We start from the raw sequence: 275,657 nt of genomic DNA, 5'->3' as shown, positions 1-275,657 counted from the left end.
TCCTATCTGAGAGGTAAGATTTGAACCACGAGAGGACGGTTCCTGAGAGACCAATCCATTTTTCCAACCGTTCTAGTAGGATATTGTGGTGCACTGTGTCAAAAGCAGCACTAAGATCCAGCAGCAGCAGAAGTGATGAAGCGCCAGAATCCATTGACATTAGGAGATCATTTGTTACCTTGATCAGAACTGTCTCAGTAGAGTGGTTAAAAAGATAGTTATTGCAAATAATTTTCTCTTTTATATTATTTTATACTATTTTTCTTGAAAAGTAAACATTCCTGTACATCTGTTTGAGTGTTTTATTTGTGTTTTATGTATTTGATGATGGTGATTTTCCGATTGTGCATATAATGTTTTAAAACAGCACTTTAAATTGAATTTAGGTGCCTGAAAATGGCTATACAAATGCATTAAGATTTTATTTAATAAATAGACAAACATATTCACAAAGTAGTTGCTTAGAGACCGGCCTACGTGGTTACTGCGTCAGAACAATAAGCCATGTTAAATAGTGTAAGGAGATTTAGCAGCATGGTTTTTTTTCTTGTAGCATTTTTATTCGCTTGTAATATTGTTCATAAGGAACAGTTACAAATTAGTATATATGCCATCATTAGGTTATGCTTAATGTAGGAAATATATTTTTGAATCACATGATGTAAAAATACCAAAAACTGAGAAAAAACAAACATTTGGCTTGATTCGAAAAAACGTTGAGGCTATTTTTTTTTTCTAGCACATCCAAATTCATTAAGGAACACTACTATTTGACCACTAAATGTCGCTACAAGCTCAAGAAAGAGTACAAACTACGGAGACTCAAAGTCAGGCATGTCCAGAGTCAGCCCGGGGGCCCTAACTGGTCCCCGATCAGATTTTTACTGGCCTTTGTTGTCAAATTAATGACATGTGGCCAGCAGTATAAATTTGTACAAAAAAAAAAAAAAAAAATTACCGTTTCACCAAATGAGTATGGCCATCTTGCACTTGGCTTTTGGTGAGAATTTTGGCCCACACCACTTCCGACTTGGCAAATGTCAATAAAAAAGGAAAATAGATTATGAGAGCCGCCATTTTCAGATAAAAATAAGGGAGTATTAACTGAAATCCGAAACAACTGCGTATGCCTGATTTGCTAAGAGACTGGCTGTTTTCAATGAGTATATCAACAACCACTGCCAGATAAAACATGCTTAGTACAAAAAGATAACTGGAAAATCAAGTCATGTTTATTTGTAAAGCCCTTAATCACAAGGAGTCTCAAAGGGCTGCACAGATCACAGACTATTGCAAACCACAGATTATTATGACACCATCCCCTGATCTAAAACCTACATGAGTGCGAGGAAAAACTCAAAAACCTCAACATGAGGAAAAGGAAGGAACCTTGAAAAGGGACAGCACATGAGGTAATCCCCATTCTGTGATGACCAGGCTGCAATGGATGTTCTTGGAAAGGAATGCTGTGAAAATCAGAAACAACTGTAAGCTGTTTTAACCGTACAACAGCGGGTTTTCCCGAGACTTTGTGAGTCGAATGGAAATGTTACGGGGTCGCAATGCTTATCGGCAGGCACTACAAACATTCTACGGAGTTACTTTATTTAAGACTGTTCAAAGACTGCGAGGCTGAATAGTCGGCGCTCACACATTTTCAGATTACCAAATCTGGCTCGCCTTGTCCATCCTTATTCAGTTTTTTGGGTACTTGTAGCAGCAAGATGGCTGACAATGATGTCTGCTCTTTAGTTGAGGTTCATGTTAAAGAAATACAAATGTCTTCAACTTTTGAGTACTTTTAAAAATGCACCTTGATATGATCACGTATTTTTGCTTTCAATTATAATCAATATTGTTTTGTTTTTTAATAAATTACGTTTTTATGCAACTGGGAGGCACTTGATAATAGACAGACGTTCCTTTAAGAAAAAACATTCCCGTCAACCTTAGCCAATTGCTCCCCTTATTTTTTGCAGTTGCCCTTATTAAGCGATTGCATACCTAACAATCACAACCAGAAGCCATTTATTCGCAACAAGACAGACTAAGAAATCATTAGTATAAACAAGTTTGTTATGTTTGTACACCAAGTAAAAAACATGAATAATCATCCCTGCATCTTTCTTTGATTTTTTTCCCCCAATTAAAATGTAGTGTTTGTACGTATCAGTATTTTTTTGTCCCACACAAAAATTATGTGGTGTACACAATTTGAAAGGATCAAAACATTTGTAAGATATGAGGAAAATAAGTTGACAGCATATCTGTCAACCTGTACGCTTTTGTCGTACAAAGTACGTTTATTATGCATTTTAAGACGAGTACGACGTACAAGAAAATCTGTACGGAAAAACGCACATTTGTCAATTATGGGTACCATCCGGTAAACACCGACTATCATGAAACGGCAGGCGGCAGCAGCTCAGGAGGTAGAGCGATCGTTTTAGGATTAAGGGATCCCCGTTCAAATCCCGGCTTGTCCGTGTTACATGCTGAAGTGTCCTTGGGTAGGACACTGAACCCCCAATACCCCCAAAGAGCAGGTTAGCGCCTTACATGGCTGCACAGATCATGGCTGCTATTGGGAAATGTGAAGCACAATGTAAAGCGCTTTGGTAAGTCATTGACTTGAAAAGCGCTATATAAACGCAGATTATTTCATTTCAAATCAAGTCTAACGAGTTCGCCGCGGTAGTCTCTATCTCAGTATGTTTTTTTTCGTTGCCAACAAAACGAGCGGTTTGATGCTACTGTGCGCATGCGTCTGCCGCCTGGGGATTTCCCATCATGCATCATTCCGAAAAAAAAAAATATTGTATACATTATTTTACATTTATTAAGGGAAAATATGACAGTTTGTACGGGCATGGAGCCGTGAAGGTTGACAGTTATGTGACAGGTACAAAAACGTGTATTTACAAACAATGAGTTTACTTGCTATTAAGTATTTACTCAAAACACGTTTAATTCCTTGTTTTCTTTTTTTTCCAAGTGGCGTCCCATCCCATCCAAAAGTATTTCTGTTGAACTAATTAATCGTGAGTACGGTAGTTCGTGCCTTATAGCTGCTCTCCCCGGTCGTTATTACGGTAATGTGTGCAGCCGCTCAGTGTGTCAGCTGATCCTACAGGACTGGGCGAGGAAGAGAATTAGCAGGAAAATATTGTTGCTGGCTAGTTCGATCATGGCCGCGGAGATCCATTCAAGGCCCCAAAGCGCCAGGCCGGTTCTTTTGAACAAAATCGAGGGACATTCGGACGCTGTCACTGTTGCTCTTTTAATCCCGAAAGAGGATGGAGTGATCACTGTCAGTGAAGACAGGTGAGTTTCACAACCTAGCTAGTAAGCTAGTGAAGACGCCTCCGGATTTATTTTGTTTTACTGGAAAAATCCATATCATATAAGTGTTTTTATTTAAATTATTATAACTCTGATTGACTGAAAGTCATTTGAAATGAAACGCCTCCATTTTTTTAAAGATTCAACATTGTCTTCGAAGTTAGCCAAACGAATACATGGATTATTTACTGTATGGAAAACCCGTTTGTCAATGATGATGTTGTAGTTAAAAAAGTACATTTTTAAATTGGTTCTTTCCTAGCGACCGCTTCTGTTTTTGTTGATTGCTCTTGAGGAAACGAGACACGAAACGGCTAAATGCAGTTGTAAACAACCACATATTCCCCATGTGTTATCTACAAACCGCTTAAATGCGCTTCCATTTTATGGTGTGTATTAGAGCAGTGTTTCTTAATCTTTCTTGAACCTTGGCCGAGTTTTTTTCCAAGTAAAAAATATCGAGGCACCTTGGAATTGAAAATGTAAACATTAATTCTCGGTACCAAATAATGTGTTTGTTTTAAAGATTAAGTTATCATTGACTGTTAGTCCCCCCCCCTGATTGTTGTTACCGTGTGGTTGGGTAGCTAATATCGGTTATCCACCCATCCATCCATCCATCCATCCATCCATTATCTTCACCGCTTATTCTCAGTAGGGTCACAGGGCTGCTGGAGCCCATCCCAGCTATCTTCAGGCAGTGGGCAGGGGACACCCTGAACCGGTTGCCAGTCAGTCGCAGGGCACACAGGAACAGATAATTTGCTCACTCATTTACACCTAGGGACAATTTCGACCAGCCAATTAACCTGACATGCATGTTTTTGGAATGTGTGTGCCCGGAGGAAACCCACGCAAGCACGGGGAGAACATGAAAACTCCACACAGGAGGTTCGATCTCATGACCTCAGAACTGTGCCGCACACGCACTAACCACTGCACCGCCGTGCTGCCATTATCGGTTATCCATTTTGGTTAATAATTTGGATATTTTTAACCAGTTTTAAGGAAATAATACAAAAGTAATACTTAAAATTAACCAATATGATCTCCTACTGCAACTTGTTTTACTACGTTCTACCTTGATTGTTCTTTTCTGTAAAGAAAATAGTCATTTAAATCAGCAAAATCACATTTTATCTATATTACGCTGACTTTTCCCTTAAAAAGAACTCAAAAGTTGGGAGTTATACATGAGGTTTATTGTATTACTTCAATTGTATAATGATTGAGTTGATATCGCTAACCAAAATCGCAAAACTTTGGATGCACAGCAATCTAACTGAGGTCACGCCAAACTATAACCACTTGATCACGAGTGGTACGGATGAAATACGAAGACGCATTCCTTGTTACCTCATCATTACTATTTTTTTCACGGTGTAAGAGACTAATGTTAGGAACTGGAGAAAGCAGAAAGTCGTCCTGAAAGATATAAATAAACGAAAAAAAGCACAACGCGTGAAATAACTGACCATTAATGAGACTTTGTAGGACCTTAAATGAATGCATTATACATTTTATGTTGGTATTGTGCTCATTGTTGATGTTGTAACTAAGTAATTTTAATCATGGCTGCAGGTACTCAACAGTGTTTGTCCCTTGCAATGCTTCAAGCTGCGAAAAAATGAAACAAAATTGTATACAGATTTGAATTGAAAATTTTGGGTGCACTTCATACACGTGTGTGCCTTACACAAATATATACGTTATATGCCATATTTTTAACTTAAGTGAATATTTAAAATTGTGCAAAACAATCTTAAAATACTTCCTGAAACCAAATACATTATTAAATATATTGTACTACCTCATGAGTATATATTTATATATGTATGTATGTGTGTGTGTATGAATATGTGTAAGTGTTGTTCTTATTTCATTTCATTTTCATTTATTTATTTATTTATTTATTTACAAAAGCTTAAATTTGGCATTTTTTGCCCCAGCACACTGTTTGAAATACAATGTATTAGTGTGTTCTTGTACACGTTTTACTGTGAAGACCATTTTGAGGTTTGTTTCAATGCAATAGGGACGTTTATTGTTTCACTGTTGTCCCACTCGCAGCACTCCACTATCCACAGCACAGCGACCCTACTGAGGATAAGCGGTGCAGATAATGGATGGATGTTGTCCCACTCAAGACCTTAAACCCCAAAATAATACTTAAACTCCTTATCTTAATTTAAAATTACATTAGAAACATTGTAAAATTGGGGAAGAAGCTCTTCATACCGAGCAAAACATTGGTTAATTTGCTCCTTTTAAATATAAGCAAGATTATTTGTAAACATACTTATTGTTTTGCCTTTTAGGTTGAAGGGCAGCCATGACTGATTTTGAATTGATAGTACTTTTTAGACCTGTGTGTCTGTGTCTTGTGAGGATGCTCATCAATCCCCAAAGGGATTGCCATTGGCTGTGTCTTGTGAACATCACATTTGGCTTATAACATTGAGATTCTTGAAATAGTAGCAAAACAGCATTGTAAGCTGCTAATCGACAGATGGATTCAACAGCTTTGTATTGGATTCAGTGAATCGTCTTACAATTTGGTTACCAAACTGGTTTGGAAGGCAAAGCAGATGAAAGGAGCTAGGACTTCGTAGAGAAAAACTTGTTTTTTTAATTCATCCGTGACATTTAGTGGCTTGCTTAGGTACTCAGCTCCCTTAAACGTTTCTATCTTTTGCCACTTTTCAGGTTTCAAACGTTAAATAACATGAGCTATCCAATGTTGTCCTAAATGACTGATTATGAAAAATAGAATCAGGTCTAATATAAATCCACCTTCTCTGGGATTAGTCTCTGGCTTCTTTTTAAAGTGCAGATAACATTGTGAAGACCAAGGTAACACACTGGGCAAGTCTGAAATACCACTGTTAGGTAGATTAAAGCAGGATTTACATACAACAAAGACTTCCCAAGCTTCAAGGGGCACTGTGCAAACAATTATAGGTAAATGGGACGACTATCCGACCACTGCAGAGATCTACAGCTAAAATGGGAGAATATCAACAATCAGTCGAACACGTCATTAATCTGGCCTTTATTGGAGAGTGTCAAGAAGAAATACTTTTTAAAAAATATCCATAAAAAGTCTTGTTTAAAGTTTGCCAAAAACTACCCGGGAGACACTGCAAACGTGTGAACGAAGATGCTTGGGTCAGATGACAACAAAATGGAACATTTTTGGCATATTATTTTCCCCCCATTTTATTAACACTCCACTTATTGAAACATGAATTGTTTGTACATGATTCAATTGTTTGTTTGTTTGTACATGATTCAAATTGAATCTTTTCTTCCGGCGCCGTCACGAATGGCAGCCACTCCAGCAGCTCCCGTGTTATTTTCGATTGTTCTCGATTGTTCTCAGCTCAGGGATGCTGCTGGAAATGTGAATTTCCCTTCGGGGATGAACAAAGTATCTATCTATCTATCTATCTATCTAATGCAAATCGATGTTTGGCATAAAAACACTTCACCCTGAACACACAAACTCCACCGTCAAACATTGTGGTGGCAATCTTGTGGTTTTAGAAGATGTTTAAAATTAATGGGTATATAAATGCAGCATATGCAGGACAATTGTGAAAGAAAACATGTTGGAGACTGCAAAAGACCTGACACTTGGATGGAAATGTATCTTCCAACCAGACACCGATCCAAACCAAATTTACAATGGAACGGTTCACAAATAAAAGTAGCAACAAACACCAAGCAACTTGCAGCAAAAGGTAGCGCTACAAAGTATTACTGCAAGAGATTATATTGCACGCCCCATTTCTAGATAATTATTTGTTAAAGTATGAAATATCTAATATACTTTGTTCCACTTCAAAAAAATGTCCTTATGTTGAAGCCTTTAGTAAGCGAAATGTTGAAAAGTTCATGGTGCTGTAAATTTATTAGGAAAAAAAAACACAGTTTATGAACTGTTTCATAGTCTAACTCTTAGGAGTTTTCTTTCTTGTCATTAGTATTTTATTTGCAATACGATTAGGGATTGGTGGATATCTGTATCTATAAATAGAAGACCATTATAACATTTTTCTAACTGTGCAATCTGACAATTGGGACTCGTGCAACTACATCAGATACTGATCGAACCACTAATCGGCCTGAAAATTGTTTTTGGTGCATCCCTATTAAAACAAATTACTGTCCTTTTTCCAATTTCACTCTTGAAAGCTTTAACATAAACCAGAAAGAACCATATTTGCACAGTTTTTCTGACAATCCAATTTCATTGTTTCATTTCAAGAACTATCCGGGTCTGGCTAAAGAGAGACAGCGGTCAATACTGGCCAAGCATTTACCACATAGTCTCTTGTAAGTAAGACTGCACATAAGACCACCATATATGTATTGTGCTATTTTTATTGTTGATATCTATTTTTAAGCATGACCGAGTATAAAATGACATGCTAACGATGATTATCTCCATGTCTCAGCTCCCTGCTCGTGTATGTCTTATCACCATGATAGTAGACGCATTTTCATCGGGCAGGACAATGGAGCTGTTGTGGTGAGTGGAACGTCCTCTGAAAAAATAGCCATGTTGTCATCTCAGACTCGGGCTCCGTCTTTAGTTTTAACTTGTTTTCATTTTAAAAGGAGGGAAATTAAAATGAGCCTCCCTCACATCCCTTTGAAGGGTGGGTTAGTAGTTTGATTTCAAACCTGTTTTTTGTTTGCTTGCCCTGCAGGAGTTTCTCATCTCTGAAGATTTCAACAAAATGAACCATGTCAAAACATATCCAGGTAAAGATAGATAGATAGATAGATAGATAGATACTTCATTCATCCCCGAAGGGAAATTCACATTTCCAGCATACAGTGTTCAATGCTTGACACTACAATACAATAGCGATAGCTAGTGTTATTTGAGACAAAATAATACAATAACTTGGGTGTTTTGTCTGCACTGTTGTCTTTAATAGCAAGTAAACTCATTGTTTGTATTAGGGTTTATTGGGGTGCAATAAACTAACGACACAACAAAAATAAATTCCAGTCTATTTTCAATATTACTTTGCAATGTTTTCAAAAGTAATTGCAGGTTAGGCGTGCCTACCTGTTATTTTAATCATGGTGGCTTAGTTTACTGACATATCAACAAAAACATTAAAAAAAAACACTTAACCAAAATTACTGTGTAGTCAATATGCTTATAGCATGCAAGTTAGATAAAAATATTTGCGCCCCCTGGATAACAATTCTAACTGCTGCTGCTGCTCAAGTTAGAATAGAAGCAACTCTTGATACATTATATTTCTTTAAAACAAGTCTCATTACTTCATACATTTATCAATGCCACAATTGCAACATCCCCAGATCAGGAATCTGCTACTGTATGTCTTTAGCATATTCATTAGAAATACTTCATGTCATACTTCATATAATCATCTATATTTTTAAATTGTTATATATTAGCAACATTTTCTAAATCACCTACAGATGCCTCCCGACTTACGTACTTTCAACTTATGGATTCCGGCAAATACGATCATTTTTTTCGGGATGTCGAGAAATATCCTGAGATTGCTGTAAGTTAGAATTTATATTGTGTGCACCTTTTTACAAGTAGAAGACAGTACTGTAGTGTTCCTTCTCGCCGCGTGGCGCTTTGAGAGCGCATCTTCCAAAAGTAAGTTAAACTTAACTTTATTTATCTTTATAGAGCATATTATTTTATGAAATGCTTATTTTTAGTACAAAACAATACAGGTTACTTATACAAGTCTTAAACATACAAAATATAGCACAGAAGCAACTTGCGAACAAATTCAACTTACAAACGATCGTCCGGAACTCGTTTGTAGGTCAGGCAGCGTCTGTATTTCATTCCATAGTTTAATATCGCTTGAAAACAATGTCTCTTCTGAGCGTTTTGGTCTTTAAACTCCCTTAAAATTGTGTATATCTATCAGGTCCCTGTGTTATGTCTAATAGGCTTTACCGAAAAATAATTCTGATTTACCATTTTGGAAGGGGGCTTTCTTTATGGGAAAGAAAACAGGCAATTATTTACTTAACAAAAGTGTGTAAGGCGTTTAAAGGAACTATTACTTTTGAGAAATTGATGTGACTTAATTGTAGAAATCCATTTTCTTTTCAGTTATTTTGGACATTTTTTTTTTTAATAATTTGACTATTTAATTAAAGAATTAATCAAAACAACAAATATTTATGTAAAGAAAGTTCTGTTTATTGAAACTATAATTTTATTTTTGCGCATGTAGACATCAAAACCTGATGTTTGGTCAGTTTTACTGTAAACTTTACATTTATACCTTGTGCAAAGAACAGCTATTCATTGCATTTTCCCAACCACTTGAGTTATTTGAGAGATTCAAATTTGCGATCAAGCAAATTTTTTAGTCTACTGCCATGTAATTTTGAGTTCTTAAAAGAAGCTGAATACCATCCTAAGAAGGCAATGGCAATATCATCATCAATCCCGCTCGGTGGAAAATAACTTTGTTGCGGCAGCCATCATGTCGGTCAGACTACACCACATGTCACCACTGGAATGTGGTTTAGATAGACCATTTGGGAAAGGCAGACTAAATAAATCCCCCCTTTTGTTCAGTCTTTGGTCTTTTATTCTTATTGCTTTTATCTCTTTTGAAGTTATTTGTTTTATTTGTTACATTTTAAATATTCATACAGGCATGGTCATCTGCTGTTCCTGTAGTAGCATAAGTCATTACTTTAAAGGTTATTGCAAAAAATACTAAGGGGTAGGTGGGTGATCATTGAGAGCTTGAAAACATCCCAGAAGTGGGTTTCATTTCTTTGGACGCCAGGAAAAATATATGTAAAAACGTCTTTGCTCAGAAATCAGGAGACGATAAAGCCCAAGTCAGGAGGGACTTTAAAGCCAGAGTCTGCTTTACGTGGTTGTTGGAATGTAATACAATGCAAATTTGCCCAATTTACCTTTCGTTGTCGTTTTTTTCGTCACACAAATGTTTGAACCATTAATCAATAATTAACAATCATTTTTGTAACTTAAAATTAAGGAGAATGCAAATTGAGTGATTGAACTTGCGTGGTAATGAGTTGGTTAGTTAAAACACATCGTCCATTCGATGGTTAACATTTTCTGTCCTTGAATGACGCAACCTAAAATTTGTATTCTTACGATGAGGAGAGTGTGTTTCGGGAATGTATTTATCTTTGTTAGTTTAACATATTTTTAAATAGTATTTGCGTACAATTAAAAAAGTCACAGGACGATTGTATTGGAATATTATATTACCTGTTAATGAGAAGCTTCTAGTATATTGCTTCATCGTTACTTTATTTTGGAGGTACAGCCACAAAAAGCCATGTGAGGAACTTTTCTTCCAAAAAGAATTTTATCCCCAGAAGATAGTGAATCATGGATTGTCTACAGCTGCATTGTTTCTCATGTTTCTGTTATTGTTTGTTATGCTTATTTTTTACCTGCAAACCAAAGCAAATATTCTAATTATCCTCTGCCAGGCACATTTCTGCTGCAACCGTCTGATTTGGGAAATATGCTCACACCTCCATAGCATTCAAAATTCAAAGTGTTTATTGTCATATGCACAGAAAACAACTAAGATTCCCTGCACAATGAAATTTTTACTTTTATGTCCACACAGTTGCCAGCAGAATAAAACTAAGAAACAATGTATATATGTATACATAAAATCCATCCATTATCTGCACCGTTTATCCTCTATAGGGTCGCGGGGGTGCTGGAGCCCATCCCAGCTATCTTCGGGCATACAGTCGCAGGGCATACAGAGACAGAAAACTCACTCGCTCATTCACACCTAGGGACAATTTGGACCAGCAAATTAACCTGACACGCATGTTTTTGGAATGTGGGAGTAAACCGGAGCGCCCGGGGGAAACGCACGCACGCAAGCACGGGGAGAACATGCAAACTCCACACAGGAACGTTCGATCTTATGACCTCAGAACTGTGCCGCACACACGCTAACCACTGCGCCGCCGTGCTGCCCTATAGTATGTAGTGTTCTCAACCTGTCTGTGGTGTATTGTTTGATCAGCAGCCGTTTAAAAGTCTGATAGCAGAGATATAGCTCAGGAGGTAGAGCGCTCGTCTTGGGATCAAGGGATCCCAGTTCGAATCCCGGCTTGTCCGTGTTACATGTCGAAGTGTCCTTGGGTAAGACACTGAACCCCTAATACCCCCAATAAGCAGGTTAGCGCCTTACATGGCTGCAAGGCCGCTATTGGGAAATGTGGAGCACATTGTAAAGCGCTTTGGGAAGTCATTGACTTGAAAAGCGCTATATAAATGCAGATCATTTCATTTTCATTTCATCTGCTATCTGAATTCTCATAAAATTAGCAAGCCACCATTGCCCTTTGATATTTAATAGACAGGGAAACATTCCATAAAGAATGAAAATATTAGGTTTTGCGCACAAAAGTTTCCTCAGTCTGGTACCAAAATAGCTTTGTCAGGTAGGCCTCTATAAAACATAAAAATGTACTCTATCCAGTACACTTTTCTATCTAAATAAACAAGTTAAAAAAAAAGTCCATATTTGGGAAATTGTCAATGGGAATAAAATCTAAAAGTATTTTAGTGTGGTAAAATGCGTGTTCTCTGCGTTTTTACTGGAGAATGGCTGGGCACAAATAAACAGATAACTCTGCACTTTACACTATTTGCCTTTTCAAAGTTATTTGACATATTTATTGTGTTTTACAGCCCACCAGAGCCGCGTTTCTGATATGGTATTTACCCTGGAGAGCGAGTGGGTGGTGAGCACCGGCCATGACAAGAGTGTCAGCTGGATGTGCACCCAGAGTGGGAGCATGCTGGGAAGACACTATTTCTCTTCCTGGGCCTCTTGCTTACAGTATCCTCAAATAACTTTTTTTTATTTTTTTGAACATAAGTATTTAATTTGGAGATTATGAACCATAACCTCCTACTCAGATACGACCACGAGACTCAGCATGCTTTTGTTGGTGACTACTCCGGGCAGATTACACTGTTAAAGTTAGAGAAGCAGACATACTCCATCATCACTACATTAAAGGGCCATGAAGGTATTTCTCTTAAAATGCACACTTTATGATCATATGTGTGTGTAAATATGTATCTATCTATATGTATGAATAAGTAGGCTTATTTTTATTATATGTACTGCTATATTTGGGTTGTGCCCTGATCATTGGTGACTCAAATGGAGTATTTGTTATACACAGAATTATTTCAAATTAAAGCAACCTTTTTAATGTTTTGGTCACCAAGGTCTGGTCAACAAGTCTTAGATTTCAGAAATGATTCGGAAATTTTTAGAGTAGTGACTGACACAATGTATTTGATAAAATAGTTTAAATTAGTTCAAATTGAAGATGCACCGAATTTACAGCAGCAACATTTTTTGTCAAATTTTTAAATGTCCCTTTGCTTCCACATTTAATGTTGGCCCTCCAGGCGGACTTTGGCTAATGTTTACCATTCATGCTAAACACTTCCTTTGTTCCTATTTGAGTTTTCCGACCAGATTCTTATCATTGAACTAACATGTTTTTTTTCTGTATTGTTTTACTTCAGCCACATTTATTACAGTTCAAACATTTTAATTATGCATTCTAACAGTTTGCTTATGAAACATTCATGTTGCCAAATATTTAACTTTTTAATGGGGGTGATTTTAAATCTTCCAAAGCAAATGCATTTATTTCCCCCCCTCTTATCTCTTAATATGCTATAAGTAGTGCTAAGTAAATTTATACTGGGTGCAACCTCCACAAACCATAAAATTAGGACTTCAGTGATTAATCCGGTAATGAAACTGTTGTAAAAATATTATGTTTTCTTTCCCCACACCTAAAAAAATAGTCTTCCGCCTGCACCACAGCACAAGCTTATCTCCAATTTGCAGTTATGGACAGTATCTGTTAGAGATAGAATTTTATTGTAAAAGTTAACAAAATGAAGTTACTCCTTTTACAATACTCCAGGAGAGTATTCGGATACACATGTGAGGATCTAGATTTTTGATTTTATTTTTTAAGCAATATTATAGTATATTAATTTTGTTAGTTAAAATGCTTGTTTCAGTGACAAAAAAACTTACTGCTAGTTTTAATACAATTGCATTGTTTGCCAGCAGAGGGCAATAAAATCCAAAGTATGGATTATTTTTGTGGCCATTATGTCGCCATTTGGACTAAATAAAGCTAATATTTGCCAAAAGCAATGACTTGGTATAGTTTATAAAATTCAACCCATCAATTGTAATGTAATTCTGCCATCCAATGGAATAAAAATATCCTAATTCAGACTCTCAATTGGTGTTGCTAACATGGATGAATACTAATATTTTTGTAGCAAGTATAATATCTGGACAAACTGGGTAACAATTGATAATTTCCTGTGACAAACTTTGATTAATTCTAATGGAAAATAAGCGCCCCCCCCCCTCTTTGGTATGGAATTGATGACATGAAACATTTAAAACGTGCACTAGATGGCAGCCCGAGTCGAACTCCAGCGACACTCAAAGTTTACATTTGCCATTTCAGGAAATGTGGCAGCCTTGTGGTGGGACCCTGTGCAGAGACTGCTCTTCTCAGGTGCTTCTGACCACAGTATCATCATGTGGGACATTGGAGGACGCAAAGGGCGGACTCTACTATTGCAGGGACACCAGTAAGTCCAGCACCCTTTATTTTTTGAGACAAAAATGCTTAAAAAGTAAACTGATAGATTTACATTGAGCTGTCAACACTTTAGTCACCAGTGTTAGACGCCATAATAAAAGAAGTAGCTAGTTAGTTACGAGTCACTTCATTTAAAAAGTGATTGCTGTATAGACAACCCCTACCTCCGCCCAGATTATTGACCCCAAAAGTAGCGTGTTACTCTGAAAGTAACTCGCTACAAATTACTATATACAGTTGCATTGAAGCTGAGCAACTAGAACTGCTTTAAAATGGTCTCATAATGAAATAAATAGAAAAAAACGTGTACACCAACCTGTGGAAGCGGTGAACCCTTCATATTTCATGCTTTAGCAATCTTGAGAGCTTGCTAATTAACTAAGCTGAGACACTCCATATCCATTTTGTCTTTTATTTCCTTCTCTATTTCTAGGAAATGTGCAAGATTTTTTTTTTTTTGTCCGAGTATGGTGTATGTCAAAAGTAATTTTACAAATATAAACTTAATTTCAGCGCTGTTTAACTGTAAATTCTGTGCTCACGTTTGCCCCATTGATTTTGCTGTTCCTGCTGTTCCATAAGCCACGCCCCTCTTCAAACACTTCCTACTATTGGCTATCGGTGACACACAACCAAATATATGCATAGAAACTGATGCCCAATTTAAGTATTTTGTTTTATAGTTGTAAACACGGCTGAGATGTGAATATACGGTAGGGAGGATGTCAGAATATCAGTAGGGGAAAATTTTGTGTTCTCGCACTGCTTGAGATGGTGCCACCGTAACTGTATTCAGTTGTAGTTTGTATGTAGGTATTAAAATGCGCAACTCTCTCAAATGTTATTTACAGCTTTCTGTTGCTGGCGGACTGAGGGTTGGATATAGCTTCATGAGCGTAGGCGGAACCGTGTAAGAGCAAGAAACATTGTAATTTGAGGTCTGCTTTTTAAAGGTAGCGGAGTAACGCACAATGTTGTAACGACAGTAGAGGGACAAAATGTTATTAATAACACCTTACGGAGGAAAGCTCCTTTTGTGACGCATTGGTCCCTACACTGAATGTCACACACAGGCCCCAGTGATGTCACCCACAGCTGATTATTGAGTCTTGATCCCTACTTCTTTTCCTTCTCAGATTTCAGTGTAGTCGAGCACCATTTCCCTAGATTTAGTTATAACATGCAAATGTAGCCTAGAAAATGTGTATTGATTATGTAGATGAATAATAATGTTGGTATATCAACACAAACATCAATTAACCTTCTCAACAAAGCGAGTTGACATGCAAGAGAAAAACACTAATAGCTCAATCCCTTCACAAAATGCCAAAACACTTTAACTTACAAAAATATGGCAAAGAAAGAAGAATAAAATGGTGTCCGGCCAAAGTAAATTATTGAATAAATGATAGCATGAGTCTTTTGAATTGAAAATTCACAGCAAATTTAAACGTAATCAAGTTTTTTTTATGTAATGAACAATTATTTACTAATTTCATTTCACAAGTGTGACACAACAGTGGGCTCTATTCTTTGCTCTTCCAGTGAGCGCGTCCAGGCGCTGCGCTACCTTCAGTTGACCAGGCAGTTGGTTTCATGCTCAGCTGATGGAGGCATAGCAGTGTGGAACATGGACACAACCAGAGAAGAGGTTTGCATTCATTTGACATCCACCCATCCATTTTCTATGCCGCTTATCTTCACTAGGGCCGCGGGGGTGCCAGAGCCCATCCCGGCCGTCTTCAGGAAGTGGGCAGTGGACACCCTAAACTGGTTGCCAACCAGTCGCAGGGCACTTCATTTGACGTATTGAATTTAAAAAATGTGAATTGCTGAAGTAACTATGCAAGAGAGAGGCATCCCTTGTTCATTAATTTAGCATATGTCGATCTAAGTTGGCAAGAATTGATAACTGGTTTGACATGTTACCATGGTTTAAAATAAGAATTAAATTACCATTTCCAGCGGTAATGAGCAAGTTTTTTTTCTTGTAGTTTTAGGGCAACTTCAAAATGTCATTGTGTGCTCCTTTGCATAGTTTTTAAATGAACTGCCTCTCTGAAGTTAAATGCTTTTGAATCTGCACTTGTGCAAAATAGAAGGAGTAGAAAAGAAAGGATGTTGGTGGGGAGTATGGGCATATGCAAGTGACACCGAGGCTCCTTTGCATTTCACAATGCCCTAATGTAAGTGCTAAAAAGCAATCCTTTATTCAAACTTAAAATGGCACATGTTTCTTCAAGTAAAAAATATTATGCATTTTGTTAAAAGAAAATTATTTTGCTCTTTTTCTACAATGTAAAACTGCATAAAAAAAAATCAAATCCGAACTGTAATTTTGATGCATTAATGTTTTTCATGTGGTTATCACGTCATCAACATCCTCTATCAAATCATGCAAAAATCAACCAATCAAACTTATTCTGTAGCGATAACTTTTAATTACCAACTGCAGTCATCCATTTCCTGTTTTTCTCAAAAGAGAAGCACATGGAATTTACATAATTTTACATACCTTTTGACCAAGGATCAAGGAGTTGACTGAAATCTACATAAATTCTCATTTTTCATTTAGGTATGCTTGCAGTATATGAAATATACAGTCACGTCTACTATTAGTCACCAAAACGCACAACAGATTAGATGAGCCTCTTTTCTACACTCGATTTTGATCCGTTAAAATAAACTATGTGTCTTCAGGCACCACAATGGTTGGAAAGTGACTCCTGCCAGAAGTGTGAACAGCCTTTCTTTTGGAATGTCAAGCAGATGTGGGACAGTAAAACCCTCGGGCTCAGACAGGTATGAGTTCTGTGCCACTAAAGAGGCACACCTGACCTACAGTTTGCTTTGTTAGCATTGTTTTTGTGACACTTTCATGAATGTTGTCTGCTTGTTTGTCTTCTCGTGTATTCCAGCACCATTGCAGGAAATGCGGCAAAGCTATATGTGGTCGATGTAGCTCCAAACGCTCCACTTTTCCAGTTATGGGCTTTGAATTCCCTGTGCGGATGTGTGACAGTTGTTTTGACTCGATCAAAGAAGAAGAGTGAGTCATTCGTCATGTACCAAATAGAATTAAGTGTTGCTGCGTTTTTTTGTTAGCAAACTGGAGACTAACTTGATGAGCTGTGCGTTTGTTTGTGTGCTTTGTAGTCGAACGCCACTCGCCACGTTTCATGAGGGGAAACACAACATCGCCCACATGGACATGGACCCATCCAGAGGCCTAATGGTCACATGTGGAAGTGACCGAATTGCAAAGGTTAAACACCATTTTTTCCAAGCTGTACACTTCAAAATTTTGTTTTACCATCCATATATAAGGTCATTTGGCATGAAATTATATGAACAACAGTGATTTATTTTTTTGTACTCCGGATAATAACAGTTGTCACAAATACAATAGGGGAATATATTTAGTGAACCACCAACTGTTTCACTCAAAAAGATGAAAGAGGCCCTTAATTGTCATAATACACTATGAGGATAAAAAGACAAGAAACAAATCAGAGTCTGATTTTTAAAGCTTTTTTTAGGTGGTGGTGGAAGATAATTACTAGGTCAAATTTATTTATTTATTTAATGTATATACCGTTTGTTGCAATGACAGAGGTTAAAACTATTCAGCAAGTCTTTACAAGGTTTTTACACAATGTTGCTGGTATTTTGGTCCATTGCCCGGTGCAAATTTCTCCTAGATAGGGACTGTTGTTTGGCAACACAAACTTTAAACCATCTCCAAAGATTTTTTATTGGGACCTCCGGGACCTTCAAATACTTTTTACAAAGTAAATCTTTTGTTGCCAGCACAGTGTGTTGAGGATTGTCTATCGACATTATTGGTGGTTGCAATGAACAGTTGGCCTTTAAGTTCTTTATCTACTACATCTTTTGAAGCAATAGTAGCCCATATGACATGTATATTAATGTGGAGGGATTATGAAATCTAACAGTTTTCAAACTCTAATAGTGGTTTTTTAAGGGTTTGGCGATTCTGCACTTATTTAATGCAAGTTGCCACATCCAAGAAACGGCAGCATTGCTAGTTTATGATGTGAGCCAGTGCTATTGTAACTGGCACACACTGTAAGCAGATACATGTCTTAACAGATCTTCCCGAAATCAGATTGCCTTGACCTGGCATTTCTATTAACCTAATTAACTTTTTTTTTCTTTTAAACTAATTACTAAGGATTTGCAAAAATGTAGCTATTATTTTAATTGGACCATTTGAAAAAATACAGCAATTGATTTTAGTTTTTATACTGATGGCGCAGCCTAAATAAGGGTCACAAATGAACACATGTCATCATCACATAAGTTCCCTGTTGACCATTTCTTCAAATCATTCATTTGTACGGGCTAGAGGTAAGAGCTTAGGCCCGAGTCCAAGCCTGACCCAAGTTTTGGGCCGTGTCAAGCTTAGATCTCGTCTCTCTGCTTATCTCAAGTGCTTGCTGGATTCTTCAAAATGTACAGCTGCTGTGATTTATGGCCCAATTTTATAACCGTCAAAATGACAGCCGGCCTTAAAAATTTCCCCTTCAACTCTTAAAAAGAAAAAAAAAAAAAAACTGCGTCAATGATGGAAAATCGTCAGTTAATGTAACCTCTGCAAACACGGAAATCCAAGGATGTATATTTTTAAACTGTCTTTTTAACTTAGTTTTCATTATCAAAGACGGGCTTTAATTTGTTAGCATTAATCACCTCTCCTCCTCCGAGTCCTCAAAAGTAAAATGTGCAATTTCGCGTTTGTTTTGGGCTCCGCCTTGATAACCAATTTAATTGGTTGGGTTTGGGTTGGGTCGGGCTTTAATATCTCTAACAGAAGTACATTATGTACTCCTTGAAATTGAGTTTACCTAAGTTTAAGCATGTACTTTAGACATTTGTAAGACTTCATTAGTGACAGGCAATATTGGGCGACTATTTAGTAAAATTGTGAAAACATTTCCCTCAAATTCCAGACGATTACTCATAACCTCTGCAACACTGACAAAGTACAATTGATTTAGTTAATACATATATAAACTTAATTAAACTTCATATCTTTTCTTGAAGTATAAAGTGGGTGTCAAAAAGTTCTTGAGCATTGACATTTTTTTCATATGATCCCTTTGGCTTTGTTTAACTGACGTCTTGAAGTGAAAGCATAATGGCTCTATTTTCTCTTGATAATGTTGAGGATAAAAAGAGTGACCTTAGTCCCAGTTGTGTCAGACTTGTCATCAGGTGTTTGTCTCTCCAGATCTGGGATATGACGCAGGTGGTTGGCTGTAGCTTAGCAACAGGCTTCGCTCCACGATGATTGGTCCAGCCACTCCTTTGGTGTCATGGAAACCCCTCTGTATAGTGCATCTCCACCATCATGCCTGGACTCTGCAGCTTCTGGGGGATGTTCACATGTTCTGTTTGTGTGTGAATGTGAGCCTCCTCTTTCTTTATTTTCCTCTGATCCTTTGGAATGATCTATTTCACTACTTCAGTTTAACATGTGTGTATGAACGTAAGACATTTGACCCTGCATGGAGCACTAAGCACAAGGATGTGTCTATGTAAATATGGGCAATAGCTCTAATGTTGATATATGTGTTTACATGTAATAGTTATTTCTTTTGAGACATTGACAATGGTCAGTTTTTTTTCCCAAATCCTTGTACTGTAACAATAGGATTCACAAATTTCTGATCTTCTACACCAAGAAAACATACTGGTATTTACCATATTTTCAGCACCATAAAGCACACCGGATTATAAGGCGCACCCCCCCTCAAATGGTCTTGACATTTTTCTTTTATACATAAGGCACACTGGACTTTAAGGCACATCAAATTGAGACTATAGTAAGAGCGTCCGTGTGTTTTCCGGTATGACTGATGATGCAATGAGCGGTATTGCTGAAAATAATAGCAAACGGGAATGTAACCCGAGTAGTGGTCATGAGAGCACAGACACTTTACCACTAAAATACCAGTGTTATGAATGCCATGTGAAAAGGCATTAGAGCTTATCCCATTATCACACACATTTTATGGTGCCAGCAACACTGATTTGCATAGTGCATTCTTATAAGTTAAACAGTCCCACATCTTCACCTGTGCATCATCCTCACGGTCCAATATGTAATTATAAAAGAGCTTGTATAGTATTTTGTTGAAATTTCATTTGTCAGTGAAGTGAAAAGACTGTTTAACCTATCAGAATGCACTATGCAATTCTGTGTTGATGTGCATCTGGCACTACGAGTAAATATGGTGTGATTACCCAATGAGGTCTAATGCCTTGTAAAATGTCAACTAGAGCACTGGTGGTCTAGTCGTAAAGTGTCATCGCTCTCACAATTATTACTCATTTACGATTCATTGCACACAATGTTTTGCAGTTTAGGTCTGTGATGTTTAGCGATTTGATCAATCATTGCACAATCATTGCTCAAAAATTGTAATATACATTTAAATCTTGTTAACGCATACCTATGACTATTCATTTAAAATCTTATCCACCGTATTATGCGGTATAAAAGGCGCACAGGGTTATAAGGTGCATATACAAATTTCTGGCCAAATTTGTGTGTCAAGGTGTGCCTTTATAGTTCGGGAAATATGGTGATCTGCATATTTTTGGGGTCCACTTACTGTCTTTCTCAGAAACATGTATGAATACTGCGACTGTACATACCTTGCTTCTTGTCTAAAAGGTAAAATGGTTTATTTAAATGTTTGTCTTTCCCCTTGTCTCTATCCCCATGAGTCTGTTGTCACCAGATGGCCTTAAATCACTCTCAGGAGGTTTTCCAAAGGGTTATCAATGGGCAGAGCTCCCCCGTTCAAGTGTGTCCTTGATCACTTGAGTCAATACAACCATTCAAAAGTGTGAATAGAAACAATTTTCAAACGGCGCCCTAAATGCCCCGATGTTGACCCATCCTGAGAAAGGCAAGAAAACCTTGCATGTTGCTATAGCAACAGATCATCTTTGCAAAGTCTGACACTGTTTAGTAGCAGCATCAATGTTGAACAGACCAATTGCACTGTCTGTATGTAGTTTTACTACACCTGATTCTGATTGAGAAAAAATCAAATGCCCTTTGAGAGTCACCACTGAGAGTTCAATTGGATTTTTAGCTCAGAGGCACATGGGCAGCTGGTAGAATTGTGCATGACATGAAATGCTGAACATTTCAGTACTTTCTTCCTGGCTGTTATCGGGGCTCCCGATGTTCCTTCAAATGCCTTAAAGACAGAAGGACACATCCTCAAAGCCTCGTTCTGTGACTTTCCAGAACATTTGTTTGTCCCCACGCTCCAATTTTCATCTTGTTTTGCTTCTTCAACCATTTAAGTACCATCATGTGCGTTATCAAGGATTCCACTGCAGCAAGCCCATCCCTGCAGTCTGTGCAAAGTTATTATTATTTTTTTTTTTTGCACTCCCTTAAGTGGTTGGTGATTTGCAATTATTTGGGATACCTGTTTTGTTGAGTTATGAAAAAGTTGCATATATCCATGATCACATTCCTGTTTTGATGTAGTGTATATATTTGTAGTAAAGTATTTATTATCTGTGTTAAAGGTGGTTTAGTTATGTTTTTTTGTGTCTTGACAAACCGATGCCTGTCACAGTAAATGTAAATTTTGTGCAAATACGAACTGAAATTACCTGCAGTTTTGATAAAAAGCAGTAGAGAGTCACTTCATGTGTGCATTGTCCTAATTGCTTCTCACACTCATTACTATCAAAACCTCAATTTGTATTTATCTGTACTCGAATGGCCAATTGTTAAAAACATAAAGCTACATACACAGACCAAAAGGTTTGTCATGTAATGGGGATGGTAAAATTTGGTTGTTTAAAACCAGTTGAATCATACCAGAAAGTGTAATCAAAGCTCAAGGTTGGGAGTGATTCTGTTACACTATTATCAAATGTAGCTTTCCTTTCAACAGGGGAGACCGGGTACAGTTCCAACACCGGTACAGTTGTAACAGTCAAAATTTGACCGATTAGAAGAGTTGTCATTGATGCCACTGATTTGGACACTCCCGTCTCTATTTTGACCTTATGCAAGATGTTTAAATACTCTGAGGGACCTTGTCTCAATTCCATGGTCAAAAACATGTTTTTGGGTAAGTTTTCAAACTTTTTCTCACTGATTTTTGTTGTATGTCAATTATGCTAAAAATTTCTGGCACATGGCTGTAATTTCCACATTCTTGGCTTCAATCCTATGTGGGGTTTTTCATGTTAGCTATCAGCACAGTGGAGAAAATGTTAGCTTAATCATGGCTGATTGGTACGGGGACAGTTGTAACACATCAAAAAATGACAAATTCTGTATGGTTTATATGGACAACTACAAGGGTAAAGAAAATAACTTAAAGCGGGCACAGTGTATTGATTGCAAGCGATTTGCACACGAAGGTTCCACCCCAGGCACTGGCTCATAGATTTTCCATAATTGCTTGTCAGACTTTGGCAATGCTTCTCATACAAAAGGATCGCTATGACACATGCAATGTTTTCTATTCCCTGCTCTTCTTGGCATATATTTCTACTAAAGAGTACTACTATGACGCTTATTTGTAATAACACTGTTACAACTGTCCACTAGAAGTGTTACACAACCATACCCGATGACTTCTCTAAGGCCATTTAAATAAGGCACATTGGATGCAAACTCCCGCTAACGCAACAATGGGATAGTCAAAGGAGCTCAGCATGGATATGAAAAAGCGAATCATTGACTTGAACAGTCAGGAAAGTCAATTAAAGCCATATCAAAGCAGCTGCAGGTCCGAAGAGCAACAGTGCAAACAATTGTTTGAAAGTATAAAGTGCCTGGCACTGTTTTCTCACTGCCACAATTAGGAAGAAAGGTAATCATCTGCTGTTAAGAGAAAATTGTTCAGGAGTGTGAAGATTCAACCGAAAATCAGATCTGCCAAGAATGAGAAGCTACTGGAACACAGGTGTCAAGTGTCCACAGTCACGTGTGTTTTGCATCTCCATAGACTGAGAGGCTGATGTGCAAGAAGTAAGCCCTTGGTCCAAAAGCGGCACCTTAAGGGTTGATTGATGTTTGCTGATGATCACATGGACAAAGATAAGACCTTGTGGAGGAACGTTCCGTGGTCAGACGAAACAAAAATTGAGCTATTTGGCCCAGATGTATGTTAGGACTAGAAAAGATGAGGCCTTTAACCCCCAAGTACACCATGACTACCGTCAAGAACGGTATGATAAAGAAAAAGGAGGATTACCTTCAAATTCTACAAGGTAACCTAATGTTATCGGCCTGAAGATTGGGTCATGGGCGCTGGTTGGTGTTTCAACAGGACAATGATCCCAAACACACATCAAAAGTGGTAATGGAATATCTAAATCAGGCTAGAATTTGGGTTATAGTCCTAACTTAAACTCCATTAAGAACTTGTGGACAATGTTGAAGAAACAAGTCCATGTCTGAAAGCCATCAAATTTAACTGAACTGCACCAATTCTGTCAAGAGGAGTGGTCAAAGATTCAACCAGAAGCTTGTGGGTGGCTACCACAAGCGTCTGATTGAAGTGAAAAAGGCCAAGGGACATGTTACCAAATATTAGTGCTGCTGTATGTATATTTTTGACCCAGCAGATTTGATCACTTTTTCTGTTAACCCATAATAAAGTCATAAAAGAACCAAACTTCTCTGTTCCAATCACTCTATCGGAGAAAAATCAGAGTTGTAGAAATAACTGGAAAGTGAAGAGAACCGTGACATTGTGTTCTTCACAAGTGTATGTAAACTTTTGACCACAACTGTATATATCCTATTTGGCTGGCGACCAAAAGTGTGGTTTGAGTTTCGGCCCTCTGTGCAACTGAGTTTGACACCCCTGCCATGCAGTGTATACCAATCTCTTTGCTAGTATGATGCCCATGTAAAAATGTGCATCTTCCATAGGGTAAAGGATTTCGCTTATCCAGAGTCACAGTTTTTTTTCCTCATGTGTTTTTATTGCATTCAGTGAATCTCGTTTTTGTATGCTCAACGGCACTTTCTGCAGTTTTTTTTTTGCTTTCTTCCTAATGGTTATTTCCTTTCATGACGTCTAATGGAGCACTTAGTCTATGTGAAGTGCCCTATGCCTTGTTTTAGGTTATCAAACACTGAGGGAGACGCGAGTGCATTTGTGATTGATGAGAGAGGCCACTGTGCTGCTTTGCCAGATGAGTCACCTCAACTGATCACCCAACAAACCCTTTCAGTGCAGTTCTGTGTGAACTCACTTTCAATATTTGCAATTCTGCTTCCTAGGAAATTGTTTCAAAGGACATTGTGTATTATTTCGCATTGTTGGGCATGTTCCTGAAAAACAGTAACTAGTTAGTTACTGGTTACTTCATTTAAAAAGTAATCCTTTTACACCAAGATTACTGACACGCAAAAGTAGCTCATCAATCTGAAGGTAACTAGATAAAAATTACCTTATTTACTCATTTAGAAGCCAACCCACTTAAAGCTTTAGGTTTTTTCAGATATTTATTTTTATTTTATTTTTGTTTTAAGTTTTACACAACTTGATAGGTTGAGGAATGAGGAAATATGGAGAAGAACTGGAGTGGTGAGAGATTTTCCTGAGAAGATTGATCAAAATGTTCTGAGATGGTTTGGACATTTCAAAAGAATGGATGAAGACCGTTTGACTAAAAGAGTACGTAATGTAGAAGATATGGGAAATAGAATGAAAGGAAGGCCCAAAAATTGGTTGGATGCATGGGGTGAAATGTGCTCTGGAAGAGAGGTTGGTTAATTCATTGGATTCAAGAGTGTGTGGAAAGGTATATAAGTGAATGGCGAAGGATAGTTAGTAAATTACTGGTATCGACACATATGATGTGGTGGGGGTAAACCAGTGTATGCTGTCAGGCCTTTCTGCTGATGAAGGGTTGTATGGCACAGCCATTCATCCCTTGTTGTGCTGTGGGCTTAATGTTCGGTGTCAGGTTGGAAGGAGCGAAGGGGAACGAATGTGAGGTGCATGTGAGTGTGATCTTGAGTCTAGCCACCTCTCACTAGGGGGGAATTGCTTCAGTATATACATAGAGAGATAAAGTGAAAGTTTTTATGTCCTTCTCTACAGCTGTCAAGGGGATAAAATATCTAATCACAATAATCATTTTTAAAAAATACTTAACTCATAGTTAATTGTTTGCGCACAAATGTAACAAAATTTTGTTTTCCGATTCTCTGTGTTTGTCTTTTGTCCAAAAATATTACAGCTGTCCAGGGATAAAAATATTTAATCATGATTAATCTGATTTTTTTAAATGCTAAGTCATAGTAATTGCTTGCTGTTCTTTGTTTAACATTTCTTTACCTTTGTGTATTTTTCTGATTTAACTACAAAATCAAGAGAAACCTCGCAATTAATTTGATTTTATAAACATAAAGTACAATATAGAAGTTGAAATAGATTTTTACCGACTATTCTTAATTAGCCCAAGACAGACCACAGGAAGGGGTGCTTTGATGAACCTGGCAGTTATGGGATCCATGAAGCACACACAAACACACCTTCGTTCATCATTTTATTTGACAATGCATATAGTAATGTAAGTCACATCAGTAAAGCACTACTTGTCAAAACATCTACCAGATACAAATATTGTTTTTTGGGGCCGAAGCTAGCGTTGTCTCCAGATATAATTTAGCCTGCGACATGGCAAACAAACTAGACAGCAGTTACTTACACCTATGGACGAGACAAACAGTTTAACCCTTAACTAGGTCTAGGTGAATAAATAGAGGCTGAGACCTTGGTCTAATCAGATTCCCATCTGATTGACAACTGTCAAAAAATCCCAGTATCAAAAACAAAGGTGAAAGCGAGGCCACTCATTTAGTATCAATTTAACTCTCAAAAGTCAAAGAGCTCTTGGATCATTAGAAACCTATTCAACCTGAAAATACATCTCTAAACAATATTATGCATAAACAGTTGCGGTTGGCCAGTGGTTGGAAGCTTGCAGAGTGTTTCTGGTGTTATTGTTGCTTGGAACTCAGTGAGGTTGGAACGTCTTAGCGAAGTCGTCCAATGCGGATATGAGTTTGTGCTCCTCAAGAGGAGAGCTGTGGGTCAAGGCCAGTGGCAGGTGGGTGGCAACCATCTTGCGGTCTGTGTTTACACATCAAAAGTTTTAAAAGAAACACTTTCTTCGTCATTGCATCAGCTACTGTCCCTAAAATCAAAAGGTTCAGAGAATCCTGAGAAATAACCTCATATCCTTTGAACTAGAGGTAGGATCTTAAGCCGGAGCCTAAGCCAAAATAATGTCAACCTTTTTTTTCGGGTTCGGCCGGGCTTCTCTCTCGAGGACTTTTCACTCCAAAAATTATCCACCCGTCAATGTTCTTTGTTTCTTTTTCGCGAAGGATTCCGATTGATTTCGAACCCCTCTCGCACTAAGGATTACGCACGCTCGGGTTTGTTTTGGGCTAGGTCCCTCAAATAAGGTTTACTTGTCTGGCACGGTCTGGTTCGTGGTCTAATACTCGCGGGCCCGGGTCAGCCTGGATTTTTAAGGCCAAATTTTACCTAAATTTTTAGCAATGACATACAATCAGGGGAGGCAGTGGAAGCTGTGCCTCACATGTCTTCGTGGAAGTTTAAAATAAAAATATATATTAAATGGTTTAATTTATTCAGCATTAAAGTTATTTCTCATTTAATTCACCGGCTTTGGATTTTCCTCTTAAAATCACTGTATTTTCACTTTATATTATGAAAATTTGTAATACTATTAGTCTATAATGTATTACTGTGCTGAGCGTCCGCAGATGCAGAGTAAGGCGTGCAATTCTATGTCTTATGGCAGAAGGTGAGAGTGAGACCAAGGATTCTGATTCGACCACACCTCAGCCACATACAGTATAATTAGTTATAGTGCTGGCAAGTTAACAGCAAGTCAAGAAAATACAGTTTGTGCTACAGTTTGTATAGAGTAGTGCTGTACCAGTCAAGTGATGAATACGATGTAGGATCATCCTTTTGTAAATCGGACTGACTCCTATCTATTATAGAAAGGAGCTAAAGCTTGTTTTTTAAACTTCTGCAAAGACACCCAAGTGCTATTTTTTTTAATTCTGTATTTTTCGTATTGCCTTTAACGGTGCGTTCCGGAACTTTTGGTTTAATCTAAATAACAATGAGATGGGTTTCCTCAATGTTCTCTGGTTGACTAATCGTAGTCAGAAAATACAGATTTGGGATTTGGTGCTTAGCTATAGTGACATCTCGTGGACATGTTTAAAACTGCAAATCATTGTTTGACGCTCATTTTTCGCTTGAGCTTCTCTCAGCATTGTCTAGCAGGCCACATAAAATGACGTGGCAGGACAAATTTGTCACGTGGACCATGATTTTGACACATGTTGTCGAGCTGATCCCAAAATAAGAAAGAGCAACTTAAAAGCGTGTAGCCTTGTAAGAGATGCCAGGAACAGCATCCGATGACTTTTGGTCTGCAGTAAAAGTGTGCAAGTGCTCAACTTTCATTTACATGTCTCTCAAAATCAAAATAGTTTCCAAAATTGATTTTTTTCCCACAAATTAATATATGATTACCCTGATAGAAGCGTCCGCTGGGGTTGGCAGCAGCAGCCTCTGACACGGCCAACCACACTGCGGTGTCTGCACCCTGCTCCGGGGTCCGCAGGCTTTCTTTCATGGAACGGTGGAAGTCAGGCATGGCATTAGCCACAGCTGATACGAACACAAAGCACAAAACAGGTGATTGCATCGTAAATGTTAGGTAAATCATTTAGCGTTTGTTATTTTGTTTTTTAAGAAAATAAAATTGTTTATGCCCTGCAACTGGCAGGCAACCAGTTCAGGGTGTCCCCTCTCCACTGCCCGAGGATAGCTGGGATGGGTTCCAGCACCCCCGTGACTCTACTGAGGATAAGTGGTGCAGATAATGGATGGATGGATAAAAACGGTTTAACTTCTTTGTTCCTATGATATAAAATGGTGGGAATGATAAGTAAATCATTTATTTAGTATTTACTATCGGACAACTACTGAGGAGTTTGCTGAGGATGCCAGGGTTTTTCACTATTTTGTCTATGATTGCGCTGTTAACATCATTGTCAATATTCAATATATCCAATATTATTGGCCAATCATGTTGCTGTTTTTTGATACCCTTTAAGGTGGATCTGGTTTCTGTAGCCTAGGAAATTAAATAGAAATGAAAGGGCTCTGGGAAGACCTTTTTAGAACAGGTTGGAATTTCTTATCTGAGGGTTTAGTACAGTCCTCTCCTGAAAATTATGAAATTACGGATGCAAGTGATGTAGGTAGACTCAGCCAATATGTTCAAAGACTTTCTTCATGAATCTCATTAGTCCTTGAATTCAGTCGTTCACCTGTAACATGGAACTCATAATATGTTTCATGCATTTTAGATTGTTAAGAGCTAAACAAGGGACCATTGTCGTATTTTTTTGCAAAACCATATTTGCTCATTATCTACTGTAAACTTTGTAACTAAACTTGAACCGGGGCACACTATTGTGCCATGAGACCTTGTCTGGTGTGCTGCAAGAAATTGTCTTCTTATATCTTTGTAAAAATGAAATGAAAAAAAGCATGTCATTGTTCAGTCTATTTACTTTCTATTTACTTTCTTCCAGTAATCAACTATAACTGTAACATTTATCCATATCACTAGGTGGCAGCAAATTATTATTATTTTATTTTTATATACTAGTTGTCTGCTCATAATGTAGTCCAGGGAAAAAATTATCCAACTTATTTCGTTTGATGAAGCTGTTTAAGATTGCACTGCAAACAATGATTAAATATAAAAAATAAACAAAAGATTTTTGCACATAATTTTGCAGATTTAATCATTTTCTGTTTTAATTTTAAAAGGAGAGACACAAAAAATAGCATGTAGGAAAACATTTTTGTTTCAAAGGCAAATACTTTATTCTAAATTTAAATGTTATTTCTGTTCAGTTTTCTGGAAAATTAATTAATGAAAATATTAAAATCCAAAATTAGAGCAAAATGATTTACCAAAATTAGTTACCTTTATTACCTGCCAAGCCACAGTAACCACAAATGACAAGAAAAGTTGTATTATGTTAATTTAGGCGTCATGCTAATTTAAAAAAAATAATTGTTGCCGGGAATACATTTTAAAATGTTTTAGGTGGACTGTGTGCATTGAGATTTTTAATTTAAAAATAAAGTGTACGTCGGTTCAAATAAGGTTGAGAAACTCTCCTACATATGATCACATTGACTCTCTCAAATAAACCAATAAATGAAATTAATTCACACTCCACCAGCAGAATTGGTATGCAAGACTCTATGAAGGTAACTTAAGCAGTGTAATTTGCACTGAGATAGTGCGCCAAAAAGGTCAAAATATAATACATTTGTCTTTTCAAAGAGGGCAAATTATTTTAGAATTCTCCAAAGAGAATCGAGGAAGTCAATCCTAAAGTGAAGCTTCCTAATGTGCATGTTTATTTATCTTGTTCAGGAGTTAACTAAATTAATAATTTTAATGAAAAGTGTACCTGGTGTGTCCACCCAGCCAGGATGCATGACAGAGAAGTGGATGCTCGGATGAATTTTTGCAAGCTGCTCTGTCATCACCACCTGCTGCCTCTGTAAAACACATGAGCATTTGTTTTAAAGATGTGTGGTATGTACTGTAATTACTAAAATTTTCGAGACTCTTTTACTGTTCTGCATCATCAACATTGTTTCAATTATTTTTTGGTCTTCATGGGATTAATTCTGAAATCACAAATTATTTGAAAACGCCATGACTCATTGGCAGATTATGTATTCCAAAGCTGGCAGTACCTTATGTTGGGCGTAGACCAGGGCGCCATCATAATGGCCTCTCTCTGCTTGCAAGTTGCCTATTCTGAGCTTCTGCACCAACATCCCACCTGATGACAGAGTGATCTGAACAAGCATAAATAAGCTGATGAATGACAATAAGGTATCAAATGTAGAGTATTCAATGTTTGTTCAGAATTCTGTATCACAATGTCAGAAAATGATCAAACAATGTTAAGACATGGGAAGTGAACACTGTTTTACATAGATATATTATCTGACTGATACTTGTGGAATGTGAGGTTGTGGAGGGGGGCGTTAGCTTGCATGTGCGCATCAAAGGTTGCCGTGACAACACCACCACAGGGGTTCCGCCCCTCCCAGGAGATCAGAACCGACAGCTGGTACACGTCGCTCCTCGTAAGGGCAGTCTGAACTTTTGCCAGCCAGAAAGCAATAGGGCATATCCTAACAAGAAGAACTGGATCAAAATCCTTGCTAGTCCTGACCAAGTCTCAGCTTAAAGGGCTTAGAACTTTGCCAAGTCAGTAGCCAAGCTTCATCAAACTAGAGGCCAAACCAGCAGGACAAAGCCAGCAACCTCAAAGAAGCCTCGCCACCAGCTGTCAACCTCTCCTTCAAAGCTCTGCATCCTGTGGTCCTCGTCCCAACTGGCTCTAAAGCCTACAGGGATTCTTCATCTCTCTACAGCCGAGGACATAGACTGGCCCCTCATCTTCATCGAAGCAGAACTTCTCAGAACTTCTCGTTGTTGCTAGGTTTTGGTATTGGTGTGACGTAAAAGGGGAAATTCTATCAAAATACAATAACGTAATAATCAAGCAAGCGTTGTTGTCTATCCTAATGGTGCCAGTTTAAGTTGTCAACTTCTAGTTGTCTTTATTTTGTTTTAATAGTAGTGTTTTGTGTTCTATTCAAGCTTCCTCAGTAGATGATTTGTAAAAAAAAAGTCAAATTTTTTCACCCTAATATCGCAATTATTTACAGGTAAATTTACCATTTCTTTAGTTCGATGCTCCTGATCGTTAAATTAGCCACTAGAATTGATAAACATTTTTTTTATCTTTGTACACGTGCAAAGGAGATAGGAGGCCATTGAAGCTCACTGTTGTTCGTTATTTTGACTATTATGCACTTTTTACATCCTTGTCACAATCGGCCAATTATCTTGCTATTTGTTAGTTAACACACCTTTTAAGGCTGCTTTTATAACCTAGGAGATTGAATAACAAGAAAGGACTCAGTGTAGGGCGTTTGGAACAGGTCAGAATTTTTTTCTGAGGTTTTTGTCCTATCCTGTTATTTTTGCAAGTTTAAAATCCATTGATGTCTTCACTACTTTTTTCCGATGTCTACTAAACTAGAAACCTATCAAGAAGGCAGCCAATACTGGTATTGCCAGTGTTGCATTTGCTGCAATCTTGAAAAACAGATGTTCCGCTCCAAAGATAGAAGGTATGCCTTGAAGAGAGGGCTAATCCAAAAGAGCTAGCCATAGTTGGCATTTTTTAGCTTCATACCTGGAAGACTCAAGTGGCTCCTGCACCAAAAAAGCAAATGACATTGGGCATTAGCTTTCGGTGAAGGTGTGAAGATTTTTCTTGTCAACAGGTCTGAAAGAATTTACTGATATCTCCACTTTTGGTTGAGCACATCTCCCCTGTAAAAAAACCTTTACATATATAGGGCCTGCTGTAATGTAACTATGTAACTTTGATTATTTTATTTTGTAATTTTTTTATTTGATTGTTTGTTAATGCAACCTTCATTGCAGCCTGGTCATCCTGGAAGGGGGATTGTCTAATATGCGGCCCCCTCTCAAGGTTTCATTTTCCTCATGTTGAGGTTTTTAAGTTTTTCCCTGCCATCATGTAGGTTTTAGATCAGGGGATGGAGTTATAATAGTCAGTAGTTTGCAATAGTCTTTGGTCTGTGCAGCGCTCTGAGACTCCTTGTGATTAAGGGCTATACAAATAAACATGACTTGACTTGAACTCACCACTCTGGGATCTGCACTCTTCTCCAACAAAGGGATGAGAGCCTTGGTGAGGATGTAAACTCCTGCACAAACCAAAAGGATGAAACGTCCCAGTACACGGACGGTAGTCTTGGTTTCTGGATGCCACGCTCCAAATGCGACTCACCAAGGACATTGGTGGCAAATCCCTTCTCCAGACCTTCCACGTTCAATTCCCGTTGACTCATGATGGCGCCTGCGTTATTGATCTGCACAGGATCGAACACAATTGCTAGTGTGGGAACTAATGTGTTACAAAAGACAACTGATTTTACAACATGCTGCGTTACCCTGCTACTTATTAAATAAGCATCATGAATTACAACGTCATCCGATCACTATCTGTTTCTTCTCCGGCACGATGTGACATAATACCTTCAATACGCCAACGACTCTTGAGAAAGGTGGGCTTGTTTATGTTTACCTACAAAAACAACTAAATACAGTTACAGTGGCACCGTACAAGGATGCAAAATTTCTCCACATGGAGATATTCACCCTACCGTATAAACTCGCATCTAAGCCTTATTTAGAACTATACAATTCTGACATAATGGGTTCAGTTTATATGCGCATTTTTTTGTATGTCAACAGTAGCGAACGGTAGGAAAAGCATGGCTAAGGGGCGTTGCTTATACAGGAACTAAAAAATCAATAGGGCAAACGTGAGCACAGGATTTACAGAAAATGTGAGCTGAGTTTTGTTGTGTTTTTAATTTGTAAAATTATTTTTGCAACACACCATGCCTAGAGAAAAACAAAAACACCTTGAACAGTCTACAAATGGAAAAGAAGCTCTTGGAGTGGTTTGAAGCCAAGAGACAAAATAGATATGGAGTGTCTCGGTAAAGTGCTTTCACGTCTGCACAAGCAGAAAAATATGATGGGTTTGTTGCTTTCACAGGTTGTTGTACACATTTTCTTCTATTTCTTTCATTATGTGGCCTTTTCATAGCATTTTTAGGAGATGTGAGTGTATGCAGTAGTTTCTAACTAAATAGACACTTTCAGAGTAACGTTACTTTTGGGCATCAGTAATATGTAGGGTAATGGCATTCCTTTTTAATGAAGTAACTAGTAACTGTAACTAATGACTGTTTTTCAGTAATGGGCCAACACTGCTAGTAAATGACTAAAAACAAGAAATGAAAAAATCTGTCTTAATAATCATGATATTTCCTCACCAGAACATTCAGAGCTTTGTACTTTCTCTTGAAGGCCTCAGCGAACTCCCAGACTTTTTTGGTTTCAGATAGATCTAGAATGTGAACGTAGATCTCCTAGGGTGATAATCCAAATTCATTTTTTTTTCCAGTTTAAAACAAACCCAAAAACTTCGAGTCAGCTATACCTTATTTCCTGATTCCTTAACAAGTTCAGCCCGGGCCTCCTCTGCCTTGTCCTTGTTCCTGCACACCATGTGGACTGTTCCACCTGTAGGATTTAACATCGTCAACAGGTTTATGTTGAGAAATAGTGATTTTTTTTTACTATAAATACATCTAATTGTTGATTTTATGTGAAAAGTGATAAGTGTTTTATTCTTTCAGTCATTTATAACTCTTTTACCTATTTAGTCATAATTAATGCACATCATGAATATTCATGTATTTGAATGTAATAATTTAGATCTTAAAATACTTACTTGACTTCTAACTATATTTAATTCAGTTGCTATCCAGTCCTTACATTGTTTCAAGTGGTGTTTTTAACTTGCGTTTTATCAGTCTTTGCCGGACACGGTGAAAACAAAGGTCTGGGTGTGATGTGAGGATTTTTCCACTACCACTAAAGGTTTGTTTTTGTCACCGCCCGCCCTGTATTTGTACAGGGTTCTGTACAGTATCTGAGTTCTTCCTTGGACTGCGCTCTTCTGGACTCAGCTTTTTTAGAGGTTGTTCCTGCGATTGTTGGAGCCACTCTTCCAGTTTCGAGGTAACTGCCCAGAGTGCCCCCACGAGAAACTTGCTGCCCTTGACCTTTTACATCTGTTTTAGCTGCTCTTTCTCTATTTTCCCATCTTCCTTCTTCCTGATGGTGCCATCAGTTGGGATTGCCACATCTATCTTCACCACCCTCTTATGCTCTTTGTCCACAACTATGTCTGGTTGGTTAGCCAGAAGCTACTTGTAACCCTGAAAGCTTGGGCTCTTGGGCATCCTTCGGTGCGTCCTTCCAGGATGTCTGGTCCTTCTCCTCTACACTCTCACCAGGGTTCAACTGCCTCAGACATTCACTCATCAGGTCATCTTTTTGGGCCATTTGTTTAATGTACTCTTGGGTTTTTGATGATCCATCTTGGACTGAGGCATTAATGCTCACTAGCCCATAGCCTCCCTCTTTCAGATTAGCACAAAAAAAAGATGTATATATATAATATATATATATATATATATATATATATATATATATATATATATATATATATATATATATATATATATATATATATATATATATATATATATATATATATATATATATATATATATATATATATATATATATATATATATATATATATATATATACATGTATATATATATGGAATTGTGAGGTTATCTCCGTCCTCTCCTTGCAAGTTCAAAAATTAATTGATGTCCTCTACTTATTTGTCTACTATTGTATTAACCGATCAGGTAAGATTTTTTATTTTACAGCGTATGGGCCTTGTACCTCTTCTAGCAATAGCCATGGCCGTAGCTTTCCCAATGCCACTGTTGGCTCCAGTTATCATGAAGGACCGTCCAGCCAAAGCCACCTCCAGGTCCTTCTCCACAAAGTGCTTGGATGCTGACAAGAAAGCACTCCTGCAGGGTATCAAACATATTTTTTTTTGCAATAAAAGGACAATAACAGATCAGGAGTTTATATATTTGCTCTATGAACTCAATTGTAGTGTATGTACATTCGGGCTGCGACTAACAACTGTTTTTCAGACAGCATACTATTAAAATAAATGAAATGATCTGCATTTATATAGCGCTTTTCAAGTCAATGACTTCCCAAAGCGCTTTACAATGTGTTCCACATTTCCCAATTGCGGCCTTGTATTGCAGCCATGTAAGACGCTAACCTGCTTATTGGGGGTATTAGGGGTTCAGTGTCTTACCCAAGGACACTTCGACATGTAACACAGACGAGCCGGGATTCGAACTGGGATCCCTTGATCCCAAGACGAGCGCTCTACCTCCTGAGCTACTGCCTCCCCCCAATTTACAGACTTATGTCAGGCACACTCTGCCATGATGTTGTGTTACCGCTCGAGACAGACTTTTTTGCACAGGAGTGACTTTTAGCAAAGATTATATTCATGGAGAGATGCCTCACTCTGCTGGAAAAACGTGTGTGACGACAATCTTAGACAAAAAGTTTTATTGTTGACTCTTTCTATTCTCAATTTTTGTCAACAGCGTCGACTAATTGTTAAAGCCCGGATCAATATGCGGTGCTTTGAAAACGCATGCGACCCTGCATTAGAAAAAAATGTGTGTGCTCAGGTCAAAAGGGTCAGTGCTAGTGCCTGGCAGCGGATGACGAGACGTTCAGGAACGTGTGTGTGGCTAGCATTGTCCCGAAAGCTATTGTTAAGGAAGGCCGCTCAAGGCCAACTGAAAACTGGGCTAAAAAGGCCGCTCTGTTCATTGGTGTCATGCAGAGCGCTATTAACGCAGGGAGAGAGCGGATGGCTCTGTTGAAGAAAAAGCAACACAGAACAATAGGCAGATAGGAAACAATCACCAAAAGCACCTTTTCAGGGAACTGGGCTCACTGTATACAATGGGTCACCGACCTTTTTGAAGCTGGGAGCTCCTATTTTTGTGACTGATTAGCGCAAACGGCTACCAGTTTGAGTTGCATTTTGTTTATGTTATTACTATGTTACTATAATGTTATTACCATTTTGTAATTATTAGATGCAAGGTTAGAATAGGCTCAGTCAACCACTAAAACATCATGGAGGTAAAAAAATAAATTTCAACAGACAATCTCAATGACCCATCATTGGAGAGCTATTTTCAGGATCCATCCACATGCTTCTTGTTGTTTTTGGAGGATACATGGTGCATGAGGGAACTACTACAATTGTTTGGCTGTAAATGATTACATAGAGATTTATGAGTATATTATGTTTATTTTTTACTATCAGACCGCTGCCAAGGAAATTGCATTGGATGTCAGGGTTGTTTGTTAGTTTGACCATTATGTACTATATACAAAATTGTCACCATAGGTTAATAATGTTGCTGTTCTGGTATTTCCACACCCTCGAGGGAATGTGCTTTGGGAGATTTATTAAAAAGAAACCCCTCATGAGAGGACTTTGAGAACAGATTGGAATTGGCATCTTGGGGCTTTTTGGGGTACTGTACTCTCCGGTTTTCCTTCCGAGTTCAAAATGTATTGATCTCTCTCCTTATTTTGACTGTCTTCTAAACCAGAAACTTGTCAGAGGTAAATATTATGACATTTAATAGGTCATTTGTAGTATTGTAAGGGTGTGTTCTATAACTTTTCAACGTTAGACAAAGTTTTAGGTTATCAACTGAAGTCATGTCATAAACATGGAAGACATTTCTACCTATAAACATGTCGAAACTTCTTTGTGCCAAACGCTTATTTTATGCTTCTACACCACTGATAGATAGATAGATAGATAGATAGATAGATAGATAGATAGATAGATAGATAGATAGATAGATAGATAGATAGATAGATAGATAGATAGATAGATAGATAGATAGATAGATAGATAGATAGATAGATAGATAGATAGATAGATAGATAGATAGATAGATGGATAGATAGATAGATTAAACAAATTGATCTATGTATCTATCCATCTATCTACAGTATCTGTCTACAGTATCTATCTACAGTATGTCTCTAAAATAAATAATTAAAAAAAGTTAAACATGTCCAACCTGCTAAATGAGACAGTTTTGCCTATGTAAAGTAAAAAAATCATTTTTTATTTTAAAAATAATTAGAGATTTCTTAAAATTGGAGTTTGCTTTCCAGAACGCTGTCACAGCAGATCTATTCACATACAATGTACCGTGGTAGGCCTGCCAATAGTACACTATACTGTATTGTACTGCAAAAGTCTAGATTCAAACCAACAAAAGCATCATTGTAAAGGAACACAAAAATATTTAAAAACAGGATGAAGGGCATGTTTCATACCTGGTAAACTGAGTCATTCCCTTGAGGAACCAGGCCAAGTTGCGGTAGAGTGACATGATGAGAGATGTGGCACTCCGGTTCTGAAAGCATCAGCACGCTTCCCCCCTTCTCCGTTCCTCTTTTTAGCTGTGCTGGACCACGTGGAGCCGGGTGGGATGCCTTGCCCACCTGTAGCCTACTACTGGCTGGTAGAGGTATTTCAGTACATTCACTGACCAGCTACATTGAGTTTTTCATCAGAGATGGTGATTATACATAGCCTTAAAAACAAATAGATTTCATTCAACGTCAATAGTTATTGAGTGGAACATTCCCCCTGGTTAAGTAATGGATGAATCAATCAATACATTTATCAATAAATCAATCAATAAACAAAATAAATGCTAAGGACCCAAATGTCTGTGTATTGTTTGTTAATGCTACATCCATTGTAACCTGGTCATCCTTTTTATTTTATTTTTTATTCTATATTATACTTGTATACTTGTTTTTAAATTTTATTGTTTGTTAATGTAACATCCAATACAGACTGGTCACCCTGGAAGGGGTATCACTGTCAGGAAACGGACCTGGAGGCAGGAAGTCGGTACTCATATGCGTAGACGATCTGTCCCTTTAATTAAGAAAGAAAAGTTGTCCAACACACAAACGGCCCAAAAACAAAACAGGTTCAAAGGCAATCAAAATTACAAACTAGGCATTACTCAGATCAAACGGGCATGAACAGGTTTTCAACAAGGTTAAGCAATGATCTGGCAACGGGCAGTCCCAAAAGGAGCGGTTAAGTACTCCAAAAGCAATCAGTCCAATGCGTCTCAGCCGGTGTCAAGGGGCGGGGCCAGCTGCGCGCCATGACAACCCTGCGGGACATGACAATCACCCCTTCTCAAGGTTTCTTCATTTTTCTCACGCCGAGGGTTTTGAGTTTTTCCTTGCCCTCATGTAGGTTTTATATCAGGTGGTGGTGTAATAATAGTCTGTGGTCTGTGCAGACCTTTGAGACTCCTTGTGATTAAGGGCTACACAAATAAACATGACTTGACTTGACTTGGCATCTGCACATATTCTTCTCTTTGAGAATTGAACATGACAACTTTTGGCACCTTTGCTTTGAAGAAGGCTACGAAAGTGCAAAATGCACTCTTCCACCCTCTGGCTCTCTTTTGTCCTCTCTCACTGACTGTGTGTGTGTGTGTTTACAGTGTGTGTAGGTGTGGCGAAGGTGTGATGCACGATGTGCGAGGCAACAGCGCAGCATGATCACTCGTGCTGTCCATAAGAACAACTCTTACACCTATAAGGTCTACGAGTCCCATGAATCCCAGCAAGATTCGGAGACAAAATGGTGAGTGTTTGCTGGGCAGTTTCTTCTGTTTGCCAACAAACTGTTACATTGTTTTGCTTGTCTTATTGAAGTAGATTGTCCTTATTTCAATTCAGCAGCTGAACTCAATTTCGTAGTACACAATCGCAGGAATGATTACGATCTTTGAAAAAGCTCCTAAGCCAAATTGTTGTCAGCTAGTAGTGTATAGTTGCTACCTTCTTTCTTCACGCTACATCTTATCTTGAGGCAAGTGTTTGCAGGTGCCAAACAGGGCAAAGTGCTGTTTCAGATCACCCTAAGCATTTATTGTTGTGATGTAATACACAAATTTGGATCAAAGGTCATCAACAGCTCATGAGCAACAGATTTAATGCTCAAATCTGCTGGTTATTTTAGAATAGGGGTAGGCAAACTTTTCCAGTCGCGGGCTCCATCGGGTTTAAAATTGGAGACTTGTCCAATTTTTCCTTATATGCATTTATGAATAGATATACAGGCAGCCATCTGCATGCTATTTTTCTTTTTATATTTGTTTTAAAATAAATTAGTTTCATCAAAGTAGAAAAACAAATACCAAGTCTTTGTTTCAAGCAGCTAATTTGATGTTTAGTTTTTAAGTATTTTTGTATTAATTTTGTAGTATTATTTTTGTAGTATTATTTTTGTACTGTAGTAGTATTTCTGTAGTAGTATATCTGCAACATTTTGCAGGATTTTTGTTCTTGTATTTCTGTATTATTATGTTTGTACCGTTATTGCGGTAATATTTCTGATGTAGTATTTCTGTATTAGTATTACTGTATTAGTATAGTTGTAGTATTTCTATATTCTTTATTTGTTCCCTCTCGTAATCAAAGCAAAAAATATATATTTGGTCCCTATTTCAAGCACCTAATTGGATATTTAGTTTTGTAGTATTTTTGTAGTACTGCAGTATATCCATGGTAGTGTTTGTGTTATATCTTTTTAGTACTGTATTACTTTATTTTTATTTTTGTAGTATTTCCGTAGTAGTATATATATGAAGTATATTTGTAGGATTTCTGTAGTTGTATTTCTGTAGTAGTATTTTTATACTATTATTGTGGTAACCTCTGTAGTAGTCATTTTTCAATATAGTAATTTCTAGTCGTATTTGTGTAGGATTTATGTAGTATTTCTTATTTCCTTTCATAATTAAAGCAGACTAATATATTAGGTCCCTGTTTTGAAGCCCTAAATTTGAAATCTAGTTTTCTGGTAATTATGCAGTATTTTTGTATTGTAGTAGACACACAGTGCGACAACAGGGACAGAGCTGGCACATCAAAACAAACATCTTTTTTATTTAGTAGCAGTGAAATGAGTCATGCAGTGGCAATTTGCCTGTTGCATTCTATTTTCATTAAACTTACTTTTACGTATATTAAGGCATGCATTGAGAAATATTGTCATCATTCAGTTGCAAAAATTCGGACATTTTAAATGCTAGACTGCCATTTGAACTACAATTTTTGGCTTGATTAGGTAATGTAGAAAGAATTGTTAAAACGTTGAAAATAATTGTTATGTATGATGTTTTGCTTATTTTGTCATGGGTTGATCATTTTGACGAGCTGATTTTGTAAGTAGCTCGCATGCTGAAAAAATGGGAGCACCCCTGACTCAGCGCCTCCTGGTAGTAAAATATACGTAATTCAAAAAAAAATATATATATACCAATTTCAATAATAAAAAAATATACATGAACTACTATATGACTGTATATATTTTTTCAAATAATCCTTTCTTCTTGTGTCTAAAAAATTGAATTTTAGATAACATGAGGCTCACCTATAGGTGGCAGACAGGATTGTCCGCCAACTTGCTGCTAAGGATACCCCAAAAAAACAAAAACCTTTTAAAAGGCTCAGCAAAAGAATAAGGGAGGAAATTTTGCGCTGTGGTCACTTTGAGTCTCTGTAGTTTGTATTCTTCTTTGTGTTTTGTAGCACTCATATTCAGTTGCATGACACAATACAGTAGCTCAGGAGGTAGAGCGATCGTTTTAGGATTAAGGGATCCCAGTTCGAATTCCGGCTCGTCCGTGTTACATGTCAAATTGTCCTTGGGTAAGACACTGAACCCCTAATACCCCCAATAAGCAGGTTAGCGCCTTACATGGCTGCAAGGCCGCTATTGGGAAATGTGGAGCACATTGTAAAGCGCTTTGGGAAGTCTTGACTTGAAAAGCGCTATATAAATGCAGATCATTTCCTTTCATTTCATCGACATTAAGTGGTCAAATATTACATAATGTTTAATTAACAATGTTAACAAGTCTCTCATCAAGCATGATTTGTGTAGAAAGCGCTTTGTCTGAATCCAAGCACACTTCCGTAGAAACGCAGCGTGGTTTAATTATTTAGGCTAGTTAATGTGTGTTTAAACTTTTTATTTCTTCCAGATTCGCTTCTTGCTGCTGTTTAGCAAGCAGGGAAAGCTTCGTTTGCAGAAATGGTTCACGCCGTTAACAGATCGGGAGAAGAGGAAGGTGATCCGTGACATGATGGCGATTGTTTTGGCCCGCATGCCGCGCTCCTGCAACTTCCTCCAATGGAGAGATCTCAAGATTGTCTATAAGAGGTTTGATCATCTGCTCAAGCTCACGGCTTATGGATCCTTAGCGGATCCTAAGCCCCAGGGTTGTAAGAGCACCACTTCCTGAGGTGTGTCTTGGGCATGTACATCGGCGCCCATCCCTAGCCAGGCTGTATTTTGGGTAGGGGTCTAAGGATAATATAGCTGTTGAAAATCATAGTGGTTGCTCAAACAAGGATCACGCTCTGAGTTCCACATGCATAAATGTTTTTGAGAACTCAATAAAAAGTTATGTGTTGTTTGTTTTGTCCGACTGCATGTGCCGCAATCAAATTTCCCCAAATGATTGAGGCTGGCCTAACATCAGACTTCGGACATGAAATATGAATTTTGATTGACCTGATTCACTTTTCAGCACTGTTGTGCCTTAGATGCATTTCTCTCTTGTAAACGAACCAAACTTGTTTACTGAGTATACTGTGCTTTTTTGGTCATTTATCAGAGAAGAATTTCTTTCATTTGAGTGGTCGTAAATTCCTTCTGCACATTCTATGCAAGACGTTTTAACAACACCAGAGTACTGGGAGCCACATTCTGAGCCAACCATGAAAAAGTACGACATGGGCCAGAAACTAACTGGACCATTGAACTATATGCCAATGCCAACAGTGGTACCATTGGAGCATGCTTTAAACCAGAGTTGGTGTTGGACAAGACTCCATTCTCTCTTCAACTTGATCCAACATCTTCGTGGAGAGTATTATGACTGAGGCTCTGGACCAGGGGTCGGGAACCTATGGCTCGCGAGCCAAATATGGCTCTTTCTATGAGTGTCTGTGGCTCAGAGACAAATTTGATTGCATGGAAAATTTCTCCATCTTGTTCAAAATTTGAATTGACAAATCAATTCAAGTCCACGTAAGGCCAAACCAAAGCTAATCAAAAGGTGATTTCTTCGCAGTATATATAGGGCACGTTTTCACTACAATTTACAGTCAAGGTGTCACACAAAAAAAGGGGGGAAAAAAACTCGTTTTGGCTCTACAACGCTAAAGAATCCTTTATATAAAAGTTCACTATATAATCTGTGTTCAGTGTTCAGATACCTTATGATGAATCCACAGAACTGTAAATACGCCAAAACACCGGAAGAGAACTTAGTCATTTAATTGGGTGAGTGGGAGGGATGGGTGGAGCTATGCAAAATTTGCAAGCACTCCCTCCCATCTCTCGCCCTACGCCGTCTGCGCCAAAAGTGAGCTCATCAGGCTCCCTATTTGAAGAATGTTGTGACGTTTTTACACAATAACTGCTTGCATCTGGTTTTGAAACCAATATGTATGAAAAAAAGGGTAAAAAGGAGTTTAACCGATCTTGAGTAATTGCAAGAAAGAGACAAGTTTAAAGTGGTATGTTTGTTGATTTAGGGACAGGGGCTCTGGCATTATTCTCTTTTCATAATTTTGATCAAATCATCAAAAATAAATGTGCTGAAGACTATGCTTTTGTCTGGGGCGCGGGTTTAGCAATTTAGTAAATTTGTCTCATAATATATGGTGTGGCTCTTTCCCAAAATAAAATTAATATTTTTTGCTTTTATGGCTCTTTGAGTCAAAAAGGTTCCCGACCCCTGCTCTGGACCAACACAAAGGTAGTGTCTGCATTTACGGACATAAGGCCACTAACCTCTGTTTTGCTGATGATATTGCCTAACCGGCAGGAAAAGAACAGGAACTCAGAGGTCTGGTCAATCACCTGGACAAAGACTCAACCCTGTAGGGGATGAAAGTCACACATAGAAAAACAAAATGTAATGACCAACAATCAACCACCAAGAGCTTGAACCTGACACCAAAGTTAAATATTTTGGCGCTGTCATATCAGAAGAGTGGTCAATATCACAAATCATGAACAGGATAGCTTAAACCACAGCCGTACTTGCTAGACCTAAACCCATCTAGACAAGAACATAGCAGTGAAATTGAAGATCAGGCTTCTGCAAGCGCTTTTTACTTCCATCTTTCTCTACGCTTGTGAGACATGGACTCTCACAGCAAAGCTGGAAAGGAAAATCCTGACCTTGGAGATTTGATGCTTCATGCAACTTCTGGGCATCAGCCACATAGCCCATGTGGACCCTAAGTAGTTCGAGCATTGTCAACTGTGCGCAGATAAACACTTCAGTGGTATGGTCACGTCACAAGATCATCAGGACTGGCTGAGATAATTTTTCAGGGCACAGTTCAAGGGGGCAGAAGGAGAGAAAAGTAGAAAAAGAAGTGGGCTGACCACATTAAAGAATGGCCAGGAACCGTCAGCAGTGGAGAAATCCTTCTCGGTGGTGTACCGACGACCCAGGCGGTTAAGGGATCTGTGAACTGTGAAATTCCTTTCAGTGGTGTCATATTCTATCTTTTAATCTCACAATTTTTAGTACCTCTTTTAAGCCATGTGTCACTTTTACCATTTAAAAAATGTGCTCTTTTCACGGTAACATTAATTTATTCATGGACATATCCTTCACCACAGGTACGCCAGCTTGTATTTCTGCACTGGCCTGGAAGAGCAAGATAATGAGCTGCTGAGCCTTGAGGTGCTGCACAGATACGTCGAGTTGCTGGATAAATACTTTGGCAATGTAAGGACAAACAAACGCTTTTGTTTTAGCAGAATGTCCCTGTAGAAATAATCCCTTTTCTGGAGAAAGGGCATTGGATAGTGCATTAATTGAAGGTCAAACGTTTTTTTTTTTTTTTTCAAACTAAAAACGATAGTACTTTTGCTTTTTTACTCTGACCTGATTACTAATTATAATTACCAACTGTATTCTTAGACAAATGATATCTGATTGTCTACCGTAGTGTATACCAACGTTTTTTGTGCCAAGGCAATCTTTTTTTGTTTGAATATGAATTCCGTGGCACCTGTTTTATTTATTTATTTATTTATTTATATATTTATTTATTTATAGCATAAATACTCATTTTGTTTGAATTAACAGCATGGTTTTGTTTTTATCATTTGTGGTCACCGTAGCTCAGTCAGTAATACGGGTTATTAATTTTGGTTTACTATTTTTTTCATTTTTACTTTCTAGAAACAGCACAAAAACAATACAAAAATGACACTCCAGTTTAGTAAAAAAAACATATTTCTTTTTTTTTTGTGATTTGAATCTAGAAATTGTAGTGCAATATTTGTATTTGTTTTGTTATTTTTTCCGTGTAATCTTAAACAGCTTTATGAAACTAAATAAGTTATTAAAAAAGTTTTCCCGTAATATCCTATTAGCAAATAATTAGTATTAATTAGTGTATAAAAAGAAAGAAAGAGTAATCTGCTGTCATCTACAGATATGGTTGGACATTAGTGAAGACAGCAAAAATACGGATCTGCTTTATTGCAAGAATAAAATTGGGCAATTTTCAGCGGCACACTAGACAAAGTCTCATGGCATATTAGTGTGCACAGGCACACTGTTTAATAACACTGGGATAGTGTATGCCTGTATGTAAACATGATGTTCACATACATTTTCGGTAGCTTCAGGGAAAAAAAACATTTAAAAAAGGGGACTACCTTAGAGTAAATTCAATAAACAGAAATAATAATTCAGATTTGCTTTCTTTGAGGCAGCATAGTGGCTGAGTGGTTAGCGTGTCTGCGGCACAGTTCTGAGATCATGAGATCCTACCTTACTGTGTGGACTTTGCATGTTCTCCCCATGCTTGAGTGTGCTTCCTCCGGGCACTCCAGTTTCCTCCCACGTTCCCAAAAACATGCATGTCAGGTTAATTGGCCGACCCAAATTGTCCCTAGGTATGAATGAGCGAGTGAGTTGTCTGTATCTTTGTGCCCTGCGACTGGCTGGCAACTAGTTCAGGGTATCCCCTGCCCACTGCCCGAAGATAGCTGGAATGGGCTCCAGCGTCCCCGCGACCCTATTGAGGATAAGCGGTGCACATAATGGATGGATGCATGCTTTCTTTGATTGGGTCATTTTTATTTTCCAGGAGCTTTGATTTCTAACTGACATGATGTTATAGTGGTTGACTGAGCCTCTTTTAACTCAGCTTCTAATAATTAAAACCTAGTAATAACATGATGAGTTGTCATTTTCCAAATGTTACCCGTGGTGTCCCTCAGGGTTCAGTACTTGCCCCGCTTCTTTTTAGCATTTACATGCTTCCATCAGGTGTTATTATTCACAGGTATAAGATCAGTTTCCATTGGTCTGTGCAGCCCTTTGAGACTCCTTGTGATAATGGGCTATACAAATAAACATGAATTGACTAGTGTATATATTATCTTAAATACACATTGTCATGCATTTCCAAGGTATGTGATTGACACTTTGTACCTGCAGATACAAAAAAATCTAATGGATTAATAATTTGGCCTGGCCACTTTGCCAAAATTTCAAAAAGAAAAAAATCAACTCGAAAAGTTTGCCCACCCTCTGCCGTAAGACTAAGTGCTTTAAGAACATTTGGGGACTATTTATGCATGAACATTTTGTTTAAATATATAATGTGTGCAACAATATTTCTTGTTTCATCAACAGGTGTGCGAACTGGATATTATTTTTAATTTTGAAAAGGCGTATTTCATCTTGGATGAACTATTGATGGGAGGAGAAGTGCTAGAAACCTCCAAAGCGGCCGTGGGTGTCTCTCTGCAGGAGGCTGATGCTCTCCAAGAGGTGCGGTAAGCTTTTGCTCGCCCCCAGGAACGTAGGTTTGGAGAGAAGTGATTCATGTGAACCTTCAGTGTGACTTTTGTTTTCTGTTTTTGTTTTGTGTAAATTTCAGACCATGGAGGAATACATGAGCAAACCTTCTTATTGAATCGCAATAAGAGACACTTCGCATCTCAGGACATTAACCGCTAAGGTTAATATGTGTGCAATAGTTTTTCTTTGTTATACCTGTATATTACATCAAGTGCAAATGAATACACTATTTTCCTCTGAAACGTTTTCCCTTTAAAATAAAAAATAAAGTACCATTTGCTGTTTTATTTTTCCCGAGAGGAATTTTGCAGTAACAATAATAATAATGTATTAGTTAAAGCAAAAAGCAATTTGGTGTTTGTAAGAAAGAGTGTTTCAAAAACATAGATATTTTTTGAGATGTAAATCTCACAGAAAGTACACGACTAAGGCAAATGAAATGTAAAAAATGATTAATGTTGAAAATCATTAAATGTATTTTCATAAATCTGAATTAAAAATTCAAAAGCATGTAAATGTTGTGAATGCTTGTGAGTTAGTACAGGGATATACATATATTTATTATGATGATGAATTATTAACATTTAAAGGATATACATTTTTTAAACACCCTGTACTAATACTTCTATTCCTGTTCTCAATAATAAAAAAGGAAAATATAATATTGTATTATTGATGATACAAAAAACTGTTTATTAATAAAATTATGAAAACAATGTTTTGTATGTCGTGTTTTTTCTAAGTCCAATAATAATGATAATAGTAATTATATCTATTACTACTGTGATGTGAAAACATCAATAATGTTAATGTAGCAACAATGATAATGATGATGATGATCATAATGATGATGATGATGATGATTATTATTGTTGTTGTTGTTGTTGTATAGTATGTTAGAATTAAATGACGTTCCTGTCTCAGAGTTTGGCCTGAAAAGTTCAGGAGTTGCGTTTGTTTAGATACACTCTTGCTTCCTCCTCACCACTAGTTATTATCCTTATAGGGTTGTTAAAGGGACAGTGTGTTTTATTTCGTGCCTCTTAGTGGTAAAAGAAAAACCTTCGTTCATTAAAAAAAAAAAACAATATCAATTTAAATCATAAGGAAAAATACATGAACTATTGTATAAGCCTGCATTTAAAAAAAATACTTGTAGGTCGAGAAATTAACATTTAATTTACATAACTACAACAAAAATACTGAAAAATAATACTATTGAAATCCTGCAACAGGTGGTCTGTACAACCTTTGAGACTCTTTGTGATTAAGGGCTATACAAATAAATATGACTTGACTTGATAACATGAACTTAACCTAACAGAAGCCGATATAATTGTATGACATCTTGTTGCTAAGGGTACCTAAAAAAACCCAAAAGGCTGGGCAATGAAAATAGAAGTAAAATGATGCATTTATGTCACTTTGATTCTCCATAGTTTGTGTTGTGTCTTGTGCTCTTTAGTACTTATTTTTGGTTGCCCTACACCACACAGCTACATCTAGTGGTCAAATAACACACACTGCCCCTTTAATGGATGTATGTTAACTGAATTTTCCCTAATACTGTCAAGTAAACAAGATGTTATTGTGTTTGCAGGAGTAAGTAATGTTGTGCCTTGAATGTAAATACAGAGAAGCCATAATTGTTGGTCTTTTGTGTAAAAGAGCAAAAGAACAAGACTCAAAACAGAAAAAAATAAAGTCAATGCTTTATTCACCTCAAGTATTTCACATATGCCCACATTTAAAAAAATATTTACCAACAAATAAGATTGAATCTATGGGGTCCAACACTGATTGCGTGCGTGCGTGCTTCTTTGTGTCGAGGTCTGTGAGTCACATGTACGGGATCTTTAGCAACAAACTCAAATAATTCTCGGAAACCAAAAATATCTGCTAACAAAGAAGACATTCATTAAACCTACAGAGGTACCACAATTGACTGCATTTTATATCTTTGAAAATACTTCTTTTTTTTTTTTTGCGGTTTCCCTCTAACGGAACGCTAAAATATTAATGTAAATACAAGCACATCTCAGTTGTCTACGATATTGTAAAATACATCATTTACATACACACATTGTGACGAATACTGTTTAAACCATCTCAAGGAATTTGAATGCTACATTAGGGAAATGACTGACTTCCTCCAAAACTTTTATTTTCAAGGTTTGTAGATGTCAAATGCAACAAATGGGATCAAAACCATCAACTAAACAATAAATAACAATATAATAATAAGTGTTCAAAGCAGTTTAAAAGTTGTGTTTTGAATAAATGTGTGTTTTTGGAATATAAGTTACGCAGGAAATCCACTTGTCTTTCTTCCATCTCAAGAGGCAGATTGTCAATCACGGCTCTCCTGTTTTCCAAACCTGAGCCATGGTTGGTTGTTAACTGTTATATTCCCAGGAAAAGTTAATTAGAAGTTTATGTAGTTTTCTGTATCTTATTTTGAAAGACCCAGACAGGAAGTGACATCACATTGAGAGTCGTATTGGCTCAGTATTTAAACTTCTTCATTGACATTAAGTTACAATATCTGGAATATTGTAACTTAATGACTTGACTTGACTTGACACATAGCATTCTCACCATCAAAAGTCATCTGGTTCTCTTGTGCCTTCAACCATATTGTTTGTAAGTTTAAATGATATTCTTTTGTAGATTGATACTTTTGATGTTTTTCACTGATATTTCTAAATGCGTAGTAGTTTTGGGTGTTTGTGGTCTTGTGTCAGACTCACTCTATTTTCATTTTATGTTTCAGTTTTAATCTGTTTTGTAATAAAAGTGGAGTTTGGACGCTAAACTTTTCCCTAAAGGATGGCTTCTGATTAAACTGTGTACCAGACAAAATAGGAAAGTATGGTAGAACATTTGCTGAAGCTACTATGGTCTTTGAGATGGAAAAATCAATTTTGCTGTTTAACTTCAGAAGATATAAACTCACTGTCAAACACAGAATTTAGGCTTCTAGTTTGGTCAAATAAAAAGAAAAGAATATAATGTAATAATTAACCTATGTTTCCTCTTGACACCACTGGGTGTTTACATGTAAAATATCTGGAATATTGTAACTTAATGAGATGCACCTGTATCCTAATAAGATTTCTCTCTGAGTCATTTATGTGCCATTGCCTGCTTTGGATTGGCTCTCATTGTCCTCAGTTTCTGGGTTGAAGTAACTCATCAATTTCATCACAACTTCATTCTGGTCGCCCCGTTCCCCGTCCACTGACTGTCTCTTCTCATTCTTATCTGAGTCCGCTTGATCCAAATAATCCTGCATTGCCTGCTCGAAGGAGCCTGGCGAGCTCTCGTCCCGTTTTTGGCCATGGCGGTACGCTGGGCTCGGGTAGCGCGCAAGCATCTGTGATGCCAAATATGCTGCCAGCTCACCATTTGCCTTGTTGTTGTAGTCCTTCATTTCACCGGAAGGGAAACGTCGTTGCGCTGGAGTGGTGACCCCCAAACGCCCCGCTGTCAGAGCGCCCAATCGTGACGCTGGGTTCCTGTATAGATTACTGACTGGACTTTGGTCTCGATTCTTGGCCAGGCCTAGAATGTTGAGGATAGCTTCTCTCTGAAGGTCTTTGGGGCTGCTCTTTCTGGCAGGAAGGCGTCTGTTGTAGAATCTAGACAGAGGAACCTTGTAGATTTTCTTCGAGGACGAATTCCAAATTTGGTTTTTGTTTCTGTTATCACTTGTCTTAAGCATATCCAGGAGATTCTCAGGGGGAATTTGGTATTTTTTGGAAATTTGAAGGAGTTGGTAAAGAACTCGTGGGTCGATGCTATCACTGAACTGAGCTACTCGCCTCTCGGCTCGCTTGTTTTCCTCTTCTTCTATTGCTCGCTTCTGCTCCTGCTCCTCTGTTTTCTCCAAAACCTTCATTAGGTAGTAGTCCACCTGGTCTTGATCATCTGACCTCCTTACTTGGTACCTTTCATCCTCATCTCCTTCTTCATCAACATAATCAAGACTCCGGTCTAACTGGTGATCGTCCTGCTCTTCGTCCTCCCTTTTGTCTTCAAGTGGATCCCAGTCCATAATGTCTTCACCTTTGTCATCATAAACAACGTTTCTTACATTAAAAAGGTCTTCCCCGTTTTCCTCGTCCTCCTCGTCATCTTCCTCTTCTTGTCGTTTGTGTACGTTCTTGTCATTGGTGAACTTGTCGAGCTCGTCAAATACAGACTGAAGCGTGGCAAGGTTCTGAGGTGTGTACTTCTCCTCGAGGTTCTCGTTGGTGCGTTTGAAAGGGTTCTCGTGGTCATCCTCATCCTCTTCTTCATTGCCCTCACCTTCCTCATCATCTTCAAACATCAAAGGCATCTTCTTGTGAGGCATAATCCCTTGCAGCTTCTGTGCCTTGCCAACCCCTATGGAGGAAGGTCTCCGCAGGCTCGGTTTGGAGTCTTCTTCAGTCTGCTGAAGGGTGCTGAGCACGGCATGAAGCAGCTCCTCGCTCTTATCCTCACTCTTTTCCTGGTCCGTGTCTTCCAGCTTCTCCGTTTTTGCTGGCGCTAATCTCAGAGGGACACGGTTCTTCTGGGAGTCCTCCGAGTGAAGGAGGGGCGTCTCCTGTGATTCTGTCCTCTGACGCAAGTTTTCAATGTACTCCAAGGCTCTGATAATGTCAGCGTTGGGTGACCGAGGTGGGTCAGAGTCACTCTCCTGCAGTCGGTGGGCTCGTAGGGTAGCGCCATGAATGGAGTGCAGGCAAAGAGTGAGAAAGAGAAGCTGGGCCAAACAGATCAGGGAAGGTTTGTCTCTAGCGGAGTTGCAAGGAAACAGCAGCATTGTGAAACCTGCAGGGGACAGGACAAGATATACAAATCATCACTTGTCTTAGGCAACAGAATCCCTTTTATGGTCTTAAGTCTTCTTAAATCTGAATCTGCAAAGAGGTTGGACTTTTTGTACGTAGTTTTACTGATGAATCATTTTTGAGTGTGAGATTAAGGCTGGTGTGGGAGTGGTCACAGTCTACTTAAATCCTCCTCTGTATCAATCTCCCAGAAAAAGTCAAAAATGCAAGAATGTGAATGTATTCTTCACTCTAGCCACCTCCCACTGGGGAGATATGGCTCTGATATATACATGGTTGGTTAGTTGGTTAGTTCCCTTGACCACTAGGTACAGGCACCATTTCCCGTGGTGTGTTTTGGGCAAGTACAGCCTGGTGGCACCCATCCCTCTCCAGGCCAACATGTTTCCACCCAATAAATACAATACAATACAATTGTATTAGACATGGTGTTAAACATTTTGCATATCAGCATTAAGTGAAAAATTGGCGCTGCGGTGGGAGTGGTCACACTATACACTGCCCCCTTTAAAGAAGAAAATAAATAAGTACATGAATAAATTCTTCCTGATCTGCAGAAGATATTGCTTAGTTTAAGGTGTTTTTCCCCACAAGTAAGATTGGAAATCTAATCCTTAAAGAGAGCAGAAGTATTTCCTTATATCAAGCCCTACCATTGCTATATCAAAAAACTTATTATTATAAAAAAATTTTTTTTAGACAATTTTAAGTTTTGTGAAGTAGAAATAATTAGTACAAGTCACACTTTCAGTCTGTAGAGCATAACTTTTTTCATAGACCATCTTTTATTATTCACCTCCAAAAATTTGATATAGAATATACAACATTCGAACGGGTATATTTCCGAAAACAATTGACCAAATGACAATATTTTTATTATATTTCTCTGATTTGTATTATCATAAATGTTTACTATATCAACAATAAAAAGTTAAAATTGTTTTTGAAAAGGCTCCAGCACCGTTTTCTGGCAGAAAATCCGAAATGGAATGAATAATTGTTACTTTTCTCCCCATTTTTGGTAAATTATAATGGTAATCGGTTGGAGCTGATGCGACGCGTCACAACTGCCTGTTGCTTTTTATTCAATAATCGCATCCTGCAGCAGCATAGCAGCATTCAGCTCCTCTACAAATCTCATTAGTCATTAAATTGATGCTCGCTATGAGTCACGGCCTTGTTGTCAAGGTAACCCTGTAAGACTAATGCTCCCGCAGAAGCCACATTTATCCGCAAACCCTTTCAAAGAGCAATCATCACTCACTATTACCAGTACGCAGCAATTTTAATGAATAAGTAATGCCTGTGCCTTTACAGAATGTCCTACTTTCCAATTCAACAAATTTTAAAAAACATCAAATTGTGTTTTAGTTGTTTTTTTGATGTTGTATTTTTGTAACCTGTTACATTTTTCCTGGTTATAAAAGTCCAAAGTGTGAATGCAAAAGAAAGAGAAGGGATGATTAAACCACATGCGAAAATATAAAACAAGCTCGCATGCAAAACAAAGACATCAGAGCATCAGGTTGATGAACATCTATTGAAGAAAAACAAATACAAAAACCAAGAACCCTAAAACAGAGAAAAATTATAATACATGAAGTCTCATTGCTTTGATTAGATGAGTTTTTGTGGGCTCAGGTCTTGAGAGAAAATCTCACCTTTTTCAAATCAAATGGCGAGGAGGGTTCCGTTGAGCGTTGTGCTCATTTCTGTCTCCAGTGTGAGTGTGGGATCAGCACCGAGGACAGCTCCATATGCAATAAAACTAAAACCACGTGAGTTTGACGTCACAAGAGGCGGGAGGTGCTCACACCCACGCACACGCAAAAATTGCTTCTATTTCTGAATGCAGAGCTAAGATTAAAAACGTTTAGATTGTATAATTAGATTAAACATTATCTGTGTAGGTCACTGAAACGCCAGATATCATGTTTGGTCATATTTGTTGTTCTGGAACCGTTTGATACATGACAAAAAAGGGGGAGAAAGTACTAGAAAAAGAAAATCCTTCAATAAAGTAGAGCGCTTGCAGTGTAGCAAAATATGAGTCCAGGTTTGAAAACCTACTTGTATTTTAACTGATTGTGCTTTCATCAATAATTAACATTTAGTAGACTCTGAAACCTTTGTAATAGTTATCAGTATTGAAATTTAAATAATAGTTGTCTTTATCGTCAATGTTAAAAATGTATTAAATATTGTTTACGATGAGACGAGACGTGGCCAGCACGGCGGTGCAGTGCTTAGCGCGTGTGCGGCACAGTTCTAAGGTCTTGGGAACCTCCTGTGTGGGTTCGAATCCAGCTACCAGACTTACTGTGTGGAGTTTGTATGTTCTCCCCGTGCTTGCGTGGGTTTTCCTCCGGGTTTCCTCCCACATTCCCAAGACATGCATATCAGGTGGATTGGCCGGTCCAAATTGTCCCTAGGTGTGAATGAGCGAGCGAGTTGTTTGTCCCTGTGTGCCCTGCGATTGGCTGGCAACCCCCGCGACCCTACTGAGGATAAGCGGTGCAGCTAATGAGATGAGATGAGATGAGATGAGATGAGATGAGATGAGATGAGACGTGGCACTCCAGGGTAAAGACGTAATATGGAAACAAGAAAAATGTCTGTATAAATAGGCAAAGATACTTCAGATTCAGATTCAAAATACTTAATGTCATTTTTAAAAAGACCAATAGAAATCTGTTCATCCACTAATTAGAATAAAATACAAAATCTATGGAATAAATACCCACAAAAAGTATCCATACAACCCTAGACCCATAAATAACTCAATGTAAACATTACAATTGTGGACATGGTACCAGCATAAGTCAATGTTGAAGTGCAATTGTGTCAAATGGTCATTATTCACTGAGGAAGATCGCAGGAGCAAGTAGTGATTGACGATGATACTGCAACAATGATACTGAACGTGATTGCGTCATAAATAGGGGGGCGCAGAGGGTGGGGAAACTGCAAAGTTCAATAGCCTCACAGCCTGTGGATAGAGACTGATGTTCTGGCTTGTACGTACTGGTATATTTTCCCTGAGGGCAGCACCTGGAAAAAGTGGTGAGCATTTTTTTGTGAATGTAAGTAACATGGTCTACATTTATATAGGGTTTTTAAAGTCAATGAAGACCTCTCGAAGTGCTTCACAATGGGCTTCACACTTACACAGCAGCTTCAGCCATGCAAGGCAGCTACCTGCTTATCGGGGGCACTAGGGATTCATTGTCTAGGCTAAGGACATTTCGACATATAACACAGAGAAGCCGGAAATCGAACCTACGACCTCCTGATCCCAAGACAAGTGCTTTTACCGCCTGAGCTACTGCTGTGCACTCATCTTAGGCAGAGGGTGGAGTAGGTGGTGTTGATCTCAGAGAGTTGAGAGTTGTTCTTATAATTCTCCCATCAGCTTTTGAGACTGTGCTTGGTTGAAAATGCACTGTAACAAATTGGTATACTGGGAAGCACAGCAGCAGGCAGAAAAAACATCAACACAGCCCACAAAATCATTGGCTGCTCTCTCCCCCATTTGACATTGCAGAATGAGTGGATAGTTAGGGTCAGCTGAGACAAGAAAATGGATCTTGCTTTGTTGATGAGAACTCTGCCATGAAGGTGACAAGAACCTAATGAGTGAGCTTTGTGTTCTTGGTTTGGAAAAACATAGTGTCCAGCATTCTCCGTGCTAGCCCAATTAATCTTTCCTTTGGTCTCTTTACAAAGTCACTTTGGAGAGTATTCTGGCATACAGCGTCACTGTATGGTTTGCTAAGAGTGGACCGAAAACCCCTACTAAGCGTTATCAACACAGTCCAGAGAATCATCGGCTGCTCAATGCCCACTCTGGAGGACATTACCAGCTTCCGATACCGCATCTGCGCCAACAAAAGTATACATTTTTTCTCTAACCTCACTACCTCTTTGATCTGTTGCACTCAGGTAGACACTTCAGGTCCCTTAAAACAAGGACTAACAGGCTCATAGACTATTTCTTCCCCAGGGCCATCACCACCCTAAACAAGCACACAAAACTGAGAAATATATACGTTGCCTGTGTGTAGAAAACTGTTATTCACATCATATTTTTGGACTAGGGATGGGTGAACACTGATACGGGGTAACAGTATCGGTACAGATACTAGCCTTGTAAGATTTTACACTATATAAGTAATTTGAAATAGGTATCATATCAGTATGTGTTATCAGTATCCTTGATTTCTCAAGTTTTGAGTATTGATCCGAAGAAAACGTGGAATCAAATATTTCCATTTATCAGATATTGAAAGATATGATTTTTTTTGTCTTTTTCTCTGTAACAAAAATTCAAATTGGACGAAACTTTGAATTTTAGTGTTTGTACCCTTTGGAAATATTGCCAGATGTTGTCTTTTCAACATATCATAATAACTGCTGTTTCCATTGTCATATGCCCTCGCTCTGCTGCAGGGACAGACGCAGTTAAAAGTCGAGCGATGACTCATATTCAGACTCCACCAAAGAACCAGATGGGCGGGGGTTGACTGGGGACTGCAGACGGAAATGTGTGTGTGCGTGAGCAGGAGTTTTCGTGCACAAAACTCGTAAAATAGAAAAGAGAGAGAGCCTTTTACTTGTAAGCACTCACAACCACATACACTGTGGCCTCTATTTCTGGCAGCTTGTCAAGTCTTTCCTATTATGGATCACTGCGAGTTGCTTACGCTTTCATTCATAAATCCGCCTCCTTGCTTCTTTTGATCCTGTCTGTCTTGTCTCATTTTGAATGCAAGATGAGCCTATTTTAGGGACTGATCACAGGTGCCTTATAAAAATAGAGTAAAAGGGCTTTGGGACGGTTTGAATTTCAATTTTGTGTTTTCATTAAAAACCCAGTGTGTGGAAAGATACTGCATTTATTTAAAGAAAACACCAAAAATGTAATTAATTGTCAGAAACGCATGTACTATCTTATGAGAATATTTTTTCAGGACTTTAAAGTTTTGAACACTGTCACAATACTGCACTTACATGCCCTTACCTTTTTTTGGTCAGTAACTTCCGGGTCCCATTTTTCTCCTAACACTTGTCTTGATTTACCTGCCTTTTTTATTTTCTCCTACCACAACTTGCCCTCTTTCCTTTCTTAATACTCCGTCCCATTGGTTCCTTGCTAGTTCCTTGTCTTTCTCGTCACGGTCCAAGCAACCCTGTCACAGTGGTCTTGTCTATCCAGTGTACCGAACTCCTGCTTGGACAATGAATACCGCTTAATGAACTTTTGTACGGTCGATTTCGCTACTTGGATTCACTGGATCTCTGAACCTTTCGCTGTCTAAATGGTAATGCTTCATAGCCTCTGGTGTTCTGGATATTATTCCCTCCCTGCCTGTCTTTCTGTGTGACAAACACTGAATAGTCGAGCTTATGTTAGGGTGGATGAAATGTCTTTAAATACTGAAAATCATCGTAAATTTTGTTATTCGTTTTCCGCTCACTATCCAACACGGAGTTCTTTTCTGTATATAAATTATTCTCTGTGTAGATTTATCTGCCTGGAGAGGGATGGGTGCCACCAGGCTGAAATTGCCCAGGAAACACCAGAGGAAATGGTGCCCTACAACCATAGTGGTTAAGGGATCCAATCACCCACCCACCGCCAAACATCTATAGAATTGCTCTGCAATTAGTGTCCGCGGCCAAAACGCGAAACATGCATACAATTATGACAAAAATGTATTCAGGCATCCCCTATATGAAACTCTAGAAGGTCCTGGAACCAAGGGGTCACAAGTTTAATTCCCAGCTCCTCCAAGTTAAATGTCAGAGTGTACTTGGGCAAGACCCTGAACTCTGAATGCCCCCGATAAGCAGATCAGCGCCCTGCATGGCTGACTATCGGTGTTTGAGTGTGTGTGAATGAGTAAATGTGAAGAACATTGTAAATCTCTTCTAAGGGTCTTCAGTGATTGGTTAAAGCAAGAAATGCAATCCATTTACTGTAAATTAGCCACATAGTGACTTCACAACCACCTGAAAACATATTTTCAGTATCAGGCTAACAACAAAAGATTAACTTTCCTTGATTCCTTGCTTAATGAGTGGGCAAGGGAGTCCATAAAGTGCCAACATCTTTTATGTAAGCAATTTAAAAAAGTCCACAAGTGACCTGCCGTCTGACAAACGCACATCCTCCTCCACACACTAACGCTGTTATATGCGGATATAACTGTCGGCCTAATTGCTTGAGCTAGTAAACAAAAATCAATTAACGACTTACTTTCACTCCCACTGCCTGCGCCATAAAAGCCAGAAACCTTCTCTCTTCAGGCACTGCTAAATGTTTTTCCCACACTGACTAGTGCGGTCAGAGTCTGAAGGGTCATGTCATGGCTCCCACAGGAAGCTTGATTTGCAATGACATCCCGGAAGTGGTGCGTTCCCTGCCATTTGAGGTTCCATTCTCATCACGGTTGTGACTGTTCAAATTATGCTTTTTGCCAATGTTAACACAATCTTAAGATCCATAAAAACAAAACAAATAACGTATGAAGGAGTGAGGATTTATTTGCCATTGTTTGTTGCTACCATTGAGATCATTGGATAAAAAATGCTTAACTTACTATTCTGAAAACAAAAATGTTTATTTTGTACTAAAAATATTAAGATGGATTTTTTTGTCAGCGAAAAATCTATACGATTTTGCAAACTGCAAAAATTGATAAATATAATTGTTGTGAAACGAAACAGGATCCGGACCCAAATGTGTGACGTTTCTCACACAAGCTTTTATTTTACGGGAAATGGGGAGTCATGCATGTTAGGCAGCGGTCTGGCGTGGAAAGACAGGAAGCCAGAGACCGACGAAATCGCCACCAATTGCCCGAGCAGATATCAGAGAGATGGGGTCGATACTGTACAGGACGGGACAGACAGGGTTGATATTGAAACAGTATTTCGAAATTAAACAGGACAAACTAGACGGGAACAAAAACTGGAGGGAATAATAAACAGCCGGGAACTAAACTGGAAACCAATATTAAACAGAACAAAATAAACGTGGACAATACCGTACAGGAAATACTAACAGGAAACAGGACCGAGTCAGAACCCACATCTTACGGGGCAGAGGTTCGTTGACAGACTGACAAGTGGAGAGTGAGAACACTGAACTTAAATAGAAGGAAAGCCAATCTGTCAACGAGCCGCAGCTGGCGCCACACGTGCGGGGCCAATTGGGCGCCATGGCAACTGTGACAATTACCCCCATGGTGTAATAGTTAACGTATATGAAGTATTATTTCTGTCATTTAATTATGCTTTCAACTTTTTTTTGTTATTACTATACATCTAAAGATCTTGTTTACAATATTTCTGACTTTCTTCTTTAGGAAATAACAATGTCTGATTTGGCATAGGATAGCAAATATTGTTCATTAAAGGGACCATGTGTATTAATTGACCACTAGATGCCACTTTATGTGTCAAGCAACCAAAAGCAAATGCTAAAAGCACAAGGAAGAAAACAAATTGCAGTGACTAAAAGTGACCAAACTGCCCCATTTTTTGTCTAATTTGATTTTGCCCAGGCTTTCACAAGGTTTTTGGTTGTCTGGCAGCAAGGTGGTGGTCAAGTCACATTTATTTGTATAGCCCTTAATCGCAAAATGTCTCAAAGGACTGCACAGGCTACAATTGCACCATCCCCTGATCTTAAACCAGTGGTAATCCCCCTCCCAGGATGACCAGGGTGCGATAGATTATGCATTGGGTAACAATACACAAAACATAGTGAATATCAATAAAAAAACATGGGTTATATATAAAATGTTGTAAAAAGTCCACGACAGGAACTGCGCAGCTTCCCATCTCTGCTGGCTGTTTGATGCAGATGTTGACATGCTTCAGATCCAGACGCCGGTAAGCTGACTCATCTCGATTCACCCTTCTACCTCTCTCCCATTTAAGTCAGCTGACTTTAGGTGAGGCTTATGTTATGAAAAAATAAAGCTAATTTCTCAACTTACGGGTATTTTTCTGATTATTACATCAATATTGTTTTTAATTATTGAATTTTTGTTTGTTTTTTTGTTTGTTTTTTACTAATACGGCGTATTAGTGAATAATATGCTCTGTTCTTTTCAGTATTATTATACTGGAAAGAAACATTAAAATGTAATATAGCAGTTTATAGTTGATCTGCTCCATTACAGATGATTCCATTTACCTGGATCATTATCAAGCTCTCACAAAGCTTGCTAACAAGCTAAAAATTAGCATCACCTTTGTTGGAGCCAAGAAACCTCCAAAACATGCAGGACATGCGGCTCTTGAGGACCTGGTTGGCCACTCCTGGCCTATTGCTAGTTTTTGTTTTTGGGGAGTGGTCTAATCTTTGACGTTGCAATACAAACAGGTATAAAATAACATTCCCGAAAACAGCCATCAGGCTCCAAAGCTTAAATGAGTACCCAATCCGTCCCGATTATTTGAAACTCGAGCATTTGCGGTAAATGTCATTCTGTTTTCACAAAAAAACCCTTACCGTTTTTTCTGAGATCAAATGTCATCCATTATTTTTTTACCAAAGGATTCCATACAAAACCAGCTAGATTTGTTGTTTTTAATACATGAAAGGAAACATCAGAATTTAAGACAAGATATTGTGTTGAAAAAAACCCCATGCAAACAAGATTACTTATAGAGGAAACCGGTTGGTGAAAATTAAACTGGGACATCATCCCTGTGAATCGATCAGCTAACTGATCGGCCTCTGTCTCACTTTAAGTAAAACCCTTAAAGTCCCTTAAGTGTTCAGAAAATTTATGGGGCATTATTTAACCTGCATCAACAACATGTTAGGTAAAAGTTAGATTTACACAGCTCTCAGCTTTTAAAAGCAAAAACGTTGTGATTGAATCTTGTCTCTGTCTGGTACCCTTGCGGACAAGTGATATCTTTAACTCTTTTGGCTTGAAATTATTTTAAGAGTAACAAAGGAACATGCAAACTCCGCACAGAAAGGCTGGTAGCTGGTTTTGCACCAATTACCTCAGAACTTTGCCGCAGATGCGCTAACCACTGCGCTGTTGTGCCGCCTCCTGAAAGCCGCAAAGTCTGGTTTAAAGTAGTATAAATTGCTGTGATAAGGGAATAATGGTTTGACAAATACAACACCCAGCCACCTTAGTTTACCAGAAAAATTTCCACCTTGTATTCTCCTTTTTGTTAGCATAATCCCAGGTTTTTGAATCTTTTTTTCTGTCCCGTATTTTTCTTATTTGAACCCAGGTGTCGTGTTGTTATTATAATTCCATTCTGTTAGAATAGTATGAAACTAAGTACTTGTCATGTGTATAAATATATCAGAAACCTCTAACATGGTACAGAAAATTGATTCAAATTGTCTTGTAGTGAAATGTTAGTAATTTATTATGGGGTCTTTCATCCTTTCTCCTAAAAATTGACATGGTGCTTCAGAAGGCAAGAAGATTCTAATATAAATAATAAACTCATCTGTTCACAATAGTCCGTCAATCCATTATTTATTCAAATGATTCACTGACCCCTACTTTGCCTAAAATTCTAAATGTTTAAAAAGATGTAATACAGTATAATAAAAACCTGCCTGTACTGAACCGTGAGAATAAAGGTGTCGACTGTATCAGCTGTTGGTTACTTCGAAACAAGATAATTAAACTCAGTTAAGCAAAATAGATGAGCTCACTTTTTAGCTTGTTTGACCCTCTGTCCTATCTGCTGTGATGTAAAAAAAACAAAACGTGATACATTAGAAGGGAGAATTATTTTGAGGGGGGTCTAAGTTGTAAGATTTTTTTGGGAGAAAACATGTATCAACAAAATGTATCCGATATCGATCCTGTCCTGCCCGGTATTCTTCTCGTGTATCCTGTATCGATCCCGCCTGTCCCGTCCTGTCCGATATCCTGCTTGTATATCCTGCATCCAGTATCGATCCCGCCTGTCCCGTCCTGTCCGGTATCCTGCATCCGGTATCGATCCCGTTTGTCCCGTCCTGTCTAGTATCCTGCTTGTCTGCCCCTGACTTCCTGTTTTCGCGCACCTGACTTCTCTTCCCCACTTCTTCTGCCCAGCGATCGCCGAATCGCTGACGTTTGAGTTCCCAAGCATGACTGCCCTGCCCCGTTAGGCGTTAGGGTCTACCGTCTGTTCGGGTTCTGACAGTTTTTCTAACCAAACAACATTCAATGACATCCCAGCATTTTCCCACTTTCTTTTTACATCACTCCTGCGGCATTTTAATGCTAGTAAACTTCATCCACCGAGGTCATATCAGCTCTAAAATTGAAGTCTTTATTATGCATTAATATATTAGAGAAAAAGTCTGCTTGCCAAGTTCATTTTCCAAAACAATCAAAGTGCTCTAAATTGTGAGCTCTCTATTCTCCTCACAAAACATCAGCAAGTGAGTCATGCTCACAAATAAATTATTCCTTCAGGCGGGTAGTTGTGCTTTCATTAGAACAACAAAACATGGAAATTGATGTGGAGATTGCAGCTGTACAAGCTGAACTTCTCCAAATGTCATATTATATGTGTATATATATATATATAAAATATAAAATAAACACCGCCCACTTGTATCCAATTTCAGTTTATCCATTAACTGGTGTTATCTCCAATCGCGAGCGGTAATTAACAATTTCTTCTTGTCCCTCAGTTTTCCATGGTTCGTGCTCTGTAATTGCTAAATGCCCAGAGAGAGATGAGAAGTGGCACAAAGGATGTGGCTGTCTGCCGTTTCCAGTGGCCAGGAAGTGCAGCCAGCATGACTCATACAGTAGGCCAGTTCTTGCATGCTATATGCAAATAATAATTCAGGACGGAAGTGACCGAGTGACTAGAATTAGAATTAGAATATGAGTTCATACATGACACGCCAGAATCACGGCATAATAAAGACTTAAAATAGAAAAAACAAGATTAAAAAAATATCAGGGTAAAAATTCAAAACTATTTAAAAGATAATGCTTGGAGACTGGCATTAGTTCTAAGTGCATCAGGACAACAGTGCAATGAAAAATATGTCACATGTGATATTTTTGGAGGACTTTCCTCCATGATAAAGGATATGTCAAAAAGAAGCTTCCATTATTGATTTGCTTGTTTTATAAGAGCTTTTCCAGGTTTAAGAAAACTTTGGAGAAGCACACTACAACATTAACTGGACTCTTGTAATTAATACCTGATTATAGAGCGCGAGACATCCTGTGGACCATGGGTGTAGCATAAACTTTGCGAGCTTGGTCAGGAATTGGATGAACTGGCTATGTACTTTGAGGGTGTGTGAATGTCTTCCTTTAATCACTCGGTTGGTTGGCATATAACCAGAATTGCAGGTGAAAAAAGGGGATGGAGAATGGACATTAACTGGATCTCATTAGTCATTATTAGCCCGGTGGAGGGACAATCAAAGCCTGGTGGCCTACCAGGTCTTAAAGGCACTGTGGGGAATCCTGGTATAAAAACTAAATCTTCTGTTTTCCCATCCAGTTTCTGTTCAATATACAGTAATCTACTATCACTATGATGAAATGGATAGAAGATACATGCTAAAAAGGATCATAGAATGACATTGCACTAATATAAGTAGTTGCTCTGGGATAAACATCGTTATCTGAAATACAGTATGAAAATATTCCCTAACTATGATTTTGTGTGCGCCCCTACAAGATGCCATTTTGTTCATAGAGTATGATTTATAAGGCAATGTCAACCAACTTTCTATTCATCCCTGTGGTCGTCTGTGAAGGTGTTAAGGGTTAATCTTGTTTAGACTGAAACTAATGACAAATCCTGACTCTAAGAGAAAATCAACTGTGATTGGTTGTTAGCCATGGGCTTAGACAACATTAATTCGACTCTCATAACCGCCTCTAAAGATGGATAAAAACTAGTGAATTTTGATCATTAACTTACATTCTAAAAACACAAAATGAATCAACTACTGGTGGCACGTATACGATATGTAGAGCAAATAACACCAGCACAAAAATGACTTCCACCTCCTTTGTTTCGGGTGGCTCGCTTTGGAATGGATGGAATGATGGCTTCTCCTTCTGGACAGTTCCTGAACGTACCAATTCACCATATACCATAACGAAATCTGATAACCTGAAGTTTTGAATGTATTTAAAACATCCAAGGCAATGTATTGATAAAACAATTTTCTCACGGTAGGTAATTATATCGATTGGCGGGACATTCTCAAGTACAGAACATTGCGCAAATTTCTCACTTCTTTGGCTTTCAAACAAGTTTAGCAATTTCAAACAGTTACCCGATACTGCGACTATCAGATATCTAAGACCACGCCCATAGATGCATGATCTGGTCGAGCGTCACTGATCCATATAAAAAGAATTGGCTGAGCCATAGTCGCTCTCTTTTTCACCTATCTAACTGACAGATTCATTGCACACCGGCCGCATGGCGCGGTCGTGCGGGCCCACACTACGGCCTTGAGTTAAGCACTTGGACCACATGTTGCGACCACTGGGAGCTCAAGACCCAATCTCTCCACAACAACAAGTAAAAGGACGCTTACAGATTTAACACCATGTTTGCTGGTTTTTGGGAATGAGCGTTTTTTTTTTTGTACAAGGGAATCTCCCCAAATCGACGAGCATTACAGCAGGAAACTTTATATTTGTGCTAGTGACTTTCAGCGGTCAAACTCCCGTAATCTCTGGTGCCTTCTCCTCACCTTTTTTCCTGTCATTAATTATCTGTGTTGATAAATTGTGCATCATATTTTAATTGACCTGGTTCATTAAATCCATTTTCTTGGGATTAGTAATTCACATCAGAACTCAAAGAACTCGAAGTAATAACGTCTTTTTTTTTTTTTTAATCAATGCAGGAAATTTTAGTATCCTTCAGAGAAAAAAGATTTGTGGTGGAGCACAAGCAACACCTGAAGGCAAATATGTTTACTCATTGCAGTAAAGAATATTTCATTTCAATCCTAACGATTTTCATTATTTAAGCTAGAAAAATCCTTGCAAATATTATTTTTAAGAAATCCTCTGAGTTGACTTCCACTTTAATTTTGAGAAAGGTCATGTCATGATTACCAATGTGATTCACCTGTGCCTGCTCCTTTGGCGCCAACTGCCTCGGACTCTGATTTGCTCCCTGTCCCTATTTATACCCATTCCTATCCGTCCCTTTTTCTCAGTCCATCTGTGAACCTCAGGTAACACTAGGCAAGCCTTTTTCGACAAAGACTCCCGCCTGTTTTTTGCTCCTGTCCGTCCCCCGGCTTCGACCCGTTTTTGATCCTGACCACATCTACTCTCCTGGCTTTCGACCTCTTTTTGTCCCTGACCACGTCTACTCTCCTTTCCTGGCTTACGACTTGCTTACGACCCCGACGACTTTTTTGCTCTCCTCTCCCGGTTACTGACCTGTTTTCCGCTCCCGACACCGCCATGGCTCGCCACGGAAGATCCACTTCCGCGTTCAGAGCGATCTACTTCCCGCGTCCAGCAATCACCTGATCGTGGGCGCAATCCTTTCCTCTCTTCCAATAAAACTTGTGAGAAACGCAACGCAAGTGGGTTCTGTCTCCGTTCTGGTCCTGACAGGTCAGCATTGTGATGCACATTTCTATTTTAGAAAAAAAACAAAAACACAAAAGAATACAACAAATGAATTTTTCAACACAGAAAGAGAAAATAGTTTTATTGTATTGCCAAATGTTCTTTTATTTTAAAGTACAACACATCCTTAAATTAATTCTTCTTGCAGGTTTTTTTCAATGATTTGTATGAAGCACAATAAGAAAATTTTGCTTCACCATGTTTATTTGGAATATTCAATGTTATAAGTAAGGTGTTTGAAATCAATTAGTACAGCTGTTATCCTATGTATTTTTACAGATTAAAAAAAATATATTTTATAGATCAGAAGCAAAACAATTTTGCAATCAACTCAGAGAATGTCTGCATTTTTCAGAGATGATCTCTTCTTTTGAATGTATGGTTAAGATTCTTCTCCTCACCGGGCAAATATTGAACAATGAAAATTGTCTTTCAGTGTTCTGAACTCAATGAACTGAAACAACGAAAGACATGATGTTCCCGATACTAACTGACGGTAGTATAACTCTGTCACTGAGATTTTTCCAGTAGTGTTTAAAATTAATTCACTGGGGCACACATTTTGCCTTGTCTTATGAAAGGAGAAATTATGAACAAAATACATTTTCATGTGATTGCTTACCTTATCAATACAGCTTTAAATGTCACTTTCAATTGCTACGGGCACAGTATCTATCACACTGATACTGATATCACAGAAGAAAAAAGCAGATAAATCACACCTTTAAGGTGCTTTTGAGTTATTACATTTTTGCACACTCCTGTCTCACACTCTAATACCAATAATGCTGTTGGGCAGAGGGTTATGGTGGAACACATTCATCCTGAAAAATGTTTTATCAGCATTGCTGGCACCAAAGCTAGACCCTGTATTTCTTGCTCATTGTCATTTTCATGCCCATGTAAAAAAGTCGAGTGAAGAGAAAAATGACTGCAATTATAGTGAGTCACTGAAGGGCCAGAGAGGGGCAAGGAGGTTTGAGTGTACGTGGTTGTTTATGTACTGTATATGCTATATATATATATATATATATATATATATATATATATATATATATATATATATACCAGTATAATGTGTGTGTGTGTGTGTGTGTGAGAGGATGTGTATAAAATCTGCATATCACTCATTTTCTCTAGGGATAAATGAGTTCTAAATGAATGCGTAACAAATACGATAGACTAACTTCAATACTTGATGAAAGACTGGAAGTCGTGTGCAATAAGGTTAGGCTAGTATGCTAGAGGATATCCCTACAAGGCTAGGCTAACAAAGCTGGTCTGCTAAATAAAATCAAAAGGCTACCGTTTGGTCACCAGACTCTCCGTAGTTAGTCCTTTGTTTTGCTTTGTAACGACTCCTTCCCAGTTGCATTATACTACAAAATGACACCTAGTGGTCAAATATTACATAGTGTTCCTTTAAGGAGGATGGCTTGGGTGGACGAAATCTTGTAGTGGCGAGAACTAAAACGTGTAAGGCAAAGTCTTGTCGTTTTGGAGAGTGAGAGGCTTTAGGAATTATATAGTATTCCATCCTAGTTTGTGTCATGATTACCGATGTGAATCACCTGTGCCCGCTCCTTTGGCGCCAACTGCCTTGGACTCTGATTGGCTCCCTGTCTTTATTTAAAGCCACTCCTATCTGTCCCCTTTTGTCAGTCTGTCTGCGAACTTCAGTTAACACTCGGTAAGCCTTTTTCGACCCTGACTCCCACCTGTTTTTTGCTCCTGTCAGTCCCCCGGCATCGACACGTTTTTGATCCTCACCATGTCTACTCTCCTTTCCTGGCTTACGACTCTCTTCTGACCCGCCACGTTTTTGCTCTCCTGTCCCGGCTACTAACCCGGTTTTCCGTTCCCGACACTGCAATCGCTCGCCACGGAAGATCCACTTCCGCGTTCAGAGCGACCTGCTTCCCGCGTCCAGCAATCACCGGATCGTGGGCGCAACCCTTTCTCTTTCTTCCAATAAAATTTGTGAAAAACGCAACGCAAGTGGGTCCTGTCTTCGTTCTGGTCCTGACAGTTTGAGTAAAATTAAAACCAATAATTTAAAAATATCGCTTGTTATCAAAGAATCACCAAAATATGGGAACAACCAAGTGTGCCTACATTTTCAATGCTTGTGGTTAAAGACCTCACTGTCAAGAATACTCAGTAGGACTCATTTGCAATGATTTACTATTCGGGGGCCTTATTTTGAAGGATGAAAGAAACTTACGCCAACATGCAGGCACACCCCTGCTAGGTTTGCTCATCACCAGGTTCTGCATCCACAGGACCTCAGCCTGGTGCACAGCTGGTATCCATGGAGATCAGAGACGTCTCAGGATGGATCCACCCCTGTGGTGCAGTTTGCTTGTAATGTATGAAAGTCAGAGCGCATTAGATCTCACACACTTGCATGATTAATAAGGTTTATGCTGCTGTTATTCTTTGTTATTCCTTATAAGTCCATATTAAACAAAAGAGCACAAGACAAATTGGTTATAGTGAGAAGCATCATCTCAACAGCTCTTAGAGAGCTCCTTACATTAGCCATGACATCAAAAAACAGAAAGTCGATTGCTATAGATCCAGAAAACACAAAATTGTTTCATCTTAGGAATAGCTCAGTCATTATGACGACTCTGGATCTTACTAATGTTCATATCCACTAAAACTGTATCAATAACTTCAGTTCTAAACCCTTTTTGAAGATGCACGTGTTATGAAGTGCAGCAAAATGATCGCATTTCTTAACGGAAGCACAGTGCTCAAGTACTAGACTGGAGTTAAATGCATTTCACTTATAGATTCCAAGATCTTGTAGAAAAGTCAAGCGCAGCCTGTTATTGAGGTATTTTTATAGGGTCTTTTATTGAGTTTACATGAATATATTTCGTGTGGTCCAGTTGAAAGAAATTAAAGACTTTTTTTTAAATTAAAACTAAAAATACCACATTTTTGCTGAGTTCTTACCCTCTTTAAACAAAATGAAATATTTTTAGGGGCGTTGTAAACATCACACACATTTTTATATTGTTCCAAAAAAAGAAGATAACCTTGGGATGTTTTAAAACATAACTGGTCCATGTTTTTGAGTTACTTTAGGACAAAGGTCACCAACATTTTTTAAGCCGAGAGCTTATTTTAATTGGTGATTGGCGCTTAGGGCTACCATTCTTACACAAATTTCGAAAATAAAAACTAAGGTTATTACAATTTTGTTAGTATCTTATTACCAGGTTGTAATCAATATAAGTTGCCGTAAATCAACCACTAAAATATCATGTGAGTTAGGAATCAAATTACTAGAAAATTGCAATTAACTATCACTGGTGAACTATTTGTAGACGCTATCTGTGGGATACTCAGGTTTACTCAGTCGGCTACCTGGTGCCCGCCCTGCTTTAGACATAATGAACTATTTTTTTTTTGCATTAAACACCCTTTTTACCAAAAATAACAAAATTAGGAAGAGTTGTTTGTCCCCTCTTAACCTAAATTTGGTTATTTTTTGACTGAGGCTGTTTGATATATTTTTCCTACCAATACATCATGAGTAGTCCTTGATACAGATCACATTTACCAATACGATTTAGTAAATAAAATTCCCTTCTCTTTGCAAAACAATGACTGATATTTTTAAGGAAATACTGTTAAATCCCAGCCTATTTGTCCTAATAATTGTATGCATTTATTAGGAGTTTATTATTTCTTTAAGTTCAGGTTCCTGATTGTTAGATGACGGGTATAGCCTACCATCACAAGTGACAATACCTTAAAAAATGTTGTTTTGACACTGGTGCGATATCTGTTATCAGCACTCACCTATAACTAGTAATAGAGTGAGTAAACACAGTAATGCATCTAAACTAAAAAAATGATGAAGAAGTGATTTGAGCTTTCAATGTAAGAAAGATTGTAGGACTGTCATGACCAGAACGGATGTAGGACCCAGATGCATAACGTTAATCACAAGTTTATTGAGATATAGAGGAAAGGCAGCGCCCGCGTTCCGGTGTTTGCTGGACGAGGGAAGCAAGCCGCTCAAAGAATCGGAACGTGTTCCGAATGCGGAAGTGGATCCTCCGGAGCGGGAGATCGTAGAGTAGTAGACGTAAAAACAGGTCGTTGGCCGGGACGGAAGAGCAGAACGTGGTCGGGGTCAAAAAACGAGTCGTTAGCTAGGCCGGGAGATCAAAACGTGGTCGGGGTCAAAAAACGGGTCGTAGCCGGAGACAAGCGGGGAAATCAGGAAAGGACGGGTGGAAAACGGGTGAAAAACGGGACAAACAGGAGTCAGAGTAAAAAATGCTTGCCTTGTGAAAACAGTTGTTTGCTGACGAACTGACAACAGGCGAGTGAAAGGACGGATCTTAAATAGGACGGGGAACCAATCAGGAAGCCAGCAGTGGCTTGCGCCAAACCAGCGGGCACAGGTGAAATTAATCAGTCATCATGACAAGGACATGGAATCAGAATAAGAGAATTTAAATGTGAATATGATAATTAAAGGGACAGCATGAAGTGGTAGTTTTGGAGGTAAAATGAAAAAAATTACATTATGGGTCACACAACTATTTGTTTGCTTGGGAACTTGTTTGACACATCAAGGCCCAAAAGGCATAAAAGTAGAATATATTCAATGAACAGAATGAGAAAGATTTCCTAAGAGAATATTACAGACACTGTGAATGTTCAGTTTTTATACAAACCAGGGAAGCTGTATTAAAAAAGAGCAAAGTGCAAAATATATTTTTCTTCTTAAGATTTATTGCTTCACTCACTGTGCCAAGGCAAATGTCACGGTCATCTTGTCTACCTCAACAAATGTAACGTCTGCACCTCACAGTGTGTGTTATGATTCATTGACATTTCCACTTGAATCTAACTAGATCGACTTCTACATCATAAATTTTTAGTTTCTGTCAGATTTCATTGACAGTAAAGGTGAGGTTTGCGTTCAACGCATTTCAGTAATCCCTCGCTGCATGCGTTTACTTTTTTGCGGTTTCGCTACTTCCATGACTTTCACTGTGCATTGTGTTCCGCATTCTGATTGGCTAAGACGTTGCCCTTCTTTTTTTCTGCCTGTGTCTGACTTTGTGTCAATAACTTTCCAGTCTATGTATAACAGCTTCATGAACCTACATTACGTAGTCGCAATTCTTTTTCAATTTCAAGTTTCTCTAAAAGCCATCATGTCAACCAAACACTCTGGAAAGACTACAGGCTGGCTTAAAAGACAAATAAAGATGCTTTCCATCACCATCAAAGTTGGTTTGCATAACAGCAGCACATAAGATGCCTTTGATGCCACTTTTCAAGGTGCAGAGTTCGCCTTGTGTCTGCTGATTTAGCCTCGTACTGGAACTGTGATTGCTTCTGGTGAGAGCACAGAGGATTGTAACTCATTGTAAGATATAACCATCAATGAGCCGCTAAGGCTTTTAGTGTGCGTTTGCCTCTTGCGCTTTCTCAGCTGTAATAAACGCCATTCCCCAATTAGGGCAAGTGCTGTGGGGAATGGAAAATGGAGATATTTGTTATTAGAGGTCGCACACAGGCCTGGTGAAAAAAAAGTTCAAAACTTAATGACCATGAATGGGAAAGAAGCGTATTTGCAGAATTGGATGACTACAAGTAGACTTGATATTGTCAGGACCAGATCGGAAACAGGACCCACTTGCGTGACGTTTACCACAAGTTTTATTGAAAGAGAGAGGAAGGGCTGTGCCCACGATCCAGGGTTCGCCGGGCGCGGGAAGCAAAAGCGATGGCGGTGTCAGGGGCAGAAAACTGGTCAGTAGCCGGGACGGGAGAGCAGACATAATCGGGATCAAAACGGGTTGTAGCCTGAGACAAATGGGAGCAAAAACGGGACAGGCGGGAGTCAGGGGTCGAAAAAGGCTTGCCTTGAAAAACAGAGGTACACAAACGGACTGACAACAGGGGATTGACAGGAGTGTGTTCAAATAGTGATTGGGAGCCAATCAGAACCCGCGGCGGGTTGCGCCAAATGAGCGGGCACAGCTGAGTCACATCAGTAATTATGACAGATATTCAACCCGCTCAGATCACACCTAAGTGTGGCGTAACTTTATTTAAATTGGATTGATGTGTTGGTCAAGAAATCTGGATGCAATCTGTTTCCATCTGTTCATTGAGTAGGTTGAAAAATGTGCAAGTAACATTCCTCCATTTTTTTTGTTTTGTTTAAATCCCTAGCTTTAGTCTCTACGTCTCTCGAATCAGTGTTTTGCGTGGGTCTCTGCTCAAGGGAATGAGTGGAGCTGCTTAGATTAGATGGGAAAGAAGCAAAGCAGTTGTGTTCACCTCACTAAGGTGCAAATGACCCTCTCTAACTGTGTTTGTGTATGTAAATATTAAAAGAATGAAAATTCTACAAGATTTCACCTCTTGAAATTGATTCTTTTGTTTTTTAGCCTTAGCTAAATAAAAAACATACTTTTATTCTGTTTTGAGCATCCCTCCAAAGGGGATCGCATAGAGTGACAGTTTATTATTCATTTTGACTACTATTGCTCCTTATTTTGACTAATAAGAACTGATTACATCATATACACTATCGTCTTCTCGTGTTGCTGTTTTTAGATTTCCACACCCTTAAAGGCGAATCTGCTCTAGTAACCGAGGACATTTGCAGCGAAACAAAGATTTATTTTTGTCAACATAACAGCCTTAAGTGATATATTCTACTAATGCAGAATGTTGACCAAAGACATATGTAGTCTGGATCAGGGCTCACCAAAATGGTGGCCACGGGCACCAGGTATCCCCCTTGGACCACCTGCGTAGCCTGTGGACCGGTTCTGGGTCATAAAGAATTTCTAAGAAATTTTATATCTAACTGTCACTTGTACGATGAATTATTGTAATGATCATAGTATTTTTAATGCATGATCAATGCTATTATTTTTTTTTAATTAGCCTATAATGTATTTATGTAACTCACTCAGGTGCCCTAATACAAGGCAGATGTTTAAGTCGATGAATGAGCCTTTTTAACTCAACTTATAATACAAGCTAATAATAACATAATAGTAATATAGCAGCAACATAGTGATAGCATAATATTTATTATTTCGAAATAAATTGAATTAAATGATCTTCATTTGCATTGATATCAACGCTGTGAAACATTAAATGCAACAACATTAGACATGCCACTCCTGAGTAAACATTTAATAAAGAGAGCAACCAAAAAAATAAAAAATACAAGATATATAACATAGTTCATAGTTTTGCATTCTTGTTTAGGGTGGTGATGGCCCTAGGGAAGAAACTGTCTCATGTAAGTCCATTTTTAAATCGTTTAAGGAACCTGTAGCACCTACCAAAGGACAACAAAGAGGTGGTGGCCAATGTGAGAAGAGTCTTTTATGATGTTTATACCTTATACCTCTGAGAACAGCCAACGATCTTTTTGGCTGTGTTGATTACTCGGTATGTTTTTTCTGTCTGCTGCCGTGCTCCCAGCATACCACAGTGTTACGCCGTATGCCAGAAATGCATATAACATATAACTTATAGCCTTTTGAGGTAATATGTGTAACGGGTGTAATAATAACTTTTGTTTTATTGAAATTCCTTCTGAAATATGTTGTATAGTTTTTGTGTAAGTGTCCTGCAATGATAAGTCCAACAGTGCCACCTGCTGATATGGGGTAAGGTTTGGTTCGGCTTTTGACTTTGTGACCAGAAGGCGGGGGTTGTTGGCAGTCTACAGTGTGCTGCCAACGGTAAGCCACGATCTTTTGGTGCTCCGCAAAAAGTTAATTTTAAACATTAAAACCACAGCTGACAAATCTCTCAACATGCACAATAATGTGATTGATGTTGTCAAGCTGTTTGGATTTATTTTTGTTTTGTTCTGTTGCCATTTATGTTAGTTTTGCCGGACGTTGTATGTTGTGCTAAAATGCTAATTCCCCTTATAGTGTTGAAAGCCAGCAGAGGAGGTAACTACGTGTTGTGTGTGACTCATTCATTTGCAGGTAAATTGTACCCGTTTTTATACTCGTTATTGTTATTATTTCTATTTTCTCATATATATATAAAGGATGATTGTCAGGCGGGACAGAAGGAAAACTGAGATCACTTGCACTCGTTTCTTGTTTTTTATTGGAAGGAAGGAATAACAAAGTGTGATTCTTCGATCCGTTGTTTGACGGATTGTCGAGGCTTGACAGGCGGGTGAAGGCTTGTCGGGAATGGTCGTGGACAGGCGTAGTCGTCGTGTTGTTGGTCAGGGCTGGAGAAGAAGGGCGTTGTTGTGTTCGGAAGAGAGATCAGGAGTCAGGCGGGCAGGGCAGGTCGTAGGCAAATTCGGAAACGGGTCGGCAACGGAGATCAAGTAGAAGAAAACAGGAGGCAGGCAAAGAGTCGGAGGTACGGGCTTTCTGAGCAGATGGCAACAGATCGCATAGTACAATCAGACAAGTTGTTGGATTTAAATGGACAGGGTGCGCCAATCAGCTGTCCTGGCTGTTGGCGCCAAATCCTGAGCACAGGTGTTCCCGATCCGGGTGATTGTGACAATGATGTTGGTTACAATTCAGTTTAAAGAAAAATATGTTGAATTCATTGTAAACGTTAAAAAAAACACGATACAATCTCTTGTTAAAAGTATCTTGTTAAAATGGATGTAAAAATGTATTGGGATGGTTGATATTCTAAAATGTATTTTATGTAAACTGAAAAGAAAGCTATTTGGTTCAGTTTAGCGTGAATGTGGATCTTTGGTGGGACGGGCAGACAGCGGTTACATCTGTAACAAAAAAGTAGCTTTAATCTTCCTAAAGGGTGGTGACACCTCGTCTGGATCCATAATATTCTTCTTTACGCCCAATGTGTGCGGATACACTAGGCAGCAGCGCATTAAACTCAGTATAAATAAACTTGGACACCACCTCCCTCGTGACTGTGTTAAACTTTGAGTCTGCTTCCTGTTTGGCGCTAATTAGACGGATGACGATCGCATTACATTATTCTCTCTTTAATGAGACATGCAGGGTATTGCTCATCTGCAGTGGAATAATAGAAGGCGTTGAAAGGAAAACAACAAAAACTTGATGATGTCCTTCGTAGCAATATTTGTAAATGGCCGGTTTGATTTTGTTTGAAAATGTTCTGGAAATGGGAAGACGCTCTCTATGTTTTACCATGTATGAGTGGCATTTCTTGCATTGCTACTAGTTGTTATGGTAACAGGCGGTTTTGATAATTAACCTTGAGAATTAACGTTCGGTCATCGAGGAATGTGTGTACTTACCAAAGATAAGCAAGGTACACTGAGCATGTTCCGGTCCACCTAATAAATCCCAGAACTCAAACCAGTACAGTAATCCCTCACTTTTCACAGGGATTATGTTCCAAAAAGGTCCTGTGGTAGTTATAATCAGTAAAGTAAAAACCTTTCTTTATTCATTGCATATCAACAACAGAAAATATATGGGACTGTAACAAAATATTAACTATGGATCTACAAATAGAAAACAGAACACATAATTGCAGTTGAAAGAAAGAAAGAAAGAAAGAAAGAAAGAAAGAAAGAGACAAAAAAAGAATGAATCAATGAACGAATCAATTAATGTTTTTTTTAATTGTCATCATACAAAATAGAAATTGGAGGTCTTCTCTTTGCAATTAAAGAAAGCGATGTAGAGAGCGACCGGCTCGCATCATGCTTGCATCGGGGATCCTTAGGGCGAGCCAGGTCTCTGATGTTGAAAATACAGGAGTTACAAATGTAATGGTTTCCAAGGAGTTTCATGGGTAATGGCGTTAGTGAGATATGAGCTCAGCAAGGATGTGACTTGTGAGTGCTGTTTCGTAGCTGCAGCAGAAGCTTGGACTTGCAGACCGGCTATTACTGTACCTTCCGATGTCGCCTCGGTCTCTTCCTGGACCCGATTAAAATCCACGGAACACCAGGTGATGGTCAGCATTTTGTTGAGCTCCTTTGACTTTCCTCAGAGTCTTATTTAATTGACGAACTTCCTTTGAATGTAACAAGTCGCTAAAATACAAGAAGTCTCCCTGCTCGGCAGTTTGTTTGAGGTGGACACATTCAGTTGTGTACAACCCGGGCTATTTCACTGTATGCAGACATCAGCCAATCACAATTGCGCACACAGTCATGCCCACCCAGCGCACAACCTGCCCCTGTGATAGCATTTGCTGTGTATTGTCTGCTGCAGAAAATCGGAGAATCATCAAAACTGAGAAAAGTAAACCGCAATACAGGGAGAGATTACTGTATATGCTTGTTTTCCTTGACAATGGCCTACGGCTGTGCTTATTAGTAGGCAAAGAAAAATTGGCAAGACAGAGCAAACACCTCCCACGGGCTTAAATCGGCTTTCGACACTGCTCCAAACAAATTGGCAATCAAGTATTTTCAGGCCTCGGTCTGATTACGACTCTGGAACACATTTGCTCTTTAGTCACATTTTGTTCTAAACTTGTCAACTCAAGCAGTTGGGGACTCATTAATTTACTTTCCTTCTCGTGTGTCCGGAACAATTTGCGGCTGATAAAAAGTTTCAAAGGCACAGACACATTTATATGTACTGCTCTTCTAAAGAAACAATTCATGGTAATTTCATTAATATTATCCATACTCAAGAAGCCTTAACTTTTTATATAGCACTTATATTTATAAACAACTGTAGTTGCACACAAGTTGGTTAACATTTGAAAAAGTGTGTTCAAATGTGCTCTGTGTACAATGTAGTTATCATAATATAATGTTGGAACATTGATATATTTCACTGCATCTATCTATCTATCTATCTATCTATCTATCTATCTATCTATCTATCTATCTATCTATCTATCTATCTATCTATCTATCTATCTGTCTGTCTGTCTGTCTGTCTGTCTGTCTGTCTGTCTGTCTGTCTGTCTGTCTGTCTGTCTGTCTGTCTGTCCGTCCGTCCGTCCGTCCGTCCGTCCGTCCGTCCGTCCGTCCGTCCGTCCGTCCGTCCGTCCGTCTGTCTGTCTGTCTCTATACATATCAGAATTATATTGTTGTTTCCAGTACTTATCATTTCACCGTTTTAATGATAATGATAATATTACGGACGACATTGTAGTTTCTGATCTTATTTTGATAAGCAGCGGAGTAACGAACCATGTTGTTACGACAGTTGAATTATAAAATGTTATTAATAATGCATTACAGTACTCATTACAGAGAAAAGTAATGTATTGTGTTTTAGGAACGCATTATTTTGTATTGCGTCAGTCTCAACACTCCTTATCATTCCGCCCTTTTTATTTTATGTTAAACCGTCATTTTTTTTGGTATTTTGTTTTTTACTTGATTGTTTCTTAATTCAACATCCATTCCAGCCAGATCGTTCTGAAAAGGGGATTGCCTCATGTGCGGTCTCTTCTAAATTTTTCCTTAATTTCCTCATGCTGAGGTTTTAGAGTTTTTCCTTGCCCTCGTGTAGGTGTTACATCAGGGTTTTGTGTTAGGGTAGTCTGTCGGTTGCAACAATCTGTGGTCTGTACAGCTCTTTGAGACTCCTTGCGATTAAGGGCTATACAAATAAACATGACTTGACTTGTTTAAATAATTTCCTTCATGTAGTTGCAATAAATGTGCGTTACGTTTATTCCTATATTTGAATGACAAGCACCGTACCCTCCGACAATCTCCTGCTCTGTTTTCTCCTGCCTGATTTCCTGTTGCCGACCTGTTTTTGGACCTGTTCTGCCCTGCTCTTCCGTCTCGGCCCTGTTTCCTGCCTGATACTTGTTGCCGACCATTTTTCTGGACTCGATTACCGCCCCTGCTCCCTTTGTCCCGGCTACCGACCAGCTTTCCTGCCACCCACGACTATCCTCGCTCGAAGCGGAAGTGCCACTTCCGCGTTCCTGCCATCAGCCACCCGTGTCTGACGATCATTTGATCGTGGAAGCAAGCACTGCTCTCTATTTTAATAAAACTGAGTTTAACGAACGCTATTGGGTCCTGTCTCCGTTTCTGGCTTGTGACAAGCAAGACTGGTGTTATGATAAGGTTCACGGGACTTTCCCAACATCCGAGGCTTTGTTCTTTTTAAACCAACCCCCATATCCTATAAAAACAAGGGTTAGCTATTCCGACACTGCTTTTGTGAAAGTGACGCAGCTCTCTCTGTATTGACAAGACTACAAAATGTTCATTTTTTTGTTTTATATGTTTTATTGTCAGAAAAACCTCAACAGAATAGCTTCGCTCCAGCATTTGTTTTACTTGTCTTTTCCCGCGACCCAGATGTTGATTTAGCACATGCAGAGAAGAAAAAGCTCTCCTCTTTCAACACACAATGTGAATGATGTAAACAGACTTTGTGAAGCACAGAAAAACCCTCTGATGACAAACGCCTGAGGGCTATATCAATACAGCATCAAGAAGCTCCCAGAAACCACTGCCCTGGTCATTGACTGTAGACTTTTGGCGTAGGACCTCTCTTGGTCCCTTAGCCTATAACCAGTCCCCAACCAAGAGAAACCAAGTCACCCTTCAGATGCAAATGCCCCCTGTCATGTTTCATCCTTGTTAGGATTAATTTTCAACATCACGACTTCTTCAACCTTGCTTCGATACACTGTTTCAATAATATAAAAGAACAAAAAGTGGAATGCAAACAAGGCTGTATCATTTTTTCACTTCATACAATGCAAACAAGATATTATTCAAATAAATCTATGTGAAATTGACTGTTTCTCACATTTATTTTGCCATTAAACTCTCATATATTTTCTGTTTCCTATAACGCAATTTACCATTTCTATGGCGCAACTGCGCATTAGTACAATTATTGAACTGATTTACATGTATCCTTGTTGTGTCATGATTACTGATGTGACTCAGCTGTGCCCGCTCATTTGGCGCCTACTGCCGCGGGTTCTGATTGGCTCCCTGTCACTATTTGAACGCGGTCCTGTCAATCCCCTTTTGTCAGTCCGTCTGCGAACCTCAGCGTATACCAGGCAAGCCTTTGTCGACCCTGACTCCCACCTGTCCCGTTTTTGCTCCTGTCTGTCTCCGGCTATGACCCGTTTTGATCCTGACCACGTCTGCTCTGCCGCCCCGGCTTACGACCTGTTTCTGACCCCGACCACGTTGTTGCTCTCCGGTCCCGGGTATCGACCTTTCCATCTTCGACACCGCCATCGCTCCCCACGGAAGATCCACTTCCGTGTTCGGATCATAATCCGAGAACGAGAACGACTTGCTTCCCGCGCCTAGCGAACACCGGATCGTGGGCGCAGCCCTCCCTCTTTCCTTTAATAAAACTTGTGAGAAACGTAACGCAGTTGGGTCCTGTTTCCGTTCTGGTCCTGACATGTTTTTTATTCTATTGAATAATTGAACACAAAGTGTGAATAAACACATCATAGACAAAAGAAAGAAACTGTATTCAAGCATTACACAAAGGAAACACATTCAGCCAACTTGACATGTTCAAATGGAATAGGAAGAAGTAGAAATACTTCAATTATAATATTAATATATTGTTTACAGTGAGATTAGATGTGGCACTCCGGGCTAAACAGGTAATGTAGACTTAAAACAGAGTTAAAGCATTCCCTATATAGGATTCAATACTATCATCTCCATTTTTGTTTTCAGGAGGATTAAAATCATTCATTTGAAATGTATTCTAAGAGCCAGTCAGTTGCCGAACCTTGTGATAATGACTTCCTCTGTAAGGAATCATTCTTGGTAATGGTTTCAATTATAATATCGCAAATCTTCTTCACTCTCTCCGCTCATGACTGTTTTGTGAGGATACGAACAGCCGTTATGTTACTTAATTGTCTAGTAAACTCAATCATCCAAAGAAGTTAAATGTCCTCATCGGGTATTTAACAAGCGCTCGTTATTACCAACACGGAGTGCAATCGGAACATGAGTGGTCCGCTCCGCCACATATGTTATGTTCTGTCTTTCATTGGTTTGATTTATGGGTTTAGTAGAGTTTTGAGTTCAAGTGTCTTTTTATGTCTGTCTTGCTAAGTTTTATCCTGTCCATCGGTGTTTTAGGGCAGCACGGCAGCGCAGTGGTTAGCGCATGTGCGGCACAGTTCTAAGGTCTTGGGAACCTCCTGTGTGGGTTCAAATCCAGCTACCGGACTTCCTGTGCGGAGTTTGTATGTTCTCCCCGTGCATGCGTGGGTTTCCTCCGGGCACTCCGGTTTCCTCCCACATTCCAAAGACATGCATTTCAAGTGGATTGGCCGGTCCAAATTGTCCCTAGGTGTGAATGAGCGAGCGAGTTGTCTGCCCTGTGTGCCCTGCGATTGGCTGGCAACCAGTTCAGGGTGTCCCCCTGCCCACTGCCCGATGATTGCTGGGATGGGCTCCAGCACCCCCGCGACCCTACTGAGGATAAGCGGTGCAGCTAATGAGATGAGATGAGATCGGTATTTTATTCTTCCCCTCCAAGGTGTTGACCAGTGTTCAGCTTACCTCTGAAAAGCGATGGGTCCCGGGGACTCGCAGGCTCAAAAATCTATGGGTTCCAACAGAGATCTATGGGTCTCCAAAATGTAGTGTTATAGAGGTTGAAATTGTAAATTGGCGACAAATATATAATATAAATCTATATATTCATTCAGTGTTAATCATCACAGTTTATTGGTAATACAAATCAGTTATCACTTCAAGATTTTTCAGTTCGCAACAATATTGTACAGTATACAAAATATTATTGCTGAAATAATTATATTAATCTATGTTTTCATTCAGTTTTAATCATCACAGTTAATTGGTAATACAGAGCAGTTATCACTACAGATTTTTCAGTTCATATATTCTTTGTGGTTTGTTGTCATGCCACAGTTGTAATGCTTTATCAAGGTCCAATCCATTATCATCCTCCTCATAGCGTAACCAGGAATAAAAATAAGTCAATTTTGGCAGAAAAGTCTTTATCTTGCTTAGGAGTATTATTTTGTTTATTTTCTTTCGTCGAGTGGAATTTCTCTGCCGTTTTTTCGTGCCAGAATTATTGCTGTTGTTATCACTTTCGGCATTATGTTTTGACCTTTTACAGACACTGAAGAAATTACCAATTTTGAGTTGATTTTCACCTTAAATCAACCACAACAATGACGTAATCTCGAATCAACAAGATCTTGTTTGCTGAGATCGGCGTGCAGATGAAAACTCGAACCGCGAGACCAAAACAACAATGGCGGATCTGACTGACGAAAAGTTTGGAGTGCGGTAAATCTTTGTTAAAAATAAAAGTAATCGGGTAATAATGACAATTTTGTGTTGAAAAAGTTGCGTCCCGGGGACACACGTTGATTTGACACTATGTCTCCCCAGCAAAAATTATGCGTCTAGGGCGCAGGGACGCGGGCAAACGAGAACAATGGTGTTGACACAAAGGCACACATGTTGAGTGTTTAAGTGTTTGTTTCCTTAGTCAAAGTGTCCTTAGTTTCAAGGTTTTATGTCAGGTCATTGTCATGTCTGGTTTTGTCATCATTTGCTATCTTTCAGTCATGTCAATGTCCCTAGTTTGCTCTAATTGGGTTTGTTATTTTGATACTTCCAGCTTAGATTTAAGACCGTGTGTTTTTGTTCCTTCAGTGACTTTTGCTTGTTACTTAATACCATCATTTTCTTTATTAAACAACCACAATTGAGCAAATGCCTGCCTCATTAATCCTGCTTCTCGTCATTTAGGTCTGTCATCACCGATACCTTTGACAGAAAGTTGACTTTTTTCTGTTTTCGAAAGTTTGAGATTTTACCTGATTTACACTCAATCCCGTTAGTCCCCTTCCCCTCAATGTCACACTTTACTGTTCACAATGAGGGAAAGAAAGTCCTAGCCCTTCGCAAAGTGCAGAATGATTGGAAAAGTGACAAGCCTCTTTTCACCAATTTAGACAAAAGCCCATTTTAACCGAATTGGAGGGCCCTGGCTTCTTCCTAGCCACGCTCTCCGAGCTGGAAGCAATTGCGCAAGCCAATTGTATGTGTTAATTTTGTGTTGTGTTATCAAGTCAAGTCAGTCAAGTCAAGTCAAGTCATTTTTATTTGTATAGCCCTTAATCACAATTAGTCTCTAAGGGCTTCACAAGTTATTACATATAAGAAGTTTAGGTTACTCGTATGCTATAGAGTAGAAGTGAGTTTTAAGCCTAGATTTAAACATTTCCACCGAGGTTGCAGATCGGATCTCAGGGGGAAGAGCATTCCACAACACCGGTGCCCGGATGGAGAACGCTCTCGAACCAGCGGAACACTTCTTGGCTCTTGGGATCACCAGGAGACCGGCGCTCTCGGAACGAAGGCTTCGGGCCGGGACATAGGGGGAGATCAGATCTGAAAGATATGAGGGGGAAAGTCCATGTATGATTTTGTATAGTAGTAGGAGAACCTTAAAATCGCATCTTAGGCTAACAGGGAGCCAATGCAGGTTAGCCAAAATTGGGGTGATGTGATCGTACTTTTTTGTCCTTGTTAAAAGCCTCGCTGCAGCATTTTGTACCAGCTGAAGACTCTTGAGTCTGGTCATCGGAAGACCGGAAAGTAGTGCATTACAGTAGTCGAGACGGGAGGTAACAAACGCATGAATTATGATTTCCGCATCCGACTGAGAAAGTATAGGACGAATTTTAGCAATGTTACGGAGATGGAAGAAAGCGGTTCAAGTGATTTTCTTCACATGTGTTTGAAAGGACAGATCAGGGTCGAAAATGACACCTAAATTTTTAACTAAGTCACTCTGTGTGATGTGGCAATTGTCCAAGTTCACTGCGGTTTTAGAGAATAAGTCACGGGACTTAGATGGACCAATAACTAACATTTCAGTCTTTTCAGGGTTAAGACGCAGGAAATTGAGTGACATCCACTCTTTTATCTCAGTGAGGCAGGCCTCCAAAGTTCCACAGTTTAGTGTGGCAGATTCCTCCATCGGGAGATAGAGTTGAGTGTCATCTGCTTAGCAATGGAAACTGATGTTATACTTGCGAATAATATCACCTAGTGGAAGCATATAAATGCTGAAGAGAAGGGGGCCAAGCACTGAACCCTGCGGAACACCACAAGTAACACTAAATGGCTCAGATGTCAATTCGCCATATTTAACGCAGTGTGTCCTATCTGAGAGGTAGGATCTGAACCATAATAGGACGCTTCCTGAGAGACCAATCCATTTTTCCAACCGTTCTAGCAAGATAATATGGTCCACTGTGTCAAATGCAGCACTAAGGTCCAGCAGCAGCAAAAGTGATGATGCGCCCGAGTCCATTGCCCGTAGGAGATCATTGGTTACCTTAATCAGAGCTGTCTCAGTAGAGTGGTTAGCCCTGAATCCTGATTGCATTGATTCAAAGAGATTGTTCTCGGACATGAAATCATTCAGCTGCTGTGCCACTACTTTTTCAAGTATTTTAGAAAGAAACGGTAGGTTTGACACAGGTCTATAATTACATAAGTTTTCTGGATCTAGGTTGGGTCGTTTCAGTGTGGGTTTAATGACGGCAGACTTAAAAGCAGCTGGAACTACACCTGAGGAGAGTGATATGTTTAAAATATTTAGAACTGAAGGTGCAAGAACGCCAAAGAGACCTTTAATAAGTGAACCTGGAAGTGGGTCGAACTGGCAAGTCGTCGGTTTGGCCGTATTCACCATCTGTTTAAGATTATCGAGTGATAGTTCACTAAAACGGGACAAAATACCTAGACAGCCACCATGTCGTGCATCTAGAGATTTGAGTGCTTTAGTATGTGTTGAATTAATACTGTCTTTAGCAATGTCTTCCTGTATGCTTTGGATCTTCTTAGTAAAGAAGACCATTATGTCGTGGGCAGAATGGATGGAGCTATCTGGGATAGTCTGTTGCCTTGTTAGCGATGCTACAATGTCGAAAAGGACCTTGGGATTGTTCTTTTGTGACACAATCACTTTCGAAAGGTAGGCTGATTTTGCAGAGGCCAGGGCCGCGTTATACTTCAACAAACTATCACACCAGATTTGATGGAAAACTTCAAGCTTGGTAGCGCGCCATTTTCTTCCAGATTTCCTGCATTCTCGTTTAAGGGATCTAGTTTCATCATTAAACCAAGGTGTGCGTCTTTTAGGTCGTGATTTATGCCGGATGGGCGCTACTGAATCCAGGGCATTGGCCAGGGTAGCGTTAAATTCATTTAGGAGTGGTTCGATGGAGCCTATGTAGGAAGGAAAGGACGCAACTGCTCCTGGAAGAATATCGGAGAGCTCAGAAACTGTGCCCGTGCTTATATTGCGTCCGGTGAATCCTTCAGTTTTTTTGGTACTACATTTAGCTAGCACCTCAAATGTAACTAAATAATGATCCGAGATAACTGTAGTACACGATAGCACCGCCATGTTTGAGGTTGAAACTCCTCGAGTCAGAACCAAGTCGAGCGTGTTTCCATCTTCATGGGTTGGCAAATCAACCAGTTGATTAAAACCAAACCAAAACCAAAAGCAACATAAATTCTTACAGTGCAACAAGGAAAATCACAGAGGCACAAAATAGGTGGTTGCAGGGAAGACAAGGAAGAATAAACAAGAGTGAAGCACAGGACTCATACTACTTACTTCTTTTGCAAGCTAAACATTACGGTTCATTGTTATACCCATTTCTATTGTTACTCTTTTGAGGTAAATAAGATTTAAATGGAAGAGAACAAAGTAATGAACAATTGTCGCATAAGGTAACGTCACAACCAGGGGAACCCTGAGTGAAGGCATTGTAAGCGGGAAGGGCATTTTCAATTCTTGGAGAAGTTGGTCCCTCGGAGGAAGTGGAAGGCTCAAGTCTCAATCCCACTACTTTCTTCTTCTCCTACTCACTTTGTCTTGATTATCTTTAACCATCTTTTCCTCCTTCCACTTCTTTGGTGATTGTAAGAGAACAATTCCTCTAGGAATTGGAAACATAATTCTGGCTTATCGGGTCAGCCAAACTGTCTTCAAAACAGCATTATTCATTCTTTTATCATGATCCAGCATGCCACCTTTCGCTAGAGGGTGCCATCAGACAATGGTACTGGATTATTCATTCTTTTACACCTGGTTCTCATTAACCACCCAGTATGAAAGTATTGCATCAACAGCTTCCTCTGTCAGGTCATCATCACTTATCTCCATTCTAATCACCATCACACGGTTTCCAGTGGCCGCCTGGTTTGTGAGGTTTGTTTATCGTTTTCTGGTTTGGATAGTGTTTTAATTGTACATTGACCGTTTATTTTGTTACTTTGTTGATCATTTTGTCATTAAATACAATATTTCTTGAGTACCTTGCCTTTAATCCTGCTTCCCTGCGTTTGTGTCCACTTTAAATTTTTACTTATGAAATATTCATTTATTCATTTATACATTTTTGAATTTATTAATTAATTTATCTATTTATTCATTTATTTACCTATCAATTTTACTCAACTCAAAGCAGTAACATATGAACTCGTTACAACATAAACTGTTGTGGTTAACTTGTAAAACAAATAAGTATGCTACCTGTCATGATTACTAACTCAGATCACCTGTAGCAATCATGTGGCGCCTGGGTGGGCGCCTTCTGATTGGCTGGCACTTCTCTCTTAAGCGCGCTGCGTCCAGAGAGCAGTGTCAGAGTGTACATTTTGTGACTGTGTGTTTCTCCTGATATCCCGTTCATTTAGAACTCTGCTTACCGGATTCTGCCTGTCTCGGATCCGACCTGTTTCCGTCCCACGCTTTGATCTCCTCTCCAGCCCCGGTAAACGCGACCTGCCTGACTTCCGCACTGCGATTACGGACTCGTTCTGAAGTTATCTCCCCGGCGCCGCTGTTGACGTCTGACGGCCATCACGTCTCCAGCAAGCCCTGAACGCTTCCTTAATAAAAGACTTAAACAAATGCTCTGGGGTCCACTGGTCTGTTCTGGTTTCCTGATACTACCAGATGAGTACTGCGTTTTACTCTTGTTCATACTTCCTGTCTTCCCTGCCCAGCTTTTCCCCTGCCTCTTTCCTTGTTTCACAGCGCCCTCTGTAAGAATTTAAGTTCCACAATACAACATATATGCTCGCTACAACGGGTCAGGTGTATCGACATTTCGTTCTGTGTACATTGTTACAATGAATGACAATACAAAGGAAATTATTATTATTATTATTATATACACATACAAATGTGAATTGGTTTGTTCCCTCCAACAATCCCCTCTGCTGGTCAGTAATGCACGACTACCGAGAAGCTAGGGCACTCCCAACCTTTCTTCGTGAAAGGACACTTGTGGCCCTTACTCTAGCCCGTATCCCCTACACTTCCAGGGGACTGTCACAGTCTTTATTTCCTTGGAAATACACATTGCTAGAGTAAGGAGCAAAACAGAATGGAATTGAACCTTAAACCTTTCAACAAAAGCAGGGCATCACTGTTTGAGTTATTTCACAAAGTAGCCTTTGAATCGTTTTCAAAAATAGATTGTTATTACGTAAGATTGCATTACTCCTGAGGGAGAAAGGAAGCAAAAGCTCATAAAGTCAAACATGTCGTGTCTATGTGTGCACACAAGACAGTGAAAGACCCCTCTGTCGCTTCCCACTGGAGGACGCTAATGAAGAGCGAAATGCGTGGGAGGAGGCTCTCCGCATGTCCATTAAGCTTCATGATGCTCAACCATCCTGCTCTTCTGCACTTTGTCCTGAGAACATCTCTCGTACTTTCTGTCCTAGTGCAATAAGGCCTCACACACTGGCAGCTGTTATCAGTGATGGGACTTATGGCCCTTTTTAGAGAGCCGGCTCCTTCAGCACAATTATTTTCTCTCCCAAACAAAGCTTCATGTTTTTCTTGTTTTTAATGATATATTACCAAGAACAATGAAACATTATGCACCTAATGAATTCATTTTAAAAATGTACTATGCTATTATACTATAATAGGCTTTAATGTTTCGATCTTAAGTAAACCTTTACTTCATCTGATTTTAAAATTGTTTATACTACACAAAAGACAGAAAGAGAAGGATAAAAAGAGATATTTAGTGAGAGAGCAAGAGAAAGAGAGAAAAGAGATACAAATAATAAGAGAGGCACAAAAAGCAGAGAGAGAGATAAAGAGGAGAGATTGAGAGTGAGATGAAAAAAGAGAAATATATAGAAACAAAGAGAGAGAAAAAGAGTTCAAGAGAGAGCAAGTGAAGGAAAAAGAGATAGAGAATGAAAGAGAAAGAAATACAAAGGTGAAAGAGATAAAGAGAAGGGAGGCGAGAGAAAAAGAGATGAAAATAATGTGAGAGAAAAAAGAAGGAAGGAAAAAAACACACACAAAGAAAGAATGAAACAAACAAACAAACAAAGAACGAAAGAAGGAAACAAAGAATGAAACAAAGAAAGAAAGAGTAACAAACAAAGAAAGATATATTTTGAGAGAAAGCAAAAAAGGGAAGAAGAGAGAATAGAAAAAATAGAGTGAAAGACAGAGACAGAGACATAGAGAAAAATAGAGAGAGGAAAAGGGATAGATAAAACAAAGAGAGAGCGAGACAAAGAGATAGAGAGAAAGAGAAAGAGAGAAAGAAATAGAGAGCTTTTTGAAGGGAGCCGACTCCTTATTGATAGTGAGCCGTTTCGCTTCAATGACTTCAATGAGCCTGCTCATAGAGCCGTTCCAATCATGAACGACCCATCACGAGCTGTTATTGTACAAAAGAGGACACAGCTTTGCGTGCGCCTTCTCCCTGCCACAAACTCAGAAGGGAATTATTTCATTTTCTTCTGTGCATGTGTGTTCCGCCTGAATTACTCAGTGGTGTTTATGTTAACAGGAAATGGGATTTTCAATGCTTCAGCAAGTCTAGTTGGGATTCCCTCGTCTTAGCGCCTCTCTGTGACCTCGTCGGAGTCAGGAAAGGGAACGTGAGAACAGGAAGATCAGAGAACGGCGGCAGCATGGAAGACATCTAGGAGATGTTCCCGCTGGAGTTTGAGCATCACTTGCAGGGAAGCATCGTGCTCATCACTGATAAGAGAGAATAGCTTGACATCTGACAGCATAAATGTGCTCAGATTGTCTGGAGGGAAGACGAGTGTCATGAAAGAAAATATGGCCTTATTTAGAGATAATGGAGAGATTTTGACGAAGGTCACGACATGTTCTTGCTGTCAAGCGCAGCAGATAGAACAAAGGGTCATTTCTTCTGTGAACTATGATTCAGATGAGAACTATACATTTTAGACTTTTTGAACACCAAGTTAAGAGCAAAATATCCACTTTTAACAAAATACACTCAGAATGTCAAATGTACAGCCCACCGTTGAGTATATTGTAACATAGGGTATTATTATTATTAGTTTTCTTTTCATTTTATTTATTTTATATTTATATTTTCTGTTTTTCTCTGTGTTTCTGTCTGTTCCTTTAAAAATTGTAAACTCCGTTTCGTGATAGCGGCATGTCGGTTGAGTGGTTAGTGCGTCGTGGCACAGTGCTGAGGTCATGGGATCGAATCCTCCTGTGCGGAGCTTGCATGTTCTCCCAGTGCTTGCGTGGGTTTCCTCCGGGCACTCCGGTTTCCTCCAACATTCCAAAATCATGCATGTTAAGTTAATTGGCCGGACTAAATTGTCCCTAGGTGTGAATGAGCGAGTGAGTTGTCTGTCTCTGTGTGGCCTGCGACTGGCTGGCAACCAGTTCAGGGTGTCCCTTGCCCAGTGCCAGAAGATACCCGGGATGGGCCCCGGTAGCCAAGCAGTGCAGATAATGGAGGGATGAATGGATGTTTCATTATGAAACAGTCAAACACTACAAAGTTAAAATTTTCACGTCAATTTTGTTTGTAAATGATGCAGTGCTCAAAATTCATCCATTATCTGCACCGCTTATCCTTAGTAGGGTCGTGGGGGTGCTGGAGCCCATCCCAGCTGTCCTTGGGGCAGTGGGCAGGAGATGCCCTGAACTGGTTGCCAGCCAGTCGCAGGCCACACAGAGACAGACAACCCACTCATTCACACTTAGGGACAATTTGGACCATTTTGTCATATTTTTATTATATTTCCACAGGAGAATTTTTGTCGTATCTCTATAGGTGTAATTTGCAGTATTTCTGTTGTAAAACTGTTGTCGTAGTAATTCATAGTCATAGTTCTCTAGTAGTTTTTTAATATTATTATATAATGTATTGTTTGTGACGCCCTTAAACACAAGGAGTCTCTAAGGGCTGCACAGACCACAGATTATTGCAAACTACAGACTATTATCACACCATCCCCTGATCTAAAACCCACATGTAGGAAAAACTCAAAAACCTCAGCATGAGAAAAATGAAGAAACCTTAAGAACGTGCATGAGGTAATCTCCCTTCCAAGATGACCAAGCTGCAATGGATGTTGCATTAACAAACAATAAAACTGAAAATAAAGTACAAAATAATTAAAGTAAAATGTAAAATCAAAAAATTGAATAAAAATGATGAAAAAAGTGATGTGAAAAACGCTTTAGCCCACACAAATATAGTATTAATAAATTAAAAAGTGAGGGAAAAAAAGGTTTTCAAATTTCGGCCCTGGTAACAGACAGTGTATAGCAACACACTCAGAGCAAATCTTTATTGTCTAATGTTAAATGTTTATTTTGCTCAACCTCGTAAAGTACAAGGCAATAACAGTAGCAACAAGCTTTTTATAGTGAAATAACTGAGACATGAGACAGACGGACGGACAGACGGACAGACGGACGGACGGACGGATGGACGGACAGACGGACGGAGAGACAGAGCGACCCAGATGCATTTTATCACCAGAATATTGGACAGAAAGTGTGCTTGTGTGTATTCGTATTTGTTACCCCATTACAGCCATTTTTCAGGATTTTACTGTGAAGTGGACCATTGGACTCTATTAGGACATTTTGATGGCTTTTTGTGACTATACCTCTTTTGAGGGTTAAACATGGTTTTACCGGCAAAATCGGAGGTGCTCTTTGGTTGGTTCGGGTTATGCAATCAGTTTTGATGATTATTGTTAAGGTATGTGGCAATTAAATGCATGATGTTAATCGAATGTTTCAACCAGGATAGAAAAACCAAATTGGATGTGTGCATGTGAGTGTAGGAGGGGACATTTTTGGAGAGGTTCAGGGGATCTGATTCAGTTCAGTGATCCAAAAGAAGACGGTCGGTTCATTAGATACCCTGCAGGATGAGTCATCCACCCAAAACACGTGGGAAATGCTGAGAAGCACTCAGGGGATAATATAAATTGGATTCTAGTTTATGGTGTTGTGACATAAACAGGGACATTTTATGTCTTTTTTTGGTTTCAAATTCTCTAATAATAGGTGACAATCAATGCAATACGTATCCAAAGTGATATGATAATATAGTTATCAAAGCAGATTTGCTTGGATCGTTTTTGTCTGTTCGCTAACCCACAACAGTGTTATTGAAAAAGAGAGGGAAGTCTTTTATGCATTAGTTAGTAAATAACGAAATCCGTAAAAAAATAAGCTATTATATTATTTATCTAATGTTGTAGGAAACATTCATAATTAACTCCATAGCACAGCAGAAAGTTGCTTTACACCAAAGAAATATGGCGTCCAGGTGATGAGGGTGCTGTGTCTGAATCAGATGTAGGGATTTTTCTAACTTTAATTTTGAAAATCGTTAGGATTGAAACAAATTATTCTTTACTGCAATTAGTTAACACATTTGTCTCTAGGTGTTGCTTGTGCTCCACCATGAATCTTTATTTTTCTCTGAAGGATGCTAAAATTTCCTACACTGATAAAAAAAATAAACGTATGTTATTACTATTGAGTTCTTTGAGTTTTAATATGAATTACTAATCCCAAGTAAATTGAATACATGAACCAGGCGGATTGAAATAGTACACACAATTTATTACCACAGAGAAGGAGGAGGGAGGGGTTGACCCCGGAGCTAGTGGGAGTTTTCGACCAAGGAAATTCTGAAAGTGACTAGTACGGCGGGAACATTATTTTATCAATACATTTCCTTGGATGTTTTAATTACATTCAAAACTTCATGTTATCAGATTTCAATATGGTACATGGTGAATTGGTACGTACGGGAACTGTCCAAAAGGGGACGCCGTTGTTCCATCCATTCCAAAGTGAGTACAGTGGAACCTCGGTTCTCGACCATAATCCGTTCCAGAACCCTGTTCGAAAACCGATTTGTTCGATCACCGAAGTCATTTTCTCATTAGAAATAATGTAAATCGTTTTAATCTGTTCCAACACCCTGAATGTTTACTTTGAATGTTTAACGTAAACATAGAGCTAACCCAGGCTAATCGTACGTCCGCGTTGTCGTAATCTTCCATACGAAAGATTACGCTAACATGAACGTGTAAAAATAAAAAAATCAGGTCGTTTACAAGTCATTTAGCACCCGGGTCTCCACAACAAGTGGTGAGCGGTTCATTGGAAAGGGGGCTCCGTTCCAACACCCTGAAAGTAGGGGTCCGTTCCAACACCCTGAATGTTTACCTTGAATGTTCAACGTAAACATAAAGCTAACCCAGGCTAATCGTACGTTCGAGTTATCGTAATCTTCCGTACGAAAGATTACACTAACATAAACGTGTAAAAATAAAAAAATCAGGTCGTTTACAAGTCATTTAGCACCCGGGTATCCACAACAAGTGGTGAGCGGTTCATTGGAAAGGGGGCTCCGTTCCAACACCCTGAATGTTGGGCTCCGTTCCAACACCCTGAATGCTTACCTTGAATGTTCAACGTAAACATAAAGCTAAGCCAGGCTAATCGTACGTTCGCGTCATCGTAATCTTCCGTACGAAAAATTACGCTAACATGAACGTGTAAAAATAAAAAAAAAGGATAAAGAAAAGAATTATGAATAGGATTTCTTTACAACAGCCTGGTCCTGAATGTTGACAAAACTAAAGAGATCATTATCGACTTCAGGAAAAACCAGCCCAACCATGCCCCACTTCTCATAAACAACAAGGCTGTGGAGGTTGTCAGCAGCATCAAGTTCCTAGGGGTGCACATCACAAACAAACTCACCTGGTCCGTGAACACTGCATCACTGGTGAAGAGGGCACAGCAGCGCCTGTACTTCCTGCGGAGGATGAGGAGAGCCCACCTGCCCCCACCCTCCCTCATCACATTCTACAGGGGCACCATACAGAGTATCCTGACCAGCTGCATCTCTTTGTGGTGTGGAGGCTGCAGCGCTTCCGACTGGGGTAGTGTGAGGAGGGTGACGAGAACAGCAGAGAAAATCATCGGGTCTTCTCTCCCCTCCATTCAGGTCATTGGCCAGAAGCGCTGCCTATCCCAAGCCAAGAACATTATCAGGGCCCCCTCTCACCCCCATCATGGACTGTTCACTCTGCTAGCCTCTGGGAAGAGGTACTGCAGTGTGCGGTGCAGGACCACCAGGTTCCACAATAGTCTTGTCCCCCTGGCCATTAGACTGTTAAATGGTCAATCAAACACATAGTAAATCTAAACTGCTGCTAATCTGTACATCTGTTGGTTTTGTTTGACTTTTTTGCACTACTGGCAGTTCTTTATAGCTAGCCACTCCTTGCACATCTGTTCTCCTCTGCACTATTGCACTACAGTGTTATTGTTACTGTTTACCTGACTTGTTTACCTGACTGCCCATTTTGCACATCTGGTTAGCTGCTCCTCTTGCACTCTTTGCACTACTGTAAAATACCATACATAGCCATTCAAGGAAACTGTGCGGGTCAGATGTATCGACATCTCGTTCTGTATACACGTGTACTAGAATGACAATAAAGTAGATCTGAATCTGAATCTGAATCTGAATTACCGGCGTTCGAACTCCGATTTTTTGACCGAACAGCGAAGCAAGAATTTCTCGAAATTTTTGGTCGGACTCCAATTTGTTCGAACTGAGAGGCGTTCGAAAACCGAGGTTCCACTGTAATTTGGAACAAAGAATGTGGAAGTCATTTTTGTGCTGGGCTTAATTGTTCTACACAGATCAAGAGGCTTTTCCTGCTACTGGCAACCATGGAAACCATTACTCTCTCTTTATGTTGGAGGCAAACCCGAACCAAAAAAAACCCCGAAAAAGTAAACAGCCTATCCGTGAATTGTGAACTGCACCAATTACACTTAAAATAATAACTTCTGAGCTGATCTGTCCCGCTCATATACATACTTGTTTGTAAATTTTGTTAGGAGGCCCATTAATTGTCCCCCTGTTTATTTTCTTAACTGTTGTTTGCTGCAGGTAAAAAAATGTTGGATTTCTTACTGTATTTGACATACTACAAATATGCTGCAAAGTCTCTTGTCTTTTAACATTTTCTTCAGACAACAGGCCCTAACAGTGATGTTCCAACACTAATAGGTCACTTAGGTGTCATAGTTAATGTTTTATGTCTACTTTTACCTACAGACTGGGCTCTACACCACTTTAGACCCTACCGTACCCGTCACTATAGGTGGGCCATAGGGGGCCTGGCCATCCCATTAAGGGCTTTGTTTTTGTGATCAGCAACCACCAAACCGCATACTAGTACTGCGTTGTGGGCTGTTTTGTACCAGGCCGCAAAGAAAGACAAAATTTGACCGTGCTTTTTGCTTATACCGCGTTTATTGGTGTATACACACAGTTTATTACCCGAAATTAACCTCACATTTGTGAGGTTTTACAGTGGTTAACATATTTGAGCAAGGGTTGATCAGTTGAAAAAAACAGCTGATCAGTTTTGCACAAGATTGGATGGAATGGGATTTGAACTTCGGTTATGGCAATGAGTGTGCTTTTGAGGACATAGGAAAATACATTTTATCCGATCATTACACCATCTTCACTTATTATACAATGTTGTCTTGCTGTCATCTCCTGGCTTAAAGTCATGATTGCAGCCTTGGTCAGCTTGTTCGTGAAAGTGCTTGCATCTCTTGGATGCATTCGAATATCTTTCTTGGGGTTTGGATTGGCGTTTGGATTTTACAGAAAGCAGGCTTTTTGTTACTTTCACCACTTTCATGCTACAGAAAAAAAACGGCAGGGACGAGGAGGACGTCACTCTCCAGCACTCATCTTAGCCCCCTTGTTTTGCCCCGAGCAGCTCTGCTAAAAGTCAGATAAAAGCAGTTATGTGCAGTGGATAATAAAGCATGAGGGCTCTTTGAACTCAGTTGGGCATTGTTAAAACATATTTAACCCTGTAGCATCCAGGCACAAGCTATGTACATTTTCCTATTTTTGTATTTTTAATCAAAGAAAAAAACACTTGGGAGCTTAAATTCCCCCTGGGTTGTGAAAACATGAAGATGTCTGAAATAGCATTGTGCTGTGCAAAATCAACATGTGATGTTTTGGGGGAACCTGCTATTATAAAAATGAATTTATTGAATACCATTTTGTCAGCACTTTTTGACTAATTCAAAGCTCTAATTAGGTCATATGAAATATTCACCTATAATTTTTATCTATATGTATAAAGTGGTACCTCTACTTACAAATGTCTCTACATACAAAGGTTTCAGGCTACAAAGTACCTGAACAAGAAAATATTGCTTCTAGTTACTAAGGTATTTCAGGATGTCCCTTAACCACCAATGTTGTAGGGGAACCATTTTCTGTGGTGTGTCATGGGCAAGTACAGCCAGGTGGCGCCCATCCCTGTCCAGGACAGTCTCAAATGGGGACATTTGCGTGATGGGATACGAAGTCAAAAAAACATCACAATATAGTTGCTATAGGCAACTACCAGAGTTTTCCGAACGTAAACAAACTGGCTATCGCTTAAAATCCACATGGCAACCCAGTGCGCATGTGTGCTCCCAGCATCCTCTTCGTTTTACCATCACAGTTCAGATACAGACTTCAGAGACGAGGAGGAGATCTTGCAGGATAGCGGGGAGGAGGATGCAGTTATAATTTTAACATGTATTAGTTTCATGTTTTGATGCTCTTTTATGATTTATTAAAAAAAAACACGTACTGTACTTTTGCAGGGCTTGAAACGGATCAGCGCATTTACATTCAAAATGCGTCTCTGCTTAACAAAGTTTTCAGGTTATGAAGCTACTCCTACAACGAATCTAATTCTTAAGTAGATGTACTACAGTATACAGTACAGTTAATTCTCTTTATAGTCTCTTTTAGGCCCTGTGCTGTCCTAATATGTAAAATTGAAACATAACATTTTGAGTGGTTGGAAGGAATAAAATATTCATAAACTGCTGGGTTATAACACTTTAAGTTCACGTCCAAATAATGTACACTGACAGGCATTGTGTCACAGAAGAACATATATGCCACGAGTGTTACAGAGAATAATATCATACTTTCAACTTTTTAAGGACACTTGAAACGACGCACCCCACTTTGTGTTTCCACTTATATACAGCATTGGCTCCATTATACTTAAAGAGTTAAATCAAACTGTCCACTTTAATCAGACTTTTTCTGTGGAGCAAAGTAAAAAACACAGTTCCCATTCTTGAACGTAATTGTCCGGTCGCGCGGCTAGTTTATTTTGCCCATTTCACCCGGAGTCCTCACCACTATTCTCTAGCGCCACCTTGTGGCTCGCATCCGAGGTCTCCCCTGTACCGCTGTCCGACTCCTCCTCTTCAATGGCCAAGCGCGTGTCCGCGGAGGAGCACAAAGAACTGACGCTGCTTTGCTCCGCGCAAAGCGCGCACGCAAGTGGAGAAGAAAGCGCGATCTCGTGGCGAAGATGTCCGAAAGGGTTGCCTTGGTTACCGGAGAAAGGCGAGATGAGGTTCAAAGAGCGCGCCCCCGCGGCGGCCTCCTCAACTGCATAACAGAGGCTGTGTTTTTTGGGGAATGCGCCCCACTCGCGCTCTTCTTCCTCGTGCACGAGCCGCGTGAAGATGTTGGTCCTCCTCTTCTCCTTCCTCTTGGAGTGGAAGTAGCCTAGCATGATGCCGCAGAGGAAGACTCCATAGAAAGAGATGACGATTAAAATATACAAGTATGCGTTTCCGCTGGTCTGCGCGCGGAGTGGGGCGTGCGTGGGAGGCTGGGTGGAGTTCTCCACGCGCTCCATCTTATCACGGAAGCCTCGCCCTGCAGACTAAAAAGAAAATTCAATGGGTGTCAAACTTATTTTTAACCAAAGTTCACATACGCGCAATGTGTGTCTGATGTACGTTTTCTCCACACTTAAAGCACATCATGAGTGGCGGGCCGTCAGTCCCTGCAAAGCCTTCTCAGTTGGCTTAAAAATGTCCGAATCACGTGATGTCATTATATTTTGTCCATGAATACTTATTAAATAATTCCGAACTGTGTCAGCCTCCTTTCAGTGCTTTCCTTCTGTTTGCACAGCTTCCGGATATGCGCTTTAATATTTAAGCATTTAACCAATCAATGTGTGGAGTGACACAACTTGATAGGTTAAGGAATGAGGAAGTAAGGAGAAGAACTGGTGTGGTGAGAGAGCTTTCTGAGAGGATTGATGAAAATGTTTCTAAAATGGTTTGGAGATGGGGAAAGAATGGATGAAGGCTGTTTGACCAAAAGAAAAGTCAAAAAAATAATGCAGAAGTGGTGGGAAAGAGGGTGAGTTGAAGGCCCAGACATGGTTGGATGGATAGAGTGAAACATGCTATGGATGTGAGATTGGTTAATTTAATGAATATAATAGAATAGAACAGAATAGGGGGGGCAGCACGGCGGCGCAGTGGTTAGCGCTTGTGCGGCACAGTTCATGTCATGGGAACTTGTCGTGCGTTCAAATCCAGCTCCAGATATCCAGTGCGGAGTTTGTATGTTCTCCCCGTGATTGCGTGGGTTTCCTCCGGGCTCTCCGGTTTCCTCCCACGTTCCAAAAACATGCATTTCAGGTGAATTGGCTGGTCCAAATTGTCCCTAGATGTGAATGAGCGAATGAGTTGTCTGTCCCTGTGTGCCCTGCGATTGGCTGGCAACCATTTCATGACCCCTGCCCACTGCCCGGAGATGGCTGGGATGGGCTCCAGCCCCCCCCCCCCAGCGACCCTAATGAGGATAAGCGGTACGGCTGATGAGATGAGATGAGATGAGATGAGAATAGAATAGAATAGAATAGAATATACCTTTATTGCCATTGTTACAAAATGGGTTGAACATATTGTGACAACAAAATTGGACGTGGCACTCCAGTTCACATTTAAGGGGAGGATAAAAGAAAACATGGATGCAAGAGTGCGTGCTAGCTTTACATGTGAATGCGGAAGGACAGTTAAAAATGTCTAATATTGACGCTTATGATGCGGAGGGGGTAAACCACTATATGCTGTCGGGCCACTCTGCTGATGAGGGGTTGCATGGCATAACAACTCACCCTTTATTGTGCTATGGGCTTATTGTTCGGTGTTGGGTTGGGAAGAGTGAAGGGAAATTAATATTTGGTCAATGTGAGTGAGATTTTGACTCTAGCCACCTCCCACTAGGGGGATATAGCTTCTGTATATTAATTGATTGATTGATTGGTTTGTTGATTTCAGCCATTACTTGTTGCCAATGTCAGTAATCCAACCGAGGCCTTCACAAAGAGTTCCGAAGGCCGTGAGGCATAAGATTAGTGTTTGAAAAAAGCTCAGCGGTTTCACAATTTATGATTGGCTAGGGGCAGTAATAGAAGTTGCACAACCACAAGGTGAATACATGAATTCCTGTGTCCACTACTTCCGTCGAAGTTGAATAAAAACTTATGCCAGTAATGACAAGATAGGCTCGACTTTCAGCATTTGCTTTGATTGCAATAGAAAATAATTTCTCGATGGAACTGAAACGTAATGTAAACCTGTACGACAGAGTAATTAAAATCTTCTCTAGTGAAGAAAGGAGCAAGGATTTTCTGCACAGATAAGAATTATTTTCAGTGAATAAAATGTGGTTATATTCCTAACTAATTATGCAAATGTATGAGGTTATTATTGACACATCAAAAATTTGTCAATACAATAGGATTCAAACTCAGATCACGGCGATGAGAGCGCTGAAACCTAACCACTAGATCATTACTGATATTGATGACTTGTTAAAATGAATTTAATTTTATCTGGTTATTACACTTTTTCACTCACTGTACCAGAAACGAATGTTAGAAAATCGAGAAAAGATAAAGTCCTCCTGAAAGATATAAACAATTGCAAAAAAAACACGACGAGTGAGACAACTCTTAGGTTTATATGATGATGAATCAGATTTTGCGTTCTTTTCATCTTTCAGGACGAAATTTCGTTTTTTTCCATTTTCCTACATTCGTCTCTGAATAAAAGTGTGAAAATGACAAAATCGAGTGCCTTTTTATATGTCACCTGCTTCACTGGTGGTCTATTGGTTTAATTCCTGCTGCATACAATGCCTTGCGAATAGGGTCAGCGCACAAGCACGGTAGTATACCGTAAAACCTGGTGTAGTGACGCACATATATAGATACAATATGCGTTTCCAATATTATCCACTATATTCTACAGTACATAAGGCGCAGCTGGTTATAAAGTGCACTTTCAAGTTTCTGGCCAATTTGAGTTTTTTAGATGCGCCATATAGACCATAATAGTACGGTAAATTTTAAACGTACCTTAGTACTGTATAGTTTAAATGGCAGTTTAAGTTCAAAATAGCGCTGATTTTGTTACTTATTTAAGTCACACAAAATATAGTTGCTTTGGAAAAATGTTGCTACACAATATGATATTATATGTTATGAACTAAATATACGAAAATAAAAACATCTTCCCGGAAACTTTTGGGTACCTAATTCATGCCTCAATGGCATTGACTATTGAAACACTGCCATGTAGCGGCGCTGAGTCGTCACTTCAAGGGGATCAGAATCGACAGGCATTGTGGTAAATGTAGTTTTCGGTCAAAGCACCCATTGACTTATTTTTAGACGTTTAGACATTTTAAGCTCTCGCAAGCATGTCGACTTTATTTGTTTCCATTTATGCAATTTTCCTCGTTTTTTTGTTCTTGAAATTGTTAACAAAATACTTAAAATTAAACAATTATTTCATATGTATCACATTATAAATCTCTTCAATTAGAATTATACTATATATATATATATATATATATATATATATATATATATATATATATATATATATATATATACATTTGATACTTTTTGTTTCTTAATAATTACAAATAATTCTAATGGCTAGTTATGTTTGACAACTCTTAAGTCATCATTAACGTTACCAGATCACTTAAAAATACTAGAAAAAAACAGACACCCATCTAAAAAAATGGCAGATTTTTTTCTCTTTGTTTAAAATCTAGTCCCAACCTAATAATATTTCCTTAAAATAGCATGCTTTTATCATTCTTTTTATGCCTTGAACCTGATAGAAACTACAGGGCAGCCAATACTGGTAAATATACTTTTCCATGCCTAGTATCAACACTTGGTATCAGTGAGTACTCTCGTCAGTATCAATCTGAAAGAAATACATTGAAGAATTTGTATATTGTATTCTTTTGGCTTTATTATTGTACTGTTCTCAGCTCAGGGATGCTGCTGGAAATGTGAATTTCCCTTAGGGGATGAATAAAGTATCTATCTATCTATCTATCTAAAGATGTATTATTATAAGCACCATGTTTCCTGACTTCAGTCAAATTCATTATACCAATGGCGGGTAATTTTTTTGTTTTTATTGGACCTTAAATGTCTTAAAAATGAATTTCAAAAAGTTAACTCACCACGAGAGCGAACCAAAATTTTTCCGTCTTCACTGACCAGCGTGTAACTTCTTGGAGCTTTTCTGGAGTTTGTCAAAAGTTCCCCAAGGATGAAATTATTTATACGGTGTGGCCACCCCCTACCCCAACTGTAAGTCACGTGGAGGGGGGCCGACTGTGAAACAAAACACACTGTTCATCGAACTTGAAGGCAGCTGTTGGTGTAAAAAAACTCCATCCACAACTTCCAAGTCGCTGAATTTTGCTAAACTGGCAAAACTGTATAATATATCATTTATAAAATAACAACAATGCAAATGAATGTACTTGCTAAAAGGGTACTGTGTAATATTTGACCACAAGATGTTGCTTTATTGTATAGAGCGACTTAAAATGAGTGCTACAAAGCACAAGAAAGAACACAAAGCAAAGAGACTCAAACTGATTGCACCTTATCATTTTTCTTCTCATTGTTTTGACCAGCCTTTTCCAAGCTTTTTGGTATTCAGAGGTATGCATAACAGCAAGATGTCTGACAATTATGTCAGCTCCCTCAAGGTGAGCCTTATATGATGTAAAATGTATACAAATTTCACGACCCACAAGTATTTAAAAAAATGCATGTTTATATGATAGTTCATGTAATTTGGATTATTATTCAAATCAATGCTGTTTTTTTGTTTTAATTAATAAAGTTTATTTTACCACTAGGAGGCGCTAAATAATACGCAATGTCCCTTCAAAAAAACTGCTTTAAGTGTTATTAGAATAATTACAAAGCAAGCTGATTGTTATATTTTAACTGTTAATCCTCCTTCTGATAACGCTAGCTGATAAAATTCTACCGATTTAGATGCACGGTTATAAAAATATAGATACTAACTACTGATAACTATTACTTTGTATGCTATAAATTAAATTATTTAAATGTTAATGGGGGTAATGGGGGGTAAGGGGGTAAAAATGCACTAAATTAAATTCATTTCTAGTGTTTCTTAATTTTTGTTTATGGTTACAATTACAATATATAGTTACAGTAGTTTTGGAGAGACGAGGGCTTGACTTCATCGATCAATTAACCAATCAATATGACTAAAAATATACATACAAAAAAACACTACAAGGTAACTCTGGTAACTGTTAGGGCAAAATATTGATTTACCAATAAATAACACACACTAAGTGCATATGTATATGATCATGGGTGTGTTCATAATCTGAGTTCTAATGTGTTGTTCTGCAATAAACAGAAAACAATCAGTGTTGGGAACGTTACTTTAAAAAAATAATTGGTTATAGTTACCCACTACTCCTTCCAAAAAGTACACAAGTTAGTAACTGAGTTACTCTTTAGCAAAAGTAACTACTTCTGTTACTTCGAAAAAAAGTAGTATGTCAAAGAATTTGAACATTTTCTGAGCAGCAATCGAGTCGGTTAAATAGAGATGAACAGACAGGTGGTTGTGGTATAGAACCTTGTAATGTTTATTGCACCTCACAAGTAACAGATTTATCCTACACTTGAGGTGAAACAAAAAGAAACAGTAAACTATATAATGAAATAACAATCAGCAGTAAAAGATATAGAGGGAGTTTAATAAATGAAATCTAAATCGAATGGTCCCTTTTTAGAGAACCAACTATTTCGGCTTGGTTCACTAAAGAGAGCCGGATATTTCGGCTCCCAAATGGCTCTTCAGGTTATTTTATCCATATATTATCATGTCTAATGTATTTTTATGCATGACTTAAAAAGCGGAAATAAAACAAAATTAACACTAAACGTTAACGCTGAAAAACACAGGAAACATATTTTAAAATATCAACAATAATTATAAATATGTAAGACAAAACAATAAAGGCTCAAATGTTGTATCTTTAAGATTATTTCCAGATTAATGTATACTCTTTGGCAAAAACTCAAATAGCTCATCTCGAAATTTTAGAATATCATAAAAAATATACTACTAGACTATAATCAGCAATATAAAAATAAAGGTTTTTCACTATTTGTTTATTTGTAATGAATCCATAATATATGTTTTTCATTGCATTACTGAATTTTTTTTAAAAATGTCTTTCTCACAATATTCTTATTTTCAAGCAGTCCTGTATATATAATTTTTTTTTCTGAATGCTTTAAATTGTTTTTCCCGATGTAAACACTTTAAAACACATATGATTTACTTGTGTTATTGATACTTAAATTTTTAGGGGACAACACTTTCTGCACTAATTTTAGAACGAGATAGTCAAATGTCTCTAGGCCAATTCCGTAAAAAATGAAGATATTATAACAAAAGGACGTTTTAATATGAATATTTTTTAACTTGAAATAATAAATAAAAACAATCACCAAATAACTGATAAATGTTCGAAGGGGTTTTCACATAAAGCAGGAGCTGTGGAGCCTCTTACCCCAAAAAACAAGATTTACAAGTGTATTAGAGGAAGCATTTTAATTCATTTCCCTCACAATTATATTGCTGAGAGACAAATCAGTGGGAGCCTTGGGCCCCATAATGATACAGAAGCATCAATGGCAATAGTCAGTATTGATTAAACTGTGAAAAGGTCGAGTTTGAATCAACCAGGTTTTTGTGTCCTGAGTATTTCTTCACAACCATCTTAATCTAAAAGTACTAAATAAATACAGATCATTCTTGACCGGAACCTCCATTTACAATGGGAAATTGTGATAAAGGCAGTGCACTTTTAACAAATTACATTTCATCCTGAAGCACACTTATAAATGAAAACACAGAACCCCCCAAAACCCATATAAAATTTGTTAATGGTCCCTAAGAGTATTGGTTATGTTTCAAAGTATTGTACTGGCCTTAGTCCAGGTTTACTAATTTTCTCTTGGGGAAAAAAAAGAAAAATCAAAGACAATTAACGTCGTACACGCAAAATTTCTCATTCCCGGTGTATAAAAACATTTTCTGCCATCAAATTTCTTTTTTGGCTAAGTCATCCGTGTTCGTTCATCAAAATGATACTGATTACAGAACACAGCCATATTCATAAATAAAAATGAATTCCGGAATGCACAATGGAAAGAACACTCTGTTGTGGTACTAAAGCTACGCAGACTAAACAGTCATCTGTTTCCAACTTTAAAATCATCAGGTTTTGAGCAAATGACTTCAGATTAGGTCCCAGCTGATTAATATTTTTTTTCCCAAAAAACACAAACCAAGAGCTGATTTATCACAGGATACTTCAAAAAAAAGAAAAAAAGAGGAGATATATTGCTAAAAAAGAAGAGCAAGAATGCTCTTAGAGTGTTGTTTTATAGTAAACTCCAACTCGGTGTCATTAAATATTGAAAAAACACACAAACTACAAAAGAGAAAGAACAAAATTATGTTTTACATGGGGAAAATAATGTACCTTACTCTACTTAGGTAAGTTTGCTTACTTTATGAATTATTTTGTAATTATATTATCAGAGTACAAAATATCTTCAAATAAGAAAGATACAAAGAGCAACTTTTTGTGCCAATGGGGTAAGAATATATTTTTCATCGTGTAATAACCATAAAATCAAGCATGTTTCATGCCAAACAGCATAAAAATGCCTACATCGTAAGCAGAAAATATGGCTCATTTTAAGCACATTTTTTCTTATTTGAATGCATTTTACCTCTGTATTCCAGTAAAGTAAAAAAATAATTGTCATATTTTTCCAGGCTGTAAGGCATACTGGATTATAAGCCGCACCATTGAATTGTATATTTGTCAAATATTTATATCTATAAGGTGAACCAGACTATAAGGCTCGTGTTGCTACATCTACTGTAAAAAAATAAAAATAAAAACCTCAAAAGAAAACTTTTTTCATAAAACATAAACAACTAACTAAAATTATTTTTACAGTTTCGAGTAGGATCACATTGTCGTTGCCAATTTTACCAATTATATCTCAAATTTTTATTTATAAGGCGTACTTTTTGAATTTCTGGCAAATTTTCAGCTTTCAAGGGTGCCTTATAGTCCATAAAATACAGTACCGGTACTTGGAATGAGCAAATCTGAAGGTGGTAAATCGTTGTGATCATTATAAGTATTCTTTTCTAATCTTAGTAGGAATAATTCTTCATTTAAACAACATTATCTACCAAATATGGTAGCTAAAACATTCATGTTTGTTATTGCTTAAACAAGATTAAAAACTTTAAAATAAGAATACTTAATATAAACAACATTTTCTGACAATTGGGTGATACTTCCTTTTTTTGTCGTGCATCTCTCAATAATGTGCTATTTAATACAATTTAGAAAAGCCAAATTGTGCAATATTTCCTGATTTAGAACATATTTGAACATAACATTAAATATTTGATTACAAAATCAATAATCAGGCTTAGGTTGCAAAAGACCAAAGCATCCCCTGACCTGCAGGACCGACAAAATAATGATAACGCCGAGGTTTCAGAAACCATCAATGGAACAAGCTGAGAAAGTTCCACGTGTGAAATCAAATGCAATGAAAAAAACGTATTGGTGTTGAACTCGAGCTAGCTCGGGAGACAACATTACATCGTTTCATAACTCCCATCTGAAACAATAAAACAATTGGCACAAAGGTCATTTGCACAGACAGCAGAGGGAAAGGCACCCACAACCACAGTAGAACGCAATCACTTTAGTTCAGCTACAAATTCGAAAAGGAGGAACTGGTTTTGCTATTTTGGATCTGGTTCTTGCTATGTGTCTGGACTTTAGTGGTCCAAGTCATTATTTGCCATCATACATCCTTAAAATCTCATTTTGGAAATGCTTTTCAAGCTCCTTTCGCTTGAGCTTGAAGGCGTCAGTCACTAGTCCCATCTCAGGAAGCCACAAGTCTGGGCTGAGGTGGATCTTGCCTGGGATCTCAAAGTGCTCCAGTGGGGCTTGGTGGAAAATGGTGGAAATATTATTAACACACAGCTCAGGAAAAGGAAGAAACGTTTATGTGTCTTCGTACCAGCAACAGCAGCCTCAGTGAGGACCTTGAGCACCAGCTCTTCCATCACTTTGTTGTTACAGAGCTCCTCCCGGGAGCCGCTGATGCCGTATTGGTCGGCTAGAGCTTGCAATTGCTTTTGATTGGGAACCACAAAGGCAATCACGTATTTCTCATCACTGTGAACAAGTCAAAGAGAAGAATCCTCAATATTGGAGCATTATCTGGGGGAGGTTCTCTACTAATAATTCCGAAGGTTACTGAAACAGGGCACTTTTGTAATACTTCCCAACCATAATCGTTTATGTGATAATTTCCTGAATTTAAATACTACTTTCCACTTCCAGTATCATAACTGACCAGGTGGCCATACGCTAGATCTCATCATTGTGCCTGCGAACGGTAATTCAGGTAGTTGGTCTGACATGCCAGATTAATCACTCTTAGCTAGAGTTATCAGCTTTCCCTCTTGTTTTTGGAAGGGGGAAATATACTACATTCACCATGTACTCGTTGAATTTAATCAAAGATAATTGCATTCGATGGCCCCATTTATTTTTCTTTTAAGAAAGTGGAAGGCAAAAGTGGGGAGCAACAGCAAGGTCCATTTTTATATTTGACGATCTGCTAAGACTGATGTCTGAAAAGAAAATAATTGGCAAGATTTTTCTATTTTACTTGGCATACTACATGTTTCTAAGTAATACCCTCAAAATATTCCATTTATTTCCATCTTATTTTAAAAAAATCTAAAATGACTGTTTAAGTGTCTTTTCAATGCTCACACCCTATTGTGAGATTTTTTCCGTACTCTCAGACCCCTTCTTTGCTCCAATTATGGTCATGTTAATAATAACTCACGATAGTGATGAACATATTACAAGGATGTATGGAATTCCACACCCCATTTTTCATGGAAATTACATGGAACAAATAGCTAATTTTTAAACCAAAATGGCTAATTTCCAAACACAAATGACTGCCACATGGTAGGAATGGCCACCATGACGAGCATCGGTACCAAAGTTAAGCATGGTATTGATACTGACAAATGTACTGGTGTACAAAGCTCACTAACGCCCAAAAAACAAACAAAATAACAACAAGCTAATACTCTGATTTAAAAAAAAATGTTGGCAAGGATACATTTTGAGGTCAAAAAAGTTTTTTTAGTCTTCACTTTTCACCAGAAAATCACGAGGTAAAGCAAAATGAACACATGAATTGATACATTGCTTTGGAGAGGTTTTTAACACTTTGCAGTAAAGAGTTTAAGCTCTATAGTTTTAAACTGAAAGCACACACACATAAAAAAATGAATTTGTTAACCTCTACATTCCCTCAAAATATAACCAGCAAAAGTGAGGAAACACTGCAGTCCCTTTTGGTGGATGATGGATAAGATGAAGGGTAAAACTGTTTTTTTTCTGTCTCACAAGGACTGGCGGTTTGAGACCAATGTACGTGCATATTGAAGCAGAATGCTGTACATGTATTTGTACAAAAACACACCACAGCTCACCTTCTGGCATAGGCACAAATGTTGTCAACCATAGAGCAATTCTTAATTGCAGCTTCCACTTTACCCAGGGGGACATACTCTCCTGTCTTCAGCTTCACAAGGTCTTTCTTACGATCTGGAATCACAATTTGTGTGGTCACAACTTACTGTTATGTCCCTTTATGGAAAGAAAACATGTAACCCTAAAAGTGGATCTGTGGGTATCTGAGTAGTTAGTTAGCCGATTAGCTTTGAACAACTGCTCAACATTATGGTCACTGAAGCTTGACTTTGAGTTGATCTCCCCTTTGTTGTCTCTGAAGGACATTTGCCACAGGTAAAACTTTTCCCAAGAAGAAGAGGAGGAGCTAGGCTAACTATCATTGCATGCATTAGCTTAGCTAATAGAGGCCTCTAATGACCAAATTATCCCTGAGAATGTTGAACAATAGCCTAATGTATATTTTTAATCTATTTTTATTCACCCAGGCATGGGAAGCACGTGCAAACTACACACAGGGAAGGCGGTAGCTCAGATTGGACCAATGACCTCTAAGCTGTCGGCAGAAGTCCTAACCAGTCATATACAGTGCCGTGAATCCATACTATTGTTCATAAACACTATCTTAACCATAATTCTTTGTAAGTAACTCTGCATGTTTAGAAATGTGGTTTTCAAAAGACCCTTTCAGGTGTTTGTAAACATTGTGACATATCTGGTGGGAGGCGCTTAGCCTGGAAGCAAAAGAATACTTGCGCTGGTCATATATATATATATATATATATATATATATATATATATGTATATATATATATACATATATTTATAGGACAAGCATCTATTAAGCACATTTAGACTACAGGCTAACAGCTAACTAAAGCTAAGAAAATAGCAAGATAATTTGCCGATATAATAAGTTATATGAACTCAATAATGACAATCATAAAGGTTTGAAATGTGCGCTGCAAACCTGAGCTTATATAAAAAGTGCCTCGGTCCAATCTTTTGGCTTTGATGCATTTAACAACTCTCTTATTTTTCTTTGATCAGGAGAGTCCGTTTGGATCCTGTAAAACTTTTTATTTACAATCACTCAGGTTTTTTCTTTGGTTCTGGCACACAAACACGCCACATGACATTTTAACACTGAAATAGCAGAAACAAAAGCTTGGTATCTTCAATGTGTTGACCAGCATGGAGTTTTTTTTTTTTTTGCCTTCAGCCTCGATTCTGATGTCACGCTAGGATATGAAAGGTTCTATAGAACAACAAAATAATTCAAAACTTGGACCTCACCGATAATCTTCAAACATCCGTCTTCATGTATCTCTCCAATGTCTCCGGTACAGAACCATCGCTGGCCATTCTCATCTACTAAGAAGTCACTTTGGTTCCCTTGGTTCTTATAATATCCCATTGTTACATTGGGTCCACCAATGAGAATCTCCCCCCTTGGATAGGGCTTGTCGGTGTAAAGGTAGCCCCCTAAAATAGAAAAAAATAGATTATATTTGTTAATCCATGAACTTACAAAATAATGCTGTACAATGACACAAAAAAATCAGCCCTAACTGTCATGATTTTCCCATTGGCCTCACCTGTACCCACTCGTTCGGCGCCAGCTGCTGCTCGTTTCCTGATTGGTTCCCCTCCTTTTTAAACTCAGTACTCTCATTTACCCCTGGTCAGTCCGTCTGCGAACCTCAGCGCATGCAAGGCAAGCAGTTTTGACTCTGGCTCCCGTTTTGATCCCGACCTGTTTCCTGTATCGATCCCCGATCCAAACTCCGTTCTCCTGTCCCGGCTACCCATATCCTGATTCTGTTTCCTGTATTGATCCCCGATCCAAGCTCCGTTCTCCTGTCCCGGCTACCAATACCCTGATTCTGTAACCTGTATCGATCCAAGCTCCATTCCCCTGTTCCGGCTACCCGTACCCTGATTCTGTTTCCTGAATTGATTCCTGATCCAAGCTCCGTTCTCCTGTTCCGGCTGCCTGACTTGTTCCGATCTCCGACCACGCTTCGTTCGTGAGGGCTTCCTTCTTTTCCTCTCGCCCTGACTTCCCCGATCCTTTAATAAAGCATTGTGTGAAACGTTCCGCCTTTTGATCCCCTGCTTGTACCGGTCGTGATACTAACGGTAACTGAGCAATAGACACATCTTTATTTCATTTTGTTTTATAGTATCAATATACAGCTCTGGTTAATTCAGTAAAACATGTTTAATTTATAGAGGAATAGGAGGTTCAATTATTTTGTAACCTACAAGGTAAGAAATCAGCCTATCATTGAGGCCAAACTTTTCAGTTGACTATGGGAATGCTGGATTAATCAGAATAGTGAAAGAGGAGAACACATTTTTGTAGCACGATTATAGTCATCATGACATGGGCAATGAAACCTCAAATCATCCTTGCAGATAAAAGACCAATTGAAATTAATTTTCCAATCTATTTTAAGTTCAAAAAACAAAATAAAAAGGATTGATTCTACGACAGGGATGGGAAAACTAAGGCCTGAGCGACACATGTGGCCGGTTAGGCTTTTAAATCGGGCCCGTCAGGCAAAAAAATGCAGATTTTTTTTTAATGCTATTATTACTTATGAATTCTAGTTAACTTGGTGCCCCTGACATCAAATAGCTGAATACATTTTCTTTACTTTTTACTATTTGAATCCGTCAAGATATTTATTAAATCTTTAACTCTTAAAATGAATTTTAAAAAGCTCATTTGACTTGTTTTATGTATTAGTTTTCTTAGTTTACTATAAAATGAATGTTAATAAAACAGTAAAATAAGGAAGTATGATTTATTAATGAATGCACTTTTAACCAAAGTGTAAATTGTTAGATTTACACATATTAATACTTCAATATTTTATTGATTTTTAGATAAAATATTTCCTGAAAAAAATAATAGAGTGAGTGCTTATTTTGATTCATTCCATGATTTATTCCAGAAAGTTGCAGCAGAAAAATATTACAAAGTCTTTTTAAAATCAGTTGAGCATTTTTAACACATATTTCATAGAGAAAATATTTTGCTTTCAACTTTTTAAGGTGCCCTGCGACTGCCTGGCAACCAGTTCAGGGTGTCCCTTGCCCACTGTCAGCGATAGCTGGGATGGGCTCCATCACCCCCGCGACCCTACTGAGGATAAGCGGTGCAGATAATAGCTGGCTGGAGAGAACTTTTTAGGGACACCTCAAACGACTCACTCTAACTTTAAAATCAGTAAGAGCATCTGCAAAACAGCACAATATTTTCTCATTTCTTTTTCACGAAAAGAAAACTTTTAAAAGCTGTGATGTTATCATGCTACTTTGTGCAAAGTTTGGCCAAATCCGAATTGTTTGCCTCATAAAGCATTTAACTTTGGGACATTCCACTCTATTTCCATGTGGACGGTTTGCTCACTTCTGACCACAATTTGCATGCATTCCGTGTGGGAGGAAAGAAATGATAGCAACACTGTGGTGGGGGCAGATGGTTGGGGGTATTTTCTGACCCCCGCAGTCTCACTCACCCTCCACCCAGTCTTTGAGCTTGATCTCGGTGCACACCAGCGGTCCTCCCACTCGCCCGGAGCTATAGTCCCACACTGAAACAAAACACACACACACAGACATAATCAGGAAGCGCACTCGCATCAAGCAACAAGTTTTAATACCGTGGTGACATGACCCAATGGCCCACTATGCTTGCCCCATCCCAAAGGAACGTCTAAAACTGTGGGCTGGAAGCTGATTTGTGGTTACTGACCATCTGGGAAATCTGCTATTTCAAAATAAGTTAGGAAGGAAAACTCAAATCTTTATGACTGGCCTCATCAATCTTGTTGAAACTGAGAGCTACTTCTTTTTTGTTGATTAAATTAAGACGATTTTCTGAAATAACTTATGCTATAGCTATGGTAATACTGCGTAATTATTATGTTATTACTAAGTTGTAATTGTAGAGCATTTATGTCAGACAATTTGCTCGCTCATTCACACCTAGGGACAATTTGACATCCATGTTTTTGGAATGTGGGAGGAAACCGGAGTGCCTGGTGGAAAACCATGCAAGCACGGGGAGAACATGAAAACTTCACACAGGAGGTTCGATCTCATGACCTCAGAACTGTGCCGCTCACCATTGCGCCGCTGTGCTGCCTGCCTAAATAATACCGTCTTCTTTTATTTAATGTTCATGTAATGAGGATTTTTATATATAGGGAAATTTGTCTTTTGTGCCGGTTGAAAGTTCAAATTTACTGACAGAGCAAGAGAAAAGTTTGCTTTATTTATTTGATCATATTAGAATATACTGTATTTGTTAGGTTTTCAGTAGGCTTAACTAGGTTCACAAAATTATATGTGTCACTCTAAAAAAATTCAGTATACGATCAGTCAAGCCCTGGCTTGTAGGTTGATAATTTTTCTGCCCTTTTATCTGGTTGACTTTGACACCTCTGTTTTAGCGGAAAATTACCTCTGTTCTTTGAGATAAACCTTTGCCTATTATGAAATGTTGTGCACAATATTGATGCAACATTTATCATTTTCATCTGGAAAAAAGGGAAAAGCCTGCCAGACTTAATGCATTTGGGGTGCGTGATGATTAAATGAATGAAAAGGATAGAACTGGAAACTGCCTAATTTATAACTATACGCGTATGCAGTCACAAGTTTCAGTATTACAACAACGGGCTTGTCAATTTTCAATTTCCTTTTTGGTTACCTTCACTAACTGTTCCGGCTCCACAAGTCTCTGTCAAGCCGTATCCTTGACCAACAGGGCAGCAAAAACACACATTCATGAAGCGCTGGGTGTCAGGGGACAGCGGGGCTCCACCCGACATTAACAAACGTACACAACCTCCCAAAAGAGCGCGAACTTTCCTGAAGACAAATCTTAACAGACACATGAAATAAATTCGCACACATATTTAATCCAGCATATTACCAAAACGTGTCAATTAGTATAGACCGGGATTCTTAGGAAACATACTTGTCACACAGAGGTGTGCTGCAACCTTTGGCAAGTTGATCTAATTTGTAGTTGTAGGCCAGAGTGAAGAGTGTTTGCTGGGTAAAGTTCATTTCCTCCACCTTGGCCATCACGTTCTTGTAAATGCGATCCATGATCTCCTGTTAGGTGGCGTATGATGGATTTGGTGCAGGGACAATAAAGATCTGATGAGTGCCTTACGTGACAATGAGATAATGGGGGGAGAAGATAGAAAAAAAAATAATATCTGGGGGTAAAAGCAAAATTATCTGGTCTTTATGGTTTATTACAGTGACATCACCCGTCATCGTGGAAATATAAGATTTAAAAAATATTTAATGGCTGTATTTATTCAGTGCTAAAATTATTTCTCCTTTGAATTCACAATGTATACTTTTTTTTCCACACAATCGCTGAAATTTCACCTTATATTTTGAATATCATTAATACGATTGTTATATAACATCTAACTGTGCTGAGCGTCTACAGATGCAGAGAGGCACACAATTCTCTTGCCTCATAGAAGAGGGCGATAGTGAGGCCAAGGATTCTAATTTGGCATACACCTCAGTCGCAAACAATGGAATTTGTGATATTTTCGAAAGCTAACAGCGAGTCAAGCCATCCGGTAAAGTTTTTTTTCCTGTTGTATGGAATTTTTTTTTCTCATAATAGAGGGTTATCTATCTATTAATGCTTTTTTTCCGAAAGTGCAACACATAGACTTAGTTTATAAGCTTAAGTAAGACAATAACATGTTTTTTTTCCATATGCTTCAGTTTATATATTGCTTTCTTGCTCTGTCAATCAAAAATGAATAAGATTTAGTTTACCGTAAATTCCGGACTATAAGCCGCTACTTTTTTCCCTAACTTTCAACCCTGCGGCTTATTCAGTGATGCGGCCAATTTATGTAATTTTTCTAACGACCGCTAGCGGCGCTCGAGTGTTGCTACCATTAACTGCCCTGTCAAAGCTATATTATTATTATTATCAAAGCTTTGAAAACTCTCTCAGTGTACCGTCTTTCTTTGTAAATATGTGTAGCCCATGTATAATATGTATTTGCAACTGTATATTTTTGTAATGTATTTATTTGTATTTATTTTAGACAATTATTCTGATATGTTTTGGACGGGTGAACGAAAAATGAGGGGCGGAACAAACGCGGGTTGCCGGGTTTAAGTGGGGACCGCTAAAGGTGAGGGACAGACAAGGAAAGAAGAGGGGGTAAAAAGTTGGTTCAAAGAAAAATGAGTTGCGTGAGTAAATGTGTTCATCTGATATATTTTTCCCACCCTTACCTTTGGAAATATAAACTTTTTTCCTTGGATTACTTTCAATGGGACCTGGACTCTGCAGGTCTGCATCAAACCTTAAGTACTGGTATCATTTTCTGTTCATTTTGCCGGCTGTGATTTTTGGACTGTGAACTTTAATGAAGGACATCCGGTTATGAAAATCTAGATGTGTAAGTGTAGGTGGTTGTTCAAACCTCACATAGCTTGGCCTTTGGCTAAGTTGATTTTTGCAATCCAGAGATGGAATAAGAGCTTGCTCTGTCCACTCCACGCATCGGCCCGGTATTGCAGTACCTCCGGGAACGGTGCATTCGCAATGATCGCAGCAAGGCTTTAGGGATAGGACCTTAGCTTGGCCTTTTGGCTGAGAGTAAGTGTCCCGGCTCCTAGGCTTTGTAGCGTATTATGAACTGACCGATAACGGATAATGGATAATGAATAACGAAGATAGAACAATAACCCTTAAAAACCCCAAAAACCCCCCCCATCCATAATGGCGTATTAGATGGTTTCTTGTGGCTTTTGTGGTTCTAAGATTGTCTACGATCATGAGAAATTGAGATGTGTCACATATACTAGGCCCTTAGCCGATCATGAGAAATTGAGATGTGTCACATATACTAGGTCCTTAGCTTGGCCTTTTGATTTTTGCATTCCGGAGATGGAATAAGAGCTTGCTCTGTCCACTCCAAGCATCGGCCCGGTATTGCAGTACCTCCGGGAACGGTGCATTCGCAATGATCGCAACAAGGCTTTAGGGCTAGGACCTTAGCTTGGCCTTTTGGCTGAGAGTAAGAGTCCCGGCTCCTAGGCTTTGTAGCGTATTATGAACTGACCGATAACGGATAATGGATAATGAATAACGAAGATAGAACAATAACCCTTAAAAACCCCATTTAGTTTCAATCGCGGGACTCAAAGTCAGGTTTGGGTTAATTTTGTGTTTGTGTTACATGTTTAAGTGTGGGCGCATGCCGCTTATATACAGGTGCGGCTTGTGTATGTACAAAATCGGTTTTCCTCTTAAAATGTGGTGAGTGCGGCTTATAATCAGGTGCGCTCTATAGTCCGGAATTTACGGTAATTTAATAGTAAATCTACCTATCTCACTAGACACTAACCTCACTGTATTGTCTTTTTTTCATATTTATTTCTGTATTTAGTTGCTCATCCCTGAGTAATGAATCAAGCTTGCATGCAAAGCTATGGCAGTGGGGCAGGAAGTACAATATGCTGTTGTCACGGCAAGCAGTTTTCTATGAATCTGCCTGTTAGCAAGAGTGCATTTCGTGGGGATGACCACAGGGGGCTTTCTCACGTTCTGTTCACAGCTGTGAATGGTTCCAGAGACTGGGGGCCTCTGCCCTTTGCTCTGCAACTATTGGGAAATGGGGGGGGGGGGGGGGTGGTGCAGTCTTTGAGGCGTTGCTGTGTGCATCCGTGTGCAGAAGCATAAAGAAGACACCGGGGAAAATCAAGTTGCCTGAAACTTGACTGTGTATAGAAAATGTTTGAAAGTTACCTCAAAGTTATTTGCTTTATCGCTCAAACTGTACGAGGTCAGGCCAGAGCCTAACCTTACCCCAGCTGACAAAACCTCAACTAAAGTTTGGACTGGTCATTACATCAGTCATATACACAAACATCACTTATGATGGAACTCAATCCATACAGACTCGGTGAAACAAACACTGCTTAGATCATTTACACACTGGTGTCAGATCAGGCCTCTAAGATATTAAATACATTTTTTAAGTCGCATGGACTTTTTTCATAACAGAGAGTCATCTAACTGTGTGGGTGGGCAGATAAGACAGTTATAGACAAGGCACTATTTTATATAAGACAGACTCCTTCCGCATCATGTAGAAAAATGGCTCCACAGCTGTGTATTCTTTTTAGTAAATACAGTAAATAAACGAGAATATGCAAGTCCTGGTTCTTGTTTCTACTATAGTGAACATTTAGGATAAAAGAACTGGGCTGAGGTGAGGTTGAGCCTTACACTGGTTACAGAAAAACAAATAAATATGTTGAGTATTTCTCATTTGGCAGACAATTATGGCATTATTAACCCTTTTCTTTAATAAAATAAGAAAAATAAATCCTTAAGACTAACAAAACGATGTAACAAGGAGTGGGCCAATCCTCACAGGAACTACATAATTACATGAGGAGCAATTCCTATAGATGGGCCCAAAATCTCCCAACTTTGTCAACTTATTTTTGCAAAATTGAATTACAGTCTTTAATATTAATAAAATTAGCCAAATGATCTGCTAATAAGCCAATATTTTTAATGTGCTCTGCCTAGGAAAGAATTCTCACTGGTTTGTCCTGAATTGAAGTCCACTTTGATGACCTCACTAATGCATCAGGACACATACAAACACACACATTGAAAATTGGCAATATTTCTTCATGTGTGGCTAAGACTGGACTTACCGGAACAGCGGCCATTAGAGTAGGGTGCAAGACAGTGATATCTCCTTTGGTGCCTTTCATGATTTTGGTTGACTGGTGTAGTGAGGAGACAAAAAAATCTTGCATTATATATAATCAAAGGGAAGATTACTTTCCTTCTTAGTTTTGAAGTGCTTCTTTGAGAGTTAAACATCTTCAGTCTGGTGATGAAATGAAAGTCTTGTTAATCTGCATTAATCTCTTGTTGCCAAACACTCTTTAAAAATGGATTTTGTTGACCTTTAATATACAAAGTATCAATACACTTTTTTTCATTTACCGGTACATACATATTTGATAATTATACAATCCTAAGGTTTTTCAGAGAAGAAACCACAAGTAAAAAAAACATCCCACCCCTGAACTCTACGATACATTGGACCTGGGGTGGGTACACTTTTAGATTTAGCAGAGGGGCTGGGCCAGGAGGATGAATAGATTGAAGTATCTGCTGAAAGAGAGTCTTAATCTGATTCTTTTTATCAATTTATTTTGAAGCAGAAGGATTGAAGCAAAGTAATATTCTAAATTTGATAAAAGGCATTGAAATACAAAAAAATGCAGCAGCGCAAGTTTGGAAAGTTTTTGTTTTTTGTGTGAATCAAATCTGATTTTTGTCGTGTCACACTGCGTGTTGTATTTTTTACATTGCTTTTTAATAAAATATAAAACAAATTAGAACATACTAAAAAAATGTAGCGATGACATTTACATTTGAATGTTGGCCCTAACCGCAGTACACTTTAATGTGCAGCTAAGAAGCTCCATAAAAAAACATTCTCAATGGGGCTGAGTCGGTTTTAGGCGTGCACGTTAATAGGCTTGTGGTTGCTAAAAATGCGACAGATGTCTGGTATGGGTGACTTCTCTAATCAACAAAAAACAACTGATTTATTAGCTTGATTAATGCCACCAATGGGGACCAAACTTGAGTATCATCCTATAATTAGAACTCGATTGGCACCCTTTGTAAGTTACGTGCATCACAGCTGCTAACTACCGTCATGATCATCCATTCCATTTGCCCGATTAGGTATGAATATATGCAATAGTAATACTGTTGTTCCGGTCGTACATTCTTGTAACCCATGGTGCAGCAAAAAGAGAAACATTATAACACATCTTCTACCATTTTTGTTCAGCGGGCCTAATGGGTTGTATGTAAGCCACGGGCCGTGGTTTGCCCATGGTTTCACTAAACCCACGGCCAAGCTGGACACTCTTATCCTTCAGTGACCCTAAATTGGTGTTGGCACAGAGTGATGACCAACTATGGATGTTTCAATATTTGCAGTTCTTGAACATATAGTTTCCAGGAGTATTTATATCATATCACTATTTAGTTGTCATGATTTGCCCAGTGCCCTCACCTGTGCCCGCTCGTTTGGCTCCAGCTGCTGCTAGTGTCCTGATTGGTTCCCCTCCTAGTTAAACTCAGTACTCTCCTTCACTCCTGGTCAGTCCATCAGCGAACCTCCGCACACGCAAGACAAGCACTTTTTGACTCTGGCTTCTGTCTGTCCCATACTTTCCTGTATCCTGTTCGTCTGCCCCTGGCTCCCGATTGTTTCCGGCTACGTGACTTTTTTTCTTCCTCTGACCACGCTTCGATCTCCCGTCCCGGCAGCTCGACTCGTTTCCGCCCTCTGACCACACTCCGATCTCGTGGGGGTCCTGCTTCTCCTGCCCAGCGATCGCAGAATCGCTGGCGTTTGTTTTCCCGCGCCTGACTTATCCGCTTCCGCAAATAAGCTTGGTGTGAAACGTTTGGGTCTACCGTCTGTTCTGTTCTGACATTTAGTGTATGATAGATATTGTTAAAACAAAATCCCTCATAACATTTTAATTTTCTAATTCATAAAAACAGATTTAATGGGACGAAAGTGATCATACCTGGTCAGAAAGAGTTTGAGGTGAAGAATAGCCAATCCTACAACCATGAGAAATGCACAAAATCTCAGCACTCAATTCCAGTACATGGGCCAGTGGAAGGTAACCAATATAGGTGTCTTTCTCACTGTAAAAAGGACAAAAAGTAGCTCAAGTTGTCAATGTTCTTCTCAACACAATACATAATCTTATGAAGCGGTAAATGGATGCTATTTTTAGTGAGAATTCTAAATGTTAAGGATTTGTAGTTCAAACATATTTTACATATTCAAATGTGGATGTGATTCACATTATTGTTAACATTTGGTTGACATTCAGCAGTGGAAGTTTTGCAGACAAAATACGATCATTTTTGTCACAACTTTTCTATTCCTTATAGTTAAAGGAAGACCACCATGCAAGTGAAGGTACCAAATTTTACCAAAATAGATCCAATATGTGTTTGTTCAATATGTGCAACAAAAAAGCACTCTGATGAGGGAAATTTGGCTGAAGAAATACTTATAAACGTTACATTACTAGGTAATCCTGATGCAAAAAACACATAAATCACTGAAATTAAGTCATGTCATAACACCAATTTACCAGCAAACTAAATCCCAAATGCCAATAACGTACCACATATTCATCATTTGATGTCAAAATACTTTCATATCAAAATATAGCGAAAAACAAGCAAACATTGAATCAAAACATTGATATCAAACTGCACACCTCAAGCCAGGTACTCGTTCAGACATTCCAGTTGTAGAAGCAATTATGTTGCTATGGGAGATCAAGGCACCTTTGGGAGTGCCAGTGGATCCACTTGTGTACATGATGACCGCAATATCCGAAGCTATGGGCTGATTTTGCTCAGATTTTGCTGAAATAAAAATAAAATACAAAAACACACTTAAGAATAGTCATTAGTTTTAAAAAATGACAAGCATAAAGGCCCGATGTTGCTAATTTAACAAAATTAGAATTGTCTTTATAGTCATTGCTAACATGGTAATATAGTTCGCAACATGGCAGTTCAGGATAAACATGTCGTAAAGACTTCAGGGAAACAAAATAAGGTAATAAGGATGATGGGATGAAAAGGAAAGAAAACATATTTACAGGCTAGTGCTCTGATACAGGACTAAGTCATAAGCGTATCATAATAATAGTGCTATGATAACAGTCCAATGAAAAGTAGTGCAATGACATTTAGAAGCAACAAAATTCCCAAATAAATGGACAAATATGAATGACCATATTGCTATTTAATAACATCTATTATCTGCACTGGCTATCCTCAGTAGGGTTGCGGGGGCGCTGGAGCCCATACCAGCCATCTACGGGCAGTGGACACCCTGAACTGGTTGCCAGCCAGTCGCAGGGCACACAGAGACAGACAACTCACTCGCTCATTCACACCTAGGGACAATTTCGACGGGCCAATTAACCTGATATGCATGTTTTTGGAATGTGGGAGGAAACCGGAGTGCCACACAAGCATGGGGAGAACATGCAAACTCCACACAGGAAGGTTTGAGCTCATGACCTCAAAACTGTGCTGCACACGCGCTAACCACTGCCCCGCCGTACTGCCCGCTATACAATACCATTTTTCGATGAAACTGTCAAGATACTGTCCAGGTTTTTCACAGTCTTGCACACAGAATTAAGATAAGAGAGACGCGGAACTCTTTATCTCCTAACTGACATTTAGGATCTATAAACGTCATACTAAGTTGATGGTTCAGCTTGCAAACATCACTGCACTCCCATCCTGTTACCCTGGTTAATCCTGATTTGCCACAACTAAAGCATAGGAAAATCGTCAAATGGGATGTCAAAATGTGAGTATTGTTTTCCTTGGCCATCCATTGCCTATAATTTACATGACTGAATAGGACGGACAAATAAACGTATTTTTCAGACTATAAAAGGCACCTAAAACGCCAAAACTGGCCAGAAAACTGAAAGAGCGCATTATAACCCGGTTCGCCTTGCATACCGGTAAGAGGTACAGATAAGAGGTTTTAGGGTATACTACTAGATTTGTGCAATGATTGATCAATTAAAAATCATTCACATGCTACGGAAATTGAACTCATGTCGCGGAGGTGAGAGCGCAGACTCATAACCCTGGACTACCTGTGATCCAGATGACATAAAAAAAGGTTGTTGGATTTCATATCAGTGTCACACAATTTTACGCCCTGCCAGAAATGAATGTTAGAAAATGTAGAAAACAGAAATTTCGTTCGAAATATATAAATAAATGCATATTCAATTTTATCATCAGATACACTGGAGAGTTGTTTTCCTTTTTTGTGTTTATTTGTACCTTTCAGGAAGACTTTTCGTTTTTTCCATTCTCTAACATCCGTTAAAAAGTAAAAATAAAACCGCCATGACCTGGGGTCGATTCCCGGTGCCTACAAGGTTAGACGACATCTTTCCACAGATCAATCAATGCACTAATATATAACGTGAATTTATAATACAGTAGGCAGTGAGGGCCTGCAAAGCCTTCTCTGCTGGCCTAGAAAATATCAGAATCATGTGACGTTGATTATATTTTGTCCATCAATAATTATTCCAAATATTCTTCCTTTCATTGCATGTCCTTGGTTGCGCTGCTTCCAGATATTTGGTTTCATATTTCAGCATTTAATCAATCACATTTCAGCAATTACTTTTTTCCAGGTTTGGAAATCTACCTGAAAGCTTTCACAAAAAATCCTGTTTGTTTAACCAATCAGTTTCAGAATTGGCATCTGTGAGCGTACTAGAGGGCCTTGAGAAAGGTCACTGGTTTCACAAACTTCGATTGGCTGAGGGGTGGTAATCCACCAAAGCAATCGCGCCAACAGCTGTTTAAATTGAAGAGACCAAGCTGTACAAGGAAATATATTGTGTTGATTTAATAGTGAAAAGTTGGACTTGCTCCTTCATATATTTCAGATTTAATTCCCCCCTATGTTCTGGTCCGGAGCCTTCGCTCCAAAAATGCTGGTCTACTAGTGATCCCAAGAGCCAAGAAGATATCCGCAGGTTCGAGAGCGTTCTCCATTCAGGCCCCGTTGATGTGGAATGCTCTTCCCCCTGAGATTCAATCTGCAACCTCAATGGAGATGTTTAAATCTAGCCTTAAAACACACTTCTATTCCCTAGCATATGAATAACCTATATTTTATCTTGACAATATCTGTGTATTATTTGCCCTCATGTAGGTTTTAGATCAGGGGATGGTGTCATAATAGTCTGTGGTTTGCAATAACCTGTGGTCTGTGCAGCCCTTTGAGACACTTTGTGACTAAGGGCTATACAAATAAACATGACTTGACAACTCTGTGATTGAGCAAGCCTTTTAAAAGAGGGAAACGTTTTTGTCCGCCAATTTCAGCCTAGAGGTAATGTCTTAAACTTGAGGCCAAGCCTGACCCAATCATAAAAAATCCTATGATCTACCAGCCATTGTTCTTCTTAGTCTTTGTCTGTACAGTCTTATTTAAATTAAATTTAAACAAAAAGTCTGCGTTCATGTAAACTTAAATGACAAGAGACTATTTTTTCGGAGTTGCACCTTATCATCTTATGTGCTTTATAGTGTGGAAAATACGATCGTATTTAAGAACACAAGGGAGAAATGCCACTGATTGAACCCTAAATATAACCAGTGAGCTAGCATAGTCAGAACATTTTTGCACCAAGAGAAACAAGTTAAACCAGCCAACTTACCATTTTCTGGTTTGATGCCCAGCTTTTGCACGTCGGTCATGTTGTGGATGTGAACACCACTATGATAGCTGGGCCATGAAGTTGGAGTTTTATCCACGACGATAATGCAGTGCAGCTTTGGAACGTTAGCTAAAATATCCTAGCACACAAGATTACAGTCAGTAGTGTGCAAAGACATTGTTTAAGGCTAACAAGAATAAAATAGGGGATTTTCCTTATATTTCATTATATTCATTGTCGGGTGCAAAGGGAATCGAGTCCAGGTCACAACAGTGAGAGTGCTCGAATAGTAACCACTCAACCACCAGTGATCTAGATGACATGACAGAAAGCATTTTGTCATCATCACACCATTTTCATTCACAGTGCCATAGACGAATGTTAATTTTGTTGTGCATTTCACATGTTACAATGACAAACAATATTATTTACAGATGAGGTTGACAATGGCTGATTAATGATTCCTTACAATAAAAGTCAGTGCTACAAAACTTGTGGGTTTCCCATATTGAGTCTAACAACCATTGTTGTCTGAAAGCAAAGGTTATGACCTTCAGAAAACACATATTGCTGTAAATTTAAAGATAGCCACTTCTTACAGATGAACCAATTTATATATCCTGGTGTTTTTGACACCTTTTTTTTAAAATTAACAGCAAATTTATAAAGACTCTTGTCTGTCATGGATTGAAGTGTTTTTTCAACCCATGTTAGACACGATGCAGTTTGAATGACGATTCTGGCATGAACAATCTCAATTTAGGTCCTGCTTTCCTCAAATTTCCGGTTATCCTTGGCCACCGCAAAAAGCACATTTGTTTAGAACAAATTTTTGTCTTGATCACATAGTCTCTGCATGCCTAAATCCAGACAAAGGCCCAATGTTACTAATATAACAAAAATGGATGGAAGAGCAAGATCAGAAACTGGAAGAGACTGTTGATTGTAAAAGCACCAATATCCGAGATTTCGACTTAAATCGAATAAAAGCCAGTTCTAGCTTTTTCTGACAGATATTACATACGATAAACCATATAACTATCCATGCCTCCATTCGTTATCAGCACCGCTTATCCTCAGTAGGATTGCGGGGGTGCTGGAGCCCATCCCAGCTGTCTTCGGGCAGTGGATACCCTGAACTAGTTGCCAGCCAGTCGCAGGGCACACAGAGACAGACAACTCACTTGCTCATTCACACCTAGGGACAATTAGAACCGGCCAATTCACCTGAAATGTTTTTGGAATGTGGGAGGAAACTGGAGTGCCCGGAGGAAACCCACGCAAGCACGGGGAGAACATGCAAACTCCACACAGGAAGGTTCGATCTCATGACCTATGAACTGTGCCGCTCACGCGCTAACCACTGTGCCGCCGTGCTGCCCTCCATATAATTATGAAAACCAAAATAAAACTAGTTAAAATTATATTTTGTATAGAGTTAGCAAGACTTGTTTATACACTGTCCTGATAATTGGACAAACAAATTTGGTGTGAGAGAAAAAACCCTGTCCTGTACAGTATTCAATCATGAATTTTGATTAGCTCAGACATATTCGACAGCCAGTAAACAGCTAATAATGTAAATTTTGATTGAATATGAACTTATTAAATACCATATTTCAAATTTAGAATTGGAAAAATAACAAAGGCATATGAGAAAAGGGTTAAAACAAAACAACACAACAACACTTACTTAAAAGCTCAAATGCATTTCTAAAAATATAAGTATATTGTTACGGTTTGTATTCTTCTCTACTATTTTGTGTCCACCTGTTATCTTTCACCCCCATTTCTTTCTCTGCTACTAGTGTCATGTTTGGAGTTTATCCCATTATTTTGCTCGCATCTTATTTTCTCATTTTCGTTCAATCTTTGTCGTATCATTTGTTTGCCGGATCTGTTTTTGAAGCATTTGAGTTTAAACACATTATTGTCACTCGTCTGGCCTTGCAAACCTGCCACAAGTACAATATTTGGTCTACTCTTAAAGCTCATGTACATAAAACTGAAATAATATTAGTTTGTGGTTATGTCTTCAAATGATCTGCAACAAGTGGTATTCCCTTTCAAGTGTCAAAAACACTGTAGTAATTTCTAAACCAAAATTCTCTCAGGATCTCTAAAAAAGAATTCATTTCAAACTATATAATGGTATGTCCACATTGAGGTTGGCACTGTATACCTACAAAGACATGAACATACAATAGACACTGGTGCATTTTTTACTACAGAGCCAGAATGATTGCTGTGAGAGTCATTTTCTCACCTTGAGTTTGTTCTCCAGAAGCTCTTTGCTGGTGATGATGTGTGTTACTTCTGTCTCGTTCAGACCGTGAGCAATTGCTGGACCGCCCAGGGTTGAATAGAAGGTTGCCACTGCAAATGTAATTAAAAAAATAAATACACCAAGCTTTTGAATGCCCCTGTTATTCACTGTTTTTTTGTTTGACCATATTGAGTTGTTAAAGGGACACTGTGTGTTATTTAGCGCATCCGAGTTTTAATAAAACTCAAATTGAAAAAACAAAATTGATTTTTAAAATAGGGGGAAAAATACATGAACTATGATATAAACATGTATTTTTAAAAATATTTGTAAAAAGAGGTAAGATCTAAAGCCCGAGTCTTTCCGAGTCAGAGCTGAAATCTCGGCCTTAAAATGTCAACCATTAAGTTTGGGTTCTGACTGAGCTTCTCTCTCACTGACTTTTTTCTTCTTCCAATTATCCAGCAGTCATTGTTCTTTATTTCATATTCTTTGTGGAGGATCCGCTCAATGGATTCTATCCACCTCTCACCACGCTTATCAAAGCGGGCAGCAGCGTGCTCTGCCCCCCGCTCAGCACTGCTGGACCCAGAGAAGCGAAAGGAGTCGGCCGAAATCACCCTCCTCCTCCCAAGTCCTGACAAATAGAATATGAAGAATTGGGTTTGCTTCAGGCTCAGTCCCTAAAATCAAGTTAATTATTTGAGATCGAGCTGGGAATTAATTTAATACCCCCAGGCCGAGTTCTGGTTGGGCTGGATTTTTTTAGGCCTAATCTTAGCTCTTCTTGTAAGTCAAGAAAATAGTATTTATTTTATATAACATGAGTTTTAGCTATAGGGAGCTGACATAATTGTGGAAAAAAGGATGGGAAAAAAAAATAGAAGACAAATAATGAGGTTTTGGCGCTTTGAGTCTTTGTAGTTTGTATTCTTTCTTAAGCTTTTAAGCATTCGTTTTAAGTTTGACTACACAATACAGCGACATCTAATGGTGAAATGATACACATTGTCCCTTTAAGGAAATGCAAAAAAAGTGTACTAAAATGTGCACGGCAGTTTTTAAATATACGAAATTTTTCTGTTGGTGAATGTATGAACCTAATCCAAGAAAGATAAAAAATATTTGCATTTGTTGCACTCAGCACGTTTACACCCTTTAATGTCTGTTGAAAATAGTTTTTATTTATATTAGTGTTCCCAGCTGCACTTTAGATTCCCTAATTCTTTTTAATACCCTTTGAAAGGTCCCTCGTATTTTTCCCCCCGTTTAGTTTAGGCTCCATTAAACTGTCACGCTGAAAATATGCTCTCGCACGAGCCAGAAAAGCATCGTTAGAGCGCTTCGTTGACACACGGACACACAGACACGACTTAGCCCAGTGGAAAGGGAGCACGTCGAGAGGAGTTAAAGGTTGGAGAGGGAGGAAGAAACTGCAGGGAATGAAAGGGGGCAAACGAATGAAGGCTGATGGCGTCACGGCCAGTGTGACTGAGTCTACGTGATCATTGCATGTTGACAGAGCCAGCAAGGAGTCAGCCAAAGGCCCCCAGTGAACTCAGCAGCGTGTCACTTTCTGTTTATGTGCGAGTTTGCTCTCATCATGATATAGCGGATCGCTTTCCAAACTAAATCATAATGTTAATCTTACGCTGTGATTTATTGTATGAATTAGATTAATGAAAGTAGACTTAAATGTCACAATAGCAGCCACATTTACTTTTAATTCAGTAAAGCACACAATGGATCTCTTGTAAAGTTGATATGGCAAATAAACCCTGACACTAGTTTGCATGATATTGTGTTGTGAAAACGGCTCCTTTACATCCCACATGTGACGTTAAATCTTGATCTCACGGCAGGAGATCATTTAATTTAATTTCCAGCAACTCAGAATCTCTGAAAAACGCACAACAAAATGTTTTATTAAAAATATTGACTTTTCAGTTCAACAACACATAAACTATGTAATACAAGGAAAAACTTTACATTTGTTATGTAAAACACATATCCCTATAAAACTTAGGATACATAAATTACAATATTTACAGATATTGGCAGGACCATAACGGAGACAGGACCCACTTGCGTGTGTTTCTCTTAGTTTTATTGGGAAGAAGGGGAAAGGATAGTACACACGATCCGTAGATCGCTGGTCGCGGGGGACAGGTTGCTCAGACGCGGAAGTGGTATTTCCGCGGCGAGCGGATGGCGGCGTCGAGAGCGGAAAAAAATAGATCAGTAGCCGGGACGGGGATCAAAAATCGTGGTCGAGATCAGAAAAGGGGTCAGAGCCAGGAAACAGATGGGAATCAGAACAGGAGAGAGTCAGGGTCGAAAAGCTTGCCTAACGTAAGCTGAGGTTCGGACGGACTGACAACCGGTGACAGGAAGACGGGGGTATAAAAAGTGACAGGTAGCCAATCAGCGCCCGAGTCAGTTAGCGCCAAAGAAGCAGGCTCAGGTGCCTCGCATCAGTAATCAGACAGATATACGAAAAAGATAAAATACCAAACAATTTTAACCTTATTTAAAGTCCACAAATTTAAAGTCAACAACATTAAATCCCGGAAAAAAATGTAATATCGACCAACCACAAGAGAATAACTTTAAATGAGAAAACCAAAAAAAAAAAAAAACATCTTGCAAATTTTAGGTGCCATGAGGGGTATTTAATGTATTTCCCTTCCTTTTCTTTGATAAAAATGAATAAAAATATGAATCATCTGTATATATAATCATTTTATATATAACTTTTCTAAAGAATCTTGCAAGACATTACTCACCTATGTAACGCAAGTAATCACTTTAGAGGACAAAATAAAACAACTTGAGATGCAAGAGAAGCAAGAAGTTGATCACCACCATGTGTGGAAACGTGCATGCATCTGCAAGAACCTCCAAAATCCATTTTTATTTGTTCATTAGCCAAATCATCATTACAGCCCAAATCTTGTTTCATTGCCAACCAATGTTGTCTGTTTGCTTTGTAAAGTGATAGACTTTTTTTTATGGAAAATGCACTTGTGTGAGAGACTTCTCTTGTGGCTGACACTGTATTGCAGCTTTAGTGCAAGTTAAACTCATGTTTGTAATAAAACAGCAGGTTTTCATCATAAAACCTAAATGGATTTATAATAGCCAACTGGGAAACACTGCTTACTTATGTAACAGTGTATCAGAAGGAACAGATCGACCTTATTCTGTCTTGTCAGTAGCTTGCACGAATAAAATCACAATATGACCACACGCTTGTTTGTGGCTGTGCTCACACACACATACACACATTAAAATATTTTCACAGGACTATTTTGGGTTTGCAAGTACTCGAGAAAACACGTGAGAATTAAACCCACACAATCAAAAAACCCCTGAGTGATTGTATTACCAAAAAGAGTACAGTATGTCACAAAAGTGAGTGCACCCCTCACACTTGAGATTTCATCATAATGTTTACTTGAACATCACTGAAGAAACATCGCTTTGACACAATGAAAGGTAGTCTGGGAGAAGCTTATATAGCAGTGTAAATGTATTTTTCCCCTCAATCATGGACACCATGATTTTGCAGAACCACTTTAATTCTCCTGGCCATGGATTTCACCAGAGCCTCACAAATTGCCACTGTAATGCTCTTCAACATGACTGAGCTGGGGGAATTTCAAAATATTGTGCTTCTCCACCTTTTACTTGAGGATGCCCCAAAGATGTTCTAGTGGATTATGATCTGGAGACATGCTTTGCCAGTCCATTTCCATTACCCCTAGCCCCTTTAGCCTTAGTCATATTAGAAGTTTGTTTGGGGTCATTGTCAGGTTGGAACACTGCCCTGCGAGGGAGGGAATCATTTTCTGCACGAGTTTATCACAGTAAATGTTTGAGTTTCCCTTAATGAAATGCAATTCCCCAAATCCAGTTGCACCCATGCAGACCCAAACCATGGCATTGCCAACACTATGCTTGACTTTAGGCACGACACAAACATGTTTGTACTCCTCACCTGGTGGCCACCATAAATCCTTCACACTATCTGAGCCAAAATACATTTCATTTTGTCTCTTCAGATTAGAGGATATGTTTTCAGTTAGCCATGGCCTTTGTTGACATACTTCTTTTCATTGATGTTTATTCAGTGTTGCTCTATTAAACGTTTTAATAAAATCTCTGCAAAAATGTGAGGGAATCTGATGTACTCTTGGTATCTGGTGATATTCATGATTACTGAAGAGTTAAGTATGGGTATCAGGATTATGAAAAAAAAATAATACCCAAAAACCCTAACTTACAATTTGATATAAAGCTGGTAGTCAACCGTCGCTAAAAAGTTTTCTTGTTACATTTCCTATCAAATCCAAATCGATACTACACCTGCTAAGAATAAATTATAATCAGTAAAAATCAGTATGAACATCTTTGATAGAAAGGTCTTTATTAAACATCATGTGATCTCCATCCATCCATTTTCTGCCCCCCTCTTCCTCACTAGGGTTGCGGTGGGTACTGGAGCCCATCCCAGCTACCTTCAGGCAGTGGGCAGGGAACACCCTGAACTGGTTACCAGCCAGTCACAGTAATATGATCTCATTTAGCAATAGATTTGTTCATATGTATCGCGAAATACAATGTCGGGTGTATTTTGCCAAATTCTGTGGAAACGACTCACGTGGGAAATTGTGCATGAAGCAGGCCAAAGCAGCTATCATCCATTCTGCCCTTGTTTCACAGAATATGGCAATGTTGTGTTTTGGCTTCTGCCCGAGCGCTGCCAAGCCGTGGCCAAACTGGTTTGCTGCAGAGAGCGTCTCGTCATAGGAAAGCCAGTGGTAATCCCCGAGAATCAACTGAAAAAATATCAACAAGGATTTATTGGTTAACTTTCAACTTGATGAGAAAAATGCTTAAGAATGCAAAATGCCCGCGTCTGGAAATTTGGTCAAACATTACGAGAGGTTCCCCAAATTTTTTGTGCCAGAGACCGGTCTAGGGTCCGACAGTATTCTCACTGTGTGCCCAGTAAAATTATTAGTGATAATAACAATAACAGTAATAACAAGAATAATAAAACCTCTTCGTAATCACTAGACCAGAGAAGCAGTTGACATAGGAAAAGGCATTTGTTTTTTATCTCATTATCACAATATTTTTAATCTCGGTACCGTCCTGAAAGACATAAACAAACACAAAAAAAGCACAAAGGAAACAACACTTTAGTGTAGCTGGTGACAAATCAGACTTTTAGGGACATTAAATAAATATGTTGTAATTTTGATTGAAGTATTGCGCTCATAGTAAACGTGGTAAATAAATGATTTTAAACATGAGCCTACTTAACAATGTGGTACCAAGATGATGAGTAAAAATAGTGAGAAGATATAAAATCTACAGCCTTTTCCCATGTTATCTACATCCCTAGTTGTCTAGTGTTTAAAATTCAGCGCTCTCACTGCTGAGATCCCGGTTCAATTCCTGTTGCATCCAACATTGTGCAAAAGTGGTCAGCTCTGTTTTTTGACTGATCATCTATCCATCCATCCATTGTCTTCCGCTTATCCAGGGTCGGGTCGCAGGGGTAGCGGCCTTAACAGGGAAGGCCAGACGTCCCTATCCCCAGCCACTTCCTCCAGCTCGTCCGACAGGATCCCGAGGCGTTCCCGGACCAGCCTAGAGAAATAGTCTCTTCAGCATGTTCTGGGTCGCCCCCGGGTCCTCCTGCTGGTGGGACATGCCCGGAACACCTCCCGAGGGAGGCGGCCAGGAGGCATCCTTATCAGATGCCCAAGCCACCTCAACTAGCTCCTCTCAATGCGGAGGAGCATTGGCTCTACAAAGAGTCCCCCTCAGGTTTGACTGAGCTCCTCACCTAATCTCCAAGGGAGAACCCTGCGGAAGAAACTCATTTAAGCCACTTGTATCCGGGATCGTGTTCTTTCGGTCATAACCCACAGTTCATGACCATAGGTGAGGGTAGGAACGTACTGTAGATCGACCGGTATATTGAGAGCTTTGCCTTTCGGCTCAGCTCCCTTTTCACCATGACGGACCGATACAGGGACGGCAGACGCTGCACTGACCCGTTTGTCGATCTCCCGTTCCATCCTACCCTCACTCGTGAACAAAACCCCAAGATACTCGAACTCCCCCACTTGGGGCAAGATCTCATCCCCAACCTGGAGGGAGCATGATTCGACTGATCAATCGTTGCTCAAATACAGTAATATGCTACGGTGAAACCTGTGTACACGCACAGGAAAACTTTGTTATTTTTTGGAATTAATGTAAATGCGTTATACATGAGAAGATAGGGAACTAGGAAAAAATAAGGCGACTTTTTTTTACCAAACAGCCTGCGACCTGGTACAGGTCCCGTGGTTATTGACCTCCGTGTTATACCACTTATTTGCCAAATATTTTAAAAAAAAATAGACAATATCAAAAACAGAACCAAATAAAAATGAATGATAGTGAATGTGACCAGTTGAGTTTAACTTTAAACCAAGGTGAAAAGTTGCTAATGTTTTACTGGTGTGGCAAAAGATATTGGGTTGGCTTAATCACAAATGAACAAACCAAGTGACATTTTATAACGAGTTGCCCGACTTTAGGCATGTCAAAGCTAACACGTGAGAAACAAATTCGACTTCCTCCCTTCTATGGCCTAATGAAATTCCATCCATTTCCTGTCCCACTTATCCTTGCGATAGTAAACTGACACCCAACAGAGGTTGTTGAGCTTACAGTGGCATCTAGTGATTGATTGGAAGAAGTGCACTTGCAAAGACAATTTATAGTGCTGCAAAATTCCTATCAGTACATAAAGTGGCTTGCAAAACTGTTTGGCCCCCTTGAACTTGTGAAGAATCAACGCAAAGTGGGACACAAACATGAAGTGGAACACACTTTATTGGATATTTTAAACTTTTTTAACAAATAAAAAACAAAAAAAGTGGGTGTGCAAAATTATTCTGCTTTACTTTCAGTGCAGCAAACTCTGTCCAGAAGTTCAGTGAGGATCTCTGAATGATTCAATGTTCATCTAAATGACTAACAATGATAAATGGAATCCACCTGTGTGTAATCAAGTCTCTGTATAAATTCACCTGCACTGTGATAGTCTCAGAGGTCTGTTTGAAGCACAGAGAGCATCATGAAGAACGAGAAACACACCAGGCAGGTGTGGAGAAGTTTAAAGCTGTATGTTGTCCTGGAGAGGGATGGACACCACCAGGCTGTAGTTTCCATAGAAACGGTACCCCTACAACCCTAGTGGTTAAGAGATCCAACCAACCAACCAAAAAGGCTGGCTTGTATAAATAGCAGCAGGTGGTCATCACCAAATTCATCACCCACACGGCCGGGGGCTATACGGCTTTTTTGGGGAAAACGAATATAAATTTGAATAGAATAGGATAACATTTAAATAATAGCATAGAAGAGCATAACATAGCATAGAATACAATAGCAAAGAATACGGCCCCTGTGCTGTGGAATCCTCTGCAACCTCAGTGGAAGTGTTTAAATCTTACACGTATATTCTATAGTTGCATACAATGTTTATATCAATGACAATGGGAAAAAATAGACGAAAGAAATGAATTGAAGAGAAAAAAGACAACAGCCCCAAAAAATGCAATGTTCTCTCTTTTTACTTTTCATTTCTTAATTTTTCTCTCCCTTTTTCATACCTTTTTTTCTCAATATTACTTATTGTCTTATTTTTTACTTTTTTCATTTTGGTATACTTTTTTTTTCCTATTTTTCTTTTCTTTTTTCTTTTCTTTTTGCTGTACTTTTCAAAATGAATACAGTAGTGTGTTTGCTCACTTTGAGTCTCATTATTTTGTCTTCTTCCGTTGGGCTTTTACCACTTTTTCGGTGGCTTGACGGAATACAGCGACATCTAGTGGGAAAATATTACAACTGTTCCTTTAACTTTTATTAAAAAGAGGGGGCTCACACTATCATCCTGGGGGCCGTAATAGGCCCCCGGGATGCGTGTTTAAGACCCCTGTGTTAAACCGTTATTATTGACACAAAGGTGAAGAAGTGCAGACTGTTTAACCTATCCCAATGCACTATGCAACTCAGTGTTTCTGGCACCATGATTAAAAATAGTGTAATGATGAGATAAGCTCTATTGGCTTTTCATATGTCATCTTTGCCACTTGTGGTCTAGTGGTAAAGTGTTGGCGGCCATACGGCTGTGATACGAGTTCGATTCACGTAACGGATAATATTTCGCGATTTTATTAAGAAGTAATAACTGACTGATCGTTATATGCATTAAGTACACAAACAGCCCAACGGTTACACAGTAGCTCTTATTGCAGTCTCGATTTCATGCGCCTTATACTCCGGTGCACCTATTCGTGCGAAAAATACAGTACTCATTTTGTACATGTTCTACTATGTTCAAAATACTGTTTGAGACCTACTGTCATGTCTGGCGCGGTTGCCATGGCGCCCATCGGGCCCCGCCCATGGACCGGCTGACTCGCATTGACTGATTGCTTCTTGACAGTATTCAAACGCGTCCCTTTGAAGGGTGCGTTGCTGGATCGTTTGTTATACCTGTTAAACTTTGGTAAGACTTCGGTGCGATTTCTGCAAGTTCTGTTTAATCCTGAAAAATGCCTAGTCTGTAAATCTGCCTGCATTTGATCCTGTTTTGTTTTTGGTCTGATCCGTTTTGGACAACTTTTCGTTTGTTTGGATTTCTAATCCACTCCGCGACCATCGATCCCTGGATCGAGTGTGCGCACCCTCCTTTGTTTGAGTAAGTCTACGCAAATTAGTTCTTACTTCCTGCTTCCCACTCCGCTACGTGACACCTACCTTCTTAAACGTCTTGCCGTTGCTCTGCAGCTCATCTTCCTCCCTGATCACCTCTCTGGTGCCAAGGCATTCTTTGCGGGGAAATCTCGTGGCTGCATATTCAAAGACCTTGGGCAAGGTGTCCAGTGCCGGGTACAGAAACCTTTCCAATCCCTCGATAGATTTAACTGCTCGATAAGGTCCCTCGGGTTGTCCATGCACCGAGCGAGCTTTTAGTCTTTTTCCAGGGTACTTCTCAGAGCAGTCCGTGTACCCTACAGTTCTTGACAACCAATTTAAAATGGAGTAAGGAATGAAGGTGCAGAAGGAGTAAATGGACACCATGAAGTGGAAGGCGAGCCGCAATATGGGGTTTAGCTCTTCTTTATGTTTCATTTTGGTCCGTAAGAGTAGATGCAGATCAACCCTAGAAAAATATAGTCGATATTTGATCAACAGTGATTCTTTACATGATAAAAAAATACAATTATTCTTTAAAGTCAAACTTTAAATTTGCATTAGATTAAGCAGTTTTACATTCTGTGAGGTTTAACATATCATGATATGTGTCAGTTTGCAACAGCTCATACCTTTTTCCAGCATTCAGCAAAAAAAAGACAACAGTCTACTATTCTATATAAACTACTGTTCTTCCACTTTACATCCTAATGAGGAATTAGGGCTCAACTCATAATCAATAAACGCTGACAAAGACATTAAAGAAGAGACCAAACAAAGCTATGAAAGACACATCAAAGAGATTGTTTTTAATTTGTGTCATCCATCTTCAATGAAGCCTCTAAAAAAGAATTGTCTTTATTGTCATTGATATAAACATTGTATGCAACAAGATTAGACATGGAACTCCAGGGTAAATATGTTATAAAGACTTTAAAAATAAAAAGTAGATAAAAGACTGTAAGGGTAAATATTTACAAAGTAGTGCTTCGAGACTGGCCTAATTTATAATCAGGCCAATATAAGCAATGAAAGAATAGTGGAACGTAACAAGAGTGCAATAAAACATAGCGCAATAACATTAGCAGCAACAAAATAATCCCCCCTAAGTCGCGAGTTATATATTTTCACAGTTTTGCGCGCTTGTTAAGGAGGGTGATGTCCGTAGTTCATGTTTCACGGATTCCTTTACCGCCTGGATCAAAAGCCTACCCTTTTTAAGAAAGTTTTTTTAGGGTTACTACTGGCTTCCATGGTTACCAGTGACACAAGAAGCCTCCTGTTCTGACTAAGATACAGCACCATGATCATCTGGTCAGCGTTTTTGTCAATGGAAAGCATCCGCCCTCTCTCCAGAGATGAGCTAAACTATGCAGTCATTAAACTTACACAATTACTGTATACAGACGCTTCCCTACTTACGACCATTCAACTTACCAAAAACGATAGATACCAACATTTTGTTCAGGATATCGAAAAATATCCGGACATTGTTCTAAGTTAGATTTTGTATTGGGTACAGAACATTACTGTAGTGCTTCTTTCCGCCGCTACAGGCGTGTGGCGCTGCGAGAGGTCACCCAGCTGTCAAGATGCGACTGCCCCGTTGGCGCCAACAGCCACGGGTTCTTATTGGCTGTTGAACTCTTTTTAACCCCCGCCTTCCAAGAGGAAGCCGTCAGACTGTCTGCAAACCTATGCTCTCAGCTAGGAAAGCTTTGTACTCTTCGACATCATCCTGCCACGTTTTCCTGCCTTATACCTGTTGCCGACCTGTTTCTGGACCCCTTCCTGCTTTTGCTCCTCCCTCACGGCCATCGACCTGTTTTCTCGCTGTCAACGACTACCCACGCTCGACACGGAAGTGCCACTTCCGCGTTCCTGCCATCAGCTACCCGTGACCGGCAATCATCGAATCGTGGATGCAAGCACTCCTCTCTTTCTCAATAAAAACTGAGTAAAACAAATGCTATTGGGTCCTGTCTCCGTTCCTAGCTTGTGACACCAGCATCCAATATTATATTGAATGGATGCACGATAAATTAAACGAGAAAATTTCAAAGTTAGAGATACAGTATCGAATGTTTACACACGAACTAGGAAAAGGAAGTGGATTTCTTCTTTGGAGTGGATGCTGGGTGACTTCTCACAGCTCCACCACACGCCAGTAGAGGTGGAAAGAAGCACGACAGTAATTTCCTGTACTCGGAAAAAAGTGCACACAATACAAAATCTAAATCACAGCTATGTCCAGACATTTTGAACATGTTCGTATCTACCATTTTTCGTAAATCAAATGGTCGTCAGTAGGGGAGCGTCTGGATTATATTGTGAATAACAAGGCATGCTCCAGAGTTTTATAAGTTTGGTGGTATATATTTTTAAAAAGGAATTGGTTGTGGTCAGTTAACATAAATGGGTAATTTTTACAAATGAGCGACCAAACTACTTTTGCAAAGAGGTTGGTGTCCTTGATCCGTTCCCACAAAAATATTTTCTATAGCTGATGTTATACTTTACTTTATTTTGTTGTTGTTGTGCTCTGTGCAGCCCTTTGAGACTTTTTGTGATAAATAAACATGACTTGACTTGACTTGGTGGGTCGCCAGCCTTTTGTCATCTACCTCACCAGGCCAATAATCTGAATCTTAACGCATTTGAAAATCCTTATTTGCGTGTGTGTGTTTGTATGTGGTTTATAGACTCCGAAACAGCTGAACCGATTTTTGTGAAAAAGTACTTTAGGCCTTTGGGAGTTTCTTTGCTAGGTTTCGTGTCAAGGCACCGCCAATAATTATTCACAAAATCAATAAACATCATCTTTTGTGTACAAGCAGCTCTGGAGCTGCATGCAGCCATGTGACTCTTCGACAGTCCCTAGTGGCTTCCTGGTGGCTTTTCAACAAACCACAGCCCCAACAACCTCGCTCAAGTAAAATACCTGGTAACGCCAAGCTCAGCAACGCCAGGTTATTATGCTTTCTAATCGTAATTTACAAACGAGGTCCAAACTGCCTACTTTAATCTGCAACCTTTGTTTTACCCCAGAGTAGTTATTTAATACATCCCATTAAGGGATAAAAATGATTCAGCATTTACTGAACATTCAATGGCAACAGCCTCCTAGCCTCACTGAAGTTAAGTCGAATTACATTCACATTCTGTCCCAGGCTTTGAGCATACTTAGCAAGTTTTCTGGGGAAACCTTAACATAAAATTCACGTAACACTACAACCAGTTGTTGCTATGTGTAACAAAGTTCATGTGCAGTTCTCAGTTTCCTGTAACACAAGTTCATTTTTCATGCACACAGCACAACACCCTGGCAATTGGAACGAATGGAATTTAATCTGGTTTTTGATAACTACTTGTAATTACAAATACATTGCATTGTTTCCACAAACAGATAATGAATGCCTTAATTATGTTGAGAACGCCCTTGCCTTTTGGACTAATTTCTTCTCATGAAAAATTGTGAATGGTTCAAAATGGAAGTCAATGTTGACACAAAAATTTCATCCAACAAAAAAGATGTTGAGTGTTTTAAATTTGCGATTTACTTAATATAACAATGCTCGTTGCTTAAACTTAAAAGCTGATCAGTCCACAAACGAGTGTCTTAATTGCGACACAATGTCTTACTTTTGTGCATTAGACATAAACAGAGTGTACCATACATATTTTAAAGGGACAGTGTGTAATATTTTTCCCTCCTAGTGATACAAAAACTTTCAGTTAAAAAACAAAACATTTATTTGAATACAAAGCAAAAATACATGAACTATCATACCAAAGTTACATCAAGATTATGAGTCGAAAAATTTATATATCCTTCACTTCGTGGAATCCCTGTCTAGAAGTTGCCGCCATGTTTGTCTGCGGTCTTGCTGCACTGGGCACCCAAAGCGATCATAACTTGACAGCAATTTTTTTCATTTATTTTTTATATTGATCAAAATCACGTCACCATCATGTGCCTTGAAATCTATCATTGTATTGACCATTACCCCTTACGCTTTAAAAATAAATAATGATACAGGACGACAAAAAACATTGTAGTCAGTGCTACTAAGTAGTTGAAGCATGACACTGCTTTGGATTCTCTATTTATTTTATTCTATTTATTTGCTTTGTTTTTTATTTATTATAGCTGCTAAACTGTTTGGATAATATTGAAGGGGAAATTATAGTTTTATTACAGTTTGTATGTGTCTTTGTATGATTTTATCCTCAAAAGTACTTTTACGAAGCCAAAGATTATACACAGGTGCTGTTTGTATTCTGGCAACAATTGTATCCTCTTGGGGCCCTCTGAGTATTAATCAAGATGGCTTTCACTTCGGTGCCGGGAGGTCCGGTCGCGAGCTTGCCTCCCTTTTTCTACTCCTCTGACATCACAATGACGCATTGTACCTTTTGTGTTACAAAGTTTCACTTTTCTTATTGCTCATTTATTATGCCCGCACGCCATCTAGCTGCCAGCATTATTCGCTTCATTTAAACATGTGATTTATGTCTAAACCAATCTGATTTGTTTCATGTATTCATGTGACCTCATTTAAGCCAATCAGATGTGTTTATGCCCGTGTTTTCAATTATTGAGTCTTTAGCCATTGAGCGTGTGTGATTCCTCCCTGAGCCGATCTTGGAAGCAGACCTAGGAGAAAGCTCAGGTGGGACGCGCCTCCGATGGAAGGGCTATCAAAAACCTAATCTCCGACTCAGAGTGTGTTCTTTTCTTTATCCTAATACAATCTGTAGTTTTAACCTTGACGAATATTTGATAGGAACAAGTGACATAAGGTATTGGAACACTTGTATAATGTTTGAATGATGTATTTTCACAATATTTTTATGTCAGTGTTATCGTGCTCATAACAATATCTTGTCATTACTGTATAGTTAAAACTGAAAAACAGAGTACCGGTAAGTATTGATCAATTAAGTCAAGTTCTTAATCACTACCTTTTGGAGACATGTTTATCAAAGCTCTAAAAGATTGTAGTAGACAAATATGAATCCAGACAAAAAACTAATTTCATGGATGTTATGATTTTTTTACTAATACTTTGAATTGAAAAACAAAACAAAATGTATTGGTTATCACCATTAGCCTCCAGAAAGAGGGTTTTATTGGTTATCAATAGAAACAAAATAGTTATTATGCATCCCTAATACATAAATATTTATTTCACAATACAGAGAGAAGAAGACGTACCAAATATGGTGTATGTCCTTATTCTATAAGTTGGAAAACTACACAAGAGCTGGTATTGTAAGTATTTGCATCAAAATATGTTGAGCCACTTTAACAACCACAATAGAAATGCAAAACTTGTGGCTTACTGAAGACAAACAAGTCACTTGACTAAAGGTCAAACCACAAAATTGCACCAGAAGATTACAAATGAAAGTTTGACCCTAATCTCTTGCATTTCTTGAAAAATCCTCACTGTGCAAGATGTGCTCTTTCAATGGCCAGACTTATACAGCCTCTTAATGGATTAATGAGAAATATTGTGACATAGTCTCAAAAAAGGAGCTTGTTGGCAAACACGTGTGTTTCTGAGCAAGGGAAAACTGTTTCCTATTGTGTGACTGCTGTTTTGTGCTTCATTCGGTCATTAGGCATTTAGCAAGCATTGCAGAAATGTTAAAATGGTAGCTATAGTGGCAAAATGACAACATTCAATTGGACCTGAGGAATGCCACTGCTTGTCTAAAGATAATATGAAACAGGGAAACGGAGCCAAGCCCACTTAATTACTTAACAAAGGTGATCACATGAGATTTTAGGGTGCAGGAAAATTGCATTTTCATTTTGTGGTATTCAAGAAATACAAAAATAGCCATATCTTACTTCTATTATTGGCAAATATTCAAAGAATTCAACAAAAACGAGTTTAACATTACAAACAGGTTTTTCCCTGAACACTCTAATTAAAGAATAATCATGTACTTCAACCTTTTCCTTCAAAAAGATACACATTTATGTTTTATCTCAGTCAGCTCTATGTGTCACACTCTTCAAGAGACATTGTATATTATTTGACCCCTTAATATTTCTGTATTGTCTCAAGCAACCGACCAGTAGATGGTGCAGTATTGTGACATGCAATCGATAAGCAATGCAAAAAAGCACAAGGAAGAAAACAAAATATTGACACTCGAAGTGACCAGATAGCAAATCATTCTCATTTTTTACCCAACCTTTAGAAAGGGTTTTTGTTTTTGGGTACCATAGCTGCAAGTTGGTGGACAATTATGTCAGCGCCCTCAGATGAGGCTCATATTGTTTCAAATAAATAAATAACAGTTTCTTGATGTATGACGTATTGTTTTTTTTTTCGATTTATGAAGGTTTATTTTTTTATCATTAATAGGCGCTAAATAACACTCATTGACCTTTTAAGGTAGCATGTAATTTTGGTCCATATGGAAGGGCACAGCATTTTGCAAATCAGTTTCTGCATCAACATTTCATCCCCAAAAATATACCAAAAGACATGTGGCAGGTGCTGTTATCATAATTTTTTATTTTTTAAATATAAGCTGAATACATATAATAGCTACTGACTAGTGTTATAATGTTGTTACTTTTGTTTAACTGTATCACAAGTGATCACAAGTTAGGCCCTAATTTAGTTACCGGTAATTATTCCTAGCTTGGTACAGTCAAAAATGTAAAAACTCAGAAACAAGGTACCTTCATTTTATGCATTCATTAGTCAGATTGGCGTCTTGCTAAGTGTCTAGTTGATTACATTTTGAATGTGTCAGATTGCCATTTGCTAGAATCTACTTATTAGTCAGTAACAAATTAGCATCATTAAAGCTTACTACGCACCCATCAGCAGAGGATTTTTACAGGGATTTTAAATCTCGTCAGGTCTGATTGTCCAAAACAGACAAAATGGGATTTTTTTTATCCCATCCAACATAGACCAAATTTAGGAAAAAAAATTCCTTGTTTTAATTCCAATGTTGTCCAAGTTAAATCTAAAAACGAACATGTTCTCAACACCTGGAAGCATACTTTTTTGGCTTTCACCTTTCAACTGAAGAATCTATCTTACCCAACTGACGACTTTTAAGCGAATTTAATTGGTAACTAAACCCTGCTTACCAACCATCACTTTGACCCAAAATGAAAATATGCGATCCACATAATTCCGTGACTGCAGTGAATACAATCTAAAATCGTTAACCCATGTCTCGTGTCAATCTGCCCTGCTGATTAAAAAACTGATCAGAAACTTGTCGTCGTTCTACTGATAAAACAATCTGGAAAAACAGCAAAACTGTTACCAAGAATTTAGAAACAACATCGAGGTGCTGAACCCTTCAGCCCTGTGGCAGATTCTCCTTTAACCTGTGTCACAGTTTGGTTTGCATTGGGATTGGGAGCTTTAAATGAATATACAGGATAGATAGATTCTAACAAGACTTTTGTCACATATTTCTTAATCACGTTCATGCAAAGAAATTCGCATTGCAGTTAAGGAGTACTAGGTTGGCGATCTTAGTGGTGCATCTCTCCTTTTTTTTTTCAATGATTCAATTTTGGGTGCAATCAAAATGCAATTTTCACCTCTTACTCGAATGGTACACAGCTAAGTATGGTGTGGTTGAGATGAGATTCTGGGACAAGGGTATGCAAATCTAAAATCATGGCCTTTGGTCGGGAAAAGGTCGAGTGCCATTTGTAAGGGAATTTACTTCGATTCTCTGTTCCTGATATGTTTATTCTGTTTTTAATATTAGTCAATTGTAAAGATTTCTTCGGATGCCAATTTGTAGTTTCGACGATTGCATCATTGTTGGTATCAGCCAATCGTGTTACTGTTCTTCGATTTCCAAACTCTGTAGGGCTGATCTGCTTTTTGTAACCCTAAATATTTAATAGAATGGGGCTCAGAGGATGACTTGAGGATGGAATGGAATGTTCTTATTTTAAAGCTCCTCTATGGTTTTCCAAGTTAAAAATCCATTGATTTCTTCTTTTATTATTTTGAGTGTCTTTTTATGTTCAAATTTAACAGTTCCTATCGTTAGACTGGATAAGATATAGTTCCGTAATTCATCCATCCATCCGTCCACTATCTGCACCGCTTATTTTCAGTAGGGTCGTGGGGGTGCTGGAGCCCATCCCAGCTATTTGGGCAGTGGGCTGGGGACACCTTGAACTGGTTGCCAGCCACTCGCAGGGCACACAGAGACTGACAACCATTCACTCGCTCATTCGCACCTAGGGACAATTTGAACCAGCCAAATAACTTGACATGTATGCTTTTGGAATGTGGGAGGAAACCAGAGTGCCTGGAGGAAACCCACACAGGCACGGGGAGAACATGCAAACTCCACACGGCGAGGTTGCAGTAGCTGGACTTGAACCCTGAAACTCTGCACCGTGGGGCTGTTTCCTTAATTTATAACAGTTATATCACTAAACAAGAACTTCTATTATAAATCTTAGTACAGTAACCCCTCACTGTAAGGTGGTTCACCTTTCAAAGTCTTGCTGCTTCGCAGATTCTCATCACACATTATGTTCTGCATTCTGATTGTCTCGACAGTCCCAAAGAGAGTATTGGTAAAAAATAAATAACAAAATGTTACAGGTATTTTATCTAGTGATTTTCTTTGTTAAACAAATGCTTGGAACTGTAGAAAGGGTTTCTTATTTGATTTGATTGTATTGTAAAGTATTATTATTATTATTTTTATAATACAGTATTGTAAAAAAAAAAAAAGTTACTACTACATGGATTCCACAAATCACAAGATCTTTTTGAACGTAAACACTGTGAGAAATAAGGGATTACTGTATTCTAAACTTTACCAGGAAGTAACAAATTGATGTGTCCATTTAAGCTAGCAGAAAAAACAACATCTGAATATTCAACGTGTTTTTGGTGGACTACACCTGACCCAACAACAATTGACAAGGTCATACAGACGGAACAATTAATTAAGTCTCCCTGTTAGCTGAGGAACACCTTGGGATTCTTGCTGAAAAGCTAGAAGAAGTAATAAGAGAGGGATGTTAAGGCCTTCCTGCAGAAGTGAGTGCCCCAGCAAATTAAGCTTAACAGGTAAGCAGAAGTTGGACAATGAAAAGTTGAATGAACATTAAAGTCATATTGTTTGGATTAGCCCCTACTAGTCTAAACAAAGCATTTTGGGTTTATAGAATATAAGTTAAGAACCAAAATCCATCAGTTTTCAAATATCTCTGAGGACAGCCATTTTGAGATTTACTGGCTAGTGAAGATCCCATCAGAGATTCTCAAATTTTAGCTGCTAGCCAATCGTTAGATACAGTCCTGGGACACTTAGGCATGACATCATTTGTATTCAACACCAAGTTTCGAGATGGGCTCCCCCCCGAATTGGATGAAAACAGCTATATTTTCCACCTCAATAACAATCAAAATGCCGTGTCTAGACTAGTTGTGACCTTACAACTTGTTATTGATAGAAAATCCTGTGGGTCAACATCTGGTTTAATCTGTTTTTTGAAATGCTTGTTTCTTGCTTGTCATCAAAAAATAATAGTGTTTTTACTTTTAACCAATTTGAAACAAAATTTTAGGCTCCAAAAATGATGCACACAAAATAAACCACCAATTTTAATCAAACCAGACGAGGATCTCTCAAATACGGCCATTTGACATGTGTTTATCGCTATATTACCCTGAAAACGCCCGATCTTCGGAAGCTGAGCAGGGTTGGGCCAGGTTAATTCTTGGATGGAGAGCACCTGAGAATACTAGGTGCTCTGCTGAGACAGTACTGTTAGTCGTAACAAACCCATCCACCCCCTGGTACAGTCGGTGAAAAAAAAATTCCCTAATGGAACCAAATGATTAAAATGTGTTTACTTTTATTCAAACCAGCCCACAAGACAATTCTGAGAGAAGCACAAGAGAAAAAAGCTTCATAATGCTGTACATGGACCTGCAGTATTAAATATGTCCACCGGGAGTCGCGAAAGACTGGCGGCACTTGCTAATTAAACCCAATGTAGCTGTATTCGCGGACTACCATCTATCAACCAGAGAACATCTGAGGAAACAAACCATCCTAATGTTATTTGACTTAAAATATTAGTCACAGAGACGCTGTTTAATGCTATATGATTGCACTAACCTTGATTATAAAGTACATAATTAAAAAATAGCACTTCGGTGTCTGCAGAACTTCAAGAAGCTTTAGCTCCTTTTTAAAACAAATATGAAATCTAACGGCAAAGGATTTAAGACTCTCCATTGACATGTACAAAATGGTATATACATCAATTGGCCATTTTTCTCTGGGCCTGCCCTTATGCAAATGTTTTCAACCCAATGCACATTTATTTCTATGACAGGTCCTCCCATGCCAAAGCCAAACTATGTGTCATGATTCTAAGTAAAAAGTCACTAAACCTGTCTAGTAGATTGCATAATTATACAAATACTGTAGTGGCCACTGCCAAGAAAGAACTGCAAGTGTGTGTGTACCGTAGTAAAGAAAAACTCGGGGCGACCAACTTGGCACCTATCATCAATAAATAATAACTGAGTGAGAACCCTCTAACAAATTAAAACCAAATAACCAAGCAAAAAATTGGTTGCAGTTTCTTTCATTGTTTTAGATTTCTTAACACAGACATTTTGAAAAATAATATTAAGAATATTAAGAATGTCTTTCCTCTCATTGATAAAAATAAACTGAACAATGCTTACACCAAGATAAGACATGGCACTTGTGGATAAATATGTAATATAGGCTGAAAAAGAAAAATTAAATAAAAAAAAAAAACAATGTCAAGAAAAAATAGGCAAAAATATTTAAAGGGTAGTACTTGGAAACTGGTCTAAGTTGTGAGTGCATGGTTAAAACAGCACAAAATAAAATGGTGCTATGTCAGACCTGGGCACTCCGGTCCTGGAGGGCCTCATGTTCTGCATGATTTTTGAGGTTTCTCTGATCCAATACAGGTGATTACAATCACCAGTATCGTTAACGAGCACTTGCTAGCTTGCTAACGAGGTTATAATTTGTATCACCTGAGTTAAAGAAGAGCAAACTTCAAAATCTGGCAGGACGTGCGGCCCTCCAGGACCGGAGTGCACAGGTCTGTGCTATGTGATAATACTGCAATGAAAAGTAGTGTAATAATATTTAGAATCAGCAAAATCCTTACATAGATCAACAGATAAGATATAAATGATCATATTGCTATACAATACGAATTTTTCAATACAACTCAGGGATCAGAATAGAGATTTTCATTTTCAGCTGAAATAGCCAGCGTCCAGGAATAAACCAGGGCGGAGCACCCCCCCCCACCCCCCCCCCCCAAACCTGGGTTTTAGGAAATTTACTTGTCCAAAACCATGCTTATATTTATCATTTAAGTAACATTTTTAGAAGATTAAAATAATTTGCCCACATAACTGATTTTTTTGTAAATACTGCAAGATAAGTTCAAATGCAGTTCAGTCCCTGCAGCTTGTGCGACAATGTGGCCAATTTTTCTAACGGCCGCCAGGGTGCGCCAGAGCAATAAAGGAAAGAGTGAGACAGTCGGATTTTGAATTTGTTTGCTACGCAAGAGAAAAAGTGAAAAGGTCGGAATGCCTTTGGGGTTAAAAAACAGCGGAAATCCGCAGATCCGCGGAAAATTCTGATCCCTGACAACTGTCGGAATACTGTATATATTGATTATATTATATATTGAGTAGCGGCACGGCGACTGGGTGGTTAGCGCGCAGCCCCCCGGTACAGAGGTTCAAGAACAGCTACCGCAACTTCCTCGTGTGGAGTTTGCATGTTCTTCCCGTGCCTACGTGGGTTTTCTCCGGGAACTCTGGTGTCCTCCCACATTTCAAAAACATTTATGTCAGGCTAATTGGCCTTTTGAAATTGTCCGTCGGTGCGAATAAGCTAGTGGATAGTTGTATGTCTCTGTGTGCCCTGTGACTGGCTGGCAACCAGTTCAGGGTGTCCCCTGCCCACTGCATGAGGATAGCTGGGATGGGCTCCAGCAGCCCCGCAACCCTACTGAGCATAAGCGGTGCAGATAATGGATGGATGGATGGATTTCTTGAGCGCTTGATAGGAGGAAGATGAAGGAAACGTGCAACTTTTTTATCTCCCCAGTGACGTTTAGGCTCTAAATTTTAAGTACAGCTTTAGCATATTGCAATGGAAAAATAATAAATAATGCAATTACGTTTAGTGGCAACAAAATTAATGCATTGTTGCAGACAAACTATTTCTGCAAAAATAATCTTAAACCAAGGCTTTATATATATATATATATATATATATATATATATATAGTTAAAAAAAAAGTTCAATAAAAAATTAACAGAGGTTAGCAGAACATTTATTGGGGGGGTTTTCTGCAAACTGGGGCACTTGCAATCGAACACACACCTCTAACAATGAATGAATGAAACTCACCTTTGATTGTTAGCGAAGTCTGCAGTTGTTGCACTTTGCGTCAAGTAGCATGCTATTATTTCATGTGCTGTTGCTGATCGGGTACGAAGGGGAGGGAGAGCGTCTGACGTCGTGCGATGATTGGACTTGAAGAAGTGGCGCGTGTTGAGTGAGGGCTGGGCTGGATGCGAGGAAGGAGGACCGGTGGAATTCACGGGTTACCTACGGTCACATCAGCCAGAAGAACTTGCGATGGCCCTTTATCGAGAAGCGACTCTTACAGCTCGGCTCTCTAAAAAGAGCTGGCCCTTTCGAATCTCAAACGGTATTTCAGATAGTTTTGGTTCTGTTATTCTGTTTATTATTAATTATTATACAAAATTATGCACGAAATGACTGAAGGGGTAAATAAATTAGGATCAGAATAATAAAGAAACAAAAAACGGAAAAAAGGCAAAAAGAGAGAAACAATAAAAACACGAGAAAGAATGAGTAAGAGCTAGAAAAAAAACTAAAAAGAAGAGAGAAAAAAAGAAAAAAAAGCTAGGAAATAAAGAATAAATAAAAGGTAAGAGCTGAAAAAACAACAGAAAATAGCAGCAAAATAAATAAAAAATTAAGAAAAAGGAAACAAAAGAAGAAAAAAAGGTTAAAAGGCCATAAAAAGGAGAAATAGGTGCAAAAAAAGACATAGAAAAATAGGGAAAGGGCTAGCAAAAAAAAAGGGAAAAGGGAGAGGGGAAAAAGAGTTGGCCCATAAAACCGTTTTCTTCGCGAAAAGACATCACTAAAAAGAAACTGACCTTAGTCTGTATTGAAAAATGTCTTGCTTTTTGTTTGACAGATTTATTCAGATTTTATTTTTAATTTGAAACATCAAAAATCACCACCTTGGTTTAGAATTATTTTGCATCAATAGTTTGTGCTCTTTATTGAAATACATGTTGACATACATTTTTTCTTTATATCAGTTCTTGTACCCCGTCTATGTGAAGAGGCAATATTATTTTATCAATGTGATAGTAAACTTCTTTAACGACTTTGTTCAACTGTCAAAACAAATACATGAAAACGACAATTTGCATATTTAACTCCAGACAGACCGGAAATACTCGATGAACAGAGACAAAAAAAAAATGCATGTCTGCTGTCAGGCAACTCCACAGGCAGCTAACGCTGCCTGTTTGGGTCCTTTCTCATCGTGCTAAGGCTAGGAAGCTAACCAGAAAACATGCCGACTGTCGGAGTTAAAAGGGATCTTCTTTTTAAAGCGTTGGGAAAAACGTATAGTAAGTAGAGTTAATGTTTCATTTAACAAACAAAGAACACAAATAGCGTGTTTTACGAGACTTTTGCTCGGCTAAACATTAGTACTGGCATGTACTGCTGCCGGTGTTGCTGCACGCAAAACTGGTTAAGGTCAACTTCTAAGGGATTTTCGTATTCATAATAAAACATTTCACATGAAACATAATTTCAAAATATATCCGACTTTTTTTTTAGCGGTCCAAAAGCAAAGTTGTTTGAGCACTTTAATTTTTTAAGTGTATGTCAACGTCATTGCATCATCCTCAATACGTCATTGGACATAGAGCGTGGCAGATTTAAGAATGACAGTGGTTAGCAAGTGTGCGGCACAGTTCTGAGGTCATGAGATCGAACCTCCTGTGTGGAGTTTGCATGTTCTCCCCGTGTTTGCGTGGGTTTCCTCCCACATTCCAAAAATATGCATGTTAGGTTAACTGGCCGGTCTAAATTGTCCCTAGGTGTGAATGAGCGAGCGAATTGTCTGTCCCTTTGTACCCAGCGACTGGCTGGCAACTAGTTCAGGGTGTCCCTTGCCACCCTACTGAGGATAAGCAGTGGGGATAAGGGATATTTTCACGGTGTCCCCTGCCCATTCCCCAAATATATCTGTTATGGGCTCCAGCACCCCCGGGACCCTACTGAGGTTAAGCGGTGCAGATAATAGATGGATGGATAATGGATACGGTCACATAAGCATTTAGCTATAAAGGGTTTTGATATTTAGCATTTCTAAATCTGCTTTTAAATGGAGTATTGCAGCATTTCACTCTGGCCACCACCTCTTGCCTGCTCCCCTTTTGCAGGCCCCACAAGGTCCCTTAAAACAAGGACTATACCAGTCAATACACGTCAGGAAACCTAGACTGGCCAACTGTCTATATCCAGACTGTAAGGCTATTGAACTCTGCCCCCGCCCCTCTTTACCCCCCACTCACACACGAGCTTAGGATATCAATCACACCCACCAACTGGCAAAAGTCAAGTCATGTTTATTTGTATAGCCCTTAATCACAATGAGTCTCAAAGGGCTGCACAGATTATTGCAAACCACAGACTATTAATACAGACTAATATTACACCATAACCTCATCTAAAACCTACATAAGGGCAAGGAAAAACTCAAAAGGCTGAACTAGTTGCACTACTGCTGGACTCAATCATCACTGACCACTTCTTTCCATCATAATTCCAGAGTGAACGATGATGACTGACTTAAATATGCTGCTTTTGAGTTTTTATGGTACCATGTCTGCACTTTTACTTTTAATGTGTGTATTGGGTTATCAATGGGTATTTTATCTACACTTATTGTAAATAGGGGCGGCACAGCAGCTCAGTGGTTAGCGCATCCACGGCACAGTTCTGAGGTCTTGGGTTCAAATTCAGCGCTCAGCTTTCCTGTGCGGAGTTTGCATGTTCTCCCCATGCTTGCATGGATTTCTTCCTGGAACTCTGGTTTCCTCCCACATTCAATGACATGCATGTCTTGTTAATTGGCTGGTCCAAATGGTTTCTAGGTGTGACTGAGCGAGTGAGTTGGCTGTCCCTGTGTGCCCTGCGACTGGCTGGCAACCTGTTCAGGGTGTCCCCTGCCCAAAGCCCGAAGATAGCTGGGATGGGCTCCGGCATCCCCGCGACGCTGCTGAGGATAAGCGGTGCAGATAATGGATGGATATTCTGATTATTGATGGATCTTTGTATTTTCCTCTAACTGTGAATGGATGACTGCATGCTCCAAACGAAGTTTCGTTGTTCTTTGACAATGACAATACATTTTCTGAACTGAACTGACTAACCGGCTCAGAGATCGTTTGTTCCCCAGGGCTATTACCACCCTAAGCCAGCACACAAGACTGAAAAAATTCATATCTTGCATGTTGTCTAGAAAACTGAGTATTATTTATTGAGTTATTTTGGAAATCCCTTGTTGCTAAATGTTTTTGCACGTCCTATTATTGCACTATTGTTCCAATGGACTTAAAACCTAGCCCTGTCTCCAAGCTCTAACTTGTAAATATATATATATATATATATATATATATATATATATATATATATTTAACTTTAATGTGTTTTATTAAGTGTATATATATATATATATATATAATATATAATTTCCTTGTATTGTCATTCTGTGTAACAATGTACACAGAACGAAATGTCGATTGCATCTGACCCGATGCAGCCGCAGCCAGAGTGCTATATCTGCAAACAATGTTAACTGTGTTTTAAACATGTTTTTTCCTCATATAAGTAACATTATAAAGTCTCCCTAAACTGTTGTTTCTTCTTCTTTTAGCTGATGATGAGTTTGATGAGCTGTGTTTTGAATTTGGACTGGAGCTGGATGAAATCGTAAGTAACCACATTCCTGTGATATGAGTGCAGTGAGTAGACATGTTTGTACGGTTTACTTTATAAACGGGACAGTGTGTGTTACTTAGCATCTACTAGTATAAAATAAGACTTCATTCATTAAAAAAACAATAATAATTAGACTCATATAATAAGCAATAGTAATACATGACCTACCAAATAAACTTGCATTTTTTCAAACAATCTTGGGCTGAAACTTGTCTTTATTTGACTGAAAAAGTAGCTAATGGTAGCTGACAAAATTATCTGCTGCTATGGGTACCCAAAAATAAAAATCCTGCGAAAGGATGTGCAAAAAAATGAGAAGAGAAATATGCGGCTTTGTGACATTGAGTCTCTGTAGGATGTATTTTTCCAAGGGCATTTTCGCACTTCTGGTTGCACTACATACTAGAGCAACATCTAGTGGTCAGATAATACACACTGTCCCTTTCAGAGAAAATGCTACATTTTTTACTGTAATTTGAAATAAACCTCCAATAATTTTAGTTGATTGAGGAGTTGCTTACTTTATGAAGAAAATGTATGCATGAGCAGTGACAGCAAGCCAATAGATTTGAAGTTAGCTATTCCTTGCACTTTTGACATTTTGCCTGGCGGAAAACATTGCAATTGGTAGCAGGAGTGAAACGGGATTTTTCTCAATGACAAATTTTACCGGTCAAAGTTAGAATTACGGCTTCGTTCACAGAAAACACAAACATTTTGAAAATAAACACACGTAGTACTGTTACTTGCTGAAATAATAAAAAAGGTTCCTTACAAATCCCAATTGATTGACCATGTGGAAAGCTACATGGAACTCAACTCTGCTGGTGGACAGCACACAATTTGTTTCATGACTAAAATATTGTTTTTAACAATTATTTTTTCTCCTACACCTTTTTCTAACCTTTTTATTTGTTTTACTTGCACTGAAAGGAGAAGCCCTTCAATTTTGTTATACTTATTAGTTCATTTAAACTTTCAGCTAGGCTTTTTAGTGGGCTTGGGCCATCCCCGTGAGTCCCATTTAAGGGCCTTGCTCTGCCCTTCACTCACCAGTATAGGTATTAAGAACAAAAGGTTATGTTTACTGTATTTTCACAACCATAGGGCGCACTGTGTTAAAAGGTGCAGTTTCGTAGCTGGTCCTATTTCTGTATTTAACACATACACAAGGGCGCACTGCACGATAGGGCGCACTGCACGATAGGGCGCACTGCACGATAGGGCGCACTGCACGATAGGGCGCACTGCACGATAGGGCGCGGGTGCCCTCTGTTGCGGCCGTTGCTCTTGTGCCTGAATCTCCTTTTCCCTTCACATGAACTATGCTTCTCAGTGCTGTAGTGTTGATGAAATTTGCATATGTCTTAATCAACTCATTGAATAGACTACGATCACTTTTTTGTTATAATCACGCCAATCAATATTCCTTATTAAATACATTATCTAGACCACGATCGCGACACTCGTACTGTCTGAAGCATAGCTGGGGGACAACTGTGTTCAGCCTCCGGTAGCACAATAACTTTCAAATTGCTAGATACGCTACAGCATAAGCATTCATGAGTACTTCCACAAACAATGCATTAGGTCACGTGTCTTCTTCTGCACAAGTGGAAAGCTTGTGGCGTTAAAACAAGAGTCACTTAAAAGTCACAGGAAACTACATAGAAATCGCATTTAGTTGGAAATGTGAGAGATCTCACAAAAACATCGTATTTTAGCCAAAAATGTTGTTAGTCTTGGGTATGACTCGGTCAAGGCTCGAACATGTGACCTTCTAGTCTTGGAGCGGGTGCCCAACCTTACGCCCACTGCTTGATCTGATTTGATTGATATCAAAGCGGCGCTGCCACGAGCGGCTGCCTTTTCCAGCAGCTGCCCTGTTGTTTTATTGTCTGCTCCTATCTTCGGTGTTTTTTCTTCCCGTTTTGACAACTACACTATGGATTACTTCTATCCTATGGACATGGGTTTTAACGCACAAGAAATGCGTTTATTCAAGGAATTTCAACTCCTTGCCCTGAAGATTTCTCGTGCCGGCGTGATGAAGGGGCCTATGGTGGAGGAAAAGCCGGAGCTAGCGAAGCGGCTAGCGTCGTTATAAGTCTTCGGTACCATCCGTAATCATGGTAAATGCGAACTCGCGACCAAATAAGATCATCGAGTGCTGGTGGAAAACATCGAAGCGCACAGGGAGCGCAGTTGCTGTGTTTTGCGGAAACGTGGCTCACGTTTAGCATTCCGGACGCTAACGTGTAGCCACCCGGAGCTACCCGGAGCAATCCGGCTTCAACGCCGCTAAACAGAGACACGAAAACCGGGTAGAATCGGAGAGGAGGCGGACTTGCTAACACGAGGTGGTGTATCCCTGGATTTTCACAAAGAAAAGTTTTCCATCTGCCGCAGGGATGTCAAATTTTTGGACTGGCGTGACGTCATCCACTTCGCTACAAGCACCCCTAGGGCATCATGTTCATCTGTTAATAAACAACAGGGTAGACTGCTGGAAGTGTGAATTTCCCTACGGGGATGAATAAAGTATCTATCTATCTATCTACATCACACACAGGGCGCACTGCATGATAGGGCGCGCCCCGCAATTTACAGTAAATTTAAGACTTTTATGTGTGCCTTATGGTTCTGAAAATACTGTACTTATATAGAAGGTTAAATAACAGAACACAACCTTCCACTGTCATTTGAAAAGCCAATAACATAAAAGTGTTGACACATGACAACTTCAAACCGCGTCTGTTGGACCCAACCAAAATCACTTTTTACTTTCAGGCATGCATATGGCCTCACATGAAAAATCAATTATCTACCTTGAACAGCTTCCTGGAATAAAAGATAATCATATTTGTAGAAAACATTATACTTTTATGGTATCACTGAAAGGTGATTGAAAATGTTCAACTAGATTAAACAAAAGTTTGTGAAGCGTTATGAATTGTCACTGAAATGTCGAATAACATGTGTTACTTATTCCAACTCAGACCTCAGAAAAGGAGATAATTAGTCGTGAGCAGGGAGATCTAAAGGCAGAAGGAGCTTCTGATGTTGTCCTTTACAAAATTGATGTCCCAGCAAACCGGTATGACCTTCTATGTTTGGAAGGTTTGGTGCGTGGGCTCCAGGTCTTCATCAATAAGTAAGACATAGTATTGTTTTTTTAAGGTATTGTGCAATCTGATACTCGCTGTACACAAGACAAAGAATATTTTTTGTCCAGGATGGAGGCACCGCGGTACATGCGTGTCAGCCCTGTCAGTGGGGAACCTCAGAAACTTCTTATTACCAAGGAGGTGAGTTTTCAAAAGTCAGTTTACATCGAAACAAGGATTTCAATTGTTTGTTGTCGTATTTTAAAGTTGCATGTTTTTGTCATATGCAGACAGCATCAGTGCGGCCTTTTGCTGTGGCAGCAGTTTTAAGGAACATCACTTTCACCCAGGAGCGTTATGATAGCTTCATTGAGTTGCAGGAGAAACTTCACCAGAACATCTGCAGGTGTGGACCACTGTCATATTGTAAACATCATTATTTATATTGTTGTACAAGCTTTTTGTCTCCCTGTTTTGTGGTGTGGATTCAAAATGGATAAGTTAAGACAACCCCTGAGTTTGCATGCACTTGATGTTGTATGAGAGGTGAAATTTTTCTTGTGGGGAAACATTATGGGGAGAGTATTGTCTTGGAGGCACATTGCTGTCATGTTTCATAAGTCATTTTGCGGAAACAAATTTGTAAGTTGCATTTTCACACCAACAAGATGGATTCTGTTTAGTGCTGAGATGCCCAGATCTTTTACTAAGGGGTAAAATTCAAAAGAGGCTTCCGTTTTGGTTTTGTTCATTTATTTTACTGTAATTACCATTAAAAACATTATTATATTTTTATTGTTTTTAAACAAAAAACAGCTTTCTATCAGGTTCTTTATTTTTTTTACAAAAAATGGCCAATTTTAAGTAAAATACTATTGTAAATGGTTAACTCTAATGCATAGTAAACCCTTGTTAATCGTGGGGCCAACATTCCGAAAATAACTAAAAAATCTGTGGAGTAGAAACCTATTATTTTTTTCAAATTTTTGACAATTATACCTTTTAATACCCTATTACACACAGAAACCAAAGGACAAACCTTTTTTACATACTAGAGCATTTGTTTGACAAATTAAAGTACTGTAAACTGTACCTGTAAACACTTGGTATTTTTGCCGATACCTCTGGCTAAACATTCCCTATCGGAACACAATCCATGATAAACATCTAAAACAGCGCAATTGTTAAAGGTGAACCGCATTATAGCAAAGGAATACAGTATTTGATTTTTAAAGCAGTGCCATTTGCGAAAGATTTTTAGGAGCAAATATTTTCAGTATATGGTCTGGGCCACTGAAACCTGCTGTGATGACAGTTTGGACATCGGCAGTTAAATTTTATTCTTTAAACATGAGAGGTATAATATTATGACATTGTTAATTTTTTAATAATACAATCCCAAAATAAAAGTCTTCCTGAATTGGTCAACAATATGTTTCAGTAAACATGCCACTCTTGTGTTTAGAAAGCTCATAAAATGGTGAAGGGCAATGCTCTCTTGGAACATTACTTGTTATAACTGTTCCCTTCAGTTAGTCTATTCAGAACCATCAAGTCAGGAACTAACGGATTGAAAAATGCTTTTAATCCAAGGGAAAAACCATCTTCAGGCTGCAAAATTAAACCCTGGTTAACTATGCTTAGACTGCAATTGTGCAAAAATGACAAGGAATGATTTACTTCTTTGTTTTTTATGTAATCTTTATTATTTATTTTATTAGCCTTAATTTATTATAAATGTTTTTAAACTTATTTTAAACTATGGTATTTTATCTTTTACATTTTCTTGCACCATCACGATGGCACTTTTTAATTTCATTGTGCAGTTCATTTTTACTTGAATCTTAATGAAAATCCTTTTGAAGGAAGAGGAGCCTTGTGGCGATAGGGACCCATGACCTGAACACCATCTCGGGTCCATTCACATACACGGCAAAACCACCCGGAGACATCAGCTTCAAACCTCTTAACCAGACCAAAGAATATACAGCCACACAGCTAATGAGCCTCTACAAGGTTAAGTTTCTTCTCAAGCTTATCTTCTTATTGTCTTTAGATTCTTTTGTGACTGTTTTGACCTTGTTTCTGTCCTTTCTTGATTTAGACCGACAGCCACCTGAGACATTATCTCCATATTATTGAGGACAAACCTGTATACCCGATTATTTACGACAGCAATGGTGTTGTCCTGTCAATGCCGCCCATCATCAATGGCGAGTATTTACTAGATCTTACTATAGTTTATTTTCAAAAAATTCGCAGTCCACGGATCCCTTAACCACCTGTGTCGTTGTGGCACCGCTTCCAGTGGTTTGTCTTGGGCATGTACAGCCTGGTAGCACCTATCCCTGTCCGTTTTGTGGATCGGGGTTACCTCTGCCACACTAAACAGTACTTGTTTTGGTGGTTACCTGTAGCAGGAGACGCCTCCTAATCTGACTCGAATACAGCATTTTCATGATATGGTTACCGTTGTTGTCGGTGTAAAGCATCCTCCCGCTTTTCAGAGATGAGCTCACTTTTGGGTCTTGCAGCATACTTTGCCCTAAAAGCCTTCTGGCACGCGTGTGAGGATTACGAAGATGAAAAAAATCTTACTTTTGTTCCAAAATTCTGTATAGGCTTCTTTTATTCAAATTGACAACATACTATAATTGTGGCTTAATGGTTTTCATACACTGAACAGCTTTTTAAATGTCAACTGATTAAAATAAACAATTGTTTATTTTCCCAAAATAACGTATAGGAAAACATGGCATTTATTTAACACAATAAGCTTGAATCATATGAAAACTATTTATGTCTGTATAGTCTCAAGGCAGTTATTTATGCACTACTTGATTCACAACATGTTCAGCGTTACAAAATAACAGTTCCCTTTTGACTTTGTATTCGTATCGCGCGAAAGTAATAGTATGAATTGTGCTCATATTTTAAAGTAAATTTGTTGTGTTTGTTAAAAATCAAGGAGGCACATTTTTGGGTGTGGACCCATTTTTCCTTCTACTACCGGGCATCTATTCTTTGTGATATAAACTTAAAACACATTTAAACTCCAGAGGACATCTTCTTGTCACTGCTGTGGTGGAATGATTTGGTGATTTTTGCAAATACAAAGGTGCGCTTGAATATACTAGTACGTTCAAAATAGTATTATCCCATCACTGTCTTACACAGGTTTTCACAGTTGCTAAAAAATGTGAGGAGTGCTGAGCAAGACCTGAAGGCTTTCTTTATTGTTTTTTTCCTACACTTCATCTTATTTTACCCATTATACTCTTTGAAATGTGTTTATTTTATTTCTTTTTTTATTCCATACCCTGGCTCATTTTCTTGTAATCATGCTAATCATAAACAAAGAAAATGTGACTAACACTGGTATAATTTACCATGTACTGCTAATCACAATTGGTTTAGATGAAAAAGGTACCCATTCCAAGTTTTTAGCTTTATAATGTGTAGCACATTGCAAATAATTCAGAATAGGTTTATGATAAAATCACTTCTATTTCATCAATTATGACACTAGTGACTTATACCTTAAAGTATTTTTTTTGTATTTCTGTGCAGTGTTGGGGACAATGTGCCAGAGATTTATAACAGCATGAAATCTATTAGTGTTTCTGCTTCTTGAATATATTGTGGCTTTTTTGTTTGCAGGTAATCATTCAAAAATCACCCTCAACACAAAGAATGTCTTTGTTGAATGCACAGCCACAGACCTGACTAAGGTGAAACAGAATTCCATGGGAGATTTTGTTATTAATGCATGTAGTATTGTCAACTGAAATGTGCCCGGCTTTTCTTCAGGCAAAGATTGTACTGGACATGATGGTGACCATGTTCAGTGAGTATTGTTCACAGCCTTTCACGTAAGTCACAATTTTGTCATCTGTGAGAATGGAAACTTTTCATTATTAGTGGTGGAGTAGAATAATTTACCTGCGTTAGGTTAATTATGGATTATTTTCATTCATTATCCTGAGAAGCAGCCCCTCGTGAGCTGTGAGACACACCTAATCAATCTAACTATATGGATTGCAAGTCCTGAATATGACATTACAACCTCCTAAAAATGTTTTATACGTTTCTTAAACATTAGCAATCCAATATTTGCTCACATGTTCTACTTATTCTGAATGAAAAGATATTTAAAGGCACAGTATGTATTTTTTCACTGAAAACAGGTGCTTAAAAAGCTCAGATTTCAAGATGTTTCAAGTGTTTATTGTCATATGCACAGTAAAGATTCCATGCACGATGAAATTCTTACTTCGCTGTCCACACAGTTGCCATTGTAATAATAATAATAAGCTATATACATGTATACATAAAAGAATATTAAAAAGATAAAAATACAAGATTACCTCGAGATAAGTTGAAGCAAGGCAGGGCAATAATAATAAGGTAAACACAGTTGAAAGTGACTGTAGTGCAAGAGGTGTCTAAGGCCCAATCCCATTTCTCTCACTCGGCCCTGAGGACCCTCCAGTGAGGTCCCTCGAAGAGGAGTGCCCTCCGCGAGTGAAGTGCAAAGCGGAGATGGTTTGGACAAGACTTGCAAGGTTCCACCCCTGTCCAGGAGATGGCGGTAATATTAATTGGCTGTAGACCTCAGTGACGTATTGGTCTACGTCACATGTAAACAACTCGAGTCTCAACCTGTAGTGTGTCAGTTGGAGAGTTCGTGCAACGTTAAAAATGCCCGCTACTGCTGTGTTATTACCGATTGCCTGAAAGCTAATCATCTTTTCCGTGTCTCCAATCAACGGAGGAGAAATGTGCTATACTGAAGACAGCTTCGGCGCTATGTAGTGCTGATTCATCTTTACAAGGTACGTACACTCATTAAAAAAAATGACCCGTTCGGTCAAATACAGTAAGAGTTAACATACAATGCACGTTCACATAATACCCTATGTTTGTGTAGACATAAATGGCAATCTACTTATTAGTATCTTAATGCCATTTTATGACATATAGTAGGGGTCTTGAATCTGTGACATGACGAAACGTAAACAAACACAAGAACAGTCCACCTGACCCTTTAGCTGACCTAATATCGTCACCAAACTTCCCTGTACGACCCAAAAACCTTAGTTCATAAGGAATTTAATTCAAAAGAGTTGTCATTGAATATAAAAAGGTCATTTCAACATTTTTTCATGATGCTTACATCACAGTTAAAGCGGTCTTTTTCTTTTCTATGCCCACATTTATGTCTAAATTGTTTGTTATCTATTGTGTTCCAGAGTGGCTGTCCCATAAGCGTGGACAGGTTGGACAGGAATGTTCCCATCCTGTGCTTATGGTTCTATGTGGAGTCAGAACTCATTCAGGACTTAAGGTTGAGCAAGGTTATGTGGGCCCTGCAGGAGCTGCTAAAGAGGGAACAGGGCCATGGCTGGAGGTCCTGATCTACGTGTACTGGCTGGTCCACGCTCTGTCCTACCGTGTGGTGTCACGGGTCTTCAGGGTTCCCTGGTCCACCGTACAAATAATTGTCCACAGTTAATATGGAATAAATTGCCCAAAAGCCATATTTTAGGCTCTGGAAGTCAGACCCACATTTGCATTATGTGCTTTTCTGCATTACTATTCAATAAACATCTTCATTTTGAGTAACACCTTGGTGGTTTATTTCATAATGATGTGAGATACTGTGTGTGAACTATGTGACTGTTGGACAGAAAACAACTACAAATCACTCCACCTTAAATAATAGTTTACTTACAGAAAAACAAACTCACATTGGGCCAAAATACATAATAGTAAATAAATAATGTGTCACAAATTTTAACAAAAATATACCAATATTTCCATAAAGCTGGAAACACAAACTGGAACTTCATTGAGTTCTTAATAATTTTTTTTTTTCCTTTTATAAAACAAAGGGAAACATTGCAGAGATGTCACTGTTCTGGAAATTTGTCCACGAGCTTCCCAAAAAGGACGGGAACCGCTCAGTTTTGGCCACAGTTTCTTCGAGCCTTTTCTTCGCTCCGGCAGACTCCGCTTTCAAAAAGTCAAGGAGTGTATCGTGCTTCCTTTTTTTCTGGGTGATTTGGGGTTTGGCGCCGGATTAGAAGGTGCCAACGACGTGCCCGGTGGTGTGGATGGCATGGTAGCTGTGATGGTGACCAGCTCTTCCACGGGACGTTCTTCAGTGGCCTTTAGGTTGGGTGGAAAAAACAAGAATTACTTAATGCTGATGTATTGTACAAAACAACTGTGTATAGGATGCTCAACAAGTTGATATGAGACAGGAAATTATAGGATGTGTTCTGGATAATTATTTGATAGTAAATAGATACAAAAAAATGACATGTTATTCTTATGGCTGTAAGAGCCTTCTATTGGCCAGCATCACATATGCTTTAGAATTGTCTCCACATTTGGACAACATTTTGAGAAGGTAATTAGTTTACTTAATATGTGTTTACAGAGAAGGCAGTGGCCTATGTGATAGTAATTTGTTTCAACTGTATTTCCACGTGAAATTCGGAGACATTACTCACAATGCATGATGAAAACTAATGCATTCTGATCTCACATGAAAGAATCATATTGTACATAAAACACGACACCTGAAATTGTGTGCAGTAAACAGGGGCTTATGTCCAGAACGGTATTCTGACTGCTCCATGTAGATGTCAAAGCACGACTCGTTTAAGATAAAAACAGGGATGGGCTGAACCGTGATTTTCTGCAGTTATCCTACTTTACAGTTTGTAGCGTGAAGATTTTTTTTGCCAGCTCCCTTGGTAGATTAGTGCACTTCGTAAAGTAGCGATTTTGCAGTGTTCGTGTTTTAATGCGAAAATACGATTTTCTATTGCATTTACGTCTAACTAAGATATCTCAATACATTTTGTTGCAAATACATGCGTGGTTGTGGAAAACTACTTACATTTGTGCGGTTCCTTTTCGGGCATGTTTGTTGATATTGAGAATTCGCAAAGCCTTCTGGGTAGTCACTTCGCTGCCAAGTGAGGTCGAGAGCCCCCTCGGTCTTGAAGTGGCTACGACATGGTTTGAGGGCACTTCTGCCTCGGTCTTGAGAGTATCGGGACACACCCCATTTTCACGTGAACGCGCAAACCGAGTGACTAGGGCACATAGCGAGTGAAAGTGCGAAGAATGGGACTCAGCCTAAGTATGGTCCAGTTTAAAGTGTCCTTAGTGTGCTGAACGTGTCTGTGGTGTATTGTTCGATCAGCAGAGGGGTAAAAAGAGTTCTTTAGATGGGTTGTCCTGCATTTCACACTCCTGTACCTCCGTCCTGAGGTTAGGAGTGTAAACAGTCCGTGTTTTGGGTGAGTGGGGTCCTTAATGATAGAAGCAGCCCTCCTGTTGGTATATGCTCTGCAGAGAGGGGAGTGGAGACCAACTACGGAGACTCAAAGTGATCAAACCGCACCATTTTTCTTATTTAATTGCCAAACCTTTTGCGAGATTTCTTTTTTTCTGTTGCCTGTAGCAGCAAGATGACAGACAATTATTTGAGATCCCTCTCGGAGAACCTCGTTTTATGTAAAATAAAGCAAATTTGTCAACCTATGAGTGTTTTTTTAGAAATTCACTATTTTTGCTTATTTTACAAACCAATATTATATTTTAATGAATTACTTTTTTTTTACCACTATGAGGTGCCAAATATTACACACTGTCTCTTTAAGCTGTTGAGTGTGAAAAGTGGTGGCATCATATTGGAATCTGACACATAGGTATGGCTGCAAACTACAGGATATTTCAATAATCCAGCTTTCTATTCAAAATTTTAAAAAATCGTTTTTAATATTTAACTGAAAAAAAATAATTTCAATAGGTGCGTTTTTCTTAAATAAACCAATTAGTTTCCTTCTCAAAAAGAAAAATTGAAGGATAAATAAACTGTATTTTTTGTCTATTAACATTTACATTTTAAGAACATTTTAATTCCACCATCAATGTCTTATATAAAAAACAGAATGTTTTAAAAATACAAAGAACACACTTTGTGTGAACACTTGATGTGGTATTAAATGTTGATTCGTTTTTATCGGCCAGTAAATTACATTTATTCAAATCTTCTGAAAAGGGGATGCGTAACTAAAGTATATGAAAGAGATTTTCTCTAAACCAGAATGATTTAAATACCAACTTCAGAAAAAAAAAATGCAAGTCACAACTTGTAACAGAGTAGATTTTAACTTTTGAAAATGCCAGCACCTCATGATTACATTACGATAGCACATTTTTCTAGAAAAATGTTTTCACAGAAACTATCTTGATAAACACTGTTGTTTTTTTATGCTACTGATTATGATCGATTATGTTAAATCCTAAATCAAGCATACCTTTTTAAACAATTTTGACTTGCTGCATATATTGGTTATTTCTTTATATATATATACTACATTTATGATACATTTTCTGATTTGATGAGCAATTTTCTTGACCTGGAGAGAGATGGTTGCCACCACGCTGTACTTGCCCAAGACATACCACAGAAAATGGTCCCCCCTACAACACTAAAGGTTAAGGGTTGCAACTAACCAACCAACAAACCAATGACCCATTTTTATTTTATGATTTATTTCATTTGATTTAGTATGAATTGTCCGATTGTAACTACATGATTTATTATATTTCCTCCTACTCTTGAAGTACACAATGCTTGTATTTTATTTATAAATAGTTCCTTCTTTATAGATATTGTATTTTCTTTGTATTGGATTTTGCTATCTAATACTTAGTTAAATGACAGACTAAAATTAGGCTCGCTGTTTTTGATACATGTAGTAAGTAGTAAGTAAACTATTATTGGCCTTTCAATAGTTTTTATGTTGCATGTGTAAATTAGTCACTACTGATTGCTGGGCTTTATCCTCTTATAGGGGATTTCTTAATACAGTATGCTCAAAAACTACTTGTTAGTGAAAATATCATAAGTTGTGTTGAAATTACTTTTAAAGTCGTATATTGTTTTTACTTATTTTTTTTATTTTTCAATTTATTTTTTTTATTGTGCTCTTTCAGTGTGGAAGAGGTTGAAGTGGTGAACGCTGACGGGACCATCTGCAAATATCCGGTACTATTCTCATTCTAGTCGTGCCAATGCATGACACAAAACTCTCTTCTAACATCCCTGTTCTTATTGTCTACTGTATTTTTAAGGAACTGGCTTATAGGAAGGAGAGGCTGTCCAGCAAGTTTATCAATCAGAAAGTTGGCATCAAGTGAGATATTCAGACATGCTTACAACAATCAGTTGTTTTGTTTTTCCAATCTATTCCTTCACATTTCAGCATCTTTACTCAAAAAAGCAGAACTTTCTCGTTACATCCTTCATTGATGTTCTGGATGTGTTTTTTTTTTTCAAAAGCGAGTCAACTGAGAAGATCGCTCAGCTTCTTACCCGGATGTGCCTGCGCTCTCGGGCCACTGGTGTTGGCGATGAAATAGAGGTTGAGATCCCACCCACCCGCTCAGATGTCATCCATGCCTGTGATATCATGGAGGACGCAGCAATGGCTTTTGGCTTTAACAACGTCCCCCGTACCACACCACAGACCTACACCATTGCTAACCAGGTAGGCTTGGCATGTCAAACATACAGCCCTTTGAATGATTTAAAATGTTCCGGCATCAATTTCTGAGTACTTAAAAAAAACAAGCGAGTCTATAGGTCATAACTATCAAAATATTCTTTTTTAAATAAATACAACCCAAATGCTCTATCCAGCTGCTAGAGGGCAGTGTTAAGTTTGTATAGCGTGGTGAGTCGGTACGGGTGTAAAACTGCATCCACTCAATTGTTGAACGATTTAACAAATTTGATGCCAAACATGAAAATTTATCTTTTTCATTGTTTGTAAATAAATATGTTGCTTTTAGAATAGATCCTGTCATATCCGTGCTTATGATATAAAGGGTACGTTACTAATATAGGCTTAATGATAAAGCATAATACTGGAAAACAAAGCTAAAAATTTGGGGTTGACGTTCTTTTACTCATTGATTACCTCAGAACGGAAAGTCTCCTCAGAGCCAAACTGAATTTGTCATCCCTGAGGTAGGCAAATTCTCCACCAACTGTGTGCACTATGTGGAGCCAAGAAAATTGAGCACATTTCTTTTTAAAAAATGTTCATGATGCAAGACTTTTAGTGCAATGTTTCTCAATCTTTTTGGTTAGTGTAAAATATGCATCGCTGATGAACTTTCACCTTGTACACTGCGAAAAAAAGAAAATACTTTTTTTAAAGTAATTTTAAATACCGTAAATTCCTGACTACAAACCGCCTCTTTTTTCTTACATTTCAAACAATGCGGCTTTAATCATGGTGCGGCCTGTACTTTTTCGCAAGGCAGATGGTTGCAATGTTCACGGTGGCAACATCCGATCTGCAACTGCGCTACCTGCTCCGTCCAGTGGTGACAAGCACAATACGCTACAGTGTTGGCATCTATTTCTTTAGCAAACAACGGAAGCATTGCGTGTGACGTCATGTGTCCTCTTCTGCACAAGCGGGACACTTGTGGCATTCACGCATAAAAGTCTCAGGATATAGCATAAAAGTCGTAAATGAGAACAATCGAAAAAAAAACATCGGGTTTCACCCAAAAATCCGAATTGAGCATAAAGCTCTGCAATGTGATCGGAAGCCTCATCGTGTACTCAGTTACATCCCCTGCTTTACATCACACACAGGGCCCACCGAACAATACGACATTCTGCACAAATTGAAGAAACATCTGAGGGTTGTGAAAATACAGCAACTGAATTAGCATTAACATATAGACTTACGTCGAAGATCTTTACACATAAACGATGGGAATCTTCCTAACTAGTAGTTTCAGCTGATTAAATATTTTAGTGTGGCAGCAGGTGACTTATCAGGTATATCTTTACTAATATGACGCCACAGTTTTCGGCCCGACAGCAAAATAAATTAATAAAAACAATCGAAAAAAGTATGGTAGTTATTATGCAGCAGATATTCATGTAAGGATTGATCCTTTTTATTACCAAAAATACTTTAACATTGTGGATTAGATGGATGCATAGATAGATACTTTATTCATCCCCGTAGGGAAATTCACACTTCCAGCAGTCTCCCTTGTTGTTTATTAACAGATTAACAGGATGCCCTCAGAGTGCTTTGTTGTAGTTTTGCCACAGCGCAGTGGATGTCGTCACATGCTAGTCCAAAAGTTCGACGTCCCTGTGGCAGATGGAAATCTTTGTGCCCAGGGATACACCACCTCGTGTTCACGTAGAATCCTCCTCTCCGCTTCCCGCAGGCTTTCGTGTCTCTAACAGCGCTGAAGCTGGTTAGCTCCGGGTAGCTCCGGGTGGCTCCACGTTAGCGTCCGGGATGCAAGACGTGAGCCACGTTTCTGTAAAACACAGCAAACTTCACTCCCTTCACAAGTACAACCAGTTAGTCGGTCTTATTTAGTAGAGAGTTCACATTTACCATGATTACGGACGGTACCGAAGACTTATAACGCATGCTAGCCGCTTAGCTAGCTCCGGCTCTCCATCCACGATAGGGCTCCCTCATCACGCCGGCATGAGAATTCTTCAGGGCAAGGAGTTGATTCCTTGAATAAACGCATTTTTGTGCGTTAAAACCCATGTCCATAGGATAGAAAGTAATCCAAAGTGTAGTTGTCAAACGGGACGAAAAACACCAAAGATAGAAGCAGACAATAAATAAATCACAAAAAGTGCGAAATAACAGGGAGCTGCTGGAAAGGCTGCCGCTCGCGGCGGCGCCGCTTTGAACTACACTCAACTACCTTAATATGGAAGCTAAATAATTCATAAGGATGGTACAAAACAAATTGCCGAATAACTGCCTGGTATATTACTAAACGCTGATTTTAGGTATTACTTTTATTTAACAATTATAAAATAACAAATGTTAGTGCTTAAAAAGTCCTGTCTGATGGCAAAGTCATACAGAAGAAGTAAAACTGGCGATATCTAATTTGCAAATCAACACAAGGAAGTTGATTCTATTAAGTACTTTAAATGTACTTGTTAAGTTGTAAAGTAAATAGCTTGTAGCTGCTACACTGAACAGTCTTTTTTTCTTTTAAGAATTTGAGCTTTCAAAGGACATGAGAGTGAATGGTGACAAGAAAAAATGGAGGAAACTGATGAGGTGCAGCACTCTACGTTATGTAATGCAACAAATGAGTCACACTCGTATATTTGTAAAGTACAATCATAAAATAGAAAACTCTCGTTGTATATTGCTAGCTAAGCGCCAGTCAAATATATTCAGGCACAAACTGACTGAATTTATGTGTTTACAGATTAAACTGCTCACTTATTGGAAGTTGACTGTAGAGATTAAAAGTCTGGCTACCGGCTACTAAAATGTGGGAAGAGAGAAAAAGCAAAAACTCTGAGAAAATATCTTGAGTTCAAGCACCTTCTCATGTGCAAAATGAAAACTAATAAACTGCAGTGTACATTAACTTTCCCCAGATTAAATTCAGCTTTACAAGCCTCACTTAAAGATTGACGTCATCACAAAACTACACTTTCGGCAGCTTTTTCTCTGTTTTATCTTCCTTAAAACCAAAAAAGCAGTTGTAGACATTTTACATAGAACATTCTTTGTCGCCTAAAATTCTGTACAAATCTATTTCTTTTCCAGGTAATGTATGGTAAGAAAAAAATCATTTGTTAGACAAAAAATTAATACTTAGAAATGGTAACATTTCCTCTATTTGTTTCAAATGTCATTGATTGTCTGTACTATTTATTATTATTTATTTTCCAAGTACAATATGATTTTTTTTTAAAAAGACAGTAGGACACAATTTTTAGTATGTTTTCATCTGTTTGCAGTGCAGGGAAACAAATGATTTGACTTTGGATTAATGGTACTCAGGATAAATATTAAAATTTGTATTATTAATTGAATTCCTCTCAGATACCCCATGGGTACACTTACCTCAATTTGAGAACCACTAATTTTGAAACCTTTCATATGTTTTACCTGGGTTTACAAACATGTTTTGAAAAGATTCAGCGATTGGATCAAATGCTCACTGATGTTTAATAATTTTAGTTTCCGTTTTCACAAAGCCAATTTATGTTTTGTTTTTTTGGGTTATTTTGGTCAGTGACACTCTAATCATTGCACTACTGTATACCGTATAAAGAGCCCACTGGAAATACAAAAATAAACACGTTACCGCTTTCAGTAGTCTCAATTTCATTCACCTTATAATTAAGTTTGCCTTGCTTGAAATGTATGTGACTAAATGCTATTTCTTCTTTTGTGCGCCTGAGTGCAAAAAATATGTTAAATGTTTTCTTCTCTGATTGGTAATAGTTTCCATTGAATAAGCTGACAGAGCTGTTGAGACATGACCTCGCCGCTGCTGGATTTACAGAAGCCCTCAACTTTGCTTTGGTAAAACACAAAACAATTCAGTAACTTAATTCAAGAAATAATGACAATAATAAAACATTGACCACAACTTTTTTAGTGCTCCAAAGAAGATATAGCCGACAAGCTTTGTAAGAAGATCACAGATTCCAAGGCGATCCACATCTCCAATCCCAAAACTGTAGAGTTCCAGGTGGTCAAAAGTTCCGCAAGAGGGCGCTCTCTTACATTGGAAAAATATAACTTATTTTCCTTTATATTATTGTGTTTTTCCACAAGGTGGCGCGCACCACACTGGTGCCAGGACTATTAAAAACAATTGCAGCCAACAGGAAGATGCCTTTGCCTCTCAAGCTGTTTGAGATATCTGACGTAGTGTTGAAGGATGAAAATAAAGGTAGGCGTCTGAATGTGTCACAGTTGTCTTTGAGTGTTTGGCTTTATTTGTGACTAAGGCTATACAAGGATTAAAAGCTTTCAATATTTTGAATTATTTTAATTGACTATAGCATGTACTTTATTGCATCAATTACTTGATTAAAATGATTATTGCACAGGAATTTAGCACTGACACATTCATTCAATCACATGGACTGTCAGCAATGAAATCTGTATAGTCAACATTTTTGGGTCAAACTTGTTTCTGGCCATCACATCATGTAGTTTAACAATGCTGATTTGTAATTTAGAGCAAGGGCCTTGACAACCTACGGACCCCTCGAGAGCGAAATTTAATATTTTCCTCCTCCTACACAGCTGTTTTTAAGTTGGTTGTGTCAACTTTAGGATAGTTTACATTTACTGCTCTTATTATGCTTATGTTAACTTGAATGTATCGATGAAAGTACCCTAGTACCAATTAATGAAATTGTTTTTCAAACATTCATCGGTATAACACAGAATTAAACCACCAAAGGAAGGGCCAGGACCATGCGGGACGTGCCATTGAGGTTTAAATTTCCTTCTTCAGATGGTGAAAACTGCAATAATACAATACAGTTCATTGAGAATATGTGCTAATAGGGTCACTAAAAGAAAGTACATAAACTTGCATCTCAACAAACCATTATAAAATATAGTTGTTTGGAGATTAAAAAAAAAAACACTTATCAACTTGCCATGTTAATCCTTAAGTCAGCCATGGCGCGAGTCTTGTTTACTATGAGAGCCCAGAAGCGGAAATAGAGCAGGAATCTCGTAAGCAGTATTTTATCAATACGTTTTTTTAGCTTAAAGCTTCAATAAATATGTTCGATATGTAAAACACCTTTTAATAAAACTATAACAGCATTTAGCTCTGTACAATATTTTAAACAGGTAAATCTTTCATTGAATAACACCAATTGCCTTATGGGCAACACACTCTCCGCCTGGTCTCGTAGGCTAGTGTAGCTTATTAAACCTAGCAAGTAGGCAACATACCGTACATACCACATGAAGGTACAAAATTTGTTTGTTCCAGTGAAATTATTTGAAAAATATACGCAGACAAGAAAGATGTTAATAAATTTGAATGTAATTACCAGATGTTGGAGCAAGGAACAGCCGACATATTTGTGCGGTGTATTACAACAAAAGTCCTGGCTTCGAAGTGATCCATGGCCTTTTGGACCGTACCATGCAATTGCTTGCGGTGAAACCAGGAAGGGGAGATGGCTACCACATCCAGGCTGCAGACGGTAAGGGCCACATTATTTAAACATGTATGTTGAGTGAAATAATCAGGGTAGATCAGATGTGGGCAAACTACATGGGCCTCGCCTGGCTTTTTAATCCGGCCTGCCAATTATTAAAATGTATTTAAAATATTTAAAAAACGGTAAAATCCAAAAAGTACTTTGAAATAAAACCGGGTTTATTTGGTGTCAGTCTTGTCCCACATTGTCCCCACATTCAATAGCTGCCCAACTTTTTCTTGACTTTTCTTTTTTATTAGGTATTCATTTTATTTATCAAGGTATTTAATGAAAAAATAAAACACTTTTGAACTAGCCGTGTAGCATTATGAGCTCTTTAATGCTTCTTATCAAAATTAGTGCTTAAAGGGGGACGTCTTATATTACTTTGCATTATTTCTCAGTGTTTCAAAATAAATTTGATGACATGGTCTACTAATAGACACATTAACGGTGTGTATTCAAATCAGAGCAAAAACTCAACGTGCGCAAAGCAAATCTTGATTACGTGCAAGTATGCACAATCATTGATTGACTTTTGGTAAGATAAATAAAACATTTACAACTCTTTCAGAATGTCTAAAAAAAATGGACAAAGTAAAATACACAAATGCTAAGTTTTAAGGGTTGTGTACTGATCATCTCCAAATGGCCACTTTTGGAAATGCCTACATCTACTGTTAGAAAAATGTGTAAAATACAATGTTTAATTTTTCAAATTTAACAAGGTACCAGGTAAGGGTTCAAGCTATTGTCTCACCTATCTTCCAGCTTAGATGCCCATGCTGCACTCTTTTGCAGGCATTTGATTGAAAAAAAAAAATTCAGGCGAGAATAAAAATCTTCTTTTTCTGTATGTTCCAACTCAAAATCCTCAATGTTATTAGCAGTTGCTGTGATGATCTTAATTTGTGACATAACTTCAGAGTGTTTACTTTCAAAAGAGACCATAACTGTCCATATTCTCCAAATCGTTCAAGAACAGCATTCAATTTACTTTAGGTATGTCTTGGATTGGGAATTCAGGCAAACTGCATAGGAACAGTAAGGGGTTACAGCAGGGGTCGGGAACCTTTTTGACTATTAATTTTATTTTGGGAAAGAGCCACACCATATATTATGAGACAAATTTACTAAATTGCTAAACCCGCGCCCCAGACAAAAGCTTAGTCTTCAGCACATTTATTTTTGATGATTTGATAAAAATTATGAAAAGAGAATAATGCCAGAGCCCCTGTCCCAAATTCAACAAACAGACCGCTTTAAACTTGTCTCTTTCTTGCAATTACTCAAGATCGGTTAAACTCCTTTTGACCCTTTTTTACATACATATTGGTTTCAAAACCAGATGCAAGCATTTATTTTGTAAAAACGTCACAACATTCTGAGAATAGGGAGCCTTATGTGCTTACCTTTGGCGAGAGATGGGAAGGAGTGCTTGTACTTTTTGCATAGCTCCACCCATCCCTCCCACTCACCCAATCAAATGACTAAGTTCTCTTCCGGTGTTTTGGCGTATTTACAGTTCTGTGGATTCATCATAAAGTATCTGAACACTGAACACAGATTATATAGTGAACTTTTAAATAAAGGATTCTTAAGCGTTGTACAGCCAAAACGAGTTTTTTTCCCCCTTTTTTTGTGTGACACCTTGACTGTAAATTGTAGTGAAAAACATGCCCTATATATATACTGCGAAGTGTTTCTTTCGCATTTAGCTTTGGTTAGGCTTTACGTGTACCTGAACTGACCAATAACGGATAATGGATAATGAATAACGAAGATAGAACAATAACCCTTAAAAACCCCGAATAGGATAGATGATCCCGGTTTTGAACAGGATGGAGAAATTTTGCATGCAATCAAATACTCATAGAAAGAGCCATATATGGCTCGCGAGCCATAGGTTCCCGACCCCTGGGTTACAGGCTTTAGTATTGGCTGTTGACCAGTGTGGGGTTTACAGTGCCTATTACCCACTCTATTGTGTAGTACAACTGAGAATGGGTGCTACATAGCACAAGGAAGAATACAAAACATGGAGACCCTTTTTTAATTAATGACATTTTCTTCTCACCTGGAGGTGCTAAATAATACACACCGTCCCTTTAAAATATAAAAGGGATGGATTGCCTCTAGATAAACCTATTGCATTTCTAGAAAAAAGGTCTTCTAGATGCAGTATATAACAGGCCTTGAAAGTTTTGTTTTAAGTCTGTAATTGGGTTTCATTCATTCATCCTTTCAAGTCTGAAACATAGCCTAATTGACTAAATTTTTGTTGGTTTGTAAAGGTCCAAACATCTGCAATGGGCAACCCTGTCCTATATCCTCTCCATTTATTTTTATCTCTCCTCACCTTGACAAGCATGCTCCAAGGGCATGCTGTACAATATCCGCACAGCAAATCAATTGGGTTCAGGTATCGCAGAGAAGAAGAACGAATCAAATAAAAGGTGTGCTGTCAGTGCAGAGGAAGTTGCTATCAATATGGTCAAGCAAGAGTTTATTGCAAGGTGGGGAAAAGAGGAAAATCACTTCCCCTCCTGCAGTAGCAGATGACAGCAAGGTCACGAACCACTCACTGATGCTCGCAGTTGACCGCAGTGCTCTAGTTTTTTTTATTTTGCATTACATTCGTTAACTCCCATGGGACACCACCATATAGTGTGTAACTTGCAGCTTAGTATTTATGAATTGAGAGTAGTGGTCCGCCATCTTTTTTGGGTAAAAATACTTTTGCATCGGGAAATTTGCATTTATTTTACCAAAAATAAGCCTCACTCAGAGGCAGCTAAAAACCATCTTGCTGCATTAGGTACCCCCCACAAAAAACCTCGCAGAAGGCTGGCCCAAAAATAATAATAAAAATAGTGAAGTGTGGTCACTTTGAGTGTCCTTGGTTTGTATTCTTCTTTGTGCCTTTTAGCACATGCTTTCGTTTGCACGACACAATACAGCGATATCTATCGGTCAAATAATACACACTGTCTCTTTAAGCATAGCAACAGTTGCCTACATTTTTTTTTTTTAATTTTTGGTTGGGGTTTTTTTTTTTTGGTATAGATTTTGAATTTTGTGAAATGTATTGAATGTGTTTTTTCTTTGTTTGGCTCGTTTCCTAAAGTTAGTAATGTGCTTTGTCAAAAAATGCCAGTTTAATTTTTAAATACGGGCCCACTGTTGAAGTCCGTTCGTATTTTTTGTTGAACCTTTATTTTCTGATGAAGGGACAAGAGCAGATAACACATGTGAGCATTTTTGAGTACACAGTGTTAGCAGCGAGCTCCGGAAGTCCATGTGTGTACTTTGGTTGTGTGCCATATCTGTGGCATTTGGGCATGTTGTCATAGCAACTCCCGCATCCTGTGAAATCGTTCCTAAGCTGTCGATTTGCTGGTTCATAAACAAGGAAATTGTTGCAGGCAGACTTGGCACCTTCACAAGATGCAATCTTTGCAAAAGTGACAAGATATGAAATCCAATTATGTTTTCATTGCCTCTGAGGTACTTGCTAGGGCATCTGAATCCGAGACGTTGTTTGGTAGCTTTATGTTCAGTAATGTTGAGGACATCTACTGACATACTGTAGCTTTGCAAACAATCTAATCTCTCAAGAACTGAGGTTTAGAGTCTAACTAAAACAGCTTTGCAGAGGTGTGGGAGAACCCTTTGAATTTTTTTACATGTATACAGTTCGAACTGATAACCTGCCAAAGTAAGAGGAAAAAGAGCTCATTTTCACTTTTATGGGCATTTTTAAAAATATATTTTTTGCATATTTTTACATTTGTTTTTAGGCAATAATAGAGAAAAGTATATTTACAATAGCAGGGTTGATCTGATTTGAGATCATACATTATAGCAGGGGTTGGGAAACTATGGCTCGCAAGCCATATATGGCTCTTTTTATAAGTACATATGGCTCGGAGGTAAAACAAAAAAAAAATTGCGGATTTACTTAATGTATTGTTTGGTCTAGTATACACACTGTCCACTATGGTTTTAGTCAATGTGTCACACCAACAGAACCCGTTTTGACTGTAAATTGCTAAATAATCAATTCTCGGAAGTTCATTAAACAATCTGTGTTAATTGTTGAGACACTTAGTGATGAAAAGCCAAATTAGAAACTTTAAATACTCAAAAGCTTTAGCAAAGCACCTGGAGCAATTCGATTGGATGAGCGGTTGGAATGGGCAGAGCTACTGTATATACAGGGTGCGCGCACTGCTTCTCATGGCCCAGTGCCGTCCGCACTGAGAGAAAATATGTAGGTATCCTCATTTGCAGTATTTGTGACATCTATTCAAAAGAACTTTTCTCGCACCTTGTTTTAAAATCGATTATTGTGGACAAAACTGACAGTCAAAATGAGCCTCAACACTCTGCGGCTGAGAGACAAATTTTAAGTGGTACATTTATATTCATATGGGACACAGGCACTGGCAATGTTATTTCATAGATTTTATCAAATAATCTGGGCAGTGACATAAATTGTGCTGAATAATTAGCTTTTGCCTGGGGAGCGGGTTTGGCGGTGTTGTTGAATTTGGTTTTAAAATATAGACGCTGCCCTACTTACGAACAATCGTTGGTAAGTTAAATTTGTTAAGTAATATTTTGGATGGAATGTATGTTTAAGGTTTATGTAAGTATCTTTAAGGCTTGTATGAGTAACTTGTATTCTTTTGTACTAAAAAATAAACATTTCATAAATAATATGCTCTATAAAGACAAAGTTAAGTTGAACTTAATTTTGGAAGATGCGCTTCAAGAGGACCTCCTGTGGTAAAAAGTGGTCGAAAAAAAGCGTTCCGACCATTTTATCAACTGTATCAAGCTTTCTTATTCCACTTTCAATTCAAAAGAAACGGCTCGCCTCTTCTTTACACTCCACACCAACCATATTGAATGGATGCACGAGATTTTAAACAATAAAAATGTTCTTAGTGTGCTGGAGATACATTGTAGAATGTTTACACACAAACTAATGAAGAGGAAGCGGAAAAATCCTTTGTGGGTGACCTCTCACAGCGCCACACGCCGGTAGCGGCGGAAAGAAGCACTACAGTACTGTCCTGTAACTCAGAAAGAGCACTCAATACAAGATACAAAACTTACAGCAATGTCCAAGTATTTTTCGATTTCCTTAAGAAAATTCTCGTATCTACCGTTTTTCGTAACTAATGGTCGTAAGTAGGGGAGCGTCTGTATTGCAAATTGCGATGTTTTTTGTTTTTAACTAAAAAGAACTCAAAGCTTGGATGTGTGTTATAGACCAGGTTTTACCGTGTTTGTGCAATGATTGAACAGTTGAAAAATATCACCAACCACAATCGCACAACATTGGATGCAATGGGAATCTTAGCTCGGTCGTGTCGGTAAGTGTGCTGAATCCTAACCACTGGACCACCAGTGATATTGATGACATACAAAAAGACATTCCATTTTATCTCATTATCACACTATTTTTAAAGTACAGAACTTAATGAGGTCTTATTGTTTACAGGGAAAATAAATGCGAAATCTGCTTTCTTCCATGTATTTGACTAAAATTTTCACTGGGCCCAAAAAGTACCCTCCTTCCTGTTATTTTTGATTGAGGAAAATTAAACAAATATTTCCACTCCTACTGATTTGTTTCAGATTCAACTTTTTTCCCGGGGCGCTGTGCAGAGATCTTTGTCCATGGAAAAAGTGTTGGGCGTCTCGGTGTTCTCCACCCACAAGTCATTACCAACTTTGAGCTGACGATGCCCTGCTCTGCCCTGGAGATGGATATCGAGCCTTTGCTGTGAATTCCTCTTTTTCTCTGCACTTAAAACATAAAAAATAAAATGACATAAGGCTTGTAGCACCTTGTGGTGTAATATTTTTGTTCAACTGTTTAAAAATCTGAAAATGTAGTAACAAGGTGCACTTGCCTCCAGTCATAAATCTTAATAGGGATAGGTTATTTACAAATACCGTCTGTTATACGTTCTTTACCAATACTCTAATACAGGGGTGGTGGACTAAAGCCCACTGGCCACATGCTGCCCAATGCGGCCCGACAAACAGAAATTGTAAACATATTGTATATTACAGGAAGTAAAAGACTACAATTAACATTTTGTTCTTTTATTGCCACTGTTGTCCTCACTGTCTCTTTGTGTTTGTTTTTAAATCAAGTAATTTCTTTATCAAAATATATCAAATTCCATGCAAGGAAAATAAATTCTAGGCCCATATCATTTTGAGTTTTCCAATGCAGGTTATCAAATTCAGTGCTTGAAAGCGGACCTAGAACATTATTTTAACTACATGTATTCATGCCAGTAGTTCATTTTAAAAAGGATTTTTAAAAAAAATCGATTAATGTCCTTTTTTTTTAGGTAAATTTCGATTTGAACAATAAAAATGCGACTGAGGTAGAGATTCAGATCACATCAGCATAGAGACTGATTTGGTGAATAGAGGACTCCCTTATTAAATATCACAAAAGTCTTTGCAGCTCAGCAGTTTTAATGAATGTAATGCAAACTTTGCTTATTTGGTTTAGTTTCCATTTTACAATCTTTTTTTATCACATGATTTAATTGTATTACATTTAATTTAAGTAAGTGCGCCTTTCATGACATTTTCAGGCATATATTTATACTCTTACTCTAAGCCAATTACATTATTGGGTGTGGCAAGGCACTGCTGTTTCTAAGAGCTGAAGTCCATTTGGAAGTGTGCCAATGAAACGAGGATGATAAAAGATCCAGTTGCAGTGTGTTTTTTTCCCAATATGTTCTGTATTCTAATAATATAATTGTTCCTTTTTACTTGCCTTTTCATTTCCCATACTATTGTAAACCAGTTTACATCTAGAGAATAGTCTGATTAGAATGAAAATATTGCCAATATTTAGCATATATAAGCCAATATAAAGGTTTACAGAAATCCACATACTGTATTCTTTTATTCAGACTGTGATTCATCCAATGAAAAGGATTGCATAAGTACTTGCATATTCAGATTCCTCCTTCTTTTACATCCATTCTACTAGTCTGACTGTGTCTTGCTTTTTTGTCTATTATTCATTTATTTTGGGTTTTTTTTTGGTTCTGCGAAGAATTTTGGGCTTGTCTGACAGAAACTGATTATACAATATAACTTGCCTTACAAGCTTTATGTAAATTGTTGAGTTTTCTATGACATATTTTTTTTTTTCTAAATTTAGGCATAATTACAAGAGTTGTAGTTACTTGCACATGCCATCCATCCGTTGACATCCACTTATCCGCAGTCAAGTCATGGAGGCAGTAGCCTCAGCAGGGAAGCCCAAAACTCACTATACCCAGCCATTTTATCCAGTTAATCCGATGATATCCCGAGGCGTTCCTAGGCAAGCCTAGAGACAGTCTTTCCAGCATGTCCTCGGTCGACTTCCGGGCCTCCTGCCGCACCTCCTGCCTGTGAGACATGCCCAGAACATATCCTGAGGGAGACATCCTTATCAAATGCCCAAGTCACATCCACTGGCTCCTCTCAATGCAGAGGAGCAGCAGCTAAACACTGAGTCCCTCCCGGATGACAGAGCTTCTCACCTTATCTCCAAGGGAGAGCCCAGGCATCCTGCTTAGTGTATGTTCTACAGCCTGACAAAAACCACACTGGTGCTCTTAAATTTGAGATACAACTTCCTGACGGAACCTCCTCTCCAGTAACCCTGAATATATCTTACCAGGGAGGCTGAGAAGTGTGACTCCTCTGTAGTCGGACCACACTCTTAGTCCGCACCCAGTCTGCCAGTCCAAGGGTTCTGTTCCCGATGCTGCAGATCCCCCTTCCAATGCTGCAGAGGCGTGTCATTAATGACACGCCCACAGCATCTAGAGCCTTAATGAACTCTGGGCGGATCTCATTTAACCCCTGTGGCCTTGCCACCATGGAGCTTTTTTAACCACCTCACTTCCCAGATTCAACTTCCCCAAAGGAAGTTGCACTGGTGGAACTGAGAAGGTCTTCAAAGTATTCTGCCCACTGCTTCACAATGTCCGGGGGCAAAGTCATCAGCGCCCCATTTACGCTATACACAGTGTTGATGGCACACACCGCTTCTCCCCCTAAGGTGACAGATAGTGAACCACAATTTTCTTGAAGCCGATCGGAAGTTACCTTCCATGGCCTAGCCAAACTCTTATGCCTCGGCGACTGCCAAAGCCGCATTCCGCTAGACCAGTCGATACCTGCTAGCTGCTTCCAAAGTCCCACAGGCAAGAAGGGCCCGATAACACTCCTTCAGCTTGATGGCATTCCTTAATGCAGGTGACCGCCAATGACCTTGAGGGTCTGCCTGGCTGGACGCTTGGGTCTGCCTGGCTGGACCGGTACCTTCCCCGACCATCGGCGCTAACCCACCACCAGCAGCTGATCAGTTGACAGCACCGCCCTTAGCTTTGCCCGAGTGTTGAACAAAACACATGGCAGCAGGTCTGATGAAACAAATACAAAGTTGATCATCAAACTGCAGCCTAGGGTGTCCTGTTGCCAGGTGCACATATGGGCACCCATATGTTTGAATATGGTGTTTGTCATGGACAAGTTGTGAAAGGCACAGAAGTCCAATCACGAAACACCACTCGGGCTTCGATCGACCCCCCCCCCAGGTCTCACTGTCGTTGCCCATGTGATCGTTGAGGTCCCCAAGCACTACGAGGGAGTCCCCAAGGACTTCAAGAAGTTTGGGTACTCTGAACTGCTGTTTGGTGCATAAGCACAAACAATAGCCAGGAGAACAATAGGGCAGCCAAACCTTAGATAAGAAATTCCAACCTGTTCGAAAGCCCTCCCTTTGCCCTTTTCTTTAAATTTCCTAGGTTACAAACGCAGATGTGCCCTAAATTGCGTGGATATAAATGATAATGACAATGAGACCAAAGTACAAAATAGAATTACAGGTAGTATTAGCAAACTAACAACCAGTCAAGCCATCCGGGTACTTTTTTTGTATTGCTTGAAATTTTTTCATAACGGGGGGTTATTATTGGTGCTTTTATCCTAAAGGATCATATCATAGACTTCATTTATAAGTTATAAGTCAATAAAATTTGTTTTGCGACAGTTTTCATATTGCTCTTCCATTCGAATAATAAGATGTAGATTCACCTTCATGTAAATCTGACTGTGCCTCACGACACAGGATCCTCACTGCATGTCACTGCATACAATCCTATTCAAACCATTATATATTACATGTTGACTGTCGGATTTAATTATTTCCATTCACCTATGCTCCTATTACACCAAAATTGAAATTTTTCTTAACATTTTAATTTAATCATCAATTTTGGTTTGTATTGATGTTTAAATGAAATCTATTGATAAACACAAACCTTTATTTCTGGCTTATAAGTGGCATATCTGTATGGAAGGTATTTCATACCGCTTTTTTCAGATTCTGATCTGACTATTCGCTTCATGTGCATTCCCACCCTGCATGTAAATTATCTATTTGTCCACTTCCTTTTTAAGCTTATCTTCTGTTGCTTTTCGTTTTCTTAGCGGCCACACGGCTGAAACGTGCCTCACGCACGAAGTTCCCCCGCAGGAAGTAATCCGAAACAAGTTCCTCACATCCCTACAGAGTACTGCCTCCTCCAAAACGGTATTCGGAGACCTGCGCACCCCAGCGGCTCTCAAAACACTCAACGATTTCCTGGTGGACAAAAGCTACATTGAAGGATTCGTAGCAACGCAAGCTGACATTGCCATCTTTGATGCCATGGCCTGTGCCCCCCCAGGCACGTTGTGTCATCTCCTACGCTGGTACAAGCACGTATATTCCTTCTACAAAGAAAAAGCTGACCTCCCTGTCGGCAGCAAACAGTTTGTACTACCGGATACTCCTCAGCAGTCGAACAACAGAGACAAAGATGTTGACCTTTTTGGATTGGACAACAAAGGTAAAGATGTGGGGGCCACAAAAATGAAAGAGGGACAGCTGGCAGAGTACGCCGCCAGGAAGGGCAAGAAACCGGCAGTGGTCGCCAAGTCTTCCAGCCGGCTTGACGTCAAACTTTTGGATGAGGAGACAAACCTGGGCAAGATGTAGGAGTGTGTGCGGGGTGTGACCATGGATAGGCCAGCTGCTCCCGGTCTCTTTCAAAATCAGGAAGCTTCAAATAGGATGAGAGGATGGGCACGGATCAGCTAGAAGAAGCCATCACTTTTTGTGGAGCATGTGCAGTCTGTGGACGTGGCTGCCTTTTCCAAAATCCGAATGATTAAAGGAGATCGTGGCAAAATGGTGTGCCCACATTCAACTGTGGTTTTCAGTCCACTCGGAAACAAAAATCAAGCAATCCTCATTTTGTACTGACGTGTTGAGTTTAAAGTTTAGTAGACACTCAAACTAATAAGAGAAGACATCTAATGGATTTTGAACTTGCAAGGAAAGCAGGAGTGCCCAAACTTCAGATAAGGAATTCCAACCTGTTATAGAAGCCCCTTCAAGGGTGTGGAATTCAAACTACAGCAACATGATTGGCAGATAATGACAACGACGTAAACGGTGCATAATAGTAAAAAAAACGGAGAACGTGCAGTAATGGTCAAAATAACGAAGTGGCATTTTATGCAATCTACTCTTTAGTCATTATCTGCACCGCTAATCCTCTGAAGGGTCGCGGGGGTGCTGGAGCCCATCCCAGCTATCGGGCAGTGTGCAGGGGACGAACAACTCTCTTGCTCATTCACACCTAGGGACAATTTGGACCGGCCAATTAACCAGACATGCATATTTCTGGAATGTGGGAGGAAACCGGAGTTCCTGGAAACCCACGCTAGCACGGGGAGAACATGCAAACTTCACACAGGAAGATTTGATCTCACAACCTCAGAACTGTGCCGCACACGCGCTAACCACTGAGCCACCGTGCTGCCCATCTACTCCTTAATGTTCATTAATATTTCTTTCTAATTTATGGTGTATAACTGCCATCTGCTGGACTTTTTGCAGTGACAGCAGGTTTTACGTGCAGTTTCTTTTTGTCCAATAACAACTTAAACTTAAAAATGGCGCTTTGAAATGCTACCACAAAATGCTACTATGAATAAACACATCAACGATAATGTTTTGTGCTTTTTTTTTGCATTACTGCCATCTGCTGGACACTTGCAGTGACAGCAGGTTTCATGTGCGGTTTCTCTTCGTCCAAGAACAACTTTCATCTCAAAAATGGCGCTCTTAAAGGCTAGGTTGAAAAAAAACATAAGAAAAATCTTTATCCTTACTGAAATCTGATTTTCTATGTTTGGCAGCTCTGAGGTTTACGGCCGTGCTTCTGGTGAGCAATGTGTGAACCATACCTGCCTTTTCTCCAAATATGCTTTTTAACTTCTCAAACTGGTTTTCTGTTTTGTCCAATACACATCTTATTGCGGAGTGGTAAAAAAAACAACCAATAAAGACCTCATAACTTGAATTTTATTTTATTTTTTTAATGGGAAAAAGTGAAGCATGCTGTGCAGCTTTCTAACAGGCGAGGGTGCTTTCCTTTTACATGGATATTGGTGGTTAGAGCTCGCAACTTGTTTAAATGTACATGTTTTTAATGTTGAGTGTTACTCTCAGTCAATGTTCCTTTAAAACCAGTTCTGTTTTGCGCAATCTTTTGTCTGATTCTCATAGGCAACAACAAAAACGAGCATCATACAGTTGAGAAGTGTTGCGTAAAGGGACAGTGTGTACTATTATGTGCCTCATAGTTGTAAAAAAACATTTGATTTAATTACTGTAATTCAAAAAAACACATGAACTATCATCTAAACACATTTTTTTTAACTCGTGTGTCGAGAATTTTGTATTTTAAATAAAAGGAGCCTCACATAAGGGGAGCTGGCATCATTGTCCGCTTTCTTGGTACTACGGGTTCCTAAAAACCTCAGAAAGGGTGGGCAAAAGAATAAGAAGTAAGATGGTGTATTTTTGTCACTTTGAGCTTCCGTAGTTTTTGCCCTTGAGCTTTTTATCAGAATTGCGAGCCTCTGCATACGTTCAGCACATTATGTTAAATTTTGCATCAATAATATTCGTAACATAATGTAGAATTTCATCTTTTTAAAAAGAAAATCCAAACATTTAGTTAATTGAGAAAAAAACTTTTACACTGAATGTATTTAACATTTAATGTTTTTAATTTTATATTCTCATGATGACACCTGCCCCCCTGACTGCACATCACTGAATTTGTGTATAAAAGGAAAGCATTCTTAAAAGTTAAAAAAATAACACATTTATACATGCATGGATCAAAAAATATATATGTATATATATATAAAAACTATTGTACCATATTATCCGCACTATAAGGTTCACCAGATGATAAAGAGCGCCCCCTCCAAAAACAATATGTACTTTTCATATATATACTGTATTTGTGTATAATCGATAAACCTCTAAGGGTATATATGAGTGCCATGATTAATCCTTTAAAATGTCATTGACCAAAATTGCAACGGGAATCAAACCTGAGTAGCATTGGTGAAACCTGCTTTGTGGCACTGCAAACCTAACTACAGTGATACATGCATATGACATGAAACGGCACTTGTTTTTATCATCACATGCTTTTTACAGTGCCAGAAACAAATGTTAGAGAATGGAGAAAGCATAAGTCGTCCTGAAAGACATAAAAAAAAAATCATGAAAAGCACAACAAGAGAAACAACTCTCTGATGCACCCGATGATGAACCGGATTTTGCGTATATTCATATCTTTCTCGAGCAGCAATGTTTTGGGGCTGATATTGGGCAACATGGACTCTCAACTCCTTCCACAGATTTTCTATGGGGTTGAGATCTGGAGACTGGCTAGGCCAATCCAGGACTTTGAAATGCTTCTTACAAAGCCACCCCTTTGTTGCCCTGGCTTTGCAGAATAACAGCCCCAAAGCATGATGTTTCCACCCACATGCTTCACATTGGGTATGGTGTTTTTCAGGTGTATTTCAGTATTATTTCTCCTCCAAGCACGAAATCCTGTGGTTCTACTCAAGGTTCTATTTTTCGTGTCATCTAACCATGACACATTCTTCCAGGCCTCTTCTGGATCATCAAAGGCTCTTTGGCAAACCACAGGAGGGCCTGGAAGTGTACTGTCTTTAGCAGGGGGACACGTCTGGCTGTGCATGATTTGAATTCCTGGCTTCACATTGTATTACTGATAGTAGCCTTTCTAACTGTGGTCTCAGCTCTCTGTGAGTCATTTACTAAGTACCCATGTGTGGTTCTGGGATTTTTGCTCACCGTTCTTGTGATCATCTTGACGCCACAGGTTGAGGTCTTGCATGGAGCCCCAGATCTGTAATCTTTTATGTCATCCATTTTCTAATATTCCACAGTTGATTTCTTTAACCCAAATATTTTACATTTTTGAGATTCAGTCTTCCCAGCCCAGTCCAGGTCTATAATTTTGTATCTAGTGTCCCTAAACCGCTCTTAAGTCTTGGCCATAGTGGAGTTTGAAGTGTGACTGACTCATGCATTGGATAGATATCTTATTTTGAAAATTAGATTAATCAGGGCAGCACGGCGGCGCAGTGGTTAGCGCATGTGCGGCACAGTTCATGTCTTGGGAACCTCCTGCATGGGTTCAAATCCAGCTCCAGACTTCCTGTGCGGAGTTTGTATGTTCTCCCCGTGCTTGCGTGGGTTTCCACCGGGCACTCCGGTTTCCTCCCACATTCCAAAAAACATGCATTTCAGGTGAATTGGCCGGTCCAAATTGTCCCTAGGTGTGAATGAGTGAGTGAGTTGTCCGTCCCCGTGTGCCCTGCGATTGGCTGGCAACCAGTTCAGGGTGTCCCCTGCCCACTGCCCGATGATTGCTGGGATGGGCTCCAGCACCCCTGCGACCCTACTGAGGACAAGCGGTGTAGCTAATGAGATGAGATGAGATTAATCAGGTGCTATAAATACATGTACCGAGTGGAGCCTCATTAGAAGAAGTTAGACCTCTTTGACAGACAGTTTTGCTTGGTTTTAGTTGACCAAATACTTATTTTCCACTATAATTTGGGAATAAATTCTTTAAAAATCAAACAATGTGATTTCTCTTTTTTTCCCCACATTGACTCATGGTTGATGTTTACCTATGTTGACATTTCCAGGCCTCTGATCTTTCAAGTAGGATAACATGCACAATTGGTGGTTGACAAAATACTTATTTTCCCCCACTCTTAGGTGCACTGGGTTATAAGGTGCTCTTTCATATGTCTGGCCAATTTGGGTTTTTTAGGTGCACCTGATGCAGCATTTATTTTCTTGGTCTTCTTCTAATCATATTCCCAGTAGATTGAAAGCTCTATTGACAAGTATAGTATGAACAAGTCCAACGGCCGTATATGTTGCAAACTTGCTCGGAACTTCAATCTCTTTCCTCATCCTGGCATTCTGGTCATATTTCGGTACTTTGTACCTCCAATACAACAAACTCAGGCTGACTGCTTTCACAACTTGCCGAGTCCCCACTAAGGCCCCCACTCCGACCAGGAAACGGGCGATACCGGACGCCAGTGTGCAGCTTTTTAGTGAGGGCAAAGATGCCGGCAGCACTCGGGGCTCAAAAGTTTCTCCTAATTGGTTGTTGAGCCAATAGCCGATAGAACAGCCGGCCCCCACCCCGAGGATGGTGGTGGTGTCCCCTCGTGTGGTGCTGTAATGGTCCAGCTCGGGGTACGTGTAACTAAGGAAGAGAGGCAGCATCAAGGCCACGATTGGTGACGCACTGCTGGTGAGCTGGAAATGGTCAAAGGCTTCCCAGTAGGGATAGGTGACCAACATTATGACAGCTGAGATCAAGACCCCGCAGAGGACATCCTAAAAGAGAAATAATGATTAATTCTAGTAGAAATAGGATAATTTAGCACTGCTTTGTTTAATTTGGGCTAGCCATCTGATGGTGTTTAATATACAAATTGCCAGAGTTGACAGCAGATTCAAATTTGTGATGATCAAGCTGATACCTGTTTGCACTTTGGGATATGGTATTTTCAATATTGATGACTAAACAAAAGATGTCAATATTTATCGATGGAATATTTTATAAAACTTGAGCAGAATGTGTCAAATGTTGCTTATGCGGGGTATTCCAAAAGTCTTGGGCACATTTTGACATTGAATATCTCAGAAATTATTAAGCACATAAAAACATCTGGTAAATTCAAAAAGCTTGGTATCTCAAATTTTACATGGAATGTTCAGAGATGTCCAATGTGAGCATGTTTGGTCACACGACACACATCAGATAAATAGATACTTTACTCATCCCAGTAGGGAAATTCACACTTCCAGCAGTATCCTTGTGTTGAAAAATAAAAATAAAATAAAGATATAGAATACAAAAATATCCAATATAACGTTTTGCCATAGAGTATTTAAATAGTGCTACGGAAAATACACACTGTAATAAAAATAGAGTAATATGCAAATGTGGGGGTGGGGTTTAATGTGGGCTTTTACTCCCCCGGCTGGAGTTAATTTCTTCCTCATGCCATGAGGCTCTTTATCTCTTCAGTCTGTCTGTGGAGCAAGACTGTGACAGCAGTCTGTCGATGAAGCTGCTCTTCTTTTTGGAGTTATATAAGGCTGTGTAGTGGATGTAATGAATTGTCCATGTTTGACTGCAGCTTGTTCAGTGCCCGTCTCTCAGCTACAGTTGTCAGGCTTTCCAGTTCTGTGCCCACAACAGAGCTCGCCTTCCTCACCAGTTTATTAAGAGGAGAGACATCCTTTTTCTTAGCGCTGCCTCCCAATAGAAGAGGGCGCTTGCCACAACAGTCTCATAGAACATTTGCAGGAGTTTTTTGCAGATGTTGAAGGAGGCCAGCCTTCTGAGGAAGTACAGTCGGCTTTGTCCTTTTCTGCACAGAGCTTCTGTGTTGGCAGTCCAGTCCAGTTTATTGTCCAGCTGTACACCCAGGTATTTGTAGGTCTGGGCAAACTCTGCACATTCTCCTTTGATAGCTACATCAAGCCAATAGTCAAACATTGCTTTGTCAATGGTTGGAACGGCTTGTGTTATTTGTGCTGTCTAAGGACTATCCTTCTTTGAAAGGGCAGCAGTTATGAGACGTACCTCGACATGATGGAAAACTGGTTAATGGGTAAATTGCGTGAGAGAGTCTGGTGACTTCATTTTCTAACAGGATCGGTCCCTACCTCCCGGGAGCCGGAGGGTTGAACAGTTTCTGACCACAACACTGCCAGACAGATGATATGAACAGTCCGGGCAGAATAATCACAATGTCATGTCATAGCCAGCCATATCTCCAGATTTCACACTTTATTTTTGTGGGGATTTGTGAAAGGATTGGTCTAATGTGTCCCCTATTCCAAGATTAACAGGAACTGTTGCAACCATTGACAATACAATGCTGAAGTTCATCATTAATTTGATGTGTGTTGTTTGGCCAATGGTGCTTACATTGAACATCTTTAAACATCCCATGGAAAAATTGAAATAACAATATTTCTGAATTTATCTTTAATAGGTTCCGAGATATTCTATGTCAAACGACTTTTGGAACACCCTGTTTAAAAAAAACACACACACACAGAACTCAAAGGGGAAGGGCAGCTAATTGAAGTCCGAGCCCGGATTCTTTGGCGCATTTCTTTACATGTCCTTGAATTCCTAGAAGCTAAAATGAGTTTGATTCCCCCCTGCATTACAGTGACATCAAGTCATCAAATACACACACTGTGTCTCTTTAAGATTCGAGATCTCACCATGAGATCAATGTGCATTCACGATTCTTATAGATCTCATCTGAGCTTTTTTTCCTTGTAATTTCTACAAAATTATCCTTTGAGAATCATATTCCTGGCATCCGCTTGATAGCTTTCTTATATTATTTTTTGTCACCTCCCCAACATTTCTGTGGGTATTTTGAGACAACGCCAGACAGTTCAGATGCAGATGAATAATGCATTTCAAATTGAGCATTAAATCTTTAATGCTGTGTGCCTGAGCGAGCAACGAGCTCACCAAAACGGAGTGCATGCCGGTGTAGAGACGACTCAAGGACACCATCGTCGACAGCGTCACCGCCATCACCAAGCCTGTCTCGAACTGGAACTGGCACCAGGACAAAAAGGAAAAACACACGAGACGGTTTACTGATTACAAGATGATGGCATTTTCAGGTGGCAAGCTGTGTTTTTCACACCTAGGCCTTTAGTGTTGCTAGGTCTGGATAATCCAACCCTCGATAACTATTATATGGCTATACAACATTTACTGCAGCTGCAGTTGGGACACATCTAAAGCATCAATAATAACTTCATATGATTGCAGTATTTCGAAATGCAGACGCTGCCCTACTTCGGGACGATCGTTCGTGAGTTAAATTCGTTCGTAGGTTGCTTCAGTGCTATATTTTGTATGAAATGTATGTTTAAGCTTTATATAAGTATGTTTATATAAGTATGCTTGGATAAGTGACTTGTATTGTTTTGTACTAAAAAATAAACATTTCATAAATATCCTCTATTAAGATAAATGTAGTTTAGTTTAACTTACTTTTGGGGGGATACGCCTCAAGAGGTCCTCCTCCATGGTAAAAGTGGCCCCCAAAAAAAAGTGATCCAATCATTTTCTCAACCACATCAAGCTTTCTTATTCCAGTTTATTTTCAAACGAAATGGCTCGCCTCTTCTTTATATTTTACACCAACCATATTGAACGGATACACAAAATATTAAATAATAAAAATGTCAAAGTTCTTAGCGCGCTGGAGATTGTATAGACATAGTATAGACAGTATAGAATGTTTACACACGAACTAGGAAAAGAAAGCTGATTTTTTTTCTTCCGAGTGGATACTGGGTGACCTCTCACAAAGCCACACGCAGATAGCAGCGGAAAGAAGCACTACAGTACTGTCCTTTACTCAGAAAAAGGTGCACACAATATTTCAATATTCCGAATTTTTTTTCGTATCTACTGTTTTTTGTACCCCAAATGGTCGTAAGTAGGGTAGCGTCTGTGTAGGCACATTCTACTCACCCAAAGATAATCCTATTGGTGCACAATATCCATCCTTTTTTTCAATGAGATTTCAATTACACTGTTGTAGCGAATTATTCGTGCATTTCAGTTCCATCAAGATGCTATTTTCTATCACCATCAAAGCTCGTGGCAAAAGTCGAGCTTATTCGATTGGGGGCTTAAAATGTCCATTTGACAGAAGCAGTGGACAGTGCTTCACCTTCAGTTACCTCTCCTTAGCCAATCAAACTTTGTGAAACGGCTGATGTTTCGTTACGCCTTCTAAAAGGCGCTGACTCGCCAACGCAGAATCTGATTGGCTAAACCCACAGCTTTAATATTTATTTCATGCCTTAGGGCCTGTAGAGCTGATAGTAAAGGCCTCGGGGTAGATTTCTAACCTTGGCGATAGGTATTGCCTTAAATGTGATTGGTTAACCCCTTACCGTTCCTGTAAAATTTGCCTAAAATCCTAATCCAAGATGTACCCAAAGTAAATCGAATCGTTAGGAGAATATGGACGGTTTGGCTTTCTTTTGAAAGGTAGTACTATGACGTTTTGTCCCAAACTGAAAGTGCTACTAACATTGAGTAATCTAAGTTGGAACGCACAGAAATAGAATGGTTTTATTTTCGCCTGAATTGTCTTTCTGTTTTTTCCTGCAGTCAACTGCCTGCAGATGAGTGTAGCATGAGCATCTTAGCTGGAAGATAGGTGAGACAATAGCTTGAAGCCTTGCCTAGTACCTTGTAAAATTTGATCACAATCTAGAAAAGTTTTCTATTTTTAGGTCTAGGCGTTTGCAAAAGTGTCCATTTGGACATGACCAATTCACAGCCCTAAAAACTTTGCATTTGTGTATTTTACTTTGGCTATTGTTTCGACATTGTGAAGGAGTTGTGCATGTCTGACTTCTCTTACCAGAAAACAATTACTGACGGTGCACACTTGCGCGTAATAATTGCTTGTAAAAATGGATCCCGGGTTGCATTTGCGCATGTTTATTTTCGGCTCTGATTTCAATACGGTGGTTAAAATTGCAGGAAATCACGTAATTTAATTGGCTAACCAATGTGTCAATCCACATTTGAATCGGTTTCTATTGGCTAAATATTTTTGAAGACAAATTGGTTACGACTTTTTTTTCAATACAGGCCCTCATAGGTTAACACAGGCTAAGGACTGTAAAAAAAATGCTCGCAATTGGCCAATAGTGGTGTCAATCAAAAGGTCAAAAGCTAAAGGGTTATATTGGAAATCTCTGACGAGTATGTCTATTTTTAAAGGGGAGTTATGGAGCCAAAGAGAAGGATTACAACGAAAATCATCCAACTGTGCAGGAATGCTTTAAGGCGGATTTTTTCATCTGTCGGCATTATCGTTAGAAGTGGAGTAAGCATTTTACATGGTTTACACGGTTGGATTCACTGGACTTTTATGAATATAACTAGACTATGTTTGCGGGGAATCTTTTCACAATTAGAAAATAACTAGTTTTACCACCTTTATAATTGTTCAGGTATCTTGTTTCAGACTGATCGTGATGTTTCTGTGACGGTCATCGGATGTTAAATCCTAAGAGTGTAAGCTTTTCGATAATACAAGACTTTTTTCATCAACAGTCTGGTCCAACGGCAGACTGTCGCAATTTTAAGGGGTGGTTAAAGAAGAAAGCACACATCTGGAAGCAGTGTACCCAGGGGAAAGCAATGAAAGGAAGCTAACAGATTTTTTTAACTAAGACGTATTAATAGACAAAATTGAAATCACATGATTCAGATATTTAAGAGGCCAGCAGAGAAGGCCTTGCAGGCCCTGATGATACACCACTGGTAAAACATATTGAATCCTTGTGCTATCATAAAATCTTTCTAGCAATTACATTTTGTTTTCTTTCATCCACTAAAAGTGTTCAGTGGAATCAGAGCTATTTAAACACAAATTGTTTTTATTTTTTTTCTTTGTAATTTTTTTGCCTTCTTTTGACAGTAAAAGCAGTACTATGATATGCCCAAAATCAAATATGTTGGATACATATGTATAAAACATAATTTAATTGAAAAATTCCCTATTACACAATTTTCCTTTAAAAGGTCAAAGAGTTATGACGACAGATTTTTTTAATCCATGCCCATTTTTGGTAATGGTTGTAAATGATATCCGAAACAAACATTGTTCTACAAAAATTTTAAATAATTTTACAAAGGCAAATCTGATCGGCTGAACAAACAGCGTTATCGACACTGCCTGAGGGCCTGCAGAACTGATTCTGAAGGCCCCGCGGGCAGATTTATGACCCTGACAACAAGTAATGGCTGAAATGTGATTGGTTGAATGCTTAAATATGAATGCACACATATGGCAGCAGCACAACCAGGGGAAAGAAAAATGAATGAAAGGAAGCTGACAGAAAGTTTAAAATTATCTAACAAATATGTATGGACCAGCTGATTTCAGAGGTTCTGGGTTCTAATCCAACTACTGGTAAGGTTCTAAGATCCAAAGATCAACTTCTGCTGGAAATTCCTAGGTCAAAATATGAACGCTGAAGTGACCGAGCCTTTTCTCTTTCCACCCCCAGGCTATGGACTCAGCTCCCCATCAAGATGCGTCTCATTTTTGACCTGGGCCTCTTTAAATCCCGAATAAAAAAACCCTCATTCATGATGGCTTTTAATACACAGTAGTATGACGACACGTATATATTGTTTTATTCGATCCTGTTATTTTTTATTGTCCTTTATTTGTTTATATATACTGGACTGTCTCAGAAAATTAGAATATTGTGATAAAGTTCTTTATTTTCTGTAATGCAATTAAAAAAACAAAAATGTCATACATTCTGGATTCATTACACATCAACTGAACTATTTCAAGCCTTTTATTATTTTAATATTGCTGAATTTGGCTTACAGCTTAAGAAAACTCAAAAATCCTATCTCAAAATATTAGAATATCATGAAAAAGTATACAAGTAGGCTATTCAACTAATCACCTGAATCATCTAATTAACTCGAAACACCTTGCGAGGGTTTCCTGAGCCTTAAAAACACTCAGCTTGGTTCAGTAAACTAAATCACTGCTGATCTGACTGCTGTCCAGTGGACCATCATTGATACCCTCCATCAGGAGGGTAAGACACAAAAAGAAATTTCTCAAAGAGCAGGCTGTTCACAGAGTGCAGTTTCAAAGCATATCCACAAAAAGTCTGTCGGAAGGGAAAAATGTGGCCGGAAACGCTGCACAACCAAGAGAGATGACCGCAGCCTTAACAAAATTGTGAAGAAGAGCCGCTTCCAGAATTTGAGGGAGCTTCAAAGACAGTGGGCTGAAGCTGGAGTCCAGGTATCAAAAGCCACAGTTCACAGACGTGTCCGGGAAATGGGCTACAATAGCCATATTCCCATGGTAAAGCCACTTCTGAACTCAAGACAACGGAAGAAGCGTCTGACTTGGGCTATGGAGAAGAAGCACTGGACAGTTGCAGAGTGGGCCAAAGTCCTCTTTTCAGACGAAAGCAAGTTTTGCATTTCATTTGGAAGTCAAGGCGCCAGAGTCTGGAGAAAGGCTGGAGAAGAGCAAAATCCAAGTTGCTTGAAATCCAGTGTGAAGTTCCCACAGTCAGGAATGGTTTGGGGAGCCATGTCAGCTGCTGGTGTTGGTCCACTGTGTTTCATCAAGTCCAGAGTAAATGCAACTGTGTACCAAGAGATTTTAGAGCACTACATGCTTCCATCTGCTGAAAAGCTCTATGGAGATGAGGATTTCATTTTCCAGCATGATCTGGCACCTGCCCACAGTGCCAAAACCACCAGTAACTGGTGCACTGACCATGGCATCACTGTCTTTGATTGGCCTGCTAATTCCCCTGACCTGAACCCCATCGAGAATTTGTGGGGTATAGTTAAGAAGAAGATGAAAGACACCAGACCTACAAATGCAAATGAGCTGAAGGCCGCTATCGAAGCATCCTGGGCATCAATAACACCTCAGCAATGCCACAGGCTGATTGCCTCCATGCCACGCCGGATTGATGCAGTAATCCGTGCAAAAGGATTCCCAACCAAGTACTGAGTGCATCAATGGACATTTTCAAATGTTTGATTTAGTTTTGCTGTTATAAAATTATTTTTTTACTTGGTCTGAGGAAGTATTCTAATATTTTGAGATAGGATTTTTGAGTTTTTTTCAGCTGTAAGCCAAAATCAGCAATATTCAAATAATAAAAGGCTTGAAATAGTTCAGTTGATGTGTAATGAATCCAGAATGTATGACATTTTTGTTTTTTTAACTGCATTACAGAAAATAAAGAACTTTATCACAATATTCTAATTTTCTGAGACAGTCCAGTATATATATATTTTTTTTTTTTACATATTGCTTATTACTTTATTATATACTGTAAACCACTTGTACACTGTAAGGACATTTGTGTACGTAAGTGTTGTATAAATAAAGTACATTTTCACTTACCAGCCTCCCTGTGTAGAGTTTGCATGTTCTCCCTGTGCCTGCATGGGTTTTCCCAAGCACTATGGTTTCCTTCCACATTCAAAAGACATGTATGCCAGGTCAATTGGCAGGTTTAAATTCTCTGTAGGTATGAGTGAGGGTGTCAATGGTTGTATTTCACCGTGTGCCCTGCTACTGGCAAGCTACCAGTTTAGGGTGTCCCCTGCCAGGATGGGCTTCAGCACCCCTGCGACCCTAGTGAGGATAAGCGGAACAGTAAGTGGATGGATATTAATGTACAAAGTATAATTAACATCACACTCAGTAGCCTAGATGGTAGGGCGCCCGCTTTGAGACTGGGAGGTCGGTGGTTCGCGCCCCGGCCGAGTCATTCCTAAGACTTAAAAAGTGGTCAGCGGCGCCCTCTGGTGGCTGCGGCTGCATCGGCTCGCTACAACGGGTCAGGTGCAATCGACATTTCGTTCTGTGTACATTGTTACACAGAATGACAATACAAGGAAATTATTATTATTATTATTATTATTAAGAATCTGATATTTTTTAGTCCAGCAGAGAAGGCCTTGCAGGCCCTGACAGCCTACCACTGGCATTTTCTCGCCCTCCCTTTGTTAGTTTATGATCAAACCTAATACCAGTCCTTCCATCATCACTCTTTTACCTGCTGCTGCAGGTTTTGTTGCCCCTCCATTTGAATAACAGTCACAAGAGAAGAAACCTCAAGCATTCATGCCCCCTTTGCTTCTTTTTTTCTTGTCTACAAGCAGCTGGAAGCCTATTCACTGGTAGTTCGTGAAGAGAGGTTTTTTTTCTTCTTCAATAGCCACAAAGGATGCCAGAAACAGGAGGGGGTTGCCCTGTGATTGACTGCTGATCTTTGACCTACTCCGGAAAGTCGCCCTCAGGCCTCGGAGTCATTCAGGACTTTTTGCAACAGTCCACTACTCATCTAGAGCAGTGCACTGTCTTTGTTTTCAGGGGAATTCTGCTGGTATTTAAAAATAAATGAACTGCCTTCCTTAATATGGATTTTTAAACCTTGACAAAAGCTTTCAAGACTCAAGAGTACATGATGTAAGTAAATGACTTGGTGCCAAACTTCATTACAGTTTTAAAACACTGATCTTAATTAAGGAAGTCCATGCTTGAACCCCTGAGCATTTTATTGTCACGTTTGAGTGATAATGAGTCAAAGGAGCGGTGAAGAGGAGGAGGCGGGAGGCGGGGATGAGGACTGACAGTCATTGACTCCCCCGAGTCTATCAGGAGACCAAACTGCAGCTTGACGGGTGCAGTTGATGGAGACTGATGACAAGTGCCGGGCCCTGCCCCTTTCTAGGCTTCTGTCCAACCCCAAGTATGGACTGTGTGATAGAAGGTGGTGTTGCTCTGCAAATAGTGTTTTTTTCCCCACTGTTCAATTCAATAAACCTCCAGTAAAAATAATTAAAGTAATAATAATAAGACGTTAGTAAAGTATCAGCTTATCATTGACCCTTATTGAGGCCTACTTCAGATAGTCTAAACACCAACCCTTACTCCCCAAAAAGGTTAAAAAAAGATTATTCAATCGTTCTATTTATCTATCAGCATGACAAACAAATACAAAAACAAAGCAAATAAAAAAAGGGAAAAAGTAGCAAAAAACACACAAAAATGTTTGGACCATGGCCAACCCAAATGCCCAAACACCCAAACAAGTTAAGCCCCTTGGCACCAAAATTGGTCATGCTTTCGTCTCTCCAGATGAAACGGGACACAAGAAAGCGCCCATGTCACTCGGGTCAGGGTGACACAACACACTCTTCTGTTCAACAGTAGGGCCCGACAGCTTTCACTGGTTTACCCCTGCCGCATCATACAGGTTCCCTGTCCATCCCTTAGAACACGTCCAAACATCCCACTATCCTTTCACAAGACCTCTCCACTCATTCCTATCACCAACAAGAACTCGAGCTTCCACTATATTTAGACCTCTTTCCTGCAGTGCACTATAACACCATCCATCCACGTCAATCTCAGCCTTCCTCTTGGTCTCCTTCCATTTACTTCTGCTCTGTAGATCCTCTTCAACATTCGCTCCTCATCCATCCTCTCCATGAGTCCAAACCAACATATGCTTGCTCAGTTCCACTACTACTCCACCTTCCGTCTCACAATTTCATTTCTCAATCTATCCAATCTTGTCACTCCTAAAATAATTCTCAAACACTTCATCTCAAAAACATTTAATTTCCTTCTCAAATCTGCGTTCAATTCGATTATTATTCATTATAATTATTAGCATTATTCGAACACGTCTAAGAAATATACTTGCACAAGCAAAATAAGGTGCTTAACAGAGGTGCAGAGATGACACAGGTCAGAAGATGGCAGACATGGGACCAAGTCACACATGTGCAAGTCTCAAGTAAGTCTCAAGTCTTCACCTTCAAGTCCCAAGTAAGTCCCAAGTATTTTTTTCTTGGGCAAGTCAAGTCACAAGTCAAGTCCCGAGTCTTAGATTGCCAAGTCCAAGTCAAGTCACAAGTCATAAAAACAGCGACTCGAGTCGACTCGAGTCCAAGTCACTAAGTCTCAAGTCCCCATGTCTGGAAGATGGCGTTAGCGAGTAAGAAAGTTTCAAATTCTGCACAGCACCTTTAAAGTCATTGGAGCCCACCCAACCTTTTCTGCATCACAGACCGGTTTATTGACTGACAATATCCGTACAGTTTTGTGTAGCAGATATACCGATACTGTTATATTTTCTCCATTGTCATGGTAATTATAACAATAATTACCTTAAATCCACTGTGTTAAGTGCAACATATTCATGGAATCCAAGTGACGCAGCACCAACAGAACCTGATATGAGCAAACACCCTTTCTGCCGCAACATGATGCAACACACTCTGGTTGTTATGGTAATGTTCAAATGTACCCTGAAATAAGACAACACAAGAACAAAGTGTGAAACGATACTCGAGACTCAGGAGGACTGACTCAGTGGGAGCCCTCAGCTTGCTTTGCTGTAAAAAATGGTCCCATCTTGGGGTGATTGGCATTGACATTGTGTTAAATCGTATAGACGAAACAGAAAGTATCCAGCCACTTATCTAACTAAAACATCATCACGACTCAGATAAAAAATTGTAACAAATTATGTTTATTATCTCTTTCTGCAAGGCCTAATACCAAATGCAGACGCTGCCCTACTTACGGACGATCATTCGTAAGTTGAATTTGTTCGTAAGTTGTTTCAGTGTTATATTTTGTATATATTTGGTTTATATTAGTATGTTTAAGGCTTGTATAAGTAATTGCTGTTTTGAAACTGAAGAATAAACGTTTTATAAAATAATAAACAGTACTGAAAAACAAAGCTACACATTAGGCGTTGGCCTTTTGTGGTCTGTGAAGCCATTTGAGACTGCTTCTGATTACGGGCTATTAAAAATAATCATGACTTGACTATAAAGATAAATAAAGTTGAGTTTAACTTACTTTTGGAAGATGCGCTTCAAGAGGTCCTCCTCTGTGGCAAAAGGTGAACGGAAAAAAAAGCGGTCCAACCATTTTCTCAACCGCATCAAGCTGTCTTATTCCATTTTCATTCTAAAAGAATTGGCTCGCCTCTTCTTTACACTTTACGCCAACCATATTGAATGGATGTATAAGATATTAAACTATAAAAATGTCAACCTTCTTAGCGTGCTAGAGATACAGTGCAGTGTATTACACACAAACTAGGATGTAGAAGACGGATTTCTCCTTCGAGGTGAATGCTGGGTGACCGCCTACAGCGCCACGCGCTGGAAAGAAGCACTACAGTACTGTCCTTTACTCGGAAAAAGGTGCACACAATACAACATCTAACTTACAGCAAAGTCTGGATATTTTTCGACATCCCCCCAAAAAATGTTCGTGTCTACCGTTTTGCATAAGTCAAATGGTCGTGAGTAGGGGAGCGTCTGTAACTCACGGAGATTGGGGATCACTGTTCAAAGGGACGGTGTGTATCATTTGACCCATTGATGTTGTTTCATTGTGTAGTGCAATCAACTAGTGCTAAAAAGTACAGGGAAGAATACTAACAACAGAGACTCAAAGTGACCAAACCGCACCATTGTTCTTTTCAGTTTTGTCCCAAGCCTTTCTCAAGGTTTTGCCGTCCTCGTAGCAACAAGATGAAGGACCAAAATGTCAGCTCCATGTAGGTGAGGCTCAGTTATGTAAATTAAATTCACAATTTTTGATCTACAAGTATTTTTTTAAATGCACATTTATATGATAGCTCATGTGTTTTTACTTACTATTTAAATACATCCATCCATTATCTGCACTGCTTATCCTCAGTAGGGTTGTGGGGGTGCTGGAGCACATCCCAGCTGTCTTCGGGCAGTGTGCAGGGGACACCATGAACTGGTTGCCAGCCAGTTGCAGGGCACAAAGAGACAGACAACTCACTCGTTCATCTACACCTGGGGACAATTTGGACCGGCCGATTAACCTGACATGCATGTTTTTCGGAAAGTGGGAGGAAACTGGAGTGCCCGGAGGAAACCCATGCAAGCAAGGGGAGAAGATGCAAACTCCACGCAGGAAGGTTTGATCTCACTACCCCAGAACTGTGCCACACTCACGCTAACCACTGCACCACCGTGCTGCCCCTACTATTTTAATATTCATTGTATTTTTTTTGTTTTTTTAAGATATTTACAAATTCATACCCCAAGGTAAAAGTTAAGAATAAAACCTCACGAGCACAACAATGAATGTATGTTTTGGAAAACAGAATTTTACTTCCGCCACATGTTCAAATCAACATCAGCGTCGCAAGATGAGACTGAATATGTAGGGCTTGATAAGACTAATGGCCTCCCACCCAACGATAAATTTGAACACCACTGAAAACAATGTAGAGACTATAACAACTATATATATATATATATATATATATATATATATGGATATATTATAGCGACAGAAACTAAGTTAATTCGATTATGTGGCTAATCATTAGGTGCATTGATTACTACTAAATGATTAACTTGATTAAAATAGTAATGTGATGGTTAAATAAATGAAAAATATATAACTGGAAAACTCACACAATTATGACTATATGTAGTGACAAAATGTAATATTCTAACAAAATTGGAATTGATTCAATACTTTATGCCATTCATGTCACTCGCAGTCCAGAAAATCTCTTGTCGATCATAATTGAATGGCTTAAAATAGAATGCATGAACAATAAGGCATGATGTTAACACGCCTACTCAGCATTTAGTTGGCTAGCTACAGGAGAGGAGTTCACGTTTCTAAGCAACACTCACCTGTTTAAAGCAAATTTTAAAAAGGGATCTATTTTTATATAGTGCAAATGCATTTTTTTTATCTAGATCATGAATAGTAAGTACCCCAATTCACAATACAGAGCTGCCAAAGATTGCGAATCATATTTCAGAATGGATGAAGAGAAAATTCTGATTTTGAAATCATTTTCAAAGTAGCATTAAAAGCCAGCAGTCTCTCTGGAAACCACTCTGGCGGCACCAGACCATCGCACGCAAGACGAAGCTCCGCATTTACAACCTCGCCGTACTCTCTATCCTGCTTTATGGCTCAGAAACATGGCCCCTGAACGACACCCTGGCCACAAGAATCGACGGATTTGATAGTAGGGCTCTCAGAACCATCGAGAACATCAGGTGGCCCCAGCTTGTCTCCAATGAAGAGCTCAGAGCCCGCACGTGCCAGCCTCAAGCATCTTCCTTGGTCGCACAACGCCGCACCCGCTGGTTTGGCCATGTCCTTCGTCTACCACCAGACCATCTGACAGTTTGACCAAAAGGCCGCAGGCTGGAGACGACCACGAGGGAAACCCCGCACTCGATGGCTCGACGTCGTTGCGGGCAACCTCCAACAACACGGAGTTGCTGTAGAGGATGCAGAACAGCTGGCACAAGACCGCCAATTTTGGAAAAACCTGGTTCATCTGGTCGGCTCAACGCACAGGGACAGGACCCCCCGACCTTCGCTGGAGCAATAATCAAAATCAATAATCATTAAAAGTGCCATTTTTAAGTACTAAGTGGCTCCAACAGAAGTTATTTTTAACCCAATGTGCCACGGACACTATTGTGCTGTGAGACTGTCTAATGTGCTAAAAAAATTGCCCAATTTTATCTACACAAAAAATGTGCTATTGTTCAGTATCTTTGCTTTTTTTTAGTGATCAGTTGAGTTAATGTAACATTCATCCATGGTGGCATCAGCCATCTTCTACGGAGTGGTCTGTCGGGGGAGTAGCATTTTGATGGCTGAGAGGAAAAGACTAAACAGTTTGATCAGGAAGGCCAGCTCCGTCCTGGGATGTACCCACGACTCAGTGGAGGTGGTAGGGGAGAGGAGGATGATGGCTAAGCTGTCATCCTTGACTAGGAACATCTCCCATCCCATGCAGGACACCGTATCTACTCTGGAGAGCTCCTTCAGTGACTGCCTCACCCTAGGTGTGTGTGTGTGTATTTGCATATTACTGGCAACTTAACTTTAACTATTTTGTTTTTTTCCTGAAAGTTTCAAGCAGATGGAACTAATGCTCTATAAATAACCAGGGAACAATAAACATTGTCAACACAAAAATGAGCACTGTTTGATTTTTTTTTTTTTGATTTTCAGTTTTTATACAAAATGCAAATGTAATAGTTTGCAATAAACTGTAAACTACGTAAGATTTAGAGTATTTGGTAGCACCGGTCAAAAATTTACAGTAGGCACTCTACCTACTAAATAATTTGTTCCCAGATCAAGCCCGTACCTAAAATTTCTCATTTCTCAAGCATTTCTCAATTAGTATTTTAATTTTCTATATCTAGGCTAAAATTCTCCTAAACTTAAGAAGTATTTGTACATTGTACTTGATGTTGACGCGGTAATTTCTGTATGGTCCCGCTCAAACAGAGACGCTGATGCGCATTAGCTATTTTCAACAGGGATTATAATGATCTGCCCTGCGATTGGCTGGCAACCAGTTCAGGGTGTCCCTTGCCCACTGCCCGGAGATGGCTGGGATGGGCTCCAGCCCCCCCGCGACCCTAATAAGGATAAGCGGTACAGCTAATGAGATGAGATGAGAATATAATGATCTAAGCTGCCTCACTTTGTTGGAATGACTTTTCAGGAGACAATATCATCGTATCTTCCATCCATCCATTATCTTCACCGCTTTTCCTCAAAGGGGTGCTGGAACCCATCTCAGCTATCATCGGGCAGTGGGCGGGGGACACCCTGAACTGGTTGCCAGCCAGTCGCCGGGCACACAGGGACAGACAACTCATTCACACCTCGGAACAATTTGGACCGGACAATGAACCTGACATGCATGTATTTGGAATGTGAGAGGAAACCGGAGTGGTCAGAGGAAACCCACATAACCACGGGTAGAACATGCAAACTCTAGCCTGTTTAACTAGCTGGATTTGATCCCATGACCACAGAACTGTGCCGCGGACGCGCTAACCACTCATCCGCCGTGCTGCCCTCATCGTATCTTGAAATCTCATATCTAAAATTTTTCGTCACCAGAGTGACTCGTATGCGGAAGTGCCACTGTTTATTTTTACTCTTAGGGATGCTTGTTTCCCAATTTTTGTTATTGATTGTTTGAGTGATTTTCACCTGGATTCTGGACGGTGCGCTCAGTAACAAAGTGAAAGAGATGGCAGTGGCAGCCATGGCATGGGTGGATGGAAGCCCGTATTCAGCGTCAACGCGCGTTTCCAGCTTCACCACCGGAGGCGAGCTGGGACGGGGCAACATCAGCACATCCTTCATCACCTGGCCCACGTACATAACCAACTGCAAAGGAAGAGAATAACATAAGCCAGTGGTCCTTAACCCTGTTGGAGCTGCCGAACCCACCAGTTTCATGTGCGCATTTGCTGAACCCCCAGATTTAGGACATATAGTTTTTCTACAAGTGCACAAATCAAGAACACAAAACCAACAAATATAATTCAGATTCAGATATACTTTATTGTCATTCTTTCACACATGTATACAGAACAAAATGTCGATACATCTGACCCGCACAGTTTCCTTGAATGTACAGATATAAATATGTAGTATTGAGTTGGAGTATTGAAAATACTAAATAATATACTAAATAATTATAGCTATGAGTGCTATACAGTAGTGCAAAGAGTGCAAGAGGAGCAGCTGAACAGATGTGGAAAATGGGCAGTCAGGTAAACAAGTCACTATACAATAACAATAACAATGGAGTACGGTAGTGTAGAAGAGAACAGATGTGCAAATGAGTGGCTAATGCATGAACTCACAAATCATGGAATTGCAAATCAGTGTGACCTCTTAGAGACCAGTTCAGATTGGCATGGCTTCACTTTGAAAAGTGCTACTCACATGTAAATTTCTCTGCAAAGTCTGTTCCTTTTCTTTGTTTTTATGTCCAGCATCCTCGAAAAGGTGTGTTCGCAAAAATAATAAATGGGATGAAAATAAAAAAATAAAAAATTCTTGACACCAAAGTGTTTGGACTGGAGCAGGCGTTAGGAACGTATGGCTTGTGAGCCAGATATGGCTCTTTTTACCTCTGGCTTATTTTCTTTGACTTTCCAAGTGTAGTGCATGCAGTCCAAAATATATAGGGCAAAGTGTCAACTCCAGTTTACACTTCACGGTGTTACACACACAGACTCTGTTTTGGCTAAGAATTGTTTTAAATGAAAAGCTTATTAAACAATCCATTCTCACTGTTGGGACACTTTATGGTGAAAACCCACGAAACAAACACCCGAAAACACCAGCCAAGCACCCAAAGCAATTGGATCAGGTGAGTGGCAGGGGCGCACTTCCTTAACTAAGTCCATATCCTTCTTGTTTAAAGCATTTTGAGACATTTTTACAAAATAACTCTGCTTGCACCTTGTTCTGAACCATTACTTACGACAAAAATGACAATCCAAATGAGCTTCACCGATTTTGATAACTGCGGGGATGTGGGACACCGGCTGACATTATTATGATTTTATGAACTCATTATAACATTATTGAAATAAAATTATTGCCCATTGTCTAAGAGCGGACTCAGTGGTTTTGTTGAATTTTGTCCTTAAATATATAGTGTGGCTCCCAAAAATCTAAATATTTGGATGTCATAGCTCTTTGAATCAAAACAGTTCCCGACCCACGGAGAGCGTTGTTTTTATGAAGCGTTGCTGTTGAACTTGATGTTGCTGAATTTAAATGATTTTGTCAAAGGTATTCATCATTGACTTCTACTGCCTCAACATCAAACATAAAAAGCTATGTCACCCACTCTGGAGATGAGTCTTGTGCAGGGAAGTATCAGTCAAAAGCATGTCACTGCGTATAGACATGATGAGTCAGTGTGTTTTGACCTCGGCGGCACAGGCTCCACTGAACTTCTAAGACTGACTCACCGAACCCCTGGGATTCTATCGAACCCATGTTCAGAACCACTGACGCAAGCTGTAAAATTCAAGATGACTTCAACTACCGATCTCAATCAGGCCGCATTATAAAACCAACCACATCTCCATGAATAAGTCATTACAGTGTCGGTATAATAAGAGACGGTATGAACCACAGTGCTGCAGTTAAGATGCAATCGAGAGAGCAAGTTTGTCATCAGGGTTGGGTAGGGTTACTTTAACTGGATTACTTTCAATTACTTTTGGATTACTCCAATACCAAATATGCTAATAAAAGACAAAAGAAATGAAATATGAATAAAATTACTAAATTTTATGCAGGCTTGGGGATCAACGGGATACATGGAACGGCAAAAATGATGTTGGCAAGCTGTTTGGATTTATTTTCATTTTGTTTCTGTCGCATTTTATGTTAGTTTTGCCGCAGATCAAAGAGATCAAAGCCAGGAGAGAAAGCTTACCACGTGTTGTGAGTCATAATTGTATTCATATTTAGTTTATTTTGTCTTTTATTAGCATATTTGGTATCGGAGTAATCCAAAAGTAATTGAAAGCAATCCAGTTAAAGTAACCTACCCAACCCTGTTTGTCATCAACGCTCACTTCCAACGTGGGCTCCAAGTTTTCCCCAAAAATGTTGCTGTTGTTTGTGAACATATGATGGTGTAAAAAAACATCTTCATTCTTCTCCCATCCCCAGGTGACCCTTTGAAGAGCAGCCTACCTTATTTTGCTTTATTAAAAGTGCTGCCTTTCATATTTAATGAATGGGAGACGGTGTGGGTTGAAGTTAAAAGTTTTTAGAAGCTAAGCTAAAAATGAAATTGCCTGTTGATGTGTTTCCCAACCCGTTTCCTTAATCCCCCCTGTGCAATACTTTTGAACCACGATCCTCCTTAATCGGTATGTAAGGTTTCTTAACATTAGGTATTAAATATATGAAAACCGGTATAAAAATAAATGGATTTTGTCCTCTTGTTTGATATTTAATTCTTATCTAGCTGAGAGTTCCGTCAGTCCTTTTACAAGTCTGTTTGACTTGAACAAGGCTATCAAGTATTTTCTGCCCGATGGACATTCTCCATTGGTTGCTTGTTTAAAAACTGACTAAGGGATTTTAAAATAAAATTGCTTTTACAGTCCCTGGTTGTCTCGTGGCTAGGCTTCGGTACTTTCACTGCAGGGACCTGGGCTCATTTTCCCAATCAGGGAATCAACTTCTGCTTTACCGGGAATTCTTAAAGAAGCTTCAATGGTTTTCTGATTCTGTACTCTACAAGGTAACTATTCTCTGGATGCATTTATGCATTGTACTTTCTGTATTTGTTCTAAGGTATTGATTGTTACAACCAGAGTAGTTGGATTTGAATTCATATCCGACTGAGACTTCTGTGATTCCTTTCACAATTCTCTTTGACCTAAACAAGGGTCTACCTGATGCACCTTCTCCATTAGTTGCCTGTTTGAAGACGGACTTAGAGATTGTAAAAAATTGTTGGTCTGATGGCTTGGATTTGGCACTCTCACTGCTGCGGCCCGGGTTATATTCCCAGAATGTGAATCAACTTGAGAAGTACTAGGGATACATTAAAAGGATCTCCGCTTCTGTACGAGGTAGGTATCCCCTGGATGCATTCTCAAGTTGTACTTGGTCCTCATGTTCTGAGGTATTGACTGTTTCTACACGTTGGGTTGCCATTTAACTCTTATCTGACTGAGAGTTATGTGAGTTATACAACAAGTCTCTGACCTAAACAAGGCTCCCAAGTATTTTCTGCCAGGTGCACAATGTATTGGCTGCTTGTTCAAAAACTAATATAGGGAGAGTCAAAAAAAGACTTGATTTATAAGTTAAGACAGTAAAACATGTTTTTCGTTGTGTATATGTTAGTTTTCTTCTCTGCCAATCCAATAATGAATAAAATCAAGCTTCATTTATTCGTAAATCTGACCTTGTCTCACGAGACATATACCTCACCAGCCGTCACTCCTCTAAATAATGTTATTCCATCCCATATTTGCATTGACACCTACTGGCAGGAACACAACTGGTACCATGAAACGGACAATAAACAGTAGGCAGGCAATGTTGATCCCCTTAAGCATGCCCGACCTCACCTATTTACCACGGTTGCATTCACACAACAACAACACGCTGTGGGAACACGTCGTCTCCATTCAGAGTATGCAGCCAAAGTGTGCATGATATCATATGATTTGATATGATAGCCGCTGTGTAATGCCAATGTGCCATCATCTTTCTGCTGCCTCTGGAGGTGTCACATTAAAAGGCTGAGCAAGAGACCGTCGGCTTATGGACAAAATAAGACATTAGGACACGTGTCCCTGTGTGCTATTTCTGATTCAGGCTCTTCTGAGTTTGGACTTTGATCTGTCAACACAACAAAGGGCGTGTGAGTTCTGTAGGATAAAACACTAGCATGTATATTGTTTCTGTAGTTGCTGCTTCCGCCTGCAATTATCACAGCACAACGTATGTGCAACTAAGATTTCATAGTAAAGTTGACCTTGTGTTTATACAAATTCGCTTTTACTTTATTCCATTAACTTCTTTTATAAACACTGTACACCGGGATTGCAAAATACATTTAATTAGCATTTTATGTTAATGACAATAAAGACAATTTTGAGTTTTGATTACTTAATGAGAAATTGAACATATTGAAATAATTTAAGTAGGAATAAACCATGTTTTAATCTGTTTTAATAAATAGGAATAGAATAGCAAATCCATATTTTTATTAGCATGTTTTGCTTTTTTTAATTTCAAGTTTTTAAGATACTCTTATAAATAATTTCAAGGAATCCAATGTCAAAAACCGGAACAGGAGGAGAACCCAAATGCGTGACGTTTCTCACACAAGCTTTTATTTTGCGGGAAATGGGGCAGTCAGGCACGTTAACACAAAATGCCAGTGATTCGGCGACCGCTGGTCAAAAGAAGAAAGACAGAAGTCTGGTGTGGAACAACAGAAAGCAAGAGACCAACAAGATCGATACCAGTTACACGAGCCGATACCGGACAGATGTCAATACCGGATAGAACGGGATTGAAAGGATTGATAACAGATATAGGAAACTGATATAGGAGACTGGAGACAACAGACAGGACAAAAATGACTGGCACGATACCAGACACTGAAGACCGGAGACCGAAATCAAAACAGGACAAAACAGACGGGATCAATACCGGACAGTATACACAAACGGGATACCAGACAGAGTCAAAACCCACGTCTTGCGAGTGCAAAGATTCATTGACGGACTGACAAAGGGTGAGTGAAAGCACTGCGCTCAAAAAGAGTTATGGCCAATTGGGCGCCATGGCAACTGTGACAACCATTGGGCTTGATTATGTGTTTGTATTCATTTTAATAACTTTTTATAGTTTCACAATGGCACTGCTTGTTTGCATTTGGGTCTGTTACCTTATGACATTGACATGCAGTCACGGAGGTAAGGTAAGGCTGTGCCTCAGCTGTCAGCATGGATATATAAAATTAAAAATAGAGTAAAAATTTTCCAAGTTCTTTCTCATTTAATTTCACAATTTCTAGATTTTCTTTTTCAACATTGTAGACTTTTTACATGATATTAATAATATTATTATTACAATTAGTATGTAACATATTACGGTCTGTCTGCAGATGCAAAATGATGCACACAATTCTCTTGCCTCATGGCAGAGGGCAATAGTGAAACCAAGTATTCTGATTTGCCGCACACTCCCACCCTAGAATAATAAAATTATTGATAGTATTAGAAACCTAACAGCAAGTCAAGACCTTAAGTATTTTATTTTTTTCTTGTTGCATGGACTTTTTTAATAATGGAGGATTACCTATCTATTGATGATTTTATTCAAACAATGAAGAATTAATTTATACTTTAAGGTAAGACCATGTTTGTTTCTAAGCTACAGTTTATATTGCTTTCTTGCTCTGCCAATCAAATGATGAATAAAACATAGGTTCATTCATCAGACACCAACCAAACCACATGTCAATGTCGTGCTTCTCCCTGTTTGAGCCACCTGTGATTATTATAGTGTAACGGACATATTTTACCTAAATACAGTGAAAATGCTGTAGAAATCCACATTAGTATCAGTTGTTCCTTTATAGAGGATAGTAATATGACTAAGTAATGGCATAGTTTCTATTGAAACGGTTTATGCTTCTGAATGTGGTGGATTTTTGTATTTAGTTTTTGGTAAAGTATGCTACGACACCAATGCCCAAAATAAATAAACAAACATTTTCCACGTTGCATGTATTTTTAGTTTATTTCCAGATAAAATGAGAAAAATTGCGTATGTAATAGGAAAATGAATCCACTGTTGCAGATGGCAAACTATTTGAGTACTATAATATTTTTCTCATCTAAGGAGAAAATAATTTTGAAAATGAATAAAACATATTACTCATCTATTAGTCACAATTAAGTTGCTCATTTACAGGGATGTTGTTCTTACTTTATTGGAAAACAACAAGTTGAAATATTTTGAAATCATATTTTTCATTCTTATTTCTCTTTTTTAATTTTTATTTTCACTTGTACAATTTTTTTTAATTTATTTTTTAAATACTTTTTTTCATCCAATGAGGAAAAACATTTTTTAATATCCATGGATTGTGTCTAAAATGCGTAGCTCCAAACAAGCACCATTCTGTCCGATATATACTAGTTGTCATGATTGCCAAAATTAAGACACCTGTGGCAATCATTTGGCGCGCAGGAGCGCGGTCTCTGATTGGCTGGCACCCTCCTCTTAAGCTGTCAGCGGCAAGAGGAGGGTGTCAGACTGTACTTGTGTCTCCCTGTGTGTTTTGCCAGATTCCAGTACCAAAGACCTTTCCTATTTTGATTCCTGCCTGCCTTCGGTGTCGACCTGTTTCTGCCCCACTCTTACGACCTGCTCTCCTGCCCTGGCCATTGACCTGCCCGCTAAGCTGTATCGATCCTGAATACCTGTCACGGAGCTGCCATTCTGTCCAACGCTGCTAGCGACCAACAATCGGCTTCCAAAGCAAGCTCTGATAACTCATTCCAATAAAGATTCCTTTAAAACAAACGCAATTGGGTCCGAGATTTCATCCTGGTGCCTGACACTAGTGCAGCTTAAAATCAAATTTGTACAAGTCAATGTGCTTGAAACTTACGATTATTGTACCATAGACTCCGATAATAATTCACAAATTTGATCCATCACAAACCTGATGTGTAAAATGTTGAAAAAAAGACCTGTTGAGAGAATTCCAGAAGTATAGGTAAAATTACAAACCCCTCCGTGTACTCTACCCAACATTAAATTAGTCCTAAAGCACAATGGTGGGTCATTGTCAGAAGTGCTTGGAGATGCGCCTCTGGGGTTGTCAGCCCAAATTGTTCACCCCAAGTGAGGGAAAGCAACGTCTTGTGATGAGGCCTATAAAACACTCTTCAGGGCTAAAAGGGGAGTAGAACACAGGGAAAGCTGGTAATGGCTAACTAGAGGGAGGAGAATTACTGTGTTTAGCCTGCCAGAAGAGGAGAGGGTACAAGTGAGTGTGTGTATGTATGCTCGGGGGTGAAGGGTTCACACAGGGGGGCTGGCGTAGCCAGGATGGCAGCAAGAATTCTATATCCTACCCTTAGGGTGCCAAACAAGGGGTTCAAGCTCAGGGCAGCCACTGAGCGCTCCAAGCAAGGACACAAAGGGCAGAAAAAACATGGCGCCTGTCACACGCTCTAGTTTCACTTTTCAATATGTCAAGACCTCTTTTTCTAGCAATAACATCATTCGCGGGGCTCTCGTGTTGTGACATCGTCTAATAGGAAAAACATCTGAAAAGGTAAAGGTCTTTTCCGTCAGATGTCTTGGTGCAGGCCCCCTCAGTTGGGGGCCTGATCAGTCTGGCCCCGGTGCTCCCCAAGCCCTGGGGATATACTTGCAAGGATGGTGTCATAGACAGGTCACCGGAGGGGGCGGAAGGATGAAAGGAGGTTGAAGGGTGAGAATGGGCAGATGGGTCTGCAGTGGGAAGAGAGGCAGCTTTGTCAAACTTGGGGCCATCAGATTGAAGGCTGGTGCAGGGGCATTCTGTAGATCAGGGGTCCTGAAACTTTTCCTGTGAGGACCACATTACTTTCCCCTTCTCTGATGGGTCAGAGTCAGTTTGTGTGGTGATTGCAGGGGTGCCTAAATGTAAACATGTATTGTTTTCCAGAAAGCCACTATCAAATAACCCTTCTGAAGAAAAATCAGAAAATAGATAATAACACTTTATGAAAATAATAATACCCAAATAACACTCTCTTGGTTCTCCACTAGAATAAAGTAATTCAATTTCTGTCCAAGATCAGCTTAGTGGTCAGAGCACTGGACCACTAGTGATATAGATGACTTGTAAAAAGGCAATAAATTTCATCTTATTATCACGCTAATTTTAGTCACGGTAACAAACACGAATGTTAATTTTGTTGTGCGTTTCACCTGTTTCAATAACAATAAATTCTATCCTTCTATTCTAATGCAAGAATTGAAATTGACATGGAGGCAATTAGCCTGTGGCCCTGCTGAGGTGTCAGGGGGCCCAGAATGCTTCGATTGCAGCCTTAAGATCAGTGTTGGGTCTGGTGTCTCTCAACTTCCTTTTTACATTATCCCACAGATTCTTTATGGGATTCAGGTCAGGAGAGTTGACTGGCTGATTGAGCACAGTAACACCATGGTCAGTCAAACATTTACCAGTGGTTTTGCCACGTCTTGCTGAAAAATAAAATATTCATCTCCATAAAGCTTTTCAGCAGATGGAAGCGTGAAGTACTACAAAATCTCCTAATAGAAAGCTGCATTGACCCTGCCCTTGATAAAATCCAGTGCACCAACACCAGCAGCAACATGACGCCCCAGACCATCACTGACTGTGTGTACTTGACATTAGACTTGGGGCATTTCCCTCTTCCCAATATTCTTCCAGACTATGGCACCTTGATTTCCGAATGACATGCAGAATTTGTTATTATCCGAAAAAAGTACTTTGCTTCACTGAGCAACTGTCCAGTGTTGCTTCTCTGTCGTCCAAGTCAGCTGTTTCTGCCGCTGTTTCTGGTCCAAAAGTGGCTTGACCTGGGGAATGTAGGCACCTGTAACCCATTTCCTGCACACGCCTGTGCACTGTGGCTCTGGATACTTCTACTCCAGACTCAGTCCACTACTTCCTCCGGTCCCCCAGTGTCTGGAATCGTCTGTTCTCCACAATTTTCCGCGCGATAAATATACAGTATGCACTATGAAATAAAGGGCCCCCTCCCATCAATCTCAACATGACATTTTGATTAATGAAAATAGTTCATGACTCAAGGAGAAAAAAAAAACCCAGCTGTTCTTAGCTATCTCTAAGGCAACCATTTTGAAAGCGGTATTAAGGGTAGATGACAACTCAGATAAAAAAAAAAAAAAAAGAACAATCACAGCACACCTGAGTTTTGGACCGTAAACGAAAGATTCTGCATGAGAATTTGTAACTACTTCAGCATTATCAATAATGCATGCTTTCAATCCACGAGCCAATGACAGTTCCCATTGATCGATTGATCATGCAGTGTTATAGCACCCAACCGCGTGTTGTAGCACCAGAACTAACCCAACGTGTCAATGTGTGAAAAAGTTATTTTAAAGCTGTGGATGACAAGTTAGCGCTCAAGATTGAAGCTGATGCCAAGCCAGTACCATCACTTTTCAAACACAAAGAACTGAAATGTTGATTTCACAGACATGCATTGGTGTCTGTAACGCAACTTTGAAAGCAACGAAAACCTTTTATGTTTTTCCCTGCTCAAAAGCAGAAGTCCTTTTCAACGTGGATAACTTAGCGGAAAACTCATGTTTTTTTTCCTCACAGAAAATTAGATAGACGTTTTTGAAATAGATATATTCTTCCATCTTATAAAATATCTGATCCTTTTTTCTTTTTTCACTCCATCTTGTAAAAGGGGATTACCTAGTGTCTGAAATAACGTCTGCCCGGACGCCCGGAACGCATCTTTTACGTCGGGTGTACAACTTTCAAAACGTCTCCGCCCGGGTGGCCGACCACATTTTCAAGGAAAAAAATTAAAAAAGCACAAAATGTTTTTTAAATCGAACGTTTGCTTTATTCCGATTTCGAAATCTTCGTTAGATTCTGACATTTCGTAATTGCGGCTCATTTAGCAATTTGCATACTCGGCAGCCGATCAGAAGACAGCATCGAATAACTTCGTGCTTCCTGACTTTCCCGAGCGTTATAAGGTCGTGCATTTGCATTTCATTTTCCAAAGTAGACGCACAGAAAACACAACAAAAATGGAGAGGTGGTTAAGAATCGGGCCAAAACCTCCTGGAAGAAATATTCAAAAGAAGCTAACAAAATTGATGACGCTACAAAACGTAAACGTACATTAAAAGCATCATGGAAAGAGGAGTTCACGTGGCTTGTAGCAGACGACGCAACGCAAACATTGCATGAATGAAGATGAGTAAATACAGGTATATCCTGATGGCAGATGGAAAACAGCGATGTCATATGAATGTTATAGGTAGATTTATAATAAACTTAATTTTAAAGTGTTGTTCTGTTATATATTCTGATGATCAATCCTTAATACTTTGCAACAATGTTTTTTTTTTTGCGATGAGTCTTATTGTGTTTCAAGTTGTGAAAAATGGGGCAGGAACTTTATGGCTCGGCAGGCAACTTTTCAGAGTTGTCTGCCCTGGTGTCCGGTAACTTTTTGTCATGAGTTTCAGACACTGGATTACCTCATGTGCGGTTCCTTCTTAAGTCAAGTCAAGTCAAGTCATTTAAGGCTTCTTCATTTTCCTCATGTTGAGGCTTTTGAGTTTTTGCTTGTCCTTGCGTAGGTTTTATATCAGGGGTTGGTGTTATAATAGTCTGTGGTTTGCAACAATCTGTGGTCTGTGCAGCCCTTTGAGACTCTTTGTGAATAAGGGCTATACAAATAAACATGACTTGATTTGACTTGATATAAAATCACGTGTGTTTTGTTTAGGATTGAATGCAACTCACCGTCCACATGTTGATGAGGCGTCGACAGAGGAACGGGTCCAGGTACCAGTGAATACACGGCAGACATGTAATGTAAAAGACTTCATGACCAAGACCGGCCGAGAACAGAAAAAGAAAGTGCAGCACCCAATTTTGCACTTCATAGTCGCATAATTTGCAGTCCTGTGAGACAACAAACAACAACAAACAACATTATTTTTTGAACAAAAAATGTAAAAAATAAAGATGTATGTTCTTTTATTATCCGATTCACTTAATTTAACAGTGCTGTGAGTAAGGGCCCAGTCACACAGCCGTTTGCGTCTGTATCGCGGGTAAAATTTTGCGGGGTTTTTTTTGCCCGTGGTTGACCGCGATGGAAAATGCGCAAAATTGGCCAACCCGCTGTTCACCGGTGGTATGCCCGCAAAACAGACGCCGGCGACTGTTCCGCTTCCTCATCGCGTCATTTCCGCGTCATTTTCTAGTGTGGACCACGGGTATAAAAGCTGCCGAGCCGGCGTTATGCCGAGAAATGCATCCTTGCCGAGATTTGCATCCCCTCGCTCCTACAACCACTTTTACCTCGTTTTATCTAACTTTTATATCACTTTTAGGGAATTTAATGGCGAACATATAACCAAAACCACTTCGTCTTGCATTTGTTGGGAATGTAATACAACTTAAACCATTCCGTCTTTGTGTTTGTTGTGAATGTACCGTAAAGCTCATTATGCAGAAATAAGCTTTATGGTAGAGTGCATAACAGTTTCAATACGAGCGATTTGAATAGAAAAGGCAAAATAAACATGTTACCTGCTCAAAAGTGATTTGTATACGGCGTGCATTACCGTTCGATTACATTCACAACAAATACAAAGACGGAATCTAACCCCAAAATTGGCTCTTTTATGTACACTGTTGGGAATTAAATATTAAAATGTACCGTTTACCAAATTGTTCTAATTAGTTATCCGACTCCATTGACCAAACACAACCTACATTCACCCAACAATTTATGCGCGCTCGTTTCTTGATGAAAAAATATAAACAAGAAAGACGACATTTTCACACGGGGGCAGATTTAATTTAATCATCTATTAAACTAAGTGTACTCCATCGAAAATGGCCGAATTAGTGTCGTTGGAGTCCCTGGGAAGCCTTCATCGCAAGTCCTTTAGCTCTCTCCTATTTGGCCCATGTCTCCCCGCAAGATGGCGTCTCGACTCTTCCCATGGGTGTGCCAAGGAAGTCCCCCCTGGGCGTCGCGATGTCTGGAAAACTCAAAACAACACCGAGCGTTTCTACATCATCAGGGCCTTGTTCTCAAAACATCACCTGCCGTCTTTCGTCAGAGTCCTGTTATCAAAATTCTCTGGTCAAAAAATTCTGCATTTGGAACGGCGTGACGTGTCATTGAACTACAACTCAGTCAGTGAATATCTTGCCTTAAACTCAATAAATGTAACTTGTATTCAATCGTATAAAATCCTTTATAGTCAAGTGTATAAAATCCTTCAACAGTTACCAAAATATTTGAAGTAACAAGGTATTTTTATTTTGTTACTTCCAACCGCTAAAATGCAATGTTTGGGTATGTAAGTTTTCATATCAAGCTCAACACTTCACATTTTTCCTGAGCAAAATATAACCAAAAAATATTTGATGGTAAACCTTAAATGGACATTTGAACCTTTCAACTGTTTGAAACCACAAAGTCAAAAAGGCAAATGTTAACATTTTTACTCTGCAGACGAGGATCTGAAAAGCAAGACTAACAAGAAAAGCCGGTCAGAGCTTGATTTACATTATGTGATAAATGGAAATTCGACTCCTTTCCTGGTTGAATGATCACTTCTCACCCTACAATGTGTAGTACATTCATCATCTTTGTATTTATTGTTGAAATTGCGGTCCTGGCGGTCCGACGTCGCCTTGCGTAAACCACATGATCGCTGTATCTCCTGGGTGGAGGCAGCAAGCGCACGTTCTCGCCCTTGATTGGGACGCGCCGCTTGAATGAGATGAAGTCCGCATCTTCTCTGAAAACCCGCCACGAGCTCCGAGTCCTGCAGGTACGCCAGAGCCTCCAGTTTTATGCGCTCGAAATTCAGTAATTTTGAAAAGGAAACGAGAGGAAGTTACACCTGGCTGAGGTGAGACCGGCGCCGCGCGCAGGTGTGGCTGGTATACGTCACAGGTGCGCGCGACTGGGCGGTGCTTGGCGTACTTGGCAAGGGAAGGACCTGTAATAGTTAGCAGTTATAAACGTTGACCTTTCATCTAACGACAGGGCGTGTCTACTATGTCTGACGACTTGCATAGTGGATTGCTGAACATTTTACTCACATTTCCATACCTGTTAACCTCAGCCTCTTCTTCTACTCCTCTTATTATTGCTTGCAATTCCTCTCACTAAGTCAAGTCTAGTCGTGTTTATTTGTCTAGCCCTTAATCACAAGGAGTTTCAAATGGCTTCACAGACCATACTATACTATTACACCATCTCCTGATCTAAAACCTTCATGAGGGCAAGGAAAAACTCAAAAACCTTAGCATGAGAAGAATGAAAGGAACTTGAAAAGGGGCCGCACATTTAAATTAGACTGCTGTGAAAAATTATATATGTCCCGTACAGGGTTGGGTAGGGTTACTTTAACTTGATTACTTTCAATTACTTTTGGATTACTCCAATACCAAATATGCTAATAAAAGACAAAAGAAACTAAATATGAATAAAATTACAAAATTATGTGCAGGCTTGGGGAGTAACGGAATACATGGAACGGCAAAAATGATGTTGGCAAGGTGTTTGGATTTATTTTCATTTTGTTTCTGTCGCATTTTATGTTAGTTTGGCCGGAGATCAAATAGATCAAAGCCAGGAGAGAAAGCTTACCACGTGTTGTAAGTCATAATTGTATTCATATTTAGTTTCTTTTGTCTTTTATTAGCATATTTGGTATTGGAGTAATCCAAAAGTAATTGAAAGTAATCAAGTTAAAGTAACCCTACCCAACCCTGGTCCCGTATAAAATACGATTTATTTATTTTTTTAAATGGTAATCGGACCCCTACTTTTGATGTTGTCTTTATTATGATGACACAACTGCTTTGTTTCACTGTCTGTGTTATGTCATCCAAAATGACCTAAAGTAAAATGATAAGTTTGAAAATATACGGTTTTATCGGAAACATAATAGCAAATAACTCAAAATAAGCAAAATTTTCTCATCTAGCAGATTACAAATCATTTTGGTCATGGTGGCTTCTTTTTCTAATTTGCGTTGAAATGAATTCTCATTCCATACACCTTTACCATCAGCAAGATAAATGATCAAAATACCTAGTTTGAGGATTATTTTTCTTATTTTATTGGTGAAACAAGATTTAAAACAATTAAAATAAGGAAAAATAGACCTAAAATCTGTAAGATTTGTGCCAATACGTTGAGATTGTAATTTATGCGGTTGTAAGACAATTTGTGCAGGGCAAAAAGCAAACTAAGCCTCCCGTGAATATAAATTTTGTCGTCCCTTGCTTTTTGGCGCTTGTGGTTTAGTGCAAAATGTTCCGCGATCACATATAATGAGTCTTACAAACACAACACAGCAACTATTTACTCACAGCAAGATGTATGTGACTTGTAGGCTCCGAAAAGGCTGAACCGGTTTTCGTGAAAGTGTACAAAGTTGTACTCTTGGCATTCGCGAGTGTCTTTAGCTAGGTTTTGTGCCCCAATAAATACCAAGAAAGTCTATGAGGATCTACTTTTGCTGTCTGCTTTTTCATGGTCTGATTTTATGGGATCTCTAACGCCTGCTGGCAGCCAAATTGGGTACGACAACTCCCGACCACTCCAAGTAGCTGAATCCAATCTTTTATCGGTCTGGCAACACCGTTTTGTTTGTAACAGCAAAATTGCTAACCACAATAAGTAACTTGTACTACCTTCTTAACCACATTGATTATTATTACAGTACCGGGAATTTAGGCAACATGACTATTTGAGCTTTAAATAAAAAGAAACACGCATAAATGATGCGCCGGGAATTTATTTTTAAAGATTTTTGATAAGCGGGGTGTTGTAATATTTAAATGAATGAAGTGTGCCTTGACTCAAAACATGTTGAGGAACCCGGCGCTAAAGTAGCATTCACAGACTTTTTTGAAAAGATTTCTTACATTTTTAATCAGTATCCGTAGTCTCAAATTTTTTAAGACGTGTACCCCAATTTGGATTATTATTATTTTTTTTAATACCCCTAATTATTAAAAAAAATGTGTTCCTATTTTACATTAGTTTTTATAACTCTAAAAAGTTGTGGAGTTTTATGCCAGTAAACAATATTTATATTTAAAACTTTAGAGATAGGGAAAATATTCCTGCTCCTCACCAGCCCTTTGTCTGGACAAGGGGTGTCAAACAGGCGGCCCGCGGGCTGGATCAGGCCTGCTGAGGGATTGAATCCGGCCCGTGAGACAACGCTGAGAGAAGCGGAAGAGAAAAATGAACTGCAGGTCGAAATATGTCCAGTTGATGTCGCAAAAGCCAGGTGTCTCTCACAAAGACGCTGTACTTGTATTTCTTGAACTCTCTTCCTCTCTCTTTCTTTCTCTCTCTTTCCTCCCTTTTCTCTCACTCACTGTCTCTCTCTCTTTACTCCCTCTGTCTCTGTTTTTCTATTTCTTTGTTCCTCTTTGTCTCTTTTTGTCTCTGTGTTTTTTTACCTTACATTGCTCTCTCTTCCTTTTGCCTTCTCTCTTTCCCTCTCTCTCTTTTGCTTTCCTCTTCTCTCTTCCTCCCCTTTTCTCTTTCTCTCCTCTTTTCTCCCCTTCTCTCTTTATCTCTTTTTATTTCTCTTTGGATTTATTTTTTTCTCTTTCTTTCTTTCCACCTCTCTCACTATTTCTCTTTTAATCTCTTTTGTTTCTCACATTCTTTCTCTCTGTTTTCTCTCTCTCTCCCTCTTGCTCTCTCTTTCTCCTTCTCTCTCTTTCCTTGTTCCACGCTCTCTTTTTCTCTCCCTCTCTTTCTCTTATTTCGTTCTCTTTTTTACTTTCTCTCTAATCTACTAGTCCCGCAATGGAGAGAATGTTTTGTCTATCGTGCGACCCCCGAGTTACAATGGGTTTGACACCCACTTTAGACCAATTTTGGCAAATACTGATAAAACTCTAAAACTACTGATAAGCGTTCTCTTAACTGCAAACTAGATACACAAGTTGAAACAATGTAAAGCAAGGGTCTAGAACTCATGGCCAGGGGCCATTTGGATCCCATTTGGACAACAGTTTGAGGCCCTCGCCCTAATAACAAGGTAAATGTATCATTTGAACACAATGTGTTGTAGTATTTGGTCGTGCCACCCAAAACAAGTGACCATAAAACACAAATGGTCCACAAGCCCACAAGTGAGTTTGAGACCCCTTCTTGAGGTGATCCTCATGTTATGTAAAATAAATATGTTTCTTGACCTGCGAGTATTTACAAGGCACATCTATATAATAGTTCAAGTATTTTTTGCGGATTATTTAACTCAATATTTTTTTTCAAATGAACAACACATTTTACCCCAATTAGACACTGAATAATACACACCTTTAATGTATTTCTGTTTGGGTTTTTTTCATATGATTCGAAATGTGTTTTATTTTTGAATCTTATTTTGTGTAGGGAATTAAAGAAGATATAATATTTGAAAATAGCTGAATGTTTTTATCTGATCTTTTTTGTTTGAAACCAAATTTGGGAAAACCTCACTCGGACCCTTACTATACAGTTTGGGACCCCTGATGTATTGTTGATTGAATGAACTATTAGATCTGATTGTCTGATAACTATGTCAAGAAGCAAATATTCGAAAATCAATGATCATGAAGCTCATTAATTGTCATGATTACCAATTCAGAGCACCTGCGACTGCTTGATTGGCGCCAACAGCCCGGACAGCTGATTGGTTGATGTACTCCTTTTAAACCCTTGACTTCCAAGAGATCCCTGTCAGATCGTTATGCCAACCGTTGCTCCCAGCTCGGTAAGCTCGTACGTCAGACTCTGTTCCTGCCCTGCTTTTCTCTGCCAACCTGTTTCCGGACCTGACTCTGCCCCGTTCTGCCTGCCTGTTATCCGATCTGTTTTGCCCCGTTACCTGCCTGCCTCCTATGGCCACCCTCGTTTCCGAACTTGACACCGCCCTTGCTCTCCAGTCCCGGCTATCGACTTGTAATTCCCGCCTGTCTCCTCGCTAGACACGGAAGTTCCACTTCTGCATCTCCTGCTCCCCTTGTCTGTCAACCATCGGATCGTGGAAGCAAGCCCTACTCTCCCTCTTTATCAATAAAAACTGAGAAAACGAGCGCTATTGGGTCCTGTGTCCGTTTCTGGTCTGTGACATTAATTACAACTAGATGAGTGAAGGAGTTATATATGACTTAAATAATAATAAAGTTATAAATGAGGAACTCGTGCAATAATAAAGATTTAAGCGGTGACACATTTCAATATTAGAGCAATATCTATCTATCTATCCATCCATTTATCCATCCAACCAAACCATTCATTCATTACGCTGTGCATTCCGCCATCCATCAATGCCTCTATATACAGTATCTATCTATACTGTACATTTATCTATCTGTCTATGTATCTATCTAACTATATATCAATATATCTATATTTGTCCACACAAACATCCATCTATCTATCTATCTATCTATCTATCTATCTATCTATCTATCTATCTCTCTCTCTCTCTCTCTCTCTCTCTCTCTCTCTCTCTCTCTCTCTCTCTCTCTCTCTCTCTCTCTCTCTCTCTCTCTCTCTATATATATATATATATATATATATATATATATATATATATATATATATATCTATGTATCTATCTATCTATCTATGTATCTATCTATCTGTCCATCCATCTGTCCATGTCAATCTATCCATCCATCCATCCATCCATCCATCCATCCATCCATCGGGCAAATGTTATTCGTAGATTGTTCCTCCACAAAATCGGTCAACGCCGTGGCTTAAAACTAGGCTCGGCCGCCCCCACCTTCCTGGTGGGTGTATGAGCTAGTCAGTGAGCGCAGCATTACATCATCTGTTCCCCACGCAGGGTGAAGCGAAATTAGGCCATTGTGAGATTTCAACGGCACCCCAATCGTGATTTTTGTCGGATCAGCCGACGCCCCCCGCCCCGCGCGCTCCGCATCACAAATGATGAAGCAGACGCGCTCCAGTCTGACTGCGGGGACGACAGCGTTTCCGTGAGGAGAGGGGAGGGGGGATCGACTCGGCATCCACGTCAGCATCTGTCCGCCAGCTTCCTTTGTGTTCCACGGAGAATGTGAATGGCGAAAGATGACATGGCAGATAGATTCAGCATCAAAGGGAGCAGGACTTCGCCTGCACCCCACCTCCGCCATTTCCTACGAGGAATACGAATGCAAAATCTGCTACAATTATTTCGACCTTGACCGACGTGCGCCCAAGATCTTGGAGTGCTTGCACACATTTTGCGAGGAGTGTCTCAACACTCTCCATCTCCGTGAGGAGCGGCCATGGCGCATCAGTTGCCCCTTGTGTCGCCATCGGACTCCGGTGCACGATTTCCGGATCCGGAACCTGCCCAACAACACCAAGGTGACGGAGGATTTCCCACTCTACATTGACTCGGACCCGCTACCCCAGGACGCTTTGCCGCCGTACCCCCCACCGTTACATCCGGCTCTTGTTGCCCTACGCCGGGAGGAGGCGTCGGCGGCATCCGGGTCGGCGTCTGGGGCCACCCCGTCCACTACTGTTTCCACGGCCACGACCATCTCCCAGGACTCGGTTCGCTATGACAGCTGTCAGAGCTGCAAGAGGGTGGCGTTAACTACAGGTTGCGTGTGCGTCATCTTCTCTTTCCTATCCATGCTGGTGCTTCTGTTCCTCGGCCTGATCTTTGTCAACAGTCACGGCATTCCCCCCCTCCCGGCAGGACCTATTTGCTTATCGGTGGCCAGCATCCTGGCCATGTTCTCCGTGGTGGTCACTTGGCTCATGTGCTGGCTCAAATACAGACCGGATCACGAAACGGGACGCTCGTCCTCTGCCGGGAACTCCCGGAGGAACGCCTGAGCTGCTTTTGGACTTCACGTGAGATGCTGTGACGCTCCTTCTTACCCCTTTATCTTTTCTAAGGTGTTCCCCAATGGCCTTCTAAAATGTCACAATACTTCCCGAGTGATACCGCCCGTTAGGAATAAGCGTGTTTTTGTGTTGATGCACATTGTTCACCTTTGTCACTTTCTCCTTTTTTAAAAGCCGCATCTGCAGGTTTTCTATCCACTTTGTCAATGTGCTCCATGCGCTACTGAAAAATTAAAACCATGCTTTGTATTTATAGACCCCTTTCCGTGTTTGTAAACAATGCGACGTGAGAGCTGCACGCGCATTATGGAGGCAGATCGTCGGAATTCGTGTCAGTTTCAACCAAACGAATGACAGAAAAGGATTGTGGATCGTAGATAGTGACAACTCAAATTAGCACAGAGAATGTGCAAGCAACAAGATCGACTTTATTTTCGTGATCCAAGTCAACACAAGAAAAAAAAACGTCTTCTTTTAATCGGCAATATACATACATTTTGCGAGCTACCTTGATTTTGTTTTGTGTTTGACATGTTTGCCTCATAAACAACACCGGTCCAAATCGGCTAAGTAAAAAGTAAACTCTTATTTTTCCAGCAAGTTATGAGGACGAAAATAGTTGCTCAGTTGACCAGTCATTTACAATGGCTTAATTCACACTTAAGTAAAATTGAGAAGAATTGACTTTTATTGGCTTGCATTCTTAGTGTTGGTGGGGTCAATGATAATAATGAAAATTAGTCAACAATAATTATTATTCACTATATATTAACGTTCACAGTTCATGGATCTTTTAACCACCTGGGTCGTAGGGGCACTACTACCTGTGGTGTGTCTTGGGCAAGTACAGCCTGGCGGTGCCCATCCCTCTCCAGGCTGTTTTTTGGGTAGGGGTTTGCTCCCCCTCATGAAACAGATATAACTGGTTTCCATGGTTACCAGTAGCAGGAAGAGCCTCCTTAATTGACTCTGATACAGCATCTTCATTATCTTGTTTTTCAATATAAAGTGTTATCCTGCTCCTCAGAGATGATTGGGACCCCGGCAGTTACGGGCAGCGACATTTGACAATAGTGATACTAAATTTTTAAACACTGGAGAATGAAAGAAATATTTTTCCAGAAATTTTGAGTATTACATCCATCCATCCATCCATTATCTGCACTGCTTATCCTCAGTAGGGTTGCAGGGGTGCTGGAGCCCATCCGAGCCATCGTTGGGCAGTGGGCAGGGGACACCCTGAACTGGTTGCTAGCCAGTCGCAGGGCACACAGAGACAGAGAGCTCACAATTCAGACCGGCAAATTAACCTGACATGCACGTTTTTAGAATGTGGGAGAAAACCGGAGTGCCCGGAGAAAACCCATGCAAGCACGGGTAGAACATGCAAACTCCACACAGGAAGGTTTAATCTCATGACCTCAGAACTATGCCGCACACGCGCTAACCACTGTGCTGCCGTGATGCCAGTATCACATTGTCCAAAAATGTATCATTACTAGATATCTATTATCCCCACTGCTTATCCTCAGTAGGGTGGGAGGGGACACCCTGAACAGGTTGCCAGCCAGTCGCAGGGCACACAGACAGATAACTCACTCGCTCATTTACACCTAGGGACAATTTGGACTGGCCAATTAATCCAACATGCATGTTTTTAGAAGGTGGAAGAAACCCATGCAAGCACAGTGAGATCATGCAAACTCCACACAAGATGGTTGGTTGCTGGATTCGAACCCATGACCTCAGAGCTGTGTCGCGGACGTGCTATCCACTCAACCGGCGTGCTGCCTAATACTAAATATATATCACATAAAATAAACAATTATAATAAGGTTAAAACTATTATTAGCATAGTCTAATCAAAACTTACAGTCTATAAGAAGCATTGGTAGCAAACGCAATTCCCCAACACTTATCCTACTTCTACTTACTGCATTCTGCATTCAAATTCATCCGAACCAGATCGCCACAATTACTTACCAGATATGAAATGGGCACCGCAAACGCGGATATTCCTAAATGTGCCCTTGGTTCAGTCAGTTATCTTAATATTTTGCAGCCACAGGCTCCTAGGGTGCTTTTGAAAAGGCCTGTTAAAAAAATTGTGTTACTGTAATTTGTGATTTGTGCACCCGAACACACAACAGCTGGGCATTATTTTTTGGTAAAATGTGACTCTAAAAATGCAATTTAACATACATAACTCATCTTGCTCTATTCAAACTCATTCTGCGACATAGACTGAAGACATAGGCGGGAAAGGGGTCTATTGTGTGACAGGGACGTGTGTCTTTGCCCCCAGTGCCTCAGCTTGTTGTTCAACCTTTACTGCATTTAGCAACGTACATGTGCAGTCACTTGCAACAAAGCATCCACTTGAATAGGAGAATACCTTTTGCAGCATTTATACAAGATCGTGTCTTTGAAGTAATGCTTTACACCATCTTTTCATTTTGGTTTGATCTTCAATTTGATTTTGGATGGCCCATAGTTCAGGGATCACCAACCTTTTAAAGCTTAGCTGTGCTTCCTGGCTGCTTGATTAGTGTGAAGGGCTTCCCATTTGTCGCACGTTTCTGAATCATCAAATCTGCTCTAATCATTTTTGATTATATTATCATTGTGTAATCACTGTGTTATTATTAGGTAGATCTTATGTTCTGGACGAAAGCTAAATGGATCTGAAAACTGTCTTACATAAAGGGCCTTTTAATACCAGATTTCTTTATTACGATGTGATTATTCATAAAAAGACAGTTAGGGGATCCTTTGTTTTTTTTTTTACAGGAGTTCAAAAACGTCTGTGATAATCAAGACCAGCGAAGTAGAGTTATTTATTTCTGAATTTATTTATTTAATACTCAAGAACAAAACCAATTTACAGGCTCATGTATTTATTTAACAAATACAAGTAGTGTACTTTATTGTCAGGATCAGAACGGAGACAGGACCCACTTGCGTTGCGTTTCTCACAAGTTTTTTTGAAAGAAAGAGAAAGGGTTGCGCCCACGATCCAGTGATTGCTGGACGCGGGAAGCAGGTCGCTCTGAACGCTGAAGTGGACGTTCCGTGGCGAGCGATGGCTGTGTCGGGTTAGTAGCCGGGACAGGAGAGCAAAAACAGGGTCGTAAGCGAGTCGTAAGCCAGGAAAGGATAGTAGACGTGGTCGGGGACAAAAAGAGGTCGAAAGCCGGGACGAGAGATCAGACATGGTCAGGATCAAAAACGTGTCGAAGCCGGGGGACAGACGGGAGCAAAATAACAGGTGGGAGTTAGGGTCGAAAAAAGGCTTGCCTAGAGTTAACTGAGGTTCACAGACGGACTGACATCAGGGGACGGATAGGAGTGGGTTTAAATAGGGACAGCAGCCAAACAGAGTCCGAGGCAGTTAGCGCCAAAGGAGCGGGAACAGGTGATTCACATCGGTAATTATGACACTTTTTTTTTTTTTTTTTACAAAAAAATTTTGTACTGTCAATTTATAATTTGAAAAAGAATCTTGTCGTTTTATTGCACAACTGTATGGATTATGGACTCGATCCACTTTACTTTACATGATAAAATGTCGCCATCATGTGGACGTGATGGAAAACTTAATTTACCTTCCAGTTCTTTTCTACAAAAAACATATATTTTTCCATTATCAAACATTTTTGAAAAAAGCACCTCTCTGGTGGCTCTAGAGAGTGCCAAAGACCCTCATGTGGCTCCTGAGCAAGTTTAGTGGGTAGATAAGTCCAATTTTGTTGGTGATAGCAAGCATCTTTCTAGGTCCAGAGCGTTTTTTTGACATTATGGCTTTTAGAGAAGCTTGAAAATGAAAAAGATTTGCGCATACATATTGTAGGTTCGTCAAGCTGTTTCTTATATGTGTCATTGACGAAAATACAAGAAGAAAAGGGACGGGGCAACTGTTTAGCCAATCAGAATGGAGAACACAATGCACTATAAAAATCTACTAAGTAGCGAAACCATGATAAGTGAACCGTAGTACAGCAAGGGATTACTGTAGTGCGTTGGTTTTCATACCAATCAGGAATAAGATTTGTCACTTTTTGGAAACTATTCACTTATTTCACTATTTCACTTTTGATATGTTTAGAGAAGCCCCACACAATACGTCAATTGAACCACAAAGTAATGAGGGAACAGTGTACATTTTTTCTTTTTCCACTGTAAAATAAACTTTTAGAATTTTTTTTTATTTTGGGACCGCTCCGTGCGTTTCAAGTGATCCTCGGAGACCCACGGAAACCATGTTGGTGACCCTGCTAATGTTCACCCTCCTGAGCAAAACATGAAGAGATTCTGACAACAGACGTCATTAGATTGAACACGTCCTGGTTTTGCCTTTCATAATATTTTGCAGAGATGAAAATTTGAAATGGTTGCTAATACAATCAGCTCTATGTAAGGTGGCAGATATATAAGGATGACACAACTACTTCCTTGCACTTACTAGCTTAATTATATGCCGCATGAATAGTCCCAAACATCTCATTGATCTCAAAACGGACACAAATGTGTTAAATGTGTCACTTGTACCCTTGCCTCAAATCCCAAACTTCTGAATTTCCCATGAGACAAACTGTGAATTTTTCAAAATTTCCATCCCGCCTCACCTTGTCCTCCAATAAGGCACTTTTACCCCTTTTGACAAGTAACGGGGTATATGTTTTAAAAAGTAAGCATATTGTATTTATTTTTGAGGACCTAGAAGCTACTGTTGTTGTTTTGTTTGTGTGTGTGGTTGTTGTCAAAGTACCAAAATGTATTTGCACTGAGAAATGCTGTTTATCTTCTGTTTTGCAACTTCGACGCATTTCAATAAAAAGCCAACATTAACATCGATGGTTTCTTTGTTTACCCGCTGTTTATTTGTAAATAAACTTTGTTTGCTTCCATTGTGTCTTCCAAGAGTCAGCAATTAAAATTCCTACTGTGTAGCAAATCTGCCTCCTGCTGGACGATTTGATACTACTTACACGTTCTCAAAATCTCAGTACTGTGCATTGCTGTAATGATGGATGATCTTATATTCATACAGAATTCTTTTTTGCCCTTGTCATTGTCATTTCTGTACATTCTATCGTCAAATCTCGTGCTCCAAGTCCAGTGATGCAACCAATATTCCACCCAGCACACATGATCGGCACTAGGACTACTCTCAATTTGTTGACGCTTCCAGCATAAACAAGACATCAGGCTTCTTGTCCACCAACACAGTTCGCAAGGTTTATCTTCCAATTCTGTTCACTTGCACGGATTTCTGTGAACTGGGTCAACGTTGAAGACAAGCACACAGGCGCCACTCAGCATGGTGTTGTTGTTCTTTGTGTACAAAAACAAAACAATTATATTTTAGTGCAGGATGACCAACGTTTAAGAAGATGACCACTTTTTCAATACGTTATGGAGAAGTGGAGCTAGAACGCACTTTTATTAATAACACATTTTCTTTCCTTTTTTTCTTGTGTATTTAGTCATTTATTTACAGGGTATTTTTTCTTTATTCATTTTTTTTTATTGGGAAAATAATTCTTGTTTTATTTTCAGTCCTGTTGCAGGAAGCGTAAATCAGAAAATTATCAAAACCCCCGAGGGAAAAAAATAGGCTTGTGGATATAGTATTATCCAGATATTTGGAAAGTTATAGTTCATCCATCCATTCATTATTTCCACCGCTTTTCCCCAGTGGGGTCGCGGGGGTACTGGAGCCCATCCAAGCTATCTTCGGGCAGTGGGCAGGGGACACCCTGAACTGGTTGCCAGACAATTGCACGGCACACAGGGACAGACAACTCGCTCGCTCATTCACACCTAGGGAGAATTTGGACCGGCCAATTAACCTTACACGCATGTTTTTGGAATGTGGGAGGAAACCGGAGTGCCCGAAAGAAACCCACGCAAGCACGGGGAGAACATGCAAACTCCACACAGGAAGATTCGATCTCATGACCTCAGAACTGTGCCACACACGCGCTAACCACTGCGTCGCCATGCTGCCCCAACTTCATATCAATTATTCAAAAATATGAAAGCCGAACGTTCTTGCCTGAGGCTAGAAATGAATTATTATATTACTTTTATTATAACTAGTATTATTATTACTGATATCATTATTAATATTATTATTATTATTAATATTATTATTATTATTATTAGTAGTAGTAGTAGTAGTAGTCGTAGTAGTAGTAGTAAAATAGCTAAAACTGTATTATAGAAAATGTCATTATCATTGTTGTCGTTGTTGGCACCGCTATTCTGGCTTATGTTGTTATTACTATGTTATTGATACAGTGGGGTAAATAATTATTTAGTCAACCAGTAATTGTGCAAGTTTTCCTACTTTCAGAGATTAGAGAGGCTTTTTATTGTGAAAATTGGTAAATCTCAACCACGAAAGACAGAATCTGGAAGAAAAACAGAAAATCATATTGTTTGATTTTTTTAAATGTTATTGACAAATTAGAGTGAGAAATTAGTATTTGGTCACCTACAATCAAGCAAAATTTCTGACTTTCCAAGAGGTCTTCTGATGAGGTCTAACGAGGCTCTACTCAGTTATCTGTATAAATGGCACCGCATTATCGGTATCAAAGACACATGTCTACGACTTCAGTCACTCACACTCCAAACTCGAGTATGGCCAAAACCAAAGAGCTGTCAAAGGACACCATTGCAAGCGATGCTGAGTGGCGGGTGTTAAATGGGTCATATCTGGCCGTGAAATGTGTCCGTACAAATTAACATTTCAGTGTGAAATGTCATTTGCAATAGGTAAAACACTTGGGGTAAAGATGTCAACTATGGAAGCAATTGTTAGAAAATGGAAGACATACAAGACCACTGATAATCTCCCTCGATCTGGGGCCTCATGCAAGATCTCACCCGTGGCATCAAAATGATAACAAAAACAGTGAGCAGAAATCACAGAACCACACTTTTGGGCGGAGAGAGCTGGGACCGCAATAACAAATGAGCCACCAAATATTGCACTGCCAGACGTGCCTCCCTGCTGACTCCAGTACACGTCCATGCCCGTCTGCGGTTCACTAGAGAGCATTTGTATGATCCAGAAGAGGACTGAGAGGATGTGTTCTGGTGAGATGAAACCAAAATAGAACTTTGGGTAGAAACACAAGTTCTCGTTTTTGGAGGAGAAAGAACATTTTATTGTATCAGAAGAACACCTTACCCACTGTGAAGCATTGGTGTGGAAAAATCATGTTTTGTGGCTGTTTTTCTGCAAAAGGACCAGGACAATGGATTTGTGTGAAGGAAAAAAATGAATGGGGCTATGTATCAAGATATTTTGACTAAAAATCTCCTTCCATTAGCAAAGTAATTGAAGATGAGAAATGGCTGGGTCTTTCAGCATGACAATAATCCAAACACACAGCCAGTTCTTTAACGGACTGGCTTTTGTAAGAAGCATTTCAAAGTCCTGGATTGGCCTAGCCAGTCTCCAGATATCAACTCTATAGAAAATCTGTGGAGGGAGTTGAGTTGCCCAACGACAGCCCCATAACATCAGTGCTATAGAAGAAATCTGGCAGATGGAATGGGCCAAAATACTGGCTCCTGTGTGTGAAAAGGTTTTGAAGAGTTACAGCAAATTTTGGGCCTCTGCTATTGCAAACAAAAGGTACATCACAGAGATTTGGGATTAAATTTTGAGTTTAACAAAATACTTATTCCCCCTACCCACAATTTACAAATATGTTCTTTAAAAATCAACAATTTGATTCAGGTTTTTTTCCTTCCATCCGTCTCTTATGTTTGAGGTTTACCCATGTTTGCAATTACAGGCCTCTCTTATATTTTCAAGTACAATTAGTGTTGACAAATTCTCATTTTCCCCAATGTATGTTAATAACATGCTATCCAAATATGCAAAACAGTTTTTTTCACATTGATTACATTTCTAAATTTAACAGAATTATATAGGCAGCCATTTTGGGAGATTGGTCTGTCCTTAAGGTCCATACCTTTCAGGTCGTTAGTTTTAATTTGAATGTAATTGAATTGACGGCCATGAGTTATAATAATATTGCAATGAATGAAAAGTCCATCGTAACAGTAGTGCTATAGCATTTAGCAGCAAAAACAACAACAGAAAAATCACAAATAGGTCGTAAAGTATATATTTTCACAGTTTTGCGTGCTTGTTTGGGGTGGTGATGGCCCTTGTGAAGAACCTGTCTCTGAGCTTGTTAGTCCTTGTTTTAAGTGTCCTTTAGTGCCGTGTGTTTTATAATGCGTTTTACAAAATGTTAAATTACTGTATTGCCGGTTTATAGCGCACGCATTATAGTCCATAACAGGGGCGTCAAACAGGCGGCCCGCGGGCTGGGTCGGACCTGCTAAGGGGATTGAATCCGGCCCGTGAGACAACACTGAGGGAAGAGCGAGAGAAAACGACCTGCAGGTGGAAATATGTCCACTTGATGTTGCCAAAGCCGGGTGCCTCTCACAAAGACACTGTAGTTGTATCTCTCTCTCTCTCTCTCTCTCTCTCTCTCTCTCTCTCTCTCTCTCTCTCTCTCTCTCTCTCTCTCTCTCTCTTTCTCTCTCTCTCTCTCTCTCTCTCTCTCTCTCTTTCTCTCTCTCTCTCTGTCTTTTTCTCTTGCTCTCTTTCTTTTTTACTCTCTCTATCTCCTTTTTTCTATTTCTTTGTTCCTCTTTGTCTCTTTCTCTCTGTGTGTCTTTTAACCATCTTTTGCTCTCTGTTCCTTTTTCTCCTTTTCTCTTTTCTCTCTTTCTCTCTCTCTTTCTTTCCCATTCTCTCTTTCTCTCCTTCTGTTTTCGCTCCTTCTCTCTTTCTATTTCTCTTTGGATTCCTTTCTTTCTCTTTAATCTACTAGTCCACCCTCGAGAGAATGTTTGTTCTATCATGTGGCCCTCGAGTTAAAATGACTTTGACACCCCTGGTCTATACTAAACGTTTTCAAACGTGCAAATGTACATTTTACATTTAGACAATTTCACTTCTCCATTCAAATGATATTATTCCAAAAATGGAACATATGGATTCTGAATACATTTCAAAATAAGCTTTGTCATGCATATTTATACCCCGCCAATGCATTTTCGAAATGCAGGCAATATGCTGCATGTATATATACAGCTGTCATTCATTGACCTTTTCCTAAATTAATTGGCAAGTATCTGCTGGTAATTGGCCTTCGCGCAGAGCATGTGATGCAACTCATTTATTTCTCATCAAACCAGAATTCTGACTTTGAATTTTTCCCCCGGGCTAATGGATTGGACACGGAGATTCGATGTCGCTTGAAAAGAGCGACCCCAAGTATGCATCGTGCCGCATGGTTCCCATTTGCCCCTTCTGTTGTTTCTGCACTCCTAATATCCAATTTCAATAAGACCACCAGCTCACCCGAATCGTCACGTTTGTCAGCGGCACGAATCGGTTGAAAGTTAATGAAATAATTAAGGGGAAAACCCCTCAACAGACAATTATTCCATAAAAATGCGTTTTGGATTTTGAGAACATTGATAACAAATGGAAGCTGCAACGCAAACTCACATTTCCCTTTTCTTTGAAGACGCAACACACTTGCGGGTTTTGCCTGGAGGTAAGGAAGCCCCGCTGCAGGTGAAAGACCCCCGTTAGCGCTATGTTAAACTCTAAGGCCCCCGTTAGCGCTGTGTTAAACTTTGTGCGCACCTTTGGGCTGTGCGCCTTTTGACAGCAAAGAAAACATTTGAAGTGGAGTTTAATGGGGGAAACGCTGCAAGGGGCATATGACAATTGAATCCTTAAAATCAACGAGAATCGCAATAGTGTAAATTATAGTGATAATGAGCCCGTTGTTCAATTGTTTGTTATATAAGGGCAGAGTGTATTATTCAGCACACCCCAGTGTGAAAAAAAAATAATTGAAAGAAAAGTAAGAATACAAATAACTATATATACTTGAAATGTCTAAATACTTGTAGGTTCATACATTTGCATTTTTCAGTGATTTATACTTGATATTTACAATTTAAGAGTTAAAGGTACATTAAAACAACACATTTAAAAATAATTTTGATTTGCAAATTAAGCAAAAGTAGAGGAACTATCATGCGAGCATTTTTAAAATACTTGTAGGTTGAGAAATGCATATATTCACGAATTTTCAGCCAGCCTCTTTGCCATATGGATAAGGAAACGTATTGCATGTATTTTAGGAAGAGTTTGATGAGTTTTAACAAACTCATTCTCATATTACAAAAACATCATGGCAGCATGTGTGTTAACGGACCAATCACAAACATAAACGGGCCTTTAGCTCCTTAATGTTCTATTTCCGCAGCTGGAGCATGCACGTGTCTTCAAAATTTAGATGCAAAATCACTTAATTAATTTAAAATGATTTGAAATAAACCCCAAGGAACAGACTGCCCTGATTAAATTAAAAATAAATACAAATTCAAAGGATGTGTTTGACTCGAATAAACAGACGCCTATTGAGGATGACCTTGCCTGAACTAATAGTGTAATTATAGGATGCGTCATTGAATTCAATTTAATTTTCTTTGTTTTTGTTGATATGAACGCAGTGAAACATTGTATACAACGAGATTAGACATGGCACGCCCGGGTAAACATTTACTAAACATTTTGAAGAGAAAAACAAGATATAGGACCTCAAGAAAAATAGAAGAAAATATTTACAAAGTACCGCTTAGAAGAGACTGGCCTACGTACGTGAAAAGATACAATAGTGCATAGTAACAGTAGTGCACTGTAACGTTGTGTAATAACATTAAGCAATTGACGTTATGGGACGCATAGCCATTGCTTGGGTTCATTTCACCCGCGCAGTGATATTATAGGGGAATAAAAATCCTAAAAGTTGGTTCATCTTTTTAATACAGTAAAACCCTTTTGTTTTAAACAACTCCCCAACATTGTTTTTATTTAATTTTAAAAATGTTTTATTAAAAAACAAATAACCCCGCCCAAACCATTTAATTGTATTCCTTAAAAAAAGGTCATCCCCCCAAAGAATTGGCAAAAAATATAACTTTCCAAATTATATAGATTAGTGTTGAACACCCCAAAAACGTGGTTGCAAAACACAGCCTCAAAACTGGGTCATTTATAGAAGAAACTGAAAAACTGGATTTTTTTGAGAAAAAAAAGATACGGTGTTTATTTTAATACGCCTGCAAAAATGGTCATTTGTACGCAAGTTGGTTAATCGACCAAATTAAGTGGATTGTGTTGATAAAAACAAACAGGTCCTTTTGCCTAGAAACTCAATAAACATTGTGTAGTTTCCTTCAACCCAACCCAGAAAGTTTCATTCAATTGATCCAATTAACCGGTCGATTTTTGACTCCATTTGGGGTTATTTTCGTGTTTTTGGAGGATAGACTCTTTTACAACTTGTTTGGCGTCGTATCCTGCTGAGGCACAAACCCCCACCACCCTTTTGCGCTTTTTTTCGGGTTTGGTTGCAGGAGACTGAAAAGCACAATAAATTCCTCGAGTTGCGCACACTTGGTGTTAAATGCAACTGCATGGGGTGGTGACAAATTGCAAGCGATGCTGAGTGGCGGGTGTTAAATGGGTCATATCTGGCCGTGAAATTTGTCCGTACAAAATAACATTTCAGTGTGAAATGTCATTTGCAATATATAATGATGACGCATAAAAGGATTTCACTCACTGTCGGAAAATGTACTACTGGGGTGGGAAAAGTACGGCCCACGGGCCACATGCAGCCCGGCAGGTTTTTCTTAATTCGGGCCGCCGAATCCAGCTTTGTCCCCACTGTCCCTTTGTGTGTCTACTATAAAAAATCTACCTCATGAATAAAACAAAATTACTAAAAAGCTAAATATAAAATTTTGTGCTTAAAAACCGGGATCTGATTTAGTATTTTGCTTTATTCTGAAAATAAAGAAAAATACTACAGACATACTACTACAGTACAGTATTACTATAGTAATATTACTACACAAGTACGGAAAAAATGCTCCTCCTCAAATACTACGAATATACAACTAAAGAAATAGTATAAAAACCCGGTAGAAAAGCTAAACTACATATCAAATTTAGTGGTTAAAACAAAGATCTCGTATAATATTTTGCTTTATTTAACAAAATACAACTCTAGCAAAACTACAAAAATAGTACAGAAATACTAGAAACATATGACTACATTATTCCCAAAAAATTACTTCAAAATGTCATATAAGGTTTAGTGCTTAAAAAGAGTGACCTGATATACTTTTTTACTTTTATTCTAAAAAGAAAAGAAATGCAGAAACAGTGCAAAACTACAGTACAGTAAAACTATAATGCAGAAATAGGACCACAAAACCCTATTACATAAATACTAAGAATATATCACTACGAAAATACGACAAAATACTATAAAACTGCTACAAAATAATACTATAGAAATACTATAAAATACTATTACAGAAATATAACAAAATATTACGACTGAAACAATACCGTAAAAATACAGTAATTCTACAAATATAGAAATCTTAGTACAGAAATATTACAAAAATCATACCAAATTAATACTATTAAAATATGATTAGTGAAGTACTACAAAAATAATATTAGTGAAATACTACAAAAACCCTGCATTATGAAATACTACAGAAATCCGACAAAAACATCTATAGTAATACTTCAAAACTAATTATAAAATTTAGTGCTTAAACAGGGACCAAATATTTTATATTTCTTTAATAGAGTGTTTTAAAACCAATTTGATGAAATGAATCCAATTGAAAATCAAATATAAAGATAAATATAACATGTAGATGTCTGCATGTATATTTATTCATACATAATGAAACTAAATAGGTCGCTTCTCCAGTGTAGGATCCAGTAATCATTTGAAAAATACATATATTGATAATATAATCTACATTGCACAGATGTATTGTCTTTATGATGAGAGAGGTTAGTATGTGATAGGTGAAAAGTTTTCCCCGCTCGACCAATCAACGCCCACATTGATGTTTGTGGGTCTTCCATCTCAACCAATCAGCGTTGCGAGCGCTGACTTTCTGCGTGATGACCCGCACAATTCGGCCCTTCTTCTCACTTTTGAGAGATATCAACAAAAAACAACAACATCAGGAAGACAAGACGAGCTTTTTTGTAGCATCCAAAGAGGATAAAGGGAATATTTTACCTCAGTTCTTTTATTGTGTGGCTTTTTTTGTGATTTTGCATGCTCGGAGAGACGCGGCGGTCCTGGGACTTCCCGGCGCTCGCCTATAATCGACCCATAAAGTCGGACGCTTCCCAGGTTGTGGAACGGAACCCGGAGGTTGTTTTGTTACATCACGGCCAGCCTCCCCGCGTGAGGGATTTGCAAAATTTGGGGTTTGGTGGAGGGATGACCGCGCTGGCCGGGTCGATTCCCAGGATGATGCGACCCTCGCTGGCTCAGAATTACCCTCGCAGCGGCTTCCCCCTCGAAGGTAAACTGGTGTTACGTTTTTAATGTAAATAGTAAACGGTTTTATCGCATTTTTAAGAGAGCCGTGCAAGGCGTCTGTGCTTACCGGGGGAATTTGGGGTTGAGTGTCTTGCCCGACGAAACTGTGACTTTTAACTCAGAGGAGCCGGGAATCGAACCTATACCCCAACCTCCAACGCTAATTTGAAATGATTCAATTCAATTGACCTATTTTTCATTGATATCAACGTGGTGAGACATTGCATGCAACGAGATTAGACATGACAATCCAGGGTAAATATGTGATAAAGGCCTCGAACAGACAAATTAGATAAAAATGATCAGAATAAATAAGCAAAAATATTTACAAAGTTGTGCTTGGAGACTCATCTAAGTTATAAATACAGTGAAATGATGAACTGGTGCATCGGAATAAAAAGTGTCATGAAAACGATAAAAATAATGAAAACAATTGACACTTATAGTAATCAGGGTTCCCCTTCTTATTTTATTTTTGTAATTCTATTCATGTTTTGTGGGTTTTTATTTATTTATTGTATTTATTTTCTTAAAAGAAGATCGTGCCGTTGCATGTCAATGTTTCTTGACTTTTTACAACAAAGCTTAGTTTTACTCAGCAGTTCTTGACAAGGGCGTCGTTTTGGCATGCATGGAGGGGACGTATCTACAACCAATATCGAGCAATAATTGTTTTGTGCACACTTTCCCCTTAAAATTCGTTATGTCCCCTTCAATTCCAGGACCAAACCTCGTTTTTTTTGTTTTTATTAGAAAAAGCAAAAAGTTGCATACCTACTAAGTATATCTTACAAATATTTGCAAAAGTTGTTTATTGATGTCACCTCTAAAATGTTACCTTAAATATTTTCTTTGTTAAATCCAACGATCTCCCTAAGTTAGAAAATAACCGATGCTATAGCCTGGACTGGGTGTAAGCAACCTGTGGCTCTTGATGAAAAAGATGAGGGAAGGAAACCCATTTTTAAAAATAATGGTTTGTGTAGGACGAAAAACACGACAGAAAACATTTTTATCATTTTGCAATGCTGTAAAAAAGGTTTGAAATATCTATGTAATGTAAATTAAGAACTTTTTACGTATGAATATCAAAACGCTTGTAATTTCTTTGCCATGTTTTGTTGTCGTTTTTAGTCTGTAATGTCTCTTTAAACATTTTGGGTTGCCGATCCATTGACTAGATAAACATGGACTTGTTTTTATGCTAGTTAGATGTCCTCTAAGCACGAGTAGAAAGTGAAATGAAAGAGCAGATTTTGCTGATTCAATTTACCCCAAATAAAAGAAAATAGTCACTGCATAGCTCGATGCAGATACCAGAGCGTTTAAAGTGCAAATAAGTCTGTATTGCACGGTGACCAATGATGGTTCAGCCAGTAAAATATGCAACAGTAACAACCTTTTTTTCAAATACAGTACTTTAGTTTTTTTAACATTCATTCTAGTTATAATGAATACTCAATTTATTTTTACTTCAAGTGTTTCATAAGAAAAAACTCTTCTCAAACTTGCTCCGGAATTTTCCCTTCTTCACTCCCTTGAGCTATCGCTTTGGATTTTTTCAGGTTTTATACATTGTATTTACGTAAAGAATAAGGGGAAAGGATGATAAAAGAAAAAAAATCCTGAAACTGTAAAACATATATTGTGATTCAAACAAAGTGATCATTTCTAAATTGACTTTAAAATAGTGTTATAATGATGTAAGGTATGAACATTTGTTTAAATGATCAATAGATGAAGCGTCTATGAGTGATTAAGGGGAAGGGTCTTTTAAATGCCCTTGGTTTCTTTCCTTTTAGGTGATTTGTTCATTTTGTGATGCAATGTTTGTTGCAACACGATTGAAAACAAGAAACAGAAAAAATCCCCATACATAATAGCAATTATGATTACAGTTTCAACTCCGCTGGGTCAAGGCCGAGTAAACCAGCTCGGAGGAGTTTTCATCAACGGCAGACCTTTGCCGAACCACATCCGACACAAAATTGTGGAGATGGCCCACCACGGAATCAGACCATGTGTCATCTCCCGTCAGCTTCGGGTTTCGCACGGATGCGTGTCTAAAATCCTGTGCAGGTACCAGGAGACCGGCTCTATCAGACCCGGGGCCATCGGGGGCAGCAAACCCAAGGTATAATGAACAGAAGGACCAGAGTGCATGCAACGTGTATCTGCACGCTCTTAATAAACCCCGAATATTTCTAGTATTATTTTTTAATATTTTGACATTTCAGGTGACTTCGCCGGACTTCGAGAAGAGAATAGAAGACTGCAAGCGGGAAAACCCGGGTATGTTTAGCTGGGAGATTCGGGATAAATTACTGAAGGACGGAATATGTCACCTCGACAATGTTCCTCCAGGTAAAAAAGGACAGAAATCTATTATCAGTTGTTATTATTACTTTGGTACTGTGCTAACATTATGGGGCTATTAGGTCTGGTATCGATCCAATCCAAGCAAATACAGTACAAGGTAGTACCGATTGTAACTAATCCAATAGAGATACTTTTTGCTAAGTAAAAAGTCATGGTCATGTATTAACTGAACACTTCCCCCTTGAATAAGTTTAAGATTACGATAAAAACAACACAACGATTGTAGGAACTAAAATGTTCTTATCTTTTTATTAAATAATTCAAATGAAGTATGCAAATGTATATAAATATAAATATTTCTGTTATAACTGTTGGCATTTAAGGGTGGACGCTGGGGGGAAGCGAGAACTGTACCAGAAGTGCTCAAAATAAGGTTGGTATTTAATTATAAAAGGAAGTACAAAGTAACAAACAACAAGAGTTCGCAAAACTACCAAATGTCCAAACAAAACAAAACCTGACATGATCCAAACCAGAAATGGATATGCAAAGAAATGAAAAACTAATAGCCAAACAAGTGGGCACTAAACTACTGACAAAGTTCCATAAAAAAAAAGATTTCAGAAACAAAAACAAAATCAGAGGTAGCAATGACAGTGGAAAATAAAATAACCCGACAACATGTGCTGTTCTCAATGTCATTATAAAAAGGTAAAGATGATTAGGGACAGGTGTGCGGTGATTGGACACACCTGTGCCCATTTCCAAACTGCTAAAGGTTGGGTAGTTGGCGTACCAGAGTTTCAGGACTAAAGCCAAGAAGAGTCAAACCAAAATGAAGCAGCAACGTAACAAATTTTAAAATATTACATAACAATGATATTACCTTCCATTGCACAATATTTTAAAAATGTAGTCTATAAAATCATTTAACAGTATAAAAACAAAACTACTACAACTGTTTCAGAACAAATGTCAATAGTCATACAAAAAAAATCAGTGACCAGAAATACAAATACTGAATAGCGATGTCAACAACACTATTAGCATGCGTTTCGTATACACAATATTTAGAAAGGGAAATCAGCAAATGAAGTGTAAACACAATTGAATTGAATTTGAAAGTTATAATGTATGCCTAACTTTACAACCCCCAGAAATATTATCTCCGTGTTAGTTATGATGAGACCACAGTATCGTTAATAATGTCGATCCTATTCAGTATTGATACTATCAACATTTGCATCGATCGGGCCACTTAACTACAATGTTGCTATGTTATTACTATATTATAGTTCAGTGCATTAACAAAGTGAATTTACTCATTATTCGCAGTCAGTTCCATCAGTCGCATTATGCGCAACAAGTTCGGCGGGAAAGACGATGAAGACGAGGACGAGGATGATTTGGAGAAGATCGAGCTGGAGGAAAGTGATCGCAGGACCAAGCACAGCATCGAAGGCATCTTGGGAGACAGGTGTAAGTAGACGTTCTTGGCTTTTCTCAATTTTCGAATTTTTGTGAGGGTTGATTGAGGTGCACATACGTTAAATGTCTCTCAATTATACGGAACGTTGTTGGGATGAAGTTGAGAAATTATTTACAAGAGGTCTCCTGGGCTAATGCTTTTCCCATGAAGTGGAAAAGTAACTCAAACAGCAGGTGATGGTTATACTCACAGGGTGGGTGTGTTTGAAAGTTTGGTTGTGGGTGTGTCAGCATGTTATACATGCTGCATGTTCCTTTACTTTGCATACATATTTCATACTCAGAATTTGTGGCTTTTTATTTTGGCACAGCACAAAAAAAAAAAAAAACAAACAAAAAAAAAAAACCATGATGGCCAATTGGACTGGATAGCACTTTAACATGGACTTCTTTCAAGTCATATCAAGTCATGTTTTGTATAGACCTTAATCACAAGGACTCTCAAAGGGCTGCACAGACCAAAAATTATTGCAAACTACAGACTATTATCATATTACACCATCCCCTGATCTGAAACCCACATGAGGGCAAGGAAAAACTCAAAATCTCAACATGAGGTAAATGAAGAAACCCCGAGAAGGGACAACACATGAGGTAATCCCTCATTATATGTAAATTATATCCCGTTTAGTTGCTAAGAAACCCTCAAAATTGAAGCTCATTAAACTATATATCATTACTTATGAAAACCCACTAATCAAACTGTAAATAGATAAAAACACCTGAAAACCACACGGAGCAATTTGATTGGGTAAGCAATAGAGGCGGATTGATTTTGCACACAGCCCTTCTCTCTCCCTCTTCCCCCCCCTCTCTCTCTTTAAGTCAGTGTGCGCCGAAGATATCATTTACAGTATTTCGTGACATTTTTTGGAAGAATTTTGCTTGCACCTTGTTTTGAAACTGTTATTTAAGACACAAATGACGGTCGATATGAGCCTCAACACTCTTAAGTCACTAAAGGAGGGAGACGAATTTTAATTGGTATATTTATATTGATATGGGAAACAGACTCTGGCATTATTGTTATTTCATAAATGTATTCAAATCATCAAACTGCTGAAGAAAACCCTTTTGCCTAGAGAGCAGGTTTGTTAGTTTTGTTGAATTTTGTCTCAAAATTTATTATATTATATGTAATTACATTACATATACTATTTTTGCTTTGGCTCAAGAAGGTTCCCGATTTTTATGGTAACATGTCTGCACTTTAACTATTGATATCAGGTTATTTATAGGTCATGGGTTTCATATGTATATTTATTTTACTTACTGTATTTATTGTGGTGATTTTGCATTTTATTTAAATTAAAGGATAAATGGGTGCTCCAAGCGAATTTTCGTTAGCTTTCGATAATGACAATGCGTATTCTGAATTTGAAGAACGTAACAACTAATAAACAATAGAAAACAATGGAATATTTGCGGAAAACAGCAGTATGAAAACACATTATATAACACTTAAATATGTGGCCATTGGGAGTACACTGAAAAAGGAAGCTTCAGGATTCTTTCAGTAACATAAACGTTTGTGTCTTGTCCTAAAACTAATAGTTTAACACGGGGGTCAGCAACCTGTGGCTTTAGAGCCGCATTTGGCTCCTTGGTGTTGCCCTAGTGGCTCCCGTGAGATTTTTGGAAACATATGGGTGAGGGAAATATTTTCCCGTATTTTTTGCGTGAGGGTTTTCTCTAGAATAAGTACAAAACATTAAATAACCAATAAATGCACGTTTGTATGATAATGAATATATTTATTATTATTATTCAAATCAGTGTTTCTCAACTGGTGGGTCGGGAGCCAAAAGCGGGCTGCGACCCATTTCCAGCTGGACGAGGAACTTTGCCTTGGCAATATAAGAAAAAAAAAAAAAAAGGTAATTTAAACTAATTAACAGTACATAGCGACAATTACCTGTAAATGCAAGATTACACCCGCTATGCACCACCTTTAAAGACTGAGAATTTTTTTTTTTTAGATATGTTGAGAATGGTGAAACTCAGATACAGCGAAGAATATATGAGATATGGATTTATTATTTTGAGGACAAGGGCACTGAACTGAAGTGTTTTGGATTTCATTACAAATGTAGCCAATTTAGCATTAAATGACATATTATTGATGGGTTGTTTTGGTTTAGTTGGTCATATTTAATCGAATATATTTTAGTATATCTGATTTAAATTGAACTATCCTTTAATAGATTTGGGAAGTGGATTTTTTCATTTATAGGTCACAGATTCTGATTAGGATGGAATGGTCAGTCCTGAAGTCAGACAGACCAGTGCAAAACTACTGAGTTAACAGAATGTTGGGCCTTTTAATTTTTTATACTATTTAAATACGCTTAATAATACACCTTGGGCCTATTTTTTTGTGAATAGTTGGGGCGGTCGGTTAATTATGCAAACCTGTTTTAAAAAATATTCATTTTAGCTATTTATTAGTATAATGTATACATCTTTTAACCTTTTGGGGGGTTAAATATTTATTTATCTTTGCCACTCGCCATTCAATTAGATATAAGTTTTGTTTCTCGTCTCTAAACACGTAGTTTAACCTGTTGCTCACACCGTCACCTTTAAATCAAATAAATGTTCCTCATTGCTTTTTTTTCCACTTCGTCAAGTATCAACATCGATATGTCAACATGTCTTGCAAAGTCGAGGATGGGAGCTAAAGCGGGCCGGTCTGTGGAGACGCAATTGTCCCCCCAGATGAGTTGATCAAACATTTGTTCAACGGTTTCCATCAATGCACAAAGACGAGCCTGCGCGCACAACGGGGATGAACTTGGGAGACAAAAGCGCTCGAGTCCATTCGGGCCTCACGCTTGCAGACAAAAGAGCCAGCTTGGAAACACATTTGGCTCTCGCTTAAGACGGAAAGAGGGAAACCTGTTTAGAATTCCCCCTTTAAAAGAGGGGGAGAGAACCCGTCCCTCCATCCGAGCCGGGCAAAGGACGGTGACAAAACTTCTTATGAAGGATGAATTATTCAGGGAGCACCGCGGCCCAAGAGAAAATGGCAACTTTCCCCCTTACAAAATGTTTCCTTTTTAGGCTCTTCTATAGAAACCGAATGCCAGTCATTTACAATGGCTGTCTCAGGAATCCACTCACATAAGCTTGAAACGCGTTTTTCGTCCGCGCATGCGTGCATTTAACATACTCACCAAGACTACGGCATTACGCGTTACAGACGACCGCTTTTTTCACCTTAATTTTTAAATCTACCGGTTTTTCAATTTTAAATGTAATATACGCCATTTTAGGTATCATTAAAACGTTTTTATGCCTACGAGGTATCAAAGAGCCTTTAATATTATTTTCCCACTGCGCCTATCTGCTTTATCTTACTTTTAGCAAAGCTGTTCGGGGCGAAACACATTAGGGACAGTGTGCATTATTTAGCGCCTCTTGATGGTACTTCAATCATTAAAACATTCATTAAAACATATTTGATTTAAATAATCAGCAAAGTACATGAACTATTATATAAACATGCATTTGATTATATACTTGCATGTTGAAAAAAAATAGTATTTTATATTAGGGTCATTTTGCTGCTACGGGTACCCCAAAAAACAAATACCTGTCTTTTTCCTTTTTCTTTTCTAATTTTTGTATGTCTCTCTTTCATCCCTGTTTTATTGCTCTTTCCTTTTTATCTTTTCCATGTTTCCCTTTCTTTTCCTGTCTCTTTTCCTCTTCTCTTTTTCCTTTCTATTTTCCCTATTTTTGGTTTTCTCTTTTGTCTTTTCCTCTTTCTATTTTCATCTTTTCCTGATTGTTTATTTTTATTATTTTTCTCCTTTTTCTTTCTGTTCCCCCTTTTTCTTTTATCTCCTTTTTTTTTACTTTTTCATTTCCCCACTAAAGGCTGGGCAAAATAATTTAAAAAGAAAATGCAATTAGGTCTCTTTGAGTGTCCGTCGTTTGTATTCTCTTTCGTGCTTTGTAGCACTCATTTTCAGTTGCCGGACAGAATAGAGCAACATCTGGTGGTCGAATATTACACACTCTCCCTTTAAGTATGTGTAAACACTGCCCAACTTAGTTCAGAGAGCCCTTGTAATTTTATTCTACTCTTATCTTACTTTTAGCACAGCTGTTTGGAGCGGAACTCATTTGATAGCAGGAATGGGAGGGGAGTTGCTGGAGAGCGATATTATGCTCGTCATGGCATATTTTTTTTTGTTTAATTGTATTTGTTTGTGTTGCATGGAGATGGTAAAATAGGCATGTTTCAAATAGAGTCATAGCCCCAATCAAAACCCGAAGAAAGATGAAAAAACAAGAGCTCATCCAACCACATCGAAAAAATGCACATACTTGCACGCACAACATAAAGAGCTTGCCAGAGGCAATGATGACACACGCCGGGAGATCCCGGCATTGCATGAACAATTCCAAATTCCGTACACCTCCTTCAAATATCAACAAATCTTGACTGCAGAACTGCATTTGGGTCACCAGCTGTTTTATTTTGAAGCACGGACTTACCGTACCAATGCTACCTCTTACACTTTATAAAACTGCTTTACTCACCTTAAACATAACTACCAATTAAAAAAAACTACCTATTCTTCAAATTAAAATATAAAAAATACTTGACTGGAGACTGGGATTTTTTTTTTCACAGTTCCTTTACTTTAAAGACATGCATGTTAACTTTTTGACATTAGACAACAGTAAATGTTTACAGGCAAAACACAATTCGTTTCCAGGATATTAAAGCAAACAAACAAAAAAATGTGCTTGTTTAAAATCAGAAGTGTCGTAAAAAACACGACCATATAGGAGCGTTTCGTTCATTCACAAAGACTTGCGCGCCCTTCAAAATAAAGCAGCCAGAGACGAAAACTCTAGTCATAAATCAAGATTTGTTTTTTGTTGTTTAAGTTTGAAAAAATAACTAAATTGTTAGACGTATTTAAGGGGAGAAAAGTCAGTAGTCGCGTAAAGTGATCGCTAGGTTAGGACTAAGTCTTTGTACGTGAATAAACCACCCCAACGATCGCGTTAGACACCCATTGGTAATACTGTAGTTTGCCACTATTTTTTCCCGCTTTTAAATATTTAAATATCAAGCTAAAATAGTTCACGTTTTATAACTGCAAAAACGAAGCTCTTTCGGTATCTCGTGTCATATTTTGGACCACTTTCAACGTCCCTCTAAAGCACGTGAAGTGGTAATTGTTTCCTTAAGAAAAACAGCAGTGCCCAAGGGATCAATTGCTATTTGTCACATCTCCAAACGCTAAATGGTCACCGAACAAAGCCCCTGAGCTGGGAAGGGGAGCGAGGGTAAAGGAGGGAGGGGGGAGATAATAACCAAGACGTCTTCACTCTAAACTTATGATCTATTATTGATTCTTTTAGTGCTCGTCGGCCTTTCCTCCCCGGGACATTAATAATGTCTTTTAAACGATGTGGATATTGTGCTATGACACATTTAATGACGGAGGGAGTGTATTAAAGAGTGTGTTGGTTGAATAGCGGCCAATGTTCTCTCCCCGGAGAGTCCAACTCTTGCCCCCGGGAGCGTATAGACCATCACAATATGGGGACGGCCAACCGGTCTCCCCCTCCGTGCTCCCCCCTCAACTTGCCGCCTGCTCCTCAAATCTCTTCAAGCAGATTAAATCGACTCTTTTATTTCATCCCACTTTCATCTGGTAAGCAACTCCTCCCCTGTCCCTCTGTTTCTCATTCTTTCTCTTCTGCTGTCAGTCCATGTGTCACCTGCAGAGTTACCCCACTTCTAAAATGGTTCTTATCTTGTTATTTGTTTGTAAAAATAGCTTTACTTTTTTATTAAGAAATATTCTGATTCAGAATATTTAGTCTCATTGTCCAAGACCAACTTCATTTGGATCAACTATTCATCCATCAATGAAAAGGAAATACTCAATACACATAATAGATATCCAGAATGTCCATCCATAAAACCATGCATGCCCATATGAGTATAGTGCAGGGGAGAGCTACATTTTGTTACTAATTTGAGCAGAGGGCACCCAGTTCAATATGCATTTCTAAAGATACAATTTATCATGTTATTACTATGTTGTTACTATGTTATTACCACGTTAATTATCAAAACAGTTGTTAAATAGACTAGGTCAACCACAAAAATAGCAGTTTTCCTCGGAAATCTCAATGGCTTAGCATTGGTGAGCTATTCTCAGAACAGTCCTCCTGGCATCTCAGGTGGCCTTAGGCGGCACCATGTTGAAGATCCCTGGTATAGGAGAGCAGGGGTGTCGAAGACGCATCCCGCGGGCCGGATCAGACCCGCTAAGGGATTGAATCCGGCCCGCGAGACAACGCTAAGAGAAAAACAAGCAGCAGGTTGAAATATGTCCACTTGATGTTGCCAAAGCCAGGTGCCTCTCACAAATGCTGTACTTGTATTTCTTTCTTTCAACCTGTCTTTTGTCTTTTTTCTCTTGAAGTACTTTCTTTTCTTTTTTCTTTCTTTTTTTACCATTTTCCTATTTTTGATTTCTTCTCCATTACTTTTCTTGACTTGACTTATTTTTCTTTTTATTCCCATTTTCATTTTTCTTTGTTTTCCTCCAGTTTCCTTTTTTGGGCTTCCTTCTTCCCTACTTTTCTTGTTATTCCCGATTTCCCTTTTTCCTCTTTCACTTGTTTCTCCTTTCCCTATTTTGTATTCTTTTAAAGAAAAATATATTCTCTTTGAGTTTTTTTGAAAAAGTAAAAATTGAAAGAAAAAGAGTGCTTTTTTCCTCACTTTCATTCCCCGTAGTTTGTTATCGTCTATGGACGCACTTTTGGTTGCACTAACAAAACAGCGACACCTAGTGGATAAATATAAAACACTGCCTCTTTAAAAACAGCGGATTTTTTTTCATCAGCGCTGTTCTTGTGGAAAACCCCATTTGGCCAAACCTCACCTCGATCCTAGCTGGAGCGGCTCAATTGAGTTGAGACCCCTGAATTAGCGAAGTGAACCTAGTTTGATATGCATTTCTAAATTTAACAACTTATAATGCTATTACTAATTTGTGACTATGTTATAACCAGGTTAATCATTATATGTGGGGTTAAATAGACTCAGTTAACCACTAAAATATCAGGTTTCCAAGAAAATCACAATGGAGGGCTATACTCAGAATAGGTCCGCGGGCACCTCAGCTGTCCTCAGGGGCAGTGTGTTATAATAACTCTAAAACGTGCTCAAGTTTGCCCAATCCTCAATAAAATTGCCCTATATTAGTGCCTTTCAAGTTGTCACCTTTTTACACTGACTTGTTTTGCTTTAACACTTTTTAGTGTTAAATATCTTGTAATTTTCCAACCCTTTTCAGTAAAACCCATGGTTGCGGATTCTTTCTAGCATCGATCTAACACTAGCAGTGTAATACCATACCTGTAATATTATAAACAAGGACTACAATAAGAACAGTTAGCAGTCGAAACGTATGATTGTATGTTAATACGTAGTATACAGTGGGACCTCGCTACTTCGCGGTTACACGTTCGCGGGTTCAGAGCTTCGCGGGTCTAAAAAATAATAATAATAAAATAAAATTAAAAAAAAAATATATATACATATTATTGTTATTTTATTTTTTTTGTGGGTGGTTTTGGTACCCATTAACCGGGTTTAAAAAATAATAATGCTAAAAAAATAAAAAAAATAAAATAAAAATTAAAGCATTTTTGAAGGGGCGTCGCTACTTCGCGCATTTTCACTTTTCGCGGGTGGTTTTTGGCCCCATTAACCGCGATAACCGAGGGATTACTGTATATGGTTTATATATAGTACTATTATTTCTTTTCCTCATATTAGATAATTTCTATTTAGTAATTTAGAACACATTTTCTATTAAATTATTGAATGTCAATTCATGATGAGAATAATAATACTAACAAAATGAATAATAATAATGTATTCATATATAAAAAAAAACTTTTTTTTATTATGTTAGAATATATTTTCATAGGTTGATTATTGTTATTCTCTAGTAATAATTTTGTAAAAGTACGAATAGCAGTATTCAGTTATTTTTATTTATACTAGTATTCTTCATTATTTTACACCCAATAAGTTAAAATATTGACTTGAATCAATTAATAATTAAATATCAATTATCAATAAAAACTTTAAAGAAAAGGCTTATATCATTTGACCACCAGGTGTAAATGTATGCTCTAGTGCAGGGGTCTCCAGCGTGGTACCCGCGAGCACCAGCCAACCCCCTATAAAAACCTAAGTAGCCCGGGGAGAGGTTTTGGAAATAGGTTATTAGCGATGGGTTATTTCGATTTTCTAGGAAATTAGATTTCTAACTGGCATGCTGTTTTAGTGGCCTGGTAATAACATAGTAACAACATAGTAATAATATAAGTTGTCATTTTAGGAATGTGTATCAAACTGGTAGTTAAAGTTATATTATTCAGATAACTCTTTCATAAAGAACATGCTGACCAAACTACAGTTTAACTCCAAATCACTTAGTCCAAAGACATTTTCAAGTGCAGTTTTCTCTTTTCACCTCTACGTTCTTTGCATTAGAGGTAATTTCTGCTTTTTGCCAATAGCTTACAAGGTTTACAAACTTTCTTATTTTCAACTAAATATTTTAATATTTGCATCTTGTAATCTGCAGAATGCTATTTTCTTTCCGTTGCCATTAAGTTTAGTTTCATTTCGCTGCACTTAGCCGAAATAGGCACTTGGGCGCCGAAGTATAGGTTGGTGTTTAGTTCGGGCCCAGTCTCTCAAATCAAGTTAATCGTTCAGGTTCGGCCGGTTTTGGGGCTTGTACGTCCTCGGGTCGGGTTGGGTCGGGTCTGGCAGGACTTTTCAGGCCCAATCTTACCTATAATTTAAAGTGTGTACTGTTGTTAACTGTGTTCTTTGTTTTTACCTGTTGGCTGTTTTAAAAGTTTTGCATACCTAATCTTTTATGCATTTATGTGGCGCAAAGCCAGTATTTATGATAGTCACTAACGTAAAGCATTGTGTTTCCAACCAAGTGCCTTTTTTTCCAAGTCACCTTAGATTTTCACCGTTATGACTACTTTCGGCATTAGGAATGGGACTCCAGGTTTAAGCACAGTTAAAGACCTCAGAGACAATGTAATCACAGCGGGCCAATCTTCTCTTTTTCACTGTGGGTTTTTAAGAACCCTTTTCTCGTTAGGTTAAATTAGCCAGATAATACAGTGGAGTGTTGTCGAGTGGCAGATACGTTTCTATTTAGTCGTGTGCAAACACACACTTACGTATATACACATGCGCAGGCATTCCTCTTTGCAATGCAAACAGTCAAAGGGATAACTTTGTTTGGCGAAAGAGGATACTGGAAAGGGCTAATTGAATAAGCTGTGGATCTTTGACAAAAAAAAAAACCCTTACCATGGTGAGCGCAGTCATCATGTCATAATTAGGTTTATTGAGGCACATTCCTTCAATCAGCCTCCATTCTCTGGGGCTCATTGAGGGCCAATGGCTAGGGGACAAAAGGAAACCTTGAGGAGACAATACATGAAAGAGTTGCTAAGATTGAGCTGGCTTTGTCACACAAACTGAGCAGGACTTTGTTTGTGCAAATAATGTGGGTGTGTAAAAATGACTCGGGTTGAAGTCTGCCGAGCTGCAAGTGGAGGAGTTTTGCATACGTTGGATCTGTGTCCGCGCAGAGGTGATTTGGAAAGAGAAGAATGGGAGCACAGAAGGCCCGCTGTGGCAGAGATGCAGTTTAGGGCATCAGTCATGTGCAATTAATTACACTTTACATATTGTAACGTGAATAGATAGCTTCAAAGCCCCTAGTGTGTATTATGCAATGCCCTTAGGAGGGAAAATACTTCATTAACTAAACAAGACACATATGATTTGAATAATGAGCAAAAACACACTATCACGCATTTTTTACAAATTGTTGTATGTCGAGAAATTTCTAATCATATTACTAGGCTTTGGATGTCTCTTCAAGAGGTTGACCTGTTTCGTGCCATTTTCCTACTACGGATGATAATATCACTTCTACTTTGGGAACTGATCAGTTTATAAAATAAGGAGAGAAGACTATAATGAAATCTTTTTATTACATTTTCTATCCTACAAACGCAGATCAGCCCTAAGGGGTGTTGAAATCAAAGAACAGTTGCTCAATTGGCTAATAGGGACAATGATTTAAATAGCACATAATCACCCAAATAGGCTGCACGGCACAGTTCTAAGGTCATGAGATCGAACCTTCCTGTGTGGAGTTTGCATGTTCTCCCTGTGCTTTTGTGGATTTCCTCCAGGCACTCCGGTTTTCTCCCACATTCCAAAAACATGCGTGTAAGGTTAATTAGCGGGTCCAAATTGTCCCTAGGTGTGAATGTGTAGTTGAGTGGTCTGTTTCTGTGTGGCCTGCGACTGGCTAGCAACAGGTTTAGGGTGTCCCCTGCCCACTGCCCGAAGATAGCTGGGATGGGCTACAGCACCTCTGTGACTTTTTTAGTCTTTCTTAGTGGTTTAGAAAAACTTCTATTATGTTAAAACATAAAATTGATTTCAGTAATGAGCAAACATACATGAACTATTATGTAAATGTGTATTTTATTAAAATACTTGTGGATCAAGATATTAGTATTTATTTTACTCACCTGACCCTAATTTAACGGCAAATTTAAGTAATTGTCCGCCATTTTGCTGCTATGGGTACCAAAAAAACTCAAAGTCTGCAAAGTCAAATGATGCGTTTTGGTTACTTCGATTCCCTGCAGTACGTATTCTACCTTGCGCCTTTTAGCACTGGGTTTTGGTTGTACAGATGCCACCGTAATTATGACCATTCGACTTACGAAAATCGGTAGATACGAAAAAAAATTTCGGAGTGTCAAAAAATATCCGGACATTGCTATAAGTTAGATTTTGTATTGTGTGCAACTTTTTCAGAGTACAGGACATTACTGTAGTGCTTCTTTCCGCCGCTGCCGGCGTGTGGTGGCACTGTGAGAGGTCACCCAGCATCCACCTGAAAGAAAAAAAATCCGCTTCCTCTTCCTAGTTCGTGTGTATACATTCTATATTGTCTATACTATCTCCAGCGCGCTAAGAACTTTGACATTTTTAAAGTTTAAAATCTCATGCATCCATTCAAAATGGTTTGTGTAAAGTGTAAAGAAGAGGCAAGTCGTTTCTGTTGAAACGAAAGTGGAATAAGAAAGCTTGATGCGGTTGAGAAAATGTTTGAATCACTTTTTCTCGGCCACTCTCTAACACGGAGGAGGACCTCTTGAACCGTATCTTCTAAAAGTAAGTTACACTTAACTTTATTTATCTTTATAGAGCATGTTATTTTATGAAATGTTTATGTTTTAGTAAGAAACAATACAGGTTACTTATATAGCCTTAAACATACAACAAATAGCATTGAAGCAACTTACGAACAAATTTAACTTACGAACAATCGTCCATAATCTCTTTCGTAAGTAGGGCAGCGTCTGTAGTACACTTAATAGCGACATTAAGTGGTCAAATAAACACACTGTTTTTTTAATGAGTTCTTATGCACCGTATTTAAAGATGTTTTTAAAGGTGTGCGGACATTTTGATCCTTTTGCGAATTTAAACACAGTTGAATATATCAGAACTGCAAACACCCTTATAAATACGTCAAAGCACATTTATAAACATATTCAAATGTATTTAAATGAGTTCGAACAAATTGTACGAAAGCAATTCAATGCTTTTGAATATTTTTGGAACAACAGATACAAAAGATGACCCAATCCAAACATGCAACAGTGGATGTTCTCCTGAATGCCACCATCCCAATTGTGTCCCATCATGACGTGACAATAAGGTTTTCTAAGGATCTTATAATAGCTACAGGCCATAATGTCTTGCGCCAAGTGTCTGGTGAAGAGGGCTCCGTCTGTCCATTCAAAGAATGAATGTGTCACTTATGGGTCTCTGGGCATGAGGGCAAAGGAGGGGAGGAGTGCACCAGGGCCAAGTGGCGAGCACCAGATCACTGTCCTCTACCCTGGGGGCTTTTCTCGTCATGCAGTCTTCCCTCTCGCGTGCGTTTTTTCTCTAATAAGCCCGGGCATGATGACTATCCAAGCATGAAAACATAGTTACCCCCAAATGAATGGCTCCTCTATACTTTGTTAAAGCCTCTTTCTCCTTTCACACTTTCATTGTGACTGGCTGATATCGATTCAAAGAGCAATTAATGAATGCAACAGTGACTTTGAAGTCAGGCTGCGGCTGCGCTTTTTGGGAGGCTTGTGTGTGCATGTGTTGAAGCGAGGGGTATTTGCGGGTATTCCCCTCTTTCAGACCGACCCTGGTGCCCCGGACTTTACCGTAGTGGACTATTTGCAGTGAGTTGCCACTGATTGTGCCACGAAGAGTGAAAGAGTGAAAAGGCCTGGCGACGGTCAAGTAGAATAGCAAACCTTTGAATAAGGCCTCTCTTTATCTGTTGATAGGCACAGCAATTTCGCCAGAATGTTTGTTCTTAAACATGCATGTTTTTATTACTTTCTACTCAGAAAGTAGTGCAAAATGTGAATGGTTTTATTTTATCAGTTTTGTCCTCTTTTATTATTTACGAAAACTATTGTGATATTTTGATTGATAACTGATCTCCATTTTTTCATGTTGGGAATTTTTATGGTATATTTACGATGTAAACATTATCTGGAACTCCATTCTTTTTAAACATTATAGGAAATGTTTACATAGAACAAACCATAAAGATTCAATTGTAAAAAATGCCCAACATCTTCATTTGTTTTTTTCCGTGTTAATTTATTATTTATAGATCCATAGCATTTGATAATCATGTATTAATACAACTATCTATGGCAATTTACAAATACATTTCACAATTTTAGGAGTCATACAAAAATATTTGCTTCATTTTAAGGATTTATCTTTGCCAAAATACCACACTTTTGGTGTCAGGGTTGTTTTGTGCAACTATACAATTTTTTGAGGTTGTTTGAAAACAAAAGAATGAATGTAAGCATTCTTAAAACAAATGTGATCCAATTTTGATGCTTGTCTTAAAAAACATACAGTTAGTTGGATTAAAACTAATGGAACCAAATCGTTCTGCTCCACCTAACAGTAGCTTAACTCCTCCTAGAATAAAGCACTGAAACAATAATAGCGTCCAAGCCCCACTCCGATCCAAAACAGTGTACAACTGAAACATACAATACAAATACAGTGAGTCTGCAACCACATCAGAAACCATCCATAGTACATCAAAAATATATAAAAAAAAAGATATATTTTGGGTCAAAGGCACACGAATGGAAGCAAATGGCTGTTAATGGAGAGGATGCCATGTGTCAATAAGAACATTTATTAAAGTAAAACAATTTGGCTCCCTAAGTGGCACTTCCAGTCTGAGAGTCTCCATCAAAATGGAAAAATAAGTAAACTAAAATTGTCTTTTTCTCAGGGACAGAACACAAGTTATGGTTTTCGTTTTAGACCTGTTTGGGTAGATTGCTTGGTAATAAAATGCCCCCAATTTCTTGTGCCAAAGGTGGTGGAAATACAGCCAATTTAATACAAGTAGCATATTGATCAACATGACACAAATTCAATTACTTGTGCCCAGTCTTCAGGTTTTTCATTACATAACGTTTTGCAAAGTAGCAACCCAAATCTTAACTCGAGTTAAATCATTTCCATTTTTACGGCCACTACAAAAAAAAAAACCTGAAACTAAATGCAGTGCAGGAATAAAGTCCCATATAAAACTAGAATCATCAAACACCAGTTTCACCCGAGGTTAACCCTAAGTTTGGAAACCCGAGGAGGGCTTGTGCAGGCTTGTATGAGTCTTTAAGACGGGTTGGTTTCAGGTACCAGAGCAGGCAGGCATCAGTGAAATCCAGCCCATGCCAGTGGAAACCCGAATAAGCAACATATAAATCAGTGAAGCTGCAACGCCTCAGTGAAAAACAAGACTACACCCGCTGGTAGCCTGCTGGTTCTTTACTACCGTGGTTATTTTGTTGACTTTTTTTCCCCCATTTAGATTGACCAACGTGATCATTTTAACTTACAACTTTATTTCTCAATACTGTCATTCGTATAGTTTAGGTTTCACAAGACACCTCATAGAATTCACGTTTTATTTGCCATACTTAAACGTAAGCAGAGAATTTTTTATTAAACGCGAGCTTGCTCAGCTTAACACCACCATTTTAACTGCTTTCTGAGACAGTCAACAAATTTTCATAAGGTCGTTAAATGACTCGGGCAACAATACAGATATGAGAGTCATTGTGTTGATAATAAAACATGGCTCCTTCTTGGCTTAAAGTTAGCCCATAAGCCTGAAAACTGCATTCCACTATTAATTTGTCGCAGCATTTTTGTTGGACTTCCTAAAAGACTTAAACTCTAAAAAGTATCATTCTTCCAGGTAAAATTACAGTTCATTCTTGTATTTCTTTTATACTGTTTGACTGTATCCTACCATGCATTAAGTATGAGTATCAGCAAATTACCTGCTGTATACATTCCCAGTTAAATAGTGCAAAACTCAAATCAACTGCATTGATGCGTTAAAAAAGGTATGTGAATGAAGTTCATTCAAGTGTTGTTCTTTAAAATATAATCTTTAAGTTAAGCAGCTTTAACGTAAGTGTTAAATAGTTCCGTGACCTCAAAAGTAAAGCTTAAAACTGCTTTAACAGAACCAGTTGAGATACAAGCAACAAACTGTTGGGTTGTTCAGCTGGAGAGTCGTCGAAAACCCTGGTCATTATGTAAGAACTGTAAATCAGTCATACAATTATAGTTTAGTGAACACTCAAAATAAGGATAGAATACATATATTAATTTTGAGATTACATGGAGAACAGGAGATGACTGTGCAAAACCCCTCAAGATGCTAAACTTTTCAAAGGTTTCTCTTATGAGCCCTTTCTCTTCATTAAATCTCAATATTATAAAAAGCAAATCATCCCTAAAGGGTGTGGGTATCAAAGAACGACAACATGATTTAGGAATGGTATAAATTATGTAAACTGTGGATAGTAGCAAAATAACAACAGTGTGCAATAATAGTGAAAATAACGAGCAACTTTGGTACCGTTAGCAGGTGTCCAATGATAAAAACAAAACCACATTCTTTACTGTTAGCAAGAAGAATAAAACCAAATCTGATAAGAAACCATAAATGGTTTAATTATCAGTCAGCTCACCCACCTACATATATGTTTAGTTTTTTTGCACAGACAGACCCTCACTGTTATAATTACACCAATTCAACACAATTACCGCTATATATCTAATCTATTTGAACTTTCTTGTCTTGAGTACTCTGAAAAATCCCAGTTAAATGATTGTGTGCACATTGAATGGCATGGAGTGAGTGGGCTTACTTGAAACAAGTATTTTGTCCAATTCTGCTCCAAAGCAGCAGAAGGCAAAGTGTTTAAACTTACCAATATAACTAAGATTGACAGTTTCCATGTTAATAGTTCACCTTGTTGCCTCTTGACATACCTCACCTCTGTGAACTGAGATTTAAAAGACAGGGAACAACAAGGCCATAGGTCAGTGTGTGGTCACTTTCTCTCTTAGCGCACAGGAAACAAGGTTAAAAACACATTGAGTTAACATTGACAGCTTAGCATTTTCAATTCCCCACACCAGTATTTTTTTTAACAACTGCAACGTTCGAACTGCCAGCAGTTTACTGCAACAAGGATTTGAGCAGTGGCGGGTGGTGCATCTCACACATAAGACCTCAGTAGTACTACGCCTGAATCAATCACACCCTCAATATTTCATGGCAATAAAACATTTACTGCAACTACAGCTTGGACACATATAATAAAGCATCAATAATAACCTCATAAAATTTCCCTATTATTCTAGAAAATAGCCACAGCAAAAATCCTTTATAGTCGTGCTCAAAATCCATCCCCCTTTCTTTCCTCAAGATTATCTGTCGTACAGATTCTCTCAACATTTTAATTGCACTCATTTTCAAAAATTATTTATATATTTCTTATTCAGTTTAGGACTGAAAATGTCAATTTTTCAGTAGAAGTGAACGCAGGGATTTTTATACTTCACCTTTTCATTGTGATACTTTCGTTACCGCCCCCAAGCAAATCTTAGTTTGTGAAACTGCTGCCATTCCGTTGCGACTTCAAGGAGGCCCCTGCTCCGCCAACTTGAAATCTGATTGGCTAAACCAGCAGCTTTATTGACATTGATGTAATGTCTCAGGGCCTGCAGAACTGACTCTGAATGCCTCTGGGTAGATTTCTGACCCCGGTAGCAAGTAATGAGCGCACACATCTGAAAGCAGCACAACCAGCCAATTTGGAATTAAATGACACTTATTCATGGACAAAATATATATTAAAATAACATGATTCAGATACTTGCAGGTTCTAACGGCCCACAGCTGGATTTGAGTGATGACACTTGTCGACTGAGGCTCATAATGTGTTGCATCTTAGCAAGCGAACAGTTTAAAAAAAGGCCTACCACACACTCACCATCTTTTTTTCCTAAACCATCCATAGAACGTCACAGATGGGACCATAAGCTGTCAGTAAAGCCATTATCTAACCCAGCATCTGCCCGTGTTGACTTCTATATACTGTTTAATGCAGTCCGCCAGTCACTTAGTCCCCTGGCGCCTGAATAGAAGCTGCACGGTTGGCCCGCCCAAATAAATGCTGCGTTTGTCTCCTCTGCCTTTTGTTTCGTGCCATCTCGGGAGGGCAAGCCTGAGAGAAAGAGGGCGGGGGCGGACAAAAGTGTCACCGCCTCACTGTTAACTAAAGCCCCAAAAGTGTTCGTGGGCCGTGCGAAGAGGGGTGTAAATAATCCACATATGGTCGGTCAATTCCCCCAAGTCCTAAATTCAAGCTGGACACCTCTAACGCACGCATGCGTATATGTTCAAGCAGAACTGTCTCATGTCTCAGTGGACATATTTAAGCTTTTGTGCACCCGCCATTCTCCGCCTGATCCTAGCAGTCTGTTCCAGCTAAATCCGTCTGGTTTGACGGTGCAGGAGACATTTTTGGGTTCTCTTGGCTGCAGACCGCTTGTTTTGCTTCGGATCCATCCCACCAACTGTGCCTCTCGGGGCTCCAGTTTGGTTAAATTAAACAGTTTTCTTTTCTCCTCTGAGCCTCCCGGCCCGCCTTTCCAACTGCTTCTCGTTTAGAACAAATGCTGCTCAACCCGTCTCCAATGAGATGATGATGATAGCTTTTTAGGCTTGATTATATTGTTCATATTTTGACGAATGAACCAGATGGGCTGGATCAGTTTCAACACTAAAAGTCTCTTCTGGATTTGTATAAGGTGGGGCAAACAGTATGCAAAGGGAAGTCAAGTGTTTACTGGAGCTGAGACTGCAGTATTTTAAGATGAATGTTGGCAGACAGCAATATGTGGGTTAGAGCGGGAAATTGGATGCGCGATCCTGGTTGACAGTGCCAAATTGAGGTGATTAGATCTTCAGGAGAACGAGGCTACGATGGCAAATGGGGCTCCATGAAATCATTTGCTTACAAAATTTGTAATGTTAGAAATGGAAAAAAGTTTTTGTGACTCTCACTCTTACCTCAGTTAATAGTTTTATTTTTTAAATAGGTTTATTCACAATGAGGCATTCAAGACTAGAGAAACTGCTTTGATTTGAGTAGGGTAACGTTTTTTTGCTAGAATATTCAAAAGGAACCTGTAGGAGCTGCCTTCAAAGTCCCAATGTGTAATTTTCATCAACTAGATGTCATTGTGTTATCTGGTACGTGCTAGGGCTAGAGATACACGGCACAGCGTGCTGGACATATATGCCGCCGGCCTAAGTGGGGATTCCACGGTGCAAAAGAAGTACAAATTTCTTGACCTATAAGTGTTTTTTTTAATAAAAGATATCATTGGTATGGTGGTTGATGTATTTTTTTTTTAATGGATGACTTTTTTTTTGGGTACCACTAAAAAAGGCAGCAAATATTACACTGTTTAGGTCCAAAGATGGTCCTTTGCTTGTATGGCTGCATACAGGGTATGTTTGCTGATCTCCTGAACAAAGCTCTTCAGATAGCACAGCATTTTTTTCTTGCAAAATATAGTATGTAGTAAACAAATAAATAAGGAAACACAACTCCAACTGCTACTACTACTACTGCTACTATTACCACAAGTATTGTTACTTCTAATAGTAATGACTAACCATGCCCTATTGATACATGTATTTCTTATTTTATGTACTATTCTACTATTCTACTATATGATTTTCTCACTCCCACTGAAAAAAAAAACATTCTTTAAGTCAGAAAAGTCTTCTGCCATATCAGACTATTTTCTTCTTATTGCACAATCTTTTTTCCTTTAAAAAAGCATTAAATAATAATAATAATTTAATTATTAGCCTTGTTTTGGTTATAAAAAAAGAAATGTATCTAAAGAAGAAAAAAATAGTATACAATGTAGACACAGTGAAATAATGATTTTTAACTTTTTAATCCTCCTGCCATCTCCTGGCTCAAAGTAATAACTGCAGCCTTAGTAAGCTCATTCATGATGTGCGTGTTAGTACGTGCATTTCTTAGACGAGCTCTAATAAACTTATTTTTTCATCATTTTGGGGGGTTTTGCACTTTACTTTAAATAGGCCTCTTCCTTTTTTGACCATTTTCATGCTACATACACTAACAAATAGAAATGAAAAAAAAGGTGTTGAGCATGAAATTACTCTCCACACCACACCACACCCCTTCCCTTATTCCTCCTACCTAATGTGTTCTGCGGCCCAAATAGATATAAGGGCTCTTGAATAAATATAAAGGCTCTTTGAACTCAGTTGGGCATTGTTAACAAATACTTAACAGGGAAAAATGTTCTACTTTTAACTTTTAAAAGACCCCTCAAACAACGCACCACACCTTTAAAAAGCCACACATCTGCTTGATATACACCCAATACTAATCAGCTGTTGAGTTGTCAATACATAATACTTCTTTTTCAACAACCAAAGCAATTCGATAGATGTGTAACATGGAGCTACATTTAATCAAGGTTTCTTAATCACAAACATTTGTGAAAATTGACAAGGCTTTCAAAACCATCCCTAGTATCTAAGGACATTTGACTTCCTAGTAAATATGTTTTTAAGAGACATCCTTATTTTTATTAGCATGGATATTTTGTGCTTTGGAGAAGATTTTAGAGTTTCAAACAAGGTTGAAGTTACAGCAGAACCATATCAAATGCAATTATGCTTTTATCACATGGCCGTTTTAACAAGACCTGAAGCAGTCTTATAATTAAATTGTTTAATACTGTTTTCATAACTGACTAAACACAATGCGACCCCTTTTTTTTTCAAACAGATAAACTTAGGCCTATTTCATGGTGTGTGATGGTTTGAGAAGGCCGGTAATTGTCCCGCCCGAAGGAAAGACGGTAAAACCCTCCCCAATGGATTCGCAACATTATTACAACGGACGGCATCCAAAAAACAACGCAGATGCCCAGGACAGACAATCCCCACGGGTACATTTACATAAACAACAACAGACCCCACGGGCCCATCACCCCCTTAGGTGCTTGTACAGTTTCCTCTGGAGGAAGGAGATTTCTTTAAGGGGGGAGGGTAAAATGCCCCGGGCTGCACTCCCTGTGTCCCCCTCTTTATGCACCCCTTTTCCAATCCAGCTCCCCCGTAGGGCAGGTGACAACCCTCCAGTGTGAAGGGCTAAGGGAGCCATGACGGATTCCACAGATGGAGCGTGGAAATCGCCGGCAAAGAGTTGGGCTCTCAGCAGCAACAAAGGGGCCAGAGAGTCAGAAAGAGAAATATGGGTGGAAAACGACCATTGGGGGAGGAAAAGCGAAACAGTTAAGAAAGAGAGGACAGGGAGGAGTAGGAATCACATGTTTAAAATGCTGTTCACAAAGTTGTGTTTTGTAATTGTTATCCAGCGAGTTTTCCCATCGAAACTTTTGGAGTATAGTTTGAAAACTTGTGTTAACCCTCCTCTCGTGTTAGCTTCGTAGGATTTTAAATGCATGCAAAAACCAAGCATTTTGTTTATTGCATCAAGGATTCTTGACTTTGTGAGGTATGTCTATTTCAACAAAATATGTAAAAAATCTCTTGATTACATTATAAATTGCTCTGATTGAAATTGTTACATTTGTAATATAGGGTTGGGTTTCACCCGGCTATGGAAACAAGTTTATAAAACAGAAACTACTACCAAAACTGATATCAGAAGACAGCCTGTCAGTCAACAGAGTGACAACTCTCCCACTCGAGTGAACTTAAGGGGATTGTCATTTTGTGATTTGCCAGAATTCACGCACAGAAATAAAACAAAGACTTTTGAGATATGTTGGGTCAATTCAGTATATATCTGGTAATTTGCAGAGTATTTTCCAGCCAATCATTTCACCTCAGACCTTTCAGATAAAAGTAAGCCTGTTGAGTATCGCATCAAAATCTGGGCGGCCTGTGATGCCAAAACCAACTCCAGCTGGAATCACTGAGGGACAGGGAAAACGTGTGGTCTTTTAATGTCTACATAGTCACTTATGACCATTCTTTAACCAACTATGACCTTTGACAAGAACCTCTGAGGAGGAACAGTACCATAGATGAAACAGTAAAGAAAAATAAAGCAGAGGTTCATTCTACCATTTTTTAAAAACCAAAATGAAGAATTATACTGGCAAAAAGGGCCAATAGACCAACACCAAAAGTAGGAAAAAACAAGATTTTCATAGCTAAAGAAGCCTAACAAAGTGAACAAGAGATGAAAAAAAATGTGATGATGTATTATTATTTTTAGTGTATTTTCCAGCTGATTTAAGTTACAGGTTGCCATCGTCCCGCTAACAAGGGGCGTGTTACCTAAAACCAACACAAAATAAAGTAAAAAAAACTATTAAACACAATAAACGCAAACAAATAAGTCAATTTCACACAGCACTCCACATGACGTTCCTTTTGAAAATGTCCTAAAAACGACGGTAGCGGTTGTAACCGATCAGTAATTCCAAAATGATGAAGGATTTTCCTAGCTATCTCCACTTTCCCAGGGCCTAAATCCCTGTGAAATGCGGAGGAACGTGCATGCTGCTAAAGTCAGGGGGAGCCCAAAAGAATTCCATGTGGCCGTGTTCTAGGAACCAAGTCTGTGTGTGTGTGTGTTTGTGTGTGTCTGTCACTTGTGACAAAAGCCTCATCTCTTATTTTCTTCGCAGCTTGTAAGAAACATGGAAACCAAACCCTACATTCCACAGGTTAATTGCCTACTATTGGTTTAAATGATTTCCTGAATGTTTGAAACAGAAAGTGGACAATAAGGGTTAATTTTTATATATTTCAAGTGATGCTTAGGGTTTGTGTTTTTTTGCCTGACGTCTCTGAAGGACTCTGATGGAGCTACCCTTATAGGAACAGTGTGTATTATTTGATGATGTAATGCAACCAAAAACGCTGTAGAGACACAACGTGACCAAAACGGACTCTCTTTATTGTGCACAGCCTTTTTGAAGTTTTTAGGTCTGTAGCAGCAAGATGGCGTACAATCCCTTTAGCCGAGGCTTATGCTATGTAAAACAGATGCAAATATCTGGAACTACGAACATTTAAAAAAAAATGCACGGTGGTATGATAGTTCATGTATTTTTGCGTAGTACTGAAATCAATAGTGTTCTTTTTTTTAACACTATTAGGTTCTAAATAATACACATTGTCCCTTTAAATAAAAAGATGGTTATGTGCTTGTAGGGCTGCAGAGACGTTTGCTGAGCTCCTGATCCAAGCTCTCCAGATGACAGTCTTATTTCTAGGCAATGCACTGCAAAATATGTTAAATGACTAAATATTGCTACTGCTACTTCTACTATTAACATTACTATGAGCACTATTACGCCTACTAATACTTATTTTATTTTATTCACAACTGGTTGAATACTCCTAGAACCTGTTAACCACACCCTAAATTCCACAGTTTTAATGCCTACTATTGGTTTGAATTATTTCCTGAATATTTGAAACAGAAAGTGGTCAATGGGCGCAATTATTTTTATTTATCTCCCCTTTGGAAAATATTTGACTTGTTGCCTCCTTCACGCTAGAATGTTTCCTTACCAATTTGCCCCTAATGCGTGTCTCTCAGACAGGGGTGCAAGGATCAGTTACACAGAGGGGGCCCTCATCTGGTTGGATTGCCTTGTGCTTTATTGTTGTTTCTGAGGGGGAACTAATACAGTGTTGCGCACAAAACGTTGCCTGCACAGAGAGGAATTAATTAGGTGTCACACAATAGGCCTTGGTGAATTTCGAAGGGTTCCAAAAGTGTGTTTGAAGTACTGAATGGAAACACATTGCTGGATTTAAATCACAATTGAATTAACAGAGATCTGAAGTCGAGCTGGGAAAAAAGCGAGCGCTATCGGCATCAATAAAGTAAATGCTGTCCGGTCAAGCTGGACTTCACATAAAACCAAAAAAGAGTCACGCTTATTCTATTTGTTCATTCGCTTTTATTGAAAAAATTAAAAGGAAAATGTTACGAAAACTATGTTAGTAAGTGTAGCATACCGGCATGGAATTGAGTAAAATTATATTACAATATTAATGTTTCCAGAATAGGGGTAAATGTATGTGAAGGTAAACCAAGGTGTACGTGAAAATTTCAAATTAGTTTTAGAATGGGCAGGCAATAAAATAATTCAAAAATAGTTCTCAAAAGATTTTGTTATCTCCAGAACACATTCACTTACACACATACATAAAGGGACAGTACATAACATAATTATTATTGTTGGAAGGGTACAGTTTCTAAAGTCTTAAAACTTTCTGGTTAAATAAACAAAAGTGTATATCGAGAGTGTACTTTCCCACTACTCAAGTTACTTTTTCCCAAAAATTGGCTGTGTTGTATGTAATAGTCTTTTTTTCATCCATTTCAGTAGATGGCAGCACACTACTATTGTTTTTTCTTTTTATATACTAACCATCCACTCATAAGGTATAAAAATATATTAGAAATATTTCAAAATACTTGTTTTGTTGGATGGAGATGCTTAAGATTGCCAAACAAAAATAATAAAGCACGTTAAAAAAAGTCAACATTTTGCATATAATTTTGCTGATTTATTTATTTCCATTAATTAACTTGAAAAAAATACTGAAAAAAGTAAGAACCTAATAAAACATTCTTGGTTCCAATGGCGGATAATATTTGAATTGATCAAACATTGCTTTTTATCTGGAAAAAAACCCAAGATGGGAGTATAGTGAAACTTAAAAAGCAGATAAAATATAGAATAAACACAAATTACAGCAAATATATTAACCAAAATTAATAATATGTGTTACCTAATGAGCCACGTTGATCACAATAACTTTTATACTGTCAATTTAGCCAACTTGATAAAAAAACCAACATGAAACCGTTAGCAGGAAGTAATTTCAAAATAATTTCGACAAACTGAGTGTCTCGGGATTTCTTTTAATGAAAAACGTGTACCTTCTTAAAAAAGGAAAAAAACAAAGACTTATAGCAAAAACCCCCGCCGTCCCGTTTCCATGAGTTGTATCATTTTTTTAAATAACCAAAAATGGATACATGATACTTTAAATAAACATAAAAAAGGGCTAATTTTTTATTTTTTTATTTCCTAAAACGACTTCCTTTTGGGTGGCAGTAGCTCAGGAGGCGCTCGTCTTGGAATCAAGAGGACGCAGGTTCGATTCCTGGTTCCTTCGTGTTATATGTCGAAGTGTCCTTGGGCAAGACACTGAATCCTGATGAGCAGGTAGTTGCCTTGCATGGTTGAAGCTGCTATCGGTTAGTTAGTGCGTGTAAAAAGGGAACGTTTGAAGCAAATTGTAAAGCACATTGGGACGTCTTCAGTGACTTTAAAAGCGCTATATAAATGCAGACCTTTTTTTTAAAACTGTAGTAATACTCTACAAAATGCCTAACATATTGAGTGACCAATTTGTTATGACTTGTTTTAATAGTTAATATCTTAAAAAACTCCAATCCTGTTTTTTTGTCCTCTTCAAACCAGGGCTAAGCAAACTACGGTCCGGGGGCCTCGTACAGGCAATGTAGGGCATATTAATCCGGCCTATCAAAAGAAAACGTTAAAAATACAATGCTAATATTCATTGCTCTTATGGCCGACATTAAATATTAGGCTAAAACGTCTTTACTCGTGTTTATTTTTAATCATTAATTTTATTTATCATAATATCTTACATCTACATTTCATGCAATAAGAACATTTCTGAACTAGGCCTATTACATTAAGTTTTTCAATGCTAATGATCCAATTTAATACATAAAAGGGGGGATATTATATTATTTTGCCATTACTATTAAAGGTTTTATTGATAAATACCGTACATATATTTATTTGTTAATTCTGAGTGTTTCAAATCCAACTAGATAAAATGGTCCTTTTATAAATAAATACACAATGAAATTTAACTTGTGCAGGTAAATGTAAACAAGGAAAACTTATATTATCATTTTTTTTTCATATATTCCCAGTGATAAGACTCTGTATCATCATATAGAAAACTACAAAAAACAAAAACTATCCAAAATCTTATAAACCAATGTGTCCTGCAACTCCAAAACGTTGCCCATCATTGCAGTTTAAACAGCGTCTGGACATGTAAAATGAGTATTGTAAACTCCGACAATTTACCTAAATTAACAATATGATCGTCTGGAATGAACATTTTCTCTCTCACGCTCACACACAAACATGCACACATGGCACAAGAATGGCCCCAAGATCCAAATTAGCCTTTTGTGTGGCTTTTAGTCCACCAGTACCCCTGCGGAGCCTTGGGATTTTCTTCCATAGGGATTATTCACTCCAAATAATTCTCTTGAATAGAAGTCTGTTTGGAAAGGAAAACTAGTATTTGAAGGTACATGGTGTGTGTGGACAACATAAGCTTAATCAGTTTTACCAGTTAGTTGAGTCCGTCCGTCTCTTTTTCAAATTTTGGCAGCTGTTGTGATACTTTAACCTTAATATATCAAATTTGTGGCTCGCGGACCAAATGTGGCTCGCTGCGTCATTTTATGTGGCCCGCGATACACAGACAAGAGAACCACAAAAAAAAGAGCTGGAAAATATGTTCACTGGATGTCATGCAAACGAGACGCCACTTGTAAAGCACCGAACGTAGCTGTTTTTGCTGACTAGCATTAATCAACCAGAGAACATTAAAGAAACCCATCCCGATGTTTTTTACTTCAAATGAAGGTCACGGACGCGCTGTTTGGGGAAAAACCCAAAAATACAAATTAATAAAAAAGAGCAACTGGGTGTGTTTGCAGAGGTCTAAAGAAGCTTTAGCTCCTTTCTATAATGGTAAAAAGCAGTACGACTTTTAAATCATTACAGCGATCATTTTAATTACTGTTTGTAAGCTGCTTTCGTCATTTTCTAGTGTGGATACGTTTCCCAGAGTTAAACTAACTGTAGTAAGATGAATACTATTTTTCTCCTTTTTTAAAATATGCCCAGTTGAACAAACTTCAAGAGATTAAATATTAGTAAAGGAAAAATATTGAGGAAAACAAACCCTCAATAGTCATTTTATAATCAAATCTTAAATCCCTGAATTACACTTCATATGTGAGCCTTCGAGAAGACCCCCGACACCCTTTTTATGCAATTTATTTACTAGTCTGGCCCCCAAGAGAATGGTCTTTCTACCATGTGGTTCTTGAGCTAAAATTACTTTGACACTCCTGCTATAACATCTTGGCGGAAATATATTTTTGGTATTTGCAGGATATATTTCACATTTTAGTGAAATAGATATTAAATGTAATTTTTTCCCTGCCTCGTATTGTTCAGCGAGTCACTCGGATGATGGTTCGGACGTGGAGTCGGAGCCTGATCTGCCTCTAAAAAGGAAACAACGGCGAAGTCGGACCACCTTTACGGCAGAGCAGCTGGAGGAGCTGGAGCGGGCCTTTGAGAGGACCCACTACCCAGACATTTACACCAGGGAGGAGCTTGCCCAGAGAGCTAAACTGACGGAAGCCCGTGTCCAGGTAGGAACATGCATGGCGGACTAGCTTTAGCATGAAGATCCAGATGGGTGGATTATTACCTAAAGGAGCAATATTGGGCAAGAAACCAGGCAACATCTTTGACTATTAGGGGGAGATGAAAAAAGAACAAACCAAAATAGAGGCCACAGTCTAAACTTAAAGAACATGAACCTAAAAAATGGAACCTAAGATTCTTAAAAAGAGATGCATGTAGTCCTCAGATACATACCATGTGGTACGTGTCTAGTGAGGAACAGTCAGATTTACAAATAATAAACCTAATGTACATCTTATTCATCATTTGATTGGCCGAGCAAGGAGGCAATATATAAACTGTTGCATATTACGTATCATATGCTAATGGTTATCCATTTATTTTAATCTAAATTTAATCTTATCTTTTAAACTACTTCAGAAATCCTGATTTGTGTGTGTGTGTGTGTGTGTGTGTGTGTGTGTGTGTCTGTGTGTCTGTGTTTATGTGACCTGTAGGCTCCGATTTTTGTGAAAATGTAGACAGTTGTACTTAGGCCACCACGAGTGTATTTAGCTATTTTTTTCTGTCAAAGCAATAAATACTAACAAAATCTATAAATATCTGCCATCGTGTGGTCTGTTTTTGCGGGGTCTTCAACACACTCTGTTGGCCTAATTGGGTACTCTCAAAAACCGCCCACTCCATGCAGCCAAATCCAATCTTCAATCAGCCAGGCAGCGCCAGGCCATGAAGCCTTGTAGGAAATAAAAAGTGTTTGCTAACAATGTCCTTACACATTTTCAGGTGTGGTTCAGTAATCGAAGAGCCAGGTGGCGGAAGCAAGCTGGAGCCAATCAGCTGATGTCCTTTAATCACCTGATCCCGGGCGGTTTCCCACCTTCAGCCATGTCCAGCCTTACTCCTTACCAGCTCTCTGAGAGCACATATCCCTCCGCCTCCATAGCACAAGGTACATGGCCAATGTCAACATGCAGCTTTATATTATTTCTGTGAAACAGTGTTGGGCGCGAAATTAATAAAAAGTAATTTGTTACAGTTACTAGTTATTTCATTTTAAAAGTAGTTACGTTACCTCTGAGATTACTGACACCCAAAAGTGGCATGTTACTCTGAAAGTAACAATCCAGTTACAAATTACTGTATATACTCACATTGAACCCAACCCTCTAAATCTGCTTAAGAATAGCCACATAATTAAATGTGTGGATACGATAAACCCTTCATATTTGTTGGCTTCTGCAACATTGAGAGCTTGCAAAATAACACATACGAGACACTCCATATCCATTTTGCCTTTCGTTTTTGAACCACTCGAAGATTTCCAGCTCCATTTCTGGGTAGTGTCTGTGACATTTTCTTTTTTTCTCCAGGCATGGTGTCTTGCAAAAATAATTTTACAAATGAAAAGAACAAAATTTAGCACTCTTTGACTGTTAATTCTGTGCTTACGTTTGTTGATTTTGTTGTTCCTGTAAAAGCCTTGCCCGCTTCCCTGGCACTGCCTACCATTCACTATTGGTGACACACAACCAACTGTCCACATATAAAGTGAGTATTTTATTTTGTAGTTGTAAATACGGCTTGGATGTGAGTATTTACGGTAGGGATATATCATAATACCAGTAGGTAGAAATTCAGTGTTCTCGTACTCTGTGCTTGAAACGCTGCCACCATAACTGCATTTAGTCTTATTTCATAGATAGATATAAACCCACCTACCTTGTAGGTGATGCAAATAGAGCTGTGTGCGTATTGAAGGTAGTATAAAACCTCGTGAACGAGGTACAAACCATCAAAGAGAAGAAGCCTTTACAATCCATGATCTTATTTAAGTAATAGCGTAGTAAAGTACCATCTTTTTACGATAGTTGAGTTACAAAATCTTGCCAATAATGCATGACAGTGACAATTACTGAAAAGTAATTGCATTCCAGGAACACACTTCTTCGTCACGCATGAGTGATTACACTGCTTCTAAAAAATGGCAGACAAACAATAGCACCTAAACTTTTTCTTTTCTTAAGACCCACCCAGCACTCTCCATCGACCGCAGCCTCTCCCGCCTTCATCGGGACACCAAGTGACAAGTAGTGCAGGACAAGGTGAAGGAAATTCCGCCTACTGTCTTGCACCAGGACGCCACTCATTCTCAGGATATTCGGAAAGCTTTGTCAGCCCCGGGGGGCCGGCCAATCCCATGAACCCGGCTGTCGGGAGTGGACTTTCCTCTCAGGTGAGCCGATATTGACAGCAGGTATAGGAAATTCAGTGGAGCCATGATCTTTCATCAGGTCATGAGATCTAACTTTCCTGTGTGGAGTTTGCATGTTCTCCCGGGCTTGCGTGGGTTTCCTCCGGCCACTCCGGTTTCCTCCCAAATTCCAAAACCATGCATCTTAGATTAATTGAGCAGTCCAAATTGTCCCTAGGTGTGAATGAGTGAGTGAGTTGTCTGTCTCTGTGTGCCCTGGAACTGGCTGGAAACCCGTTCAGAGTGTCCCCTGCCCACTTCCCGAAGATAGCTGGGATGGGCCCCCGCGACCCTACTGAGGATAAGCGGGGCAGATAATGGATGGATACACTTTGTGTTGGACCTGGCTTATTGTCAAAGCACTGGACCACCATAGTACTTGTTAAAAGGCAGTAGATTTGATCTCATTATCAAACTATTTTTAGTCACAGTACCAGAGAATAATGTTATATGTGGTGCGTTTGGCATGTTAAAACAGCATATCTTATTATATTTTTCAATTCTATTCCTAGTATTGTAAGTGACACAACTATTGTCACTGTAAAATGTGAAATGCAAAATAATATTAAAATTAATCTGAAGTACTGTGAATAAAAATAGTATGTTAATGACATAGAACCCAATGCCTTTTCATGTGTTATATATAGCACCGGTAGTCTAGAGATAAAAATTCTCTTACCTCCGCCACCTTTGTTCGAATCCCATTTCAATCACAACTGCGTACCTAAACCTAATGTGGAGGTGTCCTGGGTCCAAAGTATTTGGACCCCTGCTTTATCACATAGGATCCCACTTCATCAACTCATATGACAAAGATGCCGTTTAACATATAGCCTCAACATTTAAAAATACAATTGTCGTACAAAATTTTTAACGTGTGTAAAAGATACAAAATACCCCTCCTCCCAAAAAAATCACAATCGACAATAAAAGCCACAAAGCTTACGGTGAAAATTGTTTAAAAATAAAACCAATCAATCTAATCTTAATTCAATTTAGTACTGTATTAAGGTACTAATGTTCATTTTTTCCTCATTAAAAAATAACACACAAATCAAAAATTATATAAAACTTTCTTAGTTTGTAGTAGGGAGTAAATAGCAAAAAATATATTTTTGTGCTACTGTTATTAATTTTACTAATTTATTACCGATATAATTAGAATTATATATTTTTTGTCATAGATAACAACATAGTAAACATAGTTTACGATGCGATTAGAAATGGCTCGCTAGGATGAACACGGTATACGGACTCAAAATAAAAATAAAAATGTCAGGGTCATTGTACATGAATCTGAACTGTAGTGATATGAAAAATGTATTGCAAGAATATCAAGCAGCTACATAATTCCAAAGTAAGTCCACAAATAAGATATAAATAGCATTCTTTCTAAGCAAAGTCAAGATATATATTTTTCACAGTATTGTGCACTTGTTCAGTATGGTGATGCGTCCTTGTTTTAATGTTTTTCTCTTACTATATAAAGATTATACTGAAAATGAGAAAAATGACATGATGCGGCTGAAGGCAGACATTTTATGTATTTTAAATCATTTCTATTTTACTACGAAGGAAGACATTTTTTTTAAAATGTGATAATTTAGATTTAAAATTGGCAAAACTACTTGCGATTTTGAAACAACATATTTTTGAATTTATTTAGTTTAAATAATTTTAACCTCAATTACCTAACTGGAAATATTTCAGTGTGTGAGACGTGATGCCTGTGCAGCTTAACTTTGTCCGCTGCAATGTGGTGAATCCTGAAAATACAACATTAAACTACAGTCTACTCCATGCTTGCATTTTGGTGTCCTTGCATTTTATTACTGTAATGTGAAAAACACATTTTTAAAAGGTATTTTCCTCTCTGTTGCATTTTTGGGATGTTTACATTAAATTTTCCCTTGTTTTTTTTTTCAACATAATATACATGTGAGCTTATTTTCTTCTATCAGATTTCCTCAGTTTTGTCTGTTTTAAAAAACTTGAAGTTGCAACATTCAGAGGGTTAAGGATATACAGTTTGAAGGCACAACAGTACATTATATACTTCTGAGTAATATAACGAAATACTAAAGCAGCATTTTAAGTTTTAATCTGGACGCATATTATTCTTTTGTGGGGGATTTTTCTTTGTACTGTCTTTTCCTTTACACTCTTCCTGCTGTGTTTCTGGCAATAGATTAAGATTATATTAATAAAACCAAATTCTGCTCCTTTAAGTGTAACAATTCAACAGAAATCATCATTAGCAAAAAATGTTGTGCGCCAAAACTCCGTACTGAAAAACAGACAAATATACAGAATACAGGACTATATTGTGCATACCGGAGCCTGGACTTTATGCCCCGGGGCAGAGTCCTGTGACTGCATTCTTAAAATGCCGCCTTCTATATTCTCTCTTGTGAAATTCGAGTTTTGTTTATATGTATGTTTCATATGTCGACTCATAAGTTTTTTCCTCCATCTCTTGACATTTTTCGACTCCTGAATACGTTGATGCAGACCTCTGGCATCGGCAGCGTTCCAATACAAACCGCTCAGCAGGCCTCTCACGAGGCAGTGAGACACAATGAGATATAATGGGTCGAGGCTTCGAACGAGCAGTAATATACAATGAAGCCTAGCATTATTAGGTAGAAATCTTCAATCATCTATCCGGCCAGGGGTGGGCAGACTAAACAGGCCTACCCAAATAAAATGATAAAGAATATAACTATAATGCATATGACAGGCATTCGAAGGCACACCGGCTTAAAAGGCGCACCCCAAGAAAATAGTCTACCGTCATATAGTTTTCATACCTAAGTTGCACCGGACTATATGGCGCATGCGATTGATTATTTGATAAAGTCGCTGATTAAAATAGCAAAACATTCTATGCAAATTAAGCTACAACTATACCAACCGTAGTACAAATGACATATGAAAAGTCAACAGACTTATCCTATCATGACACTATTTTTACTCAGGGTACCAGAAACACTGATTCGCATAGTGACTTGCACTTCTTCACCTGTGCGTCAAAAACGCTGCAAGAAACAAAACCAGAAAACAAAAAGTCAACAAAATAGTATGCAAGTTCTTTTAAATATGTAAACATATTAAACTGCAACTTTGCTTTACGTATTGGAGGGACAAGTTACTTTGTACTTTTCTCATTCTGAGTGTTTGAAAACCAATTTTACAAAATTAATCTATCTCTAGACAATAGGAAATAAAACCTAACATGTATATGTAGATGTCAGCATTAATATTTATTAATAAAACATACCTGACAACTACGTTTTGTATTTTATAGATTTTTTTTATCATTTCGAATAAATATTTTGCACGGGATTTTATTTAATGTACTGCTATACGACAGTATAATATAGTATAATAAGCAACACTAAATTTACTATACTTGGGGAAATAACTCAATAGATGCTGAAAGAATTGTTTGTGTTGTTTATCTGATAATAAAATAAACTCTTTTTGTTCTACATAGTCTATCTTCCGTGAGTAAATAGGTGCCGCTTTGTGCTCGTATGGTTATTACCGCTTAAAAAATGGAAATGCAATCATCAATAAGTAGAGTAACAGGCTGAGTTTGACAGATATGATAAATTTATATGAAAAAAAATTGGATGAGCCTACATGATCTTTTTTCCTCATTTATCATTGAGGTATCAGATTTGAGACTCTGTAATGGCAGATAAAAATATCTAATCAAGCAATATTTTTTTCCCTCCTGGTTCGGCCTCTCCAACAAATTTTCCAACCCAATGCAGTCCGCGACTCGAAAAGTTCACCCACCCCTGATTTCGGTGGATTGCTGGATCGTGGCCAAACTTTTTGGCAAAGGCTCCTCTCTTTTCGGTGTCCAACAATCCTTTCAAAACAGTTTAACTCTTTTCTGAGGAAAATGTTACAGGGAAAGAAGGAAACACCACTCCTCTCTCAGTCAACACTGACTCGTCCCTCCTCTCCTACTTGGAAATGATTTAAGCAATACCATGTGTGTGGATGGATGTAGAATAATATGTCACTTATAAGGCCAGGAGGACACGTAGCGCAGCATACCTGCTTCTTATTATACTCGAGGAACTTCAAGCCTATGCTCTGATCAGTTGAATTTGGATGTGATACATTTTGAGGTTTCATGTTCACTTACTCTGTCATTAAATGAGAAGCACAACCTCAATTTCCCCTTAAGAAATGACCCGATTTTACTAGAATAATCAGTAAACTTTTTAAACTGGTTCCGTTGATATCGGTCCCGTTTGGAAAATGGTTGAGAAAACTTCGCCCTGGAGCTCTCTTTTGTTTGTGCCAGCCGGAGAATAGTCCTTCAAATTTGATTATTGCGCTGCTAATAAAGACCAGGTCAACTGCAGATGTTTTTCTCAAGTTGCAAATGTTTTCTGAGCTTTTATTTTGGGGAATGCTTACAGGTTTTCCTTAAGGTCAGATTTGTTCTAGGATGGGTAGTTTATCCATCCATCTATCTATATATCGATCTATCTATCTGTCTTTTTATCTATCTATCTGTCTTTTTATCGATCTGTCTGTCTGTCTGTCAGTTCAGCTAAATTGATGTTGCTCGCTATCAAGGTATGGAGTTTGCTATTTAACTTGCTAAACCTTTATCAAACTACTTAGATTGCGAGATACAAATGTAAATGGTGGACAGATGGTTTGTTCAATAGAGATTGCTCTCTTTCTCTATTTTTCATACTGATTTGATATATTTTGTTGTACTTTTTATCATTAAGTTTCACAACATAAACTAAATTAATAATTTATCATTAAAATAGAGTTCTTTATCATTTAAAATATTTCCATGAGTGTTTTTCCTTAAAAAACAGTATACATAGCAGTGAAATCAAAGATCAGACTTACGCAAGCGCTGGTTACTTTTATCTTCCTCTACGCTTGTGAGAAAGGGACTCTCACAGCAAAGCTGGAAAGGAATATCAAGGCTCTGGAGATGTGAGGCTACAGAAAACTTCTAGTCATCAGCTACATAGCCCATGTGACAAATTGGAACCTACAAAAAACTGTTGGGAACTGTGCACAGACGACAAATTTCAGTTTTATGGTTTCCTCAAAAAAAAACATCAGGCCTGACTTAGATCATTCTCCGAGGCACAATCCATAGGGGAGAGAGGAGAGGAAGACACAAAAAGAACTGGAAACCAACAGCAGTGGAGAAAGCTGTTCATGTCATGATTATGGATGTGATGCAGCTGTGCCCGCTCCTTTGGGACCAACTGCCTCGGACTCTGATTGGCTCCTTGTCACTATTTAAACCCACGTCTATCTCTCACCTGTTGTCAGTCCGTCTGCAAACCTCAGTTTACTCTAGGCAAGCTTTTTTCGACCCTGACTCCCACCTGCTTTTGCTCCCGTCTGTTTCCCGGCTTCGACCCGTTTTTTGATCCTAACCCTGTCTACTCTCCTCTACTGGCTTTCGACTCGTTTCCGATCCCGACCAAGTTTTTTGCTCTCCTGTCCCGGCTACGGACCCGTTTTTTTTCGTTCCTGACAACGATATTGCTCGCCACGGAAGTCCCACTTCCGCGTTCGGAGTGACCTGCTTCTCGCGCCCAGCGATAACCAGATTGTGGGTCCAAACCTTAACTTTCTTCCAATAAAGCTGAGAGAAACTTAACGCAAGTGGGTCCTGTGTCCGTTCTGGTCCTGACAGTTCAGAGTTGGGTCCTCAGTAGTGCCTTAACAACCCAGACGTTTAAGGGATCTGTGAACCGTGAATACATTAATTATCATAGACCACGGAGTTTTTCGTTTAGAAACTGAATTCGAAGATCTTGTGAACAGCACATTCCTTAATTTGTACTGCTTTTTTTGAAACTGTCGCCTGTCATCCCAACAGGTGATGGGCCTTCTGAATCACGGCGGGGTCCCGCATCAGCCTCAAAGCGATTACGCTATCTCGCCTCTAACTGGTGGCCTGGAACCTCCCGCCGGCGTGGCCGCCAGCTGTAGCCAACGCATGGATCACTTCAAAGGTCTGGAGGGACGGTCCAGCGTTCCTTCCATGTCGGCTTTGCCTTCTCTGCCCAGTTCCCAGTCCTATTGCACTCCCACCTACAGCTCGCAGGGCTACACGGTCGACCACGTGACGCCGTACCAGTATGGCCAGTACGGACAAAGTAAGGTCAATACATTTTGCTTCATACTTTATTGTAACCTTTTGACAATTGGCTGATTTAAAAAATTCCAATGTATTCCAAATGGAACACATGGGGTGGGCCCTTCGTGACCTAATGCCATGCCCTTCTATCCGTGACATTTATTTTTAGGGTAGGTTGCAACAAAAAAAATACATGTATGTCTTTTTAGAATAAATGGTTTACTCTATTGGAATATTGAATGTTTACCATGTATAATTCCATATTGTTAACCTCATGCAAAAATGGCACTAATGATTTTTTTTCCAATTTTTTTTGTTTTACGCATGGGAGGTAGAAAGACCATCTCAGTTGTACCCTATTTTAAAGACACTAAATTACTTATTAAAAAATAAAAAGTAGAAAAATAAGAGAAATAAATATGTCGTCTGGAGTAAGTTATCCCCGTAGCAGCTGTCAATAGTGAGGCCCCTCTAACAGAAATCAATCAGTAGACTAAAATGAGTTTTGTCTCTATGTGCAAAACATGACAACACTCAAGTCTTGTAAATAATATCCCGTCCCTATAGTGTAGCTGCTGTCCTGCACGTTAAGGTGTAACCCTTCTAAGGTTTGCTGGTAATTGTGCATGTCTGATTGCCACTGTGAAGTAATTCGCCCAACACTGTGACACAGTCATTCAGTCCAGTCAACTCACATCACGGACCAGTCAAGCTTCAACAAGACTTGAGAGTCCTACTTAGCGTGTTTGCCTTTCAAGAACACTCACTCTTCGAGTCATGAGAGGCTCTTTTCATTTTGTGTTACTGTTACCAAAGCCTCGCAGTCCACCTCAGACAAATCTGAAGTTGCAGAGCAATGTCGTTTTCTGCTACGCTATGATTACAGCAGCCGGCGTTTCCAATTTGGGTCCACAGGGGGTTAACCAATCAGTCTCATCCAATAATCTTGTTGCAAGCTATGGACAGGTCTCTTCAAAGAGCGGGAAAATCAGCCAAAAAGTATGAACACGTGTAACATTGTTAGGCAAAAAAGACTTTTAAACACTGAGTATGTTCTAAAGATTCCGGTGAAATAACACAGAGTGAATATACTGTAGGATGTCTGTTAGCATGTGAACAAGTCTAGCCTGTTTATGTACTAAACATGCGAAATAGTGTAAAGGCGCTCACCAGGAAAGCACGTGTATGAGAAGCCGTTTGAAAATTAAATCATACTCGTTCTCACATCAACCATTTATACTCTCACTCATGCACAACTATACACTTATACAGCTTTAGTCATACACACATGCAAACTACTATTCTCTGTCATGCATATTACTATGCACGTAAACACACACAAATATGCTGTCACACACATACTTCTCTTCTCTCCCACATACAGTTGGGCAAACGAGTATTTAGTCAATCACCAATTTTCCAAGTTCTTCTACTTGTTTGATTTTTAAAGCATTTATTTCCAAATTAGAGTGGGAAATTAGTATTTGGTCACTTACAAACAAGCCAGATTCCTGGCTGTCAAAGAGTCATATCTTCTTCTAGCAAAGTCTAAAGAGGCTCCACTAGTCATCTATATTAGTGGCGCCTATTTTAACTCATGATCGGTGTAAAAGTTCTTCACAATCTCAGTCAGTCACCCTCCAAACTCCACTTTAAGAACTGCTGAAGCACATTCAAAATAAAATTATAGACCTGCATCAGGCTGGAAAGACTGAGTTTGCAATAGGTAAAACGCTTGGTGAAAATAAATCAACAGTGGGAGCATTTATTAGACAATGGAGGACATACAAAACCACTAATAATGTCCCTCGATCTAGACTTCCATGCAAGATCTCACCCTGTGGCATCAAAATAAATACAAGAACGGTGAGCAAAAATCGCAGAACCAAACGCATAGACCTAGTGAATGACCTTCTGAGAGCTGGGACAACAGTAACAAAGGTTACTATCAGTAGCACAATGCGCAGCTAAGTACTCAAATCCTGCACTGCCAGAAATGTCCCCCTGAAGCCAGTATACGTCCATGCCCATCTGCGGTTTGCTAGAGAGCATTTGGAGCATCAAGAAGAGGACTTGAAGAATGTCTTATGGTCAGATGAAACCAAAATAAAACTTTTTGGTAGAACCACAGGTTCACGTGTTTGGAGGAGAAAGAATACTAAATTCCATCCTCAGAAAACCATACCCAATGTGACACATTGGGGTGGAAACATCATGCCTTGGGACTGCTTTTCTGCAAAGGGACCAGTACAACTGATTCAAAAAAAGGAAGCTTGTGAAGAGTTACAGAAAACGTTTTGGCCTCCAATATTGCAGACAACAGGCACATAACAAATTATTGAGCTGAACCTTTGGTATTGACCAAATACTTTTTTTCCATCATGATATGCAAATATCTAACTACCCAGGTCCTATCAATATCCATATGCAAATGTATCTATATCCATATGCAAATATATCCATACACATCCACATATCTATATATCTATCTATATATATATATATATATATATATATATATATATATATATATATATATTCGACGTTTACCCATGTTGACAATTACAGGCCTCTCTATTATTTTCAAGTAAGAGAACTTGACTAAATAACTTGCCCCACTGTATTCTCTATACTGGGAGCAACTCCAGTTTGACGTTGAACCGAACAACATATACACATAGACATCAATGTGCATCGCCTTGGTTACCAAAAGTACCCATACTTAAACAACCATTAAAAAAACATTACACTATGTTCAAAAAACCCTGTAGTAATAGTATTTTTGATGAGAAATAATAGTGGCGTGTGTGAGAAAATGTAATAGTCTGTGTTGAGAGTCCATAGCATGTGTGAGTATAATAGAATGGGTGAAAGCATAGTAGCGTGTGTATGAGAGTATAGTAGTATGTGGGATGAGTATTGTAGTGTTTATGAGAGAATAAAAGAATGTGATAGAGTATAGTGGTGTATATGAAAGAGTATAGTAGTGTTTGTGCCTGGGTATAAAAAGTTGTGTATGTATAAGAATATAGTTGTTCACGTGTGAGATTATGATGTTATATGTGAGATCAAGTACGATTTACTTCTCAAACGGCCTCTCATCCACATGTTCTTGTACACTTACCCATTCTCTGTCCATCTTGATGTGATTAATCAGTGGGACTGGATAACCAGCGTGCAGTTGGCCTGGGAGCTGGGAGATCTTTTCTGGTGGGGGACAGATCCTAATAGCCTCTGGCAGGGCGGCGATTACAAACAGGTGTTATGACCGAGGTCAGCTGGGGAAGCAGCATTTTGCAGCTCTGCTTCAGGTTCCAGTCCTACGACTTCAATATTTTTTATTTTATTGCTTAGTGGCAAGCCACACGGCGCGCAAATTCAGAGTTTGAGCCCAGCTACCGCAACCTCCACGTGTGGAGTTTGCATGTTCTCCCCGTGCCTGTGTGGGTCTCCTCCGGGCACTTCGCTTTCCTCCCTCATCCCAAAAACATGCATGTCAGGTCAATTGTCCAGTTCAAGTTGTCCCTAATGAGCGAGTGGATGGTTGTCTGTCTCTGTGTGCCCTGAGACTGGTTGGCAACCAGTGCAGGGTGTGCCCACTGCCCGAAGATAGCTGGGATGGGCTCCCGCACCCCCGCGACCCTACTGAGGATAAGCGGTGCAGATAATGGATGGAAGGATGCTTAGTGGCAATGACAATAGAGTGATATATATTGACCTTCCTCTTGTGTTAGGCTCGACAATGACCCATATTTGGGCTTTAACCCTGGCTTACTTCCATGTTACTTAAAAATACAGTGCAAATTACCAGTTCTATACTAAAAATGACTTTACATGTCTCAACAAGTATTTGTTTTGTTTTCGTGCAAATATACCAGAAAAAAGTAAAATGAGAATGCCCTAAAGCTCACATAAATAGGGGAGGGCTGGTTGTCACTTTGGTGACCGGCAGTCCACCTATGGTTTCAGTTTTGGCAGTAGTTATATAATCTTGTTTTATAGCCAGTTTGAAAATGATCCTAACCATACAAATTTAACAATTTCAATCATAGCATTTTAAAATGCAGCGAAAAGAAATGTTGTGCCTTATTTTATTTGTAATAGACATTCCACACAAAGTTAAAAAGCCCTGATTGAATAAACACATGTATGTACTGTTGTTTTCGTATGCATTTATCTCTCCTCTTGTGTAATGGTCACCACCAACCTGTTTTGGATTTTAAATGCATTAAACCAACGGAATTTAGTCCATCAGGGTATCAAATCCAGGTAGGAGCCTTCCTGTGTGGAGTTTGCATGTTCTCCCCGTGCTTGCGTGGGTTTCCTCTGGGCGCTCCGGTTTCCTTCCACATCCCAAAAACATGCATGTCAGGTTAATTGGCCGGCACGAATTGTCCCTAGGTGTGAATGAGCAAGTGAGTTGTCTGTCTCTCTGTGACCTGTGACTGGCTGGCAACCAGTTCAGGGTGTCCCCTGCCCATTGCCCAAAGATGGACGGGATGGGCTCCAGCATTCCCGTGACCCTACTGAGGATAAGCTGTGCAGATGATGGATGAGTGGATGGATATACTGTGCAATTCTGTCTTTTTTCTTGCATTATCTTTCAAATCATCGGTGACAACACATCTTATCTCTAATTTGTATTCTTATATTCTCAGATCCCCTTCCTTATCTGAGGCCTGAGATCGCCTGATCCAAAGCTGGAGTCCACAAAGAATCAATTTGACCTTTTGTCAACGGGTCCATAACGAAGCAGGATCACTTCTTTGACGCGGGACATTCCACGATGATTTGTTTTTGCGGACAAACGGACTGAAAGGGAACACAAGAAGGAATATGAGACCAAAAACTTCTACAGAGTACATTTGGACTTCAGGAGTGCAGATGGAGAGCACACATTTCAGCGCTTAATTATAGCAGTTGTCCATATGCGGCACTTCTCAGTCAAGCCCATCTATTGTTTATTTGTTTTTTCATTATCTCATGCCATAATTAAAGGACAGTGTTTATTATTCAGCACCCAATAGTTGTGAAAAAAATCATTCATTATCACTTTAAAATTAAGTAGACAGACAAAATAAGTAGAACGGACATCAATAGATTTTCAGTTTGCAAAAAAAAAAAACAGAGAGCAAATCTAAACCTCAGATAAGGGATTCCAGCCTGTTCTAAAGGCCCTCCCTTGAGCCCTTTATATTTATTAAATTCATTAGGCCATTCCAAGTTTTCTAATTTCTTTGCCATTTCAAAGAAAACAACCTTTTTTTGCACATTCCATTCAGGCTAAGGTAAAAATGACAGTGTGTTTAAAATTTTCGGAACACCCTGTTTTTCCCCCCCATCTATGAATAAACAATTTAATCAAATTAGGTTTAAATTGCTCACACTGAAAGTAAAGTAATAGATATCTCTTTTCATACATTTTTTGATATGCTTTGAAAAAACACAAAAAGCAACTCAGCTTACTTGCAAGTAGAGAAAAATGTTGCCTGCTATGTCAATGTTGGGGATGCTACTGACAGGAGTGGTATCCAATCAAATACTTTAGTTAGTAGTGCTTTTAAAAAAATATTTTCTACATATTATCATTATATTTTTAACTTTTTATTTGGTGGGCAGGATGAAAAAGCCTCAGGGTCACATGTAGTTTGCCCACCCCAGCTTTCAAGTCATTTGAGGCAACGTGTTTACAGATCTTAAAAACGCGTGACGATGTACGAAATTCCATGTAACGGCAAATTAATCTCCCAAATTATTTCTTCCCGAGGAAACGGGGTCGCTGATTTTATCTAAATAGCATTTTTTTTTGCGATCCCACACAAGCCACACATGAAGAGAAATCGGAGAGGCAAAGAAAGCAAACACCGGAAAATGAGTATGAAGCGTACAACATATCAGAAACGCTAACATGCACTGGGGAGGAAGTCTAACCAAGCGCTCGTCCTCCTCCGTCTACCTCTATGAGTCTTTTTTGACGCAGGGGGTCAGGGGTGACGTTAGGGAAAGTGACAGATGAGAGGAGATGTGGTTTGAAGAAAAGAGGGAGAGGGTGGGTGCTTGATAGGCAAGATCGATCACAGGCCTAAACCCTTTTAAAAAGCTTTTTGTTACGCGACAAAAACAAAACCTCGTAGCAGGTCACAAGTCAAGACCAAAAAACACTTGCGAAAGCAAAAGAGTTGCAACGTTTACATACAACACGGCAGAGGTAAGATCTTAAACCCGAGTCCGAGCCTGACCTGAACTTCCAGCCTAAAATTTCAATCATTACGTTTGGGTCTCTCTCTCTCGCCGACTTAAAAAAATCTATATATATCCACGAGAGTCATTGTTCTTCTTTGCCTCGCTGCCTCTATCTTGCTTAAAATGCTGCGCTAAATTCTTAAGGATGAACTGCTGCAGTGGTGAAGGGCTGCGCGAAACGCAGATGCGCCATATCTAAAGTCTTTCTTTAGAAACACAATCTAAATTTAAAAAAAGACTATACACAGAGACTAAGAAGAACAATGACACTTGGATAATAAAATAAAAGGCAGCGAGAGAGAAGCTCGGCCCACCCCAAAAAGTAACTAATTGACATTTGAGCCCCAACTTTGCCTGAAATTTGGATTGGGTTGGGCCTCGACTCTGCCTGAAGATCTTTCCTCTATGATGAAATTGGTGGACAAAACCTTTTCCCGCTTAAACTATTAAGTCAACACAACAATATATTTCTTTGTGCAGCTTAGGCTCATCAGGTTTAACAGCTGTTGATGCAATAGCTTTGGTGGATTACTGCCCTCTAGCCAATCTTTTTTTTTCTATTTTTAAAACTGGTGACGTTACTCAGAGCCTGCTAGCAGGCGCTCAGAGGCCAACTCGAAATTTGATTGCCTAAACCAACAGCTTTCTCGAAGACTGATGTTATGTTACATGGGCTTCAGGATTTTTGTGAGGGCCTCCTGCTAGATTTATGAGAATATATATGGATACCAGCTCGTCTAGATTTCTGAGAATAGCAACAACTAATTCCTGATATTATTGGTTAAATATTTTAATAGGGAAGCACACATCTGAAAGCAGTGCAACCAGGATAAAGCAATCAAAGGAACCTGACAGACAAATTTCAATAATTTCACAATTATTGATGGTGAAATGTAATTAATATCATTTTATTCAGATATTGTTTACGCCAGCAAAGAAGGCCTTGCAGGCCCTGGGCGCCATCCACTGAGAAAACTACCGCATATACATGTTTATAAAGTCTTGTTTAACTTAGATTTCATTATAAAGTTCAGGCTTTACTTTGCTATCATAAATCACCTCTCCTCCTCCCAAGTCCCAAGTAAGGGTTACCTTCGGGCTCGGACTTGCAAATCAATTTAACTGGTTGGGCTCAGGCTGGGTCGGGCTATAATAACTCCGGGCCTGGGTTGGGTTGGCCTGGATTTTTGGATGTGCTGTTTTCCCATTGAGAAGCAGTGCAATACATCTGCAAGAAACATTGGTCGCATTTAATCGTCCTTACACAAGGTCTGTTTTACCAATAATTGGGAAAAGTGTTTTTATGATCAATTGACTAATAATTTTGCTCATATTATGTATTATTTTTCCCATTTTATCACGAAGTTTTCTTTATTTTTAATTGATTTTTGAACTACATGTGTCCAATACAATTCTATAACATGTGAATTTGCTGCGTTTAAAGTTTAGTAGACACTCAAAATAAGGAGAGAATACGTCGCTGGATTTTGAATCAGAAAAGGACACAAACTTCAGATAGTAAATTCCAACCTGTTCTAAAAGCCCTCCCATGAGTCCCTTCTTTTTATTAAATATCCTAGGTTACAGAAAGCAGATCCGCCTTAAAGGGTGTGGTGATCAAAGAACAGCAACATTATTGGCCAATAGTGACAATGACAAAAACAGTGCATAATAGTGAAATTAACAAACAGGACCAAAGGTTGTCCAATATTAAAAACTGAACAAATGATTAGACCAATTTTATTATGTAGAAAAATATACTTGAAATAAATATGAAAGAGAAAAATCAGACATGAAATGAGCAATATTATCTGCCAAGAGGAATAGATTTTATTTGGACAAATTGTTATTTTCCAATGGAAGCATATTGCCATCACAACTGAAAATACAATTCAAGATCCATAAAAACATGATAGTTTTACTGTAAAAATGGGGCACAATTTTCACGTTTTAAAAAGTATCACTTCATTATAGTTTTGTTTTTTCCATAACAAGTTTTTACAAAAAATCGTTTATACATTTTGTATACTTTTTTGTTTTACGTGATAAATATAGTGTTTACCATACTAGTTATAATCCAAAACCGTTTTAAGTTCAAATTTTTTTCATGATAATTTGCCCGTTCATGTTTTTTTATTTTTCAAACCTTCCAAAAATATAATACTTGAAATGTAAAACTTGATGGTGATTATGTAAATTATGTGATATGGAGAATGTTTTTCTTCTGATGTGGCATCAATATGCTTCTGTATTTTTCTTTTACGATATTTTCTTACTTGAATTTTTACAGTGAAAAAAGACCATGATAATGTTGGGACCAGGCTCAATTATTTTTTTCTGCAATTCATGACAACAATGTCTGACTGTATGTTCGTTTCTCAAATGGGACAGTGTATAGCTTGTTGTCTTCATTCCAGTGAAATTTCCCTTTGGATCGGTATCCTCTTTGTTACGCTCTTTTTTCAGAGCTCATTAATTGAAGAGGACTACACGTGAAATCAACAAATTGCATTACGAAGGACAAAGGCACCTTTGTCATATTTTTATATAAAAAAGAGCCTTCTGCCCTTACAGTGAGTAGAATACAAAGTACATGTTTGATATTTTACCCCATTTTGTGTGTTTTTGCGTTTTGAGGCCACCAACCAAGTCGGACTACGAAAGGGGACTCTGTCATATTCAATTGAAAATAATTTTTATCATATGCAAGCACTCTATTTTTGGAATATTTGATAGAACGAAGCAATTTTGTAGTCACTCTAATTTTTTTCTTTTTATTGTATGATGAAGTTTTATAACACAAGGCCATGTATGTGTACAAGCACATTATCATCATTATTATTTATCACGAAATAAACATTTTGAAACGTATTTGTCATTGTGTTCTTGTCCACATTACGAAATAGAATTGTGTTTATACACACACGCACACAAACACACACGCATATATATATATATATATATATATATATATATATATATATATATATATATATATATATATAATCCCTCGGTTATCACGGTAAATGGGGACCAAAACCACCCGCGAAAAGTGAAAATCCGCGAAGTAGCGACGCCCCTTCAAAAATGCTTAAAAATATATATTTTTTTTAAATTTATTTTTTTATTATTTTATTTTATTACTATTACTTTTTAGACCCGCGAAGCTCTGAACCCGCGAACGTGGAACCGAGAAGTAGCGAGGTCCCACTGTATATATATATATATATATATATATATATATATATATATATATATAACATAATGAATTGGAGAATTGTCTTTATTGTCTTCGAATACAACCTCGTGAACATTGTTTGCAACATCTTCAGACATGGCACTCCAGGATAAACTAAATAAACACATAATAAAGACTGAAAAGAGAAAAGAGATGAAAAAGTGTCCAAAACACCAGAATGGCTGTGCGCTATAAGAACATCAGCAGTGTTTGGACGCAAAACCATTTTTGGGTGATATTTCCCTTTTTGGCAGGGACATTACTTGGATAATATTGTGATCCTGGCCAAACTTATTCTGCCCTAAGGGAGTAGGATGTTTTTTTCTGCAAAAGCAGTTGAGTCAGCAAAACTAATATTGCCAAGTCTTCTTTTTTGGCAGTTTTCACATCGGGTGTAACCTGCCTGACAGCCTGTGAAAGATGGTGTTGATGATCAATGTCGTTCTGGCCTGGGAGAGTGGATTGTCTCTCTGAAAAGTCAGCAAAACTAAAATTGCCAAGATGACTTTTTGGGAATATTTTTCACATATAGGTCAACCCTTCCAACTGTTTGCATGACATTGTTTTAATATTGAACTTTGTTCTGGCCTGGAAGAGGGTCTATTTCTGGAAGAAAAAACTACAAAGTCAGCAAAACCAGAAGTGTTGAATCAGTTTTTGGGGGGCATTTTCACCTCTAGAGTGACATACCTGATTGCTTGTAAATAATGGATCCTGGGGCCTCATTTATAAAACTGCGTCTGAAGGAAACACAGGAAGTTCGTGCAAACAAAAACTTCGTGAAATATAAAGTTGGCGTGCGTAAAAGAACCGCCCCTTTATGCCTATAAAATGCTGGAGGAACTCCCTTGATAAATATTTCAAAGAAGGTTTTGCTGGTCCCTGAAAATCCACTCCCTCCAAAAAGTGGAATGTCTTTTGGGAAAAAAAAATCTGGATCAATAAAAACAAAATGGCTGCATTAGCTTTTTGGGGCATTTTTCACATCTGGGGTAACCTACCTGACTGCCTGTAGAAAATGGAGTTGATATTCAGTGTTGTTCTGGCCTGGGAGAGCGGAATACTGTTCTGAGAAAATATGCTGTGGGGCAATTTTAACATCTAGAGTAACCTCCCTGCCTGGCTGTAAAATGGTGGTCGAGTCTGAATTCCCTATCCCTCATCTTGGCTGGACAGACACAGACTCTTAGATCCCAAAGGAAAATGCTTGCCACCACTCTCTC

The 275,657-nt window shown here is 38.9% G+C and overlaps 10 protein-coding genes, 1 long non-coding RNA gene and 2 pseudogenes across 16 annotated transcripts; 8 read left to right on the top strand and 5 right to left on the bottom strand.

Annotated features, from left to right (window-relative positions):
• Positions 1–3,107: 3,107 nt before the first annotated feature.
• Positions 3,108–21,734, top strand: wdfy1 (WD repeat and FYVE domain containing 1). Its single transcript, XM_088345821.1, has 12 exons — positions 3,108–3,324; positions 7,613–7,680; positions 7,803–7,876; positions 8,058–8,112; positions 12,071–12,221; positions 12,302–12,414; positions 13,900–14,026; positions 15,583–15,688; positions 16,738–16,839; positions 16,956–17,086; positions 17,194–17,302; positions 19,292–21,734. The coding sequence occupies exons 1-12, from the start codon at positions 3,188–3,190 to the stop codon at positions 19,349–19,351; spliced, it is 1,233 nt and encodes a 410-aa protein (XP_088201947.1). The 5' UTR covers positions 3,108–3,187; the 3' UTR covers positions 19,352–21,734.
• Positions 21,735–22,059: 325 nt separating this feature from the next.
• On the top strand, positions 22,060–46,380 carry ap1s3a (adaptor related protein complex 1 subunit sigma 3a). 3 transcript variants are annotated; one of them, XM_088344986.1, is made up of 7 exons: positions 22,081–22,169; positions 33,758–33,861; positions 38,316–38,458; positions 40,866–41,044; positions 43,529–43,637; positions 45,564–45,701; positions 45,811–46,380. In XM_088344986.1, the coding sequence occupies exons 3-7, from the start codon at positions 38,456–38,458 to the stop codon at positions 45,844–45,846; spliced, it is 465 nt and encodes a 154-aa protein (XP_088201112.1). In that variant the 5' UTR covers positions 22,081–22,169; positions 33,758–33,861; positions 38,316–38,455; the 3' UTR covers positions 45,847–46,380. The 3 variants fall into 3 exon arrangements, with proteins under 3 accessions (XP_088201111.1, XP_088201113.1, XP_088201112.1); XM_088344985.1 differs by lacking the exon at positions 33,758–33,861 and having other exon boundaries at positions 22,060–22,169; XM_088344987.1 differs by lacking the exon at positions 33,758–33,861 and having other exon boundaries at positions 22,060–22,169; positions 45,564–45,706.
• dhrs12la (dehydrogenase/reductase 12-like a) lies at positions 25,602–37,271 on the bottom strand. Its single transcript, XM_088344983.1, has 10 exons — positions 37,114–37,271; positions 34,603–34,736; positions 33,278–33,360; positions 33,111–33,206; positions 32,054–32,135; positions 31,909–31,970; positions 29,910–30,014; positions 29,618–29,708; positions 27,651–27,788; positions 25,602–26,201 (listed from the first exon to the last, which is right to left on the bottom strand). The coding sequence occupies exons 1-10, from the start codon at positions 37,167–37,169 to the stop codon at positions 26,086–26,088; spliced, it is 963 nt and encodes a 320-aa protein (XP_088201109.1). The 5' UTR covers positions 37,170–37,271; the 3' UTR covers positions 25,602–26,085.
• Positions 46,381–47,431: 1,051 nt separating the features above from the next.
• Positions 47,432–52,337, bottom strand: scg2a (secretogranin II a). The gene is made up of 2 exons (XM_088344982.1): positions 52,231–52,337; positions 47,432–50,549 (listed from the first exon to the last, which is right to left on the bottom strand). The coding sequence occupies exon 2, from the start codon at positions 50,539–50,541 to the stop codon at positions 48,862–48,864; it is 1,680 nt and encodes a 559-aa protein (XP_088201108.1). The 5' UTR covers positions 50,542–50,549; positions 52,231–52,337; the 3' UTR covers positions 47,432–48,861.
• A 39,439-nt stretch (positions 52,338–91,776) lies between these two features.
• On the bottom strand, positions 91,777–97,955 carry kcne4 (potassium voltage-gated channel, Isk-related family, member 4). The gene is made up of 2 exons (XM_088345442.1): positions 97,894–97,955; positions 91,777–94,267 (listed from the first exon to the last, which is right to left on the bottom strand). Exon 2 carries the CDS (start codon positions 94,238–94,240, stop codon positions 93,713–93,715), a length of 528 nt encoding a protein of 175 aa, XP_088201568.1. The 5' UTR covers positions 94,241–94,267; positions 97,894–97,955; the 3' UTR covers positions 91,777–93,712.
• Positions 97,956–99,333: 1,378 nt separating this feature from the next.
• On the bottom strand, positions 99,334–142,250 carry acsl3a (acyl-CoA synthetase long chain family member 3a). Of its 2 annotated transcripts, none has more exons than XM_088345400.1 (15): positions 142,187–142,250; positions 129,794–130,199; positions 125,625–125,802; positions 120,962–121,071; positions 118,696–118,834; positions 115,693–115,843; positions 114,982–115,105; positions 113,071–113,142; positions 109,325–109,464; positions 109,055–109,227; positions 107,859–107,933; positions 105,625–105,813; positions 104,349–104,463; positions 102,848–103,005; positions 99,334–102,773 (listed from the first exon to the last, which is right to left on the bottom strand). In XM_088345400.1, the coding sequence occupies exons 2-15, from the start codon at positions 130,166–130,168 to the stop codon at positions 102,616–102,618; spliced, it is 2,157 nt and encodes a 718-aa protein (XP_088201526.1). In that variant the 5' UTR covers positions 130,169–130,199; positions 142,187–142,250; the 3' UTR covers positions 99,334–102,615. The 2 variants fall into 2 exon arrangements, with proteins under 2 accessions (XP_088201526.1, XP_088201527.1); XM_088345401.1 differs by lacking the exon at positions 142,187–142,250 and adding an exon at positions 140,785–140,870.
• Positions 110,825–110,941, top strand: LOC148358488 (U2 spliceosomal RNA; annotated as a pseudogene).
• Positions 111,266–111,355, top strand: LOC148358487 (U2 spliceosomal RNA; annotated as a pseudogene).
• Positions 142,251–143,307: 1,057 nt separating the features above from the next.
• On the top strand, positions 143,308–175,476 carry farsb (phenylalanyl-tRNA synthetase subunit beta). Of its 2 annotated transcripts, XM_088344945.1 has the most exons (18): positions 143,308–143,454; positions 145,773–145,828; positions 148,837–148,991; positions 149,073–149,145; positions 149,235–149,350; positions 150,810–150,960; positions 151,049–151,157; positions 152,605–152,675; positions 152,755–152,816; positions 157,966–158,017; positions 158,104–158,165; positions 158,312–158,519; positions 162,288–162,368; positions 162,445–162,537; positions 162,624–162,741; positions 163,871–164,023; positions 169,670–169,817; positions 173,555–175,476. In XM_088344945.1, exons 1-18 carry the CDS (start codon positions 143,397–143,399, stop codon positions 174,102–174,104), a joined length of 2,316 nt encoding a protein of 771 aa, XP_088201071.1. In that variant the 5' UTR covers positions 143,308–143,396; the 3' UTR covers positions 174,105–175,476. The 2 variants fall into 2 exon arrangements, with proteins under 2 accessions (XP_088201071.1, XP_088201072.1); XM_088344946.1 differs by lacking the exon at positions 173,555–175,476 and having other exon boundaries at positions 169,670–170,131.
• On the top strand, positions 152,841–154,569 carry LOC148358485 (uncharacterized). The gene is made up of 2 exons (XR_015851459.1): positions 152,841–153,779; positions 154,197–154,569. It is a non-coding gene; the product is annotated as an uncharacterized LOC148358485 (long non-coding RNA).
• Positions 175,477–176,590: 1,114 nt separating the features above from the next.
• Positions 176,591–205,194, bottom strand: sgpp2 (sphingosine-1-phosphate phosphatase 2). Its single transcript, XM_088344947.1, has 4 exons — positions 205,053–205,194; positions 194,183–194,362; positions 181,042–181,131; positions 176,591–178,871 (listed from the first exon to the last, which is right to left on the bottom strand). Exons 1-4 carry the CDS (start codon positions 205,059–205,061, stop codon positions 178,332–178,334), a joined length of 819 nt encoding a protein of 272 aa, XP_088201073.1. The 5' UTR covers positions 205,062–205,194; the 3' UTR covers positions 176,591–178,331.
• Positions 205,195–212,152: 6,958 nt separating this feature from the next.
• Positions 212,153–216,625, top strand: rnf228 (ring finger protein 228). The gene is given in 2 exon segments (XM_088345900.1): positions 212,153–212,407; positions 212,409–216,625. Coding segments are annotated over 2 exon segments (771 nt in total). The 5' UTR covers positions 212,153–212,387; the 3' UTR covers positions 213,160–216,625.
• Positions 216,626–226,289: 9,664 nt separating this feature from the next.
• Positions 226,290–273,986, top strand: pax3b (paired box 3b). 2 transcript variants are annotated; one of them, XM_088345075.1, is made up of 9 exons: positions 226,290–226,641; positions 228,557–228,792; positions 228,896–229,022; positions 230,313–230,456; positions 256,360–256,559; positions 257,341–257,506; positions 258,582–258,790; positions 264,693–264,972; positions 269,612–273,986. In XM_088345075.1, the coding sequence occupies exons 1-9, from the start codon at positions 226,389–226,391 to the stop codon at positions 269,644–269,646; spliced, it is 1,650 nt and encodes a 549-aa protein (XP_088201201.1). In that variant the 5' UTR covers positions 226,290–226,388; the 3' UTR covers positions 269,647–273,986. The 2 variants fall into 2 exon arrangements, with proteins under 2 accessions (XP_088201201.1, XP_088201202.1); XM_088345076.1 differs by having other exon boundaries at positions 264,693–264,977.
• Positions 273,987–275,657: the final 1,671 nt, after the last annotated feature.

The sequence above is a fragment of the Urocampus carinirostris genome, chromosome 10 (assembly GCF_059441175.1).
Source record: "Urocampus carinirostris isolate Australia breed hairy pipefish chromosome 10, RoL_Ucar_1.0, whole genome shotgun sequence".
Classification (NCBI taxonomy): Eukaryota; Metazoa; Chordata; class Actinopteri; order Syngnathiformes; family Syngnathidae; genus Urocampus; species Urocampus carinirostris.
This window is presented reverse-complemented; position numbering and strand designations above follow the sequence as displayed.

Bases quoted from the DNA above. Each gene is read 5' to 3' on its own strand.
- farsb (XM_088344945.1), top strand. From the start codon at position 143,397: ATGCCGACTGTCGGAGTTAAAAGGGATCTTCTTTTTAAAGCGTTGGGA. The intron at 143,455-145,772 runs GTAAGTAGAGTT...TTCTTCTTTTAG, and splicing joins AGCGTTGGGAAAAACGTATA to CTGATGATGAGTTTGATGAG. The intron at 158,520-162,287 runs GTAGGCTTGGCA...GATTGGTAATAG, and splicing joins CCTACACCATTGCTAACCAG to TTTCCATTGAATAAGCTGAC.
- wdfy1 (XM_088345821.1), top strand. From the start codon at position 3,188: ATGGCCGCGGAGATCCATTCAAGGCCCCAAAGCGCCAGGCCGGTTCTT. The intron at 7,681-7,802 runs GTAAGTAAGACT...TCCATGTCTCAG, and splicing joins CATTTACCACATAGTCTCTT to CTCCCTGCTCGTGTATGTCT. The intron at 7,877-8,057 runs GTGAGTGGAACG...CTTGCCCTGCAG, and splicing joins AGGACAATGGAGCTGTTGTG to GAGTTTCTCATCTCTGAAGA.
- acsl3a (XM_088345400.1), bottom strand. From the start codon at position 130,168: ATGAAACATAAAGAAGAGCTAAACCCCATATTGCGGCTCGCCTTCCAC. The intron at 118,835-120,961 runs GTGAGAAAATGA...CTTGTGTGCTAG, and splicing joins TTCTGGAGAACAAACTCAAG to GATATTTTAGCTAACGTTCC. The intron at 103,006-104,348 runs GTGAGCTGTGGT...ACTTGTTCACAG, and splicing joins ATTTGTGCCTATGCCAGAAG to TGATGAGAAATACGTGATTG.
- kcne4 (XM_088345442.1), bottom strand. From the start codon at position 94,240: ATGGAGCGCGTGGAGAACTCCACCCAGCCTCCCACGCACGCCCCACTC.
- pax3b (XM_088345075.1), top strand. From the start codon at position 226,389: ATGCTCGGAGAGACGCGGCGGTCCTGGGACTTCCCGGCGCTCGCCTAT. The intron at 256,560-257,340 runs GTAGGAACATGC...ACACATTTTCAG, and splicing joins TGACGGAAGCCCGTGTCCAG to GTGTGGTTCAGTAATCGAAG. The intron at 264,973-269,611 runs GTAAGGTCAATA...TTATATTCTCAG, and splicing joins GTATGGCCAGTACGGACAAA to ATCCCCTTCCTTATCTGAGG.
- ap1s3a (XM_088344985.1), top strand. The intron at 41,045-43,528 runs GTTTGATCATCT...CCTTCACCACAG, and splicing joins CTCAAGATTGTCTATAAGAG to GTACGCCAGCTTGTATTTCT. The intron at 45,702-45,810 runs GTGCGGTAAGCT...TGTAAATTTCAG, and splicing joins AGGCTGATGCTCTCCAAGAG to ACCATGGAGGAATACATGAG.
- dhrs12la (XM_088344983.1), bottom strand. From the start codon at position 37,169: ATGTCACTCTACCGCAACTTGGCCTGGTTCCTCAAGGGAATGACTCAG. The intron at 34,737-37,113 runs GTATGAAACATG...GATACCCTGCAG, and splicing joins GGAATGACTCAGTTTACCAG to GAGTGCTTTCTTGTCAGCAT. The intron at 26,202-27,650 runs GTAATCATATAT...GTGTAAACACAG, and splicing joins CAGCGGACGCTTCTATCAGG to ACCGCAAGATGGTTGCCACC.
- scg2a (XM_088344982.1), bottom strand. From the start codon at position 50,541: ATGCTGCTGTTTCCTTGCAACTCCGCTAGAGACAAACCTTCCCTGATC.
- sgpp2 (XM_088344947.1), bottom strand. The intron at 181,132-194,182 runs GTGAAAATCACT...TCCTGGTGCCAG, and splicing joins GCGCACCGTCCAGAATCCAG to TTCCAGTTCGAGACAGGCTT. The intron at 178,872-181,041 runs GTGAGCTCGTTG...TTTCTCTTTTAG, and splicing joins CCGGCATGCACTCCGTTTTG to GATGTCCTCTGCGGGGTCTT.